At 42.0% G+C, this 287,582-nt stretch overlaps 8 protein-coding genes, 2 long non-coding RNA genes and 1 pseudogene across 24 annotated transcripts; 5 read left to right on the forward strand and 6 right to left on the reverse strand.

Annotated features, from left to right (window-relative positions):
• Positions 1 to 1,632: 1,632 nt before the first annotated feature.
• On the reverse strand, positions 1,633 to 20,418 carry ASMT (acetylserotonin O-methyltransferase). Of its 3 annotated transcripts, none has more exons than XM_054813347.1 (8): positions 20,329 to 20,418; positions 8,987 to 9,161; positions 7,659 to 7,788; positions 6,747 to 6,815; positions 6,124 to 6,242; positions 5,214 to 5,354; positions 3,768 to 3,890; positions 1,633 to 2,212 (listed from the first exon to the last, which is right to left on the reverse strand). In XM_054813347.1, the coding sequence occupies exons 1-8, from the start codon at positions 20,416 to 20,418 to the stop codon at positions 2,001 to 2,003; spliced, it is 1,059 nt and encodes a 352-aa protein (XP_054669322.1). In that variant the 3' UTR covers positions 1,633 to 2,000. The 3 variants fall into 3 exon arrangements, with proteins under 3 accessions (XP_054669322.1, XP_054669340.1, XP_054669331.1); XM_054813365.1 differs by lacking the exon at positions 20,329 to 20,418 and adding an exon at positions 17,712 to 17,755; XM_054813356.1 differs by lacking the exon at positions 20,329 to 20,418 and adding an exon at positions 10,965 to 11,076.
• On the reverse strand, positions 9,088 to 30,512 carry AKAP17A (A-kinase anchoring protein 17A). Of its 5 annotated transcripts, XM_054813184.1 has the most exons (6): positions 30,410 to 30,512; positions 28,827 to 30,043; positions 26,575 to 26,723; positions 25,228 to 25,468; positions 22,869 to 23,772; positions 18,536 to 18,658 (listed from the first exon to the last, which is right to left on the reverse strand). In XM_054813184.1, the coding sequence occupies exons 2-6, from the start codon at positions 29,586 to 29,588 to the stop codon at positions 18,609 to 18,611; spliced, it is 2,106 nt and encodes a 701-aa protein (XP_054669159.1). In that variant the 5' UTR covers positions 29,589 to 30,043; positions 30,410 to 30,512; the 3' UTR covers positions 18,536 to 18,608. The 5 variants fall into 5 exon arrangements, with proteins under 5 accessions (XP_054669178.1, XP_054669159.1, XP_054669149.1 ...); XM_054813203.1 differs by lacking the exons at positions 18,536 to 18,658; positions 30,410 to 30,512 and adding an exon at positions 9,088 to 9,161 and having other exon boundaries at positions 28,827 to 30,373; XM_054813174.1 differs by lacking the exon at positions 30,410 to 30,512 and having other exon boundaries at positions 28,827 to 30,373.
• Positions 30,513 to 44,403: 13,891 nt separating this feature from the next.
• P2RY8 (P2Y receptor family member 8) lies at positions 44,404 to 104,367 on the forward strand. Of its 4 annotated transcripts, none has more exons than XM_054813311.1 (3): positions 44,404 to 44,464; positions 70,905 to 70,991; positions 102,736 to 104,367. In XM_054813311.1, exon 3 carries the CDS (start codon positions 102,804 to 102,806, stop codon positions 103,875 to 103,877), a length of 1,074 nt encoding a protein of 357 aa, XP_054669286.1. In that variant the 5' UTR covers positions 44,404 to 44,464; positions 70,905 to 70,991; positions 102,736 to 102,803; the 3' UTR covers positions 103,878 to 104,367. The 4 variants fall into 4 exon arrangements, with proteins under 4 accessions (XP_054669286.1, XP_054669293.1, XP_054669303.1 ...); XM_054813318.1 differs by lacking the exon at positions 44,404 to 44,464 and adding an exon at positions 67,309 to 67,390; XM_054813328.1 differs by lacking the exons at positions 44,404 to 44,464; positions 70,905 to 70,991 and adding an exon at positions 82,181 to 82,271.
• A 6,569-nt stretch (positions 104,368 to 110,936) lies between these two features.
• Positions 110,937 to 118,352, forward strand: LOC129201755 (uncharacterized). Its single transcript, XR_008575484.1, has 3 exons — positions 110,937 to 111,203; positions 116,584 to 116,755; positions 117,558 to 118,352. It is a non-coding gene; the product is annotated as an uncharacterized LOC129201755 (long non-coding RNA).
• Positions 118,353 to 120,806: 2,454 nt separating this feature from the next.
• Positions 120,807 to 152,065, forward strand: ASMTL (acetylserotonin O-methyltransferase like). Of its 3 annotated transcripts, none has more exons than XM_054813236.1 (13): positions 120,807 to 121,064; positions 122,682 to 122,813; positions 124,580 to 124,627; positions 125,245 to 125,309; positions 127,288 to 127,349; positions 129,395 to 129,503; positions 134,726 to 135,152; positions 138,078 to 138,240; positions 140,000 to 140,184; positions 142,216 to 142,345; positions 143,438 to 143,581; positions 144,147 to 144,269; positions 150,755 to 152,065. In XM_054813236.1, exons 1-13 carry the CDS (start codon positions 120,972 to 120,974, stop codon positions 150,967 to 150,969), a joined length of 1,896 nt encoding a protein of 631 aa, XP_054669211.1. In that variant the 5' UTR covers positions 120,807 to 120,971; the 3' UTR covers positions 150,970 to 152,065. The 3 variants fall into 3 exon arrangements, with proteins under 3 accessions (XP_054669211.1, XP_054669204.1, XP_054669223.1); XM_054813229.1 differs by lacking the exon at positions 150,755 to 152,065 and adding an exon at positions 145,881 to 146,472 and having other exon boundaries at positions 120,810 to 121,064; XM_054813248.1 differs by lacking the exons at positions 120,807 to 121,064; positions 122,682 to 122,813; positions 124,580 to 124,627; positions 125,245 to 125,309; positions 150,755 to 152,065 and adding exons at positions 125,971 to 126,095; positions 145,881 to 146,472.
• LOC129201747 (uncharacterized) lies at positions 129,496 to 154,395 on the reverse strand. 2 transcript variants are annotated; one of them, XR_008575478.1, is made up of 5 exons: positions 153,954 to 154,395; positions 149,708 to 149,805; positions 144,132 to 144,215; positions 140,032 to 140,153; positions 129,496 to 130,857 (listed from the first exon to the last, which is right to left on the reverse strand). It is a non-coding gene; the product is annotated as an uncharacterized LOC129201747 (long non-coding RNA). The 2 variants fall into 2 exon arrangements; XR_008575479.1 differs by lacking the exon at positions 149,708 to 149,805.
• Positions 154,396 to 154,487: 92 nt separating this feature from the next.
• On the forward strand, positions 154,488 to 158,459 carry SLC25A6 (solute carrier family 25 member 6). Its single transcript, XM_054813379.1, has 4 exons — positions 154,488 to 154,690; positions 155,940 to 156,426; positions 157,135 to 157,275; positions 157,779 to 158,459. The coding sequence occupies exons 1-4, from the start codon at positions 154,580 to 154,582 to the stop codon at positions 157,934 to 157,936; spliced, it is 897 nt and encodes a 298-aa protein (XP_054669354.1). The 5' UTR covers positions 154,488 to 154,579; the 3' UTR covers positions 157,937 to 158,459.
• Positions 158,460 to 160,980: 2,521 nt separating this feature from the next.
• On the reverse strand, positions 160,981 to 175,243 carry LOC129201696 (granulocyte-macrophage colony-stimulating factor receptor subunit alpha-like). Its single transcript, XM_054813300.1, has 11 exons — positions 175,132 to 175,243; positions 174,830 to 174,963; positions 173,718 to 173,838; positions 171,932 to 172,061; positions 171,681 to 171,856; positions 170,395 to 170,534; positions 166,456 to 166,491; positions 165,384 to 165,513; positions 164,658 to 164,751; positions 163,913 to 163,994; positions 160,981 to 161,140 (listed from the first exon to the last, which is right to left on the reverse strand). The coding sequence occupies exons 1-11, from the start codon at positions 175,217 to 175,219 to the stop codon at positions 161,072 to 161,074; spliced, it is 1,200 nt and encodes a 399-aa protein (XP_054669275.1). The 5' UTR covers positions 175,220 to 175,243; the 3' UTR covers positions 160,981 to 161,071.
• A 19,669-nt stretch (positions 175,244 to 194,912) lies between these two features.
• Positions 194,913 to 213,019, reverse strand: LOC129204286 (granulocyte-macrophage colony-stimulating factor receptor subunit alpha-like; annotated as a pseudogene).
• A 9,237-nt stretch (positions 213,020 to 222,256) lies between these two features.
• LOC129201740 (granulocyte-macrophage colony-stimulating factor receptor subunit alpha-like) lies at positions 222,257 to 236,336 on the reverse strand. 2 transcript variants are annotated; one of them, XM_054813402.1, is made up of 9 exons: positions 236,238 to 236,336; positions 229,431 to 229,560; positions 229,163 to 229,338; positions 228,245 to 228,384; positions 226,586 to 226,624; positions 225,519 to 225,657; positions 224,870 to 224,957; positions 224,210 to 224,291; positions 222,257 to 223,250 (listed from the first exon to the last, which is right to left on the reverse strand). In XM_054813402.1, exons 2-9 carry the CDS (start codon positions 229,556 to 229,558, stop codon positions 223,179 to 223,181), a joined length of 864 nt encoding a protein of 287 aa, XP_054669377.1. In that variant the 5' UTR covers positions 229,559 to 229,560; positions 236,238 to 236,336; the 3' UTR covers positions 222,257 to 223,178. The 2 variants fall into 2 exon arrangements, with proteins under 2 accessions (XP_054669377.1, XP_054669369.1); XM_054813394.1 differs by having other exon boundaries at positions 222,257 to 224,291.
• Positions 236,337 to 257,922: 21,586 nt separating this feature from the next.
• On the forward strand, positions 257,923 to 280,617 carry LOC129201671 (interleukin-5 receptor subunit alpha-like). Of its 2 annotated transcripts, XM_054813269.1 has the most exons (12): positions 257,923 to 258,000; positions 261,458 to 261,657; positions 261,998 to 262,152; positions 262,287 to 262,434; positions 263,001 to 263,109; positions 263,195 to 263,382; positions 266,745 to 266,881; positions 271,281 to 271,425; positions 275,356 to 275,443; positions 276,971 to 277,061; positions 278,461 to 278,536; positions 279,433 to 280,617. In XM_054813269.1, the coding sequence occupies exons 2-12, from the start codon at positions 261,555 to 261,557 to the stop codon at positions 279,465 to 279,467; spliced, it is 1,275 nt and encodes a 424-aa protein (XP_054669244.1). In that variant the 5' UTR covers positions 257,923 to 258,000; positions 261,458 to 261,554; the 3' UTR covers positions 279,468 to 280,617. The 2 variants fall into 2 exon arrangements, with proteins under 2 accessions (XP_054669244.1, XP_054669238.1); XM_054813263.1 differs by lacking the exon at positions 278,461 to 278,536.
• Positions 280,618 to 287,582: the final 6,965 nt, after the last annotated feature.

A 287,582-nucleotide genomic window follows, 5' to 3' on the forward strand; every position in this document is an offset into this window, starting at 1 on the left:
GGCATCACATCTGACCCTTAAAAGTTATTTAAATACCAATGATCTTCAAATACTGCACCATTCAGCACTTCATTTATTTCCATCTGTATTCCAGATGGGTCAATCCTGTTCTTTAAAGACCCAGCATCTTTGAGCCTTGACGCAGCCAAAAAGGCAGGTGTGCATCTTGCCTATTCAAGTTGTGCCCAAGCTACTCACTGCTAAGTTAATGACATGCAGAGCATGCTGTGAATGAACTCATTGCAGAAGTACTGTGTTCAGGGAATTTGTTTTCACACACTAAAACAGCCTGCTCATTAATTTTTTCAAGTCAAGGGCAAAGTTACCACTGACACCAGCCAAGACTGGAATTCTCTGACTCATCAAGGTTATATGATGTGTGTTTATATATGCAGCTGCAGCATGCCGACCATGACTGGCCTGTCTACTGGCTCAGGAAACAGAGCAGCCATGTGAGTAACCATCGGTCCACGGGCACGCAACTTTTTTAGGGAAGAAGTGTATCAGAGGAAGCCCACACAGGAGTTTGGGTTTTTTTTTTCCCCAGCATACTTGATCAGCTGCTTGGTACAGTCAAATAAGCAAAATAATTTCTCTGAACATTTGTTTTTTGGGGTTGATGGGAATCAACAAAGACCCAGCCAGCCTCATTTCATTATTTGCGTTCGTGCCTGGCTGCTGCAGGACATAACACCTCGCTTTGTCTGGAAAGCGACCAAGCACTCCGAACACATTACTCACAGGCTGCAGCTCCTGACAAAGTCACCTTCATGCCACATAATTCACAGGTAGGGAACACTGCACAGTGACTGCAGCTTATGAAGAAGCTCTCCCAAACCACTTACCCCAACTCCTGCAATATCCTGTTGATATCTGCAGGGCAAGATCCTACTCAGGCATAAACCCACTTCCTGCACAGTGGCTCATGAACTGTGCCCTGTTGCTTTTAAGGATGAGAAGGGCCATTACACCCTTGTGATTTGATTTTGATATCACAAAATATGACAAAAGGCCAAGTTTTCCATACTGAGGCTACTTTCTCCCTACACTCCTCCTACAGTCAAGGGAGAGGGAGGATCCTATAGATGGCTACTGAGAAGACTATCTGAGGCTCCCCTAGTATCCATCTTAATGTGCAAATGCAAGTAGGGTTCAAGCCACAACTGCATAGAGTGACTTTCTGGTGCCTTCTCCAAATGTTTCTCACTCTAGTAGTCTGTAATTCTGCTTCCAAGAATTGGGTGGGTTATGGCAGGTTGTGATTGACCAAAACGTTTAAAGAAATAGCAGGAGGTAGGCAATAAGGACTTCCCCAGTGTGTAACTGAATGACTTGGCTGCATCATTCTCCCTCCCAGCTGTCATCTCAGGGCCTGTCCAGTAAAGAATATCACTGGGCTTCAGCCAGTCATCAAGCTACAAAATTATTTTTTGTAACTTAAATTGAAATCTAGAGGAAATAAAAAATTAATATCTTTTTTCATGCCAAACTTCCCAAGGCTCAGACAGGATTTCTCCTAGAACTCTGAAAATACTAACCACAGGGAGACCTAATTTGATCTGTTTATACTACATCAATTCCCCAGAAATAAAAAAAAAAATAATGATCAGGTAGCAGAGCTCAGTCCAGGGATCAGTTTTATTTTGCAGGAATTCAAGTACAAATTCAGCTTTGCTTTTGTCAGATACAGTGTTAAAATTGGAAACAATGAAAAAATCTGAAGCAGATGCACTGCATATTTCTTTTGTGGGTTATTTCATGTGGAACAGGTGTTGATTCCTATCTCTCCTGTCCAGACCCAAAGGCAAACCCCAATCAGGGTGCCACACTCACAAACTATGCATGCTCAAGGTCTATCATTAGCAATTCTCCTGACAATGTATCAGCCTACAAAAGAAGTTGACTGCCTTAATTAAAAGCTAAGTTGATGATTCCCCTCTAAGAAGGGAATATCACATCTCTACTTATTCTATCTTGTTAGGTACATAGAAGAGGTACTATTATTTCCTCCCTAAAACAGCATCATAGAGTTTTCCAGTCCTCTTGACTTGAATCTCTCCGAAGCCAGCTGCCTCAAGGAGCATGCTGTACTCTGCTGCTGTTCGCTCTTTTCCTTCTGTCTGGACCAACATATTCATCGAATACAGTTGGGTTTCTAAAGGCCCACTTTTGTCTTCATTCAGAAGAGATTCAACCAGCAGTACTCCACCGCCTGGTTGAATAAAGAGAAATAAAACACACACTGAGCTCTAAAAAGACGAGATTTTTCAGCTCAGTTATTAGATTCACAGATTGGTAGGGGTTGGAAGGGACCTCTGGAGATCATCTAGTCCAACCCCCCTGCTAGAGCAGGATCACCTACAGCAGGTTGCACAGGATCATATCCAGGTGGGTTTTGAGTATCTCGAGAGAAGGAGACTCCACAACCTCTCTGGGCAGCCTGTTCCAGGGCTCGGTCACCCTCACAGTGAAGAAGTTTTTCCCCATATTGAGATAGAACTTCCTGTGTTCCTGTTTGTGCCCATTGCCCCTTGTCCTGTCACTGGGCACCACTGAGAAGAGTCTGGGCCCTTCCTCTTGACATCCACCCTTTAGATATTTATAAGCATTAATAAGATCCCCTCTCAGTCTTCTCTTCTCCATGCTAAACAGACCCAGCTCTCTCAGCCTTTCTTCATACAAGAGACGCTCCAGTTCCCTCATCACCCTTGTAGCCCTCCGCTGGACTCTCTCCAGTAGTTCCCTGTCTGTCTTGAACTGGGGAGCCCAGAACTGGACACAGAACTCCAGATGTGTCCTCACCAGGGCAGAGTAGAGGGGGAGGAGAACCTCCCTCGACCTGCTGGCCACACTCTGCTTAATGCACCCCAGGATACCATTGGCCTTCTTGGCCATGAGGGCACATTGCTGGCTCATGTTTAACTTGTTGTCCACCAGGACTCCCAGGTCCTTCTCCCCAGGGCTGCTTCCCAGCAGGTCAGCCCCTAACCTGTACTGGTGCACAGGGTTATTCTTCCCTAGGTGCAGGACCCTACACTTGCCTTTATTGAATTTCATTTGGTTCCTCTCTGCCCAGCTCTCTAGCCTGTCCAGGTCTCACTGAATGGCAGCGCAGCCTTCTGCTGTGTCGGCCACTCCTCCCAGCTTAGTATCATCGGTGAATTTGCTGAGGGTACACTCTGTCCCCTCGTCCAGGTCATTGATGAATATGTTGAATAGGATCCTAACATTTAGTTTCAGGAAGAAGCAGCCTCTATGTAAAGTCATATTTCAGCATCGCAGAAGGCAATGAAAGAGCAAAAGCATCGGAGCGTGCCTCTGCTTGGCTACGTAGGTACTGACGTACCAGGGCTGAAAGGGACGCTATGGCTGGGATGGAAATTCCCATTCAGCCCAGCTGAAATCCACAGGAGCCTTCTGATTTTGCTGAGAACCCAGCTCTGTAGGCAGTGCTTTCAAAGCTGTGAGGGTTCAATGTGATGCTTCATGGGATTTTTACTATGACATATATACCTGTCTGTCTAAACAATACCTCAAATCCTTACACCTAAATGCCTTGAAAGAGGAGTCCCTGTAAAGAAGGAGACTAAAACTGGAAGCCAGATAATGAGAACTTAGACCAGGCCCTATTTCACTCAGCTGCACATGGAAAGCAAAACACTAAGCTCTGCACTGAAACTCTGCCACCCAAATTGCGCATTGAAACTGGTATGCTTCATGTTACCGATAGGTGAGAGTCTCCCTGCTCTTCAAGAGCTCACACCTACCAGGTTTGCAAGCCTTGTGGACTTTTGCCAGCAGCTGCCTGCATTTCTCATCATCCCAATCATGCAGTATCTTGGATAAAATATACAGTTCAGCTTCTGGAATTGGATCATTAAAGAAGTCTCCTGTAAAGCAAGAATACATGTATTACTCAAAACCCTCAAAATGCATAGGGCTGAGTTAAGCAAGTATTTTCAGTTCTGTTCAGTTCCACAGACTTTGTGCTTGCCATGTCCATCACCCACATCAGACAGCAACAGTTACCAGGTAAAAGTCCTCTGTGGCACTGCACAGGGGGTCTTGTTCTTATTCAGTCTCAAGAAGGTCTGAAATGTTTAAAAGCAGTAGCTCATCTAAAATGGCCACTGATGCACAGGAAAGCATTTGAGTCTGAGTTTTCTTCAATGGCAGGAATTCAGTTTCATAAAGCATTAAAAAGAAGAGACAGCTTGTCATGTTTTCTGTGACAAACTGTCATGGAAAAAAAGGAAGAAAGAATTCTCTTATCTAAGCAAATTTTCAAAAACCTTCAGTAACCATAGAGCTACATCATAAATCCATAAGGAAAAAAATCTACATCTCTCACCTCCTAGCACTAGCTTCATCATCATGCCTTTTGTTCAGCACCTGGTGTACTGAATTCATATTTTTATTTCTGTATCTTACTTTGCCATTTCCATTCCCATTTCTTTGTACCACTGGCACATGTAACATTTTCTGTGTTTCTCCATCTTTGTATGCACTCCCTTCCTTCCTCAAAGGCTTCTTTCCTCTCTCAGAGCTTCAAGCCATATGAAGTCTTTCCAACACTTGGAGGGCTTTTGAAAACATTAAAAATTAGATCTCCCTACATTCATTTTCATCACAGATGGTGCAAAGACCATGCAAGCAAGATCTGTGGACTAGGCAAGAGGAATATGGGGTAGCTCACCCACACTCAAAGCCTGAAATATCTCAGGACTTGACAGTCAAACAGTCATGACCAGAGAATGACAACCCCTTGCTCAGAGCAGGCCTGGAAACCCGCACATCTGCCAGGTCTGCACAGGAGAAAAGGGAGTGTTGGTAAGATTTCTAACATAGCATGGCAATTTTTCAAAATTGCAGGACTTGTTTGTGGGTTTTTTGTTTTGTTTTTTGTTTTGTTTTGTTTTTTTTTTTAGGTACCCTTGTTCTAAGTAATCAAATAGTTGTGTTCAGGAGTAAAGAGTTTCTGGGTTGCTGAATAACCAAGTCGTGTCTCAGAGAAGGTAGCTGCAGGTGCACAACTGGGACAGCCCTGTGGGAGCAATGAATTGCAGACCTGGGCTGGGGAGGCTGCAGTCTGGGACACTCTGCCCAACTAAGGGGCAGCTGGAGACCTGAGCCTCCAGTATGGTACCTCTGAACAGAGCCAAGGGGCTCAGGAGCAACAGCTGTGACAACACTACACCCCTATCTGCACCTACCTTCATGGAAAGTGATCCGATGCTCCTCAGGGGGAACAAATTGCTCTTTGGCCACTTGCACGACTTTCGGCAGGTCATAAATTGTGACCGTGGAATTTGGGTACAAAGAAACACACTCCCGGGCCAAAGCTCCTCCACCTCCTTTAGTGAGAGCAAAAGAAGGTCAGCACTGACACAAAACCAACATGTTCAGCAACACCCCCACAAAGCAATGCAGGCAATGGTGCATTCAGCCTCATGGCAGCTGGCGAGGTACATTTGCTCCCCATGTGTTGCTGAAAGGGAAGAGGAGGGACAAGAGAGACCACTGTCTCTGCTCTGCAGGAAGCCCCAGGGCCCCCAGCACCCAGGACTGTGGGGTCAGCCCCAGCCCTTACAGCTCTTATGCACTCCCTCAGCCAGACACAGCTGTGGATGCTGGAAGGTGGGAAATGAAAAAAAGAGCCACTAAACTGGGTGCTGGGGAAGCAGTGATGGAGCCTGCAAGAGAACCTGACAGGTCCCATGAGTCCTGGCAGCAGTCAGCAGTGCTGGGACAGTGGGTGCTGCAGGGTAAGAGGCTGCAGACAACATCTCAACAACACTGACTGAAAAGGAGGAGGGAAAAAGTCTGGCTCTGGAAGAATGTTTCAAGCAAGGCCAGAAAAAATGCCAAACCTGCCACATAAACAAGGGGACGGGCCACTACTCAAACCAATGAGACTCTGTCGAGAAAAGCATTCAGCTTCCTAATGCTCTCACTACTCTCACATTTTTCTTTTTAACCCAACCAAATCAGTAAACACTCCCTTTATTGCTAAGTCCTGCTTTCCATTACTTTGCCCATCATATAATATATGAGTTGTTCTTTTCACAGCTTGTAAAAAGCGACAGTTCAGAGGCTTATTAAAGAAGATCTACCGATGCTTACCTCCCAGGTCATAAATCTGCGTGAAAGAGGAAAGGTCAAATGCAGCAAGAACATCTCTGCCACATATACTCCATACTGAGTTCTGGCCAGCCATGAATTTCAGCATTTCTTCTCCTGATCTAGTAAGGCAAACAGACATAGCACGTAGAAAAGGTAACCTACAATAACCTTGTTATTACAAGTTTTAGCTTAAACACTAATCTCTGCTTTTATTGACACTGAACACATTCTCTTTGCATATAAACCTACCTTGACTCTTACTGTAGCAGAAGGGTACAGCTATGCATATATGCATTTAAATAGGGAATTAAGACTAGTGAAGTCCAACAGTGTATTACACTGCTAATTCTCAGGTTTCCAAGGGATTTTTTTTCCTTCAGCTACCATTGCCTCTGTGCCAGAGACCTGTGATATGCTTTTCAAAATAGAAAATTATATACTTCTATTCAAAATATCAGACACTGTCCTAGTAATGGATACTGTTGAGAAAGGAAAACGCTGCATGATGGTTCTGATGAGTGGGATTCTCACATCATCATACTTAATTGTCCTGAGCCATGATTAAAAACTAATTTTATCTACAATAAGAAGAATAAAATTTCTATAAATATACTAATGATTACCTGTACATTGCTCCAAAAGGGTCTGTGGATGAAATGCCAAAAGCTCTTTCATATTGGTTTCTTCCTTCTCTAAAAAAGCAACAACAACAAAAAAAATCCTATGAGTGTGAATTTCTTTTTCTTTTACCCCAAGCACACCTTGGGGCTGTAGTTTCAGCTTGTTCATCACTGTGGAAGGTGCTCAACTTTGTATAGAATATACGCCAGCCTATTTGTAATGGCTATAAAGGGATCCTCACTTGCCACCCCAAAATATGCTGATATATTTCTCAATCTTTCACAAGAATGACTGATTCTTTTCAAGCCCAGGTTGGATGGGGCTTTGAGCAACCTCGTCTAGTGGAGGGTGTCCCTGCCCATGGCAGGGGGGTTGGAACTAGATGATCTTTAAGGTCCTTTCGAACCCAAATCATTCTGTGATTCTGTGATTTATGGGAACACATCTCAGGTAAAGGTGTGAGACTGGCGCAATCATCTCACACACCATGTTTGATCATCGGTTGCTCGGAGTGGAACAAGTAAGACTTCAGCCCCATATTAAACTACTCCTATACACCTTTGCAACAGAAGTATCCTTAGCCATCATTACTCATCATTTACTTTGTTGATACCTCCTCAAGTAAGAGCCACTGTAACGATCAAGTGCTTTCCGGAAGGTCAAACACACACAAATCTGATTCCTAAATCATCTCTACCATCAGAAGGAAAACAAGAACACACACAAATGGAGAACAAGAAAAAACAAGAACACATATTGGCTGTGTTAACAGCCAAAATGATTTGTTGTTTTTTCTTTCTGAGAACCAGCCAGCATCTTCATTGTGCCCTGCCCAGAAAAACACCACTCTGAGAGCAGCCACACAGATGCCACAAAGTGGTCTGCAACAGACAGCACACAACACTCCTCCTTACCTCACAGCATCAGCCAGGTAGTGCCAGCACAAGTAGACTGTATTAGAGTAATACATCATAATATGATACTGAGACTTGGGACTTGATTTTGTAAGGTAGATGTTGGAAACCTCTGTGTTTCTGTAGAGGGCTAAAGAGTGAAATAAATATATTTACTAACATGTATGATATATCACCTTGCCAAGCCTATTGTACAGAATGGTATTTATAATCAGAAGATGTCTATATGACCTAAGACACAAACACATTGCTTCCACAATCAATCCTTCCACTGCAATGAGCAGCAGGTGAGGGTTGCTGAAATGTGTTTTGCCCCATTCAATGTAAGTAAACACTATATTCCTACGCTTACTCCACCATTAAACATTTCTTTCAAGAACAGCAAGAGGAATGCCTTATGAGTGTCATTATCTACCTACAGGCTTATGCTATCAGAAGAAGCTTTTGGTATGCTCTATTTAAATGAGAAGCCCTTGTAGACAAATCTCTATTCCAATCAACAAGGTCAGCAAGTGGGAGACAAGTCCCCAAAATATCATGCTAACCATACCTACCCCTCTTCACTAGGGCAGGACCTTCTACAGACAAATGAATGCCTAAAGGACTCAGAGAAATCTTCCTCGCTTCCTCCAATGCATCTGCAGTGGCATCCCTCACCCACGGGACTGGCATACAAATGGGATATAAAAGATAGATCCTGCTCTCCCTAAACACATTGAGCAGCTACTGTAAGCCCTAAAACAGGGCAAGGCAGCACAAGCCAGAGCAGGGAACACAACTTGCAAGACTCTGGCTTGTCCTGACCAGCTGTCTGATGGCCACAGATCCCTTCTGACCATGTGGACTCAACGTCTCTGATGCAAGGGCGAACTTACATCACCTCTCACAGTTCAGATCAGCAACCTAACAAAATACTTCACGTAGTGGTAAAACCCCAAAGAAAAACAAAACACGTTTTTAAATCATACCATTGCCCATCCATTTTGCTTTAAGGTTTAAAATCATGCCCACACCCCAAGAGTTTTCTTGAGAACAGCTCTGCAGAGACCTTGAATATCTTCTCCAAGGTCACCTGAGGCTCTTGCACAAAGTAGTTTAGGTACACAGAGCCCTTCATCTTGGTTTTACTTTACACATCAATCATGCTGATATTTGCTGCCTCTCTTTCAGCTGAAGAGGGGATAGTGTTCCCAAGTGATTCTCTCCTTCCAGCTACAGGAACTGGCCTAAAACTAGATATCACTTCTCCCCACATACCTCACCTCACTTTCAAAACCATCAGAAGGTTTAAGTCTTTTAGTTTCTTCCCCTTCTTCTGCCTTTATTACCTCCTCCTTGTGTCAGCTCTACTGCCAAGAGCTTCAATCCCACGCAGGCATCCAGCAGTCTTTCCATCCCCGTGGTGCTGGTACCCAAGCGTGCAGCAATGGCATCTGAAGACAGAGGCTCTCCCGACTCCAACAGAAGATCAAACACCCCCAACTCACAGGCAGTGAACATAACCTGGGGGTGAGGAAAGGCGAGAGCGAGGGATCAGGTGAAAGCACTAAAGCTTACTGATTTCTAAAGCTGCTTTGCTGGAGAAAATAAACATATAATAATATTTTTTAATGTAAAATCATATTTTATATAAACAAGTCCAATGATTAAACTGAAGTTTCTCTGAACACTGATAATACTATACAGTGCTTGTAGTGCACCGTTTTTCATTTCTTTTCCTTTTCTGGTGAAGCCAGCCAATGTGTTTGGCTCACAAAGGTTTACATTTAGAGACCAGGTTTTGGGTGTGAATGTTCCTGCCTCTTCCTTAGTTTCAGAGCACATTCTTACAGTCTCTCTTGCTTTTTGCCTGGAAAGCACAAAGGCAAGAGTGTGTGGTGGTGGTGTGTTTTCCTGTTGTTTTTTTTTATTCTTTAACTAAGGATCTAATGTATGCTCCAGAGAACCTGGAGACTCTCCTGTGGCTTGCAGCAGGGGGGAATATCCCACTCTATGTACCGTTTTGAGGGACTGACGTGCTTGACTACAGGTGTCTCCCTGAGGCAGGGAGGTTCCTCAGGGCCAGCAGAATTTCCCTGTCTTTTCACAGAGAAGGAAGGTGTGTAACATCTCCAGGAACAACCCTCAACCTTCAGACACACATACATAACCATACATAAGAAAAACATCCTTCTTTAGCTGTACACAGTCAAGTTTACAAGTATTAGCCTATTTCTCTGGCCACATAAACACTCCTAAAACAGTAACAAAGGCATCAACTCAGTTGACTGCCTGTATCTACAATAATTTGATACAGTCCACAGGAAGCTCCTTTTACTCTCAGTAAGAACATGGTTTAACCAAAGTTGAGATTGTTTCTCAAAAACATAGTACCAGTGTCAATCCGGAAAGCACTAGGCACCCCTCTTTCTCACCAAGCGAAAAGAATTTTTCATTATCCATCTTTCCTCTCTTTACTCTCAGCTCTGCCTTTCAGGAGCCTTAGGATGCAGCAGTATTTGCACAACCCAAAGAGCGTTCCTTCCGTCACTGTGTTGACCAGAGGTGCAGCAAAGGACAATAGGAAAGGTAGCTAAATATAAAATGAGGAAAAAATCTCCACTGAACTGGATATTATAATTTTATGCCCATGTGCTTACACACACCAAAAGGTAAACGACATCAGTAAAGATTAAGGAAAGTGGAACTACTAGTTCTACATTCGTGCCTTAACAAATGCTGTTTGAAGAAACAGTCATTATACCAGACTCTCTTTCACCTGAAAACAGGCAATACACAGAAGTTTTCAAGCTCACCCCTCTGCATAATACATACAGACAAACCATGGGAGAGGGAAGAAAATCCTCTGAGAAGGTATTTGAAAAATCTTGTTCTTTGCATGGTATGACAGTGGGAGAAAAAGGCAACTGAAGTCAGCCATCTGTTTCTCAAACTCCTAAAATGAAAAGTGGGAAGAAATCCCACCACCAAAGGAACCTTCCACGTTTGAGGCAGTCAGACAGCAAGCCCTCAGCAATAAACTCATGTGTTTTTTATAAAGCCTCATGTAGAAACAAGGTCTACTCATCCAAGCCTCCAAAGGTCAGAGAGGTCTCAATAAATGCGATGTCTATCCTGAGGGGTCAGGATGCTTTCAAATCCTTTTTCTTTTCAAATTTCCTTCCTGCCTAGACGAACAGACAGGATGCTTTCATATGACATGGTTTTCGTTCCAAAGACTTACCTGCAGGACCTAAAGTGAGATCCTTGAATATTTCTGTCTGCATACTTTTAGAAATCTATCCAAGATTGAGTTACATTTCTTACCTTTGAGACTAAAAATCCACTGTTGTATTGCAAGATGGTTTGAGGATGGTCAAGGTCTTCTGTCGAACCCATTTTCTCTCTGGACTGAGGCACAGATTCTCCAGTCCTCTTAATTTAAATAAGCTTCTTTCCACCAGGCACAGAGCACACCAGCTGATCCACTTAATCTTATTGCTTCTGAGAAACACACTGCTTACAAAATGTGTTAGCTAAGTTATTGGCTTCAATGGGTTTTTCTACCACCTTCAGCTGTTTCTTTGCCTCTTCCATCATCAAGTACAAGGCTAACAAAGCAGGGCAGATGAAAGCTTGTATTGTCAGTTCAGCCGTCAGTTAACATGCTGGTACTTCAGAAGCACTTGAAAGCTTGTGACAAGCAAAACAGAAATCAGTACAGAACAGCATCAAGAACCTGAACTCAGTGCAATGCACCAGAGCTCATAAACCAAAGCAGAGTCTTACTTGGGGCTTGTTCAAAAGCAGCTCTGCTCTATCAGGCTGGCTTTTTGATGCTGGAAGACTTCCCAAGAATAGAAATCCTTACATATGTCAGTCAGCTCAATGACATGACCTCAGAGGAAAGATGACAATTTGGCAACACAATCCTTCAGGTGAAATGTGGACATTCACGGGGCTTAAGAATGAAGGAATATCAGCTCAGCTCAAAGCGGTCACAGCATACCCCTGGCCAAGCCTGGCATCTCCCATGGCCCTAATTCCACTCACCCCTCACTCAATCATATGCACAGCACTTAACCGTCACCATGCTGAAACACAGACTTGTTCAGCCTTGGGCTCCAGGTCCTGTGTCCAAGGCCTCAGACCTTACTCATGCAAGGAAAATGACTGGCATGACAACTACATAGCAGGCAAGAACTGCTGAAGAAATAATCTGAGAGCGGAGTCTATACAAGGAGCTGAAGGAGAAGAAAGCATCCCACCACAGTCTGTGCCTGGAATAATTTCCACCTAGGTACGGAAAACATGGTTGTTCTTCCCTGGTCAGGTTTGCAAGCTGTGCCCATGGAAAGGATAAAAGAAACACAGGGGTGTAGCCAGAGGGGAGATGAAACTTGCTGTGATGGGCACAGGTCCAGGTGACCCTGGGGCTGGCAGTAGGGTACCACCCATCCCTAAGTGCAGAAGCAGCCAGTCTGAAGGGAAGCTGTAAGACTCTGTTTGTTGTGCTGCTTTGTCGCAGTGACTAGTTTGTTCTGACAACAATCGCTCAAATGAAGTCTACAAAGAATTAAATCTGCTCTTCTTCCTTTTCCATATTTTGCAGGTCTCCCCACATTCCAGCTTAGAAAGCAGTGCCTGTTTGATAGCTGCCAGTGACAGCAGGTAGAGGTGTCCTACTTGTGCTTTGCCATGTTTTGGCAGGTGCTGAGGGATGACAAAATATTCTACATTTTCCGGCTGGCCGTCACAGTCTTCCTCCCCTTCTCGCCAAAACTAAACACAGGCATGCAGAAAGACCTTAAGAAGCAACAATGAAATGACTGTCAAGTGCCAGATATGGCATGGATCATGCAGAACATATCTCACAGGTCTTTCATCAGAAAATGAAAACCCTGGGTTACTTTCCTGAAACCTCTCTGCCCCACTGTCCATTGTTCCAGCTTGTGAATGCCTGCCTTCCTGAGCAGATGCTGCAACTCTCAGGTGAGAAAAGACCCTTTCCATCACGGAAAGACAGTTTTTCTAGCACACATTTATTGAGCCTTCAGGCAACAACAGTAAATGAGCCTGATGTAGGTAATACAGCGATGGCAAAATGCTACCAAACAGCATTTTTCAGTTGTAGCTTTCTCCATGCTTCAGTGATTAAGGTAATGGACAAACTTGAGCAATACAATGATAAACACGGAGCCTAACATTTTGTGTACATTAGCTGGGTGTATATTTTAAGACCGCACTTTACAACTTCGTCCCAACACAACATTTTAATGTTCTCTTCCTTTCTTAGGAAGTAAGGTTATACGCTGCTGCTGAAGGGTAGTTCTGTGTTTCTCTTTTGAACCTACCTCATTTTAGAAGAAACAGGACAGTATAAAGTTTTCCACGTGGTCCTTCTGACCATTTTATGGATGCAGCAAAACTTTCTCAACTGAAAGGTTCCGCTGTATAACTTTTCTGAGGATCTGTATTTTCCATTCAGATCCTTACATTTCAGCTTGTTGTATTTCTTTTAGCCAGTAATGAAATAGCAACCTACTTAAGAGTTAGTTGTTAAAGTTAGCTAAGTAGACGTCACAGTTACCAGCCTTTTCCCCTCTGTGCACAACTCCAAAACAGTACCTGTTCCCCCGGTTCTAACACCCAGGGTATCCCGTGTTACCAGAACACGAGGTGTACAAAAGTTACAGCAAACACCAAACTGTAAAAACATTTAGACCTCCTCATCCTGGCCAACATAGCCCGTAAATATATTGCTGTTGTCTTGCTAGTGCACCAGACTTCATTGTTCCATACAGGTTAGACCCTAATATTCTGTTTATTTTGTACAGTGGAGGCTGGAGATCCCAACACACCTCTCTGCCAGAGTGACTGTGAATCTGTGCAGCTTGCACTTGACACGTCACTTTCTCTGAAGGAAATGTCTGGACAACAGGTTTCAAGAACATATCTACATACGTAACGGCCCTCTTCCCCTGCTATCCCCACCTCAAGGAAAGCACACAAGCTCTGTTTCTATTTAGGAACCTCCGTCTGCACACGCACACAACAAGCGTGAGTCTGCAGAGTTCGTTAATTTGCACAAATCTAGACCCACTCTCACTGATGACGCTACAGCTTTTTCAGTTCCTTGCATCCATTCCAAAGACAGTTATACGGGAAAAGAAAGCTCAAAAATTTCTCACTAAGTCTGCATCCATATGGATAACCAGGTCAACTTCTTTCTCTCAACAGCTTTCCCTCTCCTCTAATCAAAATAGACAAATAAATTGTACATAGATAAGTATCACTAGCCAAAGATAAACATTGTTAACCAAAAGATTAGAAAGGTGTAGGAAAATAAAAATATTTCTCTGCTAAAGGCCAGTCCTGCCTGCCTGCTACTGAGAAACAAATTGGTGCAATTTTGCCCAAGCATAAAGATTTCCCATTCCCAGGATGATAACAGTTACTCAGATCCAGGCCATTAGCCACACTGGAAGCAAACGCTCACCACGCTGAAGGACACATTTCTCTTCTACTGAGCTAAACAAAAGAACTCTAGGAAGAGCTAGCTGCTGCTCACCAGCTTACAGACTACTTTCCTCAAATGACTCAGCCACAGATTGGTAATCAGGTATTACTGTGACATCTAGTACAGCTGCATTAAAGATTCACGAGTATGAAAATGCTCAACCCTTGATTCTTGTGGGTTTGACTAAATTACAGGCAGTTATGTGCACAACTGTAGACTAGCATGTCCTAACAGGCCATAAATTCACTTCACTTAAGGCAAAGTTATAGGGTACAAGAGACCCAGGTAATAAAATGACCACACAGTTAATTAAACCCACTTGCAGTACTTTTTCAATTATGACTAAATCCGTCTGTTGAGGACACCAGATGTAATCATCTAATGGGATTACTACTGGTAGGGAGATGTAGGGGAGGAGGGTTGCAGATAACCCACACCAGATTGATGCAGAGCCACACACAGCGTGTTGCTGTTTCCAAGTAAATTGTTATTGAGGCTTAAAGTCTAAGCTCCTTTTAAGCTACAAATGCATTCGTGAAGATGAAATTGCAATGGCTTGCTTTCTCTAAAAACCCCATCCAGGTAGCTGTCATAGCACTGAGACCACGTGCAGGCTAAAGCTGTTATTTTACCTCCACGGTTCTACTTTCGTGATGAATTTTTCTTTGCCTAAATGACTCACTACAGACAAATACTACACAAAAAATAATCACATCATGTTTGCATAACATTTGAAAGGAAGAAGCGATCTACGAACAAAGCAGATTTAGTAAAAATAACGTGTCTGTCGGTGAGAAATGGCAGATTACACTATTTTCACACATGCAACATTCCTTATAAGCAACAAGTACAAATCTCAGAGACATGACTATGATAATGAGTTTCAGTAATGCTAGTATGGAAACAACTGTGCCTCCCTATCATTATTAGGCCTCTAAGTATGCCCAGCTTACATCAGATGGCCTGGAAGTGCATTAATATAACACAGTTTGTGCCCTGTGCCTGCCCCCCCCCCCCTTTTTTTTTTTTTTAAGAGTCCTAAAAAGCCAAGATACTCCATATCATACTTTTTCTTTGAAACAGAACATCCAGTTTTAATGAAATGCTGATTTTCTTCTTTATACTTTCCAATTTTTCTCATGTTTTAACAACAGATACATTTCCCTAGTAACATGACTATTGCTTCTGTCAGTTTTTTGACACCAACTAGGTTTGTTTTTTTTTTTCCTGTTTACATCACAAATACTACTGGCAGGCATTTGGAGTGGGCAGGAAATCCTGTATAACCAGCTCATTCTCTAAGCAAACCCTCCCTTCTCCTCAGTTTTCCTCGTAATAAAAACTCTGACTGAGAATGTCTCTTAAAGACCATCACAAGCAATCCAGAGTTGTTCTTAGTTTAACTTCCTGGCCTGCAAATAATCACTCAACAAATAATTCAACCAAATAGTCACTGAGCTCTCTGTCAGAAGAAGGTCCCAGCAGAGAAGAGGTATATTCTCCTCGAGGACAGAGCCTTACTAGCTAAAATTTCAGAGGGAGAGATGCAAAAAGAAAACCAAGATGGACAGTAGCTGAGGCAGGCCTTCCTGTCAGAAATGACTTGTGCTCTGTCAAGCATCACAAAGGCAATCAGTGGGCACACAACTGCCTTGCACATGCCATTTTACACTTGCTAATCTGACAATCCTCTCCTCCGTGTCTTCAAAAAGAATCCTTCAGAAGGAAGTGTCCCCATGGCTTGGCATGGGCAAGCACCCCTGAAGTCCTTTTACCTGGTGGCTCACCTCAAATGTTTCTTTGCAGCCTTATGTTGTTTGCCAGACATGTCAGGTGCAGCGAGCAGAAGAGAAAGATTTTGCCAGCCCTTCCCTTTTCCAGTGAAGGTAGAAAGTAAGAGACAGCACCAGGCAATTCCTCAGAGCACTTACAGGCACGTGGCCAGGATCATATACAGAATTGCAGGAAAGACCTGCTCAGAAGGTGATCAATCCTTGTTCAGAGTCGAGACTGCTATCAGGGAGTGATTGTGGTGCTACCACGACAGTATCCCCTTCGTGCTGTCCTACAGACAGTCCAGTTTCAAGGACAGCATTCCTGGGTATCCTGTCCACAGCAGGTAGAGCTCACTTCGCAGGTGCCACAGTGCAACTACATTAGGTATCAGCTAGAAAACGATTCCAATCAGACTTAGCCCTTCAAAAGTTTTATAACCTGCTGCTATGGTAAAGTGTTTGTTTGAGCTAGTATAAATCTTTTTTGTGAGACAGCAGATGATGTTTTCAGGGGATACAGCATGTGAGGGGGAACCAGATCAAATTCATTTTTTGTGCTGTGATTAAAGAAGGATGCTGCTGCGTATCATTTCAAACAGGTCTCAAGAGCCCAGTATCAGATTAAGTACCAAAAAAAAAAAAGAGGTATGCTTCCTTTTAACAATAATACTTACACATTTAGGAATGCAAGACACTAGAGGGATCCATTCTCTGCACCCAGTTCTGAAGGATCAACTGCAACTAGATTGCTGCTTTATACAAACACCAGAGACGACTCTGCAAATTTATTGCAAGGCAGCAAAAGATACATTCTGCAGGTAACACATTCATTGGGCTGGGGAAGAGCCTGATCAACAGACTGCAACATAAGCTTAATTAAATGGGTGTTGTATCCAGATTATAACCAATCCAAGGCAGGATACCAGATCAAAACACAGGCAATACAGGTATTTCCTCTTAATTATAATAAAAGAATCTCCTTAACTTGTATAGCAGTACATTGGTGGTCAATTTTGCTCACCCATTTATGAATTAAGGCATCTGCCAAACTAGTCGGTTTAATTGCTGTCTTATATAGAATCTAACAACATCTCTACCTCTGCTATCAAACACGAGCAGCTGCAATAGTCAGTTCATGTTCAAGACCTGCCCTAAAGCTGTCACTGGTGCGATGCCCAGGTAGCACTGATCAGTGATTAACTCTCATTGGTTTGCGTTTATAGCCTTGTGGTCCCTGGTGCAGTCCTGCGCTCACAATTTTGGGAACTGCAGTAATTCCCATTTTCTTTAACAGCTTTCAAGATGATGCTTCCAGATAACATATCAAATGTTTTTTATATGCATACCTAATCATGCATATGCCTTTATTATAGGTCATTGAATAGATTACTCTACAAAGGTAGAGTCAATTAGAAAAAAACATGGCTATAGTCACAACTTTGGTAACCACTTCTTACTAGTATCAATTACTTCCAGCAATACAACTCATACATTATCAAAATTACTTTACTGTAGCAAGCAGATGGAAAGCACAACAATCATATTGAAGGGCTTGGCCTTGGCCTTGCCCTTGTGGAGCAGCTGTAGTTTCTGTTGAGTAAGTTGCTCCCTGAGTGACCTGGTGCAGGGGCCAGGACATAAAAATAAAACTACAGGCCAAAAGGCTGGTTAACTGCAGAGGCTCATCAGCCCTCAGGAACCGGCAAAGACATTCTTTAAGGATCAGAACAGGACTATGTGGTGACACTGACCATACCAACAGGAACTTGGATTTCTTACCCTTTTGAGGCTCATGCTCTTCTTTGCTTAACAAGGAAAACCACTCCTGGCTGCCAGTGCCAACAGCCACAGCTCAGACCTTGCTGCAAGCGGTCTGTGATGAGCAGGGTCCTCATCCCCAAACAGGAAGAGGTCACACGCTGCCTTGTATCATGATTAATACACTTCTGAACTCTACACATCCTCAAGAGCAACGTGGGTTCCCACTGGCTCAATCCTATCCTCCTGGCACCTCTATGAGGACAAAAGGGAGATAGCATGTTCTGTGGTGACAGATGTGAAATCTCTCCTGGAGCTGAGCGCAAGAAGAGAAGCGCATCCTCGCAACTAAGAAAATTCTCTTCCTGTCTCATTGTGTAACTTAAGTCTCAAAACTGGAGGCAGAACATTGGAAGAAACCCTGGGCATTTCTGGAGACTCAGTTAAGTGGAACAGGGCACAGAGGTCTCTTTCACTGCTGCCAAGGCTTTCCAGCAGGCATGAACACAGTGCTGTACTGTGGAGTTGCCCGATCCATGGCTTAATGGCCTTTACACCCCATGTTTGCACCACACCAGTCCTGCTCCCTGAGGAAAGTTTTCCCCCACTGAAGGAAAACAACATAGCAGTATAGAGTGAACCTGAGCTTTCCCCAGCAACAAAGGCTGATCTTGAAGTAAGCTTAAAATTGACAGGTATGGCTGCCTGACACAGAGCACGAAGTTGGGAACTATTTGAGTTCTTGGCTTTGCAATGGCATGGGAAGAGCTCCAGTTTGAAAGCAGGACAAAACAAATGAAGTCAAATGCATGGGATAAGCTTAACACTTCTGGAAGAATGACTTGTACTGAAGTCTTCCATTATCTTCAAGGATTTCTTTGCCCATCTCCACCCTATAGCCCTGGGGCTGCCATGTGTTCAGTCAAGATGAAAGCTGACATCCAGGCTCCAACTTTTCAAACAGCAGTCTAATGGAGAAGAAAAAGACTTACAGTCTCGTTCACCCAGATCCTTGATGTCCAATAAAAACAGTGAATAAGTCCATATTCCTTGTTACAACCCAGGGGAACAAAGCCACCAAAATAAAATCAAACCCTGAATATTGACAGACAAATGGAGTAGGATACATAACTTTGACACAATGGGACAGAAGTAACATGCAACTCATGACAAGCCTAAGCAAAGAAAGTCAGGTTACTACGGTACATAATCCTCGCTGACCAGTTTCAGAAGTAAACAGGCAGGTATCTTTGCAGACATTCTCACTGGATTGGATTTCTAGCAGCTCAGGGTCTAAAAGTAGAGGTAGCGTAATAGCTAAATCAGACCCTATCCAATACTCAACCATACCAACATGAATTCAATGTTTCAGAAGTATTTATTACTTCGGTATGTTGCTAAATCCTATACTTTTCAGTTCCCTTAACGTTCATATCAGACCCTGTGACTGCAGTGTGATTTAAGCACTGTAAATTTAATAATTAAACAAGACCAAGAACAGTAGTGTGGATTATTTGAACTCCTTCATTAATTAGACCAAAGTTTGTAGTCCATTTCAAAAGGACATTGCTTTAAAGCAGATAAACCAGCAAAGGATAGACATTAAATACTTAGCTTTTCCTATGAACTCAAGGTCACTCAACAGACATACACCGAAATGGAAGAAAAAAAGACCAACTAATTTTATCTGCTTTAGAGAAAAAAGCAGAAAGTCAGTTCCTGAAAGTCAGTCTTGCAAATCCAAGCAATCAGGTAAGATTTAAGCAATCAGCATCACAACATTCTTCCATAGTAGGGTAAAGCATCAGTAACTTCGGTACTTCGGCTTCTAGAAGCCATTATAAAGCCTGCTGGTATCCTAAGTTCTTTCATTTGAAATACTAAAACCCATAGAAGATACTTGGTAGAAATGTACTCACAATCAATACAGAACAAAAAGCAATTGTTCACTATCAAAAATTATATTAAGTTATTGCATCAGGGAGGTTTTTGCAGTAGTACAAGCACATACCTCAGCCATAACAAAAACCTGAATAAATTATACTGGGCATGGCATAATTTATATTTGTGATCTTATTAAAAGATTAGAGTTTCAACTCTTTTCAATGTTCCTTGCAGTTCAAAGCCCATCATCAATGAAGACCACAGGCAACTGGATGCCCGGCCACTCTTGGAGCAATGGCGACCTTGGAAAGACAAAAGCCCCCGTTTTTCTTGTTGAGCATGATGTTACATGTCACAGAATATCCCTGTGGTCAGTTGGGCTCTGCTGTCCCAGCTGTGTCCCCTCCCAACCCCAGCCTACCCATTCAGGGGGAGCGTGCACAAAATGTGAAACAGAGAAGGCCTTGACACTGTGCAAGCACTGCTCTGCAGTAAGTGAAGCACTGGTGTGTTATCAACGCTGTTTCTCACAAATCCAAAACACAGCACCACATCGGCAGCTATGAAGAAAGTTAACTCCTTCCCAGACAGACCCAGTACAGGGACACATGATGCAATATCCATTTCAGAACATTCAGCACTGAAAAGATTTTGGAGAGCTTTGATGCAAAACACATACCTGAAGCAACAATATTGCTAAGTGTTAGAATAGATAAAACTCTGCACTGGGCAGTTACTGGGCAACTTTAGGTACCATGAGTTTTAAGAGGTTCTGATTGGGTTCAGCTTGCGGACTGAAAGAGGACTTCTTCCACATTTCCTCTGCATTTTGGAAAGTAAGCATTCGCAAGTAGCTTCAAAGCACTTTCAGGCTTTTCTTCCTGAAGCTGCTGTGAAAAGAAATAATACAAGCACTATAAACAACTGAGTTACATTATTGCACTTTTAGGACATTGTATGAAGCCAGTGCTGGATATGGTGTGTTAAGCTGAATGAGTATCAAAGCCTGACAGATGAACATGGTCCCCACAATTATCTGGTCTCACAAATTGTCCTAAACATCAGGGGAGCTTATGGAATTTAATAATTTCAGGGTGGAATATGAAACCTGCTCTTGGCACCCTCTCTGGAACAAAAAAAAACCCTAGCAAGCACAGTTTTTTGTATCAACTAACAATATCTGTTGGGTTCTTCTAGTATGACTCCAACACTTTCTGGTGACCGCCACTTCTTTAACTGCTTCCACTCTTGGCAATGACAAGTTCATAGCTTGATGACTTCCTGAAAGCAGCATTAAACTTGCATGTCCCTGATTACTTGCATAATACATCAAGACCCCCCATCCAACATATCAATCCCAGTGGAAATCCACAGTAGAAATATACTGCAGAAATACTAGTAAGAATCTAATCCTGAGCTCAAAGACATTGGTACTGACAACCATGAATTAAACTTCTCACATAACTGCAGATGGAATACTTTTTTTTTTTTTTAAAGTGGCATTACCTGACAGTGGGTCAGTGTTTAACAGCAGGCTAAGCAGAATTGCATGCATTTACAAGCAGGCATCCCACCAGCCTTATCAAATACTTGCCACCAACATTAGATTGCATTTTAGCAAAATCATTACTAAAGATGAACTTCTCTTCCAGTAGATAGGCTTTTAACACTTTAACAAAGATAGTAGAAAAATGAACTCTCCACAGAAAGCAACTGCTCAGAATTCAAGAGATTGGAGGTGTTGAAATTAGATACATCAGTCTAGCGCTCAGCCCCCAAGACAGTTGAGAAACTCCCAACAGAAGTCACAAAAACTTGAGAAGTAACATAATTAACTGGAGATCTTTAAAAACATGAATTGCCAGGAAGATGAAAGAATGTCTACCTTTTCTTTCCACAGCTATTAACTACAAAGATTTCAGCAGCATTGTCTAGTAAGAAACAAAGCCCGCATGGATTCACTGAAAGCAACACAAACTCAGCCAGCCAGGGATCCAGCTGAGGTGCAGCACCAATGTGCTTCTCAGGCACTCCAGGAGAGGGATGCACTTTGATTTGATGCATCAGTGTGAGGAAAATGGCATCTGAGGACTGTACATAAAGAGCACAGGTCCTGCTGAATTACCAGTTGATATAGCTGTACATAACAGGACCATCAAGAAGTGGCTGAGCTTCATTATTCAAATGTGTAGAGTGACTTTTTTCCAAAATGGGTTGTCGTATAACACTTCCGCAGATTTTAATGTACTGGCATATGAAAACAGCAACTTCGGTTCACTGGAAACAGTTTTCTTTTTAATTTTACCATAAAAAGGCAAAATAAACTCTTTCACTGTAACATTATAGCTTTTAATATTCCTGAGCTGCATTTTAGAAGCAAAAGTATTCTGAAATGGATTTAACAAGAGACACTGCAGCCTTACGTTCCAACACCACAAGTAAAAATAATTTAGCAAGAAGGCCCCTTTTTCATAAGACAATGGCTAGCTCTGTACGTACCTGAAAAAATGCTTCAAGTGGCTCTATGCCACCTAAAGTAATTACAAACCCAAATATGTCAACAAAATAACAGAAAAACTTTTCAACCATTTGACCACTGCTTCTTACTTCCTACATCAGTGTGCCTCTCTTACATGGAAAGTATTATTATACAAATGGCATTACATGCCAGAATAATTTGGGCCACAAAGCTTGGCACCATACAGATATATGAAGGAATCATAGCAGTTTAAAAGATATCTTGCATATCTTGATAGTCAGTGTAAGAACTATATGAAAGTCCTGCTATCCATCCCAGTCAGAAAAAACTCTTACTTTGTTAAATGTAATTTCATTGAATGCACCAGAAAGCATTTTAAATCAAATCTGTATGTAATAGCTTGTTATGTCTGGAGTTCTTATAACTGGCACCCATGTACTTCTCAAGCCAAATTAGGTGATACAGAGATAAAAACTAAATCGACTAAAATTAAGGTTTAGACAACTGGAAATCAAGAAAACAGGTTGGCTTTTAGCACTGTAGGAAATCAAGCACAAGCACAGGTGGTTATACCTACATTGTGGCAGAAACCTAGAAAGAGACAACAAAGGACAAAGGAACATCAAAAAAAATCTGGCATCTATTTTCTTGATTTCAGGGACTAGGTGCAAGTTAAGCATTGGTTGAAACAAACGCGTTTGCTATAGCAGTCACACCGATGAGGTCTCGTTTACAACTTTCTGGCCCTTTTGTCCAACCAAATTTCCAAAGAGCCAAGGCCTTCCACTACCCACTCCAAGTACTCCTTTGCTTACTCAGTGATCTCCTCCGGTGCCTTCGTCTCCTGCTCACGCTTCTGCGACTATGACTTCTTTCTCTTCTGTCTCGTTTACGTTCGCTACTGCGATTTCTTCTGTAACGTGAACGTCTGGAGCTTACACTTCTTCGACGAGGACTATGGCTTCGTCGAGGACTGTAACTTCTGCTAGAGTGTCTATAATACCTCCTTTCTTTCCGGCGCTTTTCATCCCGGTAACTCACATCTCTTCTGTGCCTGCTCCTCTCTCGTTTACCCTTACTCTCATCAGTGTTTACACTGCTACATGAACGGCTCTTTCTTCTCCTTGGCTCTGTGCTATGTTTGCCCTGCTCACAACGTGAGTCCTTCCTGCAGGTATTCTGGTCATAGCTAGAGAGGCTCTTCTGCTGCTGGTTACTGGCAGGAACACATGAAAGCGCCCCGGAACTTCTTTTCTCAGAACACCTCTCAGAGGTTGTGGTATGAAGTTTCTGACCTTCTTTGACATGAACTTTGTCATGAACATTGCCATTCAAGTACTTGCATTGAGCATTTTCACTCTCAGGGGATGCTACTTCTCTCTGAGAGCCAGGAGTCAGTTTGCCTGTAACAGCTTGTCCTGAGGTAGAAGTGATGCAGCTGGATGACACAGTGTGTGGAACACCGCTAGGGGTTTTCAGCGTGTCAGCCTGAGATGCTTCAGTTTCTTCTTTGTTTTGATTAATTGCATCCATTTTTTTGCTCAGAAGATTGTTCAGTAGTTTCTCCCTCAGTTCCTTTTCTTTTCTCTGCAACCCCAGCGCTCTCTCTTTTTCCTCTTCCACACGTTTGAGCTCAGCCTCCTGGAGCCTTCGTCTCTCCTCTAGCTGCTGAAGGCGAATCTTTTCTTCATTATGTTCTTGCTCCAAGAGCTTTACTGTCTGAAAGATAGTCAAAGGGAAGGTGAGAGTAAACAAGAAAATATTTATAGAGCTGCTCATGCTTCCAAGTTATGGTATAACACAAAAGCAGCAATATGGCAAGAAAATAAAATCTAACAAACAGAACTTAACCATCTCAAAATAAAATGGTTGTTTTCCTCTTAAATGGAAAAAACCTAAACCCAAACAAGCAAAAAAACCCACTAACACACAACTGTTGTAAGGTGAAACATTAGCATTAGTCCACAAACTTCTGAGTGTCAATTTCTCCTACCTGTTTCACAAGACAAAAACAAAGCTTGGTCTCTATGGCTCCTTAATACCACAAAAATAACACACGCTAGAACAACATGTGAAATTTGAAGCATTAAAATACATTTATCAGGGTCGACACTTGAAGGTTTCAGTCAAATTTAAAACATGAATTTCTCTTAGATGATTGCAATCTGTGGTTCATAGATGACTTTACAATGAGTCCATAAAAAACAACAAATAATTAAGCACACATATTACATAGAAACTCATTTTGTCAACCACTTTAGAAACTCATGATACTGAAAGACAAGGTTCAAACTTTATTTTTTAATCTGACCAAAACAAACAGCTTAGTGTTGACCTCAAAATTCTGGGAGTGAAAGAAACACACTGCTCTGTTTTATCAGACAACCCTTCTATTTCACAGCTGCAAAGTTACAAAGTCTGCAAGAAGTATTTCTCCCTTCTCCTAGCATATAACTGACCACATAGCACTGTACGTGTTCAAAAACACTACTGAGGTACACTGGCATCAAGGAAAAAAAAAAACCTGTGCTTTGCCACACAGTTTTTCATTTCTACATAAAATACTTAACCTACATTACATTACACCCTAACATGACTTTATCGAAGGCTTAAGCAAATGACATCATGTTTCAGCGAAAAATAACAATACTGTTAGAGAGACAGGATCTAACATTTGAAGCATTAGCTGACAATACTTGTCCTACAGAGAAATCATTCTGCACATTTTCGAACATCAAATAATGAAAGCTCATTCTCTGAAACTGCAAAGAAGAGTTAACAGAACTGCTGAAAGCCAGAAGGGAAACAACATCAAAACTGGAATTAGAAATAAGGAGTCTTGCATCTTATCCTCTGTGTTTAGTTCACTTTATCATGCTTACACATTCTTTTACTGGACTTAAGAGCAAGCGTGCCAATTAGTTTACAGGTAAAAAATGCTATTCAGGACTACGGGTTCAAGTTCACTCTTCCATTTACCTATACATGTGTGTTTTACCAAGGGAGAAACACTGTTTCATTGCACTTTTTTGAATTTTTTGTTCTAAAGAATAGCATCTGGAGAGGTACTAAATCTGTTGTTTAACAAACAGCGCTTCCCACCCCCTCTCAAGTCAGTAAAAGGCTTTGTTCGCTGGGTTCTTCATTAGCTTCTGAAATAAATATTAAAGTTACCTTTGCCCTGCTTAGCAGTTCTGCAATTAGTCTAATGGACTGAAGATTTCTCTGAGCTAACAGGAGCTTCCTTTCTTCTAACTTTATCTTCTCTTGCAGTTTTTTCTGTTCTTCAGCTTGAAGCTTTTCAAGTTGTTTTTTGTTTCGTCGAATTTCACGATCTTTCTGTTTCTGTTCTCTCTTACGCAACTTTTCTTCTCTTTTTCTCTCTCTCTCATATTCTTCGAGTTCCTTCTGCTTCCTAAAAAGAGATTCATATTTTTACTTCATCTAGTGCAGGTACAATTTTAGACTCCTAGTCTATGTAAAAACATATTTTGTACTTTGAGTAAATTTGTTTCTAAGTAAGTCTTGTTGATTACTGAAAAACAGAAGTAGAAAACAGCGAACATTTTAACCATTAGTTGTGATAGCAAATAATCATTAGCCTGTCAATATTTGAAATCAAGTTGGAATCCAAACATAAACCATGGCTGCAACAAAAATTTATTTTTTAAACCATTTCTACCAGAGACAATAACAACGCATCAGGCAACTAGGCAGTCAATCACCATAGTGAGAAGAAAATTACCAAGCCAATTTATGTGTGCAGGGGTTGGTGGTTTTTATTTGAATCATTAGGACAAAATGGCAGCTTATGTAAAAGGCTGAGGGTTTCTGAGATCAGGTGTCTCATGACACAATTTTTAGGAAATTGAATATTTTGTAAATTTAATATTTTTAACTGAACATAAGCATTAGTGATAATCTAAATAACCTTACAGTTTCAGAAATTGGTTAATATCTAAACATTAAGCAATGAGAATTTATACACATCAAGGCAACTGGACACCATACAACCTCTGAAACAATATGCTCCATTTGTATTTATATTCTGAATAGCTGTCTTATGACATTTGCACTTACACACACTTCCTTAAAATGTCACTGTTAAAACATGCTTGTATCCCTTTCCTTGAAAAATACTGATGTTAACAAATAAGCTTTACAATATCAAAAGTTACTTACTAGTAGAACTAGTGCATAATTTTCTGTTTTCCATTTACAATGCACATTTTTCCATCAGAATGACACACATCATGTAAGTTCCCAGCTCTTGGAATTACAGTTCAACCAAAAAAAAAAAAAGTTGTAAAACACTCTTCTCCAAATCTCATAATCCCTGAATCCTACTTCCTCAAAAGGACCACAACATTTTAAGTGCTTCACTTTAACTACAGGAGTAGAACTTTGAAAGGAAATGTGTGTTTAGTTATTTTCTATGTATTGATGCTGATATGAAGGAGTAACTACAGTTTTGTTATGCCTGATTGTTAAAAATATAACTGACCAATAAGTGATAAATACCTTTCTTCCTCCTTTTGTTTTTCCTCAGCTTCTTTCTCTTTACGTTTTTGTTCTTCTCTCTGCTTTTCCAGCTCTTGAAGCTTTTGCCTTTCAAGCTGACGCTTCTTAATCGATGCATCACTGAGGTGTTTTGTTGAGTCAAAAGAAACCTTTACAGGATACAATTGAAGTTTTAAGTAGACAAAAAAAACACCATCCCTAACCTACACAATCCCCAACAATTTTAACCTAGCACAGAGGTATCCAAACTGCAGTGTAGTACAATCAGAAATATAAAACCTTTTATAAAACAAAGAGAACTTCTCTATGTGCCCAAAGCAAGTACAAGACTATTATAACCAGATAACTGGGAACTAAATGACTGCACAATTAGGTGCTAGCTTACACTTTTGTGTGTGTCTGACATCCAAAAGTAAATGCTAGTGTGGCTTAGCCCCTGGCTGTCCAAGTTTTCAAGCTGTCAGAACAGGAGCATACAGAACTCTTTCAACTCACGTATGCTATTAGGGTCTGTAGACCAGTAGGTAGAAATGGGACTACATGAAGGCCTCCCTTTCTATCTAACACTGTGATCCTTAAGCTTAGCAGAAGAAACAGTTCTACAATATTCAGCACCTGGATTAAGCAGGTACTTCCCCACCAATTCTATCATCAACATTCCCAAACTGAGGTACACTGGACTGAAGCTCCAAGGGTGACACTGGGAACACAAAAGAAAGGGAAGTTACACACATCTGAGCAATGCGACCTGGGAAAACGCTCAGCTCACAGAACATACGGGCACACCTGGGCCATGCCCAGCTGCGCGCAGGAACAGGACACCAGCAGACATCACAGCCCTGGTGTCCTCATCTCCTATTCTAGATAACAATGCCTGTGCAGGCAGGCAGGGGTCCATAATACATTCCCACAGGCCTACTGTAAAGAACCACGGGGCAGAGAACAAGGAGCACATACTCTGCAGTTTAATTCACCCGAGCTCTATGTAAAATCATGTTTCCCTAACAGGCTAAAAGGACAGACAGGTAGAAACAGATAAGGTGTTGTGACCTTGCATGAAAGACATCTGTCCTGACAGCACAGTCGCAAACACAGCCCTCTCTCTTTCCTATCAATTCCCAGAGCAGCTGCCAGGGAGGCATGTTTCCTCTTGCATGGCCAAACTAAATTTGCGAACCCTGATCCCCCGCATGTAAGTAACAGTTTGAATTTCACATCCCCTTGAAAACCTTGAGGGTCAAGGTACAAACAGTTTCTATGCTCCAACTGACAAACTACAATAACAAGATAAAAGATTACAGTATTTTACTTATATTGACTAAACTACAGCTTGAATAAACATATCAATGTTCCCACATTACACAAAGGATTTTTCCTGAAATACACTTTCTGATTTGATGAATGATTATTGAGCATACTGAAATACATCCGCAAACATTTCACTCAACCAATACGTAAATGTACAGACTACGTATCAGAGGAAGTTTTCTTCAAGCCATGCTTTCACAGATACTTCATCTGAACAGACTGCCTTGTTCTCTCCTGTCATACTTGTATGTTCTAAGACAATACAGTTAAAGAAAAAAAGATCTGAAAAACTCAGCATGTAGATATTATGAATTAAGCATACTGCATTCACAGGAAACTATGCTACAGATTAACATTATTGTTTACGTTTTTGTGGGGCCTTTCTGTATGTGAAGTACACTAATGATTAACTGTGTATTCAGGCCACATGCAATTCAACTTCACAGTCCTGACACTTGTTAGACCTCATTATCAACGCAGGGACCAAATACAGAGGCTGTGAAATTCTCCACCAAAATTTCTATTTGTAGTGAACACAAGAGAGTCAGTCTCTAGGTGAAATATGCCTGAACTTACTCAGAATTAAAATTTTAAAGTAAAATGACAAGATTTATAAATAACATATGACTTTCAAAAAACCATTTAGCAGTTCATGTTCATATACTTAGTTGTTCCATTATGCAATTCTCATTTCTGGAACTGTCTTGTTAAAAAAAAGCAAAACCCCACTCACTTTGTTCACGTAGTCAAACACATTTTTTTTTCTATCATTTTCCTTTTAAAATTCTATTACAGTTGTTCCATGAAACTACATTAGTGCTGTTAATGTCACCTGTTGCCATCAGTACAGTGTATATATATAGATTCTAAGCATTAGGGAAACAACATTTAGTTGTATTTGGTCTTTCACACAGGTTCCCATAAAAAATCCCACAGTTTCTCACCTTTATATTGCAAGCCACTGCTTTGCCATCATCGCCTTTATACATCAGCTTCATCCCCCGCAGGGCGTTCATGGCCTTAATGAAACCTGCGTACTCTCGATATTGAACATAAGCTTCAAAATTTAAATGGCCTCCAAAACTGAAAGTGTGAAAATTTCTGCCAGTCATTTCTTCTCTGTAAGGGTCCAGCATGGGTATGTCCACATTACGTATTTCTCCAAATTTCTTGAAAACTTTTATAAGGACTTCTTCACTTGGCTTTTCCGAGCCAGAGTCCTTTGCTGCAAACCACTTACAAGGTAAGCCCTCTAAGTGAATAGTATCTGGCCTCTCCCCTGGCAAAGTTTCATTCATATCTTTCGCATCACGGAAAAATGAGTCCCAGTCATGTCTGGTAGGAAAGTCGATCTTATATTCTGCAGCACGGACTTTTAAAATGTCAGAGAAGCCACTCAGCTTTATTGTTTTGCCATCAAGGCATGCCAGAAAAGATTTAACCAAACTTTTGTTTTCAACCTCTCCTTCAAACCGGATGAAATCCATTGTGCTTTTAGAAATCCGCAGAGTGGAAAACTGATGAGTTTGCACCATCCCTTTCAATCTTTCCATCACTTCCCAGTTCGAAATGGATTTTCCCGGTTGTTTCAGCTGAGGAAGTGCCACACTGATGGTCATTTTTGTAATGGGCTTAAGGTATAACCCACAGGGAGCACAGAGCTCTACAGCTTCTGATGTATCGTGAACTATTGTTGCAGCAGCCATAACACAGAAAAAGCATAGGATAAAAAAAAATAAAAGATGCAAGTTTAAGTTGCAGGCCAACAGTAGTCAAATAAAATAGCCCTTATCCGTAAATAATTTAATTCTTTGGCCATTTAACCATTCCCAAGTTAAAACAATGTCTCTTAATACAAGAGTCAATTAGAGAGTTAAAACTGAGTAGTACAAACATCTTAAATTACTTTATAACCACTAGAGCCTATAAGTAATTAAACCTCATCAAGGCCTCAGGAAAAAAACCAAGAAGCTGATGACAATCTTAGGAATACATGAAGTTGGTATGTGATGGCTCAGAAAGCAGCTACCCTTTTTACAGAAGGAAGGGACTGGCGGAGCGATGTCACACCGCTTTGAAGTCTACTTAACCACCAGTAAACCCCAGCAGGCTAGCGCCAAGGCGGATCCCACGTTCTCCAGCAGAAAGCCTTGGAAGGTGTCTGCAAGGAGAGAAAAACGTCCCGTTTATTTAAAAGCCAGAAGCCCCACCGCCCTGCGACAGTGCTGAGCGGCCTCAGCACCACAAGGCGGGGGAGCGCCGTGAGCCGCACCGGAGCCAGCGACCACCACCGGCTGCACAACCCGCCCGCGGGAAGGCCGGCAGCTGCCCTCGACGGGAGGAGCTCCGGCGGCGAGCAAGACGCCAGCGGGGAAGGCCTCCAGAGGGCCGGGCCGGGCCGAGCAGGGTTACCCGCAACGCCACCCCCCGCTGGCTCCCTTACGCGTTCCCCGGCCGCCGGATCCCAGAGGCTCCCCGCCGGCTTCCCCCCCCGCCCCAGAAGGGATCCTCCCGGCGCCCGCCTCACCCGCAGCCGGCGGGGTGACTCGGCCCCACGGGCAACGGCCCCCAGCCCCGCGTGCGCAGCCGCCCCCGGCCCGTGCCGGCCCCTGCCCCTCTGCGCGCCGCCGGCACCGCTTCCGCTTCCGCGTGGCGAAACGCTCGCCGGACGAGAAGGGGCGGACGCGCTCTCTGTAGTGGCCCTCTCGATGGTAGCGCCGCGACGGCGCCACCTGGCGGCCGGGCGGGAGAGTGGGTGGGAGCGGGGGTGAGGGATGTGCGGTGCTGGGTGGAAGGCGGGCGCGGTGCGGTCAGCCTGCGTACCGCCGCCTCACACACTAACGTCATTTTCACCCATTCCCAAGGGCACAGACCCCTTGCCAAAGCCACCCGACGGCGCGGAGGACAGAGCTGGGGTGTGTGAGGTCACCCGCTGCCAAGGAAGACAGCCTCCAGCTTGCTGCTTACCACGCGTTTCCAATGGCTTGTGCTTTTTTTCTTGAAAACAAACCCAAGCTCTGTACTAATGAAAGAATGGCACAAATCAACGAGACATAATTTAGCTGCATAAACATGACTAGCGCTGTTTGAGATGCTGTAAAATACCCAAACTTCATACGTGGGTCTGGAGAACATGGCACGTGGCCTACAGGGAACCTGACTGCGCCGTCAGCGGGAGGTGATGCCGGGGACCCCACAGCAGCCGCACGGGCAGCAGACAACTGAATTGAGCCTTCGGTGACGTCTCGGGGGCTGTGGGGTCTGGGTCCTGCTTGGCTTTCAGCTGCTGCTTTAGGAGGGTGTGAGTCTTCTCAAATCCTGGGTCGAACCTACTGCACCTGAGCTGACATCTCCAGTACTCTAGAGCACCTCGATAGACTCTAAGCCCCCACGCTAGGAAGCTGAATCCTGTTTCTAGTTTACAAGTAGCTATCGGCATGCTGTGGGAATTGCACATAAGAGGTTGAAAACACCGGTGTCCACTTACCTCTGTTTACAAACATTGTGGATGGAGATCCGCAAGATTGGTATGAGAAGCAGCCGAAGGAGGGAGTCTTACAGCGGCAAGACAGCCCTGTTTTGGCTAGAGAATGCAGAATAAACAGATAGACGGTTTCTGTAAAGAATTTTGAAGGCCACGGTGCCTGGAGTGAGACCTTTTGCTTCATTATCCGTGAAATGAATATTAAAGTTGGCACCTCTAAATATGATAATGAGCTAAAAGAAGTACATCCTAAACATGTATGACTATAGTATATGACTCTCCACCCAAATCATGTTAAACGTCACCCTTGGGAGGGAACAGCTAAGGTTAGGGTAATAAAGGATATTGAGGAAGTTACCCCCGGGGGGGAGAGAAGAAATTGAAGACCTCGAAGAGGCAGTCGATGGGCGGTGCTCCTTCTCTTCCATCCAAGATAGGGACGCCTTGGTAAGCATTGTGATTTCACCTTTTTGGTAAGAATACCCGGGACAGCATTTTGCTAGCATTATAATTATAATCATACATTAGCGCTATTGCAGTAAGTGCATTTATCAAAGGCAATTCTGAACTCTTTAAATCTGTCACTTTAATAAACTTTCTGTTTCAACTTTGTGAAATTGTCTCAGTGAAAGTCCTTTAGGGGGCTCTGACAGGCAAACGTTGACTCTGATATGTAATACTTTAGACATAAACTGTTGACCAAGTCTGGGATTAAGACTGGACCTAGCCGCACCTCGGCTCCTCTATGAAAAGGAGTTTATAAAGCAAGGGGATCCTTCCTGAACCTCATGACTCAACGGGAAGGCCTCCCTCAGCCATGCGTCACGCTCTCACCCTTTATGTGACACATGCAGACACATGAATTCAGAGGTCCGAGTCTTTAATAGGGTGATATTCTTGGTATTCTCGATATCCAGGAACTGTTTAATCAATTGGCAGAATGGGAAGAAGAAAGGAAAATATGGAAAGCATTGCTGAGTCTTTACGTAATTGTTCACCAATAAATATTTAAGGCATACCAAAGCGCATCTCTTAAATGTGCTCCCATCTTGCACTGGTCCTCAGTTTATAGCAGTGAAAAAAGGGGGTTAAGTTGCAGTAGTGGGCAGAGGAGGCAGTTGTCTATTTTGTGCTTGTTTGCTTTTTGTCTGCTTTGCCCATTGTACAAATGAGGCAAAGTATTCGACAGGCCATCAGATCCTCAAGTACAGTCCTTAAATGATCTTACACTATTTTGCAGTTACCAAACACATCAGAACTTCTCACTGTAGCCTTACCGTCAGCAGATTCCCCATACTTGGGTTCGCCACAAGTGAAGGATGCCGAAGTTTCCACAGTTCCTGCAGCAGCAGGCTGGTGCTAAACATTGTGTGGAAATAATGACTTGGAAGTATCAATGAAAGCACTCAGCGCAGGAGGTCACCATCAATCCAGCAGCTGTAGCGAGACCACAGCTGTTGTGCAGAGGTGCTATTTCACGTCACAGATGCTGGTAATTGCTGGCCCTACTCTGTTTCTTTTATGGTTTAGTTAGAGTACCAGTGTAAAGGCAGAATAGGGAACTGCTGCTACCATACAACAGTTTGAAATAGTTTGTGCTTTATAGTCTGAGAGCCCCTGCATAGTATGTTACAACTTCTCCTACAAACTTGCACTTAGGAACGCATAAAACAGATATAGTTATGTTCCAGTAGCAGCTCATTGAGACACTGCACACGGCAGAGATCTTGAATCCTGTGCATAATGATAACCTCACCCCCTGAGACTGTGCCAGAAATAAATATTCCGTATTTTTAAACTAAAAGAGTAAATCAATGCTCTGAAAAGGTACAAAATGCCAGAAATGAGGTTACCCGTGCTGTGACATCAGCCACGAACGTGACAGCTTTCATAGACTATTTTTCTGATACACTCAAAGGAAATAAATGTTACAAGCATTGCATTTAATAATATTGTAAAACATATGGGCAGGAAGAAGTAGTGATAATGTACGTAACTTTTAAAAGATGTAATCAAGCATTGATACCACAGTGCGGCAAGCGTAAAGTGTCTCTGCTCAAATGCCATCCTTTGTGTTGGGCAGATGTGTTGGTTTTATTTTTTTTTTTCATTGTTATGAGATACTTACATGAGTAAATGGAATGTCTCCCTTCAGGTTTCAGAGTCTGAAGTGAAGGTCAGTAACGCAAGGGTATCACACCTACCAGGAAGAGGAAGGATGAACAGGCAAAGTAAACGTCAGTAAGGGACAGTACTCAAGTGCAACATTGTATGTAAATCTCGTTTTTAATGTAAGACATTGTCTCTCCCCAACTCTGGCAAAATGCATTGTTCTACCGCCCTTAAAAAACGTCTAGTGTGTCTAAAAGCTTTTACCTTTTTCTGACGGCAACAGATAGCCTAAAGAAGATACCACTTCTGCCTAAAACTTTCTCAGCCGTACCTTCAGTAGTTACAACACTGAATCCCACAAAAGTTCGCTAGAGGGAGCATTTGTTATTTACATGTATATAATAGATCTATTCGTAAACACAATTAAAATAGGCTATAAACAGCAGATACTAGGTTTTGTATTCATGCCATAATGCAGATCATTCTTCCTTTCTTGGAAGAGGATATAATTATCCCAACTACGCATGGTCTTACCTGTGTACTTCTGCTCTTCCTGAAATGCACCATTTTCTTGACCTTAATGGTCATTTGTGGTAATGCACGCAAGATGCTATGTGGATGTTTACATAAAATAAAACAACAACCCAGTATAATTCCATTTCCTTTCCTTCCATCTTCCTTCCTCTCCAAAACACACCAAAGAAGAAGAAAAACTCTTTTTAGTTTAAAACTTAGCTCTATAAGTTGGAGAATGATTTATCTCCTGTGCTCATCTAAATCGTCGCTAATATATAATATCCAGAAATACTCCTAGTACGTATCTTTTTAGAAACAGTTAGAGTATGTGGCACCCTGTGGTTACTTTCAGTGTGATTTCTGTTTTCTGTTGTCACTGAACAGAGGAAATCTCTTTATTCTCTCTCACTCTGAAGGGAAAACAAAATGATTCACTGTGCAATTGAACAGTTTATGAATGGTATTTGAAGGTGGAGGCAGCAGCACAGAAGAATCTCACGGATGAAGAGATTGCTTAACTGTTGAAGAGCCATTACAATGTTGTTTTCAGACTCTAAATAGCCTCTCCCCACAAAGCAAAATTAAGCCCTGAAGTGGGTGGGAACAGAGGAATGCACCTGGAATATATTGTTATTTCCCATGGTGAGAAACAGCTCCACAAACCGTTCAATTTCCTTTTATTAGCTCTACTCAATTATTTTTTTTTTACTCTAACTGAACTCTGTGTGTCAGTGAAGCGTGCGGGTGTGACAGATTGTCTGCCTTGGAAAGAGTACGCTTAGAGGTAATACATGTGCTGATGCGAGGCAATTTCAATTAACTGGAATTAATCATCACTTCCTGTGGCTGGTTCTCCACAGGCCTAATTGTTGTATTCTGTTTAAAGCAGTAAGAATATGACAATACACAGAGACAGTTTCACTGTCCCTAATTCATCCTTATGGCAGAGAATTGGTTTTGTTAACACAGATTAGGAGCACGCAATGCAGAGCAGGCCCTTTCTACAAATTTATCTCAGTGCACTGTGCCTGCTGCCGTCTATCTTACACTAAACATAAATGGCAAAATTTCTACTTTTTGCTTTTGCTGAGGAGGAATTAGCATCTGTAGTGGTACTGATTTAGGAACTGTGTCTTTGAACCGTAGTGTGCTGAGGCCTATAAAACATAAAATTAGATTCAAGTTGCAAATCTTGCCAGCAAGATTTATGTTTTACATATTTAGAGTACCATGCTCTCAGATTAATTACTGCTATCAAGACCTTGCCATGCAAACCCAATACAGGTACTTTCACATACTGTGAGATTTCAATAGCTACCACTTAAAATAAGTCCAAATCTAAAATATCAGATTTTTTTTCTACTTCTTTTTCCATTATCTGTTTAGGGAAAAATATTTGAATGTGATTCAAATTAACATTTGAAAATTAAGTATTTCCTCCACAATATTACGTGTTACAGATTGATATCAATCATAAAAGCATCTCATGTCTTTATGTATACTTTTTAAAGCCAAAATTTTTCTTAGCAATTTATGAAGTGAAATGCAAGAGCTGCTGGCCTATCTCTTAATCTGTTTCTGAAGCAGAAACGTGCAATGCGTTAATACCAGTAATGTTCCTCACTAGTATATTTCTCTTTTGACAAAGGGAAGAATTCCACAAGATTCAGTACTAGTGCAACTGCTGACACCCCAAAGAATTATTTTTTCAAAGAGGCGAACCTGCGCTATCACAACTATAGAACTATGAATTTCTGAAGAGTTTTAAGCAGACAAGATCCTCTCTGTAGGTTCAGCCTGCCCTCCCCACTAATGTTACACCTAATCCAAAGTGACCAGAAACATTTTGGTAGATCTGGCATAAGTGAGTGTGTCATCAATTCCATGTTTCAGCAGCAATGCCTACAGCCCAGCCTTGTTTCCCAACGCACACATTGAAGAGGTCAGGGGAATCAGTGGCAGAACACCATGCTGAGTTGTTGTTGTTGTTATTGCTTTTTGCTCCTGGCAATCCTCCTTCCTCATTTTCCAGGGCCTGATTTTGAAATCTGAAAAACTAAACAAAGGGAGGATGACTAATCTAGATCACATTTGATTTGCTCATAACACTACTCTCTTCATACTGACAGATACTGTCAATATGTCTCAGAATGAGCTTCCAGGGCTCATTTATTTTAAGCTTTACATCTTAAACCAAAGTCTTATAGTCATTTTTGTTGACCAGATAGTGGGTTTATAGTAAAATGTAGATTAAGACATCTGAAATAATCATCGGGTGGCCCAAACCACTGACAAAGTTTTATCAAAGTTTGTTTCTGGCCCCTAATATGTATATACATATCTATCTCCGTACATCTATCTACATATACGCACGCATACATGTGTACAAACTATACTATGCAAGCTGACTGCAGCCAGCAGAGATGCACAATTTGTTTTGGGAAAGCCCTCTGGTGTTCTGGTGATTCTGTACTAGGGGATGACAATCCACCCTAGGATGAATCTGTAAATACTCTCCTCCCTTCTTTCCCCAGATATGTCAGTAGGTAGAGAGACCACTTCTGAAGAGTTTAGATAGGCAAAAAGCCTTGGTAGTCAGAACGAAACTCTTAAGTTATGTACGTACCACATATGGCTAATATTGGACAGCAGTCAACTTCCAGCTAGATGTGGAAAGGTCCCAAAAAGATTAGGTTGTTGAACTTGCCGCAGATGAGCAGATATTCAGGTACTATTGCTTGAACACATCTCAGTGGGTATCAGGCAGCCTAAATTGCCTACACCTGAACAGCACCCTGGATGGAGTTCAGACCATACGTTTCAGCAGCAGTCTTCTAATTGTGGGTTAATTCAGGACATTCATCCCATGATAGCTATTTGATAAAGCTTCCTATCTCCATTTCCTTTGATTTTAGCAACTGCCAGATCAGGCTGGTAAAAATGATGCTGGAAGCATGGATCTACATTGGACCATGCTCAAAGGAGCATGAAAGTTCGATTTGCCACCAGGACATGAGATCTTGCAAAGATCCTTGTGCATCTTCCTGTTCCAAGTCTTCTCATTAAATCATGGGAAGAAGTAAGTGATAACTGAGACTACATACACTGAGAGCGGAAAGTTTTGGGGAAGTCAGCTACGTTCTCACTGATTTTGCCAGAGAAGAGTTGGGATTCGTGAGTGAAAATACATACAAGTGACAAACTCTGTGCAACTTGTCTCTTTGTAAGCAATTGGCAGGGGTTAGGATAAAGTCAATCAAGAGTTATAGAAGTGGAAGATTCAATTTAGGGCAAAGCTTCTTGCACATTTTTTGGTCTGTGTAATAGTTATATTTTCTCATGAGAAGCCATTAGCAATGCTGTCTATATAAAAGGCTGCTGTGAAGACTTTGAAGAAATGTGATGCAGCTTTGGCCATTAAGCAAAAAACCTTATACAGGAATTTATGAAATTCAGATGGTCTTTTTCCAGGAACTGGAGTGTGCCAGCAGGCCTTAACTGCCCTGACCAGCATCACCAGGGTCCCACACCAGTGGATCCTCAGCCCAAGGGCCCCATCTGAGCCATGGTGCAGGTAGTCCTGACTTGCTAACTGGATTCCTGGATTGACCTTAGACTGGACTTGACACCTCGCCCTGTCTGATGATCAACAGGCAGTCAGAGGACCCCGTCCCTGTCACCATCCTGGCCCTGGTGGGCGCTGCAGGACAGTGTCCTGACTGGTGAGGGTGCTGCCCTGTCAGCGCTGTGGACACCTGTGGCTCCTCTTGCCTCACGGAGAAAGGTCCATCTTGCTGTTCACTGACAGCTCATGTTTGAAATAAAGATTCTGGTAAGTGTTCTCAAAATAAGCTGTGACAGAAAAAGTGGGCATCTGGTGAATTTCACAACTGCTGATAATCTTCTGTTTAAGTTCTACAAAGAACTGGAGGAAAATTGTGAGCTGAAGATGTCTTCTGAGCCTTCAGTTTACTGAGTGCGGCATGAAGCAATGACTCTGCTAAATGCTTATTTGTGATAAATTCATAGACTACTTTCTCTTCATCTTTCATTAGGATCTTTGAAATATTTCCCACATAAGAGGTAAGTTAAAACAGGATTCAGCAGTTTTCTGAAGTGCCAGTGTAACTATCTGGTGGTCAAAGCTGCTGCTGCTGATTAAAATCTCTTCAGTTTCACTTATGGCTTTCTGTAAAAAGAACACAGAAAATGCAGGCTGGGTTTTCCTAAATTGCTCATCAAAGCAGCAGCTTTTATTCTGTTCCTTGTTTTGCAACTGCTTCTCACATGAATTTGGGCAAAATACTTGCCTATCTGAGCACTGTTTCTTACTGACTTTATCAACCAGAGTGGACCTGAAAGATGCTAGGCAGAGGTGTGTATTTTCATTTTGCAGCTTACTTTGAAGTGTGTAATCAAAATAAAAAATAAAATGGGTATCTAACATTTATTAAAAAAGGTGATCCCTATGACAAATAAGTGAAGGCATTTCTGCAAGATTTGTATGATAGAGCATGAGAAATCAGCTGTTGCATGTCCGAGCAACAATTCCTGCCGCGGTCAGTAATACATTGAATCCTATCAATCATTAATTGCTAGCCATGTTTATCATGGAACAGAACTATGAAGAAAGAGTGCTGTAAAAAATAACATAAGAAATTATGTCTTATCAGGAAGTGGCAGAAAATGTAAAAGTAAGGAGAGATAAGGCTAATAACTGTTGTAGTGACATCAGCTTCAGGTATAGTGTAGTTTGTCTTGACCCGCACCGCAGGAAAATCTGACACACCATCTCTGTGTAGGTTTTACTTATTCTGCAAATGTCTAGATACTCACATAAATCCTAGGAGTTTCCAGTATTCTGGCTGCAAGACTCACAACATCACTGCAGGTGAGCTATTTTTCCTAACTGGTGATTCTGCAACGACTGAATGGAATAATTTTTTTTTTCATTAGTTTTCTCTTTAACCTGCACTTCCCTATTCTGTTTGCAGTAATATTATAGACATGATGGGAAGAGGAGCCAGAAGGAGAAGAAAGTTATAGGTTGCCTTATATTTCTTATCTTTGGGCAGTAATAATCTCTGATATAATGACAGTCCAATTTGAAGGATAAAGTGAAAGTTTTCAGCAAGTGGGGAGAGAATAAAAGGATTCTTATCAAGTAATTTTAATTATAAAAGAAGTAAGGAATTCTAACTTAACAGTATATTTTCATCTACATATGCTAGTCTAATTGTTGTCTCTCCTTGAATTTGCTGTGAAATAACCACATGAAACAAGCTTTGCACCAAAGGAAAAGTTATTTAGGTTAGTGCAAGGAGACCTAATTTTGAGTCACAGGACTTGGTTTAGAAAGGGAAAATGTCACGATTGCAAGATCTTTTGACTTGTAAAAAGGGGAAGTCATGATAACAGCCAGATTGTTTTGTTTAAAAGACTTTGTAGGAAATAAATCTGTCTGGGCAAAGCTGCAAAGGCTAAGAACTTTTTGTCTGTAGCTTCAATTTCCCACTTCACCCTTTGCTGGTAAACGTAGGTGGTATAATAAATTGGTATCTCCACTACATTTTAGTGATATTTCTCCAGCTTCACAAGCTTGCTAGCATTCCACAGCGCTTGCTACCTCTTTTAAAAAGCCTTTGCTTACTGAGCTAAGGTCTGGATTTTTTGCATGTTTCTTTCCATCTGATTATGCGTTTAAATATTTTACGTACATATGGCTCATTGTATATTGTGGATTATAGTATTGTAAGAGGACCTGAAGAATTTAAATTCTATGTCAGTGATTATCTACAACTTTATCATCCTTCCCTACAGAGCTAGGCTACCCCAATTTTCTTTACAAAGATGGATGTTGTTCTTGTAATCTCAATCAGTTTATCAGGGACCATGAGTCTTTTTAAACAAGTTCTGCTGATCACAAGCTTGCAGGAAATTTTAAAGTTTTAGGCAAATGTTTTCAGTTGCCCTGACTCCCAGCTCAGCTCTTCCTTTTTGTGCTCTGCTTGTCTTTCACTGACATTCTCGCATGCTGTTACTAAAACAGTAAGTTTAGGGATACGGCACATTGGTTTGAGAGTAAAGCAGCATCGTTGTAAGAATAAACTCTTGAGACCTGCCAAGTCCAAGTGCATGACAGCTGATAGTAACTCTCCACAGTATGCAGAAGAAATCAATTTGATAGTTTAAGTGCTTGTCCAAAGAGACTGAAATTGAATTTCCCTCCCTGTCAAAACTTCAGTATAAAGCCTTCCTGGCTAAAGGAATTAACTATGATGATGCTTAAATTTTAAGTGTGATGCCATTGCTCCATATGGGCATACCTGTATACAGTGCATGGAGGGGGTCAAACACATTAGGTGAGGTTCTAAAAAACTGGTTGGAAAGAGCCTAAACTAGTCAAAACCAAAGTCAGGTACAGATTTTGGGTCTTCATCTCAGCTCTCTGCAGGAGGCAAGTGCTGAAGCTCTCTTTCCCAAGGATCAAGCAGTTGCTTTTTACCTTAGGATCCTTTGAGTAGGAGGATCACAGGACCTTCATGATTTGTAGGCTCCCTTGGGTGAAGTGGGAAACCGAAGCTCATTTCCCGTCTCAGCCTGAAGGGAATCAAGCCCACAACCAAATTTGTCAGGGCACATTTTTACGACATAGTTAAACCAGAATGTTTTTAACACAGAAGCAACTGTTCATTGTTACAAACCTGAGGTATTTGGTTTCTAGCAAGCCCTACCTTTCAGTCCAGGCTCTGGGCACCAGAAATGTGATAGTGTTTACTGCTGTTAAAACTGATGAGTTTAAAAAATATAGGAAATTGGTTTTAGCACCTAAGTTGCCCAGTATGCAAAATTCGTTGTGAATGCCTTTCTCAAAGGTCTGTTGCTCAGCCGGCAGTTATTGACCTCAAGGCCTTAATCAGTGGGTGATATTCTACAGCCTATGTGATGCTAAGGTCGAAGTTCATGTGACGCTACTTTTAAGAAGTACTTGGGGAAATTTTCATTTGCCTACACAGCGTTTTTCAATTATTTTCACATGAGCTTCATCTTTTTTTCAGGTATTTCATTTTAGACTGAGTCCAGGCATCCACTGCTGAGTTGAGTGATGCTGGTCAAAGAGAACCATGTCTGCCGATCTGTGAGCAAAGCAGTTCCTATGAGTGTTCTCCCACGCTTAAGGCAAATACCAGTCAGCCAGCTCCAGCCTAGCTTATTGTCCTGGTTTTAGCTGGGATAGAGTTAATTTTCTTCTTAACACCTGGTACAGTGCTGTGTTTTGGATTTTGGGTGAGAATAATGTTGATAACACACTGATGTTGTGGTTGTTGCTAGGCAGTGTTTACACCAAGTTAAGAACTTTTCAGCTTCTCATACTGCCCTGCCAGCAAGGAGGCTGGCAGTGCACGAGAAGCTGGGAGGGAACATGGCCAAGACAGCTGTCTCAAACTGGCCAAAGGGATATTCCATACCATATGACGTCATGCAGGGAGTTGGCCAGGGACTGCACGGCTCAGGAACTAGCTGAGCATCAGCTCCAGGTGGTGAGTAATTGTGCTGTGCATCACTTGGTTTATATATTCTATTATTATTATTATTATTATTACTATCATCATCATCATCTTCCTGTTCTGTCCTATTAAAGTGTCTTTATCTCACTCCAGGAGTTCTACCTTTTTTTTCCAATTCTCTCCCCCATCCCACTGGAGGCCAGGGGCGTGTGAGTGAACGGCGGTGTGGTTGTTTTAGCTGCCAGCTGGGCTAAACCAGGACACTGACCCAATTGGTTTCATCTGTGGTAACGGGGATTCTTGCCCCATGCCTTCTCCTTCCCCCAGCTGCTGGCTGGCAGTGGGCACATGGTAACTAATTCCCCAGCCAGAGTTGGGGCAGAAGTCACTATCTCATTTTAAGAAGTTATCAGCTGCACCTACCTGTGTGGCTCCTCTGCTGGAGATTAGATACCACATAAAAGAGGCAGGAAAAATCGACGTTTGTTTACACCTCTACTGCCCTTGTGCACAGCCCAACTTATTTAACTATGCAGGAGTTGGGGGCAAATGCTACATTTTAGTCTGCTGCAGCCAACACTGCAAGAGGTCATTTGTAACTTGTGACACAAAAAGTGCACAAAACTATATATGGAGCAACTGAGGTCAATGCTTCTGTACGTGAGTTTGGGTTCTGCACTGATGCAAGATTCAGAATCACTTTTATTAAACCACACTAGTTTAAAGTACATCTGAGAAACAGCAGAAAGACAAAACCTAGTTCTATCTCCATCTCTTTCTCACCACTTCTCTGTGCAGGAAACTGGCCGCAAATTTTAATGTTGCATCAAAGCAAAGAAAATTGCTCGTACAGATGAGTACAGATCAATGTCTTTTAGGGAGGCTTCTCTACATAGACCCTGCTGCTCTCTTTGTTGACCTCCATTTATAATCTAAAACCCACAAGAGTTCAAGCAGTATGTCCCAGAGTAACTAGGCTCTCGCAGCAGCAGGTGGAAAAAGCTGTGTCTGACATGAGAAAACAAGAAAGTCAAGAGTAATGAAATGCAGGCAATACACAAAGAATTTATAGATAATGAGAGCATCAAATTTAGCTTATGTAGATAATGGCCAAGAAACGAAATATTAATATTGAAACCTGAAGTTTCACCTTGAAGATCATGAACAGGAGAACAGACTAATAGAAGAAAAATCAAACGTAACTTAGAGACTAAACTTCAAAGAGGATCTTGAGGAGTGCTAGGCATGGACACTGTAGCATAGACACTAGCTCAATGCAAGAGAGAGGGGTGTATCACGATACAAAGCCCCTCCTTTACTAAATCAGAATTGTATTAATTAGGGCAGATTATTATTATTACCACTATTTTTGCCACGTATTCCTAATTATTATCAGGAGTAATACACCTAACAGTAAGATGGAGTTTTCTGTTCTATATAAAGAACTCTGAATATCTACTGGTTTTAATCATCACACTTTCTGACGTCTACTTCTTGGAAAGCCCCAGCTTACTTCTCACTTCTGAATCTTCTCAGTTCTGATGCTTTCAGGTTGTTGTATTTCTTATTTGCACTAACAAAGCCATGCTGGACGTATGTAATTTTTTTTTCATTTTTACTAATGCTGTGAAAGCTGCTATGTATATTACTACCCCAATCTGTTTTGCTGCTATCTTCTGCTGCTTAATATATGAAGTTCTCTTAAAGGACCTCATGTTAAATGATCGATCTGCTAAGGAGCAAGTGAATAGCTGAGGTAATAATTTGTTCTGGCCTCCCAGCTAGACCTTGAAGAGGACATCCTGTTCCCAATCTCAGACATCTGCACCAGTCAGGAGTGATTCATAGCTGATGTGATTAGCATGGGGCACTACTGCTAATGCAGAGAAGTTCTCTGGTTTAACGAAAGAGGAAAACAAATGCAAAAGCTATCTTTTAGGAAGAAGCCTTAGCATAGGAATGGATTTTACAGGGACAACAGAGGTCTGCTAAGGATCCTGTAGTCACTTCTGGCATTACCTAATGTGATACCTATGTCAGTTGTCTCTAAAGAAGGTTGCACACACCCCAAGGAGTGTGCAAGACAATCCACTTGGGTGCAGGAAGAAAATATTTTTTTACCATTAATAAATAAAATGAAAATATAATTTTTAAAATAGTGTTTATTTAATCTTTATCTCATCCTTTTGAATTTTTTTTTTAGGTTTTATAATGTACATAATATATTAATACAGTACATGTATATAACTTATGTATAAATAAACATACATATATGGGGGGGGTGCTCAAAATTTTTTTATTGTTAAGGATGCATGATCAAAGAAGTTTGGAGACCACTGCTCTATGTCATATAGGAGCCACCTTGCACTGGACATTTGTCTGACCAACAGCAAAGCATGAGTCTCGGGAAGGTTTACGACATCCTCATGTGGCTAGTCTCAAATAAGTAGCACTATTGAAACAGGTTGCCTGTTTTTTCCACTATGGGAAATTCATCGTATGGGTGAATGACAGAGACAGATCAGGTTGGTAACATGGAGACAAACATAGTGCTTCCCTCATACTTGTGTTTGTATTGTACTTGGATTGAACCTAATATTTTAAGAAATTATTTGCAGCTTTCCTTGCTTTAAAGAGAAGGTGGATATACATTGGATCATCAGTGTTGCAAAATCATATGTCCGTTCTGGAAAATACCTGGTGGTGACTCCAGCTTTTGTGATGCAAGGTGAGTGAAACAGCCATACAGTGCTCCATGAGTAATGGGAAACAGATTTTTGAATTGGGGAAAAAAATATGTATCCTTTTAGCAAATATTTTAAAATAGCTTTGTCAGTGAATAAAAGAAATGAAAAGAGGAAGTAGGTGTTACAGTGTAACACATGTTTTTATTGGTATCCTACAGCAGAAATGCATTCAGTGAGAAAAGACTGAAGAAATTCAGTGTGTGTTAAAAAATCAGGTAAGAAAATAACTTATTTATTAAGAATTTATAAAGTCATTAGGAGCAAAAGTAACTCTTTTCACTGTTTGTTTGACTGACAGGAGTGTTTGATTTGTGGTTGTATTTGTTCAGTCTTTGTAGTTTGAAGAGATTGAGTTTCTCTAGCCTGCAGTAGAAAAGTGTTTGGAGGGCTTATGTAGGAAGGAGCTCATTCTCTGTGTTCAGGGTGGGCAAGACAGGATTCCCAGGCTCCAGACGGAGTAAAGAGGAGTCACATCAGGAAGATTTTTTCTTTTGTCTAATTTAAAGGTAGCACTTGAACAAATTGCCTGAGGAAATTATACCCCCCATCATTCTTTCTAAGATGTTAGATAAACATTTTATGTCAGAAATTGAACTGATTCTGCCCCAGGGAAAAGATATGAACAAATAAGACCCCACCTAGCCCTATGTGTTTTGTGAAACTGTGATTGCTATTTCTTATATTGTATTTTAAGTTATACAAGGCTAAATCCAGGTTTTGGTCTACATTTGTCTGTCAGTGAGACAAATTCCAGAAGAGTAAACCCCAACCCCAGACAAATATTTGATTTATAAATTCCCCAAAGTCCCATGGATTGTAAGTGATGTGTTTTTATTTTGCTATATGAATTGTATAATTATGTAAAACTGTTGAACTGAGTACTGTAACAAGCCGCATTTTATTGAAAATGTCTGTATGGAATTCAGACCTGACCACTGTTAAATAAAGGTGTGAAAAACTTCCCTGTTCAAGGCTACAGATCTTTTCTGAAAACAAGGTTTCAGTGTTGTAACTACTGATTTAATTAATTTATGTAGCTAACTATGTATTTAGCTCTTGCTTAGTTGTGTATTTCCACTCGTGTTTTATGATGCCAAGTACTTTACGAACACACATATATGTATATCCATCTCAGGAAAAGGCTGAAGTTTTCAAAACTGCTTACATTAAGAGCTCAAGTCAGACTTTGCCTTCTGAAGTCACTTAAGCTTCATAAAGAAACATTTTGCTCAGCATCCCTTTCCAAAGGCCTGCTAGTGTGAAACATGGGCGAGATGCCTGAAACAGCAGAATTGAGTAGGACGGGGACAGCGCAACAACAAAAACCAAAAGTCAGATAGCTGCTCAGTTAATTTTCCTTGTGTTTCATGGGTTTGCTGCGGGGAGAGGGACTGTTCTTGCCCATCTGCATGCACATGCGTTCAACGAGCTGCCAAGAGGGGAAATGAAACTGGCATGGTGAGAGTGAGGGAAGGTGGGTGAGATGTGGACGCTGGAGGGACAGTGGAGCAGAGGAAGGTCACCTGGACTGGTGTCGACGCACCGTAGCCAGCTGGTAAACATGGGGAGAAAATGGACTTTTGTGTAGAAAGCTTTCAGTGTCCTGGACAGACATTTGTAACTTTAGATACCGTGAAGAGGTGTCTGCACATTCGTGCAAAGTTTGTGAAGACAGCATCGAATTAATACTCATTCACTGTGTTCAGAGCTTATGAATGCTCAGGTTGGTAACACATAGAGCTTTTCAAGTATTTCAGGTAAAGCAAATCAATTATAATTAGGCAAAAGGTTCTTTGCACAGAGAAAGGCTATTACAGAAGTTATTTTTTTGGTGTTTTTTTTTTCCTGTGGAACAGTTCGTGTGAAAAAGTCTGGTTTCTGTCTTCCCTCTACTGTTTTCCTCATATGGCAATTACTTGACTGCTTAGGATAAACCCCAGGGAGCCACTGGAAAAATACAGTGGTTTTCACCAGTTTCTATATGACTTTTGCTCAAGTGCTTGCATCTTCACCCACACACATATAGTAGCTGTATTCTGATTTTTTTTCTCAGTTTTGTGCCCTGACTTTTATTTAGGAAATTACTGGAGCCTGTAAAACCAAGTATGTACACAAATTAGAGTAGCTCAGAAGTGAGCAGAAGATCACCCTTTTTGCTTCCACTGTCCCATAAGGACAGTGGCCCACAGGCATGAGCTGGGAGCCAAGGGCGGCCATGAGGCCAGCAGGGCCGTGCCCTCCCCAACCAGGGTCCATCCAGCAGCACCCAGTGAGGGAGCAGGGATGGCACGGGGACGGTGTCCAGGGCCAGCCCGGAGCCCTACAACTGCCTGGCAAGGCCACAGCGATGGGGCTGGTGCAAAGTCCATCAGGGTCCTGTAGGTGATGGCCAGCAGGTACAAGGTTGGGCACAGACTGTGGTGTGGCTCAGGAAGGACCAAGGCTGAGGATCTGGTCACAAATGCAGTTCCGAAGAAAATGGGAGATGTAAAGCCGCCCCAGTGAAACTCCCGGCTCGTTCCCAGCGGTGTGATCCCAGGCTACGCAGCCGGGCTGCAGCAGGCCTGGCCTGGCCCCAAGGAGCGGGGATGGGTGCCAGAGCTGGGGGCTGCATTCAGGGCCTTGGAGAATGGGGGCTCATCAGCAGAGCTGGTCTGAATTTTTCCTGCAAGTATCACTGAAAAATGCTGTGGTTTTACCCAAAGTGTTTTCTTGGAAACATACTGCCGCTGGGTCCCAACTGGGACTCTCAGGGTCCTGCAGCATGGGGCCAGCAGCATGAAGAAGCATTAGAGTCTGGTGGGGGCCAGTGTGGCCATGGCCTGAGGAACCTCTGCTGGGAGCGGAGGCTTCGATCTATTTGCCTGTGCAGCAGGCAGTGGGCATCCTCAGTAACTCAGGAAAATCCTTGAGGGCTTGCTGCACCAAATAAACATGAAACATTCAGAAACATGTACCTCCGGGAACAGGGGCAGCACCCAAAGTGTGTTTCATATGAGGAAACATCATAATTTCTTGGAATCTTTGGTTTGTGAGAAATTAAAAAAAAAAAAGGTCTGTGTGTTTATAGTTTTGTTCTGACTCAGACCAAACCCAAATCTCAAAAGTGCCCAAAAACTTCCCAGAAACCTCAGAACTCTTTCTGATCATCTCTTCTGGAAGGAGGCTCACTCTGCCACTCACCATTTTGTTCCATAGAACAAAAAAAGTTGATTTCTGTGCAAGTCTTTTTCACGAATCACATTGTTTTCTTGTGGCTTTGGCTGAACTTTTCAGAACAGAGCATTAAAAAAAAGATTTTCACAGTAGAGAGAGGAGTCTACAGCTGTAATGAGGTAGGATAGATTGGAGGTAAATGCCTTGAATGTTGAGAACATCACCCTAATTTGCATTTGCTTCATGCAGCCACAAAGATAATGACTTTTTGTAGTGTGGTATGGATTTACTGCTCTCAGGAGGGGATAAAGGCAGACAATTTTTAAATCTGTCTTTCTACAGGCAGTGGTTAGACCATAACAGAAATGTTAGTTGATAACGATGGGGCTTATTTGTATTTCAATACGAAGTTTCAATGCGCTATTTGATACAGAATCACAGAATCACAGAATCACAGAACGGTAGGGGTTGGAAGGGACCTCTGGAGACCATCTAGTCCAACCCCCCTGCTCAAGCAGGATCACCTACAGCAGGTTGCACAGGATCACATCCAGGTGGGTTTTGAATATCTCCAGAGAAGGAGACTCCACAGCCTCTCTGGGCAGCCTGTTCCAGTGCTCGGTCACCCTCACAGTGAAGAAGTTTTTCCTCATACTTTGGAGCACTGAAAATATTGCTAAGGGTATTACGGACATGAGCATGCAAATGACCTTCATATCACTTGTTTTAGATATTAAAGTGTATTTCCAGGCAGTGATGTAGCTCAAGTTACATACAGGTAAAAGGTCTAATCTGAACAATGTAGAGCTTTTCCATTTCTCATCAGAGGAGCTTTTTTCTTATTTATTTATTTATCACCATTCACAGGCAAGTGTAGAGACATAATTTGGACTAAATTTTCTGTGCAATAACAGCTGTCTTGCCAAAACCATCTCAATATAAAGTCTTAATGGAGTCAAGGAACTGGTCTGTATAGTCTGGTTGACACCCTTTAAATGGCTCTTACTTTTGGCAGTTACACACAGAGAGGTGGGTTTAGCTTCAGCTGGGCACAACAACATAAAAATTAACAGTGTTTGGTTTCTGCTGAGACCCTACAGGGAGAAAACAGTTTTGTTGACAGTGTGAGTGTAGTTGCATTTATGGATTGAAAATGTGACCCAGCCATGCCATAAAATGCAAGTCAATAGACTTGGCTTTCTATGCCTCGTGTGTATGTGCGGTGGAAGCTACCTTTTCTACGTACATTGTAGGAAATAAGTTCTGCCTTAAATAAATTGATTAAATGTTGAGCTTGTCAAACTGTTATGTGTCCTTGCTTGAAACAGCTTGAAACTGGTTCTGCGCCCGTGAAACTGCTCAGAGGTAACGATGGCTTGAAGTTTTTAACTGTTGGATGTTGAACTTAGTAGTAAATCAAGGTCCTGGCTATAATTTATAGACAAGTCATGAGCTGACTGTAAAGGTCAAGGACCCCATTGCTAAAACACAAGGAAGGGAAAAGGAAAGCAATGAATAATTTGCAGTTCAGTGCTTCTTTTTTTTCTGCCTTCTCATGCAGGTGATGCAAAGTCCATTTTTCAAAATTTGTTTGTGAAACAGCTGAAAAACTGCTCATGGTCCTTACTAGCGAGGAACGCCTAGAAAAAGGAAATACAAATGCTATTTTTTGCCTTGTATTGTATTTATGAGGTTAAAGTTCAGCATAAAATCAGCATGAAGCCATGGCATTATGATGAAAAGACTTACGTTACCTGGTCTGAGTCAGAGCAAAAAAGTCCCTTTCTTCAGAGATATTTCAGGTGCTTTATTACTGTCACAAGAACAGTAATATGGGAATGAGCTTTGAGTTACAACCCTCCGTTTGGGGGTCAGAAACTTGCCGTTTCAGTCATACTTCAAAGCCATGGCATTAAACATGTTCTTCCTGCCCTGTCTTGGCAGCAATTCCCTGGAAATGAATGACGGGGGTTTTCAGCAGGTGCCACGGCCTCACTCTCAGGAATCCAAAACTGACTCAGCAGCGGCTCTCCTGCTATGACCTCACTCAACCTGAGGCAGCCCTCCACCTAGCTGAGACGAGGGCACTTGCCCCTCTGTCCTCAAGTCTAAGGCACCTTCATCCAAGGAGACCCTCTGACGTGAAGCCAAGCTGTCTGCGCTGAGCCCCAGGCCTGGGAGCATGTCCCAGGAGCTCTAGGCAGCTGCAGGTGTTTTGCTTCCAACATCTGGAAACTCTGTCACCTCAGTTGGGCGTGTTAGGATCCTACTTTGAAATGGCTATATTCATGTTGTCCCAATGCATGAGGACCAGCTCCTTGTAGTGTTTGTGAAAAGGACTGGCTCATTTTGAAGTTGTTCATTGGATGGTACTGAACTTTGATAACTGTATTGTGGGGCATTGCTTCTTGGCTTTAGGATTTTTCATAAAATTTTTTTAAAGCTTTTTGAATTATACTTCAGAGCTATCTGGGCGAATCTATCAGGACTCAGCAATTTTTTCCCAACTCTCTTCCTCTTACTTCCACCAAAGTACCAAATGTCCCAAAGAGCTCCCCAAAAGTGCGATGCATTGAGAATCCCTTCTTACCTTCTGCCTATACTGTATTATTTACCTCCTGCCTCCAAAAGTGCCAGATTTTCCTGCTGTGGATGAGCTCTATCTAGAAGGGGAAGTCAGACACAGTAGATACCTTGGCAGGAATGAGTCAAATGGAAAAGGGACAAAAGGAAGTCAAATGCTTGGTGTAGATGAGTAAACTGTCCTTCTTAGGGAGTTCAGGAAGGAGATGGAAGGCCAAGGGATGAAGATAACCCTATTTTCAGTTTCTTACTGTCTAAAAAAAGATTGTTAATATATGTGTGAGGGAAAGCGCATGCTAGTAAAAGTAATTGTGAGGACAAGTGGAAGAAAGAAAATTACTGAATGTCAGAGCTCACCTCCCACTCTATTTCCATCCCAAGCTGTGTGCTGTCAGTCTTGATATCTGTTGGCCAAAACCCAAAACTTTTTCGTTATTATAAACCAGTATTCCTGCTCATTGCTGATAAGCACAATCTTTTCAACACTGAAACGTCAACTGAAACTTTTATCTCGGGACTGAATACATGCTCTTCAACACTAAGGGAAAGAAAAGTCATTGGAGATAGTGTCAAAAAATGTATGAATTATATCAATAATTTCTTTCTTGTTCTTTCCTTCATGTTTACTTTATATTGTTTCTTGAAAAATATAATGCAGCTCCACATAGCAGGGTAGGAACAGAGTTGCAAGCATAATCTCCTAGGGTTGATTTCTACTACAACAAAAAAAAAGAGTGCTTATATCTGGAATAACTCAGATTTCTACAGAGTTTGGAGGAGCGCAAGGTCCTTGCTGGAGGTACCACTGTAAACCAGTGAAGATAACTCTTGTGCTTGCATGGCATCACCTGGTGGGTAGCTACACATCGCTACAGCTGCCAAATCCTACACCCGTGATGGCAATCGTTGGACAAGTTTTTTGTATGTTGTCTACACCTGGACTTGCACTCGAGCCCAGATGCGCCCACACCCTAAGCCCATGGTCATGTGCCCATGGCACAGGCATAGCCGAGTCTCCAAACCTTAATCCCAGTGTCCCTCCCTTCTCTGGGTTTCAGAAGGATGGGGCACAGGTGAGGTCAAGTGTACTCCAGGCTCATCCCCTTGCAAATGTTTGAGTCTGGTTATCCACAAATGCTGAGGCAGAACTGTGGCTAGGCTAACGTGCAGATACAAAAGAAATGGGGTTGTGGGGCTGGGAGTGCATAAACCCAGCTCCTGCTTCGATGAGCACTATCTGTTGGTACCTGTTGTACCTGTTTTTGTAGCATGCGTGATGATTGGCATTGGTAGTCCTTTACACCCATACAGGCAAGTAAAGCTGAGGTAGCCTAGCAATAGCCGCCCTCTGACTGAGGCAGATGCACAAGGGAAAAGGGGGAATATGGTTATGTAGTTAAAGAGCAAATTTTCTCACAATGTTTGTGCAGAGGGAAAGTAATTTTCATGCTATTATCTCCTAGTTTCCACAAGTTTGACATTCCAAACTACTTCTAAAATGTCATTTTACATTTAATAAATGCTCCCCTTCCTTTTGGATTTTCCTGTTGATCTGGAAACATTTAGCTAGCAGCCTGTATCTCCATGCTGCAGCTGCAACAATATCCTTCAGAGAAGGATTCACCTACTTCTTGCACCAGCAGCGTGACTCCTCCTGTGTCAGTGCAGCTGCCTGGGATTCTTCCTCCTAGTCATATTCGAAATGGCTGATGATGCTGGATTTCTCTCTTTTCCCTGGAGGGAAAATTTTTGTGGATAAATGGAACTGGTTTATGTTCAACTCCAGATCACCTCAGATCCTTTTTTAATTGCATTAATTGGTTCCTTTTAATTATAATTTGAACTTTCTTCTTCCCCATTTTTTTGCTCTTGAAAGTTTTTCATCCCCATAGTTGCAGAAAAAAGTTTGAAGAAATGAATCTCAGTGAATGACAATCCATAAAGCAAGTATTTAAGAAATAATCTGATTTTTAAAACAATCTCTTAGTATGTCTCACATTTATGATTTCTCGATGCATGAGACTGGCAGTAGGACCTCCAGGTAAAAGTGTTAAGGAATAAAAATTCAGTGTAACTTTCTGGCCCCATGCTCTAATTCTGCCACATTTAATTTGAAAAATCTGTATTCATAGCTAGCAATACCCTAGACTTAATCTGCTAGAGCATCAGTTGCACCAACTGGTACTAACTCGGACTCATGTTTTCGATTGTTCTAACCTGTACACCCACAGAAATGAAATAGTTATATCTCTTTATGAGAAATGGGGGGGGGGGGGAGGGGGATAACTTTTACACTCATCTGTTATCAGATTTCATCTGCGCTTCACTATAAAATAATTTATTTTCATATACTGAGTATACCAAGGCCAGTTTTGGGAAGCTACATGCTGAATATAAGGTCAGCAATGGCAGTAATGAATTTAACTCATTAAAATACCCATAAGTTAAGATTTGCCTTTCTGGAGTAAGTCACAAAGGATGAGATTCAGCTCACGTAAATTAAACAGTCTAAAATGTAGGTGTCTGGGTTAATCTTATCAACTGGGGAGAGATGGGCACTTCTAAGGAAGAGATTTCATCTTATTCCAGGACAGCTATTTCAGAGAGATGGGACAGTCCGCCCTCTGGCCCATGCCTCCCTCTTCAAGGATGGAAATCTATCCAGCAAGGGTCGGCAGCTTTTACACACCTAACGTGATTCTTATCCACAAAACTGTTGCAGCGTCCATTGATTAGCACTTGAGCTTTAAACTCACACTCACCTGGCCTGACAGTGGAGAGGAAGATGAAAAGAAAATGATATTTTCTTGTTTTAGCTAACAAGACAAGGGTGAAGGTAGCTACAAGCTATAGCTGAGCCTAAGAGAAATTGTCCATTGCTAATCCAACCGTTTTGGCCAAGTCTGGGTCCAGTAAAGTGGCGGTGGCCGTGACGAGGGAAGCGTTCGGGTGGCAGCTGCTCCTGCGCATCTGCAGGTCAGTGGTGGCCGGTGTCTGGGCTTTGGCCGAGAGGTGGCAGGTCCCTGCCAGTGGTCCGAGGTCCCTACTTTCTGTTGCATCTGACAGTCAAAGCAGAGGCGGACAGGTCCTTGAAGACCTCTCGGGACCCCCAAGTCGAGGTTTCAGCGGCGCTGGGAGCGGCACGCTTCAGTTTCGCGTTGGCTCGGTGGGGCAGGATGTGCTCTGCAGCAGTTCAAAAATGTGTTTCAAGGGACAGAGCCCCGCATTGCATCCAGCTGCAGTTTGCTGAAGGGAAAGAAGCTGGGGGTAGGGGGGATAAGAAGCAAAGACTTTGAAATGAGAAAATTTTATTTTCCTGAAGCTGACCTGGCATAAGTTTCAACAACAGAGGAGCATTGCATGCGCTTGGAACAGGGGCTGGCTTGTCTTGGCCGTCCCTCCTGCTGCTTCTCTTCCCTTCCCTGGGACAGCCATTGTTCTGGCAGGAGCAGGAGGATGTTTGTGGTGCCAGCTGTTGCTGTTAGGGAAGGGACAGCACAGCTCATCTCGAAAGGGGGAAATGGGGGACTTTTGCAGCAAAGGAAGATCATGCTGGTATGTGGGAGCAAGGGTTTCATGCTCATGAAGGTGCATGCCTTCCTATGGGGGAAGAAGGTGGCGTCAATCAAGGCTTCTACATGTGTGATGAAGAAAATCGGCCTACTGAACAATTAAATTTAAATGGTGTAGCTCAATGAGCTGCAATTACTGACGTACTAGCCTTAATTTTTATCCTGTTTGCTCAAATTCTTTCTCCGTTATAAGTTTGGGTATTCCCTAATGCTTCCTCATTAGGGAATGCAAACTAACTGTGTCATAAAATTGCTGATTTAGAAAACACATTTCATTTTTTCCCCATTGTTATGAAAAACAATAGATGGAGCTGAAACCTACAGGAAGTATCCCTTATCATTCCCAGCCACGGGCTCGTTAAAGACTCAGCCTCTCACATTTGCAGCTATGTTTCTAGAATCAGAAATTACAAACAGGTTGCTGCATATTAATAAAAGCTGAGACTGCCCCTTATCTATGTGTGTGGGAGTCAACAAGGAAGGTGAATGATATCCCCCATATCTGAGGTGCAGCGGGGGGAATCTGCAGGATAGGAAATCTAGTACAAATTAGTTTATGCTGTGGGAACCAGGGAAACACAAAATATTTTGATTTTCTGGAGGCTTACATGTGCTCAGACACTTGAAAATCTACCAGCCATCTAGCTGCCACCATAAGTTCAGAATCAAAATCCTTAAATTTCCCACTAAGGCCTTAAGGTTATAGATACTTGAACATTAGATGGGGAAAAAGAAATCAAACCCAGAGAAAAGTTTGCTTCAGGTCCTAGTGGGAGCCTTTTCTTTTCCCAAAGCCATAGACAGACTACATAGGAAACAGAATTCCTGCAATATTTATCTTTTTTTTTAATTTTTCCTTCTCTCATTTGGCTCCTAGCTGCTTCTTAGGAATTTGTTCAGTGCTGAATTGGTCAGTGAGGACCAAGGAAAATGCTGCTGCAGATGCTTTTGGACTGAATTTTTACCCTCAGTCAGCCACACAGGCTTGTTTCTCTGCCACTGGATCCAGCTTCACCGAAGGAGTCCAGGTCATGTAGGAGAAGTGGCTCATGGCGGTGCCGCAGTTGGCCACCTCAACTGGGATAGCTATTGCTGCTTTCGGTGTCTCAATTAGAGCTACAAAAATATGCTGGGGCCTTCCTCCAAACATCTTCAGATTCATTTGCTTACTCATGGGTGTATTTTACTGCAGCTATAGCAAATGGTCCCGCAGTTGCCACCGATCAAGTTGCTGCGAGCCCCACTCAGTGACCTGCTCCCTTGCCTTCACTGAAGGGGGAAGGGGGCTCAAGCTGGCACTTGGTTGCTGCCGTCAGGCCTGTAATATTTGCGTGTGAGAGCACACAGACTGCGGGAGGATTTCAGAGCCCCTCAGATAATTGAGGACACCTGTGTTCGTTGCTTCAGGAGCTTGGCATCATGTCAGAAGTCACCAGGAGGCACTGTTACCTGCCTCCTCTCACGCTGGCCCCAGACTCACTTCACACCTCACTAACTTTGCAACGGCAGGAGCCGTGGCAGGTGCAAAATTAGATTTTCTGAGGCGGCCTAAAAGCAGAGGTTGTCTTTAGGCTGATTGCCCACCTCTGGTCTTGAGAATGACCCCTCTAGCATGGAGAAAGGTAGGCATTGCAAAGGTATTCCTAGTAACTGTGTTAGCAAGTGCTTCCCCACCAGGACATTAACTGGCAAGACCCCAGAACAGGCTCATGCCGGGGCTGTATGTTTCCCCACCACAACCACTACTCCATTTTGCAAGCTGCAAAACCACAAATGCTCTGGTCACAGGTGGGAGAGATGGGGAAAGGCACCTTGCAGTGCTGCCCGCAGCAACGGTGCCCGGTGATGCAAACCAGGACCAATGAATAGCAAACAAGACCCCCGTCCTGTGCAAACAACCAGGTTTGTACACCCACTTGGGACAATATGCCTTACCAAAAAAAAAAACCAACCCAATACCCAACCAAAAAAAACCAACAACCAAAAAAGCATAGGTGTAAATCCCACTAAATTTGAGCAGTCTGCACATATAAAGCATCTTCTAACCAGAATCCTGTTAGCAAGAACTGGACTGAATCTGGGGTGACAAGAGAAGATGGGACTGGAGAAGAGAGAGGAATAATAATAGATTGAGGGTAAAAGCATACATTAATGGAAACATTTATTGGGTGGAACAGCTCTTCAGAGTACCTAAGAGAACATCCTTTCCTGAGGCATTATATACAAATGCCTACATTGCTATTACAAATGGAAGCCATACTAAACATTGCTGTGTCCAGGAAACAGACATCTCCTTGGCTCTGCTGTCTGTCACCCCGTGGGTGTTGCCTCCTGTGGGAACAGGCAATGCTCTGGTCCTGGCCACACGCCGCAGCCTCCGGTGCTGCCTGGGAACTGGTCGCTTGCTGTTGCAAATGTTTGAGATGTTCAGGACCTCTCCTCTGGGGTGCGTCTTCTTCAACTCTTTATCTCCAGTTAGGAAGACACACCGCACTTTTCAGCGCATGAATGGCAGGCAGCAGCTCACTTTGATGTGTTGGTTGCCCTGAACGATGTTTTCCTTAAGAAACACTGCTAACCTTAGAGACAGTGCTTTGGTTCACCGGTCGTTTTGTGCTTTCTCCCCCCACACTAACAATGGCATCGCAATTATTAAAAAACTTTTTCCTGAAAACTTATTACTTCCCCTCATACACAATTTGGGGAAACCAAAAAGCACTCTAGTGCTTTCAAGTTTGTTTTGTGTAAGATTTTTATGATGTGCTATATGCTTTATGCAGTGATAACAGTAATCCAGTTAGCCTATATTGCCAAATTGAAGAGTTTGTTTGGGGTTATACAAGCTTTTGGTGGCATTATACAGTCTCCGCTTTGATCCCGTTGTTTATTATTGTGCTGCAAAGAGTTTCAAGAAAAGGCACAAATGAAGATCTGCAGATGCATTCCTGAGACATGCAATAGAAATGAAGATATGCCAAGAACTTCCTGAGAATGCAGAACTGAAGCTACATTTAATCAGGAATAGATACACATTACGGTTTTATCTGGGACCCGAAAAGATTGCTATTTTAGAGCTCAGATTGCAAAAACCACAGAAGAGCGTACACTGCTTTCTGCCAGAACATGATTGCAACTTCTTTGGGCGACAATTATTGGCACTAAATCCAGCTCAGTGGGAACAGCAAGAAAGGAACTGATCTTCCTTGGCATCGGAATACTGCCACATACGAATATCTCTGAATTAGAAATGCAATGTATACATTAGTGCAGGGGCCCTGCACCCTGCTGGACTACATTTCTCAGGCTTAAAAGAAATTCTTCTAAAGCTTCTTTCCCGTTTGCATTGTTAAAGGAAATGGCTGAAGACAATACAATAAACATTCAGTCATGCAGTAAAGACATATCTGGACTGAGAGCACAATTCATTGTTGCCTGGGTCAAGGGTAAGTACAGATGAGTTGACAGAGCCTGCAGTTAAAAACTGAATGGCAAAAAAACCCACAGATTAGCTTTAATCTGTCTACGTAAATTTGGTTTCCTCTTTGCAATCAGTATTTGCATTGTTGATACATTCAGTGTTAACACATTGTATGTACATTTTCTAACGGTGTCGGTGCTTTAATCAGCCATTTATGGCCATGGCCCATCATGTCATGTAGCCTCTAATATCTGAAGTATCTGGCAAAGCATAGAACAGCAGAAAATCAATCGGGTGCTTTGCATCTCTCCTCCCTCCAGCACTGGCCTGACAGCCTCACCTGCCGCCCAAAGTTTGGCCCTCGGTCTGTGTCCGCCGCCAAGGTGCACCAGCCGTGTGAGTGGCTCCGCGGCCCTCGGCTGCGCCCCGTGGGAGCCCAGCAGTGCTGCAGCTGGAGCGCTGCCGGGCGGCCGAGCCGGCAGGTTTGCATGTGAGGCCCCTGCTCCTCTGGAAACTGCAGCTGAGAGGACAGCTGCCACCCCGGGACGGCTCTCCTCCCCCAGCTGCCTGGGCGCTCCTGTAGAGGCTTCCCAAGCCGTCCTGCTTCCTTCTTTGCTTCTTTCCCCTCCCTGCTGCCCCTGTTGCTCGCTGCACGTCCAGAGATGCGGCACCCCTTGCGCTCCCTCTTAGCTGGCTCCCTGTGCCCCCTGAGCATCCTAAGAGCCCTGCGTGAATCGGGTTTTTCCCTGAGTCACCCCGAAGTTCCTTCCCTGCCCCAAGCGGGAGTGTTTTTCATGCACAACTTTGCAAGCAAAAGCAAAGCAGCACCAGGAGCTGCAGTGGTGTTGCTCCCACCTCAGCAGCACTGGGAACACAATTTGACCCTCACTTTTTTTTATCTGATGGTCCACAGGAATAATTACAAGATTGAAAGTACTGACTGATGCTTGTATCATAGGAGTAGGATCCGAATTTCTGGTTTGAGCTGCAATAGAGAGCCCCTTGGAAATATGCATCACCTAACTTCTTTCTTGCACGCCATTTCCTTTCTGCAAGAAATAACACTAAATCTTTTTGTATCTTGATGAAAGAATTTCTTAGCAATGTGCGGCTGGAAAAATCAAAAGCTTTTCTGGGTATAACTGCCATACAATTAATAATTAATGAGCAATAAGATCATCTGCTTCCCCCTCCCCCCCCCCTTTTCTTTTTCTTAAAAAGAAGGGGAGAAAACAGATTTCTGTTGAGACACGGATGACACCTTTAAGGAGCAGTGCATGATAAATTCAGAACCTGGGTGGAGCGCTTCCTTCCTGTAATCTGTTTCTTATCAGTGAGAAGTTAGAGACAAATAGGATGCCTCATATAACGACTGAAAAATAACCTGTTTACAGTGATGGGAAAAAAAAAAAAAAAGGCTCTCCCACCTCCCAGGTGGGCCTAATCCTGAGTCCTCTTAAAGGCCTGGATGATCGCTCCCCTGCCTCGGCAGCTGGAATTGCTGGTGCTAGCCAGCTGATAAGTTCACCTTTTGTTTTCCCTTCTTGTTCAGTAGGCAGGCTTGTTTCTTGCATGCCTAGAATTGAGGGTAGATGTGAACATGTCTTCAAGGGATTTTGGGTGACAGTCAAGACTTGACAGCATCTGCTTACCCAAACTTGGGTGAATATATTTTCCCAGCAGCTGTGTGATGCAAGAAGGGAACAGAAGGAAAAAAACACCCACACCAAAAACCTACAGGGATCGCACCATCCTGTACGAGACAGCCAAAGCCTAATTTTTCAGCACCCATTGCTCTAGAGTTGATGGCTGCTCCAAAACATCTACTTGGCGTATTCCAATTTGTCACATCCTACATCTGGGCAACAAAGCCAAAACCCCCCCACTTTCCAAATAGGTGCAAAACAAAACTAAAACGCTTTAGTTGTTAAAAACAAAAAAACCCAAAGCATTAAAAAGCTATTATTTTTAACCACAGGAAAATACTGTGCTTCTGTAAAATGTGTGTATCGACCTTTGCAGGAGCCTGCCATTTTCCTGCCTGTTTTGTCCAAGAGGTAGAGAGCATGGCTACAAGGAGCTAGGAAGCTGAGCAGCCTGAAGAAAGGCTTTCCCACTTGCTTATCCTTAATTTGGGGTTGGACTAGATGATCTTTAAAGGTTCCTTCCAACACAAACCATTCTGTGATATATCCATGAGCTTGGTTAGTCAGGGACAGGCAGATAGGAAGCATTGGTTTTCTGCTAGTCTGCCCATCAGTCACTCAGGTGTCTGGGTTGGTTGAGGTCTGGCAGAAAACATGCCTTGCTTGTGGATAAGGTAACCAAACAACCTTGATGACTACCAGAAGTTTTGCTGGAACCTATATGTTTTTGACCAAAGCCTTGCCCCTACTGACTTCAGTTTGTCAGTCCCCAGGTGTTTCAAGGCATGCTCCCAGAAACTGAGACCCAAGAATATGTCCACTTTGGGAAAACTTTGCTTGAAGTGGTCTTGCAAGCATCTCCTAGGAACAATGGGGCAGAGGATCAAGACAGAGTTCAGTTCTGGTGCAACACTCAATTGCTTCAACCATAAGAGTATAGAGGGACCACCAGACCACTGCCTTCTGTAGAACCATAGAGCTGGTTGTCTCTTGAGCTGACCCACTCTTTGGGAGGGCTTCAGAGAAATGGGTGTGTGGCCATGTCAGCAGAGAGCATCGTGTCTGTCTAACCCTGGGGGCCCAGCTCAAGCAGGTGCGTGGAGAATGGCAACGAGCGAGTGCATTTTCCTCCAACCCAAGTTACCTGAGCTTCTGATCACTCTGCTTGTCTCTGTCTAAGAGAAAGGTCCCTCTGCAAAATGCAGTAACCCGATAGACTGGATCCTGCCTCCTCCCAACCCTCCTCCCACAGAAATAACACTTGAGATGCTCAGTCCTGAGTTCAGTCCTTAGGCTGAAATTTAAATATATCTTCAACAAAGAAAAATGACAAACAGAATTAGACATTATATGACTGGTGGAAAAATGCCTCCAATAATTAAATACAAAGGAATAAGTTCTGATCCCTGCTTTAATTCTTTTTTGCCTGTTTAATGGCCCCTTTACACTGCCTTGGAAAATTAAGGGAGACCCACTTATGTGGGGCTCATACTCTTAAAAAGAAATAATTGCAAGGGGAAGTCACTTTTAAAGTTTGACTATCAGGATTATCAAACTGAAATCTGCCAAGTAGGGGTTAGTCAGACCAGCAATTAGTCAGCAAACATACAGTTTTCTAAATGGTTTCAAAAGCATTTATTAGTTTTCTGGAAGCTGAGTCAATTCAAGCTAAGGCTCTAGCCACTTGGTGCTGTGCAGGTGGTTTATTCAGAGCTTGTATAATGCTGCACTTCACTGCAGTCTGCAACGGAGGCAGTGGTCAAAAATGGGCAGTCAAAACCTAAAAACCTCTGACATGCTGGGGATCAGGAATAAAAATTTCAAGAATTTTCAGTGAATGAAGGAACATGTATTTTATTTTGAGCTGATGAAAATTATATTTTCAGCCCTAATATATCTTTTCATTTGGGAATTTTATTCTAAAAAAGTCTGTGCTAGATTCACAGGGGTGCTGTCTTGTGGCAGCCACAGACCTGGAAGCAGAGCTCTGGTGCTTCACAAAGTGGGCTGCAGAAAACGGAGGCACCTCTTGGTTCTCGATCAAATCACCACCTCCCTCCCAAGAACAGTCACCAGTCACCAGACTGCAGATTCATTCTGCACAGGGCATAGTTCAATATTTTATACAACAGAAAACAGGAAACAAACTCTGGATCTAGGCTTGCACTTTGATGAGGGCCACAGTGCATCTGATGAGGCTGGTTATTCCTGATTTGCAGGCTGTGCCCCTGCCTACTCCTACCTAAGGGCTCTTTTCCCTGCTCCTCTGCTTCTCCGTCCCCCTTGCACATTGTAGAGTATTCACTCCCCTCTGCCATCTGTCATCACTCTCCCTCTCTTTTTTCCCAGACTTTTTCGCATCGCTTGCCTGCAATACAGTCTTACTCACCTGTTCCCACTCTCCCTCCACACAGCACAGGAACCTTTGCTCACACTGCGATAAAAACACGTGCCAGGAGTCTTGTTTGGAGAATGCCTCCAGTTTTGCACAGAAACCTATGGGCATGTGTGAGTGTGTTTGAAGGAAGGGGGAGGAGATGTTGAGAATCTCAAAGTCTTGAGACAGTTCGGTTCTGGGGTGTAACCAGGACACCCACCTCAATGTGAAAAATAAGTTTCCCTGAATGTAATAGAACAGATCTAGTTGGGAGAGATCCTGCCCCCAAACTGCACTGCAGTCCAGTGACTGAAATGCTCCCTCCCTCAGGAAATGGAAGGCCCATCTCAAGCAAAGCAAAGACCCATCTCATGTACTACTACCACCATTGCCACCGAATTAGGCAGCACTCATTTCCTATGTCAGAAATTTCCTATGCTGAAATGGAAACATATCAGTTTGAAAACACTGAAGTTAACCTTTTTGGCTTTGAGTTTTTTCCCTTCATTTTCTTTTGGGCAAAACTACATGAACCTGCAGTTTTGGAGATGAATAACTATCAGTTGAAATGTTTTGACCCTACAGAGGCCATGACGTTGGACAAGTAAGCAGGTCACACCTCCTTGCGCAAAGAAGAACTGTTAGGCAGGTTTTCTTTCTCACCATACCACCCCTTCAGGACCCTAGGACATCTGGATACTGAATCTAACTTTAGGAGTAATTTAACAAGATTGTCTGCTTATTCCCTGGAGAGTTAAGAGGAGTGTCTTCTTTCTGGAGAGCTCCACAGGTGGTTTCATGTTAGCACTGAAATGGACAATCAGTCATAGCTGAGATCTGGAGTTTCACCAGATGTGTAACAGCATCATAGCACAGCCAGCTCAATGGCATGGACAAAAATGAATTTTGCCACCTGGATGATGAGCACTGAAGTAATGTATTCTGTTTGTCCTTGTCACTGTTGGCATCACAACTCACTTCTGAGCTCTGGAGGTGGGTTGGTGTTAGGGAGACATCAGGTTGACTGTGAGGTGGGGGTCTCCTCTTTCTTTTCACTGGTTGCCTGCCTTCTCTCCATCCCTCTTGCTGGGGGACACTTCATGCCATGGTGATCTTGCCTGCCTAGAATGGACCAAGTGCCTGAGCCCTGGAAACCTGCCCAAGACCTCCCGGTGCTGGATGACAGAGAAGCAGAAGTCTCCCAGAATACTCCTATTCTTTCATTTCCCTCTGCTATGATACAGGAAGGATGTCACCAGACCCTCTTTCCTCCCCTCCATTCTGCTTACCCTCCTCCACAGTTCTGGGACTCATTCTGTCAGCCTCCCTTGCTCCTACCACCTTCCCTCAGTCCTCCAGCCCTCCCAGCTCCTCCTTCTTTCCGTAGCAATTTACCTTTCAGCCTTCTCAATCCCAAAGCACAGGACTTTTTTCTTGAGGTTGCCCACCCTTCACCATCCTATTCACACTCCCACATCACTGTGCTACAGACTCCTCCACCACCACCACCACCACCCGTGCAAGCACTCTTTTCCTCCCAATGCACCTCAAGCTGAGATGAAGAACCCTTTAGGAAGAGTGCAGTGACGGCTTGCCTCTCTTGTTTGTTTTTATGTTACAACTAACATCACACCATGCCCTCCAGTGATTAGGCCTTCCTCTGTTCATTGACTGCCAGGCTGGGTCCATCAGAGGGACCCAAAGCAGGTCCTGTATTTAGCGTGCAACTGTGCGTTACCCCAGATCCTCCTCAGCTGCAGAGGAGAAGCTAGCGCTTGCCTCTCTGGGAATAACATTGCCATTAATAAATAACCACACTTAGCCTTAGTGCATCTCCCCAAGACTATTTATTTTTTCTCTATTTTTGTGCAAGGGGTTGGTATGTTGAGGCCAGAGAGCCCTCAGGGCCTTGTGTAAATCAGATCCCCATCTGCATTTGCTTCCTCTGGGTGCCAGAAGCCAGAGCCACATTCAGGTCACCCTCAAGGTTGGTGCAGATTCACCCTAGAGGAAGAACTCTGCACTGGAGATGTACTGAGGAGCTTTCTAACATCATTTTAAAAAAACCCAACAAACAAACAAACAAACAAAAAAACTCCCTCTAAAATATTACCAGTCTAAAATGCTTTACACAAGAGTCATGTCATAGAATCATAGAATCATAGAATCATAGAATGGTTTGGGTTGGAAGGGACCTCAAAGGGACACCCTCCACTAGACTACGTTGCTCAAAGCCCCATCCAACCTGGTCTTAAACACTTCCAGAAATGGGGCCTCCACAACCTCTCTGGGCAACCTGTTCCAGTACCTCACCACCCTAACAGTAAAGAATTTCTGTCTATTATCTAATCTAAATCTGCCCTCCTTCAGCTTAAACCCAACAGCTCCATGTCTCTCTTGTACTGGGGCCCCCAGAGCTGGACGCAGTACTCCAGGTGGGGTATCATGAGAGCAGAGGGGCAGGATCACCTCCCTTGACCTGCTGGTCACACTTCTTTTGATGCAGCCCAGGACACGGTTGGCTTTCTGGGCTGCAAGCGCACACTGCCGGCTCATGTTGAGCTTCTCATCAATCAATACCCCCAAATCCTTCTCCTCGGGGCTGCTCTCAATCCATTCCTTGCCCAGCCAATAGTCGTGCTTGGGATTGCGCCGACCCATGTGCAGGACCTTGCACTTGGCCTTGTTGAACTTCATACAGTTCACATGGGCCCACCTCTCCAGCCTGTCAAGGTCCCTCTGGATGGCATCCCTTCCCTCCAGTATGTCGACCACACCACACAGCTTGGCGTCGTCGGCAGACTTGCTGAGGGTGCACGCGATCCCACTGTCCATATTGTCGACAAAGATGTTGAACAGTGCCAGTCCCAGTACCGACCCCTGAGGAATGCCACTCGTCACTGTTCTCCACTTGGGAGAACATAGTTGTCCCAGGAGAACACAGTCAAAGTGCAGAATCTTACCAACAGGTGCATAAACCCAAATACTCATAGACTGTTTGAGATGGCTCCAGGGAGGACTCGCAAGATGAACTCCTGACCCTGGTGAGCTCAGTAAGAAGCTGACTATGGACTTACAGAGGGCTAGAACTTCACCCAAAGGAAACTGATTTATAAAAAGACACAGCATTGCTCATAATCATTCTGAAACACATGATCTTAGAATCATAGAATCATCAAATGGCCTGGGTTGGAAGGGAGCTTAAAGACCATCTAGTTCCACCCCCATGCCATGGGCAGGGACACCGTCCACTAGACCAGGTTGCTCAAAACCCCATCCAACCTGGCCTTGAACAGTCTCCTGAGTGATTCTTTCTTAGCACCTAATTGCTTTCTGAGGAAATTTTAACATGGCCAAATGAGTCCCATAAAATTGATTACCGTAGTACTAGTAGTAGTAGTAGTAACAACAATAACAACAACAACAATAAATCATTAAATAACTTTCTTTTAATTATATTATGTTATGATATACCATAGTATATTAGACAGCAGCATTAATTGCTGCTTATGCTCATTATAGCATACAATACTCCAGCAGTGTCAAATTTCATATTTTTTTCACCAAAAAAAATGCTGATTTTTTTTTCTGAAAGTTCATTTCCCCAGTTTTAGAAGGGAAAGGTTCTTTAAAAATGGTAGTGAATAAAAGTTGTAAAATTTAAATATTTGTAACCTTAAGGATCAAAAAGTGGAAAAAAAGCTCTATTTCTAACCTGCTATATTTGAAGTGAAAGATTATTTTTTAAAAAATAACCGCCTAGGAAGCAAACCAACTATCATTAGCATTTAGGAAGTCTGATTCAATATTTTTTGCATGCTTTGAAGGTTGTGAGACTGAAACTCCTTCCTGTTTACCTGTAAGCTCATGGTGAGAAGTAAGTCTGGCAGCTGACAGAGACTGACAGTTGATTCGTTTTTTGTATGTGAAAGTGAGAGGAGTCAAGGCAAGAAGAACTTGAGTCTCTATTCTGCAGCCATGTTTAATATAAAACTCCCCAATGTTTCTGCATATGAAATGATATAATAAGTAGCCCTAGCTTGAGGAATCACCTGACTGTTTTGGCCACCATTTTAAAAAAGCAACTAAGCACCTGCTTACACTGAGGATCCTGAGAATCCCCATTATTTTTGTGGTAGGTTGTGAAAGGATGAACATCAAGTGCGGATCACACTCCTCACCGTCTCACAGGAGCATGCCTCAGGACTCATTATTACTGGATATAATCCCTGGGAAGTCAATGGAAGAATTTAACTTCAAGAGAATAAGGATTTTATTTGTTGTTTTTAAAGAATCTTGATTGCATGAAAAAGTATGCAAGCATATATATATATATATACACACACACACACACACACCCCCCCCCCAAAAGGAACTCTTACTTGGCTTTTAAAACTCCCATATAAAGAATGCTGGAAAGGTCTTTTTCCCTCCATTGCCTATATTCAAGAGTGCCTTGAATGACTAGCTCTGGTGTAGACATCTGCAGTGTGAACGCCCAGGGCTAGGTGAGACCACCCCACCCCTGTCTCAGATAACCCAAACACGAGGTCTCTCCACAGGCTCAGAAGCTCTGCAGGCTGAAGTACCGGATCTGCTGTCGTCCGGAGGAAGGAGGAAGCACCCCATGGTGTCTGCCTGCCCAGAGGAACCTGAAGCCTGTCCAACACAGGTGCAGCAGTGCTCTCCGCACAAGGCAGGCTGGCTGTGACCAGTCCTAGCCACCCGCGGTGCAGTAGTCCAGAATACTGGCCCGGGCTGTGGAAAACCCTTCAGTGTGGACAGGTTCAGGTTTCCTACTCCCACTTTCTGGAATAATTCCCTAAGCACAGGGCTAGGATGTGTACCCTTTCCAGTCCTTTTGGTGAAGCGGGACCACTCTGCTGAGAGGAATCCAAGGTCTGAGTGACCAGGTCTTGTAAGTAGTAATAATCAAAGATGACACCTATTTCTGAAACCCACCATCCACTGAGAGCTGGATAACGCTGAGCTCTGGTCCTTGTTACTAAAGTCATTTACGTAGTTCATGCAATGTATCTTCCATGGAAAAGTCTGTGGAGCACAGATTCGCTGACATGTCAAGTCCTGCTTTGCTGAGAAGAATGGACTGGATTCCAATCTCTTCTAGCTTCCATGGACTTTTGACATATTTTATGCCAAAACACCGATTTAGCTCTTCTTAAAAAGAAGTTTTAACCCCAGCCATCATAGCTAGGTGCTTCAGCTATGAAACTGTGAGTGTTGGTGACGTTTCTATTCTCTCTTCCTCTACCAACATCCCAAATACAGGGAATGATACTTCCCTTCCCCATAAGGTTTTTAAAATAAAACACACACGTGTCTAGGTGAAGAGACTTCAAGCCTGTGGAAAGGACATGTATGCATATATGCCCAGGGCTTGTTTTCTAAACCACAAAAAAAAAAGAGAAGAATGGAAAACAGGTCTGTCGTCATCATTGCAGTCTGGATTGTTGCAAGTGTTTTCTTTCTCAGCTTGCTGTTTTGGTGTGGGGGGAATCCACTTTGGGGTGCCACTGGCCCCTGCACCTGCATACGGAGAGCCCGGGTGCCACCTCGGGTTCAGCATGGAGATGCCTGCTCCTCAAAGCCAGCCTGTGCTCTCACCTGTGCTCTTGCGTGGAACTGGCCTCTACTAGCTGTCAGGCTGATGGTTTTGTATAGTCCTCAGGCTCGAAATGCCTTTCAGTTGAATGGGTATGTCCAGCCAAAGGAAATATGCTTTTAGGGGCAGAAGGTTTTTTAGGCACAGAGGACCTAACTCCTGATGTTCCAGCATGCCCAGCTTTCACCTAGAGACCCCCATATGCATAAAAGTATCGTAGACCGTATGTACATCAAATGCCTGTCCAAACTGCTAAGGATGCTGCTGCTCCTTTAAATAACATTTTTTTCCTTCCTCTGTTGAGTACCACAACACTGAAGTCATGTTGAAAATACTGCTCTAAGCCTCTTCTAAAAATGAGAGCTAAGCACTCAAGCCATTACTTAGTCATTTCTACACTTCATCACATAAACTTCACTCAACAGTAAAATGTACTTGGTCACAGCTATGCAGAAGACACTGCAAATTCTCTCTTCCATGGAGGTGATCAGAGTCATGTCCTCTGGCCACCTGCATATTCTCAGTGTGAAACAGAAATCATTTGTAGGGCATGGCATTAGTTACCAAACTGCAGTGGAAGGGTGAGATGGATTTTTTTACTGTACTCAAAAAAGCAAAGACATTAGAAGTGAGGAAGGAGTTAATCTTTGCAAAACACACGGTCATTTCCTGAGCATGTGGTTGGAAGATTGCAAACTTTCAACTATTTCTAATTCTTCTCTGTCATTTAAGAGGCTTTCAAGGTGCACTGTACATCCCACACCAGGTAAGGAGTACAGCTTTTCACTTCTTGATTGTTTATCAGAATTGTTTTTCAGTGGAGTCAGACTCAGTCAAGACTGATTTGTTCTTCCTCCTGTTACTTACATCCGAAGGGAGAACAAAGTTCATTGCAATCCAAGAAGTACATGTGTGTCTTTGTGTGAGATGACTGTGAGCTGTAGAAATAAAGAAGGAAGTGTATGGGTTAATAATAGAGCAAAGATAATGAAGAAGTTACGTTACACATAGAAGTTAGAATTATTACAGCAAATGTTGCAATAAAAGAAAAATCTTACTGCCAGTTTTAAGGAGTTCTCTCTGCACAAACCACTAGCAAAATAAGGGGTTCTCAGGTGTACGGTTTGCTTTAGTAAGGAGAGTAGTAAAAATCATAGCATGTCTTCAACGGTATTTTCAAAAGAAGGAAGAGGAATGAGCTTATACATATTGGGAGAAAGAGAAGAACAGATAATTTTGGACAAGTTTTATTTGTAAATCTGGACCTGATACTTATCTTTAGCTATTGCAGAGTCATGTATTGTAGTCATCCTGAGACTGTTCCTGAGGTTTGCAGCAACCAAACATACACACAGAAGAGACTGTGGAACCATATCATAAAACAATATAATTTCGTTGGGGTCTTTTGATGCATAAAAACTGAACTCGGACAGACGGGCACCAGAAGGAAGTCTTGTAACACAGTGCACTCTTGCATACTGCATTTGTTGTCTCTTAATAGACAGGGCGAGAGACTATTTGCGTGAAGGTTTTTTTAACAGTTCAGAAACAGCATAAACCAGCCATCTCTAGGGCAGTTATTGTAATAATGTGCTGCCATCAGGTCACCCTACAGAAAGTGAAATCATACGCGCCATGAAGATCCCTGGGTGAAGAGGGGAGATTCAGGTTTTTGGCATTTTGGGTTTTTTTTAAGTCTTTGCTTGTCATCAGTTTTAATGTTTGGACATTGGCTCCTTGACTGTGCTCAGTGTTTAGTATAAACACTTTCTGGATGTTATACATAGTGGTCGGGAGAATCTAGTTAGGGTTTTCAAAAGCATTCATTTGATTCAGACACGTAAGTCCCATGAACGTTTGGACTTCATTCCTAAATCACCTCACCCCTACTTGTGAGATTGCTATTATGGTAGCACTTGGACCTCTGTAAGGAATTTTACCCTTAAAAGACTCTCTGAACCACAGAAGTTTTGTCACTGTCATCTACAGATGGGGAACTCGAGTGAATCCCAGTTGACACCAGACTTGTGCCCTGTTTTTTGTAGCTCCCCAGCACAGGTGATCTGATCAAGAACCCCAGGTCTTGCCTTGGAAACAGCTGTACGTCAGTTTGGACACAGCCAGAGAGCACGTCATTGTTCTGCTAGGGAAGAAGCTATGGCATGGGTAGAAGCACTTTCATCAGCCTTAGTCTTCTCAGTTTGAGTATCGATGCTAAGCCATTTGCTGTTCCTTGCAGCTCTGTATGGCCTTAGCTGCTAAATACTTGCAGCCTATGCAACAGCTTGCAAGATGAAAGCCGGCTGAGGTGTGCCTACCCATCCTGCAGTCACAATTCCCAGTTACTGCACAGGCATAGCCCTAGGAAAAGTACTCAGCAGCTTTGTGTGGGAAAAACAAACTGAACCCAGACCTCCCCTGTCGCCAACCAGCAGCTTACCCACTGCTTCTGCCTTCAGTTTTTAGCGTCCCTTCAGGTACATTTATTAAAAATGTGTGTTCACCTTCTGTCTTTCAGGGTGGGTTTGGGTTCAACGCAGATACATCTGCCTGTGCAATTTTGTTCTCACTGATGACTGCAAGGGCAGAAAAGGCCAGCTTAGATGATTTAACATGTTTGTTCTCAGTGCACTCTTTCAGCATGAGCATCTTTGTTTGGTGTGGGAAAAGGGTGTACTCCTCGGCTGTCTGTTGGAGGGAGGCATACGTTATATGTAGTGGCATAACAGGATGGAAAAGTAACAAAACCTAGAAAAGCCATTCTTTGTATGATAAATGCAGTCTCACCGAGTAACCGCTGTGTTCTGGTCAAGTGGCTAGAGGAAAGACGCCCAGCTGCCCACAACTAAGTCTCAAGGACTTACCCTGTGGTGGACTCCCTTTGTCCTGTTAAAAAATGAAGCGACACCAAGCGTACTTGTCAATGCGTTTAAAAGATATGGTAGTGTTTTGCACACATATTGCCGCCCAACAAGTCTACTTCATATTTGCATAGTTTCCAGATTTAAAAAAAAGTTGTTTTGAAGCAGAAGTCCAGGGGGCTTCACCACTCACAACTAATGTTTGCAAAGCCTCCAAGTGGACAGAAGGATGTTTGTCATATCAGGCGTATTTACCGTTGCTGTTCTCATGTTTTTAACAGCGTGCAAAATGAGCTTGAAAATGGAGCTCTCCTCTGAAACATTACTTTACATACATGGGACCGTTTGGCCCTTAACTACTGCCTAAAAAATTCCTGGATGAAATGAGCTCATTTTATAAGTAAATGTCTTTGAGACTGTTGTTTGGGCTTGTTTTCTCTTACTGCCAGCTCTCGAATGGGAAGGTCAAGTTGATGTTCCTCCTGGGCTTACTATTTATATGCAGGAAACCTGAGAGGGAATCATAGCCTGACAGGGTTGTTATTTTAAAATAGGTTTAAAATGGGTAATATAATCCAATTTTTGCCCAAATTTAGGTGTTAATCTATGAGAAATATTCCACAGGGTTAATTTGCTATATCCTTTGAATCTGGTAATGTCAGTTCGATCTGGTCTCGTTTCATACATTTTTGAACAGAAGCCTTCCGTCCTAACTGAATTTTTCCATTGGTAGTCTTATTTTTCAGTGTTGAGTATCTAACTAAAGCTAAATACTCAGACAGAGAAGGAGAGAGAGAGAGATCTGTACACACATCATGCAACAGCTCATTTTTTTAAAATGCTGGATTTTAGCTCTCATTGATATCAGAACAGAGATTCTGCCTTTTTGTGCACAGACTGATGAGGGCCCAAGAGTTGTCCAGGCTGGGGCAAGGCATCTATAAGCTTGTTCATCAAGAGCTGCACATTTTTTGTCACATTTTCATACCACTGCATGAGGAATTCAGGCTCAGTAACTGGTGAATTGAAAACCATTTTACCCTCACTTCCTCGCCCTCCCAGCTGCTGATTAGGTCTTGAAATAACAACAGAAATTGCGCACTGGTAGGGTCATGATGAAGCAGCTAGGGTTACTTACTACCTGAATCAGATCTGCAAAAATAAGAAAGGAAAATATCAAGTAACCAAAAAGTATGTGCTCTTTAATCTTCCCTTCATCTTCAGATGTGGATATTATGCATTTTTAGTAATCCTACAGAGGTACGTTTTACACCTAGTGAACTGTGTTTTAAAGCTATGAAAGGCAGTGTTATCAGTGGTTGTCACTGTGCTGCATTATCTTCAGATGTGCTTCTTTTAATTTTTTTTTTTTTAATAACAATTGTTTCTTAAAAGATTTTTTGTTGGTCCTTTCTGCAGCTCTTACTCATAGAGGAAATCTGATCTGCTACAGCACGGAAACGTCAGCGGTGACCACGGCGAGACAAATTCCTTAGGGAGCTGCCTGTAAGTCTGATCAACATTTAAGATGAAAAGTTTTGCATTTTCCTTGGCAGGATGTTACACACAGAGTTTAGCTGTATGAAGCAATTGCTGAGGCAATAAGGGAATATTCAGGAACACAAGCCTTTGCTTTGAGTAGATGAGTAAGCACAAAGAAAGGAATCATCTTGTAAAGACTTTTTCTTTCTTTTTTTTCCCCCAATAACTTCTCAAAAATATGATCAGTCTTTGACACTCTCTAAGACATGCCCAATTGAAATCCTGTTCTCCCAGGATCCTAGGTACACTGGGTAGACCTTGTTTCTGGGCTGTTCAGCAGCGGAAGGCTAGGAGAATAAGTCTTTCGTACTTTTATTACTTCATCTTGTGACAGTCAGTCAGTGCGAGGATCAAAGGGAAATCCTCCTGGAGCTCAGGGGAGTGGCGAGAGGTAGGGTAGGAAACTGTGGATAAGCAGGAACAGAAATGGTGAGAGAAAGAAGAAAAAAGAGAAGAGGAAAACTGGTAGTACAAAAGCGAGGTAGGCAAGGACAGCGGTTAAGGGGACAAAGATAGACTTCGGGCTACGTGCTACAAATGACGTAAGTGGGTTGTAGAGGACAGCAAGGTGTGATCCTTTCAGCTCTTTTCCTCAAAGACTCTGGAAAAAAACCTAAAAATAATCTTTAGGGCAAAGTAGGCTTGTCTGCACCCTCTAGTGGTCTAGACAGAAAATATGTTTTTACCCAGCTAATTTTGCACTACGTCCATTTGCTGGGACCCATCATACTCTGGTGTCTAGCTTATCTGACACACCTGTAACAACTGTTCTTAGCCTTTGAAATACAATGGCTGCATCCAAACTCCCTTTTGGGAATGGTCTTTGGTCTATGATAACTCCTAAACTACACAAGATGGTTGTGTGGGGCCTAGAGTTGCTTGAGAGACAGAATCATAAGTGTGCCAGAACTGTAATAGCCCAAGGAAGTGAATGTCACAGGCTGAGCCTAGGTTCTGGCAGCACTGAATTTACTAATATTGACATACCCTTGTGCCTGTGGACTATGGTATAGCCCTCAGTCATCTAAGAGTAAATATTACAGAAGGGTACTTCAGCACAAAAAATAAATCAAGAGCCCATTCAGAGGGACACTGTTGCCTGTCTCCCTGATCAGCCCTGGTCTACTTGCCGCTGGAGGACACATGCTGGCTGAGAGGTAGTGCTGCAGGAAAAGGCAAAGTAGCCTTGTGTTTTTGGTGACTGAGTGATGCCCTGGGATATGAAATTCTGCCACTGATTCCGCCTGAATGTCTTCTGTGATGCTGAAAAAAGGGCATCTCCATAAGAAATGGACACATGAGAAGTGCCTGAAATGGAGGTGGGGTGGACCACAATGGAGGTGGGGTGGAACTTCAGACCTTCAGCTCCAATTCTCATACAGCCTCTGACTACTAGGGAATTGTACCCTGGCAATTGCTTCTCATAACACAAGACAGCAGTACATAAGATACTTAAGGACAAGTATAGAGCAGATATCCATTTGCAATTATAGAGCAATTGGATTTTGACAGGACTGAGAGAGCTGGCCTAGTGCCAGTAAGGAACATGCTTAAAGCACATCAGTAAGTTTCTGGGTTTCTTCTTTAGAAATGTGTTTTCTTTTCAAATACAGTCAAGTAGGAGGAAATAGTGCAACTCCTCCTCTAGGGTACTCTCCTAGGAGAAAGAGCATGCACATTCAGCACTCTCTTTGGAAAGTATTCGAAGCCTTATCCACCTCCTTCCTTGCTAGCTAGCTAGTATGCTAGCTACCACATTCTGGGCTGATTTGCACCTGGCCAGTTGAAGGTGGAAGAGCAAGCAGTGGTCATTGGAGAAAAAAAGGAGCAGATGCTTGTAATATTGTTCAGCTAGAAGGCAAAATACCTGATCTCTAGTCTCATCAGTGACAGTATTTCACATTAAGTAGTCACTGGATAACCCCAAAGGCCAATCTATAGAGTCAAGACCAGGCCACGTCCACTCCCTTAGAGATGACTGCCCCTGTCTCTAGGCTAGGGAATCTCTTGCCCTCCCTCATGGCCTTTTGGTCTTTCCCTGAGTTGCCATATCTATATTTTTTTATTGCGCATCTTTGATGTGAAATATGGGCAGTACTCAGCAGCTTTGTGGTTAAAACAGTCTCCTGCTCAGCTAGTAAGTCTGATGGCCAGACCTGGGAGGCAACTTGAAGCATCTATTTCCTGACCTTAACCGCTGTTCTGTCATTTAGACAGGGAAGGGAAGTGTTTCTCTTCTATCAGCCATCTTAAAAGATTGTAACAAATCATATTCAGTTCCCAGAAAGAAAAGGCAACAGGGAATCTTCATAAAAGGAAACTTCACAGAGGTTCAAGGCTCAGGTCTCCCACTAGTTTTCCTGCGAGAGAGGATGTTCTGTGAGGCTCACTGAAATTTTTTTTCCAAGATTTTTTTCCATGTTTCCAAGACTCATATATAGTCTTGTCCGGATGACCTGTGTATGTAGCACGTGAAGAGTGCTGACTTCACACTGTACCTCATCATTTTGCTAACTATTACAGATCCCATTCTGAGACACCTAAATCTTCACTGGTGCATCATCCATATGATGCTCATCTTACAGAGCCTGAAATCCTCTTTCAGATCTGGTGTCAAGGGCTTAAAGCTTTCAGAAAGAGGCACCAACACCGAGTTCCTGATTTTAAAATGCTGATGAAAGGACACCTGGGTCTAACTTGCATAAGTATTGAGTACTCACAGATCCAGATATAGTTAATAGAAGTGTGGCTTTGAAACAACAGCATTCTATGTAATGCCAAAAGCTCTTAAAAATCAGGTCCTAGACAACTCGGGACCTCCATTCCTCGCTTTCCTGTTGTAATATGGGATTAAATAATCTTCATATTAGAGGAAAGCAGCAAAGAAAAAATTTGTGGGTCTTTTTGAAAAACTTTGGTGCTACAACACTGGATGCCACTAAAAAGCCCACAAATAAATACTTTATTTGGTATTGAGGGCAAGAGTTTGAACAGTGCACTGTACATAGGACATAGTGTCTCTCATTGAACAATGAGGAGAAAAGAGTCTAAATCTTTCTGATGGGGTATTTTGCCTTTGGAAAATTGCTGGGAGGGCATTGGTTCCAACAAAGATCAAATGGAAGTGGGCAGGCTTAAACTTGTCCATTTTCCAGCCAGCTGACTTGTAAAGTTTCTTGGTAGCTGGGTTGATTGCATCTCTTCAGCTTGTTCATTTCCAAGTTTTCGATCATTGAACTGCAAAGCTGATGAAATTCTGGCTCCCAGCCTCTTCAGCTGTTTAATTGTTCAAGCTGCTAGACTAGTAACCTTCCTGAGGTATATAGGCATTGTGAGTATTTTGACAAGGAAGGAAAAGAAAAGACATTTTCATAAGGGACACCTTCCTCGGCCCTCACAGAATCACAGAATCACAGAACGGTAGGAGTTGGAAGGGACCTCTGGAGATCATCTAGTCCAACCCCCCTGCTCAAGCAGGATCACCTAGAGCAGGTTGCACAGGATCACATCCAGGTGGGTTTTGAATCTCTCCAGAGAAGGAGACTCCACAACCTCCCTGGGCAGCCTGTTCCAGGGCTTGGTCACCCTCACAGTGAAGAAGTTTTTCCTCATGTTCCGATGGAATTTCCTGTGTTCCAGTTTGTGCCCATTGCCCCTTGTCCTGTCACTGGGCACCATTGAGAAGAGTCTGGGCCCTTCCTCTTGACATCCACCCTTTAGATATTTGTAAGTGTTGGTAAGATCCCCTCTCAGTCTTCTTTTCTCCAAACTAAACAGACCCAGCTCTCTCAGCCTTGCCTCATACAAGAGATGCTCCAGTCCCCTAATCATCTTCGTAAGGTCTCTGCAAAGCTGATAATCTCAGTTATTCAGTGCTTAAATAATCAGTGAAATGGTCAGAGCTGTTGCAGTCATTAGAAATACATAGTCAATCAAAAAGTTTGCAGCTTATCCAGGATTGCAGGTAATAGAAGTTGACTGCTAGTACAAGAATGTGAGCCTGAGTTAAGTAGGAGCAAGATCAAGACCTTAAGCTGAACTAAACACTGCTTTGCACATTGCATACAACATCCCTTTATGAGACAAATTTGTCACCGAAATCTGTACATGCTTGTCAAAGAAAATATCTGGAACCCACTCTTTCACATGAAGACGTGCCTTCTCAGTCATGGATTTCTCCTGTGGGGCATAAAGATGTCATTCACACCTCTAAAAGAATGAAGAATGAAGTTTCCTGCTAGCTGTCTGGCTTTAGTGATCTCAGCAATTCTCTGCTGTGTAGTTACATAACCTTAAAATCTGGTCTTGGTGGATAAAATAGCCTCACAAACTCATCACTGAGATGTTTCGGGTTCAGCGTATGTTAAATATTTGAGATTTTAAATAACATATACTTGTGAAAGCTTTTTTTCCAGCTTTTTAAATGAAAAGTTTTCCATCAACAACACTTCTCAGAGCAACTAACAGGACAGGGCGCAGTTTTACATGTTATAGTAGGCTGATAGGTTCGCTCAACTCACGTGTCTACTCCTGCTAATACTTGTGGGCTCTCTTACTAAGTACCTGAACCCTCACATGAGAGAGGCAGAGAACATAACCAGTCTGGATATCAGTAACATATATGGTTGGTCTACCCTCGACTTGAAAATGTTTATGCTGAGTAGGATGGATTCTCAGCACCTCCCAGTTTTTGATGCTGCAGTACTGCAAAAATGAACTTTGAAGTCTCTCACAGCAGTGCCTGGGGATCACTTTGTTATATGGGGAACACCAACATGTGGAAAGGTTGTACCTATGCTAGTTAGCAGTGGGAGAGCAGAGACACAAACTGTACTACAGAAATATCATCATCTTTGGTTGTGACTACTCTTCTGGCTGCTCTAACTTGTCTCTGGGACTAGTATAGTCATGAGCGCAGAAGGAAAAACAGGCAATCAGAAACATCTTTGCCAGCTTCTAAGGAACATGGAGGCACCTGGGGATTTGACTTCCTCATGTTTGAAATAAAATAACGTCATGTTGCAGCTTGCCATTGCCAACAATTTCATGGTTCAGACTAACATGCTGCAGGAGTTGTAAATGTCCCTCTACCTCCACTTGCCTCAGCAAAGAAAAAAGTTCTCCCTTTGCATATATCATCAGCTTAAACTTTTCTAGTAAATCTGAAAAAAAGAAATGTGTAAGTAGATATTTGTTCCCAAAGGACTGGACAAAAATTCAAAGAGTGCCAGGCATTAGAAATAAAGTCATGCTTCTATATCAAAGATATTTTTGTGTCCAGCTGTGGGCCCAAGAGAGCCAAACGCTAAATGCTCTCGCTTCCTGTTGCCTTCAGTGGAAGATAAACATATTCACTGGGTCTTGGCCCATTCATAAATTTGGTCTGTCGTGTATTGAGTCAAGCAGACTTTAGTGCAGGATTTGAAGACTGGTTTTTGTAACCACATGAAATACTCTGCCATTTATTCTGAGCTATGCTTTTATTGCTTTGATCCCAGGCTGAAAAAGGGATAGGTGAGAGGCATTTTGAGCAGTTACCATGAGACTCATGGTGGTACACTCCCAAAAGGGGAGATAACACCAACAAGATCTCCAATGGGTCTCTGGGCAGTAGAAAACACTAGCCTATTTTCTTCCTACAATTCTGTGACTTACAGTGGATTACTATATAGTAAAGATTGTCATTATTGTCATTGCACATGTCTATAACCTTCTCCTGAGTTATTATGGCCATGACACACAGCAGACCACATGCAGTTGCAGAAATCAGGGAAAGGAACTAAAAAACATTAGGTGTAATTATAAATGTCTGAATCCTAGGCTTTCATCAAATTGGCCAAATATTTTTATGCTATGCACAGAAACTTAGTTAATCTTGGGACCTACACCCTTTATCAAATTTGGCTAGAATTAACAAACACGTTCACATTTATTGAGGGATAGAGGGGAAATACACACCTGTGAACAAAGACCAAAGATCCTTTTCAAACAAAGATGAACAACAGCTGGGCTCAGTAGCTGTTTGGTTTTTGTTTATATTCTTGCTTCTAAATTAATGATAAAGCGAACAAGTGGAAATGTATGATGCCTGCTCTGGCTGACAGTCACCCAGGACTCCCACATCCCCTTCTGGATTCTCCTACATCAGATCCTTCCCCTACAGATAAGGCCACAAACATAATTTCTCAGGTAAGAAGGTATGCTGAAAAAACAGTCTTTCACTTTGAAGGCCAAGCAGCCTACGCTGTTTTTGTGAACAGCTTTTATTGACTGGCTCATAGAAAGCATTGCTTGGCCCAGCATCTCGGTGCATGTTATCCCCATGGTGGGGCACAGCGTCCTGGCCCTCACCTTCCATATCTGCAGCCCAGTGCCATTGTGCTCTTTTACTTTCTTCTGTAAGGGCAGAAAAGATGTCTCTCTTCTCATTATTAGAAATAGTCCCTTCACTTCATGTTTCAGTCTGGGTGGGTGAGAAACCTGTACTTGTTCTTTGGCTAAAAGTGTGGAGTTTCCATTTCTGAAGTTCCCATTATAGTTTCTACCAGTTCTGAACACCCCCACCCCCTAGAAGTAAAAAAAAAAAAACAAAAAACCACCAACCAAAAACCAACAACCAGCCAACTAGTTTGGGGCTCTTCTATGTTGTTTATACACTATGTTTAAAATGCCATCAAGACTTTTTTAACTTTTTGTATGCTTAAAAGAAGATTGTTTTAACCACTACTTCCTTATTTCTCCTCCCTTCCTCTTAACTCTTTAAGATACAGTCTCTTAGATACTCTTACTTTTCTTCTTTGTTTGCAGTCTATAAATAAGTTGATGTATGCATTTTCCCAACCAACGGGTGTACTCTTCGCTGGGCAAAAAACCGTCTGGATGGCCAGGCCCAAAGACTTGTGGTGAATGGGGTTACATGCAGCTGGCAGCTGGTCACAAGTGGTGTTCCCCAGGGCTCAGTACTGGGGCCAGTTCTCTTTAATATCTTTGTCAATGATCTGGATGAGGGGATCGAGTGCACCCTTAGTCAGTTTGCAGATGACACCAAGTTGGGTGGGAGTGTTGATCTGCTTGAGGGTAGGAAGACTGGAGATGGATGGTCCAAGGCCAACTGTATGAGGTTCAACAACGCTCAGTGCCGGGTCCTGCACTTGGGTCACAACAACCCCATGCAGCACTACAGGCTTGGGGAAGAGTGGCTGGAAAGCTGCCTGGAGGAAAAGGACTTGGAGGTGTTGGTCGACAGCCGTCTGAATACAAACCAGCAGTGTGCCCAGGTGGCCAAGAAGGCCAACAGCATCCTGGCTTGTATCAGAAATGGTGTGGCCAGCAGGACTAGGGAAGTGATCGTCCCCCTGTACTCGGTACTGGTGAGGCCACACCTCAAGTGCTGTGTTCGGTTTTGGGCCCCTCACTACAAGAAAGACATTGAGGTGTTGGAGCGTGTCCAAAGAAGGGCAAGGAAGCTGGTGAAGGGTCTGGAGCACAAGTCTGATAAGGAGCAGCTGAGGGAACTGGAGCTGTTTAGTCTGGAGAAAAGGAGGCTGAGGGGAGACTTCTCCCAAATAACAAGTGATAGGACAAGAGGAAATGGCCTCAAGTTGCACCAGGGGAGGTTTAGACTGGATATTAGGAAAAATTTCTTCACCAAAAGGGTTGTCAGGCATTGGAAGAAGCTGCCCAGGGAAGTGGTTGAGTCACCATCCCCCGGGATATTTAAAAGATGCGTAGATGTGGTGCTTAGGGACATGACATGGTTTAGTGGTGGACTTGGCAGTGTTTGGTTAATGGTTGAACTTGATGATATTAAAGGTCTTTCCCATCCTAAATGATTCTGTGATTCTATGATTTTAATGGGGAGTATGAAAGCCATGCAAATATTCAGGTAGCTTTTTATCAGAAAAGAAAGATGTGGTTGAAGAGGTGACAGCATTTTGGTAGAAGTGGAGTTTTGTCAGGCTTTTACCACTGAGAATCTTATCATCTCATTCATCCTTCTAATAGTGTTTTATTTTGAGGAGCCTACATCACACATTACATTGAAGTTTCAGGATTGCTTGCTATCTGCCACCACACAACACTAAAAATGTCCTGATCATCTGTTGCTTTCCTCAAACTCTGTCCTTCACAGTGACACATACCCACTGATAGGAATTGTCATACCAGCAATGACAGGATGTCACAAGAGATAGCTGAGATCTCATGCTGGGGCAAGGTGTTTGTTAACTACTCCACGTATGTCCTGTGAGCCTAATTCTGTTAAAAAGCATTCTGTTGAAAAGAGTTTCCGCTGTGAGGCCAACCTGCCCCATGTTGTAACTCCATGAGGCCAACTTTCATTTTTATTGAAGACATTTTCTCTGGCCTTAAAGGAGGGAAAAAAGCTTCCTAGGTATCTCCCTGTGTAATTGCCTCTCTTATCCACAGTAAATGTAGTAATTGCAGTAGGTAAGTGTAGTCAGTGTAAGTATAGGATCTTTATATTGTACTTCTCCCATCCCAGCCTGACAGGGACGGGGAGGGGGTAATACATAAAGGACCTCAGCAAGAGAGGTAGAGCAAGTAGATACCTATAGCCCTGTGCGCTGAGGATCATCATCCTTCTCTAAACAACCCAGGAAATCAGGCATGTTCATGCAACAAGTAACAGCCCTACTTCACTCCTGCCCATCAGGAGGGAAAGAAACACGAGTGCTCGGCCTGGTGATGTGCAGTGAAGGCACCATACCCACCTGCCAGACTCACCCTCGTCCACCCTCACAAGTCCTTTATATCCAGTCTACTCTGTCTGGGAGAATGCTGCAAATATGCAGAGTTAAGCCAGGAAGCTTTTCTCTGCTGAATGCCTCTCCTAGTCTGCTGGGGCAGGATATATGGACAGGATATCTGTTCTCAAGGACTTTGGCGAGGGAAATGTTAAAATGTCTGTGGACATACCATGATCTGGGACGACTGGTTAGCTGATTGAGTGGCAGTATAATATGGAATACCTGCCAGGATTTTTGACCTAGAGAAAAGCCATTGGGACTGCTACAAAAGCAGGAAAGGCAAGTACCTTTACTTGACTGCCACTGAGGCTTACAACAGATATTGCAGGCAAACCATCCAGGGTGAGACTACGCTCACCAAGGGATGATTTAGCTGCACAAGCCAAGGAGATTCTTCTGCCAAAGGGGCATAATCCCCTTGCATTTGTGCATTTGTGGCTGTGGTGGGTTGACCCTGGCTGGAGGCCAGGTGCCCACCAGAGCTGCTCTATCACTCCCCTCATTCACTAGACAGGGGAGGGAAAATATAACAAAAGACTTGTAGGTCGAGATAAGGACAGGGAGGTCACTCACCAGTTACTGTCATGGGCAAAACAGACTCAGCTTAGAAAAAATTAATCTAATTTATTACCAATCAAATCAGAGTAGGATAATGAGAAATAAACCCAAGTCTTAAAACACCTCCCCCCACCCTTCCCTTCTTCCCGGGCTCAACTTCACTCCCAAATTCTCTACCTCCTCGTCCCAGTGGCACAGGGAATGGGGGCTGTGGTCAGTTCAGCACACGTTGTTTCTGCCGCTCCTTCCTCCTCAGGGCAAGGACTCCTCACATGCTGCCCCTGCTCCAGCGTGGGGTCCCTCCCACGGGAGACAGTCCTCCATGAACTTCTCCAACGTGAGTCATTCCCAGGGGCTGCAGTTCTTCACGAACTGCTCCAGCGTGGGTCTCTCCCACGGGGTGCAGACCTTCAGGAGCAAACTGCTCCAGCGTGGGTCCCCCACGGGGTCACAAGTCCTGCCAGAAAACCTGCTCTGGCGTGGGCTCCTCTCTTCATGGGGCCCCAGGTCCTGCCAGGAGCTTGCTCCAGTGGGCTTCCCGCAGGGTCACAGCCTCTTTCAGGTGCATCTCAGAGGCGCTTCCACTGTCACTGATGAGCTCGGCCTTGGCCAGTTGTGGGTCCATCTTGGAGCCGGCTGGTATAGGCTCTGTCAGACATGGGGGAAGCTATTAGCAGCTTCTCACAGAAGCCACCCCTGTGCCCGCCCGCTACCAAAACCTTGCCACACAAACCCAATACAGTGGCTCACATTATATGTCCAACATCAGTCTTCTGCATGTTCATATGCCTGACCTAACACTTGACCTCACACTAAAGGAGACAAGATTTCTTCAGAGGTGGAATTTCCAATATCTGAGCTTACTGCTAGCATTGAAAAAAGGCTTTAGGAGCCTAAATACTCTCTTGTTTTCACTTGAAGCGCTAAAACTCAAGACTGAGATATTCAACTGCTCAGCTTTTGCTAAGGGTGCCCATTATCAAAATTATGAAACCGAGTCACCAGGTGCTCAGAAGCACGTATATCCTAATACCCAGCTCAGGCTGAAGGCCTGAAATGATCCGCAGCTGTGTAGCGGGGAAAGACTGTTCCTTGCACTGTACCATTCTGAGGACCCAGTATACCATAAATAGTCAAAGCACTTATTAGAGACTTACTGGAGTAGATCCTGCATGGGATACAGTCAGAAGAAAAAGGGGGCAATGCCATGTACCCTTTAATCCTGTGGATGCTTAGAGCACTCTCTACAGACTAGGGATGTTTACCTGATCTGATTGGAACCAACCATTCTTGCAGAAATGCATTAACCACTGTGTTAAAGTTATTTATCTACAACTTATTTTTACTCTTGCACCTGAAGTTGTTCCAGTTTGTGTGGTGCAAACTGGGATATAAAGTTTCTCTCCATGGGTGAGAAAAAAAGACTATAGTGTTTTGTTCATTACCTGAGAGGACAAGAAATCCAAACTGCAGTTCTTATTTCAATGTAATTTATATGTTTTATATGAAGTGACTAAATCTTATTTCTTGGTGGGAGGTGTAGATTCAAATCTCATCACTCTTTAAGAGAGAAATGAATTCTTACCTCCCACATGCCCATTGAATGATATTTGGGAAATGTGAACACTACTGTTGTGGCTAGTTTGGATCCTTCCATTTTTTGTGAGGTAAGACCGATGCAAGCATCTTGCTCCAGGAGAAATTTCAGTTGTAATACATGGTTGTGGCTAGATGTCTCACTGAAACCCTCAGCAAAGTACCGAAAGCTGCAGCTTTCTCAGGGACCAAGGCGTTTCCTGTTGTTTAGCTTGCTTGCTGCTTGGTGTCCTGGTTTTTCTGGATCTCATTCTAAATTGCCTAATTGTGAGCCGACGAGGTATGGGACATCTCAACTGGGGGCGTGGAGACTCCTGGGCAGGTAGGGGCCTCTATTACTTATGCTTCTACAGCCTGGAGTAGAGGAGGTGTGGATGGTGGGTGCTTTAGGTGCTCTCTGTGGATTTGCATTCTGTATTAACTGCCTCTAGGTACTTGTTGCTTTCCTGTGTATCTCTCTTCTTTTGCCATTTGAGCAAAACTAACCACAATCTCCTTTTACACCCAGTTTCTAAAGAAATTCTTTTAACTAATTTTCAGCTGAACTGTGGCTTTCTTGAGCTCGACAAGTGACAAAAACAAGATATCAGAAATCCAATGTACAAAGTCATACCCTGTCTTTTGTAATATGCGGTATTCAGTCGTTTGAGAACTAGAAAATCCTATTGAACCTTGCAGTTTGTGGAGATTTATCCACTTAGGATATCATTGCATTATTATAATTTGGGCAGAAAAGACCCACTACCTGTAAAGAATGAATTTTCTATTTTGATAATTGATTTGGGAAGTCGTATTATCTGGGTGTCACAATTTAAGGTACAAGGAAATGCTCAATTTAAAAAGAAAAATATCTGAACACATTTTGACAAATGCAATCCCTTGAATATGGCTTGAAGTGGACATTCAGAAGGATGGCTCAAAACCTCACTCATTCAAGAGCTTTCTGTCATAACTTTTTAATGATTTCATCAAGCTTACTGCATTGTTTTAAGAAGTCATTGAAAAGTTTGCAGAGATTATAGCATAAGAGATTTTGATGTCTTGTCTGGGAAAAACGCAGTTATAAACCATGTGAAGAAGTCCACAGATTCCAATAAATTAATGTTAATTAATCAAATTAATACTTTCTGTAAAACTGAATACAGAATATATGTAACTCTTTGAAGCATTCTAGAAAAGAACAGAAAATCTTCTAAGTCAATGGGTAGTGTACTGCAGCAACAGTTTTCATCTTAGAGTAAGCATACAAGTATGGGTTTTACAGATTGCTTCTTCAGTTAAATAAAAGCAGGTGCTGCGCTGGCAATTTCAAAAGCTACTTGTTCTCCTTATAACACTTGGAGCATTTACAAAGCAAGACACTAATATTTCTTAAACCATCATCAGCGATGGTTTATGCAAATATACTACTATTATAAAAAAAATAAATCAGAGTAGGAAAGTGACTGTTTAAAAGGCATTGAGCAAGTGAAAGAGAGCATTAGAATTGAAGATGATCTGATTATCATCCTCAACTACGCGCCTACAGTCTTGTAAACTCTCAGAAGTATCCTGCTTCTTAATCATCTTTCTCTTGTTATTGCAAGAAGGCTTTTTCACAAAAAGATACAGAGAAGTCGATAACATTTTAATCTCCTTATTGACGTGGCTTTCTGCAGGAGGGATAATGAGGAAGCTCGTTGTGGTTGTTGTCCTCAGCCCACTTCATCCCAGCACTTTGGAAGTGCTCTTGGAGTACCAGAGCCATCCTTTTACACAGGCATGTTCAATAAGGTGGATCCTTACTCTATTCTAGAAAGTCATAGTGTTTTAGTTATCGTGTCATTGCTGAAAGGTCACTGACATACTGATCTCCTGGTCAAAGTATCGTTGGTACTTTTTCATTGACAGTTTTGGCAGCAGGAGACAAGCTTGCTTTTGCTTTTGCAGAAAGGTGCATGGAAACTAGTCAGGAATGCTACTGCTAAGGACTGATTCCTCAGAAATATTTGGATGCCTAATTCCTTGTGAGGACTTTGGCCAAAATTAGCATCTTTCCCAAATATTGTTTTGCTGCAGGTGCTTAAAGAAACAAGAAAAAAAGGGCAATAACTATGACGCAAATAAAAGCTAGACATTTAATTAAATGTAAACTAGATAGTTCTCACTCTTTGCTTCTGTCAGATTATGAATTTGAGTATAACAAATAAGACCAAAGCAAGAATGAAATATGATTCTGTTATTCTTGAAGACTGCAAAAGTTATTATTTCATTTGCAATTAAAATACAAATGGTAATGGGAAGGAGTTGGCATGTGATGTGACCTAAAAGTAGGAGACTAGTATAAACACATGTTCAGCCTAAAAAGTAGTCTGTCTTGTGATTAGTGTGACCATTTCAAAATATTTCCTGTTGTGATTGTACAACCTTTGAAAAGGAAGGATAAGTTTTAGCTGATGAATTGCTAGGTGGCTTCTCTTTCTACTAACCTTGGAGAAAAAAAAAAGAATCATTTCTTTTACATTAAAGAAACAGGTAAACAAAACTAAATAACAAGCCTGTTTAGGGTAGTTTATAACATGATGCAACAGAATGCTTTAAAAACTATCAGTCTACGCAATGCAAACAGAAGTAACTTTTATGTGTAGTTTATAGTACATTGTAGAGGTAACATCTATAGAGATGGTGTGGGAGGTTTGAACTGAGGAAACCGCTTTTGAAATTTGTTTTTGTGTGTGTGTGTGTAATTTTTTTAAAGAGTTTCAGAGAATTGAAAGGGGAACCTGCACTGAGCAGCTAGTCCTAACTTGTACAAAACTTTCCCCATATCATGTGATGAAATTTCTTTTATCACTGCACTCTTCTCTTTGGTATCTGAGATGTTAGAACACTATGGCTTTGCTCACCTGCGTGGCTGGCTGGAGGGTGCTAGAAGGAGCTGTAAGAATTTATTTTGCCTTTACAGGCTCTTTTATGAAAATGTAATGTACAACCTTTACTTAACTCCAATCTTCAAGAAAATGGATTTATTTTAAAGCTTGAAACTCTGCTTTCCTTTTCTTCCTCTCACCTTCTCTGTATACGTGTATGACAATGAGGCAGAGCACAAGACAGAGAAATGCACACAGAAGAAGAAAGATACTAAAGCTTCCCTCCTGGAATTTACATTGCCTTTATGTTTTTATATAAGACTTGCTGAGATGTTAAAATAAAAAATGACTTAGACCTGTTTCCTTCAGTTCCCTGAACGAGTTTCAAATCACTGGCTTTTTCCATCACTTGCTTGCCAAACCACATTAAACCCCCCGCAGGCTGTAATGCAAAGTGACTGTCCCAGGCATGGGTGACTCCATCTCGCACGCCCCGCCGGGCCTCTGCGACGCCTGGCTGATGCTGCACGGAGAGGCAGGCTTGCTGCCATGCACACGTGCTGAAACCGTGCCCCAGCCCCAGGTGATTTCAGCAGGGCTGCGGAGGGCATAGGTTTGGCAGGTCTGTGGGAAAACCCTGAGATGGCCCTGAGCCCCTCAACTTCCCATGAGCAAGCACAAAACAGAGCTGGGAACTAAGCAGTAGCAACAATTAAAAGACCTCCACCATTCTCAGAAGCAGAAGTGAGAAAGTAGTTCGTGCTGATCTTCCTTCACAGCAGGCAGGGGGGCAGGTTGTGTTTTCAAAAGCACTGTTGCGTCTCTACTCCCGGGAAGCTGAGGAGCATCCTTGGGGTTTCAGAAGAGAAGCTGGCTGCTGGGGGGGGGCTGCGATTGCATTTCAGTCACTGCCAAAGCATCAGGTGCCTGCCAGTGAAGGAGCTCCCAGTGGCAATTCTCCTTCAAGATCTATGGCACTACAAGAGAGTGAAAAAGGGAACCAAAACTTTTCAATAGAGAAGCCCTCACGAGAGCCCAGGTTTCAAACTTGCCGTTTTCTACCAAGTCTCATTTCTCATTAGATATTTCCATGCATTTCTTTGAGGCCAACAAGTTCTATTTTTATGTTATATTGATGCTAATAGATTAATCGGCTCCAGCGAATGTTTTTGCTCACTGGAATGTGCTTCTCTGCACCGTTAGCTCACAGGAAGGCGCTCTCGTGCAGTTTTGGTTTGCACTATCTGACTTCTCCCCACCGGCTCCCAAGATGGTGTTTTTAAGAAAAAAAGGGATTCTTCAGTGATGTTAGAACTTCCTTTGGTATTTCTCCAAGACCTAATGCTGTACCCATGTAGCAGCTCTGTAGGTTCACCAGAAGGCTCCCCTCTCTGCTGGGCTTTGCCATTATCCAGCGCTGCTTGTGTCAGTGGCCCAAACCAACGCCTGGGACAACCTGGTGTATCTTCCAGCTCAGCACTTTAAGGATCCAGAAAAAAAAGCAAAGGAGGAGCTCTGTCTCCTTAGCCTATCCACTAAACACAGGTAGGGTCAAACCTCACACACAGACATAGAATATTATTTTTTAATTAAGCAGCTGAAGTTGTAGAAATTTATTCGTGATAGGCTACAGGCCAAAGCTCTTGGGTGTTCTGATGCAGGAGCAGGAGACTCCAGGTCAGTGCTCCTGATGCTGCGGAGGCTCAGGATGACAGAGGCCTGAGTCAAGAGCTGCTCCTCCTCTTGCGAGAAGCTCCCATCTGCATCTTGAGTGGGTGGCTTCCACGAGGAGTCACACTGCGGTGCATGAACACACGTGTCACGCCTTGGCGCATTTGCCCAGTTTGTTTAGGGCTAGTTGAAGGGTTTTGTTGTTTCCATATTGTTTGCTCTCACAGCTGTTTCTCTGTCCCAAGCACATCACTGCCACATTTACCATCCTCGTTACGTGCTTGATGATACAGTCCTGCAGTTACAGCCTTCAGTCCGTGGAAATTCTGTCTCATTTGTTGATGCAGCTGAATTACTTACTGGATGTGACACAAAGCTTCCGGTAATACAATAGTACCAATCCTTCAGTGACATGGTCTATTTTGGCAGGGCCATATCAGCATGTGCCCTGGCGATACCGTTTCCAACAGTTACCTTCTATCATCAGACTTCTCAGATGCCTAAATTAGGTCAGATTCCCAGCTGAAAACCGGGGCAATCGGCCTCAGCATCTTTATACTTTTTACGTATATGTAGCGAGACAAATATCTGGGGTTTTTCATGGCTGTTTTACATGATCTGCTTTTCATACACTTCACACGTAGAAACTGTTTGTCCGGTTCCTTCCTGGACTTTATTAATACCTTTTCCTGTCCTTTTTTTCTAAGAATACAGAGGATTTAATAACATTCCCACCCCTAAGTATGTGTCATCCTGAACTATATGTTTTTCTGTGCCAATTGACTTTCTCTAGTCTTTAGTTTAAAAACTATAACCTTAACTTTTAGTAACAGAAGCCTTGCCCTGTTTTGGTATCAGTTGAACCATATTTTCCTGAATAGGCACCATCCGCACCAAACATTTCCTTTATTCTTAGTACATTTATATCATTTTCCTATGCATCTATTTTCAGTTACACACTGAAGCTGCAGGAATGCAGTAATATTTCAGAGTACATCACTTAGAGGTCTCTAGAGGTCCTAACAATTCAAATTTTACCTCCAAAGATCTCCTACAGCTCTATTGTTATTAGTATCTTATCAGAGCATAATCATACCAGTCCTCAACACTACCTTAGAGTTTGTCTTTACATAATCCCAGGAGTTTCACAGTCTTCATCTCCAACAGGCAGTTTTCACGCAAACTGAAATATCTATAAAGCCCATAATTGGTACCCCAAGGGCTACAATTTCTCTCTTTTTTCATCAGGTGATATTTTAATCTGTGCCACTGAAGGGCCTCCCATCTTTAGGAGCTTTTTCTCCAGCTTGCCGTTCCTCAGTAAATGTCCATTCTCCTCAGAAAGGCAAGGACTGCTTGTCCATGGTGGGACTGCTCCTTTATGGTATGCTTGCAAGTTTCTTCAGCACATTTCTTTTCTGCCTGATTATTGCACTCATTTTATTGTGTTAACAGGTTTTAGCAGAGCAGGAGGAGTTTATTTTCCTTTTAAATTACTTGGGTGAAGGGAAGTGTTTGTTTTGTCATTTTCAAGCGCCAGAGGGTAATAATATTGCATTTTCTTTTCCCATACCTGAATTCTCACCACAGTCACATTCTTCTCTGTCCTGTAGACTTATTTCAAGAGCTCATGCCACCCAGGGGCCTCATTCTTGCTCTGACAAAGCCATATATTTCACTTGGGGTTAGACCCCAGCCTCAGTTCGACCTCAGCAAAACCTCAATAGTTTGATCAGTGCCAGGAGATGATTAATTAAGGGCAATATATTAACTGCCACAGTGTGTGGCACCTCACTGAAGACTGAGTCACATCAGATCATATGTACATGGCTACGCTTGGAATCACCTAAACCTTGCATTTAAAATATGCAGATTTGTTTTGTGATAAAACTTGAAAAGTTCTATGTTTTCCAGTCTAGGGGTTAAGCTAAACAAATTTTAAAAAAACTAATGCAGTTCTGTGTATTTTTCCTTGTCATTGCATTTCACAGACTTAGTATACTTTTCTAGGTGGTTGAATTTTAGGTGTCACCTTAAAAGGAAATTCTCTTTAAGCTCTGGAGACCACATTTTTCTCTAGAGTGTTTCGGACCTAGTGAAACTCAAACTTCAAATTTAGTCTGAGCACTTTTTACATTAGGACTTCCAGCTCCTCTACTGTAGGATTGCTTTCATTTCATTTAAAAGTTTATCCTGCTAACACTTAATATCTAAATAGCTGAAATTTTACTTGTAGTCATGAAAAAAAGTTTAAAAACAGAAGAATGTTATCAATTGTAGCTATACTATGAAACAAGAAAATAATATATTATTACATATGATCATACAATATAATATCATATAAGATATATAATATTGTGCACATATATATGTACACATACACACATATATAATGAATCAGTAACACAGGCTAAAGCATCATCCAACAAAAAAGACATTCTAGCAGTTGGGATGTTGATTATGGGGTTTATAGGTATTTCGGTTTGTGGTACCAGTGAAAAAATATTAATAGCATAAATATATCATATAGATGATGTTTAATATACAATATTATACCCATATATTATGACAATAATATCTCATACATAATATTCATTTTACAAGTTGGATAAATAAGAATACCTACCTGTCATCATGAGGGCTTCCCACCTCTCCTTTACTTGCCCTGTCCCGAGGTGCTGCCTGCACCAGAATCGTGCTAAGGCTGCACTCACCTCATACCGGCCTGTGCTGCTTGCATGAAGTCACCATATCATCTCAGCTGTGTTTATTTACCTTAAGTATCCGGGCAATCAGACAACTCATGGCAGAGACAAAGTAGGGCATAAGTGGTAGTATATTGGCTGTAGTATAGTATGTCCTATAGTACAGTAAAGAATACACCTTCTCGCATAGTAACCTGGAGCTGTTTTGCAAAACTTTATCCCAGAGGGGTAAGCAACCTCCTTTTTCTGTGGGAGTGAGATCAAATACATAGAGTGGCTGATGAGATATGGATTCACACCTTCACTTACATTGCAAGAATGTGTTTGCTTGCCCATACGCTTAAAAACAGCAGACCACAGATACATGTAGTAGAAGAGATTGTGAGATACAGACTGTTTACAAATGGAGTACCCAGAATTAGCCCTATTAAGTTGGAGCTAAATGCCAAGGTCATAAATTTTTTTAGTACACAAGTGAATAGATAACAACCCTTCAAAGCACATTATTTTTTCTCAAGATGGCAAGACTCCAGTAAGGATTTGCAGAGCAGCAATGATCCAGATGTTAGCAATAAAGAGGAACTCAAGTAAAGCCAATAACAAGCTGTTGGAATGTATTGTCTGTTGATAAGAGCAGAGACTAGCTCCCCCAACAAAACCACCTGCAGAACACGTTTGACTTCTGCCTGTGATTATTTCATAGGTAACATTCATATAATAATATACCACCATATATTTTGACTATAATTAGGGCACGTATATACTTCTCGATGCAGGAGGAGTATGTTAGACAAGGACAGAATCCAATTTTTGTCTTATTTATGCATTTAAGTTGCCTAAGTGCAGTGAGGAATTGAGAGGAAGACCAAAGCCTGAATATGAGAGCACTTGCAATCTGGTTCAGCTGAAGAGCTGAGCTTCGACCTGCTGTCTCACCTGCCCTCGAGGACTTTCAGAAGAATGAAACAATAGCAGATGTGGTTTCAGAGTCCTATTCCTGATGTATCTCTTTGTATTAGCATGATAGCTCGAGTAGTCACAAAGAAACTTAGCAAGAAGTGAAGCTTTTGTTAGAAAACTTTTTCTTTTTTCCCATTCTCCATTTCTTGTATCTTACCAGTCGTACCTGTAATTGGTATCAAATTGCCAAACTGAAGAGAAGTCAGGAAAAAAATCTTAAGTGGCAAGTCAGGGAAAAAAAAATAATTATGTTGGCTCTTTCTTTTTCCTTTGTGTGCATATATAACGCTGCTGTTAAAACTAGGTCACAGAGTGTATCTGCTCCTGTAGCTATTTCTGAGGTTCCTGTTACCTGTGCCCTGTGCCTTTGGGTACATCTGCTCAGCACTGCTTAGGGACTTGTGAATTTATACTGTGCCCTGTGCCAGCCACAGGCAGTGCAGCTGCAGTTACCGATGCTCAACATAAGCCATGAGCTTTTGCAGACAAGCCAACTTTCAGTTCTTTCAGCATGTGAACGACATGAGTTTGCATGAGCTCGGACAGGGTGAGCTGGCTTCTATCTACTGAGCAAAGAGCTCTGAGGTGGTGTGCACGCAGCACACAGAGCTGCCTCAGACTTCACTCTTAGTTGCATGCATACCAGACCTGCAGGACTGGTCCCAAGATAAATGAATCCTGGTCATGCCAGCTGGGCTCCATAGCAGTACTGCATGTGCCCCAAGTTGCTCCTCTCAAGATAGGTGCAGGTGATAGATGGCTGTCCTAGTAACACATGCCCTGATCATGATACAACCATAATTAAAAGGCAGAATCAGCCAGGGTAGCCCATGATTGTAGCTTGAATACTATTGACTGCTGATGGTCACACTGAAAAAATGAAGAAACTTTCTCTAGCAGACAATCACAAGCACTTGTAAGACCATATACATGGGAAACAGTACATATACACATACAGTTACATATAGCTCAGTAGTACAGATACAATTCAGGGTTCACACTCTGAGCTGTGGCAATAAGCAGTAAGAGAAACTGTGCAAAGGAAAGAGTTGTGACAGTGCAAGATTTCTTATGATCACCCGAGCAGACCCCCAAGCACTGCTCCCTTCAGGGAAGGCTGAGAGGCATTGTCCAAAGTGCTGGGGAACAAGGAGGCAACCACAGAGCTCACATGTTTCCCACTGCCTTGGATTGCATGCATCACTGCCTGCTGGCCTTTGTCAGCCCAGGCACACCTCCCCTGCTGAAATACACGTGGTCGTCTATTGTCAGGGGATCCCAGGGGAGCAAGTGGGTGCCATATTAGTTCCAGCCATACAAAAGATCTTCCAGTAGCCCATTTTTTGTATCAAAGCTTTCAAGTAAGAGACACAGTTTGACAGGAAGCACGCTCTTCTCTACATCTAGCTCTTCTTGCCCTTTCAGCAGCAGAGAATCACGTATGCGAGAAACCTGCCAAGTGCATGTCAGTTTAGTTCCTACAGAGCCCCTGCTCTCACGTATTTTTCAGCCAAGACTGTTCTCACTAGTACTGATGTGAGAATCATTTCTAACTGATATGTGGGCCAGGAGAATGCCCAGTCTGCCAGGAGTTCACCACCAGTACCTTGCAGAAGGCATCTGGGGAGAAGAGCAGAGCAGTCGGTCCTGTAGGTGGGCTGTCAATAAAGGCTAAATGAGATGTGCTGAGCAATTACAGCTGCGGGACCAACAGAAGACAAAATAATTTTTATTCTGCGTCCCAGCTGTGGCATCTTTGCTACACAAACAGTTTTACGATCATGTAAATCTGACCACAGGTTTGGACACATGGGTGGAAGAAGATGGGTACAGGTAAAATCATGCATTTGGTCCTATTCTGTGCCAATTCATTTACACACGGAAGGTGGTCCGGTCATTGTAAAGTGGCAGCTGAGCGTTCCAAGTGTGAAAGGGGACAATTATCTGTTAGTGGACTAGTTCAGATTTTCACAGAATCCAGGCAATTACAGGCCTCCAGGAAACCAGGATCTGAATCAACAGGATGTTTAAAATGGGATCGATTCAGCTTCAAACACCTGCATTTACAATGGAAATGACTACGTATGAGCCTGTAACAGTCACTGGAGATCTGCCCAGTACAGTCAGTGACATCCACACTTTCCAACTCACCCTAAAACAGTGTGGTGGGTTGACCCTGGCTGGAGGCCAGGTGCCCACCAGAGCTGCTCTCTCACTCCCCTTATTCACTAAACAGGGGAGAAAAGGCATAACGAAATGCTTGTGGGTCGAGATAAGGACAGGGAGAGATCACTCACTAATTATCGTCACGAGCAAAACAGACCAAACTTAGAGAGGGAATTCATCTAATTTATTACTAGGCAAAACAGAGTAGAGGAATGAGAAATAAAATCAACTCTTAAAACACTTCCCCCCACCCCTCCCATCTTCCCGGGCTCAACTTCACTCCCGGCTTCAACCTTCCCCCCCCTCAGCGGCACAGGGGGACGGGGAATGGGGGTTACGGTCAGTTCATCACACGTTGTTTCTGCCGCTTCTTCATCCTCAGGGGGAGGACTCCTCTCATCGTTCCCCTGCTCCAGCATGGAGTCCCTCTCACGGGGTGCAGACCTTCAGGAGCAAACTGCTCCAGCGTGGGTCCCCCACAGAGTCACAAGTCCTGCCAGCAAACCTGCCCTGGCGTGGGCTCCCCTCTTCACGGGTCCACCGGTCCGGCCTGGAACTTGCTCCAGCGTGGGCTTCCCACGGGCCACAGCCTCCTTCAGGTGCCTCCACCTGCTCCGGCGTGGGGTCCTCCACGGGCTGCAGGTGGAATCGCTACACCCCCTCATCCTTCCTCCATGGGCTGCAGGGGGACAGCCTGCTTCACCATGGTCTTCACCACGGGCTGCAGGGGGATCTCTGCTCCAGCGCCTGGAGCTCCTCCTCCCCCTCCATCTGCACTGACCTTGGTGTCTGCAGAGTTTCTTACATCTTCTCACTCCTCTCTCCGGCTGCAAAAGCTCTCTCTCTAAGTGTTTTTCTACTTCTTAAATATGTTATCACAGAGGCGCTGATTGGCTTGGCCTTGGCCAGCGGCGGGCCCGTCTTAGAGCCGGCTGGCATTGGCTCTATCAGACACAGGGGGAGCTTCTAGCAGCTTCTCACAGAAGCCACCCCTGTAGCCCCCCCGCCACCAAAACCCTGCCACGCAAACCCAACACAAACAGATATTTAGATTTCTATGGATGCTAAATCCACGGCTGTAGCAAAGACCAGGCAAGAAAAGTGCCAGCTATACCCAAATCCTGCTACCTAATGCTACTGTTCTAGAAAAAAGAGCTGCATATTCAGATAGATCCTAGTTAACAAGAGGAACAATAATTCAGCTTGTATTTACAAGTCACCAGTTGTTATGGATCCAGCATGGGCTTTTTGGGATATCTAGGAGGTAGGAAGAGGTTTTGTACATACTGAGACCAACTAGTGAAAGTAGTGGAAGAAGACCTATCTGAAGATGGCCTACATGCCCACCCCTAACAATACTATTTCCAATTTCTGACCCCAGCACATTACATGAATCTTAGAATTACCCTACATTCTTTGCTCAAAACATTTCCCAAACACCATGCCAAATTATCCAACACCTCCAAAACTTGATTGACTCTCCTGTTTATGGATTCCATCATATGTTAAATTGATCAACAGCTACAGACAGTCATATCCTTAGTGCAAGTGCAGGAAAAAGCAATGTGTGAGATTTTTTTCTTCTTTTCTTTTCTTTTTTTTTAATCTCTAAAGATAATCTTCAAAAACATGCATGCAGCTCTACTTCAATTCCTTTGTGGACTGAAAAGGAGAGGAAACGTTCAAAGAGAGTTTCACAGAAAAGATAGATGAAAAGATAGGAAGTACAGATTTCAAATAGAATATATATATATGTTTGCTGTAAAATTCCGATCAGACCATACAGATTCAATGTAAGACCATACAGTTTTCTGACGATTGAGAGATTCTCTGTTGGAATTCTGTCATATTGTCTATCATCACAAACACCTTATGCCAACAAACCATTACTTCTTTTCCCGGCATTAGAAGTCAGAGGGGAAATGCTCGACTACGCTTTTTCCTCCAACTTTCACAACAGCTATGTGAGGCAATTACTTCTAGTAGGAAGTAATTGCAGACTGGAAGCCGTTGTCTGTCAATTCTGGACATAGACAATATTTGAAAGATTTGAAGTTATAAAGGAAATCAGTTAATGTGCTATTTAAGTTTAGATTTGATCAGGCACTTTCTATGGTCAAAGTTCTATAGAAACATAAATCTTCATCATCTTGATATAACTCAATATCATGTCATAATAGTTTAGGGGCAAGCTACCTGCAGGAGGGCCCTCTGGCACAGGATAACGTCACAGTACTCAGGATGTCCACCAGAGTGGTTAAAAGGAGCCTTGTGAGATGCTGGTCCACAGCTATGCACCATCTGACAAAAACTGTGGTGGAATTAAGTCAAGGTTTCCTGCCAGGCATCAGCAATATTTCAGTAACTGCTTGCATGCATGCCCTTCCTCCATGATACATGCAAGACAGCATTATGTCATCAAGAGGCAAGTTACCTTGTGCTGTTGGGAAATAAGAGCATGCACATGGGCAGTGACTGCAGAGGACTGTAAGTCCCGTAGAATGAATTCCTGGGCTGTTATGTTGAATTCTTAAAAGGGGTTGCTTTAGCTTTCCTAATCCTTTTAAAAATATCAGGCTTGCAAAAATTAAGCTTACAAAGTCTGAGTATGTAAAAAAGACCTATATATATATTATTTTCTAGCTATTAGCCCATAAACCGGTACCTCTTTAAATCCAGTTTAGGTGAGGGACTGTTTATCAGGGTGTGTAGTGACAGGACAAGGGGTAATGGGTTTAAGCTGAAGGAGGGTCGATTTAGATTACATACAAGGAAGAAATTCTTTACTGTTAAGAGTGGTGAGGTACTGGAACAGGTTGCCCAGAGTGGTTGTGGAAGCCCCATCCCTGGAAGTGTTCAAGGCCAGGTTGGATGGGGCTTTGGGCAACCTGGTGTAGTGGAGGGTGTCCCTGCCCATGGCAGGGGGGTTGGAACTAGATGATCTTTGAGGTCCCTTCCAACCCAAACCATTCTATGATTCTATGATTCTATGCTCACTCTAACTGAAATTTAAACCAGCCTTGAAAATCTGTCACTGGAGTTACACAAGTTAGGTTTCAATTGACCTAAGGTTTTGCTCACAGAATTTTTAAAAGCTGACTATACTGCACACCAATAAAGAAAACTGCAAACTGCTTCATTTTATAGTGTAACTAGCACTTAAAGTCATAGAATCACGCTTCAGATGCTGAGAGGTTTTTGTCAATACTGGCCCACAGCCTATTTCCATAAACCTGACTACTGCAGACTACTGAACTTTTTAAAGACCACATTGACTAGTTTCACTCGGAACAGGATTATTGACACAGATGACAGTTGGCTGTGTTTATGCAAACCTTATCTAAATTAGGATGAACGTTGCTAACACCAGCACAGAATCCTGACTTTGCTAATTTATGGTTAGCAAAGGTGAAGGTTCAAGTGAACTAAAATTCAACTATCAGCAAAACTGCATAGTCCAGGACAGACACAGGAAACGTAAAGGTAGCTATGTACAGTTAATTTTACTCCTTTACTAGTTCTGAAGAATCAGTCCAGTATTTCCTTGTGATGTTTCTTTGCCTCTCACCTAACAAGGTCAACAGGCATGTACCCCTCCACTACACTAAAGCTGGTAATGCTTCTACATTTTCTTACTGAAAAACAGAGGAGGTTTTTACCTCCTAATGTGAAATACTTGTGGAGAGCAGACACTCTTGTTTTACTTTGCCCTAACTATTTGAGGTCAGAACTATAACCACCACAGGGTTACTTTGACTAGGTGTACTGAGATAAAGACTGAAGTTTGTTTCCGCAAGAGTTTTTGATTAATATAGTAACTATTTCATTGTAAAAAATATGCCATCTTTCGCACTGAAGGCATATGTATGGTTTTCTTGTGTCCTTTATCTGAATAATCTTTGGTGAAAAAGAAGAAATAAAGGACAGATTTATTTTTCTAAAGCTAAATACCACAGAAGGTTAGGAATATTGCAGCTAGTTAGATGTTTTCAGATTTATTTTGTTTGCTCATAAATACTTATACACACAAGCGCACAGAGCATAGAAGTCTCATTTCCCAGACATATTTAATCTTAAAAGAAGATAAGCTGAAGCCTAATGTGAAATAATGCCTTTGTGATAATATAACTACAGGCTCAGCAGCAGTTTCTGATCTTTGCCATAATGATACTCAGAACAAAACAACAGAAACAAAAAAGAAATCAGCAAAAAGAACAGGGAAGGCCCAATACAAAGAATTTCCTTAGAAGACTTAGGTTCAGATCTTGACTGAGTGAACCAAACCCTTAGCTTTTAGAGATGTAGAGATGTAACCCTAAAAGCTAAAATTTGCATGAGCGTTTATTGCAAGGGTGAGAAAGAACCATCCAGACAAAACCTGCAGCTTCTTTCGGTAAAGCCCACGTTCAGTTTTAGGAACGCACAATCAGAGATGCACTCATTTACATTCCTCAGTTTGGCGAACTTGAACATTTGCAGAAGTGTTTCTCTGAATTGCATCAATGATGCTTTAGGAACAATAACTGAGAGGTGTTACAACAGGACACTTTTTCTTCTTGTTCCTCATATTAAACCCCCTTACTCTATCTAAACACCAAAGTTTTTGTCACTTTTTCCACAGCTCAAGATGACTGGTTCCTGACTCCTTGCCTTTATGGCTCCTTCTCCTCGTACTCAGTCTACAATATAAACTAAATGTCTGTTTTCTGTGCTTGTCTAATATTCTTTCATCTCACTAGCAATTCAGACAGTCCAGAAGGGGTTGAATCTCCAGGTGGCACACTGCACATTGAGGATCCTTAAGTTTTCACCCGTTTTAGCTACATTTAAGTAGACATGAACTATCCTAACCCTTTAGTTCTTGTTACTACTTTGTAATAGTATTAAACTGAGCAAGTAAAAAATAAAAAATATTCTTTTTCAAAAATTGCAATCTTTTGAGAATGTGGTGGGTTGACCCTGGCTGGGGGCCAGGTGCCCACCAGAGCCGCTCTATCACTCCCCTCATTCACTAGACAGGGGAGAAAAAGTATAACGAAAAACTTTTGGGTCGAGATAAGGACAGGGACAGATCACTTACCAGTTATCATCACGGGCAAAACAGACTGAACTTAAAGAAACATTAATCTAATTTATCACTAAGCAAAACAGAGTAGAGGAATGAGAAATAAAACCAAATCTTAAAACACCTCCCCCCACCCCTCCCATCTTCCTGGGCTCAACTTCACTCTCGGTTTCAACCTCCGCCCCCCCTCAGCGGCACAGGAGGACGGGGAATGGGGGTTGCGGTCAGTTCATCACACGTTGTTTCTGCTGCTTCTTCATCCTCGGGGGGAGGACTCCTCTCATCGTTCCCCTGCTCCAGCATGGAGTCCCTCTCACGGGAGACAGTCCTTCATGAACTTCTCCAATGTGAGTCCTTCCCAGGGCCTACAGTCCTTCATGAACTGCTCCAGTGTGGGGAGGAGCAGACTACTCCAGTGTGGGGTCCTCCACGGGTCCACAGGTCCTGCCAGGAGCTTGCTCCAGCGTGGGCTTCCCACGGGCCACAGCCTCCTTCAGGTGCCTCCACCTGCTCCGGCGTGGGGTCCTCCACGGGCTGCAGGTGGAATCGCTACACCCCCTCATCCTTCCTCCATGGGCTGCAGGGGGACAGCCTGCTTCACCATGGCCTTCACCAGGGGCTGCAGGGGGATCTCTGCTCCAGCGCCTGGAGCTCCTCCTCCCCCTCCATCTGCACTGACCTTGGTGTCTGCAGAGTTTCTCACATCTTCTCACTCCTCTCTCTGGCTGCAAAAGCTCCCCCCAAGTTGTTTTTTTCCCTTCTTAAATATGTTATCACAGAGGTGCTGATGGGCTCAGCCTTGGCCAGCGGCGGGCCCGTCTTGGAGCCGGCTGGCATTGGCTCTGTCAGACACAGGGGGAGCTTCTAGCAGCTTCTCACAGAAGCCACCCCTGTAGCCCCCCCACTACTAAAACCTTGCCACACAAACCCAATACAGAGAAAAAAACTAAAATACATTCTTCAACTATATTTGTGTTGATTAAAAACTGTTAATATGATTTCTCTAAGTGCTTATGACAAAACCTGTGCTTTCATTTTTCTTCATTCTGAATGTGTTTGCAATTGAGTTGAAACTGCATTTTTTCCTGTAATCTGAAACATGCCATCTTATGTTCTTCAGCTGGAAGGGTGTCTTTCCAAAAGTGTAACAGTATCAAAGAATTTATGAAATAAGATATGTTTTGAGATTTATTTTTCTATCTCAAATTACTAAACAAATCACAAAAATTTTTATAAAATGGTAATTCTGGCTTTCATTTGGCTCACAGGCTTTTCAGTCTTTTTCACAGGTGCCCCTGACATTGACAACAGGAAGACAATAGATGTAAGAGAGGAAACACATCAGTTTTATTTAGTAGTCCCCTACAAAGAAAGTAGATACATCTCTACTGTTACTCTTCCGTGGCAAAGAAATAGCACAGTCCTCTTCTGATTTTTTACTGTTTGATTTTCAGTATGCCCTTTAATGTTTTATTTGTCATCTTTTGTCAATTGAAGGAAAAGGAATCACCATTCTTGTCAACAAGGCACTAAGTGGCTGTCACCTTTCCTTACGGTTACAGCTCGGATGAAAACCTGGCATTACTGAATTTCCAAGTGAGCTTTCTGTGCAGAGTGCCATGAGCCAGTGAGTACAAAGAGGAGCAAAAAAATCCTACCTGGATTTAGCAAGGGTTATTCCAGAGGATGTAGGTGCTTTTAGTACCTAACATAAAATTAAATACATCCATCTACTAAATGTTTCAGAAATGAGGCAAGCAGAAAAGCTTAAAATTTCTCTTTCTGTGTCAGAAGCTCGAGGACTCATATAAATGGCAATAAGACTGGATCTTCTCACTTGAAGAATCCTCACTGAGTTTTTGTTTCAGTCTACCTGTATGTCCATTTGTCTATTGTAGTTTAAATGTAGCTCTCCCCAACATAAAAATAAAATCATGTCTTTCTACCAGGGTTATTTATGTAACAGAACTGTATTTTTACAGATTATGTATATGAAACCTTAGCTGAGGGTTGATGTTTTAAAATTATCCTGCAGCAAAGTTTCTCCTGCAGAGACTCCATGCATGCTCCTGCAGAGACTCCATGCATGCTCCATGGTGTGAATTGCATTGGAAACCTGAAATTCAAAGGCAGCAACTCATCAAATGTAAGGGGAATCTAATTCTAATCCTCATACAGATTACTTTCTCGCTTGATTTATGACATTTTCAAGTTAAACCACAAGAGACAGACAGAGACTGTGGTTGCAGTGGGGGAAGGACTTAAAGTTAGCCTGAACAAGATGAAAACATAAATAGAGTGTTAACTAAACCCAAATAGACACAATAATGGAGAGGTAAAGCATGTTGAAATGCTACATTGTGGTTTCAGCAGCTTAACCTGGTTATTTAAAAAGCAAAGCATCACAAGTAAGGGTGACTCAGAGCAGGCATTTGTGCTGGCCCAGACTTTCCTGAACAAGGAATTCAGGATTAGAGCCCCAGAAGGATTTGGCAAAAGGAAGGCCAAAGTTGGGAGGAAGATTTTCTGTACTCCCCATTTCCCCTAGAGGCTATTTACCCTTGAGAATGACTTGCAACAACATTCTTGTGTGCTTCGCATGTCCCCTCCTCCCCTGCAGAATACACTAGGGAACCATCGCATCGTTCTTTTGTGCCTTGTGATGGGCATCTTCCTTACCAAAAACCATGCCCAGGGGACCCACCCTTTTTGGAGAGCTCTTGTAGGCACATAGCCACAAAGTCTGGTGCCTTTGAACCTGTATTCAAGAGGTGCCTAAATTTGGGAGGCACTTGTGTTTTACTGACCGTAGAGTTCCACAAGTGCAAAACATCCGCCTGTAGCCAGGCCACAAATCCTGACACTGTTTTGCGTACTGCAGAATCTGTGCGGGCATTTTATCTCCTTCTTATCAGGACGTGCTCTCAGATAAAGCAAGTTTAGAAGAAAATACGTTTGTGATTAGCCCTAACACAAAACCAAATGTAAGAGGTATTCAGTAGCCTGTGTGGCAGATTTAATGGAAATTTTCACCTATACTCCAACCTTCCAAGTACATAGAATTTCTATAGGGATATCTAGGGGTAACTTCCCTTAGCCTGTGAGAGCAAGTATCTTTCACTTATTATTAGAGCTCCGTAGATACTTTGATATAGGTAAAACTTTTTGTTTCAGGAAGTTTAGGGTTCTTAGGCACAAAGGGGTGTCACTTGAGAAGGACTTTCGAGCCAATAAGGAGTTCACAAATAGGTATTTATTATGGTAAGTCATAGATAGAAGAGTCGATACAGATAACATTAAGGTTTTTTCAAGAGCTTTATGTCAGTAAGTGCTTTTTCCAGTTCCCCTGAACGCTGAACAGTTAGTTTCATCCTTGATATAGCTCCACTGACAACAGCAGCATTTTATCAGCAATGGATTTGGCTCAAAGGTTTTTTTGCAGTTGTGGTCATGTGATGTGCTTGTTACTTGGAACATGTTAGCTCTGTGTCATGTGCATGATATATTAGGAACACATCTCTGACTTCTTAGCAATTCCTATTTTCTTGTGCCCTTTTCTGGGCTTCCAACAGCTCAGCTAGAAGCTCCTGAAAGACTGGCAACATTTGTTAACATCATTTGTTTGATACTGATTCTCACTACTTCTGAATATTTTTAGCTGACATTTGAAGCACTATGTCAAATTGATCAGATCAAGAAAAAAAAAGAAATAAGCTCCTGCTGAGCTTCTTGCTGCTGTAGCTGTGCTTTTCCTTGATCTGCATTCAGCGTATTTTTAGAGTTGAGTATTTCTCTACTGCACTACAGCCTGCAGTAGACTTCACCCTACCAGGTTTCATCAACAGTTATTTTGTGACAGGGCTAGCAAGTTATTCAGCAAGATCCTCTGTCAGAAATCACAGTTTTTGTTGGAATGGTTATTTCCATCTACAGTTAGCCAACACTGAGGGCTGACCACCTCTCTGAGGGACTGACCTGTTACACTTCTCTCAGGCTATGACCATACAATTAAATAAAAAGGTCTTATTTAAGTAGATCTAAGGTTGTGACACCAACTGACTGGCACCTACTTTTTTTTTAATCTAACCTCCTACAGCAGCTGTGTCTCGGAAAGAGATGCTTGGATTGAACAGTGCAGGTGATCAGAGTCCACAAGTAGGAGTGTATGCCTGTACCCAATCACTGCCTCTCTTTACTAAACAGCATAGATGTGCCCAGAATTATCGGCTGGCTTGGCCTGGCACCCCTTTCAGGCCAATATTGCCACTCTTCACAGAACTTACTGTTGCTCTGTCCTCTGTCTTTCTCATCATTCATCGCTGTTTCTTCACTTTTTCAACCGTGTACTTTTGTGAAACTGCATCCCTGTACTTGCAGCTTGATCAAAGTAAGCACGCAGCATGTAGCACATTGAGGCATGAGTTCTTGTTTGCAGCTGCCAAATGCTCCTACACTGTATAAAATAAATAAACTAAACCATAAGCTATTGTGTCTGCCAAGAAAGATCTATATAGGCCAGACAGTGAAAGCATGGTTTTGTTTTGCAGACTGCACAACTGAAACTAATTTTGCAGAATGACAGGTGATTCCAATAAGACAGCTGCAAACAGAACTTATTTAAATAACTTACATCTTGCAGAAAATGAAACTCAATAGCTTTTCTTTTTGTTAGAAGAGGGCTTGTTACTTCTTTAGCCTGGTCCCTTCAGCCTGTAAACCAGTCCAAGCAACCGCAATCCATCCCTGGTTCTCGATTATACATGGTGTTTTCCTTATATTCTATTTATATCATTAATATACCAAGAATAACTGATTGTATGTTTTCCTTTCCCCAATTGAAAAAAAAAAAAACAATCCAAAAAAACCCCCAAAAAACCCCCAAAAAACAAACCAAAACAAAAACCCACCAGAACTTACTTGGAATGGATTACTGTTTAGTTGAAAGAAAACAAAAAAGTCAGAAAATATTGTGTATTACAAGAAGCAAGATGATGACATCCAGAGTGGATAGGATGGATTTAGCTCATAGAGATCCTATGGGATAGTGTTCTCATGCAGACATCAATTTAATTTCAATTTGTGATATGTGATTTTCTTTATGTTACAATAACAAAAAAGATGTGATAATGTATAGGCTGCAGAAAGTATCAGAAAGCCAGTCAGCAGGGAAAAAGTAGCTGTTCAAGGCTAGGAAGAAGTGAGACTGGTAAAACATTACCATGATTCGAAGATAATTTTAATGGATTCAGTTCATTCAGAGATAATCTGCCAAACTATACAGAGCTTTTTTTTATTTTGATTAATAGAAGAAATATGTTCTTCATTTCTGTTTTGACATATTGCTTTTCTCTCTTGACATTTGTCCTCTAGGTTTTTAAGCCAAGTGTTCATGATATGATCCAGCTGGCTTATAGGGATCAACAACCCCCTTGTGAATAATGGTTAAAAACGGATCCCACCTGGACGTTGAAACGGTGGCAATGCTCCAGAATAAAGCTATCTCCATCACCCTCCCAGTTGTGTATACACTGGTGGCCTTGATCAGTATCCCTGGCAACTTGTTCTCCCTTTGGGTGCTCTGCTGGCACATCAAACCCAAAACACCTTCTGTTATCTTCATGATCAACCTAAGCATCACGGACCTCATGCTGGCCAGCTGCTTTCCCTTCCAGATTTCTTATCACATCCAAAGCAATCACTGGAGCTTTGGCAAGACTCTTTGCAGCCTCGTGACTGTGATGTTCTACTCCAACATGTATTCTTCCATACTGACCATGACCTGTATCAGCATCGAGCGGTACATGGGTGTGGTATATCCCATGAAGTTGATCAAGTGGAGAAGAAAAAGATATGCCTTGGCTGCCTGCCTAGGCATGTGGATTTTCTTGCTACTAGCCTTCTACCCACTAGAAAGCACAGATCTGACCTATGAAGTGAAAGAACTAGGGATTATAACCTGTTTTGATGTCCTCAAATGGGATATGCTGCCCAACTTTGCAGCCTGGGTAGCCTTTCTCCTCACGCTATTTGTTGTGCTCTTCCTGATCCCTTTTGTTGTAACAGTCGGATGCTATATTGGTACCATCCGGAAGCTTATTCAGACATCAAACAGATATGGTAACAGGCAGAAGACTAGATCCATATACCTGGCGATGATAGTCCTTTCAGTATTCATCACTTGCTTCGCTCCCAATAACTTTATCCTACTTGCACATATGATCATCCGCCTGTTTTATGGCAGGAGTTTGTACCCTGCCTATAAGCTCACCTTGTGCCTCAGTTGCCTCAACAACTGCATAGATCCCTTCATTTATTATTTTGCATCCAAAGAATTTTACCAGAAATTCATGCAAGTGTTTCGCCCTCAGGTACTGCTCAGTGACAGTTTGGAAAACAGAAGGGAAAGCTTATTCTCTGGCAGGACCGTGTCAGCCAGGTCAATGTCAAGCGGACCTATGGATGGTTTAGAGGGAGTAAACGTCTATTTGCAAAGGCAGGAAAGTGTTTTTTAGCCTTAGACATCCCCAGAAGAAAGGCACCTGTGAGATCCATGAGTAGACACAGAAAACATTTCTTTTTGAATGGCTGCACTCAAAATATCTTGCTCCAGTGACAGAACTCAAGCCATCCTACTTCAGTATTTTCTGGTAAGAAATGGAAGCATTAAAAGACCCGAGTTCAAGAAGCCACTGAAGCAAACCCAGCATTGGTAATTAGGGGCTGGCCTGGAATTAGTCTTACTGCATGAAACCAAGGGATAAGTTTAGAACAAAAATTACTTTCAGGTTGTATGATCTCAGTGTTTAACCAAATGCTTGTGATTCTCAATGAATGTGAAATATTACTGTATGTGAATTAGAGGATACACTGAAGTTGGATTTGGGGTAGGGGAGTTATTTTTCTAAGCAATGTGCTGGGTTGGGGTTTTTTTTGTTGGGTTTTTTTTTGATGTATTGCTTTCTCTCTTGTATTTCTATAAAAGAATGAGTAAAAATAGCGTGTCGTTTTACCATTAATGCATAATGCATAGCCACTGTGAATTCACCACAACACTCACCCGACTGTTTATCAAAACCAAATCACACTAACCTTTGAAAAGGTTAGGTTGACTCATTAATTTCAGTTTTATACAGCAAAATATCTCATACAATGAAAGTTAGAACTAACAATGTTTGAGACTACTTCAGCAGCTGAGAGGATTATATGTTCATTTCTTGAAGTTATTAATTTCTCAGCACAGTGGGGAGCAGTTGATTTAAGAAAACAGATTTTTCTCACATTGACCTACTACTACAGTAATAATGCTGCTGCTCGTATGTGATTGGTATCAACAAGTCATTTTTACCAATTCACTATAGGCTATTATGCAGAATCGCCATCCCCCTCATCAGAGAATTTAGCTTTATATTAGTGCATGGACAGTGAGTTTATCTTCCTTATGGCAATGGTATGGATTATTAAGCAGATTTTCAGCTGGATATTTGAGAATTCAACCACAGACTGGAGTGATTCTGTGCCAGCAGAAACTAGCTGAAAACCTGTCCCTATGGCCAGATGTCAGAAACGTACTTCTTTCAAGCAGGCAAACAGAAAGGAGAAGAAAAAATGAAAGCAAAGCTGGAGAATGGGAGAGGTACCAAATACCCTGGAAATAGGTTGATTGTGCGGTCCTGTGTTTGGGACTCCTCTCTGAACTATGCTTCTCCAGCTTGTTTGCATATACTGTGTCATGTAATTCTTCTCACATCTCAGCAGCTGCCTGTGGGCTTGGAAAGACAACTGCTACAGAATATGTACTGAGGACAGACAAAGGCAAAGTTTTCCAGTAGTATTTACAGCTTTTACCTACCCTTGGCCCTCATTGACAGTGAAGAGCCAAAAAAGACCTGACAGAGCCAGGCAAGCTTCCCCTCACAAGAGAGACAAACCTATACGGCATCCTTTTGCTGCACTGCGACTCCATCCAATGCCGAGTAGGAGGCTGTCGTTGACATCGCGGGTAGTTGGTTCAGACACCACATGTTACGTCTGCCTTGAGCAGATCCTTACTGCTTTCTGAGCTCCTGTGCCTGAGTAAAAGACAACACCCAAGGTCCTTACAATCTGTCTTCTTTCTTTGTGCATGACATAGTTAAAACACAATTTCCACTACTAATCACCACGAGTTTCTTCATGATAGAGGCTAGATAACCACAAAATCAACTATGAGATATTTGCATGTCCTATCTTCTGCTAAAGTATTGTCAGTTATTGAAGCAGGATAAATGTGAGTGGACCTAGTACTACCCTTCAAAAGCCATCTGAAGTGTTTTATGGCACTTCACAGTGTTAGTTTTAATTGATCTGCACATTTTCTGCCCACAAGGCCAACCTTAATGACACATAACCTGTCCAAATGGTCCCATCAATTTGGTGGGAAGAGACTGCACTACCAGACTGCATGCTGGGTGCGTATGTGCGGTGAGATGGGCTTGCTACTGTAAATCACCTCGTGTATGCTGAAAAGGAGGAGTTCACTGAATATACTCCTGTGTGAGTCTGGGGCTCTGAGTTCTACCAAGCTCCTCTTGAGCTCTGAGCTCTAGCACATGCTCCAAAATGCATGCTTGCACCAGGACCTCCAAAGAAAAAATGATGGCTGTTCCTAAGCCGTCTCATATCCATCAAGCAGAAATTCAGTTAGTTTTGCAAACCTGCATAATAATTTAGCAGTACATGCTTTCACATTGCTGTTTAAGTCCCTTTACCATCCACTTTCACAGAATTCCAGCTTTCTCACTGTGAAAACTGTTTTCAGCATATTGCTGTGGCAGAAACTTTTTTGGAGGTTATACTGAAATCTCTCTTTTTTTTTTTAACATGCAGGTTTTTTTACAATGAAAACCATTACTTCTTCTAGCTCTAATGCAGATTTTCACTTTGGTTTATTTTGAACCTGATCCCCAAGCACTTAGTGCCTCCTAAAATGTGCTGCAATGTGCCTGAACTGTAACCGACAACAGAGCCAAAAGGGCAGAAACTTTGTACTTTGGACATCAACTGATACATTTTGAAAAATACTGAATTGTTCCTTTTGCAAGAGAGAAAAGATGCCCACAACTGACCAAAAATGTTCTTCTCTCCAGCCTCACGCAGCTCTTCATAGCCCTTCATCCCGCTTCTGACATTGTCTAAAAAGGAACAAGGATGCTAGGGGTTGACCTGCTGGGAAGCAGCCCTGGGGAGAAGGACCTGGGAATCCTGGTGGACAACAAGCTCTCCATGAGCCAGCAGTGTGCCCTTGTGGCCAAGAAGGCCAATGGTATCCCGGGGTGCATTAAGAAGAGCATGGCCAGCAGGTTGAGGGAGGTTATCCCCCTCTACTCTGCCCTGGTGAGGCCACATGTGGAGTTCTGTGTCCAGCTCTGGGCTCCCTAGTTCTAGAAAGACAAGTGTTTTGGGTTTTGATAGTGGGGGGGCTACAGGGGTGGCTTCTGCGAGAAGTCAATGCCAGCTGGCTCCAAGATGGACCCACCGCTGGCCAAGGCCAAGCTCACCAGCAATGGTGGTAGCACCTCTGTGATAACATATTTAAGAAATTAAAAAAAAAAAAAAAAGAAGTGGCATCCTTTGGCAGCCAGAGTGAGATGATGTGAGAAACTCTGCAGACACCAAGGTCAGTGCAGAAGGAGGGGGAGGAGGTCCTCCAGGTGCAGGAGCAGAGATTCCCCTGCAGCCCGTGGAGAAGATCATGGTAAGGCAGGCTGTCTCCCTGCAGCCCATGGAGGAAGGATGGGCAGCAGAAATTCCACCTGCAGCCTGTGGAGGACCCCACACTGGAGCAAGCAGAGACACCTGAAAGAGGCTGTGACCCTGTGGGAAGCCCACTGGAGCAAGCTCCTGGCAGGACCTGGGGCCCCATGAAGAGAGGAGCCCACACTGGAGCAGGTTTGCTGGCAGGACTTGTGACCCTGTGGGGGACCCACGCTGGAGCAGTTTGCTCCTGAAGGTCTGCACCCCATGGGAGAGACCCACGCTGGAGCAGTTCGTGAAGAACTGCAGCCCCTGGGAAGGACTCACGTTGGAGAAGTTCATGAAGGACTGTCTCCCGTGGGAGGGACCCCCACGCTGGAGCAGGGGCAGCATGTGAGGAGTCCTCGCCCTGAGGAGGAAGGAGCGGCAGAAACAATGTGTGATGAACTGACCATAACCCCCATTCCCCATCCCCCTGTGCCACTGGGACGAGGAGGTAGAGAATTTGGGAGTGAAGTTGAGCCCGGGAAGATGTGAGGGGTGGGGGGAGGTGTTTTAAGATTTGGTTTTATTTTATATTATCCTACTCTGATTTGATTGGTAATAAATTAGATTAATTTTTTCTAAGCTGAGACTGTTTTGCCCGTGACAGTAACTGGTGAGTGACGTCCCTGTCCTTATCTCTACCTACAAGCCTTTTATCGTATTTTCTCTCCCCTGTCCAGTTGGGGAGAGGAGTGATAGAGCAGCTTTGGTGGGCACCTGGGGTCCAGCCAGGGTCACCCCACCACAACAGGGAACTGGAGAGAGTCCAGCGGAGGGCTACAAGGATGATGAGGGGACCGGAGCATCTCTCGTATGAGGAAAGGCTGAGAGAGCTGGGTCTGTTTAGCCTGGAGAAGAGAAGACTGAGAGAGGACCTCATCAATACTTATAAATATCTAAAGGGTGGATGTCAAGAGGAAGGGCCCAGACTCTTCTCAATGGTGCCCAGTGACAGGACAAGGGGCAATGGGCACAAACTGGAGCACAGGAAGTTCCATCTCAATATGGGGAAAAACTTCTTCACTGTGAGGGTGACCAAGCCCTGGAACAGGCTGCCCAGAGAGGCTGTGGAGTCTCCTTCTCTGGAGAGATTCAAAACCCACCTGGATGTGATCCTGTGCAACCTGCTCTAGGTGATCCTGCTTTAGCAGGGGGGTTGGACTAGATGATCTCCAGAGGTCCCCTCCAACTCCTACCGTTCTGTGATTCTGTGATTCTGTGAGGGCCGAGGAAGGTGTCCCTTATGAAAATGTCTTTTCTTTTCCTTCCTTGTCAAAATACTCACAATGCCTATATACCTCAGGAAGGTTACTAGTCTAGCAGCTTGAACAATTAAACAGCTGAAGAGGCTGGGAGCCAGAATTTCATCAGCTTTGCAGTTCAATGATCGAAAACTTGGAAATGAACAAGCTGAAGAGATGCAATCAACCCAGCTACCAAGAAACTTCCAGCCCCTACTGTTCTGTGAATCTCTGATGCCTTGTTCAGGTAGCTCTTCATGCCATTTTACTAACTAGCCTGTAGTTTGCTCAGATTAGGAAAAATTCCCATTTGGGTCAGCAAGATTGTTCCTTGAGAAAGGAATACAAAAATGAACCCAACGACTGCAATCTTTTGAGTTTGACGGTGTATACTGTGAATTTTGCAGGGCTTTTTTAGAAAGGAGGAGAAGAAATCATTAGTGGCCCAACATACTGTTCTTTGACACTGGAAACGTGCTTCTGGGGCACCATAAAGTAGCAAGACTTCTACCCTCTTTGCTCAGTGTGTGTGAGTTGACATACATATATGTATATAAATATATACACATAAATATAGATTGCCATTTGAGAGGTTATTGAGAAGTTCATGTCTATATTGCCTTTCGTTTGGGGAATATGGGTCCTGGGCAACATGCTTGCTTGATGTGCTCTGTGGTTAATGCACTTTTACTGAAAAGTGATGAATGTATAGACTCCTGTCTGGTTTTGGGTTTTGTTGTGGTTTGGGGTTTTTTTAATTATTGTTTAGCAATTTAATCTATAAATACGCTTAGATTTTTTTTATATATAGTAATTAAAAAAAAAAGAAACCATAAAAAGGACATGATTTAAGATTCTTTCCTTTGTTTGCACCTGCCATGTGTGAGAAATTTCCAAACTTAAAAGAGGGCAGGGAAACCAAGTTATGAAATATAATGAATCTGTTTCTCATTGCTATTGTGCTTTTATTACATTTCTGTATCATTTTAAGTCTCATCTTTTTCCCAAGCATTTTGAAGATGGATTATTTTTTATTTGCATACCTGTTATTTTTTTTTCTTTTTTTTTATACATATCTTAGAAGCTGGCATTGATATGCCCCTTTCAAACAAATTTTAAAAGCAGCAATACTTGAATGAGATGTTGACTAACTTGGAATCCTTCTCTTTGCCCAATAGGTGCACCAAATACATATATTTTTAATTTTTAATGTATTTCTGAAGGGGGCTGGCAGCCAGGGCCTGTCCCAGCCCCAGCCAGGCACAGGGCAGCCATCGGGCACCTCCATGGGGACGGGGACAGGCTGAGGCTGGGACGTGGGCCCATGGCCGGGCAGGGCAGGGCTGTGTGGAGCTGGAGACCGGTCCTGATGTGGTGGTGCTGGGGCAGGGGCTGACATGGGGTCCTGGGCCCTGGGCAGGGTGGGGGGAGCCCCGGGGGGCTGGGCAGGGACAGTCAGGGTTAGTGGTGGCTTGCTAGACTGACTATGCTTCATTTTGGGTTCAATGTCTGTTTGGCTACATCTATGCTGATACACGTGAGGGCCAGAGATCATCTTAAAGTCACTCAACCATTTTTTGTTGGTTTTTTCCTGTTCAGAGTGTTCAAAATAACATGAGGTCTAGATTGCTGCCCACCAGAGTGGTGACACTCTAAGGCGATGCTGAGGGTATGTGCTACGTGTTCAACGGTGTGCATGATAGCATGAATGCTTCAGGGCAAAATTCAGCGTTGCTAAGTGTGAAGTAATACACATGGGGAAATCCAGTCATAGCTTCGTGTACAAAATCATGTTGCTTGGCAGTGACCACTATGAATCATAATACGTAATTCCATGCAGTAGCTCAGCATTGTAGAAATCCATGGTTCACTAACACATTGTTTACTTTGTGCACTTCTGGTCTCTTCATCACAGATAGGATCTGATACAACTGGAAAATGTCAAGAGAAGGGCATGTGGGATGGTCTAAGGTATGAATTTAAAACCTTATGAGTTAAATAGACTAGGACTCTTCAGCTCAGAAAAGAGACAACGTAAGGTAGGTGGGAAAGAGGTCTACAAAATCCTCAATGGAGTGCAGAAGCTGATAGGGTGAGTTTCACTGCCTTTGCCCAAGCAAGAACTGGGGAATAACATATTAAGCTAATGAGATCCAGACTCAAAACCACAAAAAGTTAGTATCTCTTCTCATAACACATAGCAAAACTGGGGAACACCTTGCCAAGGATGTTGTGGATGCACATAATACGTGGGTATTCTCTTTTCCAGAGAAACTGGAAAAGCACCCGAAAAAGAAATCCATTGTAGGTTACTAAAGAGGCCAGCCACAACAAACTCAGGAAAACCCCTAAGCTTAAAATGGTCAGAGGTTGGAGGAGTATTAAGGGGAAGTGACATAATGTGATTGCCCTGTTCTTCCTTTTCTTGAAATGCCGGTGCTTGAGGCAGGACACCGTAAGCTGGACAGTACAGCCCCTTGGCCCCACTCTAGCCAGCCTCACACTCCCATGCAAGGCCTGCCAGAACTGCCTTGGAGCCTGACCTCTTCCACCCTGCCTGCTGGGGTGCTGCCAGTGGGGATTCAGCAGGGAGCTTTGCCTGCTACTGTCTTGGACGAGGCCATCCCAAAGTCAGGGAGGGAGCTGAGAGTGCCCCAGGGGGAGCCTGGGCCACAAGCTTGGCCCTCTTTCACTTAGCCCTGTTGACAAGTCACAGAATCACAGGATGTTTGAGGCTGGAAGAGACCTGGTAGAGTTTGGAAAAGAGCTCTGGAGGTCACCTGGACCAACCCCCCTGATGAAGCAGTCCCTCGTGTTCAGGTAAAGATGAACTCATGTATCACCCTTCTAGCATCTTTTCTCACCTCTGCTCTCATTTTTTCCATCACCCGACTGTCTTGAAGGCTGCTGCTGTTGGAGCTGACTAGCAGCAGAACTCATTGTCCTCTTGGGGCAGGGCCATTCGCAGTTGCTGGCTCTCTTTCAACTTCTCAGGGAGCAGGCTAGTCTGCACTTAAAAGCTGTCATAGCTGCATTACTGAAGAGTATGATTCCCTGGCCTGAATTGTTGCAAATACATTGGCAAATACAGTCTCCTGTCTCTTTGCTGAAAGAGAATGTAACAAGGTATTTTTCAATGACCTGACAAGTTCTGCTAGAAAGATGATTTAAGATATTATGTCAATATCTTGTCCTGGCAAAGTTCATTAGGAGAATCAGTTTTATTGGCAAAATTTTTAGATGTATCTAAAGCCGCAGTTCTTTTAAGTGCCCAAAATGAAAATTCTAACATAAAATTACTCTTACAAGAACAATTAGGATATAAGCCTTGGTTACTGTACTTAATTGTAATTAAATCCATCCTGAAAAAAAGAGGAACTCGTTATTGGAATAAATCTTGTACTGTCTTTCCTCATTTATGCCACAGCTCATAGTCTTAAAAGGAGTTATTGCGACCAAAATTTCAATCATACTATTAATCTTGACATATTTGGATTGCTTTCATTCTGGATTAAATTTTTTCAAGTAAGTGTTCTCTTGTCAAACTTATAAAGTGTAATTATGAAGCATAATAGAGCATAATGCTTAGTTGAAACATCCTTTTTTAACACCTGCTTTTTTATTTGGCAAAAACCCCTGCCTGTCTAAAAGTCTGGACTCCTACTGAACTGGTCTTTCATGACTTGGTTGCAAGTCTTATGACTTGTAGTATTTTTCCTATAACACCTGGAATATATTATCAAATAGGGAGACTCACAGAATTCTTCAACTACAAAACAAGAAGGTCAGAGCTGCCAGACAGAATACCTTTCTAGCTTTTAGCATAAATAAATACTTCAACCCCCTGCTTGACTTATCTTGGCTCATGATGATGGCTGGCAGTCAGTCTTTTTCTTCTCCTTCTGCAGAGATTTTCAGCGCTGGGACCCTGATGGTCCTCTTTCCCCAGTTTCTGCACCACTGTCCACATGACCTGGCTCTGACATGCCACAATTACTCAGATGCAGAAAGTAAAGTGCTCATGTTGTCCTGCTGGGAGCTGCCAAGGCTAATTGTCCTATGAAGCTTTCCCCAATATCTACCACACCCTCAAATGCTGTTGTTGGATATGGTGAGGTACCAGAAAAATGGGGAAGTGTTTTGCTGAGTGCCTTAAATCTGAGGAAACTCAAAGGTTTGGCTCCTGTGCTGTATACCTGAACAGCCTTGTCAAAGGAGAAAGGACAACAGACTTAAGGGAGGTATAAACAGATTCAAGGAGAGATGGGAGAGAGACTGAAGAAGTGACCTCTGTGGCAGTGGGGGGGAATGGGGGGGGAGAAATGCAGTAAGTGAGAGTTTGGAAAAAGATCCAGAAAGTTAGTCTCTGCAAGAGACCAACTGCAGTTAGAAAATGTCTGTAAATAGTTTTTTTCATAAACAGCCAGTTTCATTTTAGAAACTTGGAGCCTTTTCAGTGTGAAAGCTGGAAGCAGCAGCAAATATCCGGATCTCTGCTGTAAGGAAAGGAATGTGATGAACAGATAAATAAACCACTACCTAGATACAGAGCAAACATCTCACAGAGACACTCAGATCTCTAGAAATGTGGGCTTGCCAGGCACAAAAGGTGCAACTTATCTGATCAAAAGTAGATACTAAGCATTTTATTGCTTGGCAGCATTCATGTTGACTGTTTCCTCCGTTTCCAAAACCTACATGACAGCTGCTTTGGCTGTTGGTTGCATTCAGATATCTGGATGTTGGTGGACTTCCATGTTATGACGGACCCACACCACAAAAGAAACATTGGTATCCCAGGACTGTTACCACTTTCTTCTTGACAGCCGTCTTTGCATTTTGCCATCTACATGCTTGTAACAGCAGTTTGTTCATCCGATGGAAAGCCATGTAGGCTCATGACCTGGGAAATAATATTCCTGTGGACCTCAGCAAACACTTCAATAGGGTGCAGGTCTTTCTCACCTCCCCAAACCCATATGGCTTCAGAAAATAAAGGCAAATATAGAAGTTAAATGACTGGAAGCCTCTTCCCATAATTTACCTCTACAAAGAGACTGTACCACTACCTCAATTAGAAACCCTATATGGAGGTGCAATGTTTTTTTTCTCCTTCAAAAAGTTTCAGCACTGATGGTTCTGTTTCCTCAGTTCCTCAATATTGTCCACAGGCTGACATTTTTCCTTTCCCTATTTCACCTTGCCTTCCATAGTATATGCAGAATGCATCAGTATCTCACCCCATTCTGATAAATAATGCAAACCATTCTGTACACTTTTACCTAAAATGTCAATATATTTGAGCTTCTTTAACAAGGCAAGTGTTCCCACGTATTGCTGCTAAAACCAAACCTTTAAAGGAGTACAAAAATAAGATCAAATACAGCAAATAACTTTTCTTCAGTTGATAAATCTGATCAGATTGAGAATATAGAAGATAAAAATAAAGCCTTTAATCTGACAATCTTTACACTAAATATTTAGTTCCATATTCAGTAAAGTTATTTGGGTCATAGGGTGGAATTATTCCTGTTCTTACAACCATGCAAATTTGCTGGAGGGGCCTTAAGCTCTGTTACAAACATATCTTAGCACCTATTAATGTGTTTATGATGTCCCTTTATAACTCCAATCTCAACACATCTCTTTCAAGATACTGCTAGACCTATGGGCATTGACATTAGCTCCGATTGTTCCTATATGTACACACATGTATGCATACCCAGTTATATTAAGTAATTCTTACACTTAAAACTAGGACTTCCAGTGTTCGTGGTGCGTGGTCTTTAGCCCTTTAACAGCTCTATAGAGCTGCTTCAAAGTTAGGAGAGCAAATACGCAGACAAATGACGGGATGCACTGCCCTCTTGTGGAGATTTAAATAGCGAACATGTTCTTAAGAGTTGCACAAACGTTCTTGACCTTGGAGCCTTGGAAGTCATTTTCTGGAAGAGCTGTGGTTCCAGCTGAGCCAATAAACCTTCTCTTCTCTTCTCTTCTCTTCTCTTCTCTTCTCTTCTCTTCTCTTCTCTTCTCTTCTCTTCTCTTCTCTTCTCTTCTCTTCTCTTCTCTTCTCTTCTCTTCTCTTCTCTTCTCTTCTCTTCTCTTCTCTTCTCTTCTCTTCTCTTCTCTTCTCTTCTCTTCTCTTCTCTCTTCTCTTCTCTCTCCTCTCCTCTCCTCTCCTCTCCTCTCCTCTCCTCTCCTCTCCTCTCCTCTCCTCTCCTCTCCTCTCCTCTCCTCTCCTCTCCTCTCCTCTCCTCTCCTCTCCTCTCCTCTCCTCTCCTCTTTTCTCTCCTCCTCTCCTCTCCTCTCCTCTCTCCCTTTCCCCTTCCCCCTCCCCTTCCCCTTCCCTTCATCTTATCTCATTGTCCCTAACTTTATAGCACTGTCTTTGCAGTAATCATTATACTGTACAAGTAGAAGGAAGACTTGCTTTTCATACTTAGGCAAATATGAATTTGTATTTTACATTATATGTGTATACATGCATTTTATATAAATACACACACGTATAGCATGTGCATGTTATGTATATAATTATATACATCATGTCCACACACACATTTTTCCAAAAATCCTTTATAAACTTGTTTATGTGTTTTTCAAATATAAATAATCCAAAACCAGTGGTCTTTATAGTCTGATATACTATTTATTTTTCTCTAGAGATTATGTAAGAGTTAACTGGAGTGACACTGGGGTGATGCTGAGATTAGAGGTGGAAGTACCCCTGCAGCACAAGCCAGCCACGGGACTTTAAGAGAGGCTCAGGGATTTGATATAATCCGCTGCCCCTCAAACACACAAGCATGCAGATAACTAGGGACTTACCCTCCTGTCCCAGTGATTACATGGTAATTAGGCACTGCCCTGTCTTCTCCTTTGAGGCCAACTGTTGGCCTCAAGCTCACAGCACAGGGAAAGCAAGTGGCAGATCAGAAGTTGCTTTCAGCCGCAGACACTGGGCTGCGGCAGCAGCTGGCAAAGACAGCGCTGGAAGCGTATGTAACTGTGATGCTGCTTCTGTACCACGTAAATTGGGATGTGCTTGCAGCATGCCCTTTCATCCCAGAATGGGCTATAACACGCATTTGATATCAGAGGGAAACTAGCAGGAAGGAAGCTTTCTTTTCTTTCTTCCACCCCGTGTTGCTGCTGTGGACCTGTCAGCCCGTCCCCTTGGACAACACAGGGACAACCCCCTCTCATTCTGTGCTCCCCTCACTGGGATGTAGTTGTGTTCACAGTGAGATTGTTTTCAAGGCTCGAGGCTTCTCCACCTTGCGATACCTTCTCTGTGGCAGAGGCCAAAAGTGAAGCAGTTAGTCTGAATCCCTGACATCCCTTCTTTAATTATTCTTGGAAGGAAACTCTTTACACTTGTTAAAGGAGGAGCTGCTGCCGGAGCATTCACACACTATTCATGGTGTTGCACACACACAAGCTTACTCTTGGGTGCACCTCCTCCTTCTTCAGGCTCAACCCTAAGTTTCCTGCCACAGAGTCTCAGGCATCAGATTTTATAAAATAATTAGTTTAATCGAAAGGTGCAGCAGCAAGAAGAGTCCGGGCTGGGTGCCTCCAAAGAGAGGGACCCTGAACAAAGAAAACCCGGGGCAATTATACCCTTGGGACCCATACACCTGTCCCTCACACACCCTTCACGCGCTGTCCATGCATCTTTTAGTCCAACGGTGATTTTTGGTCTGGGGTCTTCTAACATCTAATTGGATTCTTTTTCTGTGTCCAGGCAGGCAGGGTCTTATCTTGTGGATTTGCAGTTTCAGCCGAGGGTTGGAGCCTCCTTATCTTCTGGTCTGCACTCCTTGTGCACCTGCCCTCGCTGGCAGAACAGGGAGAACTGAAGAGTCCCAGACTTGGGAGAAACACGAGCAAAACCTCAGCATGGTATCAAAACACTTTCCCATACTGAAAGACCAAACACAGCACTGTACTAGCTGCTAGGAAAATTACTAAGAAAAATATTGCAGCCTAAAGGCTTCAGCAAAGCTAGCTACTCATGCTAAGTAAAGCTAAGCAAACAGCACAAATCACACCATATTATAATCCTAAGTAATTTAGTCTAATTAAAACATACTCATTTACATTAAACAACTAATATCCCTCAGGAACAATATTTAAATATGCTGGCCAAGCATGCTTCACCGGGGCTTAGATAATAATTTTTGTCTTACTACAGGATGCTTTGTGAATGGCCACATTCTCCTCCTGGGAATTGCTACATCCATGTTTGATGTAGCTGCTTCTCCTTGTCCCCAGAGATGGACAACGAGCTTCCTGAGAGACAGGCTGATGTTCCTCTGGTACTAGATATACTGTGCTCCCTCAGCACTTGTGAAGTTTTCTCACAGGTAAGGTATAATGTCATTTGATAGCTATGTGGGATAAACATCTTCAAATTAAGTACATGTAAAAACATTTACAGGGACATTACATACTATACAGCCCATGTATTTAACTTAAAATCTCACTTAATTTGACTTCCTGTGGTTTTCCCAAAATGCCTCTATATGCTTGTAACACCACTCTACTTCAGATAGAAAGGAAATTATGGGAAGTGATTCTGTAGACAGACTGAGCTATTGTAGGCCTTCCAAGCTGGACAGAAGAAGGAGCATCTAGACCTGAGCTAAAGAAAACTGAATTGATATGGGTTCTTAAAAAATGGACTATGAGAACACAGAGCTAAACAATAAGACTAGTGAAAGAAATCTAGGGTACCCACTCTGAAAGCACTCCACAAGTCTGGAAAATGGCTCTTGAAAGTCTTACGAGTTTCCAGTAAAACTTCAGCAGTACTCCGCAAGAAGCAATGACAAAATAATTTGAGAGCCAACATGTACTTCCATTTTATAGATCTTGCAAGCATCTGAATTTATTAAAAAAAATCTAGAATACCCTCTTCATAACCCACAAGTCTAGTTGAACAGGTAAAGCAATTTTAACAGGTCAAGAAGATAGAGTGTTATATCAAGTGGGTAACTGCTCAGAGGACTGCTAGTTAAATACCAGTTGTACAAAAAAGATAAAAGTAAAACATAGCACAGGTAATGTTAAATGATACAATGATGTTTTTAAACAGAGGAGAGTTCCTGATGATTAACTGGTGAAATAGAATCCATCTTTAAACCACTAATGTTCTTTTCCCTATAGTAATACAAAGAAGAGATATTATTTGCTTCATGAACTGTGCGGACAGATTGGACTACGGCAAGGATTTCAATGGCAGAAAGAGGCTCCTTGAAAAGCATAAGTCTGAGCTCTTGGAATTAATGAGGTTATTCTAGAAAAGCCAAGCTGCCTTGTGAAAGGTGAAACGTTCATTCCCTTCCTAGCAACGTCCTTAGGATTCACTAACTTCTGTTCCCCGAATGAGTTGATCTCGTGCTTGCACAGATGACTCAGCCAAATAACCCACCCAGGTTGAATACCTACACTCATTGCAATATACATAAAAGTAGGCACAAGAATTTGGTTATCACAGTGTTCTTTACATGCTGGAAGGTATTACTGTGATGGCCACAGCATAAACGTGGAGGCAGAAAAGCAGAGAAGTCCAGAACAAAAATATCGAGGCAAGGTCTCTGCAGTTCAGAGCTCTAACTGCTATTTTGCTTTTGTTCAAAATACCTCGGATAGTTGAAAAAGTCAACAGTTTCATAACCAACCTTGGACAAGCTAATCTTTGACTAGCATAGTCAGCCAAGACAGAAACTTTTCTGATAACTGCTGGTGTCATTGATCTTCACCTCGGTCAGCTCACTGCAGCCTCACACTTATTCTGCCTGACTCCTGCAAGGCTGCTATGGTACAGTTAATAACAGTTATTTGTCAAACCTCTCCCAACTGTGGTAGCTTCTGTGATTTTGTTTAGCATGCTCACATAGGGTTCTTTGAACCCACATTTAGGCCAGCAAAACTTAACACAAAGGTAAATAAAAATGCATATTTTAACAGCTTCATGTTTTTGCCTTTTAAATAAACTAAATCACTCTGTCATGTATGTGTATCAGAACAACAAATTTAGTAATTACCTCTCCTTAAAATAATAATCTAAAAGCCACATCTCGATTTTTTCACATAAAAAACTCTTGTAGCGATCTCTATTTTTGGACATTGTCTGAACTTTCATGGAAAAGACTTTATAGAAATTCTAATTTATTTATTTATTTGTTTAACCTTCCAAAAGTCTGTTGTGTAAGTCAGAAATGCAGTATGCAAGCAGAATTCAGCCAAGGGAGGCAAGTCATGCTTATCTTACTCTGGAGTTAATGGGACGCCACATGTAAGAAAGCTGAGTTACGCTGCATGCATCTCTACAGGCTCTGCAGATGACTAGAGACCGATCTGTGTTCTGATATTGTCTATCAAAACAAGCTGGCAGGAACAGAAGGTGCTCTTTCTTGTCAAGTCTGTTCTTTATACATATACAGGTGTCGGGTTGGAGTCACAACTTCAGCTTCATTTCTATGCCAGTGAAACTACACTGGAAGACAGAATAAAATGGGAAAATCAGACCTGTTGGTTTGAGACGGAAAACTTTGCATTATTGTCTTACTCCTCTGAAGTGTCTGAATTTAGTTTATCAAGCTTGCTTATATCCTACACAAAGCAAGGCATAGTATAGAAAGATGACTCTGGATAAGAAGTGTGTCCCAAATCCTAGGAGCATCCATACAATTGCAATTTCCTTTTCTTTGGTTAGTATTGCAGCTCACATTGAAGATGTACGCATATTAGGATTTACAATTACATTAAACTTGCAGGCATTAGGGGTAGGGATGTAGTATTTTTTCCAAGAGGAATAACTCCACATCGTTCTCCTATGTGTGCCAGAAAACACGTGGATTTGTTACTTGATGAGATCCTTGTCTTTTTATTCAGTCAAAAATTGTATTAGTATCATATGAAAGATACATCATATGAAGGGTACTCTGGTTTCCATTTCTGCAGCATCTTTCAAACCTCCTTGTTTGCAAGGAGCGGTGTCACAGTTCACAGCCCTGAAAAAAGAGCAGTGACTTTGTTCTGACCAGCTCTATGACCAGCACAGAGTATTCCTCTCCCTGTTGCACACAGGCCCTTTCTTTCTAGTTGGCTCTCCAGCTATCCCAGAACTATTTTCAGTATTACGGATTTGCTGAGGACAGCTATTTACATTCATTGCTGTATTTAATCTAAGCATTTTATTTCCATTTTCAATTCAGTACAATTTCCCTAGGTTCTTAGCCTTATTATTTGTCTTCAAATTTTCAAATGTCCTCTCTAGTCACTGCTACCCATTAAAAAAAAAAAATCTAATTTCAAAATTTAAATTCTGATACTTAGGCTGAGGTTATGGTGACAAAGGGCTGATCCCTGTGCACTGTGACAGGAGCAGGAGGCCGAGGGTGGGGGGAGCCCCAGCAGCCCCCTGCCCCAGTCCCTCCTGGTGCCACAGCAGCCCTGTCTAAGGTCTGCTACGTGAGGGGTCCACACGGTACATAGGTAAGTATGTATGTGTATATACTTTTTTTTTTTCCCACCAACAGACCTTCATCCTGATCAGCCTGCGAGGGGAACAGCAAGAGGCCTTTGGTGCTGCTTGTGTCTGTGCCAGTGCCGAGCGCACCTGCCTGTGTTGCTCTGTGCGGCTTGCCGCGCATCCACATACGCGTGCTACATAGCGTGTGTGCGTCTTGTCTGCTGGCGAGACGCGCTCAGCGGCCAGGCGCTGGGGCACGGAGCTGCGGCAGCCTCGCCTCCATCACGCTACCGCTTTTAGCAACCCCTAACACAGCCCATGACACGTACGATCCACGGGACAGATGTTGAGAGACCTGATTATTCAATGCAAACCGCTATTTTAATGCCTGGATGTACTGTTTAATGCTAGAATAATTATTTCACTTTCTTATTAGCCAACTGAGAAAACACACAGCATCACACTATTTGCAAGTTATTAGGAATAAGTGAGTTTTTACGTTGAATTTTAGAAAAAATCCAAGCAAGTAGAAACTCACTTAAAAGGCCAAACAGGGGATATCTAAGATTTGCATCAAATCAAATGATGATAATAGTTCCTTCTGACCAAAAACATGGGGGAGTATCACCTCCTTGTCAAATACTTAATTCAAGAATTAAGAGGTATTATACATGGCTCCTATGATGCAAAACCTGCCTGTGACACCTAGTCCTCTTCATTTAAGCCTGCCGTTAGGTGGTGTGCAGCTAATTACTGGTAAAGCTGCAACTTCCCATGGGGTTACCCATACCCCTACAGCCGCACGCCGGGCGCTTAGCGGCGGAGGCCGCCTTCTGCCAGGGCCCGGAAGCCGCAGCCGCAGTCGGCGGGACCGCAGGGGACTGACGGACGGACGGGCGGGCGGACGGGCAGCCGGGCGGGCAGCCCGCCCCCTTCCCCTGCTCGTCCCTAGGGGCTGCCCATCTTCGCCCGTGGGGCCTCCGCGGCTCGCAGGGACGGTCCCGGCCCGGCTCCGCCCTGCGGCTCCGGCGCCATATAAAGGCGCCGCCACCATCCCCCGCCCCGATCTGAGCGGAGCGGGAGGTTGAGGCCGAGCGGCCGCCATGGTGTTGAACCCGGTGCTGGGGAAGCTGGTCAGCAAGAGGGTGGTGCTAGCCAGCGCCTCGCCGCGCCGGCAGGAGATCCTCACCAACGTGGTGAGTGCGGCCAGGCCACTCGCCTCGCCTCCCCGGGCAGGGGAGAACGCCGGCCGTGCTGCCCTCGGCCCCGCCAGCCCGAGGCGCGGCGGGCTGCGCAGGCGCCGGGCGCAGCCACCAACCGTCCGGCGTGCGCCGGGCCGGGCCTGCGGGGCAGCCGCCTCCCGCCCGTCAGCCACCGGGGGCTGGTGGCCCAGGGCGGGCGCAGGCCTGAGCCGTGCTTCCTGCGGGAGCCGGGTTTGTTGTGGTTGGTGGCGGCGGCGCCGCAACCGCCGGGCTTCTCCGCGCCCGCTTGGCAGCCTGGGCAGAGGCGTGCGGGCCCGGGGGCGTTCGGAGCGTCCCAACAGCGAGGCCGGCCGGCTGCGGTCGCGTTCCTGCTCCCCGAGCTGCATGCCGGCCTGCGCATTAATTCTTTTTTTTCTTCAGTCCCAGTTCTTTTTGGTCACGTTTTCTCTGTATGCAAGTACGTGTGCGTCAGTTTCGTGTGTGATCGGATGAGTATGAGAGTGGATTAAAGTATTCTGCTGACAGGGAGGTGGTGTAATCAAGCAAATAAAAGACTTGCTCAGACTGAAAAATGCCTGCATAATTACTTCTGGCATATAATAGAAGAGTTTGGAAGGTCTTGCAATGGGCTGAAGTAATTAAAAACACACTTCTGTTGCCCTGTACATACTTAATACCTAATTCTGAAAATTTGACTTGGGCTTCTGAAACGTATGAAAACTTCATGGAATTAGTATTGGGGGGCAGGGGGAATAAAGTAGGTGTCTCTTCTTTCTGTAAAGCACTTGTGGAGCACAAAGGAAGCTGTGACCCTTCATTCAGCCCATTAAGCCCCTGTGGAGGAACATGCGGACCTCGCTGGGCAGGCTGCAGGAGGCCTTTGAATGGCACTTCGGTGTTATAGTGCTTCCAATTTAGATTTTCATAGTGTTCTTCGTGGGAGAAGCTGAACTTAAATGGGAAAAAATATATTATTTCCAAAATACAGAGATCTGGAGAAGCACCAAGGTTCAAGCGTGCACTAAATTACTAGAAACATAATGTGCCTGCTGGGTGTAGTGAATTTACAGGTATAACCTGGAGGCAAGAAGTAGGAAGAATAGGGGTTTTGGCAAAACCATACAGAAACTGGCGTTTGTTTTCTGTTTATCACGTGTAATAACACATAAAGCGTGGGTGGTAAAGCTTCTGTCAGAATGTGTACTACTGGTGCACAAATGCTATAGATGGATTGACTTGAAAACAATCCAGTAGTAGAATAGTCTGTTTATGAAGTGCATAAGTTTTATACTGTTAGATTTTTATAGAAGAATGGTGAAATTACTAATGTGCTTAAAGTCTAAAAAATAATAAGTTTAAAATTAAGTAAGCACACAAGTTTAAAAGTTCTGTCTGATTTTGGGTTTTGTTTTTATTTTGTTTTGGACTGCTTGCAAATGGTATGTGTACACCAAACACTGTAACAGAAGCACTGTTTTTTCCTCTGTATGTTTAGGAGGGTATTAAAGTGGAAAGAGGAAAAAAACAGATTTATCGTTTGCTTAATATGTCTTGGGAACAACCTTTACTAGCAAGATTAGATTGACTTTTCTTTGCTCTTCTTCGTTACAGGGCCTGCGGTTTGAGGTGGTTCCATCCTGGTTTAAGGAGACGCTTGAAAAGTCATCTTTTGCAGCCCCTTATGAGTATGCTGTGGAAACAGCAAAACAGAAAGCTCTTGAAGTAGCAAACAGAATGCACGTAGTAAGTTACCAGCTATTTCGGCAACAAGATTTTTGTCTTTAAGTGGTGCGTGTCACCATGGCTTAATTTGCTGCTTAGGTGGTCTCTGAGTGCGTTTTCCCCGCTGAAGGGAAACAGATGTTTTTCTGTCATTTATGAAAGATAGCTTCTTGAAATTAATCAAAAGAAGGTCTCATGCCTGCAGTTTGGGCTTTCCACAAACAGAAATGGCTTGCATCTCTTGTCAACAGCACACCCGCTCTTGCTTGGGATATATACTTGGTCATTCCTTCCAACAGTCAGGTGTGTGGCTGGACAGTTGTTTGTTCCAAATACCTGGAACAAACCAATTGTGGAGGCAGATTCTATGGAAAAACACACTGATGTGAATCCAGTGCTTTGCTGTAGCATTCCTTGAACAGTAGTTGAACAGTTGTGATAAGACAATAGCTTTGAATATGTGAGTATAGAGGTGTGTGAGGAAAGCAGACAGAGAAGAAACATTCTATTTTAAAGCATTATGGACAAAGAAACAGGCAACTTCATTTTAAGAAGGGAGAAGCTGATACAATTTCAGGTTCTGTAGTCAAGGCATCCATTTTGTGTCCTAAATATTACCAAAACCAATGGTAAAACTTACACTATCAGTGGCATATTTGACTTCTGCCCTTGGGTGCGATCACTGTTTCAGCACATAAGGCTGTTCTCTGCCAGACCCTATTTAGAAGTCTAGCTGATTAGATCCCCTCAAATGTGCCATAATAATTTATTAATAATATAGCTCTGTAAGAGTGGAGTATGTTTGCTGAACCTATACTGATGGCAGAAAAGGAACGTCGAACACTTTAAACCAACAACGTTGCCAGATGTCACCATTTTTCAAAGCAAATATTGCGTGATCTCCAGTGTAAATCGTTATCCAGGTTTCCGTCGACTTCTTTTCAGAGAATCGTGCAACATTAGGACAGTGGATTTTAAACCCAACCTCGCTAACTAACTTATATTATGCTTTCATTGCAAAACACTGTGCTGGTGATAATGCTAGTTCAGAGGATTTCAAAATGCTTCTTCACACTGGAATTTTTTAAATGATAGCTTTAATTAGGTCTACTATTTAAAGCACATCAACAGCCTTTCTATAGAAGAATCACCTCCCTACAAAGTTTTCAATATAATGATCACAGTTACGGACAAATTTCCTGTCTTGCTGTGTTAAATAATAACTACCTCAAAACATGCAAGCAAATCAAAACTCAGCTATAAGAACAGATTACAGTTTAAAGCCAAGAAAAGACTACAAAGAATCTTTATATCCCCCTACCTCTCAGTTCCCCAAAATAGGCTGTATGTTTTCCCTTTTGCAAGCAAAGTGTAGCTAAAGTGGGTTTTTTCAGCAAAAGTTGCTTTGGAAAAATAAGTCTAGAGGGCTTCAACACTGTACTCCTGGCTTCCATACACAGGGCACTTCCTTTAAAGAAATTCAGTCTGCCACCTTGAAGATCAGGTTGACCTTTGAGAATGCCGTTAGTTCTTTACCGACTGCATTTGTTCATCAATAACATGCTTGGGCAAAATCGTGACCTGAGAATGCTCTGCTCAAGCCTCCTGTTTTCCTCACTTTCATGGTGATATAAATGATTACTATTTTGTAAACAGTGCAAAAAGAGAAAGTGTCTTGTTTTCAAGTCAGTGTAGAGCCCTACTTATGTTTCCTTACCTTAAGTTTTAAAAGATTTTGCTCTTTCTACCTCTTCTGAGAAATATCTTCTTTCTTTGTGCCTTTGCAGAAACACCTGAGAACACCTGATGTTGTCATAGGAGCAGACACTATTGTGGTAAGAAGTCTCATGTGGTTTAGCATTGTCTTCAGTTACGACAAGTGTTTGTATCTTTAAAGTTTGAAAACTATCTTCACTGAGAAGGTATACCTGCAATATGATGTATCTTTTGGGTTTTGTGTGGGAGGGTTTTAGGGGTTTTTCCCAACAAGGCACTTTCTGGTATCTTGAGTGCTAGAAGCCTTGCTGCTGTCTTTGCAGAGACACTAGTATCACATAAGTATTGCCTTGGATCCTCTGGTGTGTAATGGAAATTCTGTTCTCAGGCAACAGTTGACTGTCAAGAAGTGCAGATCATGTGAACTGTTCAGTGTTGTGCCTTGTAGTGGGCACCTGTTATCTCCATGCAGACAGTGAACAGTTAAGGACGAAAGAAGTTGAATTACCCCTTTTTTTTTTTTTTGAGTGCTGCAGTCCCTGGGGGGGTAGAGTGTTTCACTCATTATGTGCTTGACACTAAGTTACCTATTCTACCAAAGTATCTGTGCCTCTTGCTCTATTCAGTATACTCAGGTTGGAAGCCCTGGCCCAAATCGTGGTTTAAACGTAATTTCTGACCTCAGCTTCTGAAAAGTAAGAAAAAGCAGCACGCTCACTCTATCTTTCTGTTTTAGACTGTGGATGAGCAAATCCTGGAGAAACCAGTTGATAAGCAAGATGCGTATAGGATGCTGTCAAGGTCTGTACTTTAAAGTAAGAATCCAAATGTGTATATTAAGCTGTTTTTAAAAGGAGCTGTATGGATTCCTTGATGTGTATGAAGAACTCTGGACACAAATTTTTCAGTCTTTTTTAAACAGTGTAAGCCAGTTCTGCCACTGAAAGTTAGACGTGCTTTTATGTTACAACTGCTTAATCTTGCCCTTTCACCTTAGGAAACTGATCAGGGACATAATGAACCATTTTGTTTTCACTTGGGATTAGTTTTGAAAGTCACTTACCACAAGACACTATGTATGCTTCAGCTGGTACAGGAAGGGGAGATACAGAGAGAAATCATGATGGGAAGGCAGACAGAACTACCAGAAGTGGATTGAGGCTTGATGTTTAATGGAACAATATTGCATTTACAAGAAAGTACATGGGGATGTGTGTTCATGGACAATTGCTTTAAATTCTATAGTTTGACTGAGGAAGAAAAAAAATGTACTTCCATCAGTGTTCTCCATGGATGGTAGGATGGTGGGTTTTGAGGCTTCTGCTTTTTTCCTACAGGATCCTTTTCCCTACAAGCTTAACATATCTTGTAGCACTCTTTTAAAAGAAGAGAAACCTACAGAAACCAAAACAACTAAATAACTGTAGTCACCTTCTTAAGGATAAGATGTGATGAATTCACTAATCATGCTTCTCTTATGAGGGGATTACAGAAAAGTTGCACTGCTTGTTTCACCAGTTTACAGTCTAACTCTGGCATCTACAGAGAGAATAGAAGTGGCTTGGTAGTTTTTTGGAGTTTTGCTCTGTAAGTCTATTTTAGATTTAATTTTTTTCATTGATGACTTATGTTGAATTTGTGATCCTTTGTGGCATGTTACTAACTTAAAAGTAGTAGTCTTAAAAAAAGTGGCAGCAGCGTATGTTATTAGTAGGAGATTCCCAAAGGAGTCTATCTGGCAAGAGATTTCGCAACTGGTTTTGCTTAAAATCTTGCCAAGTTTGGTTAGTTCAAAAATAGTGCTTTTTTTTTAACAGAGCTTAGTCTACTAACACATGCAAATGTTTTGGCTTTTTAAGTTCAGTAGGTCAGTCTCTTAATCATGGCTATGAAATGCACTTAAATTTAGTTTTTTAATGCCTCTTAATTTTGTTCTATGTGAACAGGAAAAAATGCAGACAAGATATATATTTGCATGTATCCAAGATGTTAGATTAATATTTTTACTTACTGTTTCATCTTAAAATTAATTATGTCAAATCTTGTGGGTGATAGTAAGAGTGCAAGATGCTTTTAATCACATCAAATAATAGCCTGGCTAATCTCTAGGATACTATTCCTTAACTAGTCTCTTCAAAGATTCAAGTTCTCATGCTATTTATTACACTTCCATTGCTTACACATTAGATTAATAAATTTAAAGCCCTCAAAATTAATCGGCCACAGTGTGGCACTCTGGAGCCACTGCAAGAGGGAGCACCTGGGTCTGGGGTAAGCATGAATGTAGGCTGCCTTCCTCTGCACCCGTTACCCTGCCTGCCCTGGGATCCCTGGGGGCCAGTCTGCACGAAATGAGCACGTAAGCGCTAGTTGCGTGTCACTTGTTTATCTAAGTTGTATCACCTGGCTATTCATTGCCAGCCTTCACTGAAGGTGCCTTTTCCTTATGCATGTGAGGTAGTCACTTCTCCCTATGTACAGTAAATAAGCTGATACCATAGACTGCTTTTCCAAATTGTGGACATCAGTACAAGTGCAATCTTGGAGACTTGAAATGACTGAATCTCTTGATAGTATTTTTTTTGTTGTTTTGCTAATGTCTTTTTACTTTTTTAATTTCAATATATTTATTTAGGATACATGTCAGAGCCATCAAGTGATATCTTAATATAATGGTCGGTTTCTCAGGCTGTAATAACAATTATATGTAGAATATTTTTGTGCATGAGAGATTTCATAAAACTGTTGCTTAACGCACTTTTTTTTTTTCCCCTGACAGGTTGAGTGGGAAAGAGCACAGCGTGTTCACAGGAGTGGCTATTGTACATTGCAGCAGTAAAGGTACGTCTGTCATTTTACTAAAACTCAATATTTTCATTAAAAATATTCTCGTAAGGACTTGTACAAGTGAAGAAACAGGATGGAAATTTTTCATGTCCAGTCTGACTTGGCTTCCTAATCGATATGAGAATTATCTATATATCACTTTAAAACGTCCCACAAAAGCCAGCTTTCTTACTGTGTTCAGTTTTCACACAGGAAGGAGGATGACCAAATACAATAGACTTTAGAATTACTGTCTCTGAAAGCTATGGGATTAATTAAGACCAGCGTAAATTGTGGGAATATTCTAAATGAAGTTCAAATAAGGCACTACAGACTGGGCCTGAGCAGAGTCTGATCCATATTAACTTTATTCCTGTGTTCTGTGTACGCTAGCTGATGAATACAAGCAGTTGCCATGTCTGTAGTTACTTCATTTTTCAGTAAATAAGGGAAGCTTTAGAGCCCATTGTTAGGGGATGAGTAAAGTAATGGCTTTAGGGAGCAATACATCAATTTTTTTCATCAGATAATCCATATAATAAGTGAGCATTTTTTATGAGAACTGTACCATTAATATGAGTGTTTTGTTTGAGGGACTTCCTGTGATAATTATGCCAATACCCTTTTAGTGGAACTTTTGCAAGAATCATTTCTCTGAAATTTCATTGGACATAGTCTTTATGTAGACAAATTATTTACAGCTTATAGTCTTTATGTAGACAAATTATTTACAGCTTTTAGTCTTTATTGGAATGATCGTTCTTAACTCTTGTAACAGAAATAAAGTCAGTGATCCAGTACTTTTACTAACATGCTAGTACAGTAGAAACAGCAGCTGCAAAAGAAAGGAAACGTTATCAAGGGGTTCCTGTGAGCAATACAGCAAGAATAATAATGCCTTTCATTGTTTACTGTAGGAAGACAGTAGAAGTGCACACAACTGCAGTACCGATGCTATGACAGCACATATCATTTGAAGTTTTCAAATTTAAGCCACATCCTATTCATATGAATAAGAATACCTTAAGTCTGCATGTTCCCCAAGTGATGTGATCAATGGAACAGTTTTCTAGAACACACTTTTTAAGTTTTAGTTTATAATTACAATGCTGTTAAGTACCACATATGTTACAGATGGAATTTTCATCTTGACCTGATTGGATTTTTTATCACTACTGAAAGATGTAATAATCTGTTTTCATATGCAACAACTCTTTTACAATTCATCTGGGTCATTAAATGTTTTTTCAACACTAACACCATTAGCAATTGGTTAGTATTTTTCTCTTGGTCTATACTGTGGATCTTTCTTATGCCGCAAGAATTTCCATTGCTATCAGAACAGTGGTAACAGGAGATGCTGACCTTGATTTTTATAGGAAAGAGTAGAGAGAACTAATAATCCATACCATGCACACTCATTTGTGCAAGGCTGTTTCCTTTTGAACATGTTTTGGAAAAGCCTCCATCTGCAGTGACAGCAGATTCACAGTGTACCACAAGCGACAGGGTCCACACCCAGATGTGCAGTATTTTATTGCACCTCTGGCCTTCTCTCAAACACTTCTAGATACAGAAGTCTAAAAATGACAACTGGTGGTTACTGCTGGATGCCTGAGTCTGCAGTACAGATGCAGCTGCACACTCACATTCAAGCATTTGTAACAGCTACGTGTTTAACTATAATGTGTTGTTAAGAGTTACTTGACAGCAGTTATAGAGTTAGAAGGGTATTTGTAGCCTTCTTCGTACTCACTGCTGGATGTGTATGCTAGCAGTCCATAAATAGCTCTGCTATTTACGGGTGCATCCCATACAGAGCGAGCAACCTGTTAACCACAAGACAGGACTGCAGAGGTTGAAAATGCAAGCTTTTACTTTTTTGGGAAGTTGAGTCCACTGTCCCTGAAGAGCATTATTAATCTTTTCATATATCTATGTGGTATCTTTAATTTTTCCCAGGCAAAACCATCAAATGAATACAAACTGAAATAGAACTGAGATGTTATGCTCTCTAAACTACAATTTCTGTTTCTAATGAGACCTCTTCCTTTCTGTAGATAATCAGCTAGAGACAGAAGTCACTGATTTCTATGAAGAGACTAAAGTAAAATTTTCTGAACTGTCAGAAGAGCTCTTATGGGAATACATTCATAGCGGGGAGCCAATGTAAGTAAGACCCTGAAGCTAATCCCACAGTACTTGAGAATAGGCTTATGGGTATGTTATTAGCCACCAGCATAAAACTCTTTATCCTGTGAAATTTTGCTCTGTATATATGATAAGTGATAGTATGGGTGATGCAAGGTCGGTATTCTATTATTCTTGTCTAGAACTGTCATTCCTCCAGGGAAAGTGCGCTACTTTTTTAGTACCCTAACAAATTTGAAAAGTGAGGACTGTTGAGATACTCTAGGTTGCACTCATGCAATATACAATTACCTCTCTGTTAACAGAGGCATTCAGGGAGCTTGGATACCTGAGACAATGGATAGTTCTCATTATAATAACAGGTAAATAGAGTCAGCATTGGATAATCAGGGTATTGAAGGACTTTATTGAAAGAAGCTAGAACTTGGTTTATTTAGCTTATCAAAATAGCACTGCTCTGACGCAAGAAATGCCATCTTAATTTTCACTTGTAGACAGTTTATACATGTTCTTATGCCATAATTGTCTCTTAGCTTATATGTTTCCTCTACCTTTGCAATACAGACAACGTTGATTCCACAGAAGGAATAGGCTGAGAACGGAATACCTAACTACCCCTAAGATGAAGTTGACTAGATTGTTTAAAGCAAAAAAGTACTTTTATTTGGAGTTTTACGACAAGGGAATGTTTGGCTTTATGGAATTTGCCTTTCTTTTGTGTTAGCTGAAGCTTAGTGAAGGCAAATCAGGCCATAGTTAGCACTATGGACTGCATATCTGGTGATCTGAGGTGAACTTTTGGCTCTAACTCAATTCTGACTGTGTAAGAATAGCAAACGTGGTGAGTTTTTTTTATACGCACTTGTGCTATAAAATGATACAGTCATGTTTTACTGGGGAAAGGGGAAGCAGTGTAGACTTTGGATTTATTTAAGTGTTTACATGTAAATGATGAGGCATACTTTCTGAACACGTAAGGTTCCCAGCATATGAAAGATACTGAAGCTAAACTGGATTATGCAGAGAAGAATCTTTTGCCAAGAATACAGTTTGTAACACAAATTCCTAGTTAGGTTTTTGGAAGGTGATCTTTTGTATGCAGCTGATCAGAAAGTTGCAGTTTGAAGGAGGACCGTGGATTTTTAGGAAGAATGTCAGGCTGAAAAATATTTTGGAATATTCTGATTATTTCCTCTGGAAGATAATACACTTTAGGAATGCTGTGTTGCAGCAAAATGGTTCATGAGCAGCGCTGGGTAATTCTTTTCATTCTGCTAAACAGGGTGTGTGACAGCGAGGGTTTCTCAAGGACCAAAGGTTCAGAGAATATTTTTCATTACTCTCTGGAGCAGAAGCCAGTCAATCTTCATTCCTGTAATCAAGAAGATAGGAAGCATTTGCTCTGGCTTTGTGAAGGAACTACTAAATATATCCTATAAATTTTGCAAAACAGTAAGGAGAAGTCTCTCATGAGGTTTTTTGTTTGGTTGTGTTTTTTATCCCCTCCTCCATGGGCACCCGTACCGGTTACACATTTATGTGCACAGAGGTTTTTCTAAACACTATTGCAGTTCAACTGACCACTTATTTTTTTTTCTATGGTGACTTAATTCTGTGAAATCATACAAGACTTAATGATCACATGAAAAATCAAAAGAAAATTGACTCTTTTGGGCTATTGAGGATTGAATTGCGGTCTTCTTACAGCAAGCAGAAAATTGGCCTGTAGTATTTTAAGAGTCAGTCACTGGTGACATTGACTAATTCTAAAAGTATATAGCTGACTTCAAGTATGAATAAGGGAGGAGGGAAAAGCACTATCTCAAGGTGGACTGTGATGATGTTATAAAAACCCTTGAAAAATTTGGCTGTGGAAAGATGGACTTTCCCTTTCTGTTTTATTCACGTTCCTCTTTCCAAGCAAGGTATTTTTGCTTGCTGGCAGGGTCTCTTCTTTTCTGGCCCTCTGTAGAAAGAGGGCTGGACCATAATAATCCTACCTGTTTGGGCTTGTGTAATGAGTAGACTTAGTTTCTGCCAGCGTCTTTGACCCAGCTTTTTATTTTATAATCTTTCCCTTGTGAACAACTTCCTCCATCTCTGCTCACAACTTCCAGTTTGAAGACCCTATGTGGTTTTTGGTAGCTCTGTTCTGAATGGTGGCAATGAAACCAAAGCACCCTACTGCACTCTGGAAAGAGGTGATTACAGAGACTGGAGCTCTAAAGTTCCAGACTTAACTATGAAGTAATAAAATGTAGAATGTAAATGTCTAGCTTTCTTCCCTTGTATGCTTTCTCTTCAGAGTTATTTCCTTCAAAGCTATAGCAAACGTATCTTTTAGATTTTGTGAATAATTACAGTCTCACAGCACGGATAGCTTGAGGGTATCAGCTCTTAGAGCATAAGAGCAAAAATCTTCCAGGTGCAGGATTACAGAAGTAAAGGGAGCTGTACTTATACTAGAATCAACTTGGAATCTTGTTTTTAATCTATCATGTTGCTACAGTTGACTCCTCTATATGAAATAGTTGTTCTATGTTCACCAGAACTTACTAGCAAATCTTTTTCTTGTACCTGCCTGTCTCTGCTTCTTTAGAAGTTCCTTTGCAAATGGAAATGCATCGCTGCCTGCTTCCATGATGTGTGTACACTGACTGGGCATCTTGCCTCTCCTAAGAGAAAGGCGACCAAATTCTCCTTCCCTTTACCTCTGTCATGCCAGTAGTTTTTGTCTCTGTGCTCTACAAAGCCTCTAACTTCATATTTAAAGGAACTAAAGGTGGCACCTGTCTAATTTGTAGATATGTGAAGATAACTAAGCTTGGATATCCAATGAACTAATAGTTGATAGACATGCAAGAAATTAGTGTTCAGCTTCTAATGTATTTTAAATGTTTGCTTCAGCAAAGATTAGTTTTGTCAGTGATGTACCTATGTCTTTATGACTATTAGTGAAGCCCAGTCACTAGCTCAGATGGATTGTCTAATGTCTGTATTTCTGCTAATGTGACCTGTATCGGCCAAGACGCACATATAACTGCCATACATGTGTTCTTGCTGTTGGAAACACCTAAAACCCAACCAAGCATCTCTGTCTGTAGAGCAGTAGTGCTTCGTAGTGTGTTAGCTCTGTGTTGGACAATACAGATATTGTGTACATGGATGTACTATTTTGTGGCATGCCTAAAGTTCAAGTTCTACAGCTAATAAAGGAAATATGCTTTAATGTTGCATTTTCAAGAGTTACTTCTATTTTACCTCTTTCTTAACATTTTCCCCCCATTGTATTGTGTGTGGATTTAAAAAAAAAAATTAGTGGATGTTGCACACATTCCTACTGTATTGTGTATGAGTTTGTTGGTTGTGGGGTTTTGTTGTTTTTGTTCTTAAATCAGTGGATGTTGCACACATTCCTGCTGAAATCGTATCCTCTACAACAGTCAGTTACTGAAAAATGTTTTAGTCACAGCAGTGATCTTATTGTTTGTCAAAAAGTCTTTAAAGTGAGTTGTATTTTTTTATTATAATGCAAATTAGCTGATGTTATGCATAGTGTTATAAATGAAGCCTTAAAGTTAGTGCTATGCTAATAAATATGGTAATAAAAGTATCCAGTTACAAAAGCCAGTTAGATTAGCCAGAGCTAGTTGAGACCTGTGTAAATACCGATATATTCTGGGGTTTAGCATGGAAGACACTTAGTGGAAAAGTCAGCGGAACTGTTACTAACTACATAGCCTCATGCTTTTGGACTAGAAGGTGTACTTATAGTAGAAAATCTTCCTCAGGATGCAATGCCAGAATGTAAACTTATGTATAAACATAAACAAGATGTGGCCAATTGAGTTAATGTCCTTACTGAGAGTATGATAGTACTGCTTTTGATGGTCACAATGTTTTTTGCCTCCCTGTCAGCATATACCAGAATGACGTCATCCTACTGGACTGCTACTTCATTTAAAATTTAAGACCTTTTTAGTCATTAGAATGTTCCTAATTTTGATGGTGTAAATCTTAAGTATGTTATAAAAGAAGGAATAATTTAAACAATGACAAAGCTATACAGTGGTGCTTAAAATACAAGATTAAAGGAAAAGCTCCATTCCCTAGTTTATAGCCATTCAAAAATCCCATTTGCTGGGATACTGATTCCTCTGTTTGTCTTAGGAGACTGTCGGAAAGGGAATCCAGAAATAAGTTCTGAAAACATAACAGCTGGTTCTGATCAAATCTAAGATGAAAAATCTACAATCTTCTTTGCATAGTAACCTTCTTTCACAAGTATTTTGCGTAACTCCATACTATCTGAAGTTAATGGATCTGAGACTGACTGACCTTTGGTTTCAAAGCTTGCTGACTTAAGCTTTCAGATTCTGGAGTTATCATGTAAGCATACTTCTAACTGCCTTGCTCCTTGAATGTGAACAGTAAAATTGTTGGGTCTATTGCAGCTTATCTGCCCATATGCTTTTCTGTCCACACAGTGGAATTTGCATAAATTACACCCAAAGACAAATTAGATTTCCAAGGTTACTTTCTGTGAAAATACATTCCTGTGCCAAACTGTTAGTATTACCATGACATCGAAGAGCACAGTCTTGTGAACCACAACTCTACTTCTGTCTCAGAGGGTTACACAAGAATTGGATAGGGCTGAATGGGATAGTAGTGGATTTTGTATTTGAATAGGTTGCTCCTCCCCAGGAAAGTCCTATCTTCCTGATCCTCATTTTATATATTCCTATGACTGAGATCCACAAGAAGCATACTACAGTCGCTTGAGTTCTAAGATGTCTTCTTTTGCAGCTACAGTATTCCTAAAGGCTCTTCAGCCTCTTGTGGAATAGAAAGAGGGTCATTATGCAGCCACTGGGTGACGCAGTGGCAATGCTGGTCTTTTTGGTAGCCGGGACTTGAAGAATGCTGAGTAACCTATGGCAACACAATCTGAGTGCAGTCAGCTGATGCACCTCCTGCTTAGGTGACTATGGCACTTGGGCTGTCTGAAGCATAAAGACTGTAGCCTACTCATCCTTAGTAGAAATACTGATCCTTATATTCATCTTCTGATTTTAAATTGAAGTGTTGAGCCTAACTAATAGATTTAATCTGCCTCTAACTTGAGTACACTAATCTTTATTCCAGACTCTGCAGTACTGGTGGATTATTTGTGTTCTGTGCTACCTTTACTCTTAACCTTAATTAGATATATGTCGGTTTTGCTTTCTCTCCCCCAGGGACAAGGCTGGTGGATATGGAATCCAGGCCCTTGGTGGAATGTTAGTTGAGTATGTCCATGGAGACTTCTTGAACGTGGTGGGATTTCCTCTGAATCACTTTTGCAAAAAGCTAGCAGAATTGTACTATCCACCCCCTAAACATAATGTACAACACAAAAAGTATGACTCTATCCCTTCTGTGGACACTTTTGAGAACCTAAGTGATGGAGAAAGTGAATCTTCAAATTTCACAGAGCACAAAGGTGCTAGCAAGTTGGACAGCAGTGGGATGTGTTCCTCAGGAGCTATTTACAATTCTGAAACCAATTCTAGTGTCAGAGCTGGTTTTATGGTACCTTTGGAAAATCAGAATGGAGTGTCAGAAAGCGCAGCAAAACTTCCATCTAAAATTCTAGAGCTGATGGATGGGTTTAGAGCTTCAAAGGTAAGGGAAAAAATAAAACTACTCATTACATTGCTGATTGATATGATTGTTTCATTGGACTTCAGTATATAGCAGGTAATGTGAAATACCTGCTGGGGTAAGAATGTATTAATAATTAGTAAAAAAGGACCTCTGATAGTACCAGAGAATCTAAGATGGCTGAAACTTCTGGTGCGGTGCAAACATTTTTTTTTTGGTATTTGCTTTTAATTGTTCTATGAAATTTCAGTTACCTATTTGATAAAATTTTTTGTCTCTTCAGAGTAAAAAAAGGTTGACTTTTTTAATTGATCAAAAGAGCACAATCCAGCAGGAACAGCAGGAAGTTACCTTTATGTACTCTGCAAAGAAAGCATTTAATATGGCTAACTTATCTGACTTAACTGTGACAAGAATTGTATATATTGTATTTCCTTTCTGACTTTTAATGCTTAGCATTAGAATTCTGTGGAAGATCTTAATTTTTTTATTCCCTATTAAGGATATTTTTTTTATACCCGGTTTCATGTTTGAGGTATGTTTAGCTGATAACCTCCATGCAGTGGAGTCTGGAGACAGACACATAACAGCTTACAAACAGAAGGTCTCATACTCTGTGTAGCAGCCAAGCGTGATGAGAAATGAGTAGCTGGACATCTTAAGTGCTGCCAAGTTTTCTACTCACAGCTCTAGCATAGGAAGAGAATAATGAAGGAGAAATGAACACCAATCATTCTTATAAATCACTGATCTTCAAGTCATTCATGTTTTAGGAAGATGTGAAAAAGCTGCTAAAGTGACAAACCTGAAACTAAAGATATAACAAGTTTGAGGCGTGATGGAGGGAAACATGCCAGACAGTGGACAATGGTTTTGCTGAAACAGCAGAAAGTTGTACTTGGATCTGGAGGAGACCTGTAGTGTGGTCATTGTAGATCTGTGGGTGTGCTGCTTGCAAGCATGCAATGCAGTATTGAGAGATTTGGAATAAAGCAGCCTTGAGACTGCTGCATTCATGAACTTTCTTGCGTATCCAAAGGGAGCAAGTTTTCATGTACTTGAATGAGTGAGGTGATGCTTAGCACTTCTTCAATTTAAGTAAAAAAAAAAAAAAAAAAAAACAAAACATGGAGAATCATCAGCATTTTGTTGCACATTATGTATACTGTTTACTGATGTGATGCTGAATTTGGTTTTGTGCAAAACCAGTGGAGGTTGTAAGTAGAAGTAGAAGCTTTCCCACTAATTTAGTGGGAAGTCATAGTATGAAGTGCTGAATTTCATGTTGAACTAGTGGAAAACTTTTTTCCTCAGGGCTTGGATCTTTGTAAAATTAATTACCAGTTGCAATGAATGTTTCCTGTGATCTGACAAAACTCATCATCTCTCCATTTGTAAAATAGGGATAAGAGTACAAAAGCATTTAGTTTCACAAAAGCTCTCAAGTTCTATTTCATTTTGATCCTTGAGTGTTATTTCAAGGACTTCATAAAGCAGAATGAAATCTGCAGGTGAAGATGTTGCTGCCTATTTTACTTTGAACAGCTGTTGCTGCAGAACAGGAGAGGATCAGGGTTAAATTGTACTTTCTCAAACTTAGTATGTTCTGAATTTGCATGATCTGATCCATAGTCAGACCTTTGGGGGTTTTGTTCTTTTGGTATTTCCCCCCCTTCTTGAACTGAGAATTACAGAATGCTAGAAAGAATAATTTGGATCAGCCAAGTTTTTGACCCTATCTTCTCTTTCCTATTCTTAGAGTTTCCAGGCGGTATCAGTCCAAAGATTGGGCAGGTCTTGGAAGCCAAATGGTTGTAGACTAGATGCAGTTGGCTCAGTATTGTGAAAGCCTAGATTATAATAAATCCCAGCTATATGCTCTTATTGAAGTAAGAGAGGAAACTGTAAAAAGAGGATGAAGATGATAAAATATATAGACACACAGTAGCAAACCTTCCTTTCAAAGTTAATCTCTTTCTCCATTTGATTTTTATTAAACAGAATGTAATTTTTTTTCCTTGACTGCCTTTGATTTTTAGAATAGAATAGACTATTATAGTTAAAGGGACCTACAATGATCATCTAGTCCAACTGCCTGAGTTGCCTCTAGTTGCAAAGAAATGGGTTCTGTGACTACTGTGTATCCTTTCACTCTTGTGCTCTACATAAGTGTCTTGGTTTTAGGTGTGTTAACTGTTACAGACTATGGAAACTGCAGAATTGCAAATTAATTTCAAATGGAGAAGTATATATCATCACATATCATTAACTTTCCTCTCTGGTTTGGTTAACATATCTCTACAAGTTCAGTTAAGTTTTTCAACTTACACAGCTGCATTGCCCATGGGTTTTTCTTCACTATTGGGCACTAGCTATTCTCTCTTCCTCATTCCATGTGTACATGACCTATGAAGATGTGCATGGAGTACAGTTGTGCTCTGAAGCTTGGGGTATTTTTTTTCCTTAATTTCCTTATTTCTTATTAAACAAAGACCAAGATTATAGTAACTGAAGCTGTTACACTGACTTAGTGGAGCTTTCCAGTTCCTTACGTTTTGGGTAAATCAAATTTAATTTGATCTTTTGGCATTGGTTTAGATGCTTAAGAATGTTTGACCTTATGGAACAAGTGTATAGATGGGGATATGCAAAATACCTGAATAAAGAGATGGTCTTCATACAAAATCCATAGGCTGGTTCCAGAATGTTTTGAGTTCCCTTCTCTCCCAAATACCTCTTCAAAATTCTGTTACTCAGCTAAGATAGTGAAACCTTCTGAGAGGGAAGGAAAGTTATAGTAATTTCTAGGAGTTTTCTTAAACTATGTTGCACTTTTTAAAGAACAGGAGCTGTGTAGAATAATTGTAGGCAAAAGGTATCATTCTTTTGTTTCTTGATTGCAGTCTTTCAAACACAGCATACTAACAATTTTTTTCGTACATGTAGGCTCTGTTTGTAGCATCTAAGCTGAAGATATTTGATCATCTGAAAGATAAATGTCCACTGAAAGCTGTGGATATTGCAAATGAGGTTGGAACCTCTATATGTGGAACAGAAAGACTCCTTGATGCATGTGCTGCTCTTGGATTACTGGAGAAAACACCACAAGGTGACTAATTTCCCTCCCCTCAACTGCACATAATACTGAAAGACATGCAGGACAGGAAGAGATGCTTTGAAGGTCACAGGGACTGATTTGGTATTGTGGGTAACTTGGATTTTGGGGAAAAGGGAATGGATTGTTGCTTCTATGCTTTCATTATTAGTAGCTGGAATTGTTTCATTTGGGAGCGCACATTCAGGTCTCCTTTGAGGAATCCTTAGATTGTTTTTGGTCTCTGGACATAGTAATGACCAAATTTCTAAGAAAAAGTTGAGTGGCCAGTCCCAAGGAGCAGCGTAATAGCTCAGGTGTATCATCTGCACTTGGATTGCAACAACCCCGTGCAGGCTTGGGGAAGAGCGGCTGGAAGGCTGCCCAGCAGGAAGGGACCTGGGGGTGTTGGTCAATAGCCAGCTGAATACAAACCAGCAGTGTGCCCAGGTGGCTAAGACCACCAACAGCATCCTGGCTTGTATCAGAAATGGTGTGGCCAGCAGGACTAGGGAAGGGATCGTCCCCCTGTACTCGGCACTGGTGAGGCCGCACCTCGAGTGCTGTGTTCAGTTTTGGGCCCCTCACTACAAGAAAGACATTGAGGTGCTGGAGTGTGTCCAGAGAAGGGCAACGAAGCTGGTGAAGGGTCTGGAGCACAAGTCTGATGAGGAACGGCTGAGGGAACTGGGATTGTTTAGTCTGGAGAAAAGGAGGCTGAGGGGAGACCTTATTGGTCTCTACAGCTACCTGACATGAGGTTGTAGCCAGGTGTTGGTCTCTTCTCCCAAGAAACAAGTGATACGACAAAAGGAAGTGGCCTCAAGTTGCACCACGGGAGGTTTAGACTGGATATTAGGCAAAATTTCTTCACTGAAAGGGTTGTCAAGAATTGAAACAGGCTGCCCAGGGTAAGTGGTGGAGTCATCATCCCTGGAGGTATTTAAAAGACACGTAGATGTAGTGCTTAGGGACACCGTTTAGTGGTTGGACTTGGCAGGGTTAGATTAATGGTTGGACTCGATTGTCTTAAAGGTCTTTTCCAACCTAAATGACTCTGTGATTCTATCTAAAATAAGGGCCAAATTCCATTCCCTGCTGCAGCAACGCAGAGTCACAATCTTCAGCAGAGATTCACGGTTTTAACAAGGAGGGCTCTGGAATGTGTCTCTTCATGGACAACAGCTTAAATTTTAGTGCCCCTGACTGGAACAGTGCTTGAAGGTGTATCTAGATTAGGCAGTCGTTATTAGGATTAACTTTTTCAGTCTGCATTATGTATTTATAAGTTTTCATATGCATCATGTACACAGTAAGACTTCAAATGGGCAAGTGCCAAGAAAAGGAAATAAAGGACGCTTTCAACTCTGTTAGAGGACAAGACCAAGGAGAAAGTCCTGAAGGCAAAACATACTGGAGAAAGCTTGAATTTAAGGGAAGGAGAAGCCATCACCTAAAGAAAATTGCAGTCAAGAATTAAGAACTTCTAATAATCTCCCTTGGATATCAGGTGTCTAACTGAGGTACTTTGGTTTTAAAAAAAAATCAGTGCCTATCTATATCCTCTGGCATTTAAATTCTTTTTGTAAACAAAGTACCTGCTCCTTTAAGAAGAGAAGACCTTTAGAACTATTTCACAGAAATCTTTGCACAAAAATTAATGTGATTCTAAGATCAGGATTTGCTAGCTATTAGGAAAACATGCTTTTAGATTTCAAATGACAGTTGTAAAGTACTGAAACAAAGCTGGTTACAATTGTTTTCTTACCATAAGGTTACAGTAATACAGATTCAGCAAATACATACCTGACCTTAGATGGTGAATACTCACTTCATGGCTACATTATCCACTCTAATGACCACCTTTGGCCTCTCTTCACAAACTTGGAGTCTGCTGTCAAAGAAGGCAGCAGGCAGAACCATCGAGCCTTTGGAAGGAAAGCAGAGGATTTATTTAAGGTAAGTCAACTCTTACTAGTATCAAAACCAGCTATGAAGAGCTCAGAACTGATCTAGGGGCAAATGGAGACTGAGCTGTCTAATAAAGTTGGTCAGTCTCAGAAATGGTAGAAATACAACGTAACTCACTAGTCTCAGACTTCTGTTCTCTTCAACTTCAGGCTCTAAACTGCTGGAGCAATCACAGAATATACTGGGAAATTCTGATGAAATACTGGGAAATGCTGACGAAAATTCTCTGGCTAAAGCATTGCCCATCCAGCTGACACACACTCAGAACAACCTCTGGGCCTGTTTAATTTACATTTATGTGGCTTTTTTATAACACCAGGTAGTACCTTATCACACATGCACTCCTTCCATATCAGATGCCAATCACTTGGTACTGATGTGCGTCCAGTTCAATCTGTGCTGACTGTGTAATCAAAGTTGTTTTCAAAGTCGCTTTGTGTTGATGGAGGGATCCTATCTCTTTTATGAAGATTTGTAGTTTTGTGAATGCTTCAAGCTGGAATATATTGCTGATAAGAATTGCTATCCTTTCTTCCATCTGTTTCCATCTCTGTAGCATTCCTTTTCCAGTGCCAGGCCAGGTGGATGTGTTCAGACTGGAGAATCACTTAAGGTTATAACTAGCCTAACTTGTCAATTACCTGCCTGGTGAAGTGGGTTGGGGGGCATAAATAGTTGTGCCTGTTTAAGGAGAGGGCTAGTAGTGTGAGCAGGAGAATATGTTAGGACTTCAACTCTGACAGCAGCGCTGGCTTAAAATGTACTTCAGACTACATCATGAGGTTCTTAACTTGTGCTTAACTTGTAGATGCTGATGAAGCCAGTTTGCTAAATGAGATGTCTGCATCCCATATATACAGTTGATGGAATAAGGGCTTTTGGAGGCTGAAGAAGGTCCTGTTAGCCTGATATTAGTACCTAGATTACTGGTGGACAGAACCTCCTTTAGGAATCCTTCAAAGGCTCTTTTAAAGAGAGTTTAGATACTTGGCTTTAGGATAGCTGCTGCAGTAGATACTTAAATTTATATGCAAATTAAGTGTTTTAACATAGGCGAACTAGATCTCATCTTTTGTTATACATCTGGATTACCAACTTGAGTCTGCTTGGGTGATGCTTGTGGCAGGAGCCACTACCAGTTCAGGCCTGGACTCCAGATGTGTACAGGCTGGTATGTCCGAGCAGCATATGTGGGCTACATATTGCACTATGCATACCACAGCCTGGAGATACTTCCACTTCATTGTAGCTGTAAAGCCAGACATAACTGATGAAATCTGTATAAAAGTGAGGCATAAAGGGGTTCGTGCTTTTAGATCACTTCAAATGTAAAGGGTTGAGGTTTTGCTACAGAATGCTTGCTTCTCCCCTACTCAAAAAAAAAAAAAAAACCAAAAAATCAACCAGTATGAGTTTTAATGTTTCTGGTTTAAGTTATGGTCCAATCATCTAGGTTTTTTTAATCATGGGAGAATAAATGTCAGACTTAAATGAAAGCAATTTGTGAGTCTATCAAGGAGGAACATTTCAGGAGACTGAAAAAAAAAAAAAAGGAATCTGTCCTTTCAAAGATTTTAAAGTCTGGAGACATATTGCTGTAGAGCAAATCTGTTAGTAAATGTATATCAAAGGCACAGTATTTCTTTAAAAAGCACTTCTCAGATTATACCTTCTCCCTGCTATGCTACTCCAGCTTCAGTTGGCAGAAGTGTTGAAGTTAACAGCCCTTGGGACGTCACCAAGCCCAGGTTCAAACCAGCCAAGTGCATGCCCTTTGAGAGGCACTGCAAAAGATGTCTATGTGATCAGAATTTTGGAGAGGATGCGAAAAGTCTGCTTATTGCTACAATGAAACAGCAAAGGACTTGGACGAGCAACTAGTCAATAGCACTTTTAACTGATCTTTTGATTTTAGAATTCTAATGTTAATGATGTGCACCTGCTGCCTTGGTTATACATAGTTTTAGTGAAGTAATGAAAATAAACTTTAATTACTGTGCTTTTTTTTTCCTTTTTTAGGACTATTATCACAGCCAGGAGGTGAAGCAACGTTTTATGGCTGCCATGCACAGCATTGCGCACCTGACAGCAAGAGACGTGGCTACAGCATTTGATCTTTCACAGTTTAAATCTGCGTGTGATTTAGGAGGTATTGCCTGTAATTGAACCTGTATACGAATTAAAGGGCAAAGCTTGATTTCAGTTTTATATTTTATTACTTAAAATATATGTTTATTTTTCACTAGAATTGCAGTAATATTATCTACTGTTATTTTTCTGGTAGTGTAATGTCAGAATAAAAGGACTGAGTGCAGTTAACTGAAAGCAGAATTCCTTAAATGGTATTTGAGTAGTTCAAAATAAGTGAATGTTTGTCACAATCAGTTACATGCTGACAGAGCTCAACACAGAAAACAAGATGGTTTGTGGCTCAGCTGATAGAATATTGGGCTGGGAGCTCCATTTTTCAACTGTGCTGTTGCTGTCCTTTGACATGTCCAAGATTTTAAAAAGGAAGGATTTATTTCTGAATCCTTCTGTATTGGGATGTCAAACCTGAAACACTGCACTGCTAGAACAAAAAATTTTGATTTGCTTAGAATGGGTTTGTTTTGTGTGTTGCTTTAATTATTAATATGTAAGATGACCAACAAAATGTTGAAGACCAATGATATACCTGAAGAAACTCTTCTTCTTAGTGTCCTTTTTTGCCCTGTGCTTGGACTTGCACAGAGGGTGTATTATTACATAGGGAAAGATCCACTGAAGGAAGAACACTTAGTGCCTGGGGAGGTGGACAGCATGTCAGAGGAAGTAACACTGGTGCAACTTCTGCCACTTGTGCAGAGACTCCAAGACTAAAATCCCTGTCCTTCGCCATGCTGGAGAGTGTTTGTCAGCCTTCAGATATCAGTCCTTTGTAAATGGTAAATAGTTCGAGTGCTCTTCATCCACAAATTGCAAGTCCTTGCCCTTTCATTAATGTTCTTCTACCCCCCAAAAACCCCTGAGGTACTGGTATCAAAGGTCATATTAGCAATTCTGTGACAGTAAGGGGTCATGCCTGCATTGCTCTAAGCACCAGGAAGTGCTGTTGCCCATGTAATTGTGGAGCTGACTGTCTACCTCTAATTCTGATTTGATATCTCTATTTTAATGTTTTATACAGCCTTGTCTTTAAAAATGTCTGCAATTGCTGGGGAAAAAAAGACTTGATTTGACTTTTTTAAACTTTCAACAGGTTGCACTGGAGCTCTGGCTCATGAATTAGTACAAATATACCCAAATCTCAAGGTCACAGTATTTGACCTTCCAGAAGTCATTGCAAACACCTCTTACTTTCAGCCTTCCAGACAACACACAGCTCCTGTGACATTTGTATCAGGTAAATGTTAACACATGATCTTTTGTCTTATTTCTGTTATCTTGGAGCACACAACAGGGTCTTTTGCTGCAGAAAATGGTGTGCTACCCTGCTTCAACCTTAAACGTGTGTCTTGGTACAAGGCAGTGTAGGCTCACCTATGTTGAATGGGGACATTGTACTTACCAAGCCTGTGGGGATAAAAACAAACTGGCTATGGTTGGAGAATGTGGATAAATAAGGAAGTACGAATTAGTCATTTCTGAGTATTGCTGGGAGCAGAGGCTGCATGTCCTTGTCTCAGGTTTTTCTAGGCAAGATCAACATGGTGGCTATGAAGGACAATGTCTCCTTCCTCCTTCCTTGCTCTGGCTCCATTTTTATATGTTACAGAATTCTTACCTGTGATCTGCTCTTTAACTACAGTTTCCTCATCTGCAAATCAGGGCATCCCTATACCTGTTCATTCTTGTTTCTTTCTTTACCTCTGCTGAAGCTCCTAGTTCCTCTGCAATATTTTAATTTCATTTTGTAGGAATGTACTCTGTGGTTTCTGTAGGAGTGTACTAACTTTGCTTCTCAACAGGGGACTTCTTCGAGGATAATCTTCCAGAAGCAGATCTTTACATTCTTTCACGTGTTCTTCATGACTGGCCTGATGAAAAGATAAATGTGCTGTTAAGCAAGATATCATCTGTTTGCAAACCAGGTAAGTTTTTTCATCTTGCAGGCTTAAAGGTGCATATTAATGTATAAACTTAATGAGTAACCATAAGAAGTTCATATTAAAAAAGCATATTTTTCTGTACAATCATAGCAGCTTTTGCTTGAATGTCTATACCTGCATTATGGTAATACCCACAAAGAAACAAAGGAGACAAAGCTGCTAAGAAAACTGTAAGATAAGCCCTTACTATAGTTGCAGATTTCAGATACAACTACATCACCTCCCCTATCCCTGTCATGCCCAGTCTTTGTTACTAAGCCCGGTATCATCAAATAACTAAGCATGTGCTTATTTCCGTACATACAGGTAGTCTAACGGAAGTTCCTTTAGGCTAATCAAGAAGCAGCGGTTTGTTTTGCTATCATTTTGCTATCTCAGTAGTGCCCAGAATATGGTAAACTGGCGTTCAGCACTACTTTATGCACAGATTTCATGAGAAATAGTAGCCTCTTCTGCTTTCTTCTACATTTCAATCATAGATTATCTCAAGTTGGAAGGGACCCATAAAGATCATTGAGTCCAACTCCCTGCTCCTTGCAGGCCTACCTAAAACTAAACCATATGACTAAGAGCATTGTCCAGACGCTGCTTGAACTCTGACAGGTGCCATGACCACTTCCCTGGGGAGACTGTTCCAGGGACTGACAACCCTCTCGGTTAAAAACCTTTTCCTAATGTCCAACCTCAACTTCCCCTGACACTGCTTCATTCCGTTTCCTTGTGCCCTATTGCTGGTCACCAGAGAGAGGAGATCAGCACCTCCCCCTCTGCTGCCCACCTTGAGGAAGTTGAATGCGATGAGGTCACCTCATCTCTAAGCTGAACAATCCAAGTGACCTCGTAAGTCTTGCCCTTGAAGCCTTTCTCCATCTTGGTTGCCCTCCTCTGGACACATTCTTAATAGTTTGAAGTCCTTACCTTGAGGCACCCAGAACTGCACACAGTACTCAAGGTGGGGCCACACCAGTGTAGGGTGGGACAGTTGCCTCCCTCGACCAGCTGGCCGTGCTGTGCTTATGTGTCCCAGGACATGGTTGGCCCTTTTGGCCGTCAGGGCACTCTGACTCATATTTGGACAGTATTAAAGATCAAAGAAGACAAAAAGTTGAAAAGCCTGACTACTAAGATCAACTGATTCTTTAATCCAACTGGATTGACTGTAGCTGTGAAGTTTTGTTTCATAGGAGAGCATTGAAAATTAGATCTAGGCCATAAACCATAATCTTTATAAATTATGAAAGAAAATTATGGGTGACTGTCTTAATCTTCTTATGTGAAGACTGGGATATGACAGATGCTTACAAGAGTTGCTTAGTTCAAATGGAAACAAGACTGAATTTGAACTCAGCATAGTCAGGAAGTGATCTGAACTTCATTAAGTGGAAACAGTGCTCTAAACTCCCTCTTCCTTTTAACAGTTAATGGTTGTTTCCAGGAAGTGATTACTTAAAGTAAAGTTCTGTCACTGATTTCCACTGAAGACCGTTAAAATACAAGTCTGAGGGATGTCTATAACTGTCTCTGAACAAAATACTAAAAACTCAAAACTAAAAATACTTTACTGAACCACTTTTGGTTGTTTTGGAAATGCAGGAAGTGCCTTGCTAGTGGCAGAAATTGTGCTTGACGAACAGAAGACACACCCTCCTAGAGCTATACTGCAGTCCCTCAGTATGACTGAAGGCAAGCAGAGAAGTGGCTCAGAATATAAACAGCTACTGGAGAAATACGGCTTCACAAACGTACAAATTAAGATTACAGGAAATTTACTGGATGCTGTTTTGTGCTTCAAGAAGAATTTGTCACTGTAGAGTGCCCAGAAGCAAACTGGGATGCGCAGTTTTTACACCACTTGTGCAATATACCCATCATCAGCCACCACTTATTGTCACTTTAGGATCGTTTTGACTCTGTCTGAAGCATAGTCATTACAGTCCTTGAATAAAAGTTGGACTGCAGCTTCTGCAGGAATGAGTTCTGTGCATTTAAAAGGTGTCCAGGACAGGCCCAAACCTCTATGTATTAAATACCTTCATGGCCATCCAATTCTTTTGGCTAGTTTGCAGACCGTATTAAGTTTAGACTTGACATAGCTGTGTAGCATGGAAAGTTAAAACTACAAGCTTTTATTAATACCTTCGTTTTCTTGGACCTTAAAATTAAAGAGAATTCTTCCTCTGCAGTGTATTTGGTGGTTACTGCTCATTTTTATCAAAAATGAAAAAATAAAAATGAATACTGTACCATCTGCATGAATTTGGAGATGCTAGTCCTCTCTTTCACTTTTCTGTGGGGCTTTACTCAAAAAAAAAAAAAAAAAAAAAAGGGTATCCTTGAGATTTTTAAGAGCTTTTTCCACAGGCAAAAATGGAAATAGGACAAAGCTCAAACATGTTTCTACAGGAGCTATAATGTCACAGAGGAGCTTCAGCAGCCTCTGACCTCCAGCCACAGTATGCACCCAGACAGGCTGCAGTTAGGAGCAGCTCTCATCAGTTCTGGGGTTTTTTTGAATATGGTTAAATGGCCATATATGCTTTCTATTTCATTACTTGAGATGAGTTTTAGGATTTATGTATAAATTCTCTTATGAAAGTTAAAAGCAGAAAATTCCTCACATTCCAGTCTTTAATTGTAGAAGTACATACTGTATCCCATCTCTTCAAGTAATTTGTCACTAATGTCACCTCTCCTAATGTTTGTTTTTTCCTGATACTTCATTCCTATTTATTTTTTTCTATTTAAAGTGTACTTTGTAGTCAAAGCCTTCCTGGAGATTAAAGTTGCACTTTCAAACTTGCTTTCTTCTTTATCAGTTGTCAGTTTCTTGCCTGTCACCCTTCTACAGTAATAATCCCAATAAACCAGTGTGAAAGAGGCCGTGCCTATGCTGAATCACCAACCTCAGCAAGGTCAAGAGTTGCATCTGCCTGGTAGACTCTGTCTTATGTTACTTAATCAGAAGTTACTTTGCTCTTTGAGCACTGAGTGAAGAAAAAGTGCCACAGTGATTGAATTCATCATGAGAAACATGCTTACTAGAGAGCATTTCAGCTGTGCAAAATCAGGGAAATGTCAGACTTTTACCAGATTGGGGTTTTTATGAATGGAAATTTGACTGATCTTATCTGTACAGACGTTAAGGCAAAATACTGAGCTACTGAACAAAATAAGTTTCTTTTCCATATTGACATGATGCTTGCCATTATGTTTAACAGGTATGTATTTTGAGAGTGACTCATTCCAGCAATCAGGTGTTTCTCATCTCAGTTATTCATAAAGTTCATAATGCTGTTCTTTAAGCTGCTATAAGCTGTTTGAGTCAGAAAATTTCAGTCCTAAAGTTGGCACACCTGTAACTCTCACAGACTTTAAAACTGTGCCTCTAAGTACTATATCCAACTATAAAATCTGAATAGAACGTGCTTGGCTACCACGCAACCTCAACGTACTCTGTGATTAAAGCACAACACTGTACACACACTAAGCGTTAGTCCTTTAGGCACCATTCCTGTGGTAATGCACCGCAGCATGGCACTCAGGATAATTAAGCATTGGAGCAGGTTGACCAGAGAGGTTGTGGAATCTCTGTCCTTGGAGGTTTCAAGATCTGAGAATGAAGCCCTGAACAAACTGAGCTGACTGCAGAGCTGCCCTGCTTTGAGCAGGAGGTTGGACTAGAGATCTCCTGTGGTCCATTTCAGCCTGAGCTGTTCTATAATCACTTCATGTATCCCAGTCATATGAGAAATGATGAACTTGTCTTCTGTCATTGATGTCCAAATTTAAGTTTTTCAGTTGCTCTGGAGAAAGCTGATAGCTTTTGCTGACTGGTAGAAGGGGTGGATTTAATGGTGTTACACTGAAAAGACTCCCTAAGCAATAGGCATAACTGAGGAAAATTTGGGCCTGTTCACTAATCAAGATGTAAAGAATGAGGGAGCGTGAGTTTTAAAATCCAAATGAATTTCTGCTAATAAAGCCTGTAGGTTTTCTGTTGCTCCTTGGGAGCAACATTCAGCTATGCCTTCTTGAGGATGCTTTTACCCACATTCTGCCATAATAACAGTTTAGAGGAAATGTGATGCACAGAAAACAATTTTTTTGAGGTGGAGAATTGTGAGGGTTAACAGAATGATAGATGAATAATGGAAACAAGAACTTCAGCGTTTGCTCCCTGAACGCTGAGTTAAGAATCCTTGAGGAAAATAGAGAAGTTTGTAAGAAAGAAGTGACACAACTTGGTTGGCTGTCCTAGCTCAATCATTTTTATATCAGTTTTTTACCTTGTTACAGCTATTAACAGTACTTGTGCTTGGAAAAGTAATGGGACAGAAGCGAAGGGTGGTATGTCATCTGAGCCACCCAGCACAAAAGCTTAGGGAGAGCTATTTAATGGCTGAAACCCATTGTGTGAGCTCTCAGTTCAGTTTTGGATGTGTTAGCTGACTCCTGGATAGTGGAAATATTTAATGTGGTTTGTTTTGTTTTTAAAAAAAAAGTTTTTTGAGGGCTGGCACTTTACTTCTCCACCTATCTTTTGTCTGGAAATTATGTCCTTGTTAAACAATGATAATCTGGATTAAGTTACTTTCTGATTCATAAAAGACTGTTAGGCCATTAATTTTTATCTCTTATAAAACCACGGCCAAAATTTCTTCATCAAAGTATGCTTCCTGAGAGGGCTGGAAGTTAGCTCTGTTTCAGTCCCTCTCATGATGAAATTTTGATTACATTAGTAAATCTTCATTAACTGTACAGAGAATTTTTTTCTTTTTCCCCGTACTAACTTAATTTACTGTGTCTAATCTTTGAAGGTGTTCTTCCCACATTGGTTTTGCTTTCTGGGTATATTTCTCCAGATTACTCTGATGTTACCTGGATGTCCCAAATAACTTTCCGTGGCAAAGTATAATGGCCAATCTATTTGTATCTTCCTTTCAGAGCGTACAAAATTTGGACACTGTCTTCCAAAGCTGTAATATAATGATGACTTAGTAATGATAGTCCTGTGTTATTCTACCTAGCAATGTTTGCTCTGTAACCAGGAACAGCGATTCCCAGGTCTCTCTGTTGAAGGCAAAGGAGAATGACGCAGGAATGGGGGCAGAATAGAAATCACTGAATCATGACAAATGGGCTTCAGCACCCTAACTTTAGATACCTAAGTATTAGGGATTCAAATCATCTAGTCACCTTGAGCTCTCCAATCAGTAGAAAGCCATGCATTTTCAGAGGATGATTCGTCTCACCCATCTGTGAAAGGAAATGTCCTAGTTTTCCTAATAAAAGTGATTATACATTTAATAGCGGATAGAGCATATTTAAGAGGGCTAGCTGAAATACAGCTATCTTATTTATGGATGACTGAATTCAGGCAGAAGAATCCAAATGGAGAGGTAACGTAGGTTCAGGCTCACCTCAGACATGGTTGGCTAATCCTTTTTCTTTGTGAAGCAAACCTGTGTCATTGGTTCATCACAGGGTAGGTGGCTGGAACTGGCATTTAGTAAGGTAGCTGATGATACGGGGAAGAAACAGGGAATTTATTAATAAGCTGTCAGAAGGACTTCCATGACTCCTGACAGTTAACACCGAGCTCTCAGCCAACAATTTTATCCGTAGATCTCAGTCTCTTCTCTAAGAAACTGCAATATTATGTTTAATTTACTTTTTATCAATTGTTAAATGTCTGAGGTGTACGGGTAGGAATGGCTCTGAGGAGATTGTCTTAAGGGTCAGAAAGATATGAATGTTATGCAGCACTTAGTAGTACTAAAATCACTGTGAAATGCTGCTATTGTGATATGAGTTGGTGGCCTCCTACCCCCACTGTGCCAAGAGACACCACCATACAAGATACAAGACCGAAAGACAATGAGTAAAACAATGCTCATTTTGTCAGCAGCCCACTCTTGTCTTCCCTTTCCCCTCATGGGTCTGAAGATGGAGGAAGAGGCTGTGTGTAAATGGGGTCATTTAAGTTCTGCTCACATCCCTAGGTCACCACAAAGACCTCCATTCCTACAGAAATAATGTACAACATTGACTTTTCTTCTGCTTCTATAATGCTCGCCATCCACTGTTTTGTCTGCTTGGCAGCATTTCAATATGAACGTGAAGCAGTAGTATATCCCAAAGAGACGTAACTACTATTCCTGTCATACTGTTTTCTATAACCCTCATGCCAAGTCTACAGAAGTCATCCTCTCTTCCTCTGAAAACAGAGGCGTGACTTGACTGGCGAGTGTTTGATTCCTCCATAGTGTGGAAGGGAATTTCCTGGGTTTTGTGAGAGGAGTGGATTATGTATTTAATAGTGGATTAGTCATTTAATAACAGAGCAAATCCATAAATGATAAATGAAATCACTAGTGTCTTGTAGTTTGTACCCTTATATATGGTAGCAGAAATTATCTTGTCTGATAATGGATTAGTACTGTTGCATGCATTTGTTTTTACATTAGGCTGTGGGATTTTGCTGGCTGAAATGGTATTGGATGATGACAAGAAGAACAGGAGCACAGTTCTGCTGCAGTCTTTGAACATGCTTGTGCAGACAGAGGGAAAGGAGAGAAGTGGCTCTGAATATCGAGAATTACTGGAACAACATGGATTCACAAATGTCAAAATCAGATTGACGGGAAATTTGTTAGATGTTGTTCTCTGTGTTAAGACCTAGAAAAAATGGATTTAGTAGTAAAATCTGGATGTTTCTAGTCATGTTTGATGCTTTGTAATTATGCAAATACATTCTCAGTTTCCCATCAATATCATAAACAAGAAATGTTATGTCAGCTTTCTGAGGTTACGTTTAAAAAGGAGGAGAGATTGATTGCATTTACTTGAGTAAAATGATGCTAGAAGATTCTTGCATCATTTGATGGCAGCGATACTGTGGCTACACACCACCTGTAGCACCCTCAGAAACAAGTCTCCAACCAGAAGTGGTATCAGCAGCCTGTCATGGTTTTACCCCAGCTGGCAGCTGAGCACCACGCAGCCGCTTGTTCACTCTTCCCCATTGGGATGGGGGAGAAAATTGGAAAAGTTAAAGTGAGAAAACTCGTGGGTTGAGATAAAGACATTTTAATAGGTAAAGCAAAAGCTGCGCGCACAAGCAAAGCAAGACAAGGAATTCATTCACCACTTCCCATGGGCAGGCAGGTGTTCAGCCATCCCCAGGAACGCAGGGCTCTGTCATGCGTAACAGTTACTTGGGAAGACAAACGCCATCACTACGAACGCCACCGCCCTCCCCCTCCCCAGTCCCTCCTCTTCCCTAAGCCTCTTATAAACTGAGCATGACATCATATGGTATGGAATACCCCTTTGGTCAGTTTGGGTCAGCTGTCCTGTCTGTGTCCCCTCCCAACTTCTTGTGCACCCCCAGCCATCCCACTGGCAGGGCAGTGCGAGAAGCAGCAAAGGCCTTGGCTCTGTGTGAGCACTGCTCAGCAATAGGTCCATAGAACAAAAACATCTCTATATTATCAACTCTGCTTCCAGCACAAATCCTAAACATAGCCCCTTGCTAGCTGCTATGAAGAAAATCAACCCTCTCAGCTGAAACCAGGACATTATCCACCCCTGAGACTAAGAGTCTCATGCTCTACGGCAGTATTCATGTTGCTGAGAAATCAGGTTTCTTCATACTTGGTGCAATTAGAATAGTCCAGGTTTTAGACCAGCACATGTTGCTTGGCCCCTGTTTCAGGAGGTTAAAGCAGGTGTCATGTCAATACTCCATCACCATCCATTTTTGTATCGTTTTATGTTATACTCTCTACTATAAATAAAGATTGTCTAATGAAGTCTGGAAACTGCTACTGCAATGGCGTAGTCAAGACTAGAAGCAGAAGAACTGAAGCAGCAGCTTCGCAAGAGAGTCAAGACAGACTCCTCTGCCTTCTGTGAGGTTTCTGGAAAAGGCAGTTGTGTAAAAGCACAAGTTTCATCTGTGATTATAATTGGAGATGAAATGTGGGGGCACCACATTTGGTTCAAGAACATCCTCCTCCTCCTTTTTAGCCCTACTTAATTTGTGAGCTCTTACAAAAGTGGATAGGAGAATATGAGGAGAAAAAAAAAACAGAAAAGAAAACAAAAAAAGTACAGAAAGAGGGAAAAGCATGGTGCTAAAGAGAAAAGGATTTCCCCCAGTCAGATGCATCTGAGCTCCCAAAGTGACCAGGAGAGGACAACTATTGACTGAACAGTTTCATATCACAAAAGCTACATATATTTTACCTTCATTTTTGAAACGAACAACACTTCAGAGCCCCAGAATATGATGTTGTTCTTTTTTACTCAACAGAAAATTTTATGGGGAAAAAAATCCCAGCCTTACACACATTGTGTTCTGTGCTCTGAGAGTATTAACATTCAGTTAGGAGGGTTTTTTTAAAGAAAAGTCGCACACTAAGCTGTGTGTGCCTGCCTGAGAACACGCTCCACAGCCTTTCATTAATTACATCCAAAATATGGTCCTGTAATACTGTATGTGCCTAACCCTGTGTGGGCACAGGAGTCACTTCACTATATCTGTATTACGATTTAGAATACAAAATAGCACACAATTTAATTAATATCTTTTGATGTGCAAGAAGAATGTATAGTGACATATAATAAATACATAGTCTCTTGTACTACACCAGAGACAAAGGCCACGCCTGGCACATCCTGTTCTCACAACATGCCCTCCAGGAGAGATGCTCTCATTTTGAAATCCTGCAAAGTACATACATGTGTAAGCAGTGGTTTCAGACACCTCACCTACTGCAACTTTGTGGTTCACCAGTCATCAAGTTAAAAAAATGTTTGGCTTTATTTACTGTTGTAGGAAACATCCATTAAAAGTGAAAGCAGTAACAAAAGGTGCGTGTGAACTAATGCCCTCCAGCTAGAACAATTTCAACACTGACTTTTAGGAATAATACTTTCAGACAGAAGTTTGGCCATTAGGTGTAAAATTTCACTTTCAGCATACAATACAATTAGAAATTACTAATGGAGACCAGGCCTGCCTTTGTAGGGGCAGAGGCCCTGTGGTGAGCACCTGCTTGGGCAACCTGCAGAAGAGCATTTCACAGCATCTGACTTTGAGTGAGCACCTAAACAAGAAGCCAGGACCACACTTCCTATCGTCCCTCTAGGAAACTGCAGTTAAGGTCTTTGGCATTTCATTGTCTCGGATCAGTTCAGTCACCATCCCTGGAGGTATTTAAAAGACGTGTAGATGTGGTGCTTAGGGACATGGTGTAGCGGTGGACTTGGCAGTGCTAGGTTAACGGTTGGACTTGATCTTAAAAGGTCTTTTCCAACCACAACAATTCTATGATTCAGTGACTAACAGTAAAGTGTGGCGATGCAACACTCGGCACCATAGTGGTGAGGAGGAGCAGGTGGGAACAGAACCTGGAAACCAGGAGATGCCTTCCATCAGCAATTACCCTGAGGGTGGTGAGCATGGAGCAAAACCCGTTGGTGCCCTGACAGTGCCCCAAATCCGCTCCCCCCAGCCTAACGGCTGCTGCGGCCCCCTAGGGCCCCGGGCAGAAAGCAGTGCCTCCGCCCTACCCTGCCTTCCAGCAGTTACCACCAAATGGGCCTCCCAGTTCGCTTGGTTGTCCCGCTCATTGACCAGCCGGGCTCGCAAACCCGTACCCCAGATCCGGTGCTGCTCCCGTTCGTGTCCTGCCGTGCGGGGCACGCCGTTACATGGTGCACACGTACCCGCTGCACGGTACGTGTTCCTGCGCGCTCTGCCGCGAGCGGCACAAAGCTACAGCAGGAAACGCTTCAGAAAGCGACCGCTGTGGAAAAAACTGCGAGAAACGGTGATCTTCACACTGCCCTGCGGCCCGGGCCCCGCCGCGGTGCCGCGTTTGCCGCACCGCACCACCCGGCGGGGGCCGGGCTCGGGCGGAGGCGAGGCCTCTCGCCGTTCGGAGCTGGTGGCCGCGGGCGGAGCGGCCGGCAGGCCCGGGACGCCCTGGGCGACGCGGCGCTGCGCCACAGGCGCCGCAGGGGCGGGGGCGGGCGCGGGCGGGAGGAGGGAACTGCTCTGCCCGCGCGGCGCGCTGCCGCCCGCCGTAACCACCGCCCTGAGGCGACCCGGCCCCTCCCGCCCCGGGCGGTGAGGCCCCGCCCCCGTGGCGGCGCGACCAATGGGACGCAGGGGGGCGGGGCCGGCGGGGCCCGGCATTTAGCTCATGCGCGGCGGCGGTACCGCCCTTTCGGCCTGAGCGGCAGCGGCATCTCTTTCCCGGCGGCTCCGGCGCGGCGTGAATATGGCGGACCAGGCCATCTCCTTCCTCAAGGACTTTCTGGCGGGCGGCGTTGCCGCCGCTATCAGCAAGACGGCGGTGGCGCCCATCGAGCGGGTCAAGCTCTTGCTTCAGGTCAGCGGCGCGGCCGAGCCCCGCGGGAGCGGGGAGCAGGGGCAGCCCCTCATTTCCCCCCGCCGGGGCCCGCGCGGGCCGGCCCGGGCGGGGGGAAGGAGAGGGGAGGACGGAAGGAGCGCGGGCGGGTGCCGCCCCCGCCGAACAAAGGGCGCGCGCCAGGCGGTGCGGCAGACCCGGCACCAGGCGGCGGCTGGCGGGGAGGTCACGTGGGCGGTGGGCGCCAGCGACGGCGGCGGGGAAGCCGGTTCCGCTATGCGGGGCGCGGCGTTGCGGCGGGGGCGGGCCGCGGGGTGGGGGGACGGGAGGGAGGGGCGAGGGGGCGGCTCCCGGTGTCACTTCCTCCCGATCGGGTCCTGGCGCTGAGCGAGAAGAGGGCGAGAGGGGGAGGGTGGCAGCGCGCCGCCATCTTGATGACCTTCACGTCACGGCGCGGCCGGGCAGCTCATTGGCCCGCCGGCGGGGCGGGCCGGGCCTGCGACCGGCGCGCGGGGCCTCGTGTGACCCCTACGGGCGGGGTGCGGCGCGAGGCGGCCTGGCGCCCCAAGGTGACTCCCGTGACCTTCGCGGCGGTCGCCGGCGTAAGCGGCCCCGGCCTCGCCGCGGTGGGGGCCCCGGCCGCCTCTCCCTCGCCGTCCCCCGTACTCCTCCCCGCCCCCGGCTGGAAGTCCTGTCGGCGCCATGCGGCTCGCTCAGGCGCCCCCTCCGCCCGCGGGCCCGGCAGCGTCAGTGAGGGCTCCCGGCTGTAGGTAGTCGCAGTCTTCACGTCCTTGGCTTGTGCTTGTCCTTGTTCTTCACGGCTTGCACTTGCGATTTCGGCGAGTCCTGAACTCTGAAGAGGCTGGGAAGCCAAGTTAGCCAGCCTTTTTCTGGCTCTTAGGAGTGTACAAGACCTCCTGTATCTCTGGTTCTTCCTTCACACACATTCTCTGGGTTTGTGTGTGCAAAACCTAGGCTTCCAATTCTCAAGAAGTAACTCAGGTTAATCCTCAAATTCTGTAGTTTTCACCAAAATGTGAATAAACGGCAGTTCTAATCTCAAGATTCAGACTGACCCTGGAGGTTTTGCCCAGAGGTTTGCTATCGCAGCTGGTTTATCCTGGTTAACAGAGGGTTAATCTCTGTGCACAACCACCATCAGGCATTCAGCCTTAACAGCTCTTTGTTTTATAGTACAAGCAGACTTTTAACACAGCTGTAGTGCAGGCCTGCCAAGGCATACAGTCAAAATACCTATTTTTATTTGCAGGTACAACATGCAAGTAAACAAATTGCCGCTGATAAGCAGTACAAGGGTATCATCGATTGTGTAGTGCGTATTCCAAAGGAACAAGGAGTGCTGTCTTTCTGGCGAGGAAACTTGGCAAATGTCATCAGATACTTCCCAACTCAAGCTCTCAACTTTGCCTTCAAGGATAAGTATAAGCAGGTGTTCTTGGGAGGTGTAGACAAGCACACTCAATTCTGGAGGTATTTTGCTGGTAACCTGGCTTCTGGTGGTGCAGCTGGAGCCACTTCCCTCTGCTTTGTCTACCCCTTGGATTTTGCAAGAACCCGTTTGGCTGCTGATGTTGGAAAAGCTGGTGCAGACAGAGAATTCTCTGGTCTAGGGGACTGTCTAGTCAAAATTACCAAGTCTGATGGTCTGCGTGGCTTGTATCAAGGGTTCAATGTCTCTGTCCAAGGCATCATCATCTATAGAGCTGCCTACTTTGGGATCTATGATACAGCAAAAGGTAAAATTTTGGAGGGGATCTGATAAACCTATTTTCAGAATTGTGTTGTTTGTTCTTGGATATTACTCTGTAGTAACTATGTGAGCATGGAGGAGGATATGAGTGATAGTGCAGTGTTCAAGGCAAAACTCGGGCATGTATTGATGGCAGCAGGCTACTTTCAAGTACTCCTGGTTTTGTACTTAAATGAGTTTCTCCTAATGCTAGCAAAGCGTATTGGTAACCATTCACAATTATAATAAAGTTATTTTTTTTGTTTGGTGCATTACTGTAGTTGTATTAGAGTCAAGTGTGTTTAGCAGGATGGGATTGAGCAGTGCTTTCGCAAAGCACTTGTTTAAGCTTGACATTTGGGGCTAGAGGTCTTTGATACTAGCTTACAGTTTAATGTAACTCAGAGACATTGACTTAAGTTAGTGACATTTATTTCTAAAAAGAGTAGGGAATAGTTGGATTTCTTCTCATGCCAATCTGAAAAGAATTCTGTTGCTTAAATGTTACTGGTTTTGACTGTTGAGAAGAAAATCCTTTGAATTTCTGCATTTTTTTAAATCGCTTCAGCATGTTTAAAGTTTATCAAGCATCTTGTTGCAAATTTCAAATATGGCTTTACAATGTTCAATAATAGTTATTCTATAACTGTCATGTGGTGAGTGAACTGGAAGAGAATGTACAAGATAAAAAGCTAATTACTTTTTTTTATTGCAGGCATGCTCCCAGATCCCAGAAATACTCACATTGTTATCAGTTGGATGATTGCCCAGACAGTGACTGCTGTGGCTGGCGTGGTCTCCTATCCTTTTGATACAGTGCGGCGTAGAATGATGATGCAGTCAGGACGCAAAGGAGGTAGGCTGTTAATTTGTGCAGCTCTTTAAGCAGCATTAACAAGGTGAAGTTCTTTTTTTCCCTTACAGTCATCCTTCAGCACTTACAGTTTCTTGTTCCATGCATCTGGTTTAAGTTATATTACATTTAAATAACATGAGGAAATCCAGTAAGGCTCCTAACTTATGGTGTTTGTCAGGAATTGTGCTGAGGACTTTTCTTTATAGAATATGAAATAGGCGAATGGACTGCCTGTTTGCAATGACAAACTAAATGAAGGTGATTAGGGGACAGTATAATTTCCAAAAAGAATGCTTAACACTTATTTTGTGACTTAACTTTAAACAACTAGGCAAGCAGATGGGAATCTTTTCTATTGCCTGAATTAGTATTGTGTTACAGTCTTAAAATGCGTTTTGGGACATCACAAAGCAACTAGAGAAGTGAAACAGGGCAGTTGTTAAAAACATCTTAGATACAATTACAGGAGTTAAAAATAATTCTTTGGGTTTTTTCCCCTACAGCTGATATCATGTACTCTGGAACAATTGACTGCTGGCGGAAGATTGCACGGGATGAGGGAGGAAAGGCGTTCTTCAAGGGTGCATGGTCTAATGTTCTCAGAGGCATGGGGGGTGCTTTTGTGCTTGTGCTGTATGATGAATTCAAGAAAGTTATTTAAACAGCCTAACTAGAATTGGAAATCAAGTTGAGCAGATCATGTAGAATAACTACCATTATGGACCATTGACCTTCAAGAAATTCCTGTGAGTCTTATTTATCGGAGCCAGATGATATTTGTAGATGGGGCTAGAAACTGACATAGAGGACTGATCCATTTCTTGATAACATGCATGAAGACACTGAATCTGGCAATTCAGTGTGGTGATTTCTTTTTTTTTTTTTTTTTTAGTGATGAGGAATTGGTGGCGTTGGTTCTGGGTCCAAAGCGGCTGGGTCCAATTTAGGCAGAAAAAATTATTTGCCTGTGGATCAGTCCCCGGTTTCAAGTCCTATCTTGTTAGGACCATTAAATTGTATTTGAAAGTACTTGCTAACAAATCATGTTCTTTTCCACTTGTACTGAAGCACTATGTACCATTTTGCACAGCTGAACATCTAGCAATTTTGTTCTTAAATTGGGGCATTCTGCTGTAAAACAATAAACATACTTACTCTTTCTGTGTTGAAATTATTACATAAAAGCTTTGGGAAAGCCTCTTTTGTTTGAAAACTTGTTTCAGGTAATGGTTCCTCTGATACACTTACACTGCACTCTGTAACAGAATAAGCTTGATTTATTTTTTTTTTTTAAGAAATTGAATGTGAGAACTTGGGGGGAGGGAAGCATGGGTTATACTAATAGAAACCACTTTCATTCTTTGTGCCTGATAGTGTATGATGGGCTGCTGCAAGTGGCTTTTTGCATGATCCCTAGAAATTGTTTTGCAACTTTTCATATGACTTAAAAATGGGGTGTTTTCTGTTGTAGAGCTAGGAGAACCCAAAGTCCCAAGGACAGTCAAAAAGTAATACTCTTGCCCTTGGTAAAACAGCTTAAAAAGGAAATCTTTTAAAATCAATATAGAAAGCAACATGGCATTCATGCAAAAACCCAGGAGCCTGGTAAATGCCTTCAACTTCTGAGTCACCTGTGTATTGTATTGTTGCTGCTATTTGGAAATGCTGATTGTGCCAGTCAAGATACTGTTTGGCCTGATCTGTAGCAGTGGTCAGTACCTCTGTGGAACATAAATTTAATCTGAAATGAGGCTCATTCTAAGAGGTGAAGCTGATGGGATGTGTGGGAGGGAATACATATGCTTCTGTGTAGCTGTAAAACGTAGGTCGAGATAGGTCAGTCTTCAGTATTGACTGATGGATAGCAGAAGACCAAAACCAGATCGAACAATTTCTCATACTGCTGTTTGAGATAATGTAATAACTATGTGCCGTTCTTCATATGTATATAGTCTTACTTTTGTACTTTGTAATCTGCAAAGACATGGTAGTGGGACCAGTAAAAGCAAACAAGGTGTTCATCTTCCAATTGTGTTTTTAAGAGCTCTCCCTTTATCTTGACAAGGAAATGGTGTGTCATTGTACGAGTCATTGAAGGCTGACTGAGCTGTCTTGAGTTCTTTTGTGTGCCTTCTGAGGTTGCTGTTCAAGATGAAGTATTTAAATTAACTACTTGGCTTTGACTGGTTATTACCTTCCTCTGAAACATAATTCACTTTTTTCTGTTCACATCAGTAGATGAATGCAAGTACATGACACAGCTGCTTTGTACACTGACTAATAGCAAACTTTATGTACCTACTGCAAGTGGTTTTTATCCTGTTCGGTAATGGTAGCTCTCATGGTGTGGGCAGGTCATGTGATGTTGACTTTGCCAATCAACCTGCTGTTTCAGTTGTAATTGTATTGATTTTGAGGGGCAGGAGAAGAGTTTTTGTCTATATAAATACATTGCTTAGTTATTTTCTGTCAGTGGCTTGACAGGTAGAGGTAATGATAGGATACCTCCCATAAGCTCACTGAGTGCATGGTGGCCCAAGCTTTGTGAGGAAGGACCAAACATGAAAATTACTTGAGCAGCCCCCCTCCCCTCCAGAACTAGTTTTTAGCCAAAAGAAATAGGAAAAGAAAGCAATGCAAGTGTGGGTGTTTTGTTCTGGTTTTTTTTCAAATGGAACTGCAATTTACCTATGCTGTGTGTGCAGCATGTACTACTTGGTGTTCAATTTTTTTAGCATATGGCTTCCCTTAGTCATGCAGCAGCAATTTTCAATGTGTGATTATGCAGTGTGGGAACATAAGAGGCAAACAATAAATGAGACTTTTAAAAGAAGCATTTGTTTTTTGCCTTATTGAAACACTTGATGAAATGTATTTATTTTGAAAAATATTTTTAACAGGAAAATACCTGGAGTTTGTGAAAGTACTGGCATCTTAAAGCCTGTATTATATTAAGGCGTTGGAAATAGGGCTTGCACGCTTTGAAGGGAATAAGTAAAATGCATTGGTGTGAGGAAATCTTTACATTTAAATCCAGTTATTAAATCTTACTACAGATTTTATTCCAATCCTCACAACTGTTACTGAAGACTTGAATACTATCTGAGTTAAGTCCATGTTAATAGTGCAGAGGTTCACGTTTGCATTGGAAGTACTGAGCTCATGAAATGACTGACTGGCAAGCCCAGCATTAATCGTTACTTTTGGTGAGTGTCATCTCCCTTTTTCTGTTTTGCATAAAGTTTATTGAATGTACTGTGATGTTCTGGTATTGCCAGTTGCAAAGTTGAAGGGCAATTTTAAGCACATTTTGAATAGCTAAGTTTCCCCTTCAGGAAATATTCTGGGAACATAAAAATGATAAGCTGGGAGAGCTAACTACTGTGGCATTCTTGACCAGTCCTATCATCCTGTAGGAAATCATTGTATTCTGAGGGAGAGGCATCATAGTAATGGAGATGGTAAATAATAAGTTTCTTCTGTGTTGCAGATGAGAGGCCTTGTCTCCCATTGTGAAGAAAATCTCAGCAAGGTTTAAGCAAGCCGTCACAGGAGGTGTTTGCAGAAAAGCTTAGCTGCCAGGCATTGTGGTTTTGGACAAAAGGAAAAGAATAAATTTCACTGGTTTTCTCCACCTTTTTTGTCCCCTGCTCCATTTTAAGTAGGATAAATAGTTTTATAGGTGATGATAATTAATTTCTGGTCTGCGCTGTGAAGTACTCCTGAATCGTCAGGAGGATCCATGATTTGCTTTCCTGTTGGGGAATTTTGGAATTCCTGTTGTCTTTTTGGAAAGTTAGGTCATCTCTTCAACCATAGTTATTTCCGTGATACAGACTTTTTTTGGTAGGTTTACATATTCTGTCTAAAAAGAAAATTCGTTAGCATGTAACATGCAATAAGCTGCAGAGTCACTGTTGATGATCAGAGAACATTTGCAAATGTTTGATTCACCAGTACCAAAGCACCTCATCTTGCTATTTTAATGCATGAGAAATGCTTGCAAAGCAAGAGATAAACATAGTTTAAGGGCAGTTAAGGATTGTTTGACCTTTAACATATATGAACAGTGCTAGCTATTTGTCAGCTGAAGGGAAAAGGATAAAAGTTAATTTAAATACTGCATGCACATCCTTAGCTGGGATAATGGAAGAAAATTATTCAGTAAGTATTGCCTGAGTTTTCCATATGTAGGGATTGACTAGACTATGCACAAAACATTTTGGTTGCTATTACACATTTTTATGTTGGTTAACCTGGACATACACAAGACTGGAGGTTGCTGGGTGAGATCCTGGTACTGATACAGGGCCTGGGGCTTAAAATATTGAGAGGAGATAAATTTGATCTAAAAAAAAATTGTGGGAGGGATAGTACAGGGTGGGGGGGGACACACAGGGCAGGCTTGCTGTTGTGTTGAGGGTGTGTTACAGAACATCAAACTTGGAGGGGAATTTTGTCTAGGAAATCTCTGGGATTGGTAAGCACTGCAGGGCTTCACAGTCATGGTGGTTTATGCTAATCGGCTGTTCTGTGGGGAAAACAATGCATCTGCACACAGAATGGGTCTTGCGAGTTCTTGGAATTTAGTTCAGGAAAAGAAGAAAACAAAGTATTAAAAGTATAGTTCTGAATGAGGGTGAGGAAAGCATTTGGGGTGAGTGACCAAAAAGTGAAGTAGAACAAAATGGATTAGAGGAATGCAAGGTGTCTGAGGTACTGAATGAATTGGTTCATAGGATCTTACCCACAGCAAATAGTGTGCAAAATCAGCGCAGAAAGGTTAGGGTTGTAAATCATGAGGTTTTTCAGTGATCTAAGGGAAAGTTGTATTGTGAACCAGGACAAATAATGAGAAAATGTGGAAAGTCATCCAGTAAGTGGGGACGAGATGAGGAAATGCAAGCTTTAAAAAGCCATTATTAGCAAAGGACATCGCAGGTTTCAAAATAGTTCATAAATACACTAGCACTAAATGCCAGGAAGAGAGAGTCCTGGTATTCAATAGAGGAGAGCTCTCCTGAGATAACCTCTTGGTGCTTTATTATATGCTTTGAAGAGTTACAGCATTCCATCAGCGTTAAAGGTATCTGAGTGTGGAGAGAAGATAAGCCTCAAGACTAGATTAAAACAGGCAAAGAAGCAGCTGTTTAGACACATTAGAGACGTAGGAGTTATCTTCACAGTGCCTGTTGGCAGGTATGAGGCAGCCTGAGGACTTCACTTGAACTCTGACAATTACTGCTGATAAATTGCTCCCTGTGTGGAAGTGTCTGTGCCACCGTGTACAAAACCACATCCACAAAGGCTTCTGGGTTGTACTGGAGTGATTTGAATAGTTCTGGTAGTATATGCACAGGAATTTGGAAGCCCCTCAAGTTTAGTAAAAGCAAGCAGTCCGGAGGGTCTGCAATTCTTGAAGGACTGCTTGCTACTTTACTAGCAATTGCTGTTTAATAATTTGATGGACTATGGACTGTAGCCTTAGCTCTGGCAGCCTGATATGAAGTGAGATATCAGGTATTTATCGCTTAAGACATATGAGGAAACTCACCCAAGTTACATCACTACCTGCTTTCTATTAAAGCCAAAGATGGTAGGATCAAAGCAAAATAAGTTAGGACAATGTGCTGGTATATAGTTACAAAAACTGGCAAGTTTTAGTAATAATAGCTTTGAAGATACTTTGTAAAGGATTGACAGAAAAAATATGTGAAAACTTTGGAGAGCTTCTTTGAAAAGGGTGGTGTTGCCCACTGAAACATTGTAGGCAATAAAACTAGCCCGATTTATTGACTTAAAGTACATCTCTGCTTTAGCCAGCTGATAGAAAACATTCCATCACTATGCAGATGCTGCACAAACCACTCTTCAGATGGAGGAATGAGAAGAGAAGCATGAATGGTTTGAAGCCTGGTTGTTGTGACATGTAAAGAAAGACTGGAAGAGTTAGTTGCTGTTGACAGTCTGCAAGTGTGTAAGATGCTGTAAACAGGAAAGGAATAAGGATAAGATGTAATGGATTTTAAGTTAAATAAAACATAATTTTAAAAGCTTTCTACAAGTAAGAATAATTAATTATTAGAATAAACTGCATAGGGATGCTACAGAATATCAGTCGAACACAATTTGCACAGAACATCAAAACTGTCATAACTAATCCCATGCTGAAGGAAAGAGGAAGGCTAGGTAACCTGATGAGACTTTCCTGCCCCACTTTTCATGATTCAATGCAACGGGGTTTTTTTACATGGTATAGGTCAGACTTATACAATACATATTCACATTGTATTATGATCATTGATATTTGAAAATGCTAATGGAAAAATGCTTTCTCATTTAGGTTATTTTTCAAAGTATGAACCGCAACCTAGCAAAACTGGTACACACAGAAATTACTGGCCTCAGTAAGAGTGATAGCTTTGGTCTTAAAATGTGGCTGCAAATGCGTGCAGGATAATCACTACTCTCAGCACTGGCATAAAGAGTTTCTAGTTTCAAAACAGCATACTTTGCATGGGAGCAAATTAGCTTTTAATGGACCAAATTTCACGCTCATCTTTATATGGCTATTCTAGTCTTTGGCCTATCGTGGTTTATAGTTAACAAAATTGATTGAATTGAAAAGAAAGCATACCTGGATATCTTCATCAGTTGGTGTATTAAATTTGTCTCTTGGTTTTGGAATGGGAGAAAATATGCTCTTGAAACTGCAATAACTTTGGGTAGAAAATGGCATTGTAAATAAATTAAAAATACTGGTAATATAAACTTACACAAACATTTTCTGTTATACCTTAAGCACATTTTTTACTTTCAAGATTGAATAGCTATTGCTCTACAAATCACTAAGTGAGAAGGAAAATATTCTGAGTGTAGACTGGTGGGTAACTATTATTACACTTATCATTTGGGTAACTAAAATTTATTTTGTGATGAGAGTCACAGTAAATGCTTTATTAAACAATGACATTCAATAAATCAATGACTTCCAATAAATAAACTTTCTTCCACCACTAAGTAAGAAGTTTTATCAGAATAACACCACATTCATTTGTCCTGATTCCTTCTTGTCTGGTACTGTATGAAGCCAATGGCTTCAAAGCAATGTGGATGTTAAATACTTAAAAATAAGAACAGAAATGGTTCTGCAGGATCTGGTGGAATCAACCACTTCCTCACTTTAACATCCTTTCCCCCTTTTTCACTTGTAGTGATTTTGCATGCCAAAGTGCCATGCACAACAATACTGGTAATAATACTTCATGACATTAATAATCAGATTATTTAAGCTTGTAAGTAGGAAGGTGGGAGATAGGAGGAATGTGTTTCATAAAAATAATACTATATCAATAGTTTCTACATCAATAAGGTTGATTTACCTTTTGAAAAGATAATATTGGAGCAGTGCAACTGAGATTGTTCCAAGTGCTATCAGAAATGAAGACACCAAAAAAAAGTAATCTTTCCCTTGACCTGAAACGTCCAAGAGAGAGAGATGTCTTAGCATGCTGCCTTTGTGACTGTCAGTAATGAATGCAAATTTCACCCAATTTTTTGAATAATCTGGAAGACTTCAACTTGACATCTTACAGAACCTTGTAAAAAAATTCAGGTACACTAAATGGTATTTTAAACTATTTCAAACATTTAAAATGTAGAGAGTTTAAAAAATGCAGAAAAGGAGAAGGAGAAATGAAGTCACAGAATGAATAACAGAGAAAAAGTGGTGGAACTGTAAAAAGAGTGTTGAGGAAAGGGTGAAAAGGAAGATGTGGAAGGAAAGGGATGATATTCATGGTAAAAACTTAAAGAACTAAAAGGCAGCCTCAGCACTCTGGACCAAAGACATGACTGGATCTGTCTCAGCCTGTTCTGTAGCCCTGGTGTCTGAGAAACTGCTGCCTGCACAATCCAAATTAAGCAAAGGCTGGTATCAGCCTCCGTTGCCATAGTACTGGAGGATCTGCTCCACATTAATAATTTCCACCCGGTTCCTTCCTCGTCACTGGGTAAGAATTAAGATTTTGTTCATATCTGTGAGTGTGAGGGAGAAAGGGAGGCAAACATGGTAATACTGAAAAAAAAATAATATTTCGCAGTCTTACCAAACTCGATGGGTTCACTCCATTCCCCCCACTTTGAGCTCACGAGACAGTTTCTTCCACGTGCTCTGATTTTCAGAATGTATTTTTTTTTCTCATTGTAATTTTGGAATTCATATCTCCCAATCCTTACCTAAAATCAAAGCAATCGGACTGTGCATTTCACCCCATAGGCAAATATTAATAAAATTTGGAGTTTAATTTCCTGATACAGTTTCTATAAAAAACGAATGTGTATGATTTTTGTAGGTATGTAGTAGTTAAATATTCTTCTCCCCAAATTTAAACCCATGATAAATTAGTTCATCCTGCCACCGATCTTTCCTTTTTTTGAAGTTTAAAGTTGGATTTTGAAGTTTATTGAGTCTTTAATTTATTATGCTTTAAGGACACTTTTTCGTGTCCTTGTTTATGGATCCTTAAAAACCCAGAAGAACAGAAAGCTGAAACTGGAGAAGCACACATAAATTCACCTTACAAGCTTTACGGGGATTAATCACACAAAGAATATTCCCTGGATGGTGTCTGTCAAACAGACTAAATGTTTTTGAGACCATCCTATAACACATACGTATCATCTGGCCTCATGATGCTTCATACAAAGTCTTCAATCTGCCAAGTCTAAGGTGCTCCCAGGGCTGAGAGGACCACAGGGTTGCAAGGAGAAGACTAACTGTGTGTGTATTAACTTCCACAGGTTTTGAAGGTCTCGGTGTTGCCTTTGTCTTGCTGTCCTGAACTAGAGTGGTATTTTTCCACCAACAGATAGGAGATTGTTTCCAATTTATATTAAACAAAATGTTACATCTGTCTGAATCAAAACCACAATCTATTTGTGTGATAAAAGTATGAAGTTTTGTGAAATGCATGGAAAATTCTGCCTAGTGTAAGCTACACCATCAAAAGGGAGGTACTAAGTTTACACATAAAGATGCCACAGGAACATATTCTCCTGAATTCTCATTGCTATATTGATACAAAAACTATAGTTCTAGAAGTAACTCTATTCTGTATAATGGTATTTATATGCTTAAGTGGGCAAAAGCACAAATTTGTATAGGACAAGAATACTTACTTGAGGATTCTTTGTCTCTCTTTCTCTTTTCTCATCCTGCAAATCAAAGACAAATCTTAATTTTTATTATTTTCTTGTCAAATAACCAAACATTTCTCCCTCTTTTGTTGTCATTTTCTTGCTTATAAAGATCATAAGTGATTTTAAATTGAATAATCAGTTGGATACTCTGCACCAGTAACGTCCCAGAATATATCACTTTATTCAGAGTTTTGGCTTCCTCCATTTCATTTTAGAAAAGCAAGGAAACCTGTATTATTTATCAGTGGTTGTGAGAAGCTGTATTTGCCTCTAAGGGCATATTTATGCTGTGCATTCTCATTCAGAAGTATATCGAAACTACACAAGCAATCAAATCATCCTCCAAACACAGCAGATCTGGAAGCTGTGATTTCACAACAGTTTGATAACATGGAGCAGAAAATTGATGTGAACAGCAAATTTACTCTCCTTCCAGTCAAAGTCTCTGTTGGACATCTAAGTGATTCATATTCAGGGGCTTTCTACAAAGTACTACGAAGAGCTACTTACACATCCCATGCAATCAAAATTTAATTTACTAGAATCAAAGACCTGGATTTGACCTGGATCAAAGAACCTGAAAATTCTGAAAAAAAGGATAGGTTAAAAACTGAGTGAACAAAATCAACAGCAGTGATTTTAGCAAGAATCTCAGAAAACATTGAAAAGCTGAGGTCCTGGAAACATCTGTCACATGTCAGAAGGATAGCTGGCATTATGGAAAACTCAGAAAGATGTTATTGGAAGGAATGTCTAATTTCAGAAAATACACCCACCGTGTATGTTGCATTATAAAATAGACTAGTATTTCCCCATTACTCATTGTCAGCTGAGGTCTTTCGACTCAGGACATGATGGAAGTCATCAGCCTGTGCTGTGAATGGAGAGGGTGCAAATGATTTGCTTAAATTTTAGGTGTACAGTGCCACTTTAGCTGCTCTGGAGTATCCTGCCTTACCTCTGACAGCCCCTCCCAAAAGGTCTAAGTTATATCTGCCATCTCCATGTAAGTACCTCTGGTACCTCCAGTACCTATAGCACCTTAAGGGGCATGAGGCACCTGCTGCTCAGCTGCATGGAGCCCTAGACGTGCATTGTCTGTTGTGGAATGTCTGTGCTCCTTTGCAGACACCTACATTAAGGCGCCTCAGTCTGAGAGATGAATTTCACACCCAAATGTAGGAATCTACTGAACCCTACCCATTCTGGACTTGTGCAAGGCATTTGACACTGTCCTGCACAACATCCTTGTGTCTAAATTGGAGAGATATGGATTCAAGGGATGGAGCACCTGGTGGATAACACATTGGCTGGATGGTTGCACTCAAAGAGTTGTGGTCAATGGCTCAATGTCCAAGTGGAGAACAGTGATGAGTGGCGTTCCTCAGGGGTCGGTACTGGGACCGGCACTGTTCAACATCTTTGTCGGCGACATGGACAGTGGGATCGAGTGCACCCTCAGCAAGTTTGCTGACGACACCAAGCTGTGTGGTGTGGTCAACACGCTGGAGGGAAGGGATGCCATCCAGAGGGACCTTGACAGGCTGGAGAGGTGGGCCCGTGCGAACCGCATGAAGTTCAACAAGGCCAAGTGCAAGGTCCTGCACATGGGTCTGGGCAATCCCAAGCACGACTATAGGCTGGGTGAGGAATGGATTGAGAGCAGCCCCGAGGAGAAGGACTTGGGGGTATTGATTGATGAGAAGCTCAACATGAGCCGGCAGTGTGCGCTTGCAGCCCAGAAAGCCAACCATGTCCTGGGCTCCATCAAAAGAGGTGTGACCAGCAGGTCAAGGGAGGTGATCCTGCCCCTCTACTCTGCTCTTGTGAGACCCCACCTGGAGTACTGCATCCAGCTCTGGGGGCCCCAGTACAGGAGAGACATGGAGCTGTTGGAGAGAGTCCAGAGGAGGCCACAAAGCTGATCAGAGGGCTGGAGCACCTCTCCTATGAGGACAGGCTGAGAGAGTTGGGGTTGTTCAGCCTGGAGAAGAGAGGGCTCTGGGGAGATCTAATTGCGGCCTTCCGGTACCTGAAGGGGGCCTACAGGAAAGCTGGTGAGGGACTGTTTATGAGGGAGTGTAGTGACAGGACAAGGGGTAATGGGTTTAAGTTAAAGGAGGGTAGATTTAGATGAGATGTTAGAAAGAAATTCTTTCCTGTTAGAGTGGTGAGGCACTGGAACAGGTTGCCCAGAGAAGCTGTGGATGCCCCACCCTGGAAATGTTCAAGGCCAGGTTGGATGGGGCTTTGGGCAACGTGGTCTAGTGGAGGGTGTCCCTGCCCGTGGCAGGGGGGTTGGAACTAGATCTTTGAGGTCTCTTCCAACCCAAACCATTCTATGATTGTATGATTCTACGATTCTATGATTCTGACTGCACCATGGGAAAGAAGAGGTAACATGTATTTCTTTAAAATAAATATTTTGATAATATTGCTTTAGTCACATGTTGTAACCTATATATTTATGTAAAAAATTCTAAGTATTTCACACAAGATCTTAGTGTCAAAGTATACCAGCCAGCTGGAAAGCTATGTGTACTGCAATTGCTCCTTGAAATAGCTACCAAAGTAGATACCATTAACGCATGCCAGATACAAAATCCAGGCAATCCCAAGAGAATGCAAGCTGCAGGCCTTCTTTTGAATGAATTAATCAGTGTTAAGGATGTATTGCTTTATTCCAGTTGTATATTTATGTTTAATCCTTAGTTGAGCTGTCCTGTAATGGTCTTGTATTAGAAATGCCTGAGGAACTGCCACTATGGCAAGCTGTGGCTGGGGAAAGGGGTGGGTAGGGGTGCTGGTTTTGACTGGGATAGAGTTAATTTCCTTCATAGTAGCTAGTATGGGGCTATGGTTTGGATTTGTGCTGGACACAGCTGTTGCTAACAGAGGGATGTTTTCGTTACTGCTGAGCAGTGCTCACACAGAGCCAATGCCTTTGCTGCTTCTCACACCACCCCACCAGTGAGTGGGCTGGGGGTGCACAAGGACTTGGGAGGGGACGCAGCCGGGACAGCTGACCCCAATGACCAAAGGGATATCCCATACCATATGATGTCATGCTCAGCATGTAAAGCTGAAGGAAGAAGAAGGAAGAGGGGAACATTCAGAGTGATGGTGTTTGTCTTCCCAAGTCACCGTTACGCATGATGGAGCCCTGCTTTCCTGGGGATGGCTGAACACCTGCCTGCCCATGGGAAGTGGTGAATGAATTCCTTGTCTTGCTTTGCTTGTGTGCATGGCTTTTGCTTTACCCATTAAACTGTCTTTACCTCAGCCCATGAGTCTTCTCACTTTTACCCTTCCGATTCTCTCCCCTATCCCACTGTGGGGGGAGCTAGCGAGCAGCTGTTTGGGGCTGAGCTGCTGGCTGGGGTTAAACCATGACAGTAGGGAGCCCTAATTTGTCACGGTGCAAATGTTATCCACGTGTGGAAATCACATAATGGTGAAACAAATATCCCAGGGATGGGGAGGAAGAGCTCTGTTTCTTGCCTCATGGTGAAACTCATGGGCTCAAAGACTTTTCCCGACCAGGGAAGCTGGGTGAGCATGAGGGGCCCAGGCCTGGGCTGGAGGCTGCCACCAAGGCAGCACCCTCGTTGCAGATCGCAGGCTGCCATCATGCAGTCATCTCCTGTGAGATGTGCTCATGCAGAAAAGCATCTCAGGTGCACTCCCAGTCTTTGGACAGGGACGCCTCTTAACAGTTCCCTGCTCTCATCTGCTTTCCTGCTTTGCACCTCTGATTAATTTGAAATTAGGTCATGTGCGGTGGGATGCAAGACCAGCAGAGCTGGAGAAGAACACCACAGCTTATGAGAGAGAAGTTAATAAATAAAGGCAACAGAAGTTATAGATATGCATGTACATAGGTACAGTACCAAATACAAACCAAGAAATTATTTTTACCTTATTTTGTATGCTAATTTCATACTGAAAACACTTTGCTTTTTCCATATGACTTGTGCGGGGTGGTTGCCATGTAATTATGCAACCTGCTGTATCTCTAGTACAATTGACAGTGACATTTAATGGAGGAGTGAGTATTTCTGGAAAGAAATGAAATAATTAATGTAGACATGGTCAGTACTCAGTTAGAACTTGTGTTCAGAGCAAAATACATGTGAAGTTGAGGCAACTGATGTTCAACTGATGTTAATAAATGTTATCTAGTAAACAGGAGTAAAATACAGTAGCAAAACTTGGGAATATATCACTTCAGTTTTTTGACATCTGAAGTAACTGAAGTTTGTGTAAAAAAAGTATGAAGGACTGTGTAATTCAGCAGTAAAATCACTAGAGTGATTTTATTAATTTTCGTATCGACAGTACAAGTCTTCATAGGAGAAAAGATGGAAGGTTTTTTTTGTGTGTGTTAGTATTCAAGGTAGAAGATCAAGTCATCTGAATTTGAGTGCCTACAATATAGTTGACTAAGTGTCACCTAAGTGCCCAACCACTGTGGCCAGCTGAGACCTCATCAGTAGTGCCCACAATGTCTGCAAAGCCGTCTGGTGTACCATGGAGCAGGCGTGCTTGGCTGAATAGCTCTGGGCTTTACAGAGTGCATCGGCTGCAGGCAGGAGCCAGTCTCACGCTGTGCATCTCAGACCACATAGGACACCCAGGAGGACCCTGGTCTCTCAGAGGTCCTGGACCACATCTGCAAGCCTTGTGAATGCCTCAAGTGACTGCAGGTGTCTCAAATGGCACTAGAGCCATGTTTTTAGGCAACTGAACCCTGTCCCAGATCTCTATCAGAGCAAAAACACCTAGCTCACACAAAGGTACCCACATATTTAACTAACGCAGTCTTAATTTGGAAGTTGAACCCTCCCTCAGGTTTCAGGAGATGTAGCTCTTGCAGCTCCCAGAGAGGTGTGGAATTAGGGGATGGCAAAATGGGCCCATCATAAAAGTGGCCTTGAAAGTCTAACCATTGTGTTTCATCACTTGGATTCCATGGATATGTTCACACCACTTCTCCGGGCCATTATTTCAGGCTGCCTCTCCCTTTGCTTGTTTTAGTTAATCTTTGGAATTATATTCTGTCAACTATCAGGAGCGAAGTCTGTCCTGCAGTGAAGAATCTTGAGATGGCTACAGACTTTGTTTCATTCTTCTTTTCTTTTCAGAGAAATATTCTGCACTTCTTTATTTTATAAAACAGTAATAAAATAAAAATGTTCACTTACCAATTTCATACAGTTCAATGTACTCATCATAGAACTGGATCAGGGAGTCTTTGCTAGACCCATTCACCAGGAAGTAAGCTTTTTCAGTCTCTATCTTCACATTTTGGAATCTACATCCCGTGTTCCTGCCATTTTCATCTTTAATGTAAAGCTCACATTCCATCTCATCAGCGTATCTGTACATAGCAAGGTATTTTAGTTAAATGTGGGCAGTGTGATGTGTCAAATGAGACTCAAGCAGACCTACTTACCTTGAGTTCTGCCAGTAGAGAAAATATTGGGTATCTCCTGGAGCATCCCTGCCCGCTTGCCAAGTGCAGTTCATGAAGGAAATGTTATAAATCACACAGGAGAAGTTTTCAATGGCTGACCCATTCATGCCTGCAAACACAGCAATACCCATGATGAAGAAAAATCGTGTGACTGCTCCAAGCTGGAGGATCTTAGCACACGCTTAGATATGTTAGACATCTGCAACTGCAGCTGATTATTGCCTGGGTTAGGCATGACAACTGCGAGAAAGCTGGACTCTCACCTTATTTAGACTGCCTCTGAACTGTGAAACCTAGGAGCGAGTGGAACATTCACACAGGTAAAGGCAGGCACATTGCCTTTTAACACCATCCTTGGTGCTATAGAGAGAAGTATTTCTCCTTTTAAAATTAACGGTCAGGAATCCATTCCTGAAGTGCTTACACACAGTGTTTAAAAAGCTGGCACTTTTAAAAGTAAGATGGGGGTCTCTAATCAAATAGCCTCCTAGCTAGAGCTTTCCACCCTGATGTGGGGGACAGAGATTTGATCTCTTCCTTTTCTGGAGCACACTGAAGTGGGTTTCTTTGGAAGCTCCCTCATGGCTGGGCTGTGCAGGCATGCTCTGCCTTCTTCTCTCTTCTTCTTTAGCCAATTTTCTGCTTCATTCTGCGGCATGCCCCAACTTCAGCGAAAGGGTGGAGGCTTCTGCTGCTGCTGCCTCCAGCCCCCAGGACTGAGGGCACCCTTGTGGAAGCAGGGAGGAATTCCCTGGGGAACTTGCATGCTTGGAGGATAGGGCCAGCTGGGGAGGAACATGAAAAGCAAGAGGTTTCAGGAGGCAGTGTGTCCTGGCTTGTGTTTTGAGGGTCACCGTGAGACTGTTTCCTGTCAAGTCCCCAGGAAGAGATGAGTAGGGAGTACTTTCTCTGCTCGGATATGAGCAAGCTGCTAATCTCATCACCTCTGACAAGTCTGAAATATCCCAGTTACATTCGGCTGCAGGAGCACTGGTGACTGAGGAACTTTTGTGGAGAACTCTGAGTCCAGAAGGAAGGGGAAAACAGGCTGTAAAAACCTGAAGTTTGGCATTATGAACCTAGGATCTGCCTAAATCCCACTTTGATGAACTCCCACATGGGGCAGGCTCAGAGTATCTTTGTAAACAATTGCCTCAGCTCAGTGGGTGCACAGCAGCTGAGGGAACCCACGTGTGTGTGCATGTGTGCATGCGTGTGTGCGTGCGTGTGCAACCGTGCGTGTGTGTGTGTGCACGTGCACGCCAGGGCCAGATCAGGAGATCGCTACATTCAGTTTGCCCCTAGCTGCTTATCACTGGCACTTCCTTTCCTGTCCTCCTCCCATCTTATGGGTTTCACTGATCCCCAGACTGTGCCATCAGCTAGCTCAGTGGTCTGGCTCCTGACAAACTCACCAACAGCCCAGCAGAAAAGCATTTAATAAAGAAATGGGCGCTAACATCTTAATTTGTAACAGCCCCAACAGTTATTTGAATCCACCCTTAAACCACTGTAATTTAGTGGCATTTTGGAGCCCTACTATGAAAGAGAATAATGCAATTACTGATACATTTGTAATAATGCATCTCTTGCAGAATTGTGGAAACAGTCATTACAGAATAAATAATTCTAGCAGATCATAAAAAAATAATTTTTAATAGAAAATAAAGCAGTTGCCTACTGTGTAAGGAATTATTTTCTAACACAATGTTTACCTTTAAAAGATTGCAAATGGACAAAACCTCACCCAGACCATAGACATTACCTCCAGGGAGAAAGGTGCAGTTTTTTGAGATGCTTGTGTTTGTCACTTCAATGATAAAGAATACCCCTTTGTGTAGAGGCACGTCTTCTTTCACTGGAAAGCTGCATAGTGAACTATTCACCTGAAAAAGAACATGTTAATGTTTTATTTCTCTGTTTTTCCTCTGCAGGTGTTAGATGACGCTGGCTATAAAAGTGCAACTCAGAAATTCAATTTGTAGGGCCAAAATCTTGTGTGTGTGTATATATGTGTTTTAGGTTCAAGAGCTGACTCTCTCCTTTACTACTCAAGGGTGATGTAGAATGGAGATGAGTGATCAAAAGCATAACTACACAAAAAGCTTTGCAGCTCAGGAGTTGGATGCTACACTAGTGTGCAACTATTAGAGAAGACTAATAGTACCCCAGTGGTGTAACAGAAGATGGTTAATAAATGGGGGAACCACAATGGAATTTAATCAAAGGATTAAGCAAAATAGAAGTCCTCGTCTGACCTCCCCAGGGGTCAGAAAGTTGTCTATGGCATTATACTTACGATCTTCAATAAAGATGTGATGTGTTTTTGTAATATGTATTTCGAATTAAGGCATCTGCTAGGCTAAATAAGCCATCTCTCTCTTTCTGTCAAGCTTCCTACTTTTCTCTTTGGATAATGTGGGCTTATAACATAACCCGTGCTACAGGCATGATCCAATTTACTGGGAAACAAGTGAAGAACTTGAGATGATGAAAATCCATGACAGTGTTTGGGCAATTCACTTTTTATTTGAAGGGTCTCTTGCTCTGTCTCTCTAAATTCTCCAGGAGTCTCACAGTCCCTTTTTTTCAGCAGCTACATCCCTATTCATGATTCAACGTAGCTACAGTTCAAGCTATCGCCTCCTTTCCACTTTGGTGCCAGAACTTCAGTTTTGTGGTATGCATGGGATGCTCCTCCTGCAGCAAATACACCCTGGCAGTGGTGACGGCTTTCCACAGACCCTGGCAGATCAAGCTGTAGACTGCAATTGCTGATCAGATTTTACCTACAACTGATTCATTTTTTCAAAGTGAAATCGATAGAAGGTAAAGAAAAAATTTGCAATTATTTATCTCAAAGAAAAGCAGGCTTACCATGTCTGTAAATTTCATGGCCTTGTTCATGATGGTACATTTGTAGTTAGAGAAATTCTTGCTGCTCTCCCAGGAGAGTTCCATTTTTTTCCAATTCATTTTCACATTCGTAATAGATGATTCTTGTGGCTCTGCTGCAAGTGTTACAGAAGTTCAGTAAGGATATGCTATTGTTTTTGTTGAATGCAGAGGATAGTATCTGTCAGGCTTAAGATGACAATTGCCAGATTAATTGCAAATATCTCTGGTAAATGAAGAATTAAACCCTGTTTCTCAGATTATATCTGCAAAAATGTACTTACATCCCATACACTGGATGTCAGCATGCAAGGGATAAAATAGCATCATACACCACCAAATCAGGCAAAGGAGTCCAAGAATATCAAACATCTTTTCTTCTTCGGAAAGACACAATAAAGCCTTCAGGAGAAAAAAGAAAAAAAAAATGCCAAAATGTACTTTGGTTTCTGCAAAGCTTCATTTTTTTTTTCTCATGGGAAGAGTGAAAGATGCTGTCTAATTCACATCTAGAAAATATTCTTTAGAAAAGCCAGAGGGTGTGCTTCAGGATGTCTTCTTTGAAAGAACTGAATAGGCTCACTACTGTCTATTACAGCACAGCGGTTTGAGAGAGAGAGACACCACAGACTCTCGTTGTGACACATGATACGCTCACTGTGGTGTAGAGATCATGACTTAGGATTACTGTTGTCCCATCTGGATTCAGATGCTTTTCCATTGTCCTGAATATCCCAATTAGCAGCATTTATCATAAACTTGATGACACTTCTGTCAGTTCCTGACTAATCTGAATGAATTTTTCATTTTTTATATGTGGTCCCTCACTTCGCAACTCTTTTCGTGGAAAACTGAATATACTAAAGAATGCCAGTTGTTAGGTGTGGTTTACAGTAAAATAAATAAAATACTTTTTTCTACACTTTATTTGTTATTATTTGTTTTGGATCCAGAAATTGTTGAATCTTACTGTGGACATTATGAAACTTTGAGGATGTCTGCTCTGTAATCAAAATATGATGCTAGCTCGTAGAATATGTCCATAAAAATTTTAAACTGATATAACTAGAGTGATACACAACTGAACTTGGGCTATAAAATATGCTTGAGCGGCTAGGAAAAAATGCTGAACTTGCTTAGAGCTATTTTAGAGAATGTGACTCTCAAGTCTTCATGTACAGTTCATTTACATAATTACAAACAGTACACACCTTCATTCTTGGCATTTCCAGTCCTCTGCACCTGCAACTTTCTGTAAGTTATCAACATTTTCTAGAACCCACTTCTGTCTTTGTGTGTTTTTCAGTCCAATTTCCCAAAATGAGATAGTATCTATTAATGATCCTTTTAAATGAAGAACACTACAAAAGACGAGATATTTTTCAGGGTTTTTCTTCCCTCTTGACTTGCCTCCCTTATGTCTTGATAATGAAACAGACCTATTATCATACCTGTGGATATCCTGTGGGGGATGAATTTTGATATTAAGATATCTAAAAGTATCTACAAGTGAATATTTACATAAGCGCAAGTTGTTTAAACTCCTGATATAGTCAATGGAGATCTGGTTGAATTCCACTCACTGCTTCTGGTATGCATAACTAATTTCTCACTACTTGTTTTAAAGCCTTTGACTATTGCTACACCGAAGTCTTATTAAGCTTTTTAGTGTCTTCCTATTTTTCATATATCTGATTTTCTGTTTCCCTCTGCTGAGTTTCTTTGGTTTGGAAGTGTTTTCATAAAGATGTTTTTTAAGCAGCAACCAAATCTTACACCTGGTCAGGTTTCTTTCATCTACTTTTATCTTTTCTTGTCTCTCACAAAGTGTGTGAATATTGTCTCTGGTGAAGCAGTGTAAAGACCATGTGTAGGAGGCTATGCCTCCCCTTCCAGGCCGGGTGAGTGTAGGAGAGGGTTGGCACTGCTATCTGGTTCAACAAAGTAGTTCATGGCTGTGCTCTCACGTGTTGTCTTTCTCTAGTTTAAGAAACACTTGGTTCTGGCTGGGCTGGCTTTAACTTTCCCCATAGCAGCCCTCATAGTGCTGTGCTTTGTATTGGTAGCTAGAAAGGTGTTGATAACACACCAACATTTTGGCTATTGCTGAGCAGTGCTTGCACAGCATCAAGGCTGTCTCTCCAGTCCCCCACCCAAAGGCCAGTAGGCTAAGGATGGCCATAGCCAGGACAGCTGACCCCAACTGACCAAAGGGGTATTCCAGACCATATGACGTCATGCTCAGCAATGAAAGCTGAATGCAATAAAGCTAGGACCTCAAAAGAACTTCAGAAAGATCGCAGCTGCCAGCCAGGGGAGCAGATTGCTGCCTGCCTGCTCCAATGGTGGGATAGCTGGTCAACAGTCAGGAATTAGAAAATAAGGATCTTCTTGCAAGGGACTGGGGAATTGACATAAGAAATGGAAAAGAGGCAACAATCCACAGTCTCTGGAGGTGGCTTCTGTCAAGCATGAAGGCAAGATATCCATTCAAGGGAGACCTTGTGAATTACCAAGGAAAGTGGACTACCACTGAGGAACACATCTGGCACCTGAGAGAATTAACAGTGCTGGAAGTCATCTACAGTGACCTGGATGATAACCAGGTCTCCAAAGATCTGAATGACTTTCTGTGTATGTGGAGGCCATGTGGAGGAAGGTGGTCCAAAATGCACCAGCATGATACTCCAACAGCTCAGTGATGATATATTGCCCAGATTTGGATACATCAACTGTGGAGAGAGCATCTTCCTGGCTTTGAAATTTTGACGAAAATCTCTCTCCCTCCTCATTCCCATGGGCCGCCTCATGAACCCAGTCCCCTCTGACCCTGATCAGAGGGAAAGGGAGGCCCAGGTGCATGCCACATGGCACTTTCTGGTTCTTTCTGCGTGACTGGGGGGAACGACATGAGGAAGTGGGATGGTGAGCAGCTTTTAAACTGGAAGCCAATGTATGTGAACTGAAGGGGAAGGCAGCTGCTAAGAAGGGGCCACCCAAAAAGGTTGTCTGCTTAGCTACTGTTGAGACAGAAGAAGGCAATCGCAATCCCTCAGATGCAGAAGGACTGAAATTGCTTCCCTTGATTCTGGTGAAGGGACATCTGATCTGGCACTGTAAGGGTCAGACAGTGAATACTCCAACCAGGAATAGAGGGTACCTGCCTTTGGCCAGGAGAAAGAAAGGGATGACTGGGTTTACTGGACTGTGTGGATTCATTTGCCTGGCATATCAGATCCACAGAAGTGTGAGGCTTTGGTGTCATCAGGGTATAAGGGCACAGAACCCCTCTGGATTTCTGGAGTGACAGGGGTATCTCAACAGTTGTCTGTACTGGGGGCTGAGGTAAGCTTAGCAGGGTAAAGTGGCAAAAGCACCCTACTGTTACTGGCCCAGACGCCCTGGGTATCCTTGGCAGAGACTACCTCAGGAGATGGTACGGACCCAAAAGGGTACAGATGGGCTTTTGATGTCATCAGCGTGAATACAGAGAAGATTAAACAGCTGTCTACCTTACATGGCTTCTTGAAAGATCCCTCCATTGTGGGCTTGCTGCATGACAAAGAATGACAGCACATGCCAACTGCTATCATGATGGTGCACTGATGGCAATATCACACCAAGTGAGACTCCCAGTTTGCATCCATGAGCTGATTCAAGTGAAGAGCCAAGGAGTGATCAGTAAGACTCACTCACCCTGTAATAGTTCCATATGGCCAGTGCAAAAATGATGGAGGGTAGAGGTTAACAGTGGCCTATTATGGCCTGAACAAAGTCATGCCACCACTGAGTGCTGCTGTACCAGACACGTTGCAACTCTAATATGAACTGGAGTTGAAGGCAGCCAAGTGGTATGCTACAACTGATATTGCCAATGTATTTTTCTCAATTCCTTTGGCAGCAGAATGCAGGCCACGGTTTGTTTTCACGTGAAGGGTGTCTAACACACCTGGAATCAACTGCCCCAGGAGTGGAAGCACAGTCCTACCATTTGTCATGGACAGATCCAAACTGCACTGGAACATGGTGATGCCCCTGAACATCTGTAGTACACTAACAACATCACTGTGTGGGGCAAAAAAAGCAGAAGAAGTGTTTAAGAAGGGAAAAAGAATAATTTAGATCCTTCTGAAAACTGGTTTTACCATAAAAAGAAGCAAGGACAAAGGACATGCACAGGAGATCCAGTTCTTGGGAGTAAAATGCTAGGATGAACATCACGTTCCTATGGATGTGATCAACAAGATAAAAGTTATGTCCCCACCAGGTAACAAGAAGGAAACACAAGCTTTCCTAGGCTTTGTGAGATTCTGGAGAATGCAGATGGGAAGCAGAGGATAAAAAAGAGGGTGAGTGAGAGAGCAGCTTGGTGGGCACCTGGTGTCCTGCCAAGGTCAAATCGCCACAGTATTTTTTACTGTTTGCTATCACAAATGGCTCTCCACTTTTCAAACCAGATTAACTCCCTCTGTCCTTAGAGGTTTACATCCCTCACCCTAGAACAGTCTACTTCAAATTTTTGCTTGTTGCTCTGTCAGAAACTGAGGAGTCAGGTGTTACAGATCACTCTAGACAATTTAAATTACTAAGGCAGTGTGAGTACCTGCAAAGGGTGAGTCCACATTAATTCATGTGGTGTGGAGGTCTGAGCAGAGCTAGTCAAACACTGGCATCAGCACTTGTCAAACATATCTGTGTCTTAGGTACCATTTTCCTTTTCTCAGAGGAGGTTAAATCTCTTTGGAAGAGATTTTTCTATTCCCAGCATTTGTTTTCCTGTTTGTTTGGGTTTTTTTCTACTTGAAGAAGCAACATTGGTTAATGTTTTGGGGTTTTTTTCTTAGTGTTTCCTAGTAGTGTGACTTCCTAGTAGCAATTTTCTTGATTGCAGGTAGTTCTAAGGTTAATTCTAAGACTGTGAGGTAAATTCTTACAAACTCAGGAAAAAGAGAAACACAGTAATATTTTGTTACTTGTCTGTCCTTATATATTAATTTTTATGGTCATTTCAGAGTGCCAATTCCAGACTGACTCCATTTGTGGTGAAAGCAAAAACATAGCCAGACTCTCCAAGCAAGCTGGAGTCTTGAATATTTCAAGGAGGCACCTCACATTTCATGGAAATTGGCTTGAAGTGACCTGTCCATCATGATCTCCAGGAATTAAGCCAGAGCAGGAGACTGTGTCGGGGTTGCAGCAGAGACAGACTCTTCACTGTAGCCTGATTCTTCTCTGCTTATCTTTTGCAGTATCAATCTTTTCTTTGTAAATCATCATGCTACAGTAAGGATGTGGCCACAGCTGCTGGGAAGTGATACTGAAGAATCTTAACTACAAACAGTATGGAGGACTGGCTGTGAAATGCTATGTGAAATATTGGTCTCAACAGTTATTTCCATCTTCTCATGCTCTCCGTGATCTCCCCAGTAATGCATATAGGAATCTCAAGACCTCTTGCCCTTCTAGTCTGTCCCTTTTCATATAACCATATTTTTCTCCATTTTGTGCCATCTTCAGTCACTCTTAACTTTTCCTCCTTCCTTTCCTCATCCTACGTTTCTTTTCAGGCATTTGTTTTCCTATTCTCTTGCAACTGTCTCCTCACCTTTATGTCTTTGCGTCATTCTTGTCATCGGCCCCTGTCTGCTTGCATGACTCCTCTGCTTTCAAAATCTCCCTCAGGTTTCCTACACATAACAGCAGCCCCATACTGCAAACACTCTTCGCTTTCTCTCATGGAAACATTTGTGTGGAGCATGGCTGAAGAGGTCATCTGTAGCACTGCCTGCTTAGGGAGTGCTTGCTGTCACCATTGCCTCCAGGCTCTGGACATGTGATCGGGCTTGCAGGACCTGTGTGACTTTCCTCATAAGAAATGACCATTTCCATTGACCATAGCACTAAGGGGGTTTGCTTCCCAAAGGATTGCATTCCTCAGGGGTCAGTACTGGGACCGGCACTGTTTAACATCTTTGTCAGCAACATGGACAGTGGGATCAAGTGCACCCTCAGCAAGTTTGCTGACGACACCAAGCTGTGTGGTGTGGTCGACACGCTGGAGGGAAGGGATGCCATCCAGAGGGACCTTGACAGGCTGGAGAGATGGGCCCATGTGAACTGTATGAAGTTCAACAAGGCCAAGTGCAAGGTCCTGCACATGGGTCAGGGGAATCCCCAGTATCAATACAGGCTAGGGAATGAAGGGATTGAAAGCAGCCCTGTGGAGAAAGACTTGGGGGTATTGATTGATGAGAAGCTCAACATGAGCCGGCAATGCATGCTTTCAGCCCAGAAAGCCAACCATGTCCTGGGCTCCGTCAAAAGAGGTGTGACCACCAGGTCAAGGGAGGTGATTCTGTCCCTCTGCTCTTGGGAGACCCCACCTGGAGTAGTGCGTCCAGCTCTGGGGGCCCCAGTACAGGAGAGACATGGAGCTGTTGGAGAGAGTCCAGAGGAGGGCCACAAAGATGATCAGAGGGCTGGAGCACCTCTCCTATGAGGACAGGCTGAGAGAGTTGGGGTTGTTCAGCCTGGAGAAGAGAGGGCTCTGGGGAGATCTAATTGCGGCCTTCCGGTACCTGAAGGGGGCCTACAGGAAAGCTGGTGAGGGACTGTTTATGAGGGAGTGTAGTGACAGGGCAAGGGGTAATGGGTTTAAGCTGAAGGAGGGTAGATTTAGATTAGATATAAGGAAGAACTTTTTCACTATGAGGGTGGTGAGGCACTGGAACAGGTTGCCCAGAGAAGCTGTGGATGCCCCATCCCTGGAAGTGTTCAAGGCCAGGTTGGATGGGGCTTTGGGCAACCTGGTCTAGTGGAGGGTATCCCTGCCCATGGCAGGGGGGTTGGAACTAGATGGTCTTTGAGGTCCTTTCCAACCCAAACTGTTCTATGATTCTATGGTTCTGATTCTGTGATTCTGTGATTTGTGTTTCACAGTTGACTGACTTTAAAAAAAAAATATACAAGCAAGGATTAGTGTTGTGCCCATGTTCTCACCCTCGGCCCAGCTGAAGCCACCAACACATAGCCAGGTTCCCTGGCTTTTCTCTGGCCTGAAGGCAGGATAAGAGATATAGGACCTGTAGTGAGTCCTAAGCTATTTGCCTGACCCATTCATGCGTTCTGCCCATTGGCCAAGCAAATGGCTCCAGCATTACATTTGTAGGTGCTTTGTGCCTCCAAGACCTCCACCCCCTCCCAGACTGGTATTTTGCAGACGGGTGTGGTAAAACTCCCTTTGCTTTGAACAGACCTTGGTATTGAAGGTGTCAGAAGGAACACATATTATGTCAAACTGGTTGGGAGTGTTATTTGGAGGATCACACCAGAAGAAATATATATATTATTGTGTAAGTGGCATTTCCTCATATTTCATTAATATAGGAGATAATATAGAATCTATTAGGTCGAAATCCCCCATTGTTAACTCTATGCTTGTTTCTGGTTTACTTCTTTCCTTATTCTCTCCTGTCCAGCCTCACAAGTGTCTTGACCTCTCAGCATGTGTCTACCCTGTTACATAGGGGAGGGTCACAGAAGGCACTCAGGTACCTGGTTTCCACACTCCTCAATTCTTAGCTCATTCCCTAGCTCCCTCCAAGACACAGTTGCTATAAACCTAATCTATCCACCTAAGCTATGTGAATGTGAGCCAGCCAGTGATACGTGTCCTTGGAGCTTTCTTTTATTCAGAGGTATGTGCATAGCCTGTATGTTTAAATTTTTCGCTAGCAAAATCTTATCAAGGAAAACATTGCTAAACTTATTATCTAATGTTACCAGATGCATGATGTATCTTTCTCAGCAGTAGTGATCATATTCCTGGTAAGCTGGATGCTAGCAAACATGACTCTTTGGTCTTTTGTAGCAAGGCATGGTCAAACTCAGTCTGCTCTAGAATGATCTCAGTATCAATGTGTCAGAAGGAAAATACAGTCACATTTAAAAGCTGTGGTATGCCTACAGTAGTTTTTACAGAAAGCATCCATTAAATACTGACTTAAGCACTTTCAATTCTTACCCTCTTAGTCTGTACAGTCTATTGTCTTCACTTTTAGGCTGTGAGTGCAGGATGCTACCAGAAAATGTCACCTGAGACCAAGGTTCCTTGGTTCTAATTCCCAGCTTTTCCAGTGACTTTATTTTCTTGAGTGGCTCTGGGAAAGTTACTCCTGCTCATGACACACTTCCAGAAATGAAAATTTGAATTTTACTCATAGGGTAGTGTGAGGATAAATTGATGTTTACACATTGTGGACATACTGATGCTTACACATTGCGGTATGGAGGGTACCATACACTTGCTAAGCATATGAGGAGGTATAGAAATAGGAATAAAAACCTTACAACGCATACCAAGCAATGAAATATTCCTCTCAAATTGATGCCTAAATGCAATTTTCCCAGAATCAGTTCAGTCTTTAGATCAGTATTTTGATTTCCGTAAATGATACAAAACTGGAAGAAGTGGTTGATATACCGCTATGCGGCTTCAGAGGGACCTGGACAAGCTGGAGAATCTCATGAAATTCAGCAAAGCAAAGTGCTGAGTCCTGCACCTGGGGAAGAACTACCTCCAGCACCAGCACAGGCTGAGGATGACCTGCTGGAAAGCAGCTTTGCAGAGAAGGTGATGGGCAAAAACTGAAATAATGGAAATTCAATTAAAACACAAGAAAATATTTTTTACCGTGAGGGTAGTCAGCCACTGGAATAGGTTTTCCAGAGAGGTTGCGGAGTCTCCAACACTGGAGATGCTCAAACCTGACTGGACAAAGCCTGGAGCAACCTGCTGTAGCTGATCCTGCTACGAGCAAGGGTTGGGACAGGACAATCTCCAGAAGTGCCTTCCAGTCTCAACCATCCCAAGATTTGTGATTAACTTTTTTTGCAAGAAACAGAAATCCACATATTTCTAGTTAGATTAATTTGTAGAAAGGGTACAGGAAATAGATTTCAGTTATTGAAAAATAAGTGTCAGATAACAAATGTCAAATAGCTCAACACACATCTTAGACATTTCATAGTCTTCCTTGAATCTTGCAGAAAGCTTTAGAAATTTTATATACACACAGATTTACATTTTTAATCAAACAGGCCAAAGCATCAGCAAAATTTTGCCTAGACTTTCTTAAGCAGGATGCTAATCCAGATTTTGTACATGTGCTAGTGTAACTGCACCTAACTTGGCAAACACTTGTATTCTGCACAAAGTCTTCTGCAGCACAAGAAGCAGCAATAGACAACATAAAGAGACATACCTCCTCTTGAAAAAACCCTCCTTCTCTATCTTGTTTGATTTTGGATTGCAGCAGCAAGGACACTTGAACCTGTAGTTGTGGTCATGCAGTCATCAGTAAGTGTTTTGCTCTGACAGTTAACATTTTACTGCATGCTGGTATTAAGTAGCAAATGGTGCAAGTCAGAAGGTCACTCAGTTTATCATTTCCCTTACTGCTTTTGAACTTCCTTAAATTTCCTAATTTGCAGATGCTAATGATTTCACATGAAATCATCACGCAACTAACTCTTCCTTCCTGTTATGGTGGATGAACCAAACATTAATAATCACAATATGCAAACTTGTACAAAAATACATAAATACTCAATAGTCATAGTACATGACTATGCTCAGAAATACTTCTCCTACAAATAGAAACATTTTCATAAATAATGTATACTGGAACTAACAGCAGTGTTGTATGACAAATCCCTGTTCAAAGGGCTTACAACATGACCACTTAATTCTGTCAGGACCTGGCTGGCTGTACACACCATTTATGACTTCTGCACCAGCCCAGGTTCTGCTTTGAGGAAGATCAATCCTTAGCATATATTTGCAAACAGCCAAGGAAATTCTGTCTTGTGTATTTGTAGGCAAAGTGGCAAGGAAAGTATCAGATCCAAATTTCTGAACTTTCTCACTGCCCAATTTTGGGTTGGTTTTATTTGGTTCATCTTAGGCTACAATATCATGGGTTAGGTGCAAAAGTGTCTGAATTTTCAAATTAAAAGAAAATATCCAAAGCATTTGCTGAATTTACTAATGTCAATTTTGCAAAAGACTTTGCAGTCATATAAATATGAGAGTCTAAGCCAGCAACTTGAGATGTGGCTCTGGGTCATGCTGAGTGTTAGCCACTTCCCAGTTTGTTTTACATGATATCTGGCATGCAGATATGTAATCTTCATGTAATAGATTCTTTTTATTTCTTGCTTTTCTCAAACACTTGTAGCAGGAGTGATTTGAATTATACCATATCTTTCACTCCCAACACAGGCACAATAGCAGGAAGGTGAAAAATTCCCCAGGCTTCTTAGGAATGAGGCAGGGTCCTTAGTAGTTAGTCTATTAGAGGAAGAACTATTCTTAACCCTGCTTTCCTTGAACCAATTTTTTTTTTTTTTGCTAGTGTATGTGCTCAGATCCACCAATAGCAAATTACTTCACAGTCATTTCAAATTTTAAATTCTTTGCTTTTCAGTCCGCACTGCTCAGTCTTGCCCACCTTTACCCAGTGATTGCCACCAGAAGAGCATTTCTATTTTGAAACGTTGAGGTTATAGATGAAAAAAACTATAGATAAGTGACGTGGTCTAGCCACAGCCAGCAGCTGAGCACCACGCCACTGCTCATTCACCCCTCCCCCAGCAGGATGCGGAGGAGAGCAGAAAAACAACGGCAAAGCCTCGAGGGTTGGGATAGGGACAGGTTATTGGGACAGCAAGGGAGGGAAACAACCAACAGCAGTACTGATAACAGATATTCACAATGGGTGATAACAGAGAACAATTTACCGATCCCACGACCGACCAACCGACCGGATGCTCAGCCCATCCCGGAGCCACGCCGAACCCTCCCCTGCCCGACTGGCCCCCTTTTATGGTGAACATGATGTCACATGGTATGGAATAGCCCCAGCCAGCTTGGGTCACCTGTCCTGGCTCCTTGTGAAGTTAGCTCTATCCTCGCCAGAACCTGGGCAATAAGTTAAATGAGTAATACTGAAGGCAGAGTGCACATGAGGCAGTGACTCAGCTGCAGAATTTGGTCTCTAAACCACATATCCTGCATCGACTCAGTCCTTGCAGCTTTTTTGGTACCTTGGGAACAGGACTGGCATGTTTTAAATCTTCTACTTCCTAAAGGATTTAATTTGCTTATTTTATGTAGCCTAAAAAGAACACAGTGCATGTGTCAGTGTGGTCTGAAATTGCCTTTTCATCAAATACGCTCTGCTTGGGTACCACCAGTGACCACTACCACCTTGCGTAACTTTTCTATAGTACCATCCTCCCATGCCACACATATTTGTGATGCAAAGTGTGTGTCAGTATGCCTGACTAATTTTGATGAAGGGATTTGAATCCTGTTGTGGTGGCAAGTTTGGTCAGGCTCTGGGTAACCTGAGGGTGGTCTCACAGTGTCATCTGACCAGTACCTTCTGGCTGCCCATACAGGGGCTGAATTAGTTTTAACTGATCCATTTTAAACTCTAGTCTGGACTAATTCATCAGGCCTCTGTGTGCACCAACTGCCACAGCCACTTCCCCTCTTTTTGGGGTCTGGCAGCCTGTGCTCCCTCAGTGGGTGGTGTGGATGGGCCCTGGTTGGGGAGGGCTTGGCCCCGCTGTCTCCATGGCTGCCCTCAGGTCCTGGACAAGCCCAGGACTCTGACTCTCCTGGGGACCAGCTTCCTTCAGGACATATGAAATCTTTTGTGTTCCCCTTCAACAGGCCCTACCTTCTCCTGGGAAGAGTCATCTCAACCGCTTGTGAACTGCCACAGTCTTCAGCCTGGTTTTTATGATGTCAGCAATGATTTTGGTTTTGTTTAATATGCTGTTCTGTGTTTTATTCTAGGTCAGTGTTGGCAATGTGAGTGGCTGAGACTCCCCCAAGAGTAGTCAGGGGCAGGCAGAGACCTCTCCAGTTCTCCCAAGACAGACCCTTCCAGCACCAGAGCTCTTGGTCCACAGGTGTAGGGTGATCTGCTGGGATCTCTTGCAGGTGGTGTTCCATGCTGTTGATGTAGATGTTTCTAGCCAATTCGTGAACAACTTGTTCTAAATGAAAGATAGAAAAATCACTTTACGTGGTCTGAAAAATCTGTTAATAATGTCTCAGTTTAACATTAATATTTGCAGTGTTATGAGGAGCTCTAAGAAAAACACCAGGCTAATAAAAGCTTCAGAAGTGTTACCAACTCTTCATAAGAAAGGAGAGGTGAAATAATTGTGTTCATATCCTTCAAGAAGTTGCCAAATGTATGAAGCTCTTTTTAAACAGACTTACAAGGGCTACCCTAATGCACAGAGTTCTAGGAAATGCACCGCACAATTTTTCAAAACCCTGTTTTTAGAAAAGCTATTTTAAAATAATGTCATATTTTTTTACCTATTCCTCTTCTGGACAACGTAAATTCAAGCAAATAGTGGATGATTTCAAGGTTCCTTTTGGACTATTCCTTCAGTGTTTCTGGGTCCCTCTGGGTGGCAGCCCTCGTCTTGAGCAAATCAGCTGGTCACCCCAGTTTGGTGTCATCTGCAAACATGATGACAATGCACTCCATCACCTCATCCAGGCTATTGATAAAGATGTTAAACTGGATAGGTCCAGTGGTATCCTACTTGTCACAGGCATTTACTCTTGGTAAAATCATACTGACTGTTCCCAGTGACCTTCTTCTCCTTAATGTGCCCAGAAATGTGCTCCAACAGGACTCATGCCATGAGTTTCCCAGGCTGATATGTCTGGAGTTCTCTGGGTTGAACTTTTGGCCTTTTTTTGAACATTTGTGTAACACCTTTCCTGAATAAGTTGAAGTATGTTATCCCTTTCCAGGAGAAAACAGGAAACAAACAAGGAGTTTGTTTAGCATCTATTTAAGAAGATCATAATGCCATCTTCTGAGTGTCTCAATGTTGTTTTTATTATAATTTTCTATTCCCTTCCCTACAGAGAGCCAATGAATGGTTCATAGTTCATGGTTAGGTTTTGGTGGATTAGAGCCAAACTATGCTTCATTCCACCAATTTTGCCCAAGAGGAAAGATATTGTGAAAGTGTAATCTAGTACAACCCCATCACTCTTTTAGGAGGTGATTGTGAGCATTTCAACTCTGGCCACTGCTGTGTAATACGAGAAATACAAAGATGGTTTGCATGTGTGTCCAGCATGAACTCCACCTCATTAAGAAATTGGCCTTGTTGTTCTGCTCTGCTGCAAACAGCTTACCAGGCGAGTCTTTGACCAAAAGGCAATCATTAACTTTGTCAAAGGCAGTAGGTGTGCCAAGAGCTGTTTGCGTCCAGCTACAGTAGAAGTTGGACAGTGTGTGGGATTGCCCCTGGCTGCACTGGTAACTGGAAGACTCCCCAGTGCTGGAACATGCCCAGGAACAACTGTTCCCAGCATCGATTTGGCCAGGATTTGCAAGCAATGTCCTGAACAACTCCTGGACATAGTCCAGAGGTTAGCTCAGGTCAGGGCTAATTTCTAAAGGCAGTTTGCATGTGTCTACCTTGTTTAGAGGTTTAATAAAAGGTGTCTGGGCTCTTACATGGCAATTGGCCTCAGTGCAAGAAAGTAGGCCTAGGAGTATTTAGTCTAATGATCAAATGTCCAGTATCATTATAAAACTAGTCTAATAATCAAATAGCTATGTTCAAATGTCTAGTATAGAAATCTGAGCCTTTGAGTCTCAAAGTGAAAAGCAATTTTACACCAAAGCATAAACCTGATGTGTCAGTGATTCCTCACTCAATTTTGAAAAACATTGTGAGACCCCAACATCTGAATCTCAGGGAACAAAAGGAGCTGCAAGATATATGAGTTATCATAATTAGCGGGACTATGACGTGGTTTAGCCCCAGCCGGTACCTGGGTGCCACGCGCCGCTCACTCACCCCTCCCCCGGCGGGCTGGGGAGGAGAACGGAAAAACAACGGCAAAGCCTCGAGGGTTGGGATAAGGGCAGTTTACTGGGACAGCAAGGGAGAGGGAAACAATCAACAACAGTACTGATAACAGATATTCACAATGGGTGATAACAAAGAACAATTTACAGATCCAACCAAACACTCAACCCATCCGGAGCCACACCAAACCCACCCATGCCCGACTAGCCCCCTTTTATGGTGAGCATGATGTCACATGGTATGGAATAGCCCCAGCCAGCTTGGGTCACCTGTCCTGGCTCTTTGTGAAATTAACTCTATCCTTGCCAGAACCAGGACAGACTACTCAGAGGATAAACTTCTTTTTCTTGTGAATGAAAGTGCTCGAATGCTAATTCTGTTAAGGCCTTTATTACTTTATTACTGAGCATTTTCTCTTTGAGCCTTAAGACGACCCTAGAAGTCGTGGTGAACTTCCAGCATTACATCTTCATATAGGAACAAGTGGATGGTTCGCTGACCAGCCATCCAAACTGGGGAGTCAGATGATAAGACTCTTTTAGTATAACTCCAGATCAAGGCTGAGCCACGTATGGAATTAGACTTTAACTGAAGATGGAAGTTTTGTCTGTGCTCTGCTATTACCTGCTCAAATTCTGACTTCCTTGCTGGAATATGCTTCTTTCCCAAAGAAAGGAGCCCAGAAATAAAATTGTACTGGTAAAATAGACTTTGTTGCTGTGCTCCTGATCTCCGTCAAGGGTATCAGGAGATACCTCAGGAGGTGAGGGTATTCGCCTCTTGTCTTCGGTGCTGACCTCACTGTCTCTACTGACTACTTAGCTCTTACAAGGGCTTACATTGTTTGCCCATTGCTACACTTTTAAGGGATGCAGAAATTAGATTTTTGCCAAGTACCAATAGTACTGTTATTCTGTAGAAATGTTACCTAATATTCTTTGCGTCTACAAAGCCTTCACATGTGGCACCACTATGGCAGTACGTGATAAAAACATGGCTATGCCCACTGGTATCTTCCCACACAGTTAAATCAAACATGAAAATGTATTCTTTAGGTCTCATTCATAATACAAACAGATCAAATAGTAGGGGTTTTTAACTCTTTAGAAAGAAAAATCTCCTTGATCCTGGCTTAGCAAAGTGAAAGGGTGAGGGAGGCTGTATGAAATAAGAAGGCATTTGTCAAAAAGCTGGAGCCCTATCCATAGAAGGAAAACAGGAAAACATGTGAATTCTGACAGAATAAATATAAGAGCACAATAAGTCAGGCCAAAAAAGCTTTTTATGGAACAACCTGCAATAGGAATAAAAGAAGTCTAACAATAAATAATTTTCCAAAAAAGGAATCTTATTAGAAATGATTGAGCAAATAGATGATTAAGGTATATTAAAAGATTTGTTAAAGGAGATAAGGTGACAGCAGAAACTATCAGAGTATTTGGTACTACACATGCCCTCAAGGATGTTGTCATGCTAGGACATTTCTTCAAGAGGAATGTGAGGGAAGATCATGCTCAAAATCAAGTGCCAGTCAAAGGGGCTAGAGAAAAACATCAGCATCACATTGTTAGACCAGGAGAAAAGTCTAAGCTGCCCTGAGATAAGAGGAGCATCCTCACATGAATAAATAGTAATGACTAGTTTGGGATAACAGAAACCAAAGATGACTCTGACGAAGTTCAATAACCTGATAATAGTGAGTGACTGAATGATAAATTGGCAGATGAAATGCCAATTTCATGTATGATGTACAAAAATGTAAAGTTGCACAGCTGATGAAGAAAAATCCTAACATGCTGACGTGCTGGATTGGCTGGATTGACATTTTACTCTGATATGGTGTGGCCTTTATGCCCCTGTATATTGGTGTTGCTATATGATAAATTTCCAAAGATTTTTCTGTCTGGTCTAAAAATGCCTGACTTGGGAGGTTGCATCATCTGAGCATGACAGAACTCCACCTGTCCTCTGGAACAGGGAAGACACCACGAGCAGGACAGAATCTCTTCTGAAGCCACTTGTGCTGATAAGTTGCATGAGCAGTTCAATGTAGGGTGCAGCAAAGCAAGAGTGTAAAGAAACGCAGCAATCTAGCATTGGAAAGAGTAACCGCTTGTGAGTTAATAAAAGTGTTAGCAGAAACTGGCCCAGTGTTACTAGGAAGAGAGGAGAACATTAAGTGCTGAAATGATAACAGTTTTCTAAGGCTTACTTAGAGAGACTGGCTGCAATGGTAACTAATATTTAGCAGCTAAACATCTCAAGTCTGCCACATTTAGATATTACAGCTCTACACAGAGAAAACAGGCAATAGGGCTTTTACAGTACTCTACACACAAACACTGAAGCACGGCTGTGTTGGGTTTGCGTGGCAGGGTTTTGGTAGCGGGGGGGCTACAGGGGTGGCTTCTGTGAGAAGCTGCTAGAAGCTCCCCCTGTGTCTGACAGAGCCAATGCCAGCCGGCTCCAAGACGGGCCCGCCGCTGGCCAAGGCCAAGCCAATCAGCGCCTCTGTGATAACATATTTAAGAAGTAGAAAAACACTTAGAGAGAGAGAGCTTTTGCAGCCGGAGAGAGGAGTGAGAAGATGTAAGAAACTCTGCAGACACCAAGGTCAGTGCAGATGGAGGGGGAGGAGGTGCTCTAGGCGCCGGAGCAGAGATCCCCCTGCAGCCCGTGGTGAAGGCCATGGTGAAGCAGGCTGTCCCCCTGCAGCCCATGGAGGAAGGATGAGGGGGTGTAGCGATTCCACCTGCAGCCCGTGGAGGACCCCACGCCGGAGCAGGTGGAGGCACCTGAAGGAGGCTGCGGCCTGTGGGAAGCCCACGCTGGAGCAAGTTCCAGGCCGGACCGGTGGACCCGTGAAGAGGGGAGCCCACGCCAGGGCAGGTTTGCTGGCAGGACTTGTGACCCCGTGGGGGACCCCACGCTGGAGCAGTTTGCTCCTGAAGGTCTGCACCCCATGAGAGGGACTCCATGCTGGAGCAGGGGAACGATGAGAGGAGTCCTCCCCCTGAGGATGAAGAAGCGGCAGAAACACCGTGAGATGAACTGACCGTAACCCCCACTCCCCGTCCCCCTGTGCCGCTGAGGGGGGGAAGGTTGAAGCCGGGAGTGAAGTTGAGCCCGGGAAGATGGGAGGGGTGGGGGGAAGTGTTTTAAGAGTTGATTTTATTTTCTCATTCCTCTACTCTGTTTTGCCTAGTAATAAATTAGATGAATTCCCTCTCTAAGTTTGGTCTGTTTTGCTCGTGACAACAATTAGAGAGTGATCTCTCCCTGTCCTTATCTCGACCTACAAGCATTTCATTATGCCTTTTCTCCCCTGTTTGGTGAATAAGGGGAGTGAGAGAGCGGCTCTGGTGGGCACCTGGCCCCCAGCCAGGGTCAACCCACCACAACGGCCTCTCCTGCAGAACACAATCTCAAATTTTAAATATGGCAAAGTAAACCTTAGGTCTCCCGGGCTTCTGGGAAAATAGCCTAACGGAGCCTACATCAAGAAAAATATCCCAGAAGATACCCCTATTCACATCTCTTTAGAAATGGTTCCCTATGTTTATCACTTATCCAAAAAGCCTGTTGCTAGTCCTTTCAAAAATGCTCCATCCATACAAATTAATTTATGTCAAGGTAAGGCCATGTCAGACACCCATGACCAACAACAGAAATAGAAATATTTTTCTGAAAACCGTTGATAGAGCTTATATATTTTCCAGGAGTGAACCTGTAAGAACAGAGGTTGGGTATACACTTCCCATAGAAAATGAAAGAGGAAAAAACAGTTGGTCCAAATCTAATGTACCCATCCTCCAAGACAAACCGTTGCTTTCTGCACAAGGGTCTGATCTTTCTCAAACAGAAATGTAAGACTATGCTTGTCTCAAAGTCTCAGCATTAGGTACAGGACTTTCCAGCGAATACATGTAGTTGTTGCCTCGTGCAGATATGATACTTCTTCGTAAGTCTGTGAACCTTCCAATGTTCAGAAGAATCTAGGCCTCCTCAGGCTGCTTTCTGCAGCTGTATCTCACCTTGTACTGGGAACTGGAAATGCCATTAAAAAAGTTCAAACCCTAAAAAGGACAAAAGTTCTCATCAGACTAGTCCCTTTACCTTCTGATAATAATAATTGTCAAATTCCTTGGTCTGCAGTGTCATTGGATCAGAAGGTGAGAAACGTGTTCCTACATCTATATAAAACAAGCATATTATTAAAATGGGTTATGCTCCTTCACAATAACAAGACCTAAGCACACCTCAGTAGTTTGCTACTCCACCTCAATTCTTTCTCCTTTGAATAAGAATCGCAATTTATGGTGCTTTCTGACTGCAAAGACTAGTACTTCTTTTGGGATTCATGAGAGACAAAGGGCCCTTCCAGTCAGTGAAACAGAAAATGAAGAACTGGCTCTAAAGGACATTATTCCTTTTCCTACCTCAGAGCGACCAGCAAAACACATGAGTTACCTGAGATCCTTTTCCAATACTGGGCTTCCCCAAGCCCTAACCCAAAGGCTGTGTATTAGGTGGAGAATGCATCAGGAAATGAAAAAGAAGTGCTGGCTCAAACTGACAGCTCAGCATTGAAAAGAAACAAGAAGATCCTTCTGAGCCAAGCCCTGTTCCCAAGTGGAGGAGCCGTGTGTTACACAGTACTTCTCTATGCAACTGTACCAGTACATAGTATGACTCCAGTTTTCCCCATTGCTCTAAGTGTACAAATGGGTACCATTGTTTCACAACAGGAACTTAGAAAAGCTGGCCAACTTTGACAAGAGCCATTTAGAGAAATATTTACAGAAATATTTAGGTTGCAATGTACCTCGGAAGGTCATTGAGTCCATCCTCCCATTTAAAGCAGAGACAATTTCAATGTCAGATGACACTGCGCAACTCCCAGACAAGTCTGTTCTGTCTTCTCTACACGCAGTGGAAGACAGCAGTAGATCCCCTTGGCTTCTATTCTCCAGGCTGAAAAATCCCAATTCTTTCAGACCCCCATAATCATCTTGGTACCCGCTGCTGAACTTACCTAGTTTGTCAATGTCTTTCTTGTACTAGGAGGCTGAAATCTGGACGCGGAACTGCACCTGCAGATTCATGAGTGCTGAGTAGAGAGAATAATCACTGCCCTTGACCTGCTGGGTCCGCTGCTCCCAGTATAGCCTAGTATGTGGGTGGTTTTCATTACCCTGAGGAAGCACTTCTAATTTGTGTTCAGTTTGTTGCTCACCAGAAACTCAGAGCCTTTTCTGCAGACCTGTCAGTCAGTCATTCTCTAGGCTAGATGCAGTTAGTTTTTCCCAAATATCTTTGCGTTTGCTTCAGGAGGTTCCCGTCAACCTATTTCTTCAGCATGTCAAGAGTGCTCTGAATAGCAGGCCTATCCTCCAGTGTATCAGGCAGTGCCCCCAGTTTGCTTTCATCCACAGTCTTGCTAAGGCTGCATTTCATTCCATTGTCCAAGTTACTGTTAGTACTAAACACTACGAGTCTCAAGCACTGATCCTTGAGGACCGTGGCTCATAACCAGTAACTGCATTCAACAACAGCCTGGGCTGTTTTCCCAATGCCTTGTCCTAACCTTAATGCTGAGAAAAATTGTTGTCCAGCTGAGTAGTAAAAGCCTCTGTTTGAACAAAAGGACACAGAGATTAACTGAGTCACGCACTCAATATTTTAAAATACTAAGAAGTTAAAGAGGAATTAAAGTATTAAAAAGGCAAGTGAGCAGTAAGAACATAAAGAGCTAGATACCTACAGGAGTAAATTCTGGGTTGATATCAAGTTAATGGTGTCCGATTTCTTAACTTGTAAATTAAGCTCTTAACTCTTAAGCTCTAGGATTAGTTAGGGTTTTAGACATACTCCTGTCCTTTCAGATTCCTGTTGATTACAGGCCACCACTCAATGTGTCAGCCAGTTGTCAATCCCATTCTCAATTTTCTAGTTGCCCATCTTTAAGAGATCTGAGGAAACTTCAAGTATGAATAGGCCCATTCTTGACAGTAGAACAACGGCAGTCAGGCACCAGATTTTTTTTTAAATTTTATTTCTCTCAGTAAATTAATTCTTATTCTTTTTAATATGAGACAAACCCATTATTTTTCCTTAAACAAATTAAAATGTTACTAAAACTTCTTGACTGAACTATTTCAATCACTTTCACAAACTGGAAAATATCCAGTAAGGACAAGGTACCCAAACAGTTAAAGTTAGCCAAAATGAAAAGCAAATACAATGGCATTTTAAAAAACTACATGTGAGGTATCATTCATTCTTGGCTGCACTACTGTTTTTTGCCAAGAAAATGAAGAAAGTGAAGAAAGCCTATATATTATTCCAGACTTTCCACATGAATGTACAGTTGCCTGAGCTAGGAAATGCATTTTCAAATTTCTTAGTTTTTCTTGGTTATTTCACTACATCAGCAACTAATGTTATCTCTTCATTTTCAGATGTTATTGACTGAATTTTGCTCTCCATCAGCTGAAAGAAAAATACAAACTTCCATTAGTTTTATACATAAGGTTAGGTTAGCCTCTACTTACTTATGCACAATTCTGAGAGTATTTAAACTTTTGTTGCATATTTTATAGAAATATTTCACTTCTTTGTTTCTTAGCTGATAAGCTTTCCTTAGCTGGACATAACAGTGAAATTTCAGCAACTTTGTATTGCTGACACATGATTTTTGGCTGGTCTGGAAGTGGACAGGGAGAAGATGTGCTTTTCTCCAGTGCACCACACAGATTACCACAAATCATCTCACAGAAATTAATATAAAATAATTAACTTTGCTAAGGTGTGAAAATAGATGAGTACACAATGGCCTTAAGTTTAGCTAATTGAACAGACCACGAGAAACTACTGGACATAGCACGAGAAACTAACTGCTGGACAAAAAAAGGGTGCAAGTGAGCTGCTGGTTCGTATGCTGATCTGGTCAAATGCTGTGTCTGACCATCACAGTTTGTCCTGTTGCCTTACAAAATCCTATTTTGAATTGTTTTCTGTGCCACCTTGCTTTCTAGCCTGTGTAACTTGCTAGCAAACTTCATTGAAGCTGGAGTAGTGGGTGAGTGGGAGAAGATCTGTACCTGGAGACCCAAGGTGAGAGCTGGTGACCTGGTGCGGGAGCCAGGGTCCAGTCACAGAGATCAGATGTAAGGAACTGGCTAAATTTTTGTGAATTTATGGTTATTGTGAACGAAGAGGGTGAGGGTGTATGCACGTCTCACTGGCAAACTTCAGCCCTGCTCCGCCAGAGAGGAGCAGCAGGCTGTCTGTGGTGTTGGTGTTGACGTGGCGCCAGCACGGACACCCGTGCAGGTCTTTGTGGCCGGCTGCGTTAGTGTCCTCTGGTGTGTGTGTGTTTGTGCATGTGTGTGTGTGCCTCGTGTTGGAAAACACAGAGCACTTGCTGCTGTCTGAACCTACCAAAGGGAGCATCAGCCCCTGTTCCTGTTAAATGGCAGAAACCCCCTGACTCTGGAAGAGCACTGCATTTGACTTCCCTGAACAAACTTGCCTGCTGATTTGCTCTTGTAATTGCTCAAAATATGGCAAAGAAAGAGAAGAGTTACTCTCTGTATTAATTTCCTTATAATTTAAAAATACCTGCAATAGAGTTTTGTATGTATTTCATACATTTAATATAAAATCGAAAGAAAACACACCTCTGGATTTGTATCAGGCAGTTCATGAAATGCATTTTTTGGCTCTGGGATTTGTGGAAATGCTGCTTTCCAACAGCCAGTCCTGGCGATCAAAAGGGATGGAATAGAAAAGAACAATTAAGTAACCATCATGTGTCAAAACCATTACCCCCTTGAACCAGCTCTTATCTTCCTCTTCCAGGATAGAAGAGAAATAACAAATATACATCATCTCAGCACAGAATGAGCACATATCAGGAAAACTAAGAATTTAGATGGTAATAGTTTCATTTTTGGTTAAAGATTCATTAGCAGTTCCTTCCTTCTTTGAAAGGAAAAGGAACTCCTAATTGTCCTGCTCTTTAAGTCACTACAACCAGTGAAAAGTGGATGTAAAAATATTAACAAGTCGGAAGAACAGCATCTTCTCTGAATTACTGTATATTTCTGTACAACTTGTGTGATACAGCAGAATATCATTTTAACTGTTTCACTTACATTGTTTATTTCAAGAAGCAACCTGCTTAGCTTATGTGCTTTCAGATACATTCAGTTTGCGAGGACGATTCTAGTGAACATTGCAAAATCTTCACCAGTAAGTACAGTGAACCTGTGTGTTTGCAATAAATTCAGCAGTTCAAGAAATCAGAAAACCTACTGCATAGACAGTCTACATTGCAAATATTCAGAGTAGCTGTATTGTTAATATAAGTAATTGCATATAATTGCCCTGGAAAAAGTTGTGTGGATCAGCTGGGGAGGGACTTTGGGCATCACCGTTATAGTACTTGCCTCAGGATTACTAATTTGCATTGATTTCTACTACAGTGTCAGTGAAAAAGTTTTATCTATACTACAGGGACACTTCTACCTTATTTAAGAACTGCAGATGTTTCACACACCCACACAAAATAAAATAAATGCATAAATTAAGTTTACCTTTTGCAGAACAAAACTGTGACGATTGCCACTAAGAGGGTTGCAACTACTGCCACAAGTAAAATCCATACTGAAGAAGAAATAATCTTTTCATTTCCTGAAAGAGAAACAGTCATAAAGTATTATTGTTAACAAAGAGGAATAGAAGCACAGCTGTGTCAAGCATCTACTCCAGTGACTGACTGGTGAATGTCAGTCTAAAAGGTTTCACTTGGTATAAAAGCCAACTTTTTAATTTAGCACCTTAGCAGTAACATCTGATGGGAAGGACTGACTTTGAGCCTGTTTGTCCATCCCCTGCAGTAAGCAAGTGTGCACTTCAGTTGCAAACGTGCAACTTTTCGTATTGATTTCCAGTGTCAGACTGTTAAGAGATGCATTAATTCTCTTCCTCCTCTTCTCAGTAATGTGGAGGGAAACAAAATATTTGCCAAGCCTTTATATATCTGTGTGTTCATAGATGCACAGCAATGTGTGAGGTAGCTAGGACGTCACGGGGGGGGGGAAGAGCAGCCCCAGGCATGGATTTTCGTTCTTACCAAACTCTATAGGTGCGCTCCACTGCCCCCAGGCTGGGCTCAGAAGGCAGGCACTGCCGGCTGTTCTCATTTTCAGGAGGTACTTCTTTCTTGTATTGTATCTTTGAAATGTGTGACTTTTCCCCCCTTCCTTAAAACAAAGCAAAACTGAGTTGTTTGTTGCTTGACTGGTAAAGGGGCATTTACCACTGAAACTTTTACAAGGCTGGGAGAGCATTGCTTGCTAAATTAAACATACGCATGTTTGTTATGTATATAATATGTACAAATCTGTGTATCTCCTTAAAAAATAGCCTGTCACTCAGTAAACTTTTTATGTTTAGAAGCTTTTCATCTTTTAAACTATATCCTGTAATTTCTTACAATACAGTGTGATCTATCGATAATTTCCCTTGGTGCATTGACAGAGGCAGAAAAATATATCTTGAATACTGCTAGAATTGAGTGATTTGAGGAATAAACTGTCTGCATGCACCTCACCTTCCTCAGTCTTTGCATTATGACTTTTCAGGAAAAGCATAACTTTCCAGCCAAACCTGTAAAACAAGTAGAAAGCTGCAATACTTAGCGTTACTACAATTTACTGACACATGCATGCTTTTGGATCCGTTCAGGATAGAGGTGGGATGTGCCAACTGCAGTGATTAGAAGGACGTGCAGCATATTGGGAGGACAGCCTCCATCCCAAAGGATCCCAAAGGGCTTTTGTGGTCTTTGTTTTTCATTAACAAAATTAAATTCCTAGGTGGTGTTTTCTCTGTGTCTCTTTTCTCTGCTGTGTAACTTCAAATTCTGATCGAAATATTTGAGGCGGAGAGTGGACAATATAATGTAAAAATGGAAGGTTTTTCAAAATACTTACTGAATAGTAGTAAAGTTCTGCCCTTCAATGTATAATAAATGACATATGTCATGATGATTTAGCAGTTTGACACATTCATGAACTTTATAAATAAGGATCCCTTAAAGCACAGGACATTAAACATATACTGATTTAAAGGCATTTGCGTACTATTTACTTTTCACAAATGACTATGAAACTAACATGCGTTGCTGATTAGTAGAACAAGCAGGCTTACTTGTACAGAAGTATATTTGGTTTTTCCCTCAGGATTGTCCTGTAAATTGAGAAAAAACAAATAATTTATGATTGCTTGTTTTGTGCTTAGATAATAAGTTACTTTTATCTACTTTCTCCTTTTTCTGCATTACTCTTTCTTATCTAGTTGATAGTTTTTTCAGAAGAACTAGTAATTTATCTAACATTTAGCATCTAATAAATAATTCATCTACAATGCCAAGTTTATATAGTTATTAATTCTCCTATGGAAAAAAATTTGTTTTCCTTACCACCAGAGTTGAGAAATAAAATTTATTTCAGATTGGTGATTAAACTGAAACACAAGCAAATCAGACCTGAATGAAAACTGTAACTTTATTTTTACACACAGCAGGAAAAAAAAAAAAAGATAAAAATCTGTGAAATAAGCTTTTTCATTTACACCTGCTGTTTCTATTTTACAATAAATGTCACTATACTTAATTGTAAATACTGTGTAAATATTGTTTCCTTTTCCCTCAGATGAAAATATTCAGGACTGACATGGATTCACAGAAATTTTCAGCTGCCCTCCAACTGCATTTTTGATAGAATGAAATTCGCTCATCTCTTCTGAATAGCCATGACTACCATGTAATGTAGTGACCACATACAACTAATGACTGCAGACTATATCATCTCCATTAGCCTGCCAGTGTTATGTATTTTTAAATTATTTTTCATTCTGTATTACTTCATTTTAAAACAAAATGAAATTAATCCAAACTTGTTTTATCAAATAGCTGCGTGCATGCTCATGTGGCACCTGAATATGAGTTTGCAAGGCATGATGTTGCACAGGACCACTTCTAGAATCTCTAAAGAAGCTAGCTTAAGCACAGGGATCAGTATAGGAGAAAGTGTAACAATATAGTCTCCATTTTTTTGTGTTTATACTAAAATCATATATGAGAAATGAAAACAATGAGGTCATGGTAGACTTCAGAAAGTGGAGTTTGCTCCAGGACAGCTGGTCTTTTGCAAATTTGAAGGAAATGTATTAAAGGGCATTGCATTTAAAAAAAAAAAAATGGAAAAAACGTGTATGGCAGTTAAAAACAACTCTCATGCAGGGGATGGTGGCACCAATCTACTGACCTAGTAACAAGGGACATTGGAAAGGCTGGGGTATTTTGTGCCTTTTTGGCTCAGTTTTTAGTGGTAAGTTTTGCCTTCAGGTTTCCCAGATATCCTGATCTATAAAGCCTTAACTTAAAACAGTGCTGAAGAAGAATCCAAGATTCAGTTTATTGGTGTCAGACATGAAAAAATGTGATTGAAATTATGTTACTCACGGTGTTATCCTTTTTTTTGTTGTTGTTTATTTGCTCCCAATGCAAGTAATTTCCAATTGTGAAAATAAAGTTTAAAGGTTAACTGTAATATATGTTTCTCATAGTGTATTAGTAAAACAATGCAAGTTTATACCTGGCAGTGGTAAAGCAATAAATTTTGCAATACAGTAATTGCTAGACCTTGACATAATTAGTAATTTGAAAACTGCTAATGATTATTTTAAAAATGCTAGGCTATTCAGACTATGTGTGAATTGACTATTCTTTATAAACCGAGTATTAGGCATATTAAAAGACTTTTAGAAGTACGTATTGCTTTACTGCAATGTACTTTTATTCCAATGTCACACAGAGTTTTCTATAAACTTTATGTGCTGCAACAGCCAAGGGATTCGGAGAAGTAATGCGTTTTTGTAGCAGTTATTTGGGCTTGCAAGAAAACCCATCTATGAAATAGCAAGCCCGATCCAGACTAAGAAGTTTCAAGTAACAGAAATCTAGGAAATGCCTTCAACCAGCAACTAAGTGGCCAAATCTGGTTGTAATACAGGCAGGTTTTTCCTTTGCAGTGACTATCTGCCACCGTGTGGTCATAGGACGCAATTCTGCCACAGTTACAGAGTTAGGTCTACTCCTGCAGCAGAACACAGCAATCTCCCTCCTTCCCTATTGCTGCAAAAAGACAAGGTCTGAATTAGAGTTTCAGTAGCTTAAATGATTCCCTCAGTAACCTGTGCTTGTTCACGCTGCCTTTCTGCTTTCTTTCACATTTATTTTCTTTTTATTTAACATTATACACCTTCAACTCTTGGACCAACAGGTGTGTTGCTTGCTTATCTATGTTATCTGGATAAGCTATTTACACATTTCCTACATATATAAATTTCATTCACCTCCATCAACTCATACTTCTTAAGTGGATGCACGTTTCTCTGTCCAGTATTTACAGCTGAGCTCTGCCCTTTCACAAAGATGCAGTCACCATGGGAAGGACTCCAATCCAGGACAGCTCCAACAGGTCTTAGTGAAAGAAATGCCTTTTCTGAGTTTTTTCACAGCCAGAGCTGTGACATGTTCAAGTCTCAATTAACCATGCTTCTCCTCTTAGTCCCACACAGTCACAGTCAACCTGTTTACCTCCAGCAATATCTCACACAGGGGAACAGCGAAAAAAAATGGGGCAGTATGGCATAACAGGGTGCCTGAAAAGCACAACCACAAAGGAATAAGGTGCTACGTGTGAGGAAGGCTGCACCATACAGAGAGACGGATTTTCTTTCTATCCATGTGTACTGGTAAATGCAAGCATATGTATTAATGTTAAATGTAGGTGAAGAAATTCCTCTTACCTTATACTTTTTATGTCGAGTTCATATTTAAAACACTTGTCTTTGTTAGAATGACTTATTTGTGGTTGTTGCCATTGAATTATGCAATCATTTTTAATTTCATCACAGTTGACAGTGATATTCGAGGGAGGCATGAGCTTTTCTGAAATGATATAACCAAGAATTCAATCAAATCACTTGATCTCTTTTTGCTTTGATAAAAGAGAGTGCAATTGCAAGTAACACCTCTATGAAGAAAGATACTCATTTGTATCTATTTTTCTCAGGAACTCTGTTAGAAATAATTGAAAGACCAAAGTTCTTTAAATCATGTCCCTAGGATCAGAAAAAACATGGACTAAGCCAGGGAACATGACTTAGGAGCATACAAAGATACAACTCCCTTCCATTTAGTTTTCTAGATGAATAAGGTAGAGCCCTGTCTTCTTTTTATACAGGTGTTTTTTACTGCAGAAGAACAAGCTGATGCTAACCCTAATGTAAGAAATCCAAAGGTAATTTCTTTCTTCAAGCCTCCTCACGTGATGCTTCTGTAACATGAAGGTGTTGGTTGCTTGGTGTTGTGAACTATGCAGTTTATTCCCGCCTTCCAAAAATTAGCCATGCAAATTTGAGAATGACACTTCAGTTTTAAGAATCTAGCCAACTTTTTCACATATCTCCCTTAAATTCATAAATGTGAGCAAAAATATAAGGACCTTTATATTTTGATTATTGCTAAGGACTTGATTATTGTAACAGCAAAAGACAGCCACTCATGACAGAATGGGTGATGAAAGGCTGATAGAGGAAACCTGAGTTTCAGCTAGACTGCTACTTTACATCAATATTTAGAGACAAGCCTAGCCTATTTGTGATGGGCTGTTTGGTCAAAGAATAGTCTTGGTTCATCTGCCATGAGTGATATTACAGCTCAATACCTTCTCCTTACAGAATTAAACCTTGTTTGTCCATCTTTTGGAGGCAATCCCAAACACAGTGGGACTCTGCCGAAAAGACTTTGCCCCAGTAAAAACAATTGCACAGGATGATTCCAAGTAGAGCACCTCATGTGAAAGAGCATATGAAAACCTGGGGTATTTTGTACACACGTTAATTTCTTTAATCAAGGGTATGGTGTCAATCTATGCCATCCCCACTGGCAATGAGAAGGAGAAATCAGTGCTCAGCTAAATGTCTCACAGATTCACAGATTCACAGGACGGTAGGGGTTGGAAGGGACCTCTGGAGATCATCTAGTCCAACCCCCCTGCTAGAGCAGGTTGCACAGGATCACATCCAGGTGGGTTTTGAGTATCTCTAGAGAAGGAGACTCCACAAACTCTCTGGGCAGCCTGTTCCAGTGCTCGGTCACCCTCACAGTGAAGAAGTTTTTCCTCATGTTCAGATGGAACTTCCTGTGTTCCAGTTTGTGCCCATTGCCCCTTGTCCTGTCACTGGGCACCACTGAAAAGAGTCTGGCCCCTTCCTCTTGACATCCACCCTTTAGATATTCATAAGTATCGATCAGATCCCCTCTCAGTCTTCTCCAGACTAAACAGACGCAGCTCGCTCAGCCTTTCCTCATATAAGAGATGCTCAAGTCCCCTAATCATCTTTGTAGCCCTCCGCTGGACTCTCTCCAGTAGTTCCCTGTCCTTCTTGAACTGGGGAGCCCAGAACTGGACACAGAAATCCAGATGTGGCCTCACCAGGGCAGAGTAGAAGGGGAGGATAACCTCCCTTGACCTGCTGGCCACGCTTTTCTTAATGCACCCCAGGACAGAATCATAGAATCATAGAATGGTTTGGGTTGGAAGGGACCTCAAAGATCACCTAGTTCCAACCCCCCTGCCACGGGCAGGGACACCCTCCACTAGACCACGTTGCCCAAAGCCTCATCCAACCTGGTCTTAAACACTTCCAGGCACGGGGCCTCCACAACCTCCCTGGGCAACCTGTTCCAGTGCCTCACCGCTCTAACAGTAAAGAATTTCTTTCTAATATCTCATCTAAACTGACCCTCCTTCAGCTTAAACTCCTTACCGCTTGTCCTGTCACTACACTCCCTCATAAACAGTCCCTCACCAGCTTTCCTGTAGGCCCCCTTCAGGTACTGGTAAGATCTCCCTGGAGCCTTCTTTCCTCCAGGCTGAACAATCCCAACTCTCTAAGCCTGTCCTCATAGGAGAGGTGCTCCAGCCCTCCCATCAGCTTCGTGGCCCTCCTCTGGACTCTCTCCAACAGCTCCATGTCTCTCCTGTACTGGGGCCCCCAGAGCTGGATGCAGTACTCCAGGTGGGGCCTCACAAGAGCGGAGTAGAGGGGCAGGATCACGTCCCTTGACCTGCTGGTCACACTTCTTTTGATGCAGCCCAGGATACAGTTGGCTTTCTGGGCTGCAAGCGCACACTGCCGGCTCATGTTGAGCTTCTCATCAATCAATACCCCCAAGTCCTTCTCCTCAGGGCTGCTTTCAATCCATTCCTTGCCCAGCCTGTAGCTGTGCTTGGGATTGCCCTGACCCACGTGAAGGACCTCGTACTTGGCCTTGTTGAACTTCATGCGGTTTGCATGGGCCCACCTCTCCAGCCTGTCAAGGTCCCTCTGGATGGCATCCCTTCCCTCCAGCATGTTGACCACACCACACAGCTTGGTGTTGTCAGCAAACTTGCTGAGGGTGCACTTGATCCCACTGTCCATGTTGCCAACAGAGATGTTGAACAGTGCCGGTCCCAGTACCAACCCCTGAGGAACACCACTCATCACTGTTCTCCACTTGGACATTGAGCCGTTGACCACAACTCTTTGAGTGCGACCATCCAGCCAATTCCTTATCCACCGAGTGGTCCATCCATCGAATCCATGTCTCTCCAATTTAGACACAAGGATGTTGTGCAGGGCAGTGTCAAATGCCTTGCACAAGTCCAGGTAGATTACGTCAGTTGCCCTTCCCTTATCCACCAACGCTGTAACCCCATCATAGAAGGCCACCAAATTTGTCAGGCAGGATTTGCCCTTAGTGAAGCTGTGTTGGGTGTCACCAATCACCTCCTTATTTTCCATATGCCTGAGCATAGTCTCCAGGAGGGTCTGCTCCATAATCTTGCCAGGCACAGAGGTGAGACTGACCAGCCTGTAGTTCCCTGGGTCTTCCTTTTTACCTTTCTTAAAAATAGGGGTTATGTTTCCCCTTTTCCAGTCGGTGGGAACTTCACCGGACTGCCAGGACTTCTCAAATATGATGGCAAGTGGCCTGGCCACTTCATCTGCCAGTTCCCTCAAGACTCGCGGATGCAACTCATCAGGTCCCATGGATTTGTGCACCTTCAGGTTCCTTAGATATTCTCAAAGCTGATCTTCTCCTACAGTGGGCGGTTCTGCATTCTCCCAGTCCCTGCCTTCTGCGACCTGGGCAGTGTGGCTCAAGGATTTGCCAGTGAAGACTGAGGCAAAGGAGTCATTGAGTACCTCAGCATTCTCCATATCCTGGGTAACCAGGTCGCCTGTTTCATTCCAGAGGGGACCCACATTTTCCCTCGTCCTCCTTTTATCACTGACATACCTATAGAAGCTTTTCTTGTTGTCCTTGACATCCCTGGCCAGATTAATTTCTATCAGGGCTTTGGCTTTCCTAACCTGATCCCTGGCTGCTTGGACAGTTTCTCTGTATTCTTCCCAGGCTACCTGCCCTTGCTTCCACCCTCTGTAGGCTTCCTTTTTTTGTTTAACTTTGCCCAGGAGCTCCTTGTTCATCCATGGGGGCCTCTTGGTGTTTTTGCTTGACTTCCTCTTTGTTGGGATGCATCGGTCCTGAGCTTGGAGGAGGTGATGCTTGAATATTAGCCAGCTGTATTGGGTCCCTCTTCCCTCCAGGGCTTTGTCCCATGGGACTCTACCAAGCAGATCCCTGAAGAGGCCAAAGTCTGCTCTCCTGAAGTCCAGGGTAGTGAGCTTGCTGTGTGCCCTCCTTGCTGCCCTGAGTATCTTGAATTCCACTTCCTCTTCCTGATCAGGTGGCCTGTAGTAAACACCCACAACAGTGTCACCCATATTAGCCTGCCCCTTAACCCCTACCCATAAGCTCTCGACTCTTTCCTCATCCTCCCCTAGACGGAGCTCAATACATTCCAGCTGCTTTCTCTCAAAAAGAGCAACTCCACCACCTCACCTGGCTGGCCTGTCTTTCCTAAAAAGTGTGTAACCATCCATGACAGCATTCCAGTCATGCGAGCTATCCCACCATGTCTCTGTAATTGTAATGAGATCATGGCCCTGCGACTGCACACAGATACCTATTTCTTCCTGTTTATTCCCCATGCTGCGTGCATTGGTGTACAGGTGTTTTAGAGAGGTAATCAAGTGCAGAGGTTTCCCTGGAGGGGTGCAAGAGGGTCTGCCATAGCCACACACACCTTTGAGGTGGTTGGCTTTCTGGTTCTCATCTTGGGAGGCAGCTACAGGACATTTGTTGCTGCTCTTGTTAGCCTGGCTTATTCCCCAGTTGTATGCAATGGCATGGGCTTTGCCATTTTGGACCCCACCCCCTGAATCCTTTAGTTTAAAGCCTGCTTCACCAAGTTGGCCAGCCTGCTGCCAAAGATTCCCTTGCCTCTTCTAGATAGGTGGATCCCATCCCTCTCTAACAGTTTATAGTCAAAGAATTTCCATTGTCATAAAAGCCAAAACCCTTGTGATGGCACCAGCTATGTAGCCAGGAGTTGATATACATTATACGTCTATCTCTGGCTATCCCCTTCCCTCCAGCTGGTAGAATGGAGGAAAAGATAACTTGGAGACCCATGTTTTTCACTTGCACCCCCAGGGCTTTATAGTCTTCCTTGGTTCTACCCAGGTTCTGGCTTGCAGAGTCATTCATGCCCACATGAAAGAGTAGCAGTGGATAGTAGTCTCTGCTCTTGACAAGTTGTGGCACGCTCTCGGCAACATCTTGCATCTTGGCTGCATAAGGCAGCATACCTCTCGTGACTCCCTGTCAGGTTGGCAGATGGGCACCTCGGTGCACCTTAACAGAGAATCTCCCACTAGAAACACTTGTCATTTCTTTTTATGGTATCCACTTTGTGCTGCTGGTACAATTTCTCATTGCACATCTTGCTTATGGGTGTCGACAGCTGTTAAGGCTTCATCTCTGGTTTTGGTTGTGAAGCTGGAGGGTGAAGACTGAAGCGGAGCCCTACTTTTGTGGGTCACCAGGGTCCAAGGTGCCTCATTCTCTCTGGTGTCCACTACAGGTACTTGGTTATGAAACCACCTATCTATCTCTGTCTTGACCTCCCTAATACTGTGCACCCTTTTTACTGTTTCCTGCAACTCAGCCACCTGACATAGCAGATCATCAACCTGTCTCCTGAAAAGTCTCCTCTGTTGGAAGGTCTTTGGCCATCATTGCAAGGACAGCAGGGGGGAGAACAGTCTCTTAAGCCCTGTGGACCTTGATCGAGAAAGACCTAAAACCAATAAGGGTAGCTTGCTAAAGAATCTGAGGTAGGCTGCAGCTGTGGAGCTTTCTTGCTTAATTTTCCTCAGTGCTCTTTTGCTGGGGGAATAGGTTTTCTTGAAGAGACCATAGTCTCTTACTTTTGACTCTAGGTGAGACAGTGTACTTGGTTCCTTCTCAGGGATAAATGTTCCACTACCCTCATGCAATAATAAAAATAAAGCAGAAAGAAATTCTTTACTTACCAATTTTATACAGTTCAATGTACTCATCATAGAACTGGATCAGGGAGTCTTTGCTAGACCCATTCACCAGGAAGTAAGCTTTTTCAGTCTCTATCTTCACATTTTGGAATCTACATCCCCTGTTTCTGCCTTTTTCATCTTTAATGTAAAGCTCACATTCCATCTTGTCGACATATCTGTACATAGCAAGGTATTTTAGTTAAATGTGGGCAGTGTGATGTGTCAAATAAGAATTCAGACTTCCCTAGACTCAAGCAGACCTACTTACCTTGAGTTCTGCCAGTAGAGAAAATATTGGGTATCTCCTGGAGCACACCTGCCCGCTTGCCAAGTGCAGTTCATGAAGGAAACATTATAAATCACACAGGAGAAATTTTCAATGGCTGACCCATTCATGCCTGCAAACACAGCAATACCCATGATGAGGAAAAATCATGTGACTGTGCCAAACTGGAGGATCTTGGTACTCGCTTAGATATGTTAGACATCTGCAACTGCAGCTGTTATTGGTTGGGTTAGGAATGACTTGCTTCATTTTAGGTAGTAACAGTGGAAGATACTTGCACTGACAAATTCAAAGAAGAATTTGTCATGGATAAACCCCCTAAAGATATTATAGCTGCATCTGATAGAATAAGTCTCAGGGGAGCCTACACTGCTGTAGTACAGGGTGACACCTAAAGAGGCTACCTGTGTCCTTCGAATTGTTCCTATTCAAGAGTCACTGGTGCCACAATGCCACCAACTGTAACATTTGCCTGTCATCCTTCAGTACCCTGCTGTAGCATTTTTATTTGAAGGATATTCTTCAGTGCCCTGCCAAATGACTGAAGAGCATGAGGAGCTTCCCTATGGACTCCAAAGAGGGAGAGAAACCCAAGTGCAGAGCTGTGAAGTTTTTCAAGACTGTAGGGAGGTGTTGGTGCAAACTTGTGAGGTGTTTGTGCTCTGCAGCGATACCTTCTTCCACCTGGGATTAACATGAGGAATCTTGTCCTTATCACAAACATATCAATTTACTCCTTAACCCCCACCCCCAACAAAACCCTGTAAGGAGACTAAACATACATTTTAAAAGGAAGAATTATCCATCCTTTTATAAGGAATCAGCAAACATTTTGAGGCAGGAAGTAGCACAGTTTTGTGTATGCCAACTCCATGTTGCTTAAATGAACAGCTCTGGTACCTCATTCTTTTAACACATATATTATCTCTCTCATATAAAGAGGAGTAAATTCTGTCAGACCTTTCATTATTGTGGATGGGACGCTGAAAAGTGTTGGGCATTACACCATGAGTTACGCTGTGACAATCTGTGACAAGGTGTCACAGATTTCTCAAGGAAGAATTCCAAAACTACAGCCACAAATCCGTTTCATTTGGATTTTAAATAACATTTTAAAGACATTCAAATGCAGTCAATAAAATATTAGCACAATTAAAAGAGAAGTGGCAATTAAAAACATGACACCAAGCAAAGTGGCAACTGAGGACTGAAAAATTGCTGAGCTAGTTGTGGGAAACTCCTTTTCACTGAAACGTCATAAGGCTGTGAACAAGAACCTGTTCAACCTACAGGAAACAAATGAATTAAGGAATGAAGGGTTTCAGTTTTGCTTTTACCTCTGGCCATGGGAAGCAGGCATACAATTTCCCAGAGTCTAACGTATTACCTTGAGGATTACATCTGCATATGCCTGAGTATGTGCCATTCGTGTTCACTCCTGTAACAGAAAAGCTTGCCCCAGAGTGCAGAGGAGGTGCTATATTTCCAAACATGCACTTCATATTCTCTGCCTGAAAAATGTCATGCAGCAGGTGTACTCTTTAGTTTTTCATCTATTGGTTTACACAGTGCTACTCCCTGTAGAAAGGGCTTAAGCTTGTGCTTGATTTATAACAGTGGGACCACTACAATAGTGAAGTAGGTACTGATGTCTTCCCAGGCTTGAGAACTCTCTTCCCAGAAGTTTTGGGTAATGAACCTTTGCCAGTGCAAGGTGAGGAATTCAGTGCTTCCCTCCAGAAAAGCTCATGGCAGTGTTATGAATAGCAGTTCCTCCCCTCCTTCTACCCATATCCGCAATAGTCCACCAAATCAGTTGAACCACGGCAAAATAGAACATACGTGTTTTCATAAGAATCAACAGATGGCTGTATTTTGCTTTGCACTCCTTTGAAAGACAAAGGAAGATACCCCACAAATGATTGCCTGGGCAAGGAGCTGACTTGAGATTCATCTCCACTAACAATTTTCTAAAAAGTAGCACCTAATTTGGGCAAGTCATATAGGTGCCTTGTCTATGCAATGGTGAAGGAAGACACAGGCAGCGACATATAAGATGCATGGGATACACCGCCTTCAGGCAGGGGCTATACCTCTATAGCAGCTCCTGTCAGAGCTTAGAGGACTATAATTTCCATGCTTAGTTGAAATGAGGGTGACATGAATCTACTCAAATTTGTGACTACTGATACAGGTGATATAACTGCATGGAGTATCAGAGGAGTGTCCAAATGTCAGAATTTTCTAGAAACTGCCTATAGAAACATTAATGTTTACTACAGATGTGGCATACATCTTGCTTGACACAGTAATGTAGCGTAAAATGCTCCCTCTCCATTCATGCAAAACAGACTGTGGAAACCAATACCTTCCTGTTACAGCTCCTGTTCCTGAAACACCTTTATTTTGGAGATTACCTACCCAATCAGATGCACAAGAAATGTTGGCCAAATGGATGGAGACAGCTTTGGGCTCTAGAGGAAGAGAACTCCTTCTCTGGAGATATTCAAAACCTGCCTGGACGTGATCCTGTGCAACCTACTCTAGATGTTCCTGCTCTAGCAAGGGGGTTGAACTAGATCTCTAGAGGTCCCTTCCAACCCCAACCAATCTGTGAATCTGTGAATCTGTAAATCTGTGAATCTGTGAACTTAACTAAGACAGGAACAATACATGTACAGGTAAAAGAATAATCCCGAGAGAACAACTTCATGACTTGCTTTGAAGTATCTGTGCAGCCTGTAGAGGCCAGTGAAAGAGAAAACTATTTTGCCTAACAAACCTAGTAGCTGCAAAATAGGAAATGCTTAGCTTGCTGTCTTCTCTGCATAACCACTGAAAACAGACTAAATCAGAAGCAGAAGTTGCCTTTTCATAATGTCATGACACTTCTCAAGTAATCCATTTTACACAAGATCTGAGTTCTGGATCTTCTATCTGCTACAAAAAATTCGGATCTGGAGCTGAAGTTTGGATCTGATCTGGACCTGAATTTGGCAAGGAGTGTAAAAAATAATAATAAGGGCTTCTACAGGTACGTTGGTCAGAAAAGAAACATTAAAGAAAGTGTATTGCCCCTGATAAATAAGACAGGAGAACTAGTGACAACTGACATGGAGAAGGCTGAGGTACTCAACAAATTTTTGCCTCAGTGTTCACTTGTAATCACTCTTCCCACATGTCTCAAGTCCCTGAATCTCAAAGCAGGGACTAGGGGAATGAAGTCCCTCCCATCATAAGAGAGGATCAGGTTTGAGACCACCTGAGGAACCTGAGCATACCTAAGTCCATGGGACCCAATGAGTTGCATCCTAGGGTCCTGAGGGAATTGGCTGATGTAGTTGCCAGGCCACTCTCCATCATATTTAAAAAGCCATAGCAGTCAGGCAAAGTCCACAGTGACTGTAGAAAAGTAAAAGGGTCATAAGGAGGATCCTGGGAATTACTGACCAGTCAGCCTCACCTCCTTGCCTGGTGAAGTCATGCAACAAATCACCCTGGAAAGTTATGTGGGAGCATACAGAAGACAGGGAGGTAATTAGAGACAGCCAACATGCCATCACCAAGGGCATTTTGTGCCTGAGTAATCTAGTGCTCCTCTACAGTGGAATGACTGCATCAGTTGATAAGGGAAGAACAACAGATGTCATCTACCAGGATTTCTGTAAGACCTTTGGCATGGTCCCCCACAACATTTTTGCCTCTAAAATGGAGGCATATGGGTTTGATGGATGGACTGTTAGATGATAAGGAATTGGCTGGATGGTTGCATCCAACAGCTTACAGTAGGCAATGGTTCAACGTCCAAGTGGAACCAGTAATAAGTGGTGTCGCTCAAGGCTCCATACTGGGACAAATACAATTCAATATCTTCATTAATGACATAGAAAGTGGGATTGAGTGCACACTCAATAAGTTTGTGGATGACACCAAGCTGAGTGGGGCAGCTGATTTGCTAGATGGAAAGGATGCCATCCAGAGAGACCATGACAGGCTTGAGGAGTGGGCCCATGTGAACCTCATGAAGTTCAACAAGGCCAAGTGCAAGGTCCTGCACATGGGTCAGGGCAATCCCCAGTATCAATACAAACTGAGGAATGAATTGATTGAAAGCAGCCCTGCAGAGAAGGACTTAAGGATACTGGTAGGTGAAAAATTGGACATGAGCTGACAATGTGCACTCGCAGCCCAGAATTCCAACCATGTCCTGGGCTGCATAAAAAGAAGCATGGCCAACAAGTCAAGGGAGATGATCCTCTCCCTCTACTCCAGTCTCATGAGATGCCACCTGGAGTACTGCGTTCAGGTCTGGAGTCCCCAGCACAAGAAAGACATGGAGCTGTCGGAGTGGGTCCAGAGGAGGGCCACGAAGATGATCAGAGGGCTGGAGCACCTCTCTGGGGTTGTTCAGCCTGCAGAAGAGAAGGCTCCGGGGAGACCTTACTGCAGCCTTCCAGTACCTAAAGGAGCCTACAATAAAGCTGGAGAGGGACTGTTTACAAGGGCATGTAGTGATAGGACAAGGGACAATGGGTTTAAGCTGAAGGAGGGTAGATTTAGATTACATACAAGGAAGAAATTCTTCACTATGAGGGTGGTGAGGCACTGGAACAGGTTGCCCAGAGGAGCTGTGGATGCCCCCTCCCTGGAAGTGTTCAAGGCCAGGTTGGATGGGGCTTTGGGCAACCTGGTCTAGTGGAGGGTGTCCCTGCCCATGGCAGGGGGGTTGGAACTAGATGATCTTTAAAAGTTCCCTTCCAACCTAAACCATTCTATGATTGTATGAACCTGCTTGGCCCTCAGGAGCCACTCCAGAAATATTGTGTCTTCACAGGTTTCTGCGTCACACCAATCAGCCCTGAGCAATCACATCACCACATTTCCAATGTCCCTGAATGCTTATGTCTCGTTTTTAAGTAAGTCAGTAAGGATGCATGTAGCTAATTCATTCTGTCCTTTGTACTTAAAAATTATCATCTCCACAGCATGAGATGCCTCTCACCAAAGTTCCTCTGAAACCAAGAAAAGAAACAATCTTACACTTCAGTCCCATCAAGGCCCTGATTCCACAAGAGTCCTCTGAAGGCAAGAATTTCACAAAAAAGGCCAGAGAACACAGGTATGCCTCAGTACCAAGATAAGTCTCAACACAAACTAGAAAGGACTGCTGAAAGAGACTATCTTGTACGTAACAAGGACACTTTTTTCAATTACTTAAGAATATGAAAGAAAAAAAGAAAGTGTAATGACTTATCTCCGTTAAAACTTTGCACAGCAATTTTACCATTATAGTCACGGTAAAATCTCCTGCAGTCACTGAACACCGGTTCTCAGTGAAATTCATGCTGCTCATCCAACTCAGTTCCATTTTTCCACTGATTCAGCATCAAATTTCTAATAGGTCAGTCTGGCATCTCCGCTGCAAGTATCACATAATAGGATCAGTAAGGTGCAGGACTGATTCTCAGATTTTTAGATGCAGAGTTTACTGCCTAGCACATCTAAGAGAGAAGGCAACTTAAGCACAACTACCCATAATGAGAAGCATTTTACACTCCACCTCAGAGGATTGCCCCATGGAAGTGCTCTACTCACAGTCTGTCCAGTGCCAGCCGGCACACAACTGGGTGTTCAGAAGCATCCACTGGATCATTAAGATGAGTGCAAGAGGAGCAACCATCTCTTCCTCCTTGGAGAGAGAGAACAGTGAAACTTGCTCGAGGTGAAAGATGACAGCATAAACCACTCTCCTCTGAATTTGTCTAGTCCGACCTGCTCATTATGCCTGCTTCTACATCATCTGACCGTCTCCCAGTTCCGGTGGGAGGAAAGATTAGATAGATTTCTCAAGCAGTCAGAGAAATATTCAAATTAAAGAAGTTAAAGAAGTTGTCCTTTTCGGTAACAAAACAATTTGTGTGATGATTTGTGAAGCTGGTGATCTCGGGAGCACTGTATAAAAATTACATACATACATTTAATGACCGGCTATCTTAAAGTCTAAAGATTATTTATCTGTCTGCTATATAAAAAGGTTAGGAAGAACAGACATCAAACAGGTGGGTAAACAGCTGCAAACAGAAAATATCTAAATGGGTTACAGCAATATCAATGAGCTTGAGTTACCCAATGGTGAATATGGTAAGTTTGGTGAGAACATCTGTTCATGTACTTTCAAGGATGTTTTTGAGTATATGCATAAAGTGGATCTAGGTGTCTAACTTCTACAAATTCAGTACGAAACCCAGTAAGAAAATAAAAATTGTTGCTAGGACTTTTCTTAGCAGGCAGTAGGTACTTTATTTGCAAAAAAACTTCATTCAACTTAGTTCCATGTATTCCTCTGACGGCTTTTTAGATTTTGCCTGGGATGTCACCCCTCCAGCCCTGGACTTCCTAGAGTCTCGGTGAATACGTCAGCAAACAAAGTAGTCAGAAAGACAAAGTTGGACCTACCTTCTATTTCAAAATGTCTTTATCTCATTTATCTTTCTATCATAGTCTTCAGGTTCAGAAAAGATGGAAAAACTTGTATTTGAATTGGTTGTATAGCTATAAATAGGGCTGTCTCCCTTGCTGCTTGTCTTTTGGGGAACTGTCATACCATCGGAAGTGTTGCAAGATACGATATTCTTCACTTCCCCCCTGAGTCTTACCAAATGCATGTAGTTGCACAACTCATGATTTCATAGAACATGAACAAGCAGTTAGCAGGTTAAATTTTCCTTTCTGACCAGAGTCCACTGGTGCTTGGGAATCTGGCGAGTGCAAACAAATCTTTTCCTTTACACATATTTCCCTCTAGTTCTAAATAATACCGAGTAGTACAAAGCATCTCTGGGCCTGTGGGCTGCGGGGGCTCCCCATGGCGGCTCAGGGCAGGGCTGGCAGCCAGGGCCTGTCCCAGCCCCAGCCAGGCACAGGGCAGCCGGGGGCAGCGGGGCAGCCCCAGCATCGGGCACCTCCATGGGGACGGGGACAGGCTGAGGCTGGGACGCGGGCTCATGGCCGGGCAGGGCCTGGCTGTGGGGAGCTGGGGCAGGGGCTGATGGTCCCAGGGGGTTGAGATGGGGTCCAGGGCCCTGGGCAGGATTGGGGAAGCCCCGGGAGGCTGGGCAGGCATGATTTATGGGGCACTTAGGGAAATGACAATGCAAACTATAAAAGTTCCTTAAGCCTGTGGAAAAAGAGGATTTCAAATCTTGGATATGAAGTCTTCAAATAAGATATAACACAATCAAAAGTTGTGATCTGGGTTTGTTCTCAGTCCATTTCTCCCAGTGTCAAAAAAACCAAACCACAAAGCACTGCAAAAACAGACAAAAAATTGCAAGTAGTAAGCATCCAAGTATAAAAAGCCACTCCAATGCCGAGCATTTGTTCTCTTCTCAGGTCACAGCTGTGATTTTCTAAAGGAGAGGGTTATTATAAACATTATAAAATATTGAAAACTCTCTTATACCCTGAAAGGCTTTGCTGCACAGAAAAAGATATATTTTACTCAATAGGGAGATTTCTAATCCAGGTAAAGTAATTTCATTTCTTCACAGGTTGAAATTGAAGCATCACTAGAAAATACATTTTTCAAACAGCAAGATATGTCAACATTTTCCTCTTAAAAACAGGCAGATCTGTTCTGCTGGAGTTAAAAACTTGTAGGAGAGAGAACTGTCCAGGTACTTCTTTACCACTCCCATTTCTTGCCTATTACATTTGGAAAATGTCACCTGCTGCCCAGCACCCTTCCAGGATGCTCCAGGATTCACCTTTATCAAAATCCCAAGGTCATTCCTACCCTACTGCTTCTTTATTGACATATGGAGTGATAGAACCATATCAGTAATAGTTCATATATCAGCTATTCATACATAACTAAGATATAATTATTTCCAAAAAGGAAAGCCAAAGATAGTGCAGTGCCGACTGTCTTTGGGAACAAAGAGGGCTTACCTTCTAGAGACTCAGAAATGCCAAGGCTCAGGAGTATTTCTGCTTCCTAAATTCCTGCTAGAGTGTGAGATTGATGACTGATGAGGTCTAAGGGTGTCGTCATTTTCTGGGTTCATTCTCTTAAATTGCTTGTGAACATGAATGATATTGAGTTGTCACTGAGACCAGCCAACACCCCAAAGTGGATGTCTGACCTGCTTTCTTCTCTGCAACTCATATAGTATAAAGGGAATAGGTGTAGCAAAGCAACTCTACTCATTGTATTAGCAACTTTTTGACTGCAAAAGTGTTTTTTACAAAAATAAAAATTGAACCAGCTCCGCTTCTTCTCGTATGCAGTACCAGAAGCATGAAGCAAGGCCTGAATTGAAAAGCAATGTATTAAGTGACACCCTATGGTTGTGTTCATGCTTTTGATCATGTCTGCCAGTAACTTGGTATTGATCGAGGCAATGAACAACTCACCTTGAGCGTCCAGAACTTTAAACAACTCCAGTCATCCCTACAAACAGTAATCTGGAAAGAATCAACAGACCCAATCCTGTTTTTTGGGATTTCAGAAAGAAAGGTCTAAGGCAATGGTGGCTTTATAAGGACCAGTTCATGGGAGCTCACTTTCTCATATGTTAGGAGAGAATAAAAATGTGACATGATTTTTCAGAAGCATAGAGTGGCAATGATGATCAAATAAGAATAGGTGGATATTCTACCAAAAAGTAGATTTAGTCATAGAAGATGCTCTTTTTGATAAGAATCACTGTCACTATCCCTATCACATTAAAGATGTCAACAGACAAAGCAACTGCAAGGTTAGACTTCAGGTCTGGGCCCATGGTAGTCATTCAGAGGAAAAAGTAGTCCATTGTTAGAAGTTTTACTGCACGTCCAAATTAAAGAAACTCCATACTTATCCGCGTAGGCGTTTTTTTAACACTTACTGTGCTGTAAAGGTCGAAGAAAGGACTTCTGATCACAAAGTGAAAAAACCCATGCTTTATTATGTCCTCATCTTTGGAAGAAAAGTAATTGATTTTGTGGTAGTAACAGACTACACTTCATGGAGAAGGGAGGGAGAGAAGTCCCAGGGCAATAAAATTAGAGCCACAGGAAATGGAGAATCAAATGGGGTTCCAGAAAATTAAGGAAGACAGAGTTTCCATGTATCTGCCTTTCTCTCTCCTTTCGCCCAGTCTTTTACCTCCTTTGGTCTCCCTCCTCCAGCAGGTAAGTTCCGAGAGCATTAGGCAGTCTCACACCCACAGTAGACACATCCAAACCAGGAGCTCTGCCCACCCTCTGGCACCTCACACTGCAGAAGCGGAGAAGGGAAGGAGTTGAGGTAAGCCATGCAGCCAAGAGTTTGGGCTGGGGAGGAGAAAGGCTAGAATCAATTGCACCAAAGTTGCATTTACTGTTCCTGCACCACTTTAGGGATGGTGTTTAAGGGCAGCTGTTGCTCTGAGGGGGCTGTAGCTCCACACTCCTATGGAGATGGAGTTTCTTGGCAGAAGCAGGACAACAGGGTTATGCCCACTGATGGCTGTGGCTGGACTGCTGGGCAGTGTCTGTATCTGCCCTTTCATCACGCTGTTTACTGTTGATACAGTGGGATCCTGACTGCCCTGGGCAACTGTGTGTTTTTTCTGTGCCTAAATCTAGCCCTGGGAAGTGCTGCAAACTTTCAGCTTTTGAGTTATACCAATTATGCATCTTGCAATGGGTGGACAAGGACAAACACATCTGTCCAGTGCTGGGTTCTCTTTCTCCAGTTGAATTCTCAATTGTGTGGCTACTTGTGTACCCCAAGAAAAGGCCCATGCTCACACTCTGAAGGTCTCCTGAACCTGTACATCAGGCAGTAGAGGAGCAGTGTGCTCTCTGGTGCTCTCTCAGATTATGCATGTCTGTAACACAATGAGGAAGTCTGAGTTTTGAGGTTTGGGGTACTTTTTGTATTTAAACTGGAATATACTGCAGCAGAACAATCCAGACAGCCCACAAGGACAGTGGTGTTACCACAGACAAATGAAATGGCCTACCCAGGGGATTTCTTTGCTTGCCTATATTTAGGCCAAGTCCTCACCTGAGGCTTTCAAAAATGCAAAAAATGAAAAAAAAAAAAAATCCCCAAACAAAGCTGGTGCTAATGATGCTACTACAATCTGTTATCTTTTAAATGGCAGAAAACTAGTGTCGAGTGGCTTCACTATGATCCAGGAGCTGGAAGAGAAATGAGAAGAAGAAGAGAAAGAGAAAGAGAGAAGAGAAAGCTAGGCAGAGACACTTTTGGCTCTACAAGTAGAGTCACTGCAGGAACAAGATTAAAAACAACCTTACTTAAATATCCCAAAGTCTTGAAGAATAATTTATTGCTCCAACAACAATAGGAGTGCTCACAAGAACTGCCTGAGCATTTTGCTACGCCAGTGAGTTACACCTTTTGTGTAGACCTCAAAAATACAAATAGGAGATAAGACCCTCTCTTTGGTCCTTGCAGCAAGAACTTTCTAGTTTTTAGCAAATGTCTTTCTCCACAGAACAGAGGAACAGCCATTAGACACCAGAATAAAGGACTTCTATCTATGTGAACATCTGAGCCACTTGGTTAGAAGGTTATATAGCCTGACCATCCTTTCCCAGTGACTGTTATATTGGGTCTTTGCCCAGGGATGGGAAAGCGTTACCTTAATCCCACTCCTACTCCCGCTTCCACTCTTTCATGGATAGAATTTCTGGTGTTCTCTTCAGGGTGCTGGTAGTGAACAAGTTTTCTGAATGGCTTTGCAGTCTCAGCAGCTTTCGTAGTGAAAGCAGTGGGGATGTAAGGGGTGCGCCAATGGCCATGGTCAACTGTGAGTGAAGCAGGATGGAGAGGATCCAGTAGACCTTATCTATTTAATTCCCCTTAGATTAAAGTAACTTTGGCTTTAGTTGGCTACTTCTGATGCAGGTGCTCTTATCTGTAGGCTGTTATAACTTAAACAGAAGGCTCCTGCTCTGGTTCTGTTTCAAAAAGTTATTAAAAAGAAATTGTTAATGAAAGCTTATTTAGAAACACAGAATCATAGAAAAATTTGGTTTCAAAGGTGGCCTCTTGGAGGCAATCTGGTCTATTGGAATTTTACCACCCTGAGAGAACTTCATCTACCGTGAGAGGATTTCAACCACCTGAGATGGCTTTAACTATCCTGAGACCTGCTGGAAGGGCAAAATGGCAGGATACAAGCAAGCCAGGAGAATTACAGAGCTCACCAGGAACAATATTTTGATATAGATGCTGGACAAGATGACTGCAGGAGGTACTCGGCCAGATCTGCAACTCATCAAAGAAGAACTGGTCATGGATATGACAGTCATTAACAGTCTTGACTGCAAGGATCATGATGTGGTGGACTTCAAGATCCTGAGAGAAAGAAGGCAGGCAAATAGCATGCTATATACGTTGGATGTCATGAGAGCAGACTTCAGCTTGCTCAGGGCAGCATAGGATTTGACATCTAGTACTCTGCCCATCTCTCAGCTCTTAACTGGGAGACTGGCAATAATTCAGAGACTTCCACTATGGATGTGCTGGACTCCTGCCAGCAGATTTGGTTTAGCCTCCAGCACATCCTTCCTGTTCTTTCCTGTATTTTGGATACCATGACACGTACCACAGCTCATCCCTTGCAGTCCCAAGTAACCTCTCTAAACAGACCTGACATCTTCCACCTTTACCCTGGCACACAATCTACTATGCCAGTGGGGTCCTCACATACCTCACAGACCCAGGTCTCTGCACCCCCTGCCACCACTTGTTTCCTCCTGACCTTGTGGATCTGGCAGAAGGGCAAAGCTCAAAGGGTTGTAGCAAATGAGGCTACATATGGCTGGTGACCAGTCACCAGCGGTGTTCCTCAGGGTTCAATTCTAGGGCCAGTTCTGTTCAATATATTTATTAATGATCTGCATGCAGGACTTGAATGCACCATTAGCAAGTTTGCTGATGATACCAAACTGGGAGGTGATGTTGAGTTTCTTGAGGGACAAGAGGCCTTGCAGAGAGATCTAGATAGATTGGCACATTGGGCAATGATTAATGGGATCATATTTAACAAGTCCAAATGATGGATTCTGCACCTAGGATGGATAATGCCGGGCACAAGCATAAATTGTCAGAGGAGTGGCTGGAGGGCAGCCCTGCAGAAAGGGATCTGGGAGCCCTGGTTGACAGCAGCTCAATAGGAGCCAGCAGTGTGCCCTAGCAGCCAAGAGGGCAAACCCCATCTTGGGGTGCATCAAACACAACATAACCAGCCGGGCAAAATAGGTGATTATCCCGCTGTACTGACCTTTGGTGCAGCCTCACCTTGAGTACTGCGTGCAGTTCTGGACCCCACCATTTAAGAAGGATGTGAAGGTCCTTCAATGCGTCCAGAGGAGGGCAACAAAGCTGGTGAAATGACTGGAAGGAATGTCCTGTGAGGAGCGGCCAAGGACTTAATAATGTGCTTTAATGTTTGGTCAGCCCTGAAGTGGTCAGGCAGGTGGACTAGATGATCAGGGTAGGTCCCTTTCAACTGAAATAAAATAAAATAAAATAAAATAAAATAAAATAAGATATATTATTGAATCTTATCCTATCCTATCCGATCCTATTTCTTCTGCTGCAGGATCTCCCTTGGTGCCTGTCTGCTGGAGCTCAGTTTGCAGTATGAGATGGCTCAAGGCATGCCTCCCTTGAGCCAGGGCTCTGCTCTAGACAGAAGTGAAACTCCCATAGGAAGCTCTGGTTTGATGGGGACAGCTAACTCCAGCTTCTTAGTTTAGGGGTCACCATACTGAGTTTTTTCACCTGGCGCAGTCTTTCTTAACCTTGGCAGCACCTCTTCTGTTTTGCAGGGATTCAGTTTACCAGAATGTGCAAATCACTCAAGATTTGTGCAAGAGTCTGTCTTATGTTTCCTTCTGGCAGAAATGCAGAAACAAAGACCAAACTAATTTCAGATGAAGTCATTTTAGCTGCTGTACGGTTACGTGCAGAAGAATGGCGAGGAGATAGGCGATGGAGGTCAGTACAGCTCTTTCCCAGACTCTTTTCAGTTATTTCCCAGGCTCCTTATAATAAATCCCTTTATGCTTTGTTAAGGCAGCAGAGATTTCTATTCCACATTATAGCACATTGTTACTCGTGTTGTCCCTGGCTAGGTTCCTCTGTCATGCACCTTCTCTGTAGCTGACCATGCACTATTTGTGTGTCCGCTTGCAAGGCTGCCCGTTAGCCATTGTGTCACATAGATTTATTGCGTATGCACATTGTCACATAAAAACCTCATAAATTCACACCTGCTGTTCCTCGCCATGGGCTGTCGCTCCGCGGTGCCAGGGATCTTCCTGCTTGCATCTTACCTCATGCAGGAAACTACTGGGGAAGCCCCGCTGGGATGTTGAGGTAATAAAAGCCTTTCGATCACCTGTGCATGCATTGTGTTTGTGTATCTGACCCTGCTTGGGTCTGGTTTGCTGTCACCACTGGCAGAGGCCAGTCGGGTGCTGCCGCCTGGATCTGACAGCCGCCTCAGGTAAAGCTTTGGAAAAGCCAGTCAGGAACAGAATTGCCTAGTAGGCACGAGTGATCTTTAGTGTTTATTCTATAGAGACATTCTCCAAGTAATACTTATGTGAGGAAAAACCAGATCATTTGTAATGGTGGTATTAGTGAACTTAGCTGTTGTAACCATGTAGCCCTGTAATATGGTATTGCCATTGCTAGTAACAGACCATAAGTTTTGTAATGAGTTTGCAAGACCTTAGAGCTGAAGTTTGTCAGGCTTGCTCTGCTTGAACTTTTCTTGACCTGTTTTTCTTTTATTTGACCAGGTGTCCATGGCTAATTTGTTTTACTTTTGTTTATCTTTGTATGGTACCACCAAGTTTTTACAACTCTAATGCACTGATGCAGTGTAGGTCTGGATGATGGCAGAGACCTTTAGAAGTGAAGACACAGGACAGGGTGTAGAGGCATGGGGCTGGATAAGAGATGGGACACAGGCATGGCACTGGGACTTCATGGCTATGAATGGCCTCTAAACCCTGGTTTTCCCAATCTAAATAATCCATCCACAGAAGCAGAATGTGTGATTAGCCTCTGAATTGATGTTTTTGTCTCATATCTCCTTACTAATCGGAGGATTCAGGATGTGCCACTTCTGTTTTGTCCAGGTGTTATAAAACCACGCCACCAGCCTGTACCATTTGCAGCTAGCAAGTGGCAGGCTTCTGCTGGAGACTTCAAAAGTTCAGTTTCCAACATTTCCCACCCCACACACATACACATAATTATTTGCTGTTAGCAGTCATATTTTAAGCTATTTTTTCATCTACTACAGATGTGAAGTGATGAAAAGTGGGAGGAAATGTTTGCTTTTGTAAATGACTGTAAGCAACATCTAGGGCATGCTGTGCTGAAGGATGTAGCAACACAGTTCGAAGGCAACAAAGGGAATTATGGGAAAATTGTCTCCTGAACTCTTTAACAATACTTATTTCGTGTGAGCAAATGATCATTTGTAAGAGGTTTAGTCTTGGCCAATGTTGTGGTTTAACCCTGGCTGGCAACTAAGCACCATACAGCTGCTCTTTAATTTCCCCCCTGGTGGGATGGGGGAGAGAATCGGAAGAGTGAAAGCGAGAAAGCTCGTGGGTTGAGATAAAGACAGTTTAATGGGTAAAGCAAAAGCCACACGCACACAAGCAAAGCAAGACAAGGAATTCATTCACCACTTCCCATGGGCAGGCAGGTGTTCAGCCATCCCCAGGAAAGCAGGGCTCCATCATGCGTAACGGTGACTTGGGAAGACAAACACCATCACTCCGAATGTTCCCCTCTTCCTTCTTCTTCCCTCAGCTTTACATGCTGAGCATGACGTCATATGGTATGGGATATCCCTTTGGTCATTGGGGTCAGCTGTCCCGGCTGTGTCCCCTCCCAACTCCTTGTGCACCCCCAGCCCACTCGCTGGTGGGGTGGTGTGAGAAGCAGCAAAGGCCTTGGCTCTGTGTGAGCACTGCTCAGCAGTAACGAAAACATCCCTCTGTTAGCAATGCTGTTTGCAGCACAAATCCAAAACACAGCCCTGTACTAGCTACTATGAAGGAAATTAACTCTATCCCAACCAAAACCAGCACAGCAGGTTTTCAGTGGGTTTTCATACGGATGACAAAGTTTTATTCTTGATCACAATCTCAGTGTGGCTGTACCTTTTCCAAGGCATTGGACCACTGGAGATCTTGAATAAACCCCTTAAGTTTCATTGTTCTTATGTTATTCTTTTGCATGGTGTTGAAAATCAGTATAATAACTTCCAAAGCTCTATTGAAATATTTTTGCTGAAACATTGCAAGAATATTCATTATAAGAAGAAACAAAAATAGTCAAAACCACTAAAATTATTTATGGAAAATGCAATCAAATACAAATAAGATAGGCTCTTGGGGAATTGTCTCTACAGGCAACACTGTTCTCTCTGCTTGCAAGAGGGAGAGAATATGAAAAACCTGAAAATTACTGCCAACAAGATATACATGTTTGAAAAAATTCAAGTTGCTCATTTCACTTGCATGCCATTATGCCACTTCTTCAGTAATTCTTGTTATTTCTTCAGTTTCATGCTTAATTAATTGATTCTTATATTCTGTCTAATAAAGAAGAATAAAATATTTCATTAGTGTTTCATGCATGAGATTAGCCATGACTTTACAATTTATGAGTCTTCTCTCATTCAGAGAGTTGTTATTTATTATATAGATGCTGTAGTGGGACTCTGTCAATGAGAGGACTGATGTAGATGCGTCTAGGTCTTCTCTCCATGATGAGCTCGCCAAAGAGGTCAAAGACTTTTCGACTAAAAAGCCAGAAAACTCATCTTTTTAAACATGGAAAAGTTAACATGATGAAGGAACAAAAAGTAAAAGAATTAAGGGTTCACCAGTGATCCAGCATGTGCTTGCAGACACAGTCTTGCTTCCAGACCTGGCTGTAGCCAACTTAAAGACTTTGCAAATTGCAAATTCCAGCAAACTTTGCAACATGCTCTCTAGATGGGCAATTCCCCTCTGTTACTTGCAACGTCTGCCTGTCCCTTCTTCTCATGAGTCTCTCCAGCTCTCCACATAAACTAGAACCTCTCAGCTCTCTGTTAGATTTTCTTGCTTACCATATCCTAAAAACTTTTCCTCCTTCAGCATGATTGTTAAATACTAATATGGGTCTCAACATCTGCTATGGCACAACTATTTTTGGCCAGCAGTAGATTTCTTTGTCCGTTCTCTCCCCATAGCTGACCAACAGTCTGATCCTGCATTTTTATTGTCCTGAGAAGCTTAGGCTCAGCACTATTCTAGTGATACCATATGGCTTATAGGGAGAACAGGGTGAAATTTCTCCAGTGTTTCAGGTAAACAGATGACAACTGTTTCAGAATGAAAAAGGAAAACCAGAAAAATTATTTGCATATGGACCTTCTCTTCCAATACCCCAAGAACAAGAAAAAGAAAGTTTATCTTCTGTGCACCTTACTGACACTTAGGTCATACCTTTGAGATTGCAATGGATCCTTATTTACAACAAATTTCAGGCAAATGGAAAGAAAACATACCTGGAAATCCGCTGAAGAGACCTCATGGAATAGGTTTCTTGGCTGTGGTACTGTAGCAGATGTTTTTTTCAAATAAATGCTTCTACAGTGATAAAAAGGATTGGTGAAGGAAAGACTTTGTATCCAAACATACGAACACATAATATATAATAATGCTGCTGAGGAATTGTTTTATTTCTCTAAGACAAAAGTAGTGAAAGAGTAACTAGAATTTGCATAGGCTGAATACAATGGTATCATTTCATCAATGGTATCACCTTCAGAATTTGGATGATAATTATTTATTTTATGACTTATTAAAGAATCATAGGATGTTGATTTTAAAGTATCTAAAAGCAAAATTTCCTCAAAACAAGGAAACAATTTCATGTACCACCCATCTATATTGCAGGGTTTGATGTCAGGAAAGTGGCACTGATATAAGGCCTTGTCCCAGTATTGGAAAATGTTGTTTTATGTTGATCAAGTGGATAAGAAGGTTTGGAATCAGAAATATAGAGCCCAGATGAGGAACATCCAGCAGGTCATGATTGCTGCTACATTTCAATGTCGATTTTCCCCCTCCTTCCTCCTTTAAAAGGAGACTGGAAATTTTCTGTTGGGGAAAGAGGTGTTATTTCAACTACAGAATAAAAATTTTGCACAACATATAAGACTTACACTACGAAGAGAAAAAGTACAAGACTCGTTGTCAGCACTGGTATCAGAAATAACGTATGTGATGAAGTAGATGTGAGTTGTTCTTTTCCTGAAAGACAAGTAGTCATCAAAGTGTCGATTAGTATCACAGAACAGGAATGACCGCACAGCTACATGCAATTTGCTTTGCATGATAGTGTCAAGCACCGGGATGTGGTGGCTTCTTTTTTAGCTTAGCGCCTCATTGCCCGGTGACATGTGAAGGAACGGGATGGCTGACAGTATGTGAACTCTCTGCAGTAACTTGAGACCTTACCAAGCATTTTGTAAGGAGCTGAGGCCTACAGAGTGCTTCAAAATCCAAGGTGGAAGAGAGTAACAGGGGAAAAGATAAATGTATAAAGCCAGAAGTAGAAATGGAAGAAGGAAAAGAGCTGGCAACAGACCTCACAAAGGTCTGCTTTATTCACTGTCTCCTTGCAAGAAACACCCACTGTCACACCAGAATGCTTGGAGACTTCCCTCATAGTGAGAGATATGCCAATTCTCCGCTCCTTTTCCTCCTGGCAAATTAATGTGCAAATATCAATGTCTTTCATCTGTAAGTATGAAGTGATAAATGAGGCAGACATGTAATAACTGAGGGGAAACTAGGTCAAGGAATTCTTACCAAACTCTACGGGTGTACTCCACTCTCCCCAGCTTGTGCTCACTAAACAACCATTGTCAGTTGCTCTGAGTTTGACGCTGTACCTTTTTTCTGCACTGAAGCTCCCAAATATGAAGGAGTTTCCTGGGATGCTTGTCTCCTAAATACAAAACAGCTAGACTGACAACTTTTTATTCACTAGATGCACAGATGTTAAGAATGCATCAGGTTCATTTAATGATGCCAAAGATTACAGAAGAAAATTTTACACATACTTCTTTGAACAGACTAGATGATTTAAATAAAAAATAGAAAATTATCCCTTAATAAATCAGCTTGTTCCATCCTAATTCCTTTTGCTTGAACATTTTTGTTATTGGTAATGTGAAGATGAAATTTGTAGTATGCTTCCATGGCTGCTTAGACTCTGTTAAACAATGGGACTTTGGGAAAAAATAACAAATAGTTTATTGTCAGTCTCTAAATGTTTTATTCTACTAGAAGGTAGATCTTTAAAGATCTGACATTCCATTACCTTTGATGTTTTGAAAACTGAAGTAGAGTTTAATAGCTAGATTATACAGAAGGGAAAAAATTGACATACATTGAAATCCTTGTTAGAAGAATATTGAGTCTTCTTGAAAACCTGATTTTTTTTTCCTTCCTTCTTTATACTGGCTTAATCTTTCAGGTGATATTTTCTTGCCTCTTCCAACTCAACACCTTCCAGAGACAATGAATAAAGAAAATTTTCTCCACACTTTGTGTGTCTAAGTGTAATGTGGAGATATGATCCATATTTATACATATATATGAATTTGATATGACATTCAAAAGACTGTAAAATGGAAGATTTTGTGACTTGCATAGAAGTAATATAAATTTCCACATGTGCAGGTGGGTTTTGTACCATGTTTTATAAATAAAAGTTTAAAACTTTGAATTTAGGAAACTTGTCAATAAAGAGCATACATAGTGTACTGAAACTGGTAGTGTGAAACCAAAACAATTCGGTTGGAGGATGATCTGATATAGGTCACATTTACACCCAGCATATATGTTAGATGAATATGATAATAAAGACTTACTGTTTTAGATGAGGTTTTGATGTTTTTGTCAGGATTATCCTAGTAACAAGAGAAAATTTTGATTTTTATTATTATTCTTTTTTTACTATATAATAAGGGGTCCTGCCTTATGGATGTTTGATTTTGGGGGAAAAAAAAGAAAAAAAAAGTACATTTAATATTTTAAATGCTTTATTTTGAAGACTATGAAGTTAAGCTGTTCTTCCATTGAAAGGTTTTTCCTCACCACTGGTGGTCTGAAATACTATACCCTTTAAATTTGATTGCAGAATTGATTATCAAATAAATAAATAAATAAATAAAGGCTCAGGTTGCCACTAATTAAAATGATACTTTTTATTTTTACAAAACAAAGTATCTAAAAAAATGCTAGTAAACTGGGATGATGTTTTTCTCCATTAAAACTTTTGTCTGTGTAGTTTTTACATTCTTAAACATTTAATTTAGCTATGTTATGTCTCCTTTTTTTTTTTTTTTATTTTTCACTGTTGGAACAATGAACTCACAAATATTTCCACAAATGTTTCAAATTTTATTTTTGATGGATATAATACTACTATCTATATTCATCCAAGTCTTCAAAATACTTGCAATTACTGAAATGTATAATAGCAACCATATACAGTTAGGATATGGAAAACCTGGATGTTCTGTTCCAATAACCTGACAGAATATTTCTTTTTATTCAAAGACATGGATGGGTCTTTCCACCTTAAGTTAAAAAGAAAGGGCACTGAACTTAATAAAACCCTACAATGAACAAATGCTGTATTATTGTCTCTTACATCTGATTGTGACAGCTGTGGTGCAGCCATCCTGACTATGTATGCTTTATGGTCTATACTTTAGCTAAACCCCTAAACTCCTTCAGCAACACCTCACTGGTGTCAGTGAATTGAGGCAACAGGAGAAGGCGGCAAGGTTGGACCCACAAAGGGCAGGATGGAAAGTATGGGGATCCAGGTGGAGATACCTAAGAGCTCTTACAGCACATCCTAACTTACAGGTGCGCCTTTGTAATAAAGCATGTGTTATTTCTTTGCACCTAATTTAGTAATACCATAAACCTGACTAGGCAGTAGTGATGACTACAAGAAGTAGGAACAAACACAAAGTGAGTTTGTGAAAGACATGATAGAAAGTGTCTGATGAGATAGGACACTGCTGAGGGGAAAACCGCAGAAAAGAAATTCCTGACCTAACTTCATCACAAAACAGCAGTAGGACTGAGAGATTACACTAGGATCAAACTGCCTTACAGGGACACATAAAATTGGTTGTATCCAATTTAACAGTAGCTTTTGCTTTTTTGTAGTATATTTAGAATTCATTTGATGTATCCTACAACCGTTCATAATAAAGTCATGAGGTAACGTGGTCCATCCCCCCATACGTGCTAGAATAGTCATTCACCCTCAGTGCGGGGAATCCCCTGCCCAGTTTCTTTACAGACCAGCTGTATGGTGGGCTGAAAGCATTCCCTCAGCTTGCTGCCCTTTTTTGTGAGTGACAGCAGTCCTCAGCTCATGTGCAAGAGCGGTACTACATAGCAAAGAGAGATTAGTTAAGTAGGGAAAGAGAACAGGGTATTGGTTGTACGGTACTGTGTGTCGAAAGACAAGCATACAAAATACTATTAACAGTCATAATTGTTCTTACCTTGCTTTCTATGACAATTTCATATTTGAAACAAGTATGTTTTTTCACATGACTTGTGCGAGGTGGTTGCCACCGAATTTCACAACTATGAGAAGCTTCTGTACAGTTCACAGTGACATTTAATGGAGGGGTGAGTTTTTCTATAATAATATAATTAGAAATACAATTGATTAATAATAATTTCTCCTCACTCTGCCTTTTCAAAATGTAGGTAGATGTTCAAGAAACTGATCTAAAAAGATGTAATGTAGCTTTACCAGAATTATTATATTCTCCCCATATTCTGAAGCAGGATTCCCTGATTTAACAATCCTGTTGAGGACCCCAGAATATCAGCAGCAACAGTAGGTGAAATTAAAAAATACAAAGCATTTGTTAGATTTTACTGAATTCAGCATACAATCTGTGCAGGTTTGTTGTTGGCTTTTTTGTGGGCTTTTCTTTTTGTTTGTTTGGTTTTTCATACTGTGTTTATATTAAACAGAAGTAATTTATTTACTTTTTATTACCAACATTCATTAAAAAAATGAAATTTTTTGCTCACAGCGTTAAGCTAATTAGTTCTTTTCTATTATATGGATGAACAAAATTATGAGATAATGATATAAACCCAACTCCCAGATACTCCCGCTCAGGCATGCCTCGCTAGTTAATCCCAAAAGATGACACCTTTCTTTCGGAGAATAAATATATGACTGAAATGTGCACAATCCTCTGACCTATGATTTCAGATTGCATTCATTTGTTTTTGTTCATTTTTGTACTTTTGACTTTTCAGCCATCAAGGCTGGGGAAAAGGGGAAAAAAATAAAATCTGTTCTGAGGAGCAGTATTTTAAAAACATATGATTTTTTTCAGGGATAAATTCTTCATTCCCTTAGCATAAAACTGGAAATAAAATTGAAAAATAATCCTTACCAATTTCATACAGAAAAATCTTCTTCTCATACGACTGAACGTTTTGTCCACTTCTAGACCCATTTACCAGGAAATGAGCTCTCTTACGTTCTATTGTCACATTTCGGAATCTACATCCTGTGTGCCTTCCAAAATTATCTTTGATGTAATTCTGGCATCCTGAGAAATCTTCTCTCCTTTATATGACATATCACATCAGTTACATATTGACAATGTCACGCGTGAGATCAGAAATCAAAATTCCCTGGATTCAAGCAGATCTACTTACTCTGAGGTTTTCCAGTACAGGAAATACTGGGTATCTTCTGAAGCAGTCCTGCCCACATGCCAAGTGCAGTTCATGAAGGAAACATTAAAAATGACACAGACAAAATTTTCAATGGCTGTCCCATTCATGCCTGCAAACACAGGAAGAATATCTCATGTCCACTCTGTGGAAAAACTATATAATCACGCAGATCTCTGCAAGTTCATTTAGTAATTTTTAGCCACCTGTTTAGTAAATCCAGCTCCATATTGTTTGAGCCTTGCAATTATGTGCTTTAAAATAGCAGTGATGTATCTGTCCTGAGCCATGAGGATTATCTACCATTGTTACAGATGCTGAAGATGTGACTAGGATTTAATCAACTCTTAAAGCACCCCTCATGTCTAACACAGGTTCCAAAATATGAATTTATGAAAACAAGTGACTGCCTCCCATCCAAGCTTCACAGCAGTCCAAGCTAAAAGCTTCTTTTTCCTTATGCTCCCACAAGCATCTGATCATGTAGCTGACAGCACTGATTTGAAAAGAAATGCTGTTATTGAGCAGATCGAAACGTTTGACATCAGTGTATGCTTAGTGAGAAAAGTATAAGGAGAGAGAAAGCACCGAGCAAGCCTTCACCTGTATGCTCTCTCAGCTACAAGTGAGCAGTGCCCTGTGGACTTCCAAAGTTAAAGGGTACCTCATAGATCACTGTGCTTAGCAGTCTGAGAAAGCCTGATCCTCCATTAATTTCCTTCATCTGTTTTGAATACATTTATTTTTTTGGTCTCTACCACATCCCTTGCCAATAGCATGAGCAAAGGGAGAATTAAAAAGGGGTATTTCCTTCCGGCTCCTTTCCTCTTTTCAGCTGTAATGCGAGAAATGGCAATTCTTCTCCAGAAAAGAAGGAGCTCAAACACACTCTTGTAACTAATATTTGTTCATGGCTTGCTCCAGGCAGCTCCTGTGTTGTATGAAGGCTTTTGGGACCACTCTACAGGAGGAAGACTCTTTCACTTGAGCCTACTACAAGTGTAGGCACATAATAAAGGTGGCTGGTATCACAGTTTCCAGAGGCAAAGGCTGTTATTTAGGACACGTGACTGTGGCAGATGCACCCGCCCTGACAAAGCCTGTGGGAAAACCTTCCCGCCACAGTTTGAATCATGCCCGCAGGGCACTGGCAGTTTCAGTTGGTGGGAGACAAAGCTGAGGTCTTCAGCCAATAGGGACCTACGTGACCATATATGACCACAGGTCAGATTCAAATTGGGTATAAATGGAGTCCCATGAGGGGGCCATCTTGAGTCAGTCTCCCTCAGGGCAGTGGGTCTGTGGTTGGAGGCTCTCCCCATGGGTTGGGACACCACCTGCGGTTCATCTTCTGTACAAATTGAGAGACCTCATTTTACATGGGTGAGTGATTTTGTGCATTTTGGGTCATCAGCCATAAACCTTAGGAGCTCTTAAGTCAGTGGTGTAGTACTAATTTCCCGACTGGCATCCCAAACCTGTGAATTGTTAATGTCTGTTGGAGCCAGAGTGGTTTCAGTTAGAACAAAACTTAGTTTGTCCCCTTCCTTCTTGTAAAATAAATATTTTTGTTTGATTGTTTATTAACTGGACTGGCCTAGTTTGTGTGGTTCTGTGACAGTGACATAATATGATATTGTGTAGCTTAGCTGTAAATAGAGCTGGATGAATTAAACCCCATCCCTCAGAACATCTTGGTGGAAGCGTTCACTTCATGTTCATCACAGTGGGAGTCAGCATGCAGTAGGGCAATTATTGGCAGGGACACGCTTTGCAAAGTAGTCACGAGTAGCAACCATCACATTCTTAAAACTTTGGAAATAAAGAGGAATTGTTCAAGAGACAACAAAGTTGTCAGAGTACTCCTGGATTTCTAGAAAACTTCCTCTCTTCTAAGAGAAAGGTTGAAACTGTTTTGAGAGCTTGGTTCAGTGGCATTTCTTTCTACAGCAGTGTTGGCCTAAGCATCCCCTGTCCTTCCCCTACCTCCATGGCTCCTTCCTGATTCCATCCTGCCTCCCTGGCTGTGATAGTGCCATTTCTTGTGGGACCTTGTAGAGAGTAGTTCTGAAGAAATGATCATCACTAAAAATAATAATGCTCCTCCCACCTCAGCAGTTTGAGTTTCTTCTTTTTTCATCTGGCTTATCATCCTTTACCACAAACAATAGAACAAGCTCATCTGAGATGACAGTGTAGGTTAGCAACAAAGGTCCAGAGAAGAGCTATTTCTACTGCTGCAAAAAATGTTGACCCCTATCTAGTCACTACAGGCATTTAAACTTGTGTGTAAGTTTGCATATGTCCGTGTGTGTGTGTAACAAACCACTCCCAAGAGTCCAGTGATTATGGTACTGTACTGAGGTGACAGAGAGCTCTGCTCAGTTCTCTGGTTTGCCATAGCTTCACTTTATGACCTAGGGTCAATCAAATATGTGTACTTCACTTCCTCATTTATAAAAGAAATAGAGAAGTTTTCTTCCCATCAAGAAATTGTGAAGTAAATGCAGCAGTCCAAAGTATGATCACAGGTGCTGTGCAAGTCTTAGACAGATGGGCTTTATGAAGTCTTCAGCAATGCTGCAAATCAAAATCAAAACAGGCTATTCTGATTTCAAATCTGATCACAACCCGATTCACATATGGCCCAACAAGCAGTTGATTTGGCTGGCAACATAGGACATAGGGTGGAGGGAACTCCTAACATTGCATTGTGGTCAAGGAAAAGGCAAATGAAACCACATCCTTGGCCTCTTCAGTGATGGCTTTGGGTTTTTTATACATGAGAGAAATGTATAGAGATATACTCAGATGTTCTTTAAACTAATTAGCCTAAATTCTGCAGCCAGAACATTACTCTGCCTACAAAACAGCCATCACCAACTGCACAGTGTCACATTCATGCCAACATCAAGCACATGCTGGGAAGATCATTAAGACACATGTAAGTCACTTTATCCCCTTTGCCAACAGGACTTTTGTTCAGGTTTTGAGGGGATTTATTTTTCATTTTTCATTTTTTCACTTTCTGTGGATATGCAGAAAACCTCAAAAAATTAGCAGGGTAGGCAAGTATGACTACGCTTCTGTTAAAGTTTATTTTTGAGCCTAGTGTATTCATTCACAGTGTAAGTGTTACAGTTTTATTTTTAGCAACACTTGGAACTGAGGTAAGTCTTCATGAAACATTTGTCCCATTATCTCCTGTTATTTCAATGAGAAACTGAAATTTTTCTCTTTCCAGTTTACCCTTGGGGACCAGCTAAATTTTTCTAGTGGCTTCTTGCTTAACCATTCGTCTTTTAATAACCTCATATTTGTCACTTCTTTATCATTATTTCCTTAAAAAAGAGGTAGGGACCATACTGTCATGATCCTTTTCTGTGAGTTGTGATGCAAAGAAGTTTAGCTGCTCTGTAGTGCACTCTTCCTTCTGAACTGCCTCCTATATTCTATGATAATGAAATATATATACAAGTATACTAATATCCTCACAAGCATCCTTTGTTTCATAAGTTAATAACTTATTTTCCCATATTTTAATATATTTAGTTATATTCGAAATCTTTCTTGACATTCTTTATAACTTTTCATGAAAGAGGTAAGGTACTTAATTTTCGTGGTTTAAGCCCCAGACGCCAGCTAAGCACCACTGGGCTGCTTGCTCACCCCCCACCCCCCCACCAGTGGGATGGGGAGGAAAATCAGAAGAAAAAGATAAAACTTGTAGGTTTGGATAAGGACAGTTTACTAGCAGAGGAAGATGAAAATAACAACAACTGTACTCATAAAAGAATATGCAAAGCAGGTGATACACAATGCAATTTGCTCACCTCTGGCATCCAATGCCCATCCTGTCCCTGAGCACCAACCCCTCCTCCCTGGCCAGCTCCCCCCTTAGTTACTGAGAATGGCATCATATGGAATGGAATACCCCTTTGGCTAGTTTGGGTCAGCTGTCCTGGCTGTGTTCCCTCCCAGCTTCTTGTGAAAATTAACTCTATCCTAGCTGAAAACCAGGACATTAACTGAGACAGATGTGATGATTGTGATTGCACCCAACTGCACAACAACCTACTGTTTTGAGCATGCACAATGCTATTAATTAATTACTTTTCTTGAGTCAACTTAGATTACCTGCATCTTTTAGGCAGATGTTAGAAACTGTGTAGGAGTAGTAGCTGCAGAAAAAGATCAGAGAAAAGAAAATTTGGCTCTGCAGTCCTTTCTGGTAATCAGAGTTATTAACAAGGACAGGATCTCACCTCTGGGCTTTGAACCCAAGAGAATTTTTACTTTTATTCAGTAGTTCTTGAATAGAAAATTCATAAACTTGACTCTTGGACACAATTGATCAGATGTAAAGGATTGTAAATAACATACTTGCTGTTGGAAACCTTACTCTGAAGATGCTGTCCAGTTGTGGGGTGGAGTTTGTCTTACCTATACTTACCCAAGTGCTGTATAGATATGCCCACAGGAAAACCAGTAATTCTATGCTGCCTTAATAGTGGCTGGAAAGAAACAGCTACTTAAGATGCAGTTTATTCAACCTAGTCCAGGATGAGATGAATGAAGGCTTTTCTGTGTTTATTTCTTGCCAGTCACTGAAAAGACAGCCTAGGGTGAGCAGCCCAGAGGGATCCCTCTAGGACTAAGCTATCATCTGCCTTGGTCAGGCGAATCCAGGGGGATTCATTCCTTTTTCCCTCTTACATCATCTGGAATCCACATGCAAGTACTAAACGGTACTTACTTTTCTCACTGTAAACTGCAAATTTATTTTTGTAAATGCCTTTTCCTCCTCTTTCTTATACTTGTGCTGCTATTGTGTGCTTCTCTTTAGAAAAACAGTTGCAGTAGAACAGTACCATTTTCCTCAGAGGTGGTCCAAACTTTCTTTCACATCTCACATAAATGCTGTGCAGATTATTGATCAAAATCTTAAGAAACCAAAAAGTATTTCTGTGTGAAGTTGTTTCTTTTCTGCACTGTAGTTTATAAACTTTCTATGAAAATTGGCTAGTGCTAGACTCTGTGCTACAGCACAAGCCACTCTCAATTACCTCTCAAAGCCTGCTGAGTCCTGACACATGTCCACAGGATATGGTCATGTTAGGAATTTGGAAATATCAGCGAGGTTGAAATCCTGCTGCAGTGGCTATTCTTATCCAGATTCATTAAAGAGTTGATTAGATGAGAATAAATGCTGCCTGATAACCTGCTGATTGTAACATATAACATATAACCTTGCAGCTTATCAGGTCTCAGTACTGCTATGATTTTTATAACCAAAGAAAAGGAAGATTTGTAATTGAAAAAAATGAACAAACAACACACTACTTTTATATCACTATTTTTAAGGGGAATATCTTATCTGTGTTGGGTATAGTACTTAAGACTAGACCTCTGAATTTTATTTCCTAGCTTTGCCTTTGAAACACTTGGAAAGTTATTTTAGTCTGGAGGAATATATGAAATGGAATTATTTTTGGGATTTAAATAGCTTACTTACAGAATATTAGAATTAATTGTGATCGCTTAAAGTAAGGTTCAGCTGAAACTTGAGTGGCTTTGCTTGGCATGAGTGACTGGAGTGCAGAAGCCTTAGGCCGCAAACCATAGTTGAACCTTTGCTTGGGTGAAAAGGAGGAGTACTGGGAGTCTTGCACAATGAGATAAACTGGACCAAGCCTATAATTCAAGGGAGAGACCTTCAAAGAAAGAGAGGAACCATTTCATCTCAAGTCAACAGAAGACAGACAAGACTCAAGTGCAGATAAGATGGGAGGATGATGAAGCTGCATGAGTAGATAAAATTTGAAAGATGTTACTCCAATCATCATAGAGGAAAAGCAGCTATTAAACAAATTGATTGGACATAAAGTCTGTGCATGTTGAGTGGACAGGTGTGTGAACACCTTGTGCTGTGGGGCCTTAAAAGGCACAGGAAAATAACCAAGGGTGTCTCTCTTTGGAAATACACAACTCAAGCTGAAATAAACCGACTCTGTGGCAGAACCTAGGGTCCAAACTCTTCTTTAGAGTCAGAGGCTAAGACTGGATCCAGCTGCTCCTAGACTCCTCTCTGAGAAGGAATTTAGAAAGCAAGGGGGTCTGGTCTGAACCTCATGACTTGGCAGAAGGGTCGTCTTGGACTCCTCTGTAACAAATTACCGCTTACATGTTAGATGTGCTATGAGGATAAAATTATGCCTACATTCCCTCAACAGTTTCAGAGGACTGTGTATATGTGAAATCTTCAGTATTCAAATTGTAATAAGCGAAAAGACACTGACATACTTCCTTTCTACTGGTGCCTAAATGCAGTACTAAAAGAGATTCACTCTGCACAGTGATTTTGCTCTGTGGATGTAAAGAGCTAAAATCTGAACATTTCCAGTTCAAAAGTGTTTTCAAGACAAAATGACATAGGCACTCTTCAATGCTGTAACACGTTTTAACTTAACAAGCAAAATACTGCTATGTGGATGAGGCCAATATTACTGGAAACTCTGCTAATTTTAAAATATTTTGACATAATTATTTTCAGACTGTAGAAAAAAATATGCAATCAAAATTTTGGCTAGACATTCACCAGACAAAAGTATGCATTTGCATACTTTGAGGGGATTTATTTTTCTAGGGATTTATTTTTCTATGGATTTGTCTATCCACCCCGACAGTTATTTTAACAACATTAAAACTAGCACAAATAACAAAATGCACTATTTTTTTGCCTAGCTTCTTTGGAGTAAAAGTAAACAACAAAGACAAAAGTAAACCTACCTTCTCCTTAACAACTCGTTTCCCTGCAGCAGTTACAGTAAAGGGGAAAAAGGACGGAAGCTGTGAATGTGCCTTGGTGGCATATTTCTGTGTGCTTTGACAATGTGACTTCATTACTAGTTCTTCTGAACTGCTCACGTAACAGGGTGTAAAAAACCCGCCTACGTCTTACTCATTTCCCTTACCCTGTACTTCTGTAATGTAACGGGCAAAAGTGTGATTGCAGCAATTGTTTTTCTACAGGGAGACAAATAGGTCAGAATAGAGGGACACCCTCTTTACCACTTCACATAATTTTCACTTATTTCTGTCAGATGTTTTTCATATAGGTGTTTGTACAGGGCACAACCTCAAAGGTAGATGAAAACATGAGTCTACCTTCTGGCTCAGGTATAGGTCAGGTACCATTGCTTCAAGCCACGCCACTGTTTGCTGCTTATTGTTTAGGGTCACCGCCCTGCACAGGAGAATAAGCCTAGCGCTCTGGATTTCATAACAGCCATTCCCACCTTTGTGCTAGCCAGCTTCATCTCCTGTAGATGTGTAACAAACCAATGTCACCAACCTCCACAACATTTCCACATGATGTGTACCCATTTTTATGGGTTGGGTGAATTCAATGCACTGACCAGGAAAAATTTCTGCACACGTGCAAATGACCTGAGTGTACGAAATCAACACTATGTCAATTGTCTGTGCTCATGCCCTGGTCCCAGGAAGGTGTGCAGTCCTCCTTGCGCTCTGGCTGCATAGTCTGAATATCCTATTTCCAATGGCATTCAACAATGTGAGCGCACACAGTGTGGTGCTAACACAGTCGGTTGTGGATTGCCCAGGCATAGACATTGCACAGCTGCCCTTGTTAGCAGGTTCCAGAATGAATAAGCTCAAGGCCTTTTTGCCATCTTGACTGCTTTTGACACTGAAGAGTGTGCCTGGGTCCTGAAAGATGTTTGTCCAGCAAAGCAACTTTCTATGACTTGAGAAACATAGCGTATTAAAGTAGACAACAGCATTTAAATCTGATTACTTATAATGTTCACTGAGTGTACTAGTCTTACATTATGTACCTGTTATATTTCACTGGAGGAATGGTAAATCAGATCAAATCTGTCCCGCTTCTGTCTGTCTGTATCTTGTACAGCTTCATTCCCATCAGCCTTTGTTCTTGTTGCTCTTCTGGGCAGAGGAGTAATTAGGGTGTTTCTAGAGATGTTTCCTCTTCTTTAGGTCTCAATTCCTCAATTCTATTCATAGAGTAGACAACAGGATGCTAGCACATTCCCTGCTAAGACACTTCATTCTGGGACCTACAGAAGTCTTCCGTTCTCTTGCTCACTTGCTCTTGTAGACACTTCTATACAATTGGAGTGTTGGAATGGATTGTAGTTTTGGGATAGATTTGCATCAGTGAACCTGAAACCTCATTTTCCATAAGGTACATCCAACCTGCCCAGCTAGATGACAATAGAATCATAGAGTCATAGAATGATTTGGGTTGGAAGGGACCTCAAAGATCATCTAGTTCCAACCCCCATGCCATGGGCAGGGACACCCTCCACTAGACCAGGTTGCCCAAAGCCTCATCCAACCTGGTCTTAAACACTTCCAGGCACGGGGCCTCCACAACCTCCCTGGGCAACCTGTTCCAGTGCCTCACCATTCTAACAGTAAAGAATTTCTTTCTAATATCTCATCTAAATTGACCCTCCTTTAGCTTAAACCCATTACCCCTTGTCCTGTCACTACACTCCCTCATAAACAGTCCCTCACCATCTTTCCTGTAGGCCCCTTCAGGTACTGGTAAGCTGCAATTAGATCTCCCCAGAGCCTTCTCTTCTCCAGGCTGAACAACCCCAACTCTCTCAGCCTGTCCTCATAGGAGAGGTGCTCCAGCCTTCCGATCAGCTTCGTGGCCCTCCTCTGGACTCTCTCCAACAGCTCCGTGTCTCTCCTGTACTGGGGCCCCCAGAGCTGGATGCAGTACTCCAGGTGGGGCCTCACAAGAGCGGACTAGAGGGGCAGGATCACGTCCCTCGACCTGCTGGTCACACCTCTTTTGATGCAGCCCAGGACACGGTTGGCTTTCTGGGCTGCAAGCGCACACTGCCGGCTCATGTTGAGCTTCTCATCAATCAATACCCCCAAGTGCTCCTCCTCGGGGCTGCTCTCAATCCATTCCTCGCCCAGCCTATAGCTGTGCTTGGGATTGCCCTGACCCACGTACAGGACCTCGTACTTGGCCTTGTTGAACTTCATGCAGTTCGCACGGGCCCACCTCTCCAGCCTGTGTAGTTTGGAAGCTAAACAACTGATTCTTATATGCATCCATAAGCTGCCCAGAATGAAAAAGGTATTCCGTGGAAAGGAATTAAGTATGTAATCACACTGACGTCAAAGCTTTTCTGTATGGCAGGAAATACCAGTTATTGTGTAGTGGACACAATCTACTACCTTGCTATTATTATTTTCTAGTTTAAGAAATGAGAATTTCTCAGAACATTTAACATTGTAAAAGGGATGAATTATCCAGGAAAACAACTGTAATAGTCCACTGATTTCTTGGATTTTCTGGTTATGTTCTTTAGTCCATTGGCAGGATTGCTGCTTTGCAAAATGTCAGTTAATTCTACACTCACTTTTAATGAACTATTGATAAAGGACATTGCCACCCTGTCCTTGAACCTGTTAAGGGCAGATTGACTAGGGAAAAAGGGAAGATAAAGAAATGAAAGAATTTGGAAAGGCCAGAGTAGAAAAGAGTCCAAATCCCATCAGTTATACGTACAAACTCCTAGCCAATCGGACACTTGATATGCACTCTCTACAAGCCAATCAGGAGGAAAAGTATTGTACCTGATCCAGAACCGTAGGCACCACGAGGTAATCTATAATTGAACACATGAGCCTTCAGGCGAAGCCACTCATGAAAACAGCAGAGTGGGATCATGCATAGTAAAACTAGGGATGTTTTCTTTATCAGCAATGACAGAGGAAGAACTTGTCCTTGCATTTGGTTCAGATCTTAGTATTTTAGTTACGAGATGTCGTACCTAGTAAACTTGCATGAGTTGTACTCACTATGTCTTCTCTGAAACAATGTATGTATTGTTTGCAACTAAACCCCCCACAATCATAACCTAACCTCAGGAAATAAGTGAAACAGCCAAAATAGAAACAAAATGGCTTTCATGGTGAGAGTTCTAGGTAAGGTACAAAATGGCCCATCTTTCAGACCAACTGACAGGTCTTACTAAAAACCGGATTTTAAATGAGACTTTTTTTTTTCCCTGATTAGCTTCCTGTACAACGAACAGAAAATGCAGATAGGTGGATGGTGCTCATGCACATACTGTGCTTAACAGCAGATGAAGTAATGCAGTATGAGTGAGGACAGTCACTGGTTTCCTCTTAGTTAAGAGAAAGTATTGCACCTTATTTATTCCTTTCCTTCTAAAGAGTACCAAATTGCACAGAAGACTCTGCAAGGGACTTTTCATTGGAGGCTTGTGGGAACAGATGCAAAAAGATATGCAGAATTACTGTGAAAATATAGCAATGGAAAGAATCCAAACAAAAGAAAACAAATGCTCCACTTTCAGAGATGTGAAGAATCATTCAGCAAACTGATTTCTGTGACAATGTGAACCCCCCAAAGAAAACTGGCACTTCAAGTGTGCATTTATCTTACGGTAAAAGGCTTCCTTTGAAAAACAAATGTTATATTGCCAGTGGTGAGGTTGATATCAGGAAGGTTTTGTGGTTTAGGTTTTGTTTCTCCTTCAGTGCTGGCTTCGTGTTAGAACTGAAGGTGATAACATAAAACATTTCATAGGATAAACATACCAAGAAAGGTTAATGTTGTGATTTCAAATAGAAATCAAGAGAGCTTCTTTGAGCCTGTTAGAATGAACAAACTGCTGAGAAAGTCAAGGGGTGTCAGTATGAAGACAGAATTTGCTTAGTCTTCCAAAGCTGATGCTGCTTCTTGCTGAAGTCCCTTCAGCAAGAGAAACATTATTCTGAAGCGAGGGGCTGAAACACACACGTGCCAGAGAATGTGGAGTGATAATGGCACTGATCTGAGAAGAGCTATGTTATGTGGCTATTTACAGTTCTTAAAAGAATTCTTGCATCAAGCATGCCCATAAACAGCAGGTAAATAGGAGAAGTCCACAATTACACCAAAAGTTTATTTTGACAAATTGCATTATGACAATGTCTGGGAAGTTAAGAGATCTTGTGAATTGTGGGCCGATGCATTTATTCAGTACAACTATTGTCTTCATAAAACAGGAAATGGGAGAGAGGAAAAACTTAGTTGTTTTGATTGCTGCATTGTAGAGGAATTGAGAGTCCTGCTAGAGGATAAAGATGGTGCTAAGACTTTTGTGTCTACTCAAGTTCTGTAATTCTTGAAACTGGACCCTGCAGATTCTCAGAACAGAAATGTTCTTGGAACCCTGAACCCAGCACTAGAGAAGCTGGGTCATGATCTAACTCTTCCAGTGAATTAGAACACAGAAAACTGGGATGGTGTAAAAACCTTAATTTATTATCAAGTGAATTTCCTTAAGTATGGGTTTTTTTCATATAGATTGGAAAAATTCACAGATTCACAGAACAGTAGGGGTTGGAAGGGACCTCTGGAGATCATCTAGTCCAACCCCCCTGCTAAAGCAGGATCACCTAGAGCAGGTTGCACAGGATCACATCCAGGCAGGTTTTGAATATCTCCAGAGAAGGAGACTCCACAGCCTCTCTGGGCAGCCTGTTCCAGTGCTCGGTCACCCTCACAGTGAAGAAGTTTTTCCTCATGTTCCGATGGAACTTCCTGTGTTCCAGTTTGTGCCCATTGCCCCTTGTCCTGTCACTGGGCACCACTGAAAAGAGTCTGGCTCCATCCTGGACTATCTACCTGTACTTTAGGAAAGTCTTTGATACTGTCTCCCACAGCATGCTCCTAGAGAAGCTGGTGGCTCATGGCTTAGGTGCACTCTTTGCTGTGTAAAAAACTGGCTGGAAGGCTGAGCCCAGAGAGTAGTGGTGAAAGGAGTTAAATTCAGTTGGCAGCCAGTCACAAGTGGTGTTCCCCAGGGCTCAGTCTTGGGGCCGGTCTTGTTTAATATCTTTACCAATGAACTTGATGAGGGGATCAAGTGCACCCTCAGTCAGTTTGCAGATGACACCAAATTGGGTGGGAGTTTCGATCTGCTTGAGGGTAGGAAGACTCTGCAGAGGGATCTGGACAGGCTGGATCGATGGGCTGAGGCCAGCTGTGTGATGTTTAACAAGGCCAAGTGCCGGGTCCTGCACTTTGGTCACAACAACCCCATGCAATGCTACAGGCTTGGGGCAGAGTGGCTGGAAAGCTGCCTGGAGGAAAAGAACCTGGGTGTTCATGACCGGCTGAACATCAGGCAGCAGTGTGCCCAGGTGGCCAAGAAGGCCAACAGCATCCTGGCTTGTATCAGAAATGGTGTGGCCAGCAGGACTAGGGAAGTGATCGCCCCCCTGTACTCAGCACTGGTGAGGCTGCATCTTGAGTGCTGTGTTCAGTTTTGGGCCCCTCACTGCAAGAAAGACATTGAGGTGCTGGAGCATGTCCAAAGAAGAGCAACAAAGCTGGTGAAGGGACTGGAGCACAAGTCTTATGAGGAACGGCTGAGGGAACTGGGGTTGTTTAGTCTGGAGAAGAGAAGGCTGAGGGGAGACCTTATTGCTCTTTACACTACCTCAAAGGAGGTTCCATTGACGTGGTTGTTGGTCTCTTCTCCCAAGTAACTGGTGAAAGCATAAGAGGAAATGGTCTCAGGTTGCATCAGGGGAGGTTTAGATTAGAGATTAGGAAAAATTCCTTCACTGAAAGGGTTGTCAAGCACTGGAACAGGCTGCCCAGAGAGGTGGTGGAGTCTGCATCCCTGGAGGTGTTCAAAAAACATGTAGACGTGGCACTTCGGGACATGGTTTAGCAGACATGGTGGTGTTGGGTCGACAGTTGGACTTGATGACCTTAGAGGTCTTTTCCAAACTTAAGATTCTATGACTCCATGATCCTCTTGACATACACACTGTAGATATTCGTAAGTATTAATAAGATCCCCTCTCAGTTTTCTCTTCTCCAGACTAAACAGACCCAGCTCTCTCAGCCTTTCCCGATACGACAGATGCTCCAGTCCCCTCATCATCCTTGTAGCCCTCCGCTGGACTCTCTCCGGTTCCCTGTCCTCCTTGAACTGGGGAGCCCAGAACTGGACACAATATTCCAGATGTGGCCTCACCAGGGCAGAGTAGAGGGGGAGGATAACCTCCCTCGACCTGCTGGCCACACTCTGCTTAATGCACCCCAGGATACCATTGGCCTTCTTGGCCATGAGGGCACATTGTTGGCTCATGGATAACTTGCTGTCCACCAGGACTCCCAGGTCCTTCTCCCCAGGGCTGCTTCCCAGCAAGTCAGCCCCTAACCTGTACTGGGGCACAGGGTTATTCCTCCCTAGGTGCAGGACCCTACACTTGCCCTTGTTGAATTTCATTTGGTTCCTTTCTGCCCAGCTCTCTAGCCTGTCCAGGTCTCGCTGAATGGCAGCGCAGCCTTCTGCTGTGTTGGCCACTTCCTCCCAGCTTAGTATCATCAGCAAATTTGCTGAGGGTACACTCTGTCCCCTCGTCCAGGTCATAGATGGATATGTTGAATAGGACTGGACCAAGCACTGACCCTTGGGGCACACCACTAGCTCCAGGCCTCCAACTAGACTGTGCACTGCTTATCACAACGCTCTGGGCTCTGCCATTCAGCCAGTTCTCAACCCACCTCACTGTCCACTCATCTAGCCCACACTTCCTAAGCTTGTTTATGAGGATGTTATGAGAGACAGTATCAGAAGACTTGTTGAAGTCAAGGTAGATGACATCTACTGCTCTCCCCTCATCTGCTCAGCCAGTCATACCATCATAGAAGGCTACCAGATTGGTCAAGTATGAAATTAAAACCTTCAGTATTTATACAGAGTAAGCAATATGCTATTAATTTCAGTATAGGCAATTTAACTAACTATATGGAATGTATGACTTCATGAAAATTCACAGAATGCCCAAGATGACCTTTACAGAGAATTTGGGGTACTATATATGCATCCCAGTCTTGACATTCAGAGTGTCATAATCAGTATTTGACATAGACATGGATGTTTTGAACAAACCAGTCAACTTGAAGATGGAGTTCCCCTTAGCTACTGTGCAGAATGAAGGATGATTTGGTTTCCTTAAAGAAAGGGAGTGGAGTTGCATGCCAGAGTAGTCTAAAAGCATCCTTTACTAGACCAGCATGTTTTACTACAGACTTTTTGGGTCAGTCTGGATTCTTCTTAAAACCAGACTAATTGTACAAGTTTTATATGACTATCTTTGTAACCTTTAATTTAAAACATAAGAATTCAAACATTTGCAATTAGTCTTCTTCATAGCTAATGCTAATAAAGAACATTGCTGTTATGGTCAAGAAGTTGATAATCAAAAGGGAATCTTTCATTCATTGTTATTTTTGTTTCTATGGTTTAATCTATTTTAAATTTATCACCTGTTATGGGAGGTATCAGAAGCAGAAAGCAAGTGATATTAGCAACTTGGATATGGCTTAGAATTGCTTTTTGCCTTTTTTTGCTTGTTTCTTTGGTGGGGTTTTTTAATTTTTTTTTTTCTTTTTTTACTTCCACCAACAAATATACCTGTCCATGTAGTAGAATTGCCCAAGCCCCAAGCTGGCTTCAGGGCCAGTGATGTTTTTTGTTGAACACAAACACTGTCTTCACCTTTTTGCATGACCAAGCTATGCTTCAAATCTTACAAGCAGAGTTTATACCCTTCCAAGAAACAGGACTAAGAATCTATGGGCTGAATTTTCTTCAAATCTGAAAATATCACCAGGTCTCCTCAAACTACAGAATTGACTGATTTTGTCCAAAGTCCTCTTTTTGCTTTATTTGTGGCATACAGTCAAAGCTATTTGTTTTTCTGATGAATAAGACACTCCGAGACTGTAGCAAGGAGATTAATTTAAACCATTTACTCCTTCTGTTTTGCACTTTAGAAGAAAAGGGGAAACTGCAAGCAACTGCAGCTGATGATATGCTGACCTCGCATGGTAAGGGAAGTGTAAGCAGAAGTTTGCTAGATATAAATTTGTCCATAACAGTGCGGAGCTCCAGACACCTAGCATATCCCGGTATGGGGCTATCCAGTAGGTACACAAGATAGCCATATTGTGGATATTGCACTACTTGGAAGATGAAATATAGCTCATTTCCTCACTGTGTGGTGGTGACTGGTCCCAACGTTTGTTTTGATTTCAGATTACAAGAAGAAGTAATTTTTCAACCTATTTCCTTTCATGTCATGCTTTAGCTTGCTTGTCTCTGATCCTAGGCTACCATCATGTGGCCACTTTGAGAATCTTCCCAAGTAACAGAAACAAAAGACTTATTACTCAGCCTCGAAAGCAGCAAGGTACTGCCTGCGTACATGATGAAGGCCACATGTAGCTTTCAGAGAGCTTAATTTTTGCTTCTTGATTGCAGTCAGTCATCCCTTACGTAGACACTCTACCCTTTGGTTGGTGTCTGTTTTCTTCTGCTTTAATTCTTCCCCCTCCAAATACTGACACAACATGCCTTAATTTCAGAAGGAAAAGGTGCAAATTTTTCTGTAAGTAGCAGTATCGGGCCACTCCATCCGGGGGGACTGGAACTAGGTGATCTTTGAGGTACCTTCCAACCCAAAGCATTCTATGATTATATGATTCTGTGATTGTTAGATGGCTATGGAACTGGCTGGATAGGTGTATCCAAAGAGTTAGAGTCAATGGCTCAATGTCCAAGTGGAAACCAGTGAGGAGTGGTGTCCCTCAAGGGTCTGTACTGGGACCAGTACTATTTGACAGACGCCAAGCTGTGTAGTGTGGTCAACACAATGGAGAGAAGGGATGCCATCCAGAGGGACCTAGACAGGCTTGAGAGATAAGCCTGTTAAGAACCTCATAAAGTTCAACAAGGCCAAGTGTGAGATCCTGCACATGGGTTGGGGCAATCCCCAACCTTAACACAGACTGGAGGATAATGAATTGAGGGCAGCTCTATGGAGAAGGACTTGGTGGAGGAAGAACTGGACATGAACTGGCAATGTGCGCTTGCAGCCCAGAAAGCCAACTGTATTCTGGACTGCATAAAAGGAAGGGTGACCAGCAGGTTGAGGGAGGTGATCCTCCCACTTTACTCCACTCTCATGAGACCCCACCTGGAGTACTGCATCCAGCTCTGCGGTCCCCAGTACAAGAAAAACATGGACCTGTTGGAGCAGGACCAGAAGGACACAAGAATGATTAGAGGACTGGAACACCTCTCCTCTGAAGAAAGGCTGAGAGAATTGGGGTTGTTCAGCCTGGAGAGGAGCAGACTCCAAGGACATTTTATTGTGGCCTTTCAATACATAGAAGAGGCTTACAAGAAAGAGGAAGAAAGACTTTTTACCAGGATCTGTAGTGACAGAACAAGGGGCAATGGTTTTAAACTGAAAGAGGGTAGGTTTATATTGGATTTAAGGATGAAATTTTTTATGATGAGGGTGGTGAGGCACTGGAACAGTTTGTCCAGAGAAGTTGTGGTTGCCCACTCCCTGGAAGTGTTCAAGCCCAGGTTGGATGGTGTTTTGAGCAACCTGGTCTAGTGAAAGATGCTCCTGCTCATGGCAGGGGGGATTGGAACTAGATGATCTTTAAAGGTCCCTTCCAACCCAAACCATTCTGTGACTCTATAAAGTGCGATTGTAGTAAACACTCTCCAAAGCTCATATTATTTCAGACTGCGAATCAAAGCAGAGAAATAAAGAAACATATGATGCTATAGATTTGCAGCTGTCAGGGTAGGAACAGAGATCTCTAGGTCAAACACAAGCCTATATTGTGCAGCAAAACTTTGTACCAAGGGTCTTGTACTGGCCTAATTTTTATTCAGATAGTAATGGAAATAGTATTTAAAAAGAAACTACATAATTAATATATTCATTGCAGAATGGCCTTGGATTCTTTGTTGGAATTCTTCATCAGGAAATAATCGATCTTGGAGTCTATCACAATTTGAAATCTAAATCCAGTCTCCAACTGTATGGTTACCCACGGAAGAATGGCGAGGAGATAGGCGATGGAGGTCAGTACAGCTCTTTCCCAGACTCTTTTCAATTATTTCCCAGGCTCCTTATAATAAATCCCTTTATGCTTTGTTAAGGCAGCAGAGATTTCTATTCCACATTATAGCACATTGTTACTCGTGTTGTCCCTGGCTAGGTTCCTCTGTCATGCATCTTCTCTGTAGCTGACCATGCACTATTTGTGTGTCCGCTTGCAAGGCTGTCCGTTAGCCATTGTGTCACATAGATTTATTGCGTATGCACATTGTCACATAAAAACCTCATAAATTCACACCCGCTGTTCCTCGCCATGGGCTGTCGCTCTGCGGTGCCAGGGATCTTCCTGCTTGCATCTTACCTCATGCAGGAAACTACTGGGGAAGCCCCGCTGGGATGTCGAGGTAATAAAAGCCTTTCGATCATCTGTGCATGGATTGTGTTTGTGTATCTGACTCTGCTCGAGTCTGGTTTGGTGTCACCAATGGCGGAGGCCAGTCCAGCGTCACCGCCTGGATGTGACACCAACCAAACGGAGTGTTTATTGTGGTGTTAACATTTTACCTAACCCTTTTGCTCTGTGTGCAACAAATGATTTAAAAAGTGGAAAAACTGAGATAGTTTAGATAAAGATTTTTAGCCACAGACGTTAACTCCTGGCCCTAGATTTGATTTGATTTGATTTGATTTGATTTTGTTTTGTTTTGTTTTTCCAGAATTAAAGCTCTTAAATCTTTTTACCAAAACATAAGTTCTGTTAACAGAGTTTATATACTGACGAGGAGCAGATTAGTGCTCAATTTCCAGGCATGCTGACTGACCAGACTAAATTATGCTTTTGTTTACAGTCATTTTATACATTATAGCTCCATACAGTGAAGGTTAAACAAGATTTCAAGGATGGGATTAATTTCTGACATGTAGATTAAAACTGCATATTGTAGTCATCTATACTTTAGTTGCATGACTCTGTGCTCACTTCAGACTCTGTGAAGAGAAATGGATACTATCTGGGTAAAAATGGACAGGGTGAGAGGAATATTGTTTTGTCAGACTGTATTTCTTTTCATTGACAATAATGATAGCTGAACATGATCAGATATAAATATCTTCACTGAAAAGACATTTCTTCATCTCAGAATTCATTTGCCTTTTAATTTGCAATGCTAATCATCTGATTATTCTGAGAAAGGTGATAGGCATCAGTCAGAAGTTGTGGTTATATAACAGTGACGTAAGTACTTTCATTTCTTATCCATGCACTCACTATTCTAATCTGACTCACAGAGACTTGTGCTCCAGCTCCTCAGTCATTTCCAGTCTAGGCTATGCTGAGTATTGCATGAGAAAATATATTAAGGAAGTAAAATAATGATGTTCTTCCTCTGCCTTTCTGTATTTCTTAGTGAACTTTGGTTTCTGTTCTAATTGTTATTTGCTAGTGAGGTTTTGCATCAGAGCAATTTTTTTTCTTAGAAGTGCCTCATTCATTGACTTGTTCAAGTTTGTGACGTATACTATCCAAGCCAGTTCTGCTTTTCTTTTTTTCTTTCAAGTCTTTTTAACAACTATTTAGCCTCTGTTTTTCAAGTCGATGTAGTTTTTCCTTTGAGATATTCAGAAAAGATACGCTACTTTTTAAATCCTAAATATTGAATAGTTAGTAACTTTCCACTCATATGGGGGTAGTCTGTCTGTTACAGCAACTCAGTTGTTAGCTGTAAAGCAGCACACACTGAGCTGTTGACCCTGTAAGACTGCCTCAGCCTCTCTAATACGCACTTTGCCGTATCAGCAATGGGATACTATTGCAACAAGACATAAATGGGTGCAGTGCAGGTAGTAAGTTCTTGAAAAAGAATTTGTTTGTTTCTGCACTTTGAGGAGCTGTTGGGACCTTTTCTGGTAGCCTAATGTGTGAGCATCTCTAATAGGACACCTGGTGATGGTGCTGTGCTCAGCAGTGGCACCGTACCTGTAGTGCCCTTCAAGACATAATTGCTCGGTGTCTCTCTTGTGCTTCAAACTCTGACAATCCCCTCTTACCACACAGCCTTGGTTTTATTGATGATGCTTACTTAGTGCAAATCACATGCAAAGACCAACTGAAAAGGCCTTGATAGTCTTTATCAAACCCAGACACCGTGAACACTTCTGGCAGTAGTCTCCACAAGAGGTGTGTCTGAATATAATACTTGTATAGCAAAGTTGGAAGGGTGAGCAATGACCAAAGAAGTCACATGACAAATGAAGACAACAAATCTCTTCCAAAGATTAGGTTACAACCTTACAACGGTAATTACTAAATCCATAAAGCCTCCCCAAACATCTACCATGTTAAACATTCCCAGACTATTTTTGAATAAAAAATATCCCAGGCCTGGCTGCAGTCCATCTTCATCATACTGACACATCTTTCTCAGATTTAGTGTCCTTCTCTACTGACCTGTTGTCCTGGTTTTGGCTGGGATAGAGTTAATTTTCTTCCTAGCAGCTGGTATAGTGCTGTGGTTGGGATTTAGGATGAGAATAATGCTGATAACACACTGATGTTTTAGTTGTGGCCAAGCAGTCAATGACTTGTCGGCTTCTTTTACTGGCCTACCAAGGAAAAGGCTGAGTGTGCCCTACAAGCTGGGAGGGGACACAGCCAGGACAGCTGACCCAAACTGGCCAAAGGGATATTCCATACCATATGATGTTATGCTCAGTATATAAGTAGGGGTTTTCTGGGAGGCAATGCAGCTCAGGAGCTAGCTGAGCATTGATTCAGGGTGGTGAGAAATTCTGCTGTTCATCACTTGTTTTGTGTATTCTACTATTGTTATTATTGGTGGTGGTGGTGTTATTATTACTACTATTATTATATTCCTTTTGTGTCCTGTTAAACTGTCTTTATCTCAACCCACAAGTTTTACCTTCTCTTTTTGATTCTCTCCCCCATCACATTGGGTGGGGAGGGGGAGGCGGGCAGAGTGAGAGAATGGCTGTTTGGTTGTTTTAGCTGCCTGCCAGGCTAAACCACGACACTTGTTGACCACATTTCTTTCTTCATTTGTCTAATCTTCTTTCTCTTCAAACAGGACATGTCAAAACCCCAGCCATGTGGTCATAGGTCTGATCTAACAGGGGATGATCCTTCCACTGAGCAGAAGGGCTGGCTTTGGAAGAAAAGCATCTCTTCAGCAATTTCTTCTGCAGGTATTGGTAACTCTAGGTGAGATAAGGTAAAAGTATGTATGTCATCTGCTTCTGTAGCAGTATATGGTCTAAATCAGTTAAAAGTCATATTTTGGTGCAATAGTGTGGTGGGCTAGCTTTGGCTAACAGGCAAACTCCCATCTAGTTGCTTGCTCACTCCCTCTCCTTAATGGGATGGGGGGAGACAATGGGAAAAAAACAGGAATAAGAACTCATGGGTTGAGATAAGGACAGGGAGATTCCTTACCAGTTACCACTGTGGGCAAAACAGACTTGACTTGGGGAAAATTAACTTTCATTTATTGCCAATTAAAATAGATACGGGTAGTAAGAAACAAAAAGACAAACATTAAAACAACACCTGCCTCCCCCCACCTTTGCGCAAGCTCTGCCTCACTCCTTCACTTTACACTCCTCGACCTCCCCGAGTGGTGCAGGGGGATGGGGACTGAGGGGTTGTGATCGCTACATGAACGGTTCATCTCCACTGCTCCTTCCTCCTCATGCTTCCTCTCTGCTCCAGCACAGATTCTCCATGGGCTGCAGTGAATCTCTGCTTCATGATGGGCCATCTCCAACTACTCCTCCTCCTCCAGCCTTGGTGTTCCCTCTGCTTATTCTCACTCTTTTTGCTCCCTCCTCCTCTCTCCTGTTTTCCCAGAGGTACCACCACCTTGGCTGCTGGGCTCAGCTGTGTCATGCTGTGGGTTCATTTGAGCTGGGTGAAATAGGATGTCTTCTCACAGGGGCCACCCCTGTAGTCCTGGCCACCTCTATCACCACATCTGGCCACCTACACCCAATGCACGTTAAAATAAATTTCTAATGCTTTGCCTTTTCTTCCTAAAATAAACAGAAGAGTGAAATAAAATTGAGCTAGAGCTCAACAGCACTTTCTCTGGGATGTCACCTGTGTATAGTCATTCTCACCAGCAAAATAGGTACAGGTCAGAGAATGCAGGGACATTTCTTGCTCCTTAATTTAAATACTATGCTTATCAGAAATAGTGACCCAGTTAAGACAGGTTACTAGCAATTTCAGGAGAAGATGAAGTGTTGAATAGTCTTCATGTGATGTATCCATTGATACTGGTACTGGTAGTTTCAGTGGTGAGGTTACCTACTACAAATTAGCTAGCTCTATCATGTTTGCACAATGCTTAGTCTGTCTTCCCCTTAGGTTTTACCAGCTTTTGGAACACTTACAGTGATTCTTCAGAAATAAACCTTTTTTAAACTAAGGAACTGCTGCTTAAAAGGAAGGAAGACATTTAGTCACATACACTTAGATAAAATGAAATGGAAGTGGCTAAATTAATGTGGCTCAGCCTAGCACAGGGAGCAGTTTTAACAGTGATGAGAACCATGACTCAGCTGGACTAACTTTGAGTCCTCTTGCGTCAAGAGACCTGGTACTGTTTGCATGATCAAGTGCACTAGTAAGGGTTGGAAAAGGAAGTGGTGCCTGGGAGTGAGCAGGAATCTGACTAATTCACTAGTTAGCTGGTCTGGTTGCACAAAGGGAGGTGAGTAAGCTAATCTGTGGGAAAAGGGCAAGTAATATTGGACTGAGTGCAGGAGAGGATTTGGAAATGTGAGGCAAGCTTGATGTACAGTGGAAGCTACAGCTTTGAGAAATCACCTCAGAATGAGAAACACGTCTCACTGGGACTCTCCAGCATGCTAACCTGGGAATTACCTAAGCTTCACAGTTGGAAATAGCACCACAGAGGGCTGTATCCTCTCATCTTCTCCATCAGAAAAGTGTGTGCCCCTCTTGTGGGACCGAAGGAGTGAATCATGGATGGACTGCAACAGCTATGAACCTCTGCCAAAGGTAGGTCATAACATCATTTCTTCTTTAAACTTCAGGCAAGGTTAATTCCCTTCTCTCAAATTCTTTCCAGCTGCAGAAACCCTCACCTCCTCCTCTTGAGGAAGACAGGAGTCAGGGCTGTGCTAGAGCAGCCTTCCTCTGACTGACAGATTTTAACCTAGCTTCTCCTCCACCGCCTCTGTTTTCTATGCAGTAATCCTCAAGTGAAAAACTTTAGACAGAAAAATCAAGTACCCTCCACTGGGAAATTACAAAAAAACCCGTATGAATTCTTGAATTATTTGCAGGCAAAGTTGGAGATTTCAGAAGGGTCTTCTTACAAAACTTTCTAAAATTTTGAATAAATCAGATTTGTTAAATGTCTAACATTTCAAGATTTTATCAATACATATTCTGATTTTTTTTATGGATTACAAATAACAGTGCCCGTAGATAAGTCAGTCTTTTGGGTGAGAATAGAGTTGCTTCAAAGAGCGCGTGAAATGATTGCTCCAATCTGAGCTACGGCAACGCTTCAGAACTGTCGGGATGAAGGGACACAGCTCACTGTCTTTCAGTGTGATTTCTTGCTTGGTGTATTCTCACTGATAGGAGACTGAGAGACCACAAGAACACAATGGAAGAATTTTGGTTGATGAGCTCCAGATTAGTGACAAGGAGACAGAAGTCTGATCAAGCACGACTATCAGTGTTGATCAATATTTAAGAGTGCTGAGCAGAGTGCTTAGAAACATATCGTTCTCTAAAACAGGATGAATTTTTTAAAATCTCTCTAGGTGAAGTGGCCAATGACAATGATTTTGTTAGTTCAATTGTCAAGAGGTTGACATGTATTGGAACTGAGATTAGCAAAAGTCGTTGCACAAACAAGTTACTCATTTACATGTGCTTGGCAGATGGATAGAAGTTTTCCCTCTGCCTGTCTCTAGTGAATTTTATATCACCAGACTGTTTGGCAATGAGACAATTTCTTTCAACTGACTGGTAATTGCTGCTCTTCACTATTGTAATCTTGGGCAACTAGAATTTGGTAGGGGAAGAGTGTCACAAGGGTGAGGAACGTTCTTCCAAAAATGATGGCTATAGCAGGTAGATAGGCATTTTTCCCCTCCAAATTTGGCTGCATAAAGGATATGGATATGTGTGCCTTCACTGACCATGTCATCTGTGCATATATGTTGACTTTCTTGGCTAGGCAAAGAGTGCCTCACGGTAGCACTAGAAGATTCCTTATCAAATACTGGTTTCTGAGTTGAAAGAATCAGATGGAGGATGCAGAAGGCAGCATTTTACAAAATCTTCAGTAATCTAGATGGAAAGCAGTCTTTTAATAATGATTTGTGAATCAGTAGAAGCTTTGCCAGAGCCAGTTCTAGCTTTTAATGGTGGAAGAATGAAAATTAAAACTTGAAGTTTAAAGATATTATAAGGACAAGGATAGTTTTTGAGCACCTGAAATGTTTTTTTGTATACCAACTGTAAAGGAAAATAGAAGGAACCATTCTGAAGGACATTCTTGAACTGTATAGAGGAAACATGCTGAGATATTAACAGTGCTCCATTAAAGGAATGGAAAGAAAAAAATATTTTTTATTCAGATTCCATTGCTTTTTTCAATCTGCCCATTTTTAAAGGTTTTATCCAAGCAAGGGGAGTAGGGATTGTGTTTGTAACAATTTTTAGGGGTCTGAAATTCAATTGTAATGGGCAGAGATCTAATCAATGCAACTTAGAGTTTGATGTATCAGGTTTACTGTATGGGTCTACCTCAAGGCGAGATGAGTCTTCTCCTCCTTACCCAACCCCTTCTCTCTCTCTGTAGTTCACTCATTACTTTAGCTAGATGTCCACTAGCTGTAATGGAAACCTGGACTACCAGCAACTTGTAGATGCCAGTTTGCAGGTGTCTGAATCCTAGTTCTAAAGTGTAGAAACCAAAACTGAGGATTAATGCCATCTCCAGATTTTTGACTGAGAAAAAGACTGAGCATGTATTTTAAGCCCTTCCCTACCTGTATCCTCCCAGCAGGGACTGTTCCTGTTCCCTCTTTTATTCTCTGCCCATACACTACGGACTCCAGGTAGCTGCTAAAGGAGTGCGGGTCTAGCAGGAAGATACTCTAGGCTGATGCAGTGGGTTAGTAGCTCAGTTTCATCTAGTTAACTGGGAATGCCAAGTGATAAACAGAATTAAAGAAGAAGGCATTGGGGTCTCTGCCTCCTTGAGATATACAGTGACATACATGGATCTTAGTAGTTCCAATACAGAAACTGGCACGCCACACACCTGTGACCATGCAGAGTTGCTGTTTGAGGCCCAACAGCTATCCAGTGATTTAAACTGACTCTTAAGAGCTAAGCATAAATAAAGGCTAACATTACATACATTTTTAGTCTCTTATTTAATTCTACAAGTCTGAAGCTGATAAAGTATATATATTAAGTATTCTGTTGTCAGTGCTTGAATATATGATCAGGAATATTTGCATAAATTTGCAATTAGATGCCAATATATATGCTCTTAATTGTCCAGGAATTTTCTCTGTGTTAGGCTGTGTTTCACCAGTTCCCTTGAAAGAAGGGTAATGGTTATGAAACATAGCTTATCTTTTATAATACAGCAGGCTGTCTTCCTAGAAATATTCAGGATGCATATCTATTGTTTTCACAATAATAGAAAAGTCATTACTTCAAGCCTCAGTCTCTTAGGCTGCTTGTCATCACAATTACTGTGATTCATCACTCATCTCACCATCACCCCAGAGGAATTTGTATGCATAATAAGATATCAGCTCCTGATCAGTGTTCTGAATTTTTCTATGTAGTTCACAAAGTTTAAAATGGACATTTCAGAATAGTAGCAATTCCTAGCTATTTCAGCTATTTCTAGTGTGATTTGGAAAACTTGTATAATCTCTCCATGCCTCAGTTCCTCACTCAGAAGAGATTAGGGCTCTGTTTTTTCCCATCTTTTCTTCTCCTTTCTCTCCCCCATTAAAAGTAGTGCATATCCTACAGTAGATATTAAACGGGTCTGATTTAGTCTAATGGATTTGTAATCACAGTACTATCAGCACTACCTTTTAAATGCAAACTTTTCACTGATTCCTCCTGATTAGCTGAGAATAAGCATGTCCATCTAGTATTGCACTCCTTTATAGGGCTCGTTCCCAACCCTGATACAAACTCAGCGTACCCTACAGTGTATCCCAAACCTGCGCATTGTTGTCTCAAATCTCTGCCGGTAGGATTTGACTGTAATTGGTATTAACCTGTACAGATTTAGAAAAACAGAGAAATTATAACAGAGACATTGTATCTGAAGTTTACTTTCACTGTCAACAGATGGCTATTTGCTGTAGCTGATAATTCTTGGAAAGCAAAGAGACATCTGCAAGAAATTACTTTCTCTGGCAAGTCTTGTAGTGATGTATGTACATATGCGTCTATCTAGTTTGAAAGGTGTTACTAAAGTGATCCATAACAAAAGAAACTTTACATTTGGAAACTGCAGATGCAGAGTAGAAGGCCAGATAGACAGCTGCCATCCCTATTATGTGAAACAGAAACATGAGATCAGCTTCAAAACAAGACTAAGAGACTAAAATGGTGGTAATTTAGTCATTGCAGTAGAAAACTATTATGTCAAAACTCCCTTCTGCTAACAAGCACATATTACTTTCAGGACACTCTTTTTATGTTACTGATATCCTTCAAGCCTACCTCACTACCCTTTTGCATTGAAACATTTCATTTTCAACAGATCAAATCTCTGAAACTTCATTTTCGCATCACTGCAAAGCAAAAGATGAGATTTCCCCCTCTTTCTCTCTTTATGTAAATAAAGTTGGAACTAAAGAGTACCCCAAATGCCCCCAGCACATGATTGCAAACACTAATTGTGCTATCACAACAAACTAGACTTCAAAGGAATGTGAGAAGGGAAAACCCATGTCCGTTACTCACACACACGGGACTTCCTGGAACTAGCGCAACACAGGCTTCAGATGAGTACAAAAGAAATGACTGCTAAGTACTGGGCTTTGCTTAGAGCGCTGGCTTTATGGATTGTTAGCAGTCATTTCTTTTTACAGGCAACTAAACCCTGGGTGAAGTACTGCACAGTGCATTGGCTTTATGGATCTTTTTAATTACATGACGTGTCATTTTGATCAGCCCAAATCCATATGTTGTTCCAACGCAGCACTTCGATGAACTAGAACTATTATTCAGTTCAGTATGAGAGGCTACCAGGGATGGAAAAAAGTGTTGAATACCTGCCATTCCTGCTTTCCTGAATAAATTAACAATGTGTGAAAATTAAAAAAAAAAAAAATCCCTGAGGTGTAGCTTTCTTCCTTTTCATCTTTAATTATTTTGAATTATAAGAAAACATACCACCAGGTAATGAGTGGCTTTTCTCTGAAGTCAGCAATGGTAGTTTTTTATTGATGTAAGAAAACCAGAAGAATCATGCTGCAATTACTAATGTGCTACCATCAATTCAATGTATAAACCACACTTAAACCAGACAAAATTTACATGTTTTGCTAATAAGCAGAAGACACAATGAGAAAATAAATTTCCTACATTTTAAAAATGAAGTACCGAGCCTGTGGTCAGGTTTGCTACAATTACCATTGGATTTGAGATTCTAAGTCACACTCTTCTCACTTAAATACAACATACTTGTAAATATAGTAGAAATTCTCAAGAATCATTTACCTCCCTTCATCTAGTTCATTGTTAGAAAAGTGGGGGGTTTGTACACACCCACCTTAAGCTCATGCCTGATAAACTTCAAAACAGAGGTAAAGGCTGTTGGTTTGGCCTTATGTTGTATAATTGCATTATCTAGTGTTAACAAAATAACACATGGACCTAAAGACATTCTTTTCTAATCTAAACCCAAGATTAACTTATTGAATCTCTATATAAGGGAAATCTGGATATAAAGCAGTCACAGTAATCACAGCAAAAAAAGTATGGTTAAAAGAAAGAGGCACATGACGTGTACCCAAGATGCAAAGCAGCAGGTTTTAATGCTTTAATAGGAAGAATTTGAAACATTCCATTGGGCTTTTACATGTCGTCTCTTTGGTTGGGATTTTTTTTTTGGTTGGTTGGTCTTTTTTATGACATATATTTTTAACGTACATACTAAAAGAATAAAAATGTTTCTATATTAACTGTGACAACCTCTGCTTGGGATTAGGGTGAAGATCTTTAGGTCTCTATCACTTCACCTAACAAGCCATCAAAGCGAGAGGGAGGTGGGATCCATTCTTTGTCAGCATTTTTGTGCTGTGTGCCCAGTAGCTAAAGATGGAGACAAGCAAAGCAGAAAAGCCAGTTTCTATGCTCTGGAGGGGAATGCACCAGTTACTAAATGAGAAAAAAAAAAAAAAAAAGTATTCCTTGATCTCTTCAGGACTTTGCAGCAGTGCTTGTGAAATGAAACTTTTAAAAGGGTAATGATTGTCCAAATTTGGGATTTTTTTTTAAAGGCCGTAAATTATGCATTCTTGACACCTTAGGCTCATTTTTGCACCAAAACGTGGGCTTAGATTCTCAGCAAATACACTTTTTAACATGAATGAAGAGGCATATCTGTTCCAAACAGCATTCCCAGAAAAAAAATGAACAATTTTATCCATTGTTACCCCTCCAAATTCAGTTTAAGGTGCAAAATATCAGCTTATATCAATAAAGTGATAAGTTGATTTCAAACCCACTTATTATCAAAGCAGTCAAACTCCCCAGAACACAACTCATAACATGCCAGTTTGGCTTGAAATTGTATATGTGATAACTGCAAATTAACTCCATTTACAAAGTAAAAAAAGGTAAAAGTAGGACAATTTCAGAGGCTGGGCAAAGCTGCACATATGGAGAGTAAAACAGACAGTGATATCTGTTCAAAATGTAATTGTTCTTTTTCCTCCATTAGTTCCGGGACTTTTGGTTATCTGTCTAGTTTGTGGTTTGTTTTTGGGTTTGGGTTTGGGGTTTTTTTTGCCTTTTTTTAAAATTTGGTGTGCAGTGAAAGATGCTTATTAGCCACCAGGAGAACGATGACAGGTAGGGTATGATCTTTCCGAGATTTTAATTTCATAGCCACCACTTGCACTACATGATTTAATTTCTCCTATGAGCTGTCTATTTAAAAAAACCCCAAACATACAAGAACTCATTACAATATGTAAATTGCTTTGAAATCTTTCTCTTCTCTATGAAAAGAGAGAAAAAATAGTAACAGCTCTGCCCACTCAGTCAGTCATCCGGAGATGCACCTCTTTCAAGGTATTTTTAAGAACTTGGCTAAGGTTCCAGTTAGTGTTTGCATATTCAGAGTTGTGCTTCGGTCCCATAGCGGAAAGTGGCAGTGGAAATGGGCTTTTCTGAGGTGGCATCTTGCGAAAAGGGAAGTATCTCAAATCAATTTCTTATCGTAGTTTTAAATCAAGGCATTCTGCAGTGCTGATCTCTCCTGCTTCTCAGCCCAAACGATGCATAGGTATCCAGGATTTAATATGCATTAAAAAGAAGGTAAGTTTTGAAAAAAGATTGTGAATGGTACTGCTTTTTACTCTTCAGCTACCCAGACCTTTAAAATGTATTTGATCTATATTGTTTATTTCATTATTACTTATTTGATTTCAACATTGTCTACTATCAAATATGGGGGCTTTGTAAAATATAAATCGACAGCCTTAAATGAAGCATAAGTTTTAGGTAGTCTTAAATAGACAAACAGTCCTAGTGATTCTCCTTATCTAAGACTGTGCATTAGAGCCACAAATAAAAGATTTCATTGCTTAATGATTGAATTTACCCTCTAAATTAGGCGCAATATATTTTTCAAGAGCACTTGAAATTGTCTTTTTGGGCAATTTTACTATTTTTTTTCATAGAAAGTATTAAAAAATGCTGTTTCTTGAAATGTTAACTTTTGTATTTAGGAAGATATAATAATCAGCCTCACAAACCTTTCAAAAATTACTTTCTTCAGACGCATGGTGAACAGATCTACACTTCACGTTTCCTGAATTTTTAAAATTAAATGGTTCATTTTCCCCACACTCAAATTAACTGCTCTACGTTTTGTGAAGATTGGTATCACCACTTTCATTTTTATTGCCCCGAGTGTCTACTTCCCAGATTCAGCAGATGGGTTTTGCACGAGCCCTTACAATCTCTGCAGCTGCTGTGGTGTCTGGGCTGGCAGCTGCCCTTGTGTTACCTCTCCTTTCTCTGACTCCAGCAACCCACTATTGCTGGGCAATTGCCCGGCAGCAACCAGCAGGCGTTGGCTGTAGTTGAAGCTCAGTAATGAAAGCACAGGGATAAACAAAATACCCAAAAAAAGGTAAAATAGAAGTGTAGCACTGTCTTTATTTATTAAGAATATTTTCCTTTTGACAGTGCACTGTTTGGAAAGCAATTTTTTTTTTCTTTATGGTTATTTTTTAATTATTTAGATTATTGAGATAATTTCTATTCTATTAGACTATCTGGACTGTCTGTAAGTATATTTGGCTAGTGTGCAATTGTCCAGAGACAAAAGGACTAGAGGGCCTTTTCAAAAAAAAATTTCAGTCAGTGAATTTTATTTTGCAACTCATAGACTGAATTTCCACACCATATGCTAACACAAAATTCTTTGTAGCACAGGATTAGAAACACACAGTCCTGTCTGCGTGCATTTGAGAAGAAATTCTCTTTCTGCTCAGCTATGCTGGCATAAATGGAAATAGGCATTCTTTGACGAGTCGTGGATCAAAAGCCTGTTACGTATGGACAGCTATTTCTTCCCTCCTGATCACCTTGGGTGTCCCTAAGTTGCAGTGCTTTCGCTTTGCTGTTTTCCATTGGACCAATTCTTTTCATATAAACATAAGAAATAGGCTATGAGGTCAGCCCAGAGGTCCGTCTGCAGTTCTGTCTGCAGCAGTGGCAACAGGAGGTGCTACTTAGATACAATCCACAACTTTGGCCACCTCCTGCAACCCATTCTCCAAGTACTCTCCACAGCATCTACAGCTGCTGAATTAGGATTGTTAAAGGGTACTTCCATCTCCAACACCTTTTAGTAGCTTTTCATAGACCTGCTTTCTATGAATTTGCCTAGTCCTGTTCTCACCCGCCGACACTGCTGGCCACCACAGCGCTGTGGGAGCGAGGTGTAGGAGAGTTCATCGCACGCTGAGTGGAGAAGTGCCTCTCAGTGCTGCGCAGAAGGTGCTCCTAGGGCAAAGTCACCTCCAGGAAACAGCAGTGATCTCACCTGAAATCCCTTTCTTTGATTCAAGTTGGTTGCTTTTTTCTAAGTTTATTCAGGCTTACTTTAAAAATCTTCCTTCTCTGTTTCTGTGTTTCCTTTCTCCAACTGAATGCATTTACATTACCTCACAGATTATTTCTGTTTCTAGCGTCAAAAGTTGTTGCTACTTTAAAATTTATTTTGTTCCTTTTCCTGTTTCATGTCCCCTTTTGACTCGTGTTTTTCACAAAAGTAGTCATGTTACTGACAGCCACAAATATTTTAACTTGCTTGATGTTTTCCATCCTCATTTTTTCATTTTCTCAAAATTTAAATAAAGCATATACAGGTGCTTAGAACTATTTTTGATTGCTCCATCTCTTGGGAATGTATGAGCCCTTTACAGCCACTGAATGCTGAATTAGAAACCCTTGAAAGCTCCTTGTTTTAATTCTATATTTTCCCTGAATTTTGCCACACATGCTGCCATTCCAGGGATATCATTATTGAGGAGTGAGGGTAAGAACAGCTCACCCCTTACCTCTCCAGGCAACTGAAATTGACTTCTTTCCCAGGCTCACCAAGCAGAATTTACTCACTACTTTTTTTGTTTGCCATGTGCATGGTGTGGCACGCATGCTACAACTGCTGCTGCTGCTACCGCTGAGATCAGTACCAGAAGGAACAAGGTGAGGGAACCTCTGCCTTAAAGCATTTTGTTATGATTTTTCTAAGCATTTCATAAACGATGACAGCATTCATTAAATGACCTCTTGTTCACTGCATTATACCAAAATAACATTATAAATGAAAGTGTATGTGTATTGTTTTTTTCCCAGGTAACTTCACTGTAGATTTTTTGGATGTGCTGAACATTCATGGATTTTTCCTCTACATGACCAGTGCCTATTGTTGGTCAATGTATTCTGAACATTTTGATGTGGTTCCAGGAATCCTTTCTCTGATCCCTGGATAGCAGGCTGTGTGTGAGGATTTAGTATTGAAAACAATCAATCAGAGTCAAGGTAAATCAGTTAGTTTGTGAGTGTAAGACCCCAAACCCACATTGATTTTATGGAGAACTGGTAAGGGCTCAGAGGTTGTTTTACATTAAAGCAACCTTTGAATGAATACTCAGCAATCAAACGGCAATTATGGCTTTCTAAAACTAGCTTTGACCAGTGAAGAATCTGTTTTCTCACTGTATCCCAAATTTAACAAACACCTGATACAGTCCTGCCGATAGTCACTTTGCAAATGGCAAGATTCGTCTGTCCTCAGTTACAGTTCATATCCTCCTAAAGCAGATAACTAAACCAGGTAACACAAATCACAACCTGGAAGTGACAGTTGCTCTACTGCCACTAGAAGTTAGATAACTCATACAGATACAGCAGCTGGTTTTGTATCTAGCAAAAGTTATGTCAGGTGCCTCCTGCCCAAACTGTCTGCTTTCAGAGTCAGTAGTGTCATTTCTGTGGTCTTGCTCTCAGTATCAATAGTGTCATCTCTGTGGTCTTGCCTTGCAAACTAAGTAGCACTGCTGTTCAAAACCAGCTTGGCATGGGACACCTGTCCTCTTTGGTCCCAGCACCCAGTTAAAGAGTGTGCTTAAATACAAACATCATGGGAATAGAAGGCATCGATCAACAAGACCCATTAAACATATGTTATTTCATATTTACTTTTTACACTTCAGACATCACTTAAATGATTAAGTGACTGTTTCATATTATTTCACAGATGCAAAATGAAAACATCATGTTCTAAGTGCTTTTTCAGCCAAACTTGGAACTAAAGAAATTCGGTTTCTCTAGACCCGTGGTCCAAAGCATTTGCTATGGCACGTGCTGGAGTCATTCCTGTCATGCTGATACTAAGTTTTTCCCAGCGTAAGGCACTGTTTTCCACTAGCCTGGCAAGTGAACAACCAGATGTAGTGGGTAAGTAAGATATTAATTAACAGTTCATCCTACGCTATCCATCACAGCTGTCTAATCCGAACTTGTCAAGGCACTTTCTACAGCCCATAGAGAGAAAGAGGGATCTGTGCTAGGTGTCCAAAACAGGTAAGAGTGAATCACCTAACATTTTGGGAGCTGCAGATAGGTAAACATGAATCTCATTGCTAAAGTCAGCCATAGTCAACAGCAACCACCTGCTGCATGTAAGGACAGAGCTCCTGGGGAACTACTGGGTGTGCAAGCCTTACTGAGAGCCAGAGCTTTTGTGTACACAGCGGTGGGCCCTCTCTTCCTCTGTGTAATATCATTGTAATTACAGATACGCTTGGGCTACATAGTGTTCTGTGGATTACCAAGCATGAGTCGAGACTTATTCTGTTCTGGAACAATAACCTAACAAAAGAAGAAACTGAGAATTACACTGTGAAATATATTTTGAGTTATAAATTCTTCAATACCACTCATGAAAGGAAAGTAAGTTGTTCAATGGTTACACGTAGTTTAAAGTGTAATCATGTATTACTTTATTCAGTAGATGAATTTGCATAATTTCCCTTTCAACACTTAGCACCATCTACTTTCATGCAATTTTTTCTTCCTTCTCTTAGGAAAGACTGCAGGAGAAGAAAAAGCTAATACGTCTTGAGTTACATTCTGGTTTTAATGCTAAAGTTAAAACGCAGCTTTTTGCAAAAGAAACAGGAGATGTAATTAAGGAGAGTAGCTGGACAGAATTTACTTACAAGGCACCTCCAGGTCAGCTATTTCCTACATGTTGTTAAGACATCCAAGCGTTCATGATAATGTCCTGTCTTACTTGGAGACATATCATTTCTGAAAACTCATTTTTATCTTATGCTATTTTTTTGGTACGGATTTGTTGAGAAGATGGCACATTCTGGAATATTGCAGAATCATTTGCTTTATTAGACATGTTCAGATTTGGAAAACTCCAATTCTGCTGAGCAAGATGTCAGAATGACTCAACCACTCCCTCCATCTTCCCTAGCAACACATGTCTCTTGAAGATTGCCTTCTGTATCACCTGGTTTCAGGAAACCTTAGCAGAGCTTTTCAGCTACTACTATGGACATTTTTTTCTTTAAGTGGGTTAGTAAGACTTTTGGTGGTAGTAGCAGGTGTGCTTCTCAGTTGTCATTGTCCGAAAAACTGAAAGACCCATTTGTTCTCACCTTCCGCTTACTCACGCTTCTGGAAATAAGGCTACATAGTGGGTTTGTGAAGGCAACTGTCATGCTGTTATTAGAAAATCCATGTAAAATAAACATCACTCTTTCCTTTTCCCTCTCTCTTTGTTACAGTATATATTCAGAACCTGTCATGCATCATATATAACATTTCTTTTTTCAATTGCACCTGGCATATTAAAGCAGAAGCTCCTGAAGATATCCAGATCTTTTTTTCATACAGGTAAGGGTCTTGTACAAAATAAGTATGAACTTATGGTTTTGTACCTATGTCCTTGATTTAAAAGACTCATATTTCCTTCTCACAGACATGTAGGAAAAGATTTTGACTGCCAGCAATATATAAAAAATGCAAGGAAGAAAAATACTGGATGCCATATGAAAGAGATAGATTTCCAACCATCAAGAAAAATTAATTTAAACATAACTGTAAGAGATCTGAGAAACAATTCAAGAAGATTGTCTTATTACAAAGCTTTTACACCTCAAAAAATAGGTAAGTATTGTCTATTATTACCAATTATGAAAAGTTCATGTATTGGTTATTTCATTGGTCTGGAAAGCAAAGAAAGGAAAGAGGAAAGTGTGACAAAGAATATTAATTCTAACTTTTTATGCTTTTACCTTTCTGGGAATTCTACACAAAGATTAAAGAAAATGGATTATGGCTTAAAGGTTTTTATTTTTTACTCTGATGTAATATCATTGTTTATCTATAACTGACATATTAAAAAAATGATAAGCTAGTGTGAGAAAACACAATTTGAAAAGCATTATATTCTTCTTTTCTCCAGTTTTTCTCTTTCCTATCCATTTTTTTTAGTGCTGAAGAAAATGTGACTAAAAAAAGGAACATAAATAGATACAAGTCTCATTCATATCTGAATTTAAGTATATGAATGTTCTCAAACGTTAGTAACATTTCTATTTATTTATGATATAATTTTTCAGTTAAAAATACTTTGTTATTTTTAATTATTGATGGTTTTGAATGATCATATAAAATTATTTTTCCTTACTTCTCTGGGAAGTGTGAATTAATCTCATGGGTAAGAATTTCACCTGAGTTTTAGCACAGACTGCAGATTCAAATACCTTTTAAATTATGAACATGTTGATCACATTCCAGACCTGTAACACAAGAATCAGTCATAGCTCAAGGATTAGCAAAAAACTCACTCAAAACTATCAAAATATATTCTGAGTTAGATCTCATTTATTCTGTTCTAATACATTAGAATTATTGGCTTTACCTAAAGATTTACACTGCAATCAGAGCCTGCTATAAGCAAGATGCTCTGTTTAGCAAAATAAAATATTTTCAAGAAAATCAGATTTTCCTGAAAAGACAAAAGAAAAAGGGGAGGGGGAAGAGGGGAAGAATTAATCTGCAGGAAGACTATTAGGTGTTTTCACAGCTGACTAGGAAGATGCTCACTTCCGTACTGGCTGCCTGGGTCTGATCTCACCCGCAGACTCCAGAGCAGAGAGCTGCCCCAGTACACCCAGTCTTAAGACCAAATGCTTCACACAGCAGCAAAGGCTTTCTGGTAATGTTCAGAGGTGATTCCTGAACTGCTCTAATTCGCCTGATAACCTCCTGAGGGCTCGCCCAGCCCCACCTTGGAAGTTCAGTGCCTTCTCCCACCCCTCTGTTAGTCCTTGGGCACCCTTCCCACCCAGGGCCTCCCGGGGAGAACAGGGCTGGGGTGGGCAGGAGTGAGCAGTGAGCGGGGGGTTGGGGGGGTATAAGTGGGAGGGAGCGGGCTGTCCCTTCCCTGCTTCTCTCTCCATCCACTTGACTGCCGCTGCCTCTTTGCGGAGGCCAGACTGCCAGCGTTTCCTCCCTTCCCCTCTTCCTTGCCTTCCCACCTTAGCCATCTTTAGCCATCAGCAGGGTGCACGCCGGTCACAGCTGGTTCAGCCAACAGCTTCCCCTCCAGTACCAGCGCCAGGCACAAACCCTTTTGGCTCATCGTGCCTCTAAAACCCATCGCCAAGCTGTGGTAGGGCACGGCAAAATGTGAGCATGCTCGCAGGGTATGTTTTTCACATTGCAAGCAGTGGACATACTCTTGCAAGGCTCCAACATCACAAGCCAGGGCTGTCTTGTCCCTCCTGAGAAGCACCCTTCAGGTCACACACATCAAAAAGGGTCATTTGTACCTGGGCTCCCCTTGCTAAACAGGAAAGCCTCCAGTTGGGCTTAGCCCTAGCCCTTGCATAGGCCTGGAGGTACTGGAGGTCCACTGTCCTGCTGCAAGTTACCAGCCCTTGCAATCCAAGCTTCATTCCAGTAACATGACCTATGGTCTGATAAAACAGGAGTCATGCGCACCCTGTGCTGCAGGTAGCACAAATGTAGCTCAGTTCTGGCTGGCTGTGTGTGAGAGCTGAAGAAATTTCCAGATGACAGGTGACAAAAGGGTTAAAAAAAAAATTGTTTCCTACTCTTGCTATACTCACAGAAGTGAGAGATGCTCTGAGAATAGTATTTCAGAAACTAAACAAAAAGGAAAAAAAGCTGCTGGTTACTCCCCTCACTTTTCATGGCTCACGATGTGCCTCCACTCTCAAAGGCAGGTGTTGGTCACTGCCAGCAGCTTCGGGGACAGGCAGCAGTGAACAATTTTACAAGCCTGCGGTAGACCTGGGATAAATGCTTTTGCTGACTTTATGGGATTATTGCTCAAAGAGAGAGGACTTCTCAAGGAGGGGAGGGAAAAAGAAAAGCCAAAAAGGAAACCCCAGTGTGACATACACACCTGTGGAGAGACACAGGGTCATGCAGCCACAGCTGCTAGAGCAGGTACAACGGCTTCATGGACCAGCAACGCTGCCACTCACCCTCTTTGTCTCTCTCTCTCTCTTTTCTCTCCGGCACCACGCTGCAGCCAAGTCAGCCCCCTGCCTCTCTGACCCTGTCCACAGACACGTGCCGTGCACTTCTGCCTCTGCTGGGAGGGCTTTTCCAGACAACTCCAGCTGCAGTTCCTCCCTTCACAGAAACGCAACAGCAGCCAGAGAGGGCTCAGGCTGCTTGAGTACTCCAGCACACACCTAGGATCCGTGCCCTAAAACTCACCATGCTAGGAAGCAACTGCGGGCTTGCTCATCTAAACCAAAGGCTAAAAATCCTGGGAACCCAAATATCCCTTGCTTCCAACCCTCTACCTTGTCCCTCCCTAAAAAAAAAGAATCCATTGCCATCGCACTCCTTGCACTTCATGACTGGAGCACAGTGATGGGAGGGGGATTTTTTGTTTGTTTACATCTCCTGAGCACATCTTCCCTCCTCCATAGCAAATGCTCACCTGCTCATTTACAGGAGAGAGAGATTTCTTAAACATCTGTAGCAAACTTCATATATTGAATAAGACCTTCTAGGAGCTGGTACCCCTTCAGTAACCCTTAGAGATGAAATTCCATTTTTGTTCAAAATTATACTACCAGGCTCATGGGTAGACTTGGGGTATCCCACCAGACAGAGTGGAAATAATCCTACATGGCAGGGAGCCTGTGGCAACTCAGAGGTCTCCTTGACACCCACCTGGACTCCGGAGAGTGAAGTCAAAGGACCACTCCTCCTGCCCACCCTCACTACCTTCCCTGGAAAGATACGTGAAAAAAATAAGAAAAATACTCGCTTTCTTTATTTTGAGATAGAAATGGATACCACTTATTGAGCAGCACTTTCAAAGACAAAGCGTTACTCACTGAACGCCTTCTTTGGGTGTGATAATCTCCCAAATAGTCAGCAGTGTATTTTAAGGACTAATACACTGCATTTGTTTTGCATCAGCATAAAAATGAGAGAGAGCATGATGTACAGAAGGTCTCTCTGTGCTCTTTTTTCAGAGAAACTGAATCCACCGATCAACGTCTCAGTTTCCCTTGAAAACAGAAGTATTAAAATTCACTGGAAACCCCCGCCTACTATTGGTTCTGCAAATAGCAAGTGCTTTTTGTATCAAGTGAAAATAACAGATCGTAAGGTAATCAGTTTTTTGGTGATACGCTTAATCTGTATAGCATAACTTCCATAAAAACTAGGCATCCCTTGAATTTAATAGAATTAAAACTCAAACTTTTAAAGAAATCCCAAGGTCTTTCATAAAGAATCCAACTTTTCTTGTCTTTCTTGTCAAAATGGAAAATCAACACATTTCATGAAGTCTCTCAGAGTTATGCTTGCATTGAGGTGGAATGGTTGATTTTTTCTTTTCATCTTGAATTTGAATTATACATTAGCATTATTGACTTTTTTGTTATAGAAAAAGGAGCATTGATGAAAAGTATAGCAGCTACTTTGATGATATTTTTTAAGAAAAAAATCACATTATTGTTGTTATTTCTACAAACATCACTCAAAGAACCACCCCTTTTGTTTGCATACATTATATATATTTTAAAAACTTTCATGGTGTATCAGCAGCCTCTCTTAGTCTTACCAGTAAGAAGTAAAACAGTGTTATAGTTTAGGTTATGCTGTATGGTGACCAAATGCCACCTGGCATTGCCAGGTGCCATTTTTAAATTACCTGGAAATAAGAGCTGAAAAGTTTTCATACAGATTCTTACTTGAACTCCCAAAGAGTAGAAAGCCAAGCACTTAATTCAGAATACGATAGGTATGAAATTCAGATGTGCATTGGAATGTGAATTTTCTGAATCTTTGGTGTTTTCATTCAAGCTTTCTTTGAAGCTGTGTTTTTCTTTAAGAACCTAAAACTTAGCTAACACACACCTCAGTCAGCGCACCGTACTCTAACAATAAAAGGCTACAGACATTTAAGAGACAATTAAAGCCTGAAAGAAGGTATGACTAAATTGATATGCATCCACTCTTTGTTAGACACAGTAGAAAGGAGAAGTGCAATGAGGTAGACACGTTATTGATCACGTAGTGTTATCTTCATAAATTACAGCAGGGTTTATTAATTCATGTGCAGTGCTGATACTGCTGGGCAGCTTCCAGAACAGAGCTGGCCTTTCGTGCATTCACTCATCGCAGCACACGGAAATGGAGCTCAGGCTGTATGTGGACGTACTAAAGCTCTTTGGGTTTTTCCAGAAGAAAGACAGGTAGCCTCCTTCTAGCCATCTCTGCAAATAGTTATCATCCTCTTAACCATTCCCAAGTCTAATACTTCAAAATCACTGCCAGAGACATCAGGGGGCTGGTCCCTGTCCATTCACAAAGCTCCGAACCACTAAAGGCTGCAAGCAGAGGGAGCAAGGGAGGTTCATGCCGGACCCTTGGTATCCTGTTCAGAGACGTGCTGAAGCCCTTCGGAGCCCTTCCTGCCCATGCGTGCAGATTTCCTTCCTGACCAGAGCAGGGGAGGTGGCAGCAAGGAGGGCTGGGAGTAAGGGGTCCCTTCCCACTGCAGGACTGGGATATGACCAAGGTGAGCAGGGGGGTCCTGCAATCCAGTGTTCATGCGGCCACTGCAGCCCCTATTTCCAGCTGCCTAACAGCTTCCACTCTCTGGAAGGAAATGCCAAATACATAAAATAGTCCAGCATCCTTACTTAGATGGAATGAACCTCTTTTATTCTCCTTGTCTTGCACAGCTGCTCCTCTGCTTTGTATAGATCTGCAGGATATAAACATAGGAGAGGAAAGCAAAGAAAAATCGTTTAGGTATGGAAGTGAATAGACACATATAGCAGAGGAAAATCATGACTGGGTTTTTTTTTCCACAGATGGGATGGTTTGGGAATACAGGAGAGAGGCAGCTGCAATAGCAACAAAAAAAGACATATGAAGGCACGAGATATATGAGTGGGCTTTACATGCATTCAGAGATTCACAGAACAGTAGGGGTTGGAAGGGACCTCTGGAGATCATGTAGTCCCACCCCCCTGCTAAAGCAGGATCACCTACAGCAGGTTGCACAGGATCACATCCAGGCAGGTTTTGAATCTCTCCAGAGAAGGAGACTCCACAGCCTCTCTGGGCAGCCTGTTCCAGGGCTCGGTCACCCTCACAGCGAAGAAGTTTTTCCTCATGTTCAGATGGAACTTCCTGTGTTCCAGTTTGTGCCCATTGCCAAACTGGAAAAACTACTTTAAATCTTCTTTAAGGTAGATTTGAGGAGAATCGATGTCAAAGTTAGTGATGGCTAAAATGGCAGTTACCTAGCCAAGGAGCAAAAGAAGAGCAGAGGTCTACATAAAGTTAAGGAAGAAAACTGCAGCAGTATCACAGGAGACACAGGAGGGAGAAGAATGAATCAAGCCTGTGATTCTGTTTCCTGGTCAAAGCAAGGTCTTAATTACTGTCAAAGAGACTTAATGAGTTGAGGTATTAGGGTGTCCCTAAGCAGGCTTATAGATATTTATTTGAAGAACAGGTAAGAGTATAATATACAAGTGAAATATACAAGTCTGTATTTATTTATTCTGAATAACCTGAAGAGATGACTTGCTGAATATGTATGCACACAAATAACAACACTGCAATGCAGACCGATAAAGCTTGAAAATAGGGAGTTGAGTCTGTAGGTGACAGGAACCTAGGAAGGGTTGGCATGTACTATGGGAAACAAAATTAGAATTTGAAATGTTGGGTAAGTCTGAAATCAACAAGCCAAAATTCATTAATAAAGAAAATCCTATGATTAGGAAGTACAGGTCAAATATGCCAACACAAAATAAGGAATTAATGTGTAGGCAGCAACGTAGAAGAAAAAAGGTCTGTGGATTACACAGAACCACAGACTGAGTCAATCATTCCATGTTATTAAGCAAAGGTCAAATGGTACTCAAGTATATATGACAGCCATGTCACATGTAAGATGTAGGTTGTGACTAATTTGCCCTTCTGGTTACTGAGTTTCACCTAAAGTTTCAAACTATGTTTTGGGCATAGAAAAAGATTCAGAAAACGTCAGTGAGAGTTATCAAAATGATCATAAGCTTTGAAAACATGCTCTAGGAGTGGAAGACTGAGGAACGTGGTCTAGAGTAAAGGAGTGTAACTTGTGTTAACAATCTTCTGGTAAATAAAAGAGCATAGGGATCATACTTACCCATACCAACTTTATGCCAGGATAAAAAAGTGACTGGCTAAATTTGAAGCAAAGAAAACGTAGGCTAAAAGTTAGGAAAAGTGTCATAATTCCGAGGAAAGTCTAGCATAGGAACAGGTTTCTTGGGGCTGCTTGGGGATGGCTCTCTGTAGAGTTGCAGACAATGGATTAGACAAACATCCTGCATGAATGCTCTGGGTAGATGTGACTGAAAGTTGCTGCACATCGTGACTGCCAGAAGGTGGCCTATGTAATTGTAAGAGAAGTCTTTCAGTCCTGCATTTTAGAAATTTCCTATGATGACATAAGCTTATCATTGGCTCTTTGGGAAGAAATTTTCAGACACAATGTTTGGTTTTAGCACTTAACCCTCGTAGTCACTTGCAATTTGCTCTTGAAAGCCCAAGGACTTTCCCACTTTTTTACTTACTTTTGAAAAATTTAGCATGTGAACTTTTGGGCCTGTTTTTGGCACCAGATCTGGAAAGATCTTAAACAGTATCAAGGAAGACAAAGAAATGCCGTGTTACACAGGCTCAAACCTACACTGCACTGGTCAGCATGAGAAGACCTAGGGGTCACATTTTCTTAAAGTTAGCCTTATAGTATTACATTATCGTCATCATGCTTTCTTAACAGCAAGGATGAAAAGATTCTGGGCCCCTCTGTGTCTGAGATCCATACTTTCTACTTCTTTGCAACTTCCTAATATTATTTTTAATTTTTATAAGGAGGAGTTTCCTCTCCTACTTTCTTTTTTTTTCTTCTTAAATTCTTAACATTTTTTATTTTCAGCAGTTGGCTTCAGTTTTCAAAAGTGATGAATGATTAAGAGATCCCTGTTTTAAACTCTGACACTCCTTCTGTGGACTTGATGTTTTGAAGTGATGTGCTTTCTTTTATAGACATAATTAAAGATGTTTCAAGATAGTCATTATAATAGTGGGTATCCCTCACCACCGGTCAGCTGAAAAATGCAAGATTTTATTCTACCAGACAAACAAGTATAGCACACTACCCACACCACAACCTTGAAACTTGCAGTTTCATAGTTACAGTATTCATCCTACACTTGGTGTGATAAAAAAATGAAAGGGGAATCAGTGTTTTCAAAATCTTACTGTGGTACTATAGCTGATACCTCCTTCCATTTCTTATCAGTTCTATGTTCTTCTTCATTTTCAGTTCTGAGTTTTAACACATGCCAGGTAAAATTCAGATTGTGTCTGGACATAAACACTTGTTCTGAAAATCTCTTCCTACTAGGTTAGAGATGTAAATAATAGTATTCGACATCCTTAGATTTGAACTGCAATGTGAAATCACCTAAAATAACCCACTAAACCTATCTTGATAGATTGTAGATGTCACTGCAGAGAAATATGAGTATCCATTTCATAAGCCAGCAAAAAAATGCACGGCACAAGTGAGGGTAAAGAAAGAGATATGTATAAGAAACAAGGTTTGGAGTGAATGGAGTGAACCAGTGTTTATTCACGATGGTAAGTTACCATGTATTTACTATTCATAGCCCTTGTAATTAGATATATTATTACTACTCAAAATATTTACTTCATTGTTGTGTTTGATCTTCTCCTTGCTGTGTTACTGTACCATAACAGAACCTAGGAGGTCCGTGGCACACACCAGGCTCACACAGCTCTAGGTGCTGTAGGGAAAGGCAGTCCTTGGTCTAATGAGTTGTACTCCTTTGGTCCTAAGGCAGTCTAGCACAGGGCTAGTCTCCTGAGGTAAACTACGTCTGAGTCTTGACAGCCTTTAGAAAGCAAAAATGGTCAGCAGCCAAAAAGCTCACAACACCTCCCTGCCTACCCTGCAATGGACAGCCCAAGCATCTCTACAAATGCTTTCAACTGGAGTTAGTAAGCCAAGAAACCCACAGAAGTCATAACATTCATCAAATCACATAGTCCTTAAGGATTAAGTCTAACATTTCTTTTACTACATCAGGGGAATAATTTCTTATCTGACAGAGGTAGGAAATGGTTTAGCTCTCATTTAAATATATATTAAAATATTTAAATATTTGTTCAGCACAAATTAAACAAGAGCCTTGTAATAGTTTTGCTTCACCTCCTATGACTAGATTTTAACATTAGCGTGCTAACAAGGGAAACTTGCACTTTCCGTGATGAGAAAAATGCCTCCACATGCAGCAGCTTCTTGATGTCAGGTTAGGTAAAGGGGAAGTACTATAATGGAGAGATGCTATTTTTATGGAGAGAAACTGGTGCATAGACTTGTCTCTCTATGTTGACATGCAAAAAAAGAAAAAAGCCAAATAGCATTGGTAATACAACAAAACAAGACAAAAGTCTTTATTTAATGCAACAGACTCTATTTTGGAATATGTCTTTTTGATCTATTGAGCTTCAAGTACATATTTATCTGAAGACACAGGAAATACAAGGCCATGCATTATTATTTTTGCAATGGATTGAATGTAAATTCAGTTATAGGGTCTATAGGATGTTGCTTGCCTACTCTATCAGATGCCTCCCCCCACCCCACTGGTCTGCTATTATCTCTCAGCTGCCACCTTTGTTGGCCCAGATTCATTCATTTAATTTCAAAAGCATCTCACTTGTGAAATGCTTGGAGAGAGAAACCTAGTTGCTCCACGCGCTTATTGTGGTGAAGGAGAGAACATGCTCCACGCCATCAGAGATTGAATTGCCCTTTGGAGAGGTTTCTTTCTTCTGGCTGAAGACAGAACGAGCCTAGGACCACAGCATGGCCAGCACAGGGGTCTGCCTGGTGTCAGGCCAGACACATCTGATGTGCAGGCAGTGGAAGGAAAGGAAATGAAAAGGGCTTTTCGTGGTGGGAGAATGTAGCTTTACTTGTTCCCTGCTAGCCCCTCATGAGAAGAAGGAAAGGGAGTTGAACAGTCACCCGTGCTGGTTCAAGCCTACCAAACCTTGCTCTCAGCAGCTGCAACTCTCCTTCAACTGTTTTCAACACCACTGCTTTCCCAGCTTCCGCAACAGCTGTTGTTGAGGCTGAACAATCACAGTGTGTTTCCTCCACTTCAGAAAAGTTTATGGTGGACAAGACCGCCAATGCATATAAGCTATCATATCTGCATGTGTTCAGTGCAGCACGTTGATTTACCCCTGGAGCATACTGCACATATGCACAAGTTCATGGATCGGTGGCTTTTATAAAATGAATATATATTACATTGAGGGGGTCACATGCTCAGGCAAAACTCTTTAAATATCTCCTTTGATGCCTAGAGAAAGTTTTCTGTCCATTTTATTTTGTATTCCATTGAAATTATTTTGTCTGCTTCTGATTGGGAACATGTATAAGTGGACATTATGAAGTGCATTTTAATACTGCCTAGATTAAAAAAAAAACCCTGGTATTAGTAGTATCATTCATGGTAACTCCGTGAAAGTCACGTAGCTAATTTCATAGACATAGTGAACTGAAAAAATTGAATCTTTCTGTGGAGTAACCTGAAAGGAAAAACATCCATTTGTTATTTTTATTTTGGAATGGGTCAATTTTTCTGCTGAAAGCATTGAAGAAGCATGCAATGACCTGCTTTTTGTTTGCTTCTACATGACATTCCAGTGTTTCATCTAGGAAATGTGCTACATTTCTTTAAAAACGCATTTTTAAGAGGCATTTCAGTCTCCATTTAAAAAAGCTGAAACATCAAAATGAAATAACATAATTCAAAACATAACTAAAATATTTGTTCTGAAATGTTCCTTTGACATGAAAAGAATTTGTTAATTTTCTCATGGGAAACACATTCATTTTCCATTGGAATTAGCATATGCCCTTGAAAAAAATACACAATTTAAACTCAACTGAGCTGTTTAATATAGAAACTTTCTGCTAAAAAAGAAATGTTTGATCAGCTTTATTCATATATAGAAACTTGAAATAATTGGTCTAATTATGCTGAGCATTCATAGATCACTTTGAAGTTAATAGTAATTCAGAGGTGTTCTGCATTTTTGCAAACCAAGTCAGTTGTTTTGTTTTCAAAGTAATGTTATTTGTGACTAAGTTTAAACATTCACATTTGAAAAAAAGACTCACCATGAAATGGTCTACCTAAAAGAATATATGTACTTCTTTTTCTTCCTCCTTTCCAAAATGCGTGAGGTAAGAGAGTAAGAAAACCAAACCTCTTTGTGGTTTGGCTGATGTACAGACCACTGCTTCCTCTTCTCTTGGGTGTGTACGTGATATTAGCAGAATTAGGGGTTAGCAGAATGATGCAGAACAATTACCTCAAACAAAATTGTTCGGAATACATTATCTGAGCCCTCATCTCAAAAGACAATAAGGCAAAAACTTCTTTTTAATCTTAAAGTGAATAAAGAATAGTTTTGTATTTTAGTAATACATAAAGATTATTCTCATACACAGTTCTGCACAGAGGTTTCTGAGTTTTTCCTTGGTTTCATATTAAATTTCTGGAAATTCATAATATCCTTGGTTTAAACTACAGATGGGTTCAAACTAGGAACTTTAGTACAATTCTTTTGTTCTTTGAACTTGATCTAGATTGATCCAAAAACCATTGTGTAAAACTGGTCTCAGTCCATTAACATTTTAAGAGCTGTTCCTGCCTGTTTTTCTTCAAAGTACTTAGTTCAAAGCAGTCCAAACTAGTTCTGGTTTTAAAGCTAGGTATTAAAAAAAAATTAAAATTTGCCAAAAATACATTTTTGAGGCAACCAAAGACATTGTTTTCAGTATTTGGGGTATTGAGAAGGAATGCAAGGTACAGAGAGCAGTAGTATTTGTCGAACAGTAGAAATATGTATTGCTGGCATTTCTTTAGGAGTATGCCTAGCAGGGTTAAAAAAGGTAGATATAATGAAAACCAAATGCTGCTTCTTGAGTCAAAGAGAATATTTTGTTTGACAAAAAGCTTTTATTTTCATTTTGCCTTAAACCAGTTACAGCTGTGAAGGGGTGAGGAGGCAGTGGCAGGGGTGTCACGGTGCGTGGAGATGGGAGGTGGCAACAGCAGGAATCCAGAAGCATCTGGGGCAGGGGGGGTGTGCCAATAGCGGATGGACAGAGGGGTCCAATACCCAGAGGAATCAAGGCTCGATGGAAGTATCCAGTAGCAGAACGGGCCATGCCCAGCATCTGAGAGCAGAAATCCAGGGAGAGGAGAAGATGGAGACCACTGGAGCAGAGGAAGGCAGGGGAAGTGCTGGATTGAGGCAGCAGCAAGGCTGAGGGCTAAAAGGAGGATGAAGGAACAGTGCTGAAGTGAGAAGCCCCTGTTTCCCTTAAAAAACTCCAGGAAATGTTTCTTTAAATCTGTAGCAGTTCAGGAATGGTGCAATATTTATGAGCCAATATATAATTCATCTGTTTATAAACTACTCTTTCCCACATTATTAACATTACCTTTCCCTCTTCCTTTTAAGGAAAGACACTGGATGTCACGTTGCTAAGTCTCACCTTGTTTTGTCTCCTGATTTTCCTTGGAGGTTTGCTGATATGTGCATGTAGAAGGTAATGTGCATTTTTGGAAAGTAGTATAAATTTCTGGTGGAAGAGAGGTCAGGGTGAGGGTGATCAAACCATCCAATGGATTAAAGTCAAACACAGATCTTCTCAGATAAATTATGTTTACAAGAAGTAGTTAATTGTGCATTTCCGACTATTGTTCTAACAAAGGAGTGCTAGGTGTTAAGACCTAGTGTAAGATACTGAACCCTGTCACTGTCATCTCACAGGTCCCATCACAGTCCCTGGAGCTCCAGTCTCACACCCTACTCTTAGATGTCTTTTTGCTACTATAAATGGCATTTTTTTATCTTACTCTGACTGCTGCCTCTCTACTCTCAGTGTGACTTTGCCCCATGCTTTTGCAGGTTCTGCATTCAGGGCCACCAAAGTTAAGCATGCCAAAGGTGAATTGCATTTGCCGTGTTGCCTGATTTAATTTCATAATCCATGGGTATTACTGAGTGTAGTCTTTTCCTCTAAGGTGGACAGTTTACAAGAAATAAATAAAAAGGCAAAGTCAGGCTGATGGAAGGAATTTGCTTTGCTGTACTATTAGTACAGCAAAATAATATTAGTGGTCCTACACCCACCAACAATTAATGCAGCCAACTGCCTCCATGCCATTTATTTTCTGCCTGGCTGCATAACTTTCCTACTGACATGGCAGAGAAGGCTTTCTTGAACTGAAAAATAAACTTGTTCAGAATAGGATGGTAACTCAAGATGCCTTAATATTTGGAAGGTGCAATATGTAGATGGAACCTCTGTTAAAAGTAAATTGATTATTTAATTAATGACTAAATATTATTCCTGATTAGGATAAAAGAAGTCACCATGTGCTCTATCTTCTTTCAGTAAACAAAGACTTAAGGAACTACAAATCTGAAAGACCTAATATAAAAATACAGAATAAAAAGTTTCCCTTGGGGGAAACAAAACATATAATTGAAAGCCATCTGCATCTAAACATAAAACAATATTCTGGTGAAATAATGAGAAGTGACTCTGGCCTTGAGAGAGCAGATCAGCTGGTAGATCTTTTAAGTGGAAAATTTACATAGTACTCTAATAGATAATCTTTTGTGATGAAAAATGTGTTTTCATGGTTCTGTGCAGACATCACTCACTCTCAAACCCAAATTCTGCTAGACCTCAGCAAATGAGTTAAAAGATGTTTCCGATGCTATGCCTACTCCCTGTCATCTGATGTATCTTTCTTTGATTATAGGTAATATTTTTAATTATGAAAAGAAAATGTAGGAGTAGTTTTTTAGCTATAGACACAGTAGCATGCCACAAGCTCTCAAGCTTGGAAATCATGTTTGTGTATATCTATCAGGTCTTAAATCTCTAGCAGGCTAAAAAACAGTCAGGCTGAAGAAGAGCTGGGAAAAATGTTGAGAAAAATGTCTGCAGTGAAACAAAACAGGGTAGATGCCTGTCTAACTGGCGTATCTATTACAAAGCATTATAGACTGATCTGTTCCTGCAGACATTTAAGACTCACGTGTCTGTGTCACTTTCCTGTAGGTACAGATGCCTGGAAGTTATAACCGTGCCTGTTCCACATCCTTCAGATAATATCAAAACTTGGTTAGCTGTAAATGAGACTCACCACCAGGTAGAGTGTGTCTGTCTTTTTTCTCTCACTACATTGACACGTATGATATTGCGTTCAGAATGGTACAACATTACATTTAGAGCAGCAGGTCATTTTTAAGAAAGACTGGGAAAAAAGGTATGCACAACGTTTGTAGTGAAGCCAGAAGAGAGCAGAAAGCTTGTGGAGGTTACCGGACAATGATCTCAGTAGACAGGATGGAGAAAATCCTCAGGGGAGTATTATCTCAAGTGTGCCTCAAAATGTTTCAGCATATCCACGCTCAATGGGCCAAAATTTTAAGGAGCAATCACCTTGACTCCCTGCAGAATAGTCAGTTATGGGATATTACACGTATAAGCATGTGGGCAAGTTATCAAAGAGAAAGCCTTTGTGGAGATCTGCAAGTCTTTGGCTATGGCATAGTAAATGTGCACATTCTTATGACAAAAAAGAGGAGGCTCCACAATGCATGCAACATAACCTACCCCAGCTGCACACCTGCTGCAGGATAAAACTGTGTACAGAGGTGTTTACTTTGGAAGAGCTGATGTGCTGTAAGTTCAGATGTTAGCTTATCTCATGGCAAACTACAAGTCTTTAGTCAACTGGGCAAAACAGAAAATAAATATTTGCAATTTTTGTGTGGCTATCGTTAATGGAACTCCTTGGCTGGCACATTCAATGCTTCTTATGACTGTCATCGTGTTAGAGGAAAAAATGTTCTAGTCAGTGGTCTAGATCCCTGTAACTCCAGTGAAGCTACAGAGTGAACTGTGCTCTAGGAGGCATGGTAAGATTGCCTCTGACCTGGTTCTCCTGCAATACATGATGAGAATGTGCAAGTGTGCCCAAACTATGGGGTTTTTTTGGGAAGCATCATTGAAATAGAAAACTGTAATGAGGATTTTCTCCATCCTATGCACTCAAAAAAATTTGTTCAGAGCCTTTGCAGGTTTCGTATTAGTTTTACTCTTAATTTTACTTTGTCCTACTTTATTATTGTACTTACACTGCAATATCAAAGTGTCTTCTAGTAGTGCATTCTGCAATGTAACTAACAATATCAATGTGAGCTGTTATGGCATCTTCTCTCCCAGGGGAAAATGTATTCCTTCCAATATTGTGTTTTGGTTTTTTTGTATAAATATACCTACGTGATTGCAAGCTCTGACAGAAACCATGGACCATCTCAATTCATTAATCACAATTTGAATTCTGAGGCAAGAGGCGTGGGGTGGGGTTTTTTGTTTTATTTTACCATCTCAAAGACAAATTTATGGAAAAACTGATGTGCATATGCTATATAATCATGTCACAAATTACAAGATTGAAGTGTTTTGAACTTGCACCCAGAGTTCATTCTACAACCCTTGGGATGGCTCCCAAGAGCAGTCTGTGCTCCTCTTCTTCTTTACAGTCATCTTCTCAGAAAATAAAAGCCCAAGAGCTCCAGAACTGGACTGAAGCCAAGTCTCTTATTCTCAAGATTCAAAGTAATTTCTATGGCATTTCTGTCCAAAATTATTTGACCAGACTTGACCCAAAAGATGCCACCTTTTCTGTGCAAAAATTCTTTGGTGTCCTTATTACCAGTAATGGTGTGCAAATTAACTAAAAATACCCCTTGTGGCTATCACATATGGATTGACAGAATGCAAAGATAAAGTCATCACCATCAAACTTACATTCTGTATCTCCCTCCACCCTAGAATTGCATACACAGCTATTTACATGTCTTTGTATTCAATATATAAATAAAAATTTAAATCAATGATCATCACAAAAATATATTTATTATCACTAACAGAGAATGAAAAGATTTCTGTCCCCAAACTGTTACAAACACTGAATATACCTTTGACAGAAAGACCTCAGCATAGCTGTGTAATTACTGTCTAGATGATTACAACAAGTGGCTGAGAAGACTGTTGATGGCACTTCTAGGAAAGATAAATTCAGTAAAACACATGGAACACATCAGTATCTCAAATATTGCTGACACCTGAAATAGCAAAGACATTGGCTTTGGACTGTAAAGTTGAAGACGACTGTGGAGAATGGTGCTGAGATAATCTGTTTTATCCAATAAAGAAATATAACCACTTGAAAGATAGACTGTGACTTTGACATAAACCTTAGGTACGTAGTCATATCATCCTGGAGGGTGACAAGCAACAAAATTAGGGTTCAGAACAACTAAGTAAATTTTCCTGTGAGCAGCTTTTAGATTGAGAGAGTAACTCATATGATCTCTGCATTCCATTTACATGACAAAGTAATCTGTACTAATCCCAGATACACCAAGTAAGTAGCATGCTTGTAACAATTTTCACAATTTGTAATATCATTGAATGCAGATGTTGTGCATAATGTCATTTTTATCCAACAGAAACAAATGTCAATGCAAATGGAGATGCACTCTGAGGTTACTTTGGGAATACCAGAAGAGAATGGAGACAAGAATGTTCAACAACAGAGATGTTTGAAGGAACCTGGATTAGAAGACCTATAGGCACAGTACACTTCTTTTATCTGTATGCAAGAGTTATCTTTCTGTGAGATGGACAATATTCTGACAGATTTAAGAACAGCTGATACTGGAGTTTGACTGAGTCCAATAATTTGAAGTATTTTGAGCTCTGACATTGTGTAACTCTTAAAATGAGCTTTGGATCACAAAGGCAAAGCAATACCTTGCAGTTTGTCTCTAACTACTACTGATCTTCAGCCAGTAAAATTGCAGCACCTCAGACAATATGATCGGATATTGAGGTCCACTTGGGTTAAAATGGAATTAGAGCTAGTGTTTCATAATGCTGCAATAGCTTCCAAGTACTGACTGATATATCAATGCCTTTGAAGACTGGATATTCATACAAATCACATACTAGCTATTCAACATCTGATTTTTCATGAGAAATGGTGGAAGCAGTGAATGTTTCTGGAACAGCAGCAGAAGCTCACAAGGGCTCGCTAAAGCTCAAAAAAAACCCCAACCCAAAACCCAAACACCTTCTGAGGCATTGCATTGTGTAAGCAGACATCAACCAGAAAGAAGAGTCATGTGTGAAGGCATAAGGTCTTTCCATATGATGGACTTATTCCTTTGAAGTGAGTAAAAGGAGAAAACTTTAGACAAGGTAAAGAAAACAAAATTTTTGACAGTATTGTGATTGTTTAAATAAGTGTAACTCAGAGAATTTAAAGTCCAGAACTGACCAACTATTGCTATTTATTTTTCTCTGTGCTTTTAAAGAAAACTTTCTCTCAATTTCCATGAGGTGGTGAGCCATGCCAGTTCATTTTGAGGTACACAATCAGGACAGACTATCTTAACTCTTAGTTAAGACAGTATTTAATTGACTACAAGAGAAGGAAAATAGGGCCTTGATTTTGCAAGGAGGATGTTTCCGTAGACTTTTTTTGTAGGCAGGAAATACAAATAAATGATGGAACTGATTTTCTGGAAGGCTTGGAAGCTACCTAAAAAACTCTTGCTTTCATTTCTGGTAAATTTTCTCCATGTTCAAAATAATATTGAAGGAAATATTTGATTACACTTGAAATAATAACATCTTTTATGTTATTGTAGGGAACAACAGAAAACTTTTGTTTGTGCTTTTTTGAAACATTCATTTTACAAGATATATATCTGGAATGTATCACCTGAATATGCTTTTTTTGATAAAATGTCTCCCTCACCACAGTGGAGAAGACTGCATTCTTTCTCCTTTATTACTAAGAGTGGCTGGTAACATCTCAAGAGCTCAGGCTGGAAATGCCTGAACAACAAAAGGACTATCATTGACTTTGTTTGCCATAAGATCAAATTCATGACCTCAGGAAAAAAACAACCACCTTTACTAGGTAGTGTTACCATTCCTGTTGCATTGTATTTTTTACAGAAGGTAAAGGATGGCCTTACCTTTGAACATCACTGCTCTTTCCCCCGTACCTGTCGAGCCCGATGCCTATGCAAATCCTCAGGGAGAAGACGAATGGTAGATAACAGGTACTGAATCAAGTTTTGGTAATGACAACCCCTGTAACGTCTCCTTCTCTGTCTTGAGTGCAGATGGTAAAACCAGCTATCAACATACTCATTTTTCTCTTGGATGGTCAGATACCATCTCTGTGTGTAGACAAGGCAGTTTATCTAATCAGCCACGGTCCAGACATGTTTTCTCAAGACGGGGGGGGAAGAATTACTACTTCAGCTAAAAATCATTACAAGAGGCATTTAGAAAACAAGTGTCATGAACTTACATATTCCTTTCTTGATGAGGATGTAGAACTGATATAATGAAAGAATGAGAATATGTGAGCTAAGTGGGGTAGAGAAATACCATACATTGGCCAAACACATCTGGAATCCAGACTTCATATAGTGAAATCAGGCCACAGTGAATATTATATCGTTCCTTAAAATATATTTGATATACATATATTTTATATAGTTTTGGCTTGCAGTGCTTGAAGCCCACAACCGGTGCCAGGATTTAAAATAAGACACAGAACCTATAAAGTATTTTTACTATTTTACCTGAAAATAGAATAATTCTTTTAGATCAAAATTGCTTTGCTTACAAGAGGTCTCAGTTTCTGTCAATACACACTATTTGCCCACGTGTACACGGCAACCTCCAGAGACACACCATATAAAATGAAATATTAATGTATCAGTTGTAGGAAAATTAATCCTAAAGTGCAGATTTTTAAATTAAAAAAGTCAGTATCTGGACTTTTATGAGAAAAACTTGTCCAATTTATTTACAAAATAGTATATTTTTTCCCTAAAATAAGAATATTATTCTAGACCTATCCTAGACCTATATTGCAGTAGTCAATTAATGTGCAATATATACACGATGAAATATAATTATCTGAAAGCAAAACTGTATAACCCTCAGTATGGCAATAAACACTTAATTATGTACAAAATGTTACTCAGTTCATCTGGCTTCCTCCTGTAGATGAAGCGCTTGCCTTCACCTTACCTGTGAATGAAGCTCCTGTGAATAAGATTTGAAGTGGCACAACCTGATGAGACACTGGGCAGTGCATTGCACATAGAGGCATTGCTCTTCCTCTCCACTTACACGCATGCAGAGAGCTCTGGAGTCAAAATCCCTTTGTCTGGTTCATAAAGCCCTGTGATATATCATGACTAGCAATTTTTATGCTTTCAATTTCAAGTACATCTAGCACACAGGGACTTGGAGCTAGGTGTATTATCCAACGTTTCTTCCCAAACATCAGTGGCTATGTAGATGCCAGGTGTACCTTACTGTAACTTCTGAAGGCACAACAGCCCCTTCCCTTTGCTTTGAAAGGAGGATAATTACAAGAGGATGAAGGGAATCGGCAAAGGAACCCTCAGACTTGGGACTCTGCACACAGGCTGGTCAGGTTGTCCGTTGCTGCCACCTACTGTACAACCAACCAACTTTTAATGAGAAATATTCGTCAAGCTTTCAAACTGGTTTAACTCAGGGCAGGTCTCTTGCTTTAACGGCACTGTTATAAGTAAAGAAGTCCACTTTCCTCTCTATCATGAAGGCGTGCCTTTGTTAGGGACAGGATCCATTTCCCCTAATTTTAGTCTTCTCAGAGTTGGGTGTCTAATCAGAGCTGGCCAGGGCCCCAGGATACTGAGAGAGCTCCAGCAAACATGTTCCAACCTAGAACAAGTGCCCAGGACAGGATGACTCTCCCCTCTGAAGATGCCTATCTCTTTCTTGTCAGACCCTAAATGATCAGATGCTGACATTGGCAAAACGTGCTTTTCTTAACCTAGTTATTCTGGCTCTCCCTACCAAGGTGAAAAGAGATATACTTCAGTGAAATAACAGCTTGGCAGGTGTAGCCTTTCTCTTTGGGAGTTTTTCCAACACTGTTAAAGAAGTCACAGTTCATATCTCATCATGTTTCAGACCAACATTATTAAGCCAGCAATGGCAGTTCTGATCAGAAACAGCCTTGATCAAGATCAAGGGCAGAGAATCGTGGGCCACAGTATTTAGGCTGAAGTCAGAGTTCACAATTTTATTCTTCTCACTATCAAGGGAAGAGGCTGGAGGATGCAAGCATCAGGCTTACACATAGTCATTCACTGTTACAGGTTTCACCAAAGTGAAATGTATCAAACAGATAAAGAAAGAGGGTGCGAGCATGGTGTGTGTGTATGCATGTAGAAGTAACGTGGTCAAGGAAATGCTGTTTGCGTGGAAAAAGACACCAACATTCATCAGGGCCAAGTGTGCAGTCCATGGTGTGTTCTTAGCATACTGCCTGTATTTCTCCATTACAGCTGTATATGTTATCTGCTGGCTTTTGAATAGCCAATGCCAGCTGACTGGTACAACTTGATCTACTTAATTTAAAGGAACCAGATGAGCCCTACAAAGTGACTCCAAAGATAAAGATGACATTGAGAAGATAAAAGTGCTCTGGTGGCTGGTGCAGCACTGGGCTGCACTAAGAGTTGTATTACTGCATCTCATCAGAGTGTACTAATGTCAGCATATTTTTGGTAATCTTGGAAGAAACACATATCACAGCTTTGAATGCTAATTACATATAAAGCCTGTACCATGCTTCCAGTTCCTCTGAAACTTGGCAGGTGATCAAACCCCTAACAATTGGACAAATAGTTAAAAGGATATGATTTTGGTATTTAGTTCAGGAAAACATTTGGAGCGACATAGACCCAGAGAAGCAGTCAACACCTTTGAATCAAAACTACCATAGCTTTACTCAGCTTTCCTATTATCATCCTCTAATTTTGTAAAGGCTTCTAAAAAACCACAGTTGTACTTATCTAGTTGCAGTACATCCAAAACACATAACAATAAAAAAACCTGTGTATAATACCTAGGCAAAGAAAGACTAACAAAGAAGGAAAGAAATGGAAGTGGGGGGAAGGAATTAGTATTCCAGGCCATACAACAATATTTATATGTTTTCATTACCTCACAAAATTAGTTTGGATCCAGCAAGCTGACACGTTGCATTCATATAGATGAAAAACAATTGTATTTTAAAGCTTGTTTTGGCTTCTGGCTGTCATTTGGTTTTTTTGACCAATGGAGAAAATGAGAAATGCAGTGATTATGTAAACATTCTAGACTACAATAGCTAACAGATACTCATTTTGCCTTTTATTTTGTGCAAAAGACTACTATGTGGGGAAACCTTTTTCCAATTTTTAAACTATAGAGCTGCTTGCCACAGGATACTGAAAATGTACAAGGGTTCCACAACAAACTGGACAAAACCATGTGTCACGTGAAAGGGTACAAGTCTGATGTGTGGCTGAGGGAGGCCCTCCCGTTGAGTCGCGAGGTTCAGAAAGGACCCCCTTGCTTTCTAAACTCCTTCTCAGAGAGGAGCCGAGGTCCAGTCTTAATCCCAGACTTGGTCAACAGTTTATGTCTAAAGGATTATGTGTGTAGCCACATATCAGAGTCAACATTTGCCTGTCAGAGCCCCACTAATGACTTTCACTGAAACAGTTTCGCAAAGTTGAAAAGAAAAATAGGTAATTTATTGAGGTGACAGATATAAAAGTTCAGAATGGCCATTGATAAATGCACTTACTGCAACAATTTTGAGCTCAAGTTAATAGTTCAGCGCTTTTGTTAATGATAATTTTCCTGGGGTAACATCCGACATAATCGGAGGCGCAAGTCTTACCAAAGAGGCGTCCCTGCTTGGGGAGGAGAGAGGTCCAGGCCCGTCGACCTGTCCGGATAGTTGGAGTTCTCGTCCTCAAAAAAGAGGATTCTAAATGCCAGATTTATACTTTTGGTGACGTGGGGCTAAGTCAGGTACTGTGTGCCGACTGGCCCTTAACAAGGCTTGTTGTGCAGTTGATCGGGGCTGGGCGGGGGAAGTGGTGGAGAACAAAGGTGTTCAGTACAGAGGAGTGGTGGTCTTTTTAGTTTTACCAAAGTAACGTCAAGCTGTGAAGGCTCCCCCTCACCCCAGGCATCACTTAGTTGATTGAGGAGTAGACCCGTCAGGCACCACATCTTGTTAAGATGAACAAATTGCTCATCTCCTGCCCCTGTTCAGGTCCGGTGCTTATCAGTGCAAGATAAGCAAGTTGCTCAATCCCTGCTCTCGCCCAAGCTGGACTCTCCCAGGGCCCCTTCTGCTGGGTCATAATGGCCCTGTATTTGGCACCAACAAGCCTGGACTAGTCCGGCATCCCACACCATGAAAAAACATCTGTCAAAGACTTGCTAGATACTAAGTCAACTGTTCTGTCTCATGTGGTCCTCCACTCAAATTGCAAGATACAGGGAGAATACATCTGCCCTCTTCTTTCTCCCTTAGGCACCTGCTACTGGCACTGTTAGAGAGAAAATGGACCAGTGGTCTGGGTCAACCTTTCGACGAATCAACTACACCCATATTCTTAGAGCACTTGGAGGAACCGCTGAGGCATTGTACGTGTTTCCCAACTGTGGGACTAATGGCTTCTCTGCTAATGTTGAAACCAAGTGTATGATCTCTGTCTTCAGGAGAACAGCAAGGCGTGCTGCTCAGCTAACATCTAAACCCAGAAAACCTCAGAACTGGGTGGCTTCATAAAGTCGTCCAATTTATCTTCAGTGTTAATGTGAGAAAACATCATTAGCCTGGACTTCCAGTGATGGTATGGAAAGAGGTTTTATCCACTTATGTAATTTCAGTAGCATCTTGAATCACAGGGTGGTTTTTATAGAGCAAAATGTTTTATTTATTTAAAACACACAGGATGGGAAAGCTTTATCCCTGATCCCTTCTGGACATTTAATAAAAAGAAATAGTGATGCATATACCATGCACTGTTCCAACATCTGGCAACGATAGAAAGAGATGGACACAAGCAAAACTGTGCCCATTTTCAGCAGGATGAAGAGAATTTACAGTAACATATATTCATTATACTGTGAATGTAGTCACCTTTGATGCATTGTAAACCTGTCCTACTTGACTGAAGAGTCTGTGAAGTATGAGGTAGTCAGGGTTATATAAAAACTGTAAATTATTTGCATCCTTACATCTCTCAATTTATTTCTTCATGAAAATCAATAAATAATAAAATAGCAGAATACCTTTCCCATATGTAGCATACATTTTGAATTCTTTTAGATTAAAGACAATGTATGTTAAAGGAAAAGGCTGTGCCTGGTGAGCAGTTGTTAGTCCTGGTAATTTGAAATTAAGAGGCTTCAGGATAACCTATTTGGGGAATCCATGTTGTTCATTTCCTGCCATATTCCTAGCACACAGAGTTGTACTAAAACTGGTGAGAAAAACACTTTCCTAGCAGTGGAAAGTGGGGCACCGCTGGGCTTTGTGGGAGCACAGAGGTGCCAGGGCCACCCCACTGGTTAGTGCCAGGTCACTTCCCTCCCAGCTCTAGAGCCATGGGTTAGTTGTAATGGCACAGGAAGGTTTGGGGTAGGGGCAGCACACTTCAGACGACTAAGTGGAAACATGGTGATTATCAGGCCATGGTGATTATTGATTTAGTAACCCAGTACATCTTGTGATCTCTGTAAATACTACTTTTCTAGGGCACCTCATCCCTCGACTTGGAGCACTGATGATGGGGTGGTACTTTGAAACAACTGGGAGCTCTTCTCACTAAAAAGAGCCTTTTTTGGTTGTTTTTAATGTAATATTTTTTTTCATGTGAATTGATTTTAAACACTAGGTGTCAGTCAGTCACCTCACAAAAGCAAACTCTCAAGCCATAGCACATTTGTCTTTGGCAGCAAGAACTTTTAAAGGGAGCATGTACAATAATGTACACATTAAGTAATAACTGCAATAATGCCAAAGCCAGTTGCAGCAATTATTCCACAGGACTGTTTAGCAGCCACAGAGAACCCAGAGCCACGGAATGTGAAGAAATCCCTTTTGTAGAGAGAACTTTGCACACACTGTAGTGAATATTCACACTGTCTCTGTAAAATCCTTGTTAATCTGTTGTCTAATGCTACAGGTGACTGGTAAATTCCTCTGGTAAACCACCCATGCTACTCCAGCTTCTGGAGCAGTTGTAAAAAACTTATGTTTCAAAAGAAAGGACACCCATCAGCTAGGTTGAAAAACAGGAATTGAAACAGCACTCTTATCTTCTGCATTTCCCCCTAGTTAAGGTAGGACACTTGGCAAGGGGTCATGCTACTGCATTTCAAGAAGTTATGGGCTCCTCTTGTTTCTATGACCTTCAGAGGTTGCTCCCCGTAGGGCATCATTGGCATACAGAAACTTATGCCTGCAGCCAAGCTGTTGTGACAACTGAGGGCTGTTTAAGCAAAATGCTTGCATCGACAGTACAGTTTAAAGCTTGCTCCTTTTGCCAGTTCTCCAGCAAAGATCCACTGCAGATCTTTGGTTTTGTGGAGCTGGCTTTTGGTGATCTGGTACCACAAGAGATGCAGATATATCCGTAGAATAACGATATACAAAAGGAATTGTTTGCTTAAGCGCCGCTGCGTGACTACAGACGTACTGCCTCATGACCCAAACTAATATGTC

This window comes from Grus americana, chromosome 1, assembly GCF_028858705.1.
Source record: "Grus americana isolate bGruAme1 chromosome 1, bGruAme1.mat, whole genome shotgun sequence".
Lineage (NCBI taxonomy): Eukaryota > Metazoa > Chordata > Aves > Gruiformes > Gruidae > Grus > Grus americana.

Coding starts and splice junctions, on each gene's coding strand:
- ASMT (XM_054813347.1), bottom strand. CDS start 20,418: ATGCTTACTTTCCAAAATGCAGAGGAAATGTGGAAGAAGTCCTCTTTC. Junction 7,789..8,986: donor AGAGCTGACACAAGGAGGAG/GTAATAAAGGCA, acceptor TTCACTCTTTAG/CCCTCTACAGAAACACAGAG. Junction 6,243..6,746: donor CCTTTTGGAGCAATGTACAG/GTAATCATTAGT, acceptor TTGCCTTACTAG/ATCAGGAGAAGAAATGCTGA.
- AKAP17A (XM_054813184.1), bottom strand. CDS start 29,588: ATGGCTGCTGCAACAATAGTTCACGATACATCAGAAGCTGTAGAGCTC. Junction 26,724..28,826: donor CAGTGGCTTGCAATATAAAG/GTGAGAAACTGT, acceptor TATCCTGTAAAG/GTTTCTTTTGACTCAACAAA. Junction 18,659..22,868: donor GCACCGGAGGAGATCACTGA/GTAAGCAAAGGA, acceptor CTTCTCCATTAG/ACTGCTGTTTGAAAAGTTGG.
- P2RY8 (XM_054813311.1), top strand. CDS start 102,804: ATGGTTAAAAACGGATCCCACCTGGACGTTGAAACGGTGGCAATGCTC.
- ASMTL (XM_054813229.1), top strand. CDS start 120,972: ATGGTGTTGAACCCGGTGCTGGGGAAGCTGGTCAGCAAGAGGGTGGTG. Junction 135,153..138,077: donor ATGGGTTTAGAGCTTCAAAG/GTAAGGGAAAAA, acceptor TCGTACATGTAG/GCTCTGTTTGTAGCATCTAA. Junction 140,185..142,215: donor AAGCAGAGGATTTATTTAAG/GTAAGTCAACTC, acceptor TTCCTTTTTTAG/GACTATTATCACAGCCAGGA.
- SLC25A6 (XM_054813379.1), top strand. CDS start 154,580: ATGGCGGACCAGGCCATCTCCTTCCTCAAGGACTTTCTGGCGGGCGGC. Junction 154,691..155,939: donor GGGTCAAGCTCTTGCTTCAG/GTCAGCGGCGCG, acceptor TTTTATTTGCAG/GTACAACATGCAAGTAAACA. Junction 157,276..157,778: donor GCAGTCAGGACGCAAAGGAG/GTAGGCTGTTAA, acceptor TTTCCCCTACAG/CTGATATCATGTACTCTGGA.
- LOC129201696 (XM_054813300.1), bottom strand. CDS start 175,219: ATGTTTGATATTCTTGGACTCCTTTGCCTGATTTGGTGGTGTATGATG. Junction 170,535..171,680: donor CATTGAACTGTATGAAATTG/GTAAGTGAACAT, acceptor ATTTCTTTCCAG/AAATACTCACTCCTCCATTA. Junction 164,752..165,383: donor GAGTGAACCCATCGAGTTTG/GTAAGACTGCGA, acceptor TGGACGTTTCAG/GTCAAGGGAAAGATTACTTT.
- LOC129201740 (XM_054813394.1), bottom strand. CDS start 229,558: ATGAATGGGACAGCCATTGAAAATTTTGTCTGTGTCATTTTTAATGTT. Junction 229,339..229,430: donor CTGTACTGGAAAACCTCAGA/GTAAGTAGATCT, acceptor TGTCATATAAAG/GAGAGAAGATTTCTCAGGAT. Junction 225,658..226,585: donor TCAAAACCTCATCTAAAACA/GTAAGTCTTTAT, acceptor TTTTGTATTTAG/GAGACAAGCATCCCAGGAAA.
- LOC129201671 (XM_054813263.1), top strand. CDS start 261,555: ATGGCACGTGCTGGAGTCATTCCTGTCATGCTGATACTAAGTTTTTCC. Junction 262,153..262,286: donor ATACCACTCATGAAAGGAAA/GTAAGTTGTTCA, acceptor TCCTTCTCTTAG/GAAAGACTGCAGGAGAAGAA. Junction 262,435..263,000: donor TACTTACAAGGCACCTCCAG/GTCAGCTATTTC, acceptor TCTTTGTTACAG/TATATATTCAGAACCTGTCA.